This window comes from Phoenix dactylifera, chromosome 9, assembly GCF_051530095.1.
Source record: "Phoenix dactylifera cultivar Ajwa chromosome 9, Ajwa_hap1_PhDact_Kaust_v1.1, whole genome shotgun sequence".
In the NCBI taxonomy this organism is placed as follows: domain Eukaryota; kingdom Viridiplantae; phylum Streptophyta; class Magnoliopsida; order Arecales; family Arecaceae; genus Phoenix; species Phoenix dactylifera.
In genome coordinates, this window is record NC_143198.1 from 27,547,675 (window position 1) to 27,804,701 (window position 257,027).

The following is a 257,027-nucleotide window of genomic DNA, read 5'->3' on the forward strand; positions in this document are numbered from 1 at the left end:
TATATATATATATGTGGATATTTTTTTTAAATATCAAACTTTATATTAATATTTTTTTAAAATTGTTATTTTTTTGGTAAAAAAGGGCATGTTTTTTTTGATAAAATTGATATTTGAATGTTTATATATCCTTGTAAAATACTTAATTTACTATTATATTTTTTTTTATTTTTGTATATGTACCTACGTCATCTAACGCCGTTAAAAAATTAACGGTTTTAAATTAAAATGACTAAAATACTCTTAATGAATAGATGTATAAAAAGAAATATTTATAAGGCGATCACGATGGATGGAAGACAAAAAAAATAATTTTAAAATTTTATTTTATTTTTAATTAAAATAAATATGGTTTTTATTAATGGTGTTAAATAATCGTTATATTAAGGATATTTATGCAAAAATAGTGTTTTATTATGGTATAGAAATAAATATAAATTTTAAGAGGATGTTCATGTAAATTTAAATTTCTATAAAGATATTCATGCAAAAAATCTAAAAAAAAAAGGCAAGCTTATTTTTTTAATACTCAAATTTTTATGATGCTCCGCTTCTCTCTCATATTTGTCAGGACTTTTTTATCTAGAAAATTTATTGAGATCATGAATTGGAACGAAGAAGGGTCTCGGGCGGAAGTCACTGGTATGCAGTCCCTATTAACTATATAACTTTGTTCACAGAAATGCTTTGACAATATAAATAATTACACGTACAAAAGTTATAAAAAATGGTATAAAGATCTTCTATTGCTACATTCATAGGAATTCACATGCAGCTTCTCTTTGCTGATGCAATTACATGTAGTTCTGGTGCTACTTCTTTGGATTCATTGCCTACACCAAATATTTGGAGAAGAAATAATTCCAAAATCTGAAACCTCTAGTTGGAGCAGGGGTGCAATTGCTGGGATATAATTCAGATGCCCAATCATGTTACGACTTACGAAGGAGAAAGTAAAATGGACTGCAGCAATGGCCAGCATATACCCCTTAAAAGCATGTAGGTTTCCCTTTACCACTGCTAATAAATACATCAACCATTAAAGCAACGAGAGAAATCCTCCTAAGAAATTAAATACAAGGGCCAACGACGTCATGCATACTAGTCTTTTAGGATAATAGCTACACCTGGTAAATAAGTTTCTAATAACCAATAATAAACTCCATAAACTAACTTCTCCTGTGAACAAGGATTACGACTATGGTGACAATCCCGTTGCCATGCATTAGTTGCGTGCGAGAAGTAATCAATTAAAGGCTGTCTGGTGGGTGACTCATTCACACGTCTAATTTAGAACGTTATTAAGATTGTGGCGTCACTGATTGTGTAATTAGGGGTTGCCTTGCGTGAGCGAGCAACGAAGATCCCAATAGCCCCACCTACCCTGAACAAGTTCGATGACTTCAATATATTCAAGAGAGGAGAAAACTCAGAAAAGAGAGATGGGAGGGACCCAACTCAATTAAGATGCTTCCCAACGAAAGCTTGGGCACAAGGTTTTCTTTGGGCTTCATCTAAGCTCCACCAGGAATAAAGGCCAGAAAACCGTGGGACATCAAAGGGTGGAAAAGATCATGGACGGTGGAATCGACGTTCAAGTCCTCGCTTATTAGAAAGCTGACTTTGTCTTGGGATGTGGTGGGCCGAAAACTTTATATAATATATATAGGGTTCGATCTTTTAGCTGGACGGCAGAAGTTGGGTCACCTCTCAGTATGGATTTGCCGTGATTTGATTTCAAAGTTTTGGTGGGGACGAAGGAGTTTGGTGGTATATATGGTGTCTTAATTCGTCACCCAAGAGTCATCAGCTGAAAAGCTTGCATGTCGGAGATGAACGTATATTGCACTCACGTACGTTATTAATTAATTATTGGCACCGGCGTGTGGAGATGAACGCAAGATGGAAGTCTCTTATCAAGTATTTAATATTATTCCTTCTTAAACAATTGCATATCAGCTGCGTTATAATGCAACCATCTACTGTATAAAAAATGTCATGTTGTGGGCATTAAACGAGACGATGGAAAATATTTTTTTTTACTTCAGAAGAATCTGACGCAAAAGATTATCGACTTAGGTTACTGGAGATGGTTTTTGACGTGACACTGGCGACTTGGTATCTTGTAAAGTTGATTTGATTAAACTAGGACTATAATGTCTCAGATTTCCATCAAAAAAAGACTATAAGGTCTTAGACATCAGGCTCAGAATGCTCTTTAATAAAGGAAAAAAGAAAGAAGATTAAATACCAGTAGATAAGTAAACACCAAAAGCAAAAACTTGCCCTCATTGTAGCCTTATATTGCGGGTCTCTCTCTCTCTCTCTCTCTCTCTCTCTCTCTCTCTCTCTCTCTCTTCTCTTCCTTTTAATTTTCAACAAGGACTTATCATCATTTCTTGGTTCCTACTATACGTTATATAATTTCTGCAAAGAGGACTCTCTCCTATCCTTCAAAACGTTAGCCTCCATGGCATGTTTTTCTAACAAGCTTTAGGTGCACCATCAAAATCTACTTGATTTTGGGCGTGCCAACTTATGAATTCAAAGGGAACTCTTACGTACAAAAACAATATGTTACTCTTTGTTAGAGTGGAGAAATGCTTATGCCACTAGACCTAGTCCATGGAATATTTGTGCTTATTTTTTAGTATGACTGATTTAGAAGTAATAGAAATTAGAATAAGAAGAGTCATGCCTGCTAAAACAATTATGCTATGAATTATTTTACTTTTGTTCCGAATAAATTAGCCAAGCTATTCCGTGGCACAAGCCCAACACTACGAAATTAAGACATACCGATGGGATCTGGTACAAAAGCAAACCCATTTGTGCAACGGTTCGACAATTGGTCCTGATGTGCGCTTTGCCACTCCGGTTTGAGCCAATATACGAACCATACTTAAAGTTTAGCAGGTCATAGTTACGTCCTGCACCAACCTTCACCGTAGTGATAACAAAAGAAATGTGTGGGTGAGCAAGAGTACGTAGTCTCAGATAGACCATTATATTGTTTAGGAGTGGCAAACAAGGGGCAGAAGGAATCAAGGGAGGGGCTCCGTGTCCTCCATGAAAGAGGTTCTGGCTCATATATTTTCTGTCCCAAAGCAATGTACCAAAAAAAAGAAGAAGAATAATTAAGAATGCCAAAGTATAGTGGTACTTTTGTGTCGAGGAATCATTATTCCCACCAAATTGAACCACTTCCTAGCCACCTGTGATCTTTTTCAGTACTTTTAGTAATATAATTGTCTCATTAACTTTGAGGTGTGGCCTAAAAGATAGATTTGCCTTCCTTTGTTTAACCTATATCTTTCCCTTTCATTGCTTGGGAAGAATTTTTATCGGTGAAGTTTAAGTTTTGTGGAAAGCAGTGAGACGAAGTAATGTTGGCCAGTGGTGCAAAGAGCTTCGAGTGCGTCCCCCATATCATATGAAAGCTTAAGAGTTTTCTAGATGAGAATCTCCACTGAAGCAAGGTGCCTTTCTCTCCTAATCAAGCAAGGAAAATAAAGTAATAGGATTAAGACCTTTTTGTGAAAAAAAATTAAATACGAATAATTTATCAGAGAGGAAAAAACGATGCAACAAAGTACTCGTGAGTTCACTTATTGTAGACATCTTCGAAATGAAGTATTTTCTAATTGAAGATGTTATACAACAAAATACATGGTATTAATTTTGGTGCATAATATTTTTAATCCTGGGTTGCAAGACAACTAGAATATAAAAATTATGCATATATAATGAAGTACCCTTGTTTTTTATACAATTTGTTGCTAACAATTAATTAACCTTCCCAAGCCCCATGGTGGTGGGAGACTAGTGTGCCGGAATGCCTTGTTGTCTTCAATAACACTTAAAAACAAATATAATAAAATAAAATAAAATATATATACATTCTTGAGGTCTATTTAGTTTTCTATTAATTCTTAATCAAAATTCAGAAAGGAAAAACAAGAAATTTAATATAAAATGTTCAATTAGGTACTATAGTTTCTAGAAATTTAATCATAATCCTCCTCTTTGATCAAAAGTCCAAGATGGGCTCTGGGCCGTGCCCATTTCGTGATGCATTGTCGATGGCCCTCCACATGACCAACATCCACAAAATAAACCTATATCCATCAAACCGGACAGGGTTTGGATGGTTACAAGACTTCTTGGCTAAATGAGTATGAGAATGCAAAATGGTCTGAGAACAAATTCCAGAGATTTCGAATTGAGAAGGACCCAACCATCCAGGGTGAATGATGTGAAAAAATTGGCCAATGAACGTCGGCCATTTGTGCATCTGATCTCAGAAAATATGAACCTTCCAATCCTCAATTTCATCATGGAGAGATCCATTTGGATTGGAATGTTGGAGGACGAAGAGTTGAGGATCATACGTGAAATTTAGTCTCACATGAGATAATTGATGGGAATCACCACATCGTCGCCATCATGACTTTATTTTGCTAGCCAGCATGTTACTTTTCTTCATGAGAAGCACTAATATCAATCTAATTTCAGCGTATCTACAGCTAGAAAAAGAGTCCTTGGAATAGAGCTCTCATGCACATTTGGAATTGGATCCTTTGATTTGATGGGGATGGGTACTCCTCTTCTCATCTAGAGGAGTTCCTGTTGGATTTGGTTATATCCGTAACAAATCCAATTTATATCCTATATCCATTTCCAATATAGTGGAACGAAAATTACTAGGTATCAGTTGAGTTATCGGATATTTATTGTATAACTTGTGGTCTATCTAATTTAGGAGATGAGGCGAAAGGGCAAGAAGAAAAAGTTATCACTAATTTTGCTATTTTCTTATGTCTCACACTAATGTGTATCGACACAATTAATTTTTATATCGAGAAACAAGGAAGAATAATTCGGAATCCTTTTAAGAAGAAAGAAAAAATAGAAAATGATTTTCAATCAATACAAGAAAATGACAATAAAAAGGCTAAACTTGTTTTATATATGATCTAGTTGGGTTTGAGTATGGTTTAGTATGTCCAAACCAAATCTAGTAAGAAGGCTTTGGACTCATGATCCATACCCAGTCCATTAACTTATTAAACCAATTTCTCACACTGGAATTCTATACTTTAAATTAATTTCAAATCAAATTAACAAGTCATCACCAACAGATATGCTAGAAAGAAAAAAAATTAAATTCATGATATTTCATACAAAAAATTGAAGCTCTCCATCAAAGACGATTGTCTAACTAGAATGTTTTTGTTTTTATTTATTTATTCTTTAAGCAACACCTTCGACCATGAGGCTTAGGTGCTAACGTTGTTAGTATAGCTGTTGGCGTCTAAACTCAAAGATTGGCCTCAGAAATATGATACTTATTATGTGAAGATAACCAGATGGCCTATTGAATTCACTCTTATGATTCATTTGGTTTGCGAGAAGAGGAGGAGAAAAAATACATGCAACAGAAAAATAACAAACAAATAAGAAAAATAGGCTCATATAGAACATAGAAAAATAACTTTTCCATAAGCTAGAAATTAAGATAAAATTCTATTTTTCAGAAATACCCTTAATCTTAGTGGTTTATATTTTTTTTCTCCTTATACTCAATTTATTAAGAGTATAAGAAGTATTTTACATAATCTTTCAGGAGCATAAGTACTTAACCAAATATAAGTCACTTTAGAAAACATGCTTCGTATGCTACTTTTTTATAATCAACTAAATATATCAAAATTATTCTTTTAAATATAATATATCTAGATATCAACTTTTCATATAATATATTTCGATGAGATAAAATTTTTCCACCAATCAAAGGAGTCCGAGAAAAATAATTAAGTTGGGCCTTTTCTTTGTCCGGGGCTGCACGTCCGAATGGTGTCTTAATCGAGCAGGTGGCTTGCCCATGTTGCCTTCTAATTGTTGCACTGTCTCTGAAAAGAAATCAGTGGCTCATACCATTGAGGGCATCCAGATTAGATATAACCACATTTCTCCACCACCCTCTTAAGATTTTGATTGCACGTCGGACTTTGTGTGTAAATACTTCAAGCAATGCCTGACCGTAGCAATGGACCCAAAGGCAACGGATATAAAAGCTTGTGTTGTGGTTGAATTCTGGCCCAAGGGTGACCATGCCGGAAGAAGCCAAGGAGACACCGGCCGGGATGGGAAGAGAGGGCCACCTTCTGCGCTCCGGAGTACATGCACAAAGCCTTGGCTCGGAATTCCGGTGAAGGCCCTCCGATGGCTAAGTTAGCCGGGCTTTTGGAGAGGTATATATCTAAGTGCCTTGGATGGCTTCTTATAACTTAAAATAGCTTATAATGGCTTATATTGGCTTTTCAAAGGCCTTTCCCTACTCCCTTTTTATAGGGCAAGGGTCTCGGCTGTTACCTAAAATTTTGAGTCGTTTCGTGATCAGCTGGCCATTAATTGGAGGCGACGTACATCATGGAGATCCATCATTCGTAGGCCTGTTAACGAGCCGAGCTGCTCGGGCCTGGCTCGGGCTTGGCCCGGTAAAAGCTCTGCTCGAGCTCGGCTCGTTAGTCAAACGAGCCCGAGCCCAAAATGATGCCTGTTTAAATTCGAGCTCGAGCCCGAGCAGCTCACGAGCCCAAACGGGCTCCTGCAACCCCCCCCCCCCCCCCCCCCCCCCCTTCTTCCGGCGCTCAGAGCTTAACCCCTTCCCCCCTGGCGCTCATGCTCGTGGCTTAAACCATTTTTGAAACCCACCCCCCACCCCAACGCTCGTGACTCAACCATTTTTGACCCTCCCCCCGGATCCCCCACCCGACCACCCCTCTCCTCTGAAAATTGCTCTCAAGAGTCCAGCTCCCCGACTTGGATCTCAGCTCACCTCCCTCGACGACCTCCTCCATGCCTCCCTCGACATCGTCGACGACCTCCTCCACGCCTCCCTCGGCTCGCTCCCCGACCTGGATCTCAGCCCGCCTCCCTCGACGTCGTCGACGATCTCCTCCATGCCTCCCTCGGCTCCCCGACTTGTATCTTAGCCTGGATTGACCTCCTCCATGCCTCCCTCGATGACCTTCTCTAGATCCCCTAGGCCCAGGACCCTCTCCGCCGCCCCGCCTCCGCCCCCTGGACCGACCGCCTCCCTCGCCCGCCTTGACCTCCTCCGCCCTCCAGGCCCACCCTGCCGCCTCCCTCACCCGCCTCGACCTCCTCCGCCGGGGGCTTCCGCGCCTCCGAGCTCGCCGCCATCGCCGTTGCTTGCCCCAACCTCCGCCACCTCCTCGCCCCCTGCATCTTCAACCCCCGTAGCCCCGCTATTTCGAGTTCATCGACGACGCCTCCCTCCTCGCCCTCGCCGTCGCTTGCCCCCGTCTCTCCCTCCTCCACGTCGTCGGCCCCTCCACCCTCTCTCTTGCTCGCCCCATCCCCGAGCTCGGGCTCGAACTCGAGCTTGTAATTGAAACGGGCTTTACGAGCTCCAGCCCGAGCCTTTGCTGTGTCAAACGAGCCCGAGCCCAATACAGAGCTCGGTACCGAGCTCGAGCCCGAGATTCTGTAAAACGAGCCGAGCCCGAACCTTCTAGGCTCGGGCTCGGCTCGTTAACAGGCCTAATCATTTGGGTGGAGATTTCGGAAGATATCTTTTTGGATGTATTCTGAGGGTCTGCCATGTCATTCTAAACAAAAGTGGTCGAGGGAATTCTTAAAAGCGTTGTGTGCGCACTCACTCCGAGACGTTACGCGGTGATATGCGAGGGGCAGTCATTAATGCCCTGCCCTTCGAGGCGGCTGTCATAATGACCAACCTTTAACACCTTGATCCAGGAGGATCTGCTGAGGGAGTCTCTGGGTTTGCCACGTGGTACGATCTGGCCGCTTAGCGGCCTGAGCATGAGATCCGCAGAATTAAGGTTGATAGGCCCGAAGTCGGTTCAGCCTTTGGCGGGTTGAGGTCCGTCTGGCCTCTCTTAAGGTCGACTCGACCTCTGGTGGGCTGAGGTCGGCCTGGCCTCTTCCTTGAGGTCGGCTCGGCCTTTGGCGGGGCCAAAGTCTCGGCTTTTGGCGGGGCCGAGGTCTCGGCTGGGCCTGGCTTTGAGGCCTGTTTAGTCTGAGTTAGGTGACTTCATGTCAGATTAGGACATTTCATTTTGCCTCCCATCAGCTTGTATTTATTGTAGGGTGACAGGTGGAATTCTCACGAACTTAATAATATAAGCCAATAGCCAGCTTCTATATCTCATATCTTTCCCGTTGGGGCGATTCAGCAATCGTCTTCCACCAAGTAACTAAGTAAGTCAAGAAGCTTGCAAGTCAGCTTTCCATCAGGTGACAAACTATGGAACCAACTTTAAATATAGCATTTGACTTTGGCCATGAAAATTAGGAAGGATTCATTTGGGTCAGTTAGCGATATGGGAGTAGGGAAATATTTCACGCAGTATTTTATATCTAAGACGATGAAGGTTTGCATGGAACGCTGTTTGTCATGCGATGCAGCAAAGATAAAACCTCTGCGCTTCCTCAAGGTAATTGGTAACTTGGGGTCCTCTGCCATACCAAAAATAAAAATGAGTTTTAAAAAAATTATACACGTAGAATTTCAAATTTATAAATAACTTACAAATTAACTTCGTGTTCAATTGAACATAAAATAATAATTTGTGATTTAAAAAGCATGAAAGATCATGAAACATCATGATTTTCTTGTGCATCTAAAAGCACCAACAGCCATTTTGTTACAGAGATCGGTATATGTCTCTTCATGTCATTTTACTTTCATCCAAGTCTTAGCATCTTATTTTACAAGATCGAAAGAAGGAAAGAAGAACGCATTAATAATAAATCATGCGAAACCCGCAAAGAACCAGAGGAAACTTATTGAGAGGGAGGGGGAAAAAATCCAAAGAACAGGCAGGTCCATATATAGCAACAAAAACATTAAAACACAAACGAATGAAGCAGAACTCATCCACCACTCCTCACAAAGGACTTCCAACGATGGCCATCAACCCCAGCCCAACAACAAAACTCCGCCCTGCTCCCCTCCGCTTCAAGCTGACTGCCGCCGAGGGGTTGCTCTCCGCTTCCGCCGACGGCCCGTCGGCCTTCCCAGGCTTGTCCTTGGCCGGCGCCAGGGCCGGCGCCGGTGGCTTGGCCCCAAAGAGATCATAAGGCAGCAGGACTTTCTCGACCGAGTAGACCGCGAGCGGGAAGTCGGATTTAAGCGTGTTGGTGACGGGCGCGTCGACGACGCCGGTCGAGATGTTCGCCTGGCTCGTCGTGCTCGTGACGTTGAGCGTGTAGACGCCGTTGCTTCCCGAAGCCTGGGTGCGAACCGGGTTGCTGGTGGTCTGGAACATGGACAAGCTATAATACCGAGGGAGGACGTGGTAGAGGACGAGTGCAACCTGCTCTTGCTGGCTGAGGCTGTTGAGGGTTCCGGACTGGAGGCTGTTGAAGGCGTTGTCGGTCGGGGCGAAGACGGTGAGGCCATTGAAGGAGTTGTTGAGCTGGCTGTTGATCTGCTGCTCCACCTGGGTCGCCCTGAGGAGGCGGATGAAGATGTTGTACTGCCCGCCCTTCTCCAGGACGGCGGTGAGGTTGACGGGGGCCGGGCTCGGGCCCGGGGCCGCCGGCTGGGCTCGGGCTCCGGACGTGGTGAGGGCGACCAATGTGGCTATTACGAGTGCAATGGTGGTGGTGGTGGTAGCGGAGGCCATGGTGGTGGTGGCGGCGGTGGTGGCCGTGGGAGGAGAGAAGCCTATGTGGGATGTATATATGGAGAGAGAGGGAGAGTAGGTTTGTGAGTTCGCCGGAATGAGCTGGATATGATTGGGGTGGGTAGAGAGAGAGGGTTCTGGACTTTTTGTTTTTTTAAAAAAATATATAAAATACTTTTTTTGGCACATTTTTTAATAAAATATTCAAGAAGAGGTGGTTGCTATGTGTATCGATCCAAATGGTTCATGGGGATTATTCTATAGGTTTGGTCCGACGCTCCTACTCCAATAAAATTTGCGCATCTCTTATTGTAAATATTGATTTCTTAGAAGTTGAAACTGCAAAGTATTCATGCTTGCTTCTTATTAGAAGCTTGAAACATAGTTTGTCCCTCAAACCATTTGGCAAATTCTCGCAAGCATAGCCTTTTTTAAGTCTACTTTGGAATCTTAAATTCCAACAAATAGCAGTATTGTGCTCATCAGTGGGTCCAAGTACAGACTAGTAGAACTCTGGAACCATCTACTAAATTGCATTGTATTTACTTTAATTTGATGATTAAGCTATACATGCATACATACACATCACATACATACATACATATATATATATATATATAGGTGTGATGTCTGCATCGTGGTTGGCAGCCTGTCAACAGATCATCCAGGCGTCGGTATAGGGTCAGAGAGTATTTCTTCCCCCTTTTTTTTATCCTGACAAATTAGATTTATTAAATCAATTCAGAATAAATACATCTACGACTATTTGAAAAAAAAATATCTAACAACTCAAAAAAAAAATATTTGTCACAGCCGTCCATATAATAGAACTTGCATGATACATGATGCCTCTCCCTTTTTTAAAAAAAAAAAAAAAATTCAAATCATTCTGAATAATATTCCTAACTGCTACTCCCCTTCACCTATAAAATATAAGGCTCAAAGTGATAGCCCCCTCCTTCATCTATACAATATGAAGAGATCCAATTCTAGAATACAAGTTGTTCATATGGGGCAACTTATAATTGAGAGAGACCCATGTGGCTTGCGATCTGGAATTGGATATCTTTAGTTCAACCAATGTGTGAGAGAGGATTCGAACTTCTGTTTAAATCCAACCCAGCATATTCATTCTTTTCTCCCACTCTAATCGATATATATTATTGCTACAATCTCTTTGTCACCACTGGATTTGCATCCATGATTGATGAATGGCGGCCTATGAACAGTTTCAGGTGGGATTAGAAACTTCTGTCAAAATTCTACTAGTAGTTGTAGTTTAGTGGAAATGCAGGTGGCTGTTACAAAAGGCTTTAGATATAGGATTGACTTGAAGAAAAGGCCGCGAACTAATATGACTTGTTCATGAAATTGTTTTAGATTTATTTGGTATAAAATGTTTGAAATTTGGATAAGTTCTGCTATGATAAAAAAAATCACCATGAATTTGGGATCTAGAGGAGATGGGACACTTATCATGCACAAAATCATGTAGATTCTAGCTTAAGAAAAGTTTCCTCCTGGACAACTCTTTGCTAGAATATAATAACTCTAAATTTATTTTTTGTAGATATTTATAATCAACAAAGAAATCTAATTAAGATTACTTTTGAAATTGGAAAGCCGAGAAATATAGGCACTTTTATACAGTATTAGGACAAAATTAGAACTTAACTGCAAGAAACTTGATATCTGGTATTATATTTCCGGCACTAAAGGATTTCTCCATTATCTCAAAGTTTTATACTTAAATGGAAGGTCTGGATTGACAAACAATAATACCGGATCCAGGCAGAATGGGAATATACACCTCTGGATGACCGAAGAACCGAAAGAGATGCTGGTATAATATGGGGTCTCCCCCTCCAGCAGTTCTGTTCACATGCACCAAGTTTAAAAGAGAACGGGGAACCAAGCACGGTTTTTGTATTTTAAGAGTCCTTCAGAACTTCTTCATCTTCAAGCAGTGCCCTACAAAATTCTCCATACCTTCAAGCTTTTTTTTTTGTGCTAAAGTAGATATTTCATACAGTACGTATACAAATACATCAAATAAAGTCAGAAAATAAAAAATTGCGGAGTGCCCAGTTGAACTCCCCTTCTCTGGTAGACAGCTATACAATCCGCAAATTCATTAGCCTCTCTAAATATATGGTTGGCCAGAAAGACATACCTTCAAGCTTTGGAAAAACATTTGCCCGATCAAATGTTTGAACAGCCATAAGAAAGTCATGTCCTCACTCTCACTTCTGAAAACCTCCTGTGGTGCTACTTTGCTGCTCTCCATTTATTATTATTATTATTATTTAATTTTTTATGTATTTTTTTTTTTTACGTAGACTGTTCCCTGCCTCCATTACACCTCGCTCCACAACTACTACCGAAAAAAGAACTTCTTACTATAGCTATATTTTGGAGTGCTTTTATCTTAATGGGGTATGACATCAGAGGCTTGGGGAGTAACATTTCGGTGCGGGTAATTTATCATATGTAGTGTTTTTATTCATGCCAAGTCCTTTTCTCGTAGTGCTGGTAATTTGGGGGAAGAAGTTCGCCACCCAAATTGCAAGCTTTCTGTTTAGCTGAGATGGTGTCGACTTAGAGACACACCTTATGATTCTCCTGATTAGTAAATTGGTCAGGCCAAACCTCGTCTTCTTAAAGACCTAAACTCAACCTCATCCTCTCGTTCGTAACATCTCAAGTGTGTAATTGAACCATGTTGCTCTTCATCACTCAAAGAAAAAAACGCTTTCCTACTGAGAAAGAAAAAAAAAAAAATGCTGCGTTCCGCTAGCCCTGCTACTCTTCGCATAAGCAGATATCATCCATCATGGCCGTGCTTGTCAAAGAGAGAGGCTACAGTGGCTAAACCTTTGGTCTGGCCCCACCCTTCTCGCCAACCTGATTTGCCAAAACCTAAAATAGTGCATCAATATGTGCATTTGTAAAAGTGCCAGTAGCCATTCTTATTGCCACAACGCTCTTAAACCATCTCGCCCTGATACGAGGAATTCAGACATGCATATATATTACATTTAACATTTAACACGGTGACTCAATTGGAATTCGGACCACCCTGATCAGAAACAAGCATCCTGCACAAGAAATGTGGGTAAGGCAGCAAAATGCACGGGCAAAACTTGCAGGCCTGGGAAGCTGTTACCATTAGAGTTCAGAATACTGTCAAGACAGAACACCAATACTGCAACAAACCCTTACAACAGATACTGGATAGTAGAATTTCTTCTTAAGCTATTTAGACAAATTTAGCAACAAGAGCAGAGAAGAGAAAAGATGGATGCCAAGACAAGCCTAACAGATACAATAATTTGGTTCGACTTCTAACTCTAACGATAGTTTCAGGCCCACAGTTTCTTTTACGTTGACACTGAGGATTTACTGGATCCCAAGGAAAACCTGGTAACGTCGAAGGGAAAAGATGGCCCATCTGAGTAACCATGGGCTTCTTCACCACATGCCATCATTTCCTCGTAGTTTGTGCATATCAATATTTTTGAAGCAATTTTGCAAAATTCCCTGCATAGAAATGAAAATGCTTGCTTCAGTGTCTGGCCGCAGCAGCAGTACAGCAAATGTATAATAGTACAGATGATAGAGAGGCAGGAGCTAACACTCAACTGCCAGGGATCATCACCAACTAGCATCATATCATCTTCATCATCAGTATAGACAACATTCCACTTTCTATGTGGGTCATTTAACAGCCCTTTCATATCAAACAATTGTTCGAGCTCGCAAATCAGTTCATCATATCCATCAAGCTTTGAGAGATCAACAACCCTGACTACAACACTCCCTTGCTTGTGAACCTGCAGCATCTATCCTGACATAAAGAAAAAGGCAAGGATTTTCCTAGAAGGGCGCTGCAGACAGGGCATAAAGAGTACTTACAGTAGTGCAGCTGCGCCTAAGGCGTTTGGCAGGTCTTTGAGGCTTTGAAGTCGGGAAATTGGTTTCGGAATTTCTCTCAGTTCTATCCACTTCATTTGTCAAAGGAATCCTCTCAGTCAAGGGAAAACCAAAAAGCTTGCAAACACTGCTGCTAATTTTTTTGTCATTTTTCAACTCTGGCTTAGAAGCATGGACTCTTCCTGCTTTGTGGTGTTCATTGATTACTTCACCCCCTACATAACGGGGCCAACAATGTAAGGATGTCTCTTTTCTGCTCAATACTCCATCATCCTTTCTCCTCTGATTCATGTCGAACACTGACTGAGAGCATGGAGGCTTAAAACTTGCTTGTTGAAACATTAACACAGAAGATGGAGATGATGCTTGAACCGACAGCCCCAATGATTGTAGAAGAGTACATCCCTGGCTAGGTGCAGGACATCTGTTTCCAGCACCAGATAGATGCGCAGCATCAATTGAGCCGAACTGACCATTTCTTGAATGAATATTAACTATTCCTCCATGGTATGGCGGATTTTCTGGAACTAATTCTTGACCTTGCAAGACCCTTTGGAATCTACTAGATTCACTAAAGCCTATGCACTTGTAGGGGAAATCAGAATTCCCAACTGGAACTCTGACCCCACTTCTTGGACCACCTGACATGCGGCTATTCGCATTGGTGGTGGATCTCCTCGTATCAAAGTATTGATGATTTCTTGCCTCAGTTTCCTGAGAAATTGTTACATCAATACCATCATAAGGAGTTTTGAAACCCATAAATTCTTGACCTTGCAAGACCCTGTGGAACCTTGCAAATTCCCCCAAGTCTGGACACCCATTTCCATCTGCATAAAAAAAAAATGCAAATAGAATGATATAGGATAAATAATGAAAGAAAGAAGAGGCCACCAATTGTAAATGAGCATTTGCCACAACAAAGACCTACTCGGAACTGCAAAATCCGGATCGACCGTGGGAAGGGAGACTTTGGTTCTCTTGGAACCCGGTGCCAACAGACTATTATGGCCCGAAATTGAATTGGTTGGCTCAATCTCCCATGGAGACACCCGATTCTGACGACCAGTATCGACATCATCATCCCACCTCACCTGTAAGAAAGTGTAAATCATATTTAAACCTGCATGTTAAAAGTGGAAAAGCTGGGCAGATGGTAGTGAAGTTTTAAGACATTAAACATTTCGTAAACACGCAAATACTAGAGAAGTCATGAGTACAAGAGAAAAAATCCAATGAGAGATGATTGATGATGCAAACTTTCAAGAAACCACCATAATATGGATATGTAGTAACAGATCAAAGGTTATCTGGAAAAATTTACTGCTAATATATGATAAATTAAGGTTTGCTTGAAAGATCTATTGTTTAATATATGATGATCCTGCATCATTGAACAGTAAACAATGCATGATGCATAGGTAAGCATAACAGGCAATAGACAGGAGATATCAATTGGTTTCAGTTCTCAAATTAAAAATTATAAAAAAAAAGGAGAGTATCTTATAAATCACTTACTGCTACAGTTTATTTTATAACCAGCAACGATGCCAGGAGAAATGAAGAGTGAAGAAACAATGTCAAGGGAGACCATCAAACATCACAAGTCTAAGGCAAGGACTCAACAGATTCAGGTGGTCAGGGCTTACAGATAAAATCATGTTGAACAGGGATAACTGATAGTTAAATGGTGCCAAACAAAAACTTTTAGTATATTCCAACTAATATAGCAATATTGTCATTAACTAATGATGACATATTTGCTTGCAAAAAAACTTAAAAGGATTATATGTTTATTGTAGGTATTTGACATTTCTTATCACATTCCGAAAGTCTAAAGAATGTGGGGTTTTAATTAAAATAAGCATATAAAACAGGATTCTAACATCCTCTGTCAAGAGTCGTTGAGATTTTAAGAGATCACATAATTCTAGAAATCTTATAGCTTTTTTTATGTTGAGAAGAAAACTTATAGCTAAGTAACGTTTTTCAAATTTATTTTTCTCTTAATTTTTGGATTGAACATAAAGGCAATTTTTTTGAGTAGGTTTTGATGATCTAATTTGAGCAAGATTAGTGCCTAAGATCCTTATTTCATATAAACTTGCATGAAGAAATATTTAATGTAACCAGTATTTAGCGTAGGTTCATTGTATTACAATATAGAGCCTAGTACCCGGAATGATGTTAGGGTAACACCCTCACTTTAAGAGCTTGCCATAATTTTGAACCCATAGGTCCCATACCCGCTTCTTAAAAACTTCTTTACTAAAAATGTTTCTAAAGTATCCGCTTCCCCGCATCTGCTCCCACACTTGCTCCCAATTCTGACAACCAAAATATGGAGCTCCATGAGAATCCAAAAAGTTATTGTCTTGGGTAACGTATTAAGAAGAGGTTAAAATTTTCGGAAAAAGGGAATGGTTCAATAAACTACTAGGTTTCTTCGTTGTTGGAGAAAACATCAAGTTAATGAGGTGTCAAGCCAAGTTAGTGAGATGCAGAAAAAGAAGAAAAAAAAAACTCGCAGTTGAGGGTGAGATGCCATCATTTCCTTGACTGAAGCACTGAAGCTGATGATATACGATATACTGAACTTAATTGAAGTATTGTTGTCTGGCTCTTTTATCTTTACTTTTTAAATTCACATTACAGTAAAAGGAATACTCATTTTACTTCAAGAAACCAATAACCAGAAAACACAAAATTTGATCAGTCTGTCAATTTAGGAATGAAATTTCAGATTTTTTTATACAATTCCTTATAAAAATATTGTTACAGATTAAAATTATCGATAACCATGTCTAACAACAGAAATCTAAAAATAGGTAAGAGAAAATAATCTAATATCGCATCTCTGTTTTCCAATACTGGTAGATGGTATATCTATGGACTGAATATGTATTACGCACCAGTCTTCAGTTTACATTGCAATATCTACTTGGAAGTCTGTGCGCATATTATTGTTCACAATAAAGAACTACTCGTATCATCAGGAAAAATGAAAGCAAAATGGAGGGAAAAGGTACAACTCAAATATGATAAACAATTCAATAAAAGGGTGGCAAGAACATTCTAAAATGAGTGCAAATGGTGGAAAAATACAACCTGGACAATTGTCATTAACACATTATCATAAATTGTTTAGTTGTGTACAGCAAGAAATGAAGGAAAATTTTAGCAAGGTATAAGAGGAAGTAGATCAACAGTTTAAGGTGTCAGTTGATGGGAAAAGAAAGATAGAAGGTCCATGCTAGCTCAGCATGCAATCTCCCCAAATTCAAAGAAAGCCTTCGCTTTGTAAATTATCAACAAGCATAAAAGCTTACCAACAGACATCTCCATTTTGAACCAGGCCATCTTACAGGGTCCAAGTCACCAATCCCAGTTATCAACCCTGTGTGCCTAAAAAGGAGAGAAAATCTAAAAAATGCTAATTTTGACTCCAGAATTTACAAGCTTTATAATTAGGATGCACCATACCTTCTCTCAGCTGCATCTTCACTTTCATATCGCATCTTGAACCTCATTCCAATTGCAAACGGATGGCTGAAGCTCTTTGCAAACTTCCAATATGGTACTATAAATTCTGATGGGCTTGCCCTGCAAGTCAAATATGAAATTCAGAGGTCCATGTTTAACTAGACATGACATGATATACTCATTGTTCTCTCACATTAGGCATCTAACAAATATTCTCTATATAAAATGTAGACAGTGGTTAGCTAAAGATAATAGACAAAGTAATAATATACTAATGTCAGTATAAGGTCAGACGAAATGTAACTAAGAATTACTACGATTATGTAAAATAGGAAAAAAGTGCATTACCGGTGTATATATAGATAAGAGTAGCTGCCAAACTACCGGAACAAAGATGCAATACAAATCGTATGATTAAACATGACAGCTATTATGTGAGATTAAATTTGTCTTTACTCTCATCAAATGATAACAATTTCTGTATTTTCATGAATCATCAAACACAATAATGTGCATCAGATTCTAACTCATATTAGTAACACCAGTTTTCCCGACACAAATCAACTGAGTACCATCCGTAAAGAAAGCACCAAAGAAACACTGTGAATGAAGCTAGATATCTATTTCAGACAAGCATATTAACGTTGAAAGGATCAAGATAAATATTCAAAGGTAAATATTAAAAGATTGTCGGAAATTAGTTTGAGCCAATAACTGGTATCCGTTTTGAAGTCTCAAAGGGTTCTTTTGGATTTGATCACACCAGAAGAGAGCACATGCAGCCTAAAATAGACACAAAGAATAAGCTTAGTCTCGCAAATCTTAGGCTCAATTTATGCAACTGTCTTATCCTTTACTTGTACAAGCTTAGATCATCTGAATTAAAGAAAAAATCAGATTGACTTTTTTATGAAAAATGTTCTACATGCAACTATAAAATTTCTAGTTCGTCCAATTGGGTAATATGGTTATATAGAACAAGAGGTTGGTTTATAACATGACCAAATCAAAATTCTACAAATATTCTAGATTTGAAGCATAGGAAAAATTCAAACAATTTAAGAAAGAATTATACAAACATTTTATTTGACCGAGATACAGTTTCATAGTGTTACTTGAACACTTATAACCACCTTGGAAAATCTGATACAGTTAAACACTTTACATATGTATCAGATTCTTGGACTGTGGACATCCAAGAATAATAAAGTCAGATTCTTCCAATACCAAGTCTGATGCAGCTCTCACACAAATATCATGATAATTAAAAGTGGGCCTTAGTTGTTCTTGGAGTTTGTGTTATAGAAGCAACAAAAATTTTGTGACATGTCATATAATATCTGTATTTGAGTTAGGTTTGGAATTCCAGATAGGCACGTATTTCGATGATAACAGTAGCAAATAATCAATCTCTAAATACATGATTTATACTGTTGATCATTTTTATATGACATAAATAAGTCTTGCCTTTAATATTTTCTATTCTACAAAATTAAATAACTAAATATCCAATTTAATCAAAATTATTCTCCTACAAATCCCCATATCTTTAATTTTTTCTCCTGATGGTACATAATTATGTATCTGAATCCAACCCTCATGCTTGTGGCTATACGATGCTGATTGCATGTTTCCAAAGGTATAACGACGGCTCCATGTTAATTTTATTGAGCTTGACAATTTCTGTTGATCTAAAGAATACATAAATTAATAACTCAATCATGAATTGTTGGATGTGGATCTGCTACACACCGCAAATACATAGTTCAGCTATGGCCTTGTTTTAACCATTGGACAAATCACATAGCTGTATGAATGTTACTAATAAGTTATATGATGAGTATACCCCACAATGTATCTGAGAAGGCATGTTTCCTTCCTTTCGATCAGCTTAATAGAAAACAACGAAAAAACTTGTAGAATAAAATAGCATCTTTAAAGATCGAAGCAAATATATCACATAGTATGACTTAGCTGTATTTCACTATTAATCTTCAATAGTCATGATACTTTTTCCTTTAAAAATTTTAAATCAGTGCATTGCAAGGATAAGTCTGGCACTTAATATGACTCTTGGGGAAACAACTGTAGTAAAAGTCCATGAACAATGCCAGTCATAAAAAGTCACTGACCTCATGCAAAGAAGCAGAGTGATACCTTTCCTCAGAAATTGATCATACTCCTTATGACCCTTCCGTATCCAAAACATATCACTGAGTTCCATTGTAGGTAATTCCATATATACAGGGGCACATATAGCTTGCTTTAGGATGGAAAAGAAACAAGCGAACAACTTTGTCATAAATGAGAAAAGAATGATGAGATTTTGTTTACTTCCCAAGGTTAAATCATATATTTTAGAATCCCTTATAACTAACCATCTGTCAAGTAAAATGGTGAAAATTAGGTTAAATCATGGACGGAGCCAGGGGGTGGAGCCATTCTTAAAAATCTCATATAACTAAGAATAGATGCTGTGACAATTTGGCAATCACCATCCCTGAACCAGAAACTATGGATTTCTCCTGGGGATTTGATTTATATATGAAGACATTGCTTACTCTTTTTAGATAAAAATAAATGCTATGTCTATCCTCAATCTTAGCCATCCATACTTGGATAGATAAGCAAGATTATAAGGAGCATTTAAGGGGGTTTTCCTTCCCTGGTACTCCACTTACCAGAGATCATAAAGACTCCAAATCCTCAACTCTCAAACAATGCATATGAACCATTTCTTATATAGAACCAAAAAATTAAGCACGATTAGGTTTACTATGTAAGAAAGTCCTATGAGGAGGAGGAGCAGAGTCCTCAACACCCCAAAAGCCTTCATATTTGCCTAATGTAACTTTTTCTTGTTTGTTACTAATTCCTTCTTGATTTTCTATCACATGAAAGAGAAGAAGGAAGAGTACTTAGAGCAGGAAGCTTCTGGTTTTCCATGCCATCTTTTCTCTTTTTCTGGGTTTTACTGATGTAATATCTTACTAGTCAATCTGGAATTTGTAGTGTACAAAATGAACTTGGGGAGGAGTAATATGAGGAAAGAAAGAGGCTATTCCACTTATCCAATCACTTACTTATGCCTTTTTTTAGTTGTGCTAATCTATTGCTTCCTATAGCGCATATATTTTATTTTCAGTTTTAGAACTTAGGATATTTAAAATCAAAATTGTTTGCAATATCAGAAACTATAGAAAGCACCGATTAATCCATATATAGCACTATCATGAAATATTAGTTTATATGTTTGAAACCATAAATGGCTATCTGATAATCAACAAGAACTTGACACTATTTGTGCCTTCAGATCCAATGTCATTCGTCAAAACCTTTCAAGGTCATCCCTCGGATCATCAAAACATCTCCAGGATTTCATAGTCTGCTGAATATTGCAAAAAATGACCAACTTCCTGAATGCTCAGCCATGCACACTTCCGGGGTGCAGTCATTTTAAATATGTCCTCCATTTGACTGGATTTGATGCTCGCCTTGTTTGATCTGATTGTGTAAGATCCAACTCCCTCCAATTGGACATTTTCTTTATATCCCGTAGCATAGCTTAGGAATTTTTCGTTATGTTATATGAGGCATATCATCTATGAACATAGGCTAGCTGATCATGTATAGTAACTAATATTATTAGTGGGGATTTTGGCACATTGTAAGCATGGAAATGCATAAATATGCTTGTGACATTGACCCCTTACTTGGAACCCATACATTATGGAGAATTTCTATAAATGCTTCTTGAGCTGAGAGTATCAACAAGCATAAAATAACATAAATCTCGATGCAAAGCAAATATCTAGAGGCTGATCTTGTTCGAGTGCAGTCCAACAAACTGGTACTATAAGAATAATCATATGTAAAGAGCCTAAACCAACCTCAAATTTAAAAATAATTTTAGCAAAAGAAATCAGCAGAATAGATTTTATTACCATTTTCCTGCAACAGTTTCTTAATGTCAATCCACAAATTACATTCCATAACCATAGGCAAACATTTTTACATCTAACAACTCAGGCAAGATATTGTGATTTCAATATCGAACAATAAAACATTGAAGATATTTTGTCCCATCTATGTAAAGAAAAAAAATAATAGAGGAAGACTAGAATTGTTGGTTTTGTATTAGATTGATATTACTAATGACAGTTACACAGTCTGAGAACATTTGCATCTCACACAACTAAAATCTACGGTCATGTGCCTCAGAAAAACAGCAGCAATGAATGAACATAAAAATACATTTAATTAGTTGCTTAAATTCATAATACTATGGTTATTATTATATGTATATATATGCATATCACAATTCTCTGCTAACACACCTTGGGTTATAATAGATATGGAATACACTTTTTGTGGAGACAACATTGGCCACGGCAGCCTGTTTGCCAAGATCCAAGCTCTGGCTCCAAGGTGCTGAAAAAGGAGTACCATTCTTAAGTTGAGCTGCTCTCCTGATTCCGAGTCTGAGCTCCCCATCATTGCCACTACATAAAGAAAGAGAAGCTCATTCATAGAAAGGTTCTTCACATGTCCGTATGTCACTTCACCATGATTTATATGCATACCGAAGAAAAAGCACTGCATCCCCTGAGACAAGCTTCTTTTTATTGACAAATGCACTCCATCCTGTGGTAAGAAGATGCCTGCGTGGTTGACCTATTAAGCAGCCAAGTCAAATATTTGTCAGTGCAAGATACAATCATAAATCTTATGATCAATAATATAATGAGGATTTAAGAAATTTAAACCATGTTAGTCATTAGCCTATATTTTAAGATCATCTGACAAAATAATGAGGAATAACCATAAAGGTTTCAAAAAGAGATCCATTGGAATTTAATAAATCAATAGAATCTTGTAGCCATTTAAACAAATAACCCATATTTGAAAGAATTAATGCCTAAAACATAGCAGCATAGACTATTTTCACTATATCAGTCATCATTACTAAAACTTAATTTTGCCACACAGGCATTTCAAGAAGCCTATATTGGCATTTAAGCATTCCACAACTTAAAAAACTTGAATAAAGCTATATAAGTTCAATAGAACTTTTTTGAAAGATTATTTCTATTTGCTTAACAGACAATTATGTTGCCAAAGTTGAGCATCCTCACTTCTGCAAAACAGTCCGTATATAAAAGATGTCAGTCTTGAATCCATAATTGCAGCCAAAGTAGCCAAAAGATTAAAAGTGCGAAAATAATATGAAAACAGGCAACTTTTCACAGAATGTAGTGTATTGATTGCAAAATACAGAAGGACTAAGAGGTTTTCATTATCCTGAACAAACTACATACCTCTGTAAATATGTCGAAACCTCCATTCAACACCATGCAAATCTTTTGCAATAAGTTCTTGTGAAGGCCTCTGCTGCTTATAATCCTAATTCGAAAGAAAATAGAAACATCAATAAGATCATAAGCAAGCCCTTTTTTTAAAGTCGAGCAGAACTAAGAATTTCAGAAATCCACAATCAGACAAAGCCAGGCACCCAGAGTTCCGACTCCTTGAAAAGAATAGCAAAAGATTTGGAATGCTCCATTTACCAGAGGAGGGAAACAGTCCTCAGCAGCTCGGCGAGGCACAGAGAATCCTCCATGAGTGCTTGTGTCGGAGGCTGTGAGCGTCTTGCAGAACATATGAGGCATCGAAGACCTATGAAGACCATCAACATCTTCCACTTCCCCATCTCCTTCAACTTCGCCCTCCCGCAGTTGCCGCTCGACCTCCTAAGAAACAAAGGCACAACCAGAGTCCAAAAAAGAAACAAAGGAGCCTCTTTTTCTAAAAGAAAAAAATTGCATATTGCCGACAAAATCCATGGAACTTTTAATTTCCAAGAACATGAGCAAAAATAAATCCGTTTGCAGACTCGTTTCTGCGTCATGTACACTTGAACTGCAAATGGCTCAAAGTACGAGGCTTTAAAGTGTCTTTTGTTCTTGTTTTTAAAAATATTAGGAATTTGTAAGAAATTGGGGAAAACTATATTCTACTTGATCCTAAGCTTCCCGTGTAAATGAACTAACATTCCCATAAATTTAGTAAAGCTGGGAGAAACAAAACCCTAACCTCACTTTCGGCAACCAGAGAGAGCTGCGCATAAACTTCGTCTGTAGCTGCATCAGCCTACAGGAAAATAAAAATAAAAAACGAGGTAGCCCAAAAAAAAATCCCACATTCCACAAACAACTCTTAAAAATCACCAAACCTTAAAAAAAAAAAAAATTGAGGAAAAGAAAGAATAATAGAGAATTGAGAAAAAGAACGAACATGGAGCTTGACGTCGATGACGCGGCAGAAGATGTGAGGCGGCAAGTCGTATCGGAAGAGTCCGCCGCCGGCGTCCCCCAGGTGCTCAAGATGCCCTTGCGGCAGGTACACCACCACGCTCCCCTTCCTCGGCAGATATATCAGCGGCCCCGCGCAGGCGTGCCACAGCTCCAGGCACAGTGCCTCCGCTCCGGCCGCCGCCGGCGAAGGGCGGCGCTGCGCCTGGCTCGGGACCTGTGGAGCGGCCGGTAGCTCCGCCTCCTCCTCCTCCTCCTCCTCAACCGTGTTGAGATCGATCCCCATCGTCCCTGAACCCAAGAACCAAAGCAGAGGGAGCGAAGAAAACTAACGAGCAACAGAAACTAGGGCCAGGGGTAGGGCTAGGGGGTGGAGCAGGAGCATGGCAAGGGTGGAATGATGCATGGCGGTGGTGGCCATGAGAAGAGAAGAGGAAGATACGTTTTAAAAGCTTTTTTAAGGAAAAGGAAAAGGAAAGGCCAGCGTGAGAGGCGGGAGACCAGGCGAGCAGCAGCACAGTGGATATTGGATACGGCGGAGAGATCGAGGGCGAATGGTTAAAGATTCAAAGATTCAAGCTTTTCCCTTCCCTTCTCTTCCCCTTGGGGTCTCCTCTGCATCAGCTTCAGCTTCAGCTTCAGCTTCAGCTTCAGCTTTGCTAAAAAGCAGCGGGTCAAAAGCGACCCGCTAACCATGCACTTCCGTACTCTCTCATTAACTTCTCGTCTTTTTCTCACTCTTTAGTTAAATATTTTAAGCTGAATCTAATCTCTCACTCTCTCTCTCTCCTTTCATCGCTGCTGATGTTGCCGAGTTTTGTCTGATCTGGTTGTCGCTGTTGGCGCTGCACCGCTGCTGCGGCACAGCAGATCAATAGGAAAGAAATGGCAGCGAAGATGAGAGAGATGGGAGAAGGGAGGGGAATAGAGTTCGCTTTCTCCTCGCTTTTATCGGCGGGGCCTGAAACCGGGCTGCGACCTGCAGCGGTTGCTGTTGCGGGGCAGTGGAGCAGCGGCGGCAGCAGCTGCTTCCGGGGGAAGCGCTTTTATTTTTCGGGTTCCTGCCTTTGGGTTGTTTTAAGCCCTGGCCTGCTTATTTAATGCAGCATCAGAGGGACAGGACGTAGAGCCCTTCTGCTTTCCCGGGTGCCGTGCATTATTGGAAGCTGCTTCCTTTCCCAGCTTTAGGAATGGGGTTGGAGGGGGTTAAAAAGCCCGCGCTGCAGACGTGGGCGCGGTTTCGATCACAGGTTTTGTTTTGGGGGGCTATGACAACGCAATCTGTGGACTCCCATGGCCTGGAATCGGCACGTACAATGCACACGAGGGAAAAGAGCTTAGTGAGGGGGAAAAAGAAAAAAAAAAAAGAAGGAAAGGGGTTTAGTTCATAAAAGTGAGGTTAAAAGCTGGGTGTTTTGATCGTATGCCTCATGTGCTGATGGGCACATGTTTGGAGTTAGGGGAACGAGTTGCAGGGTTGTAATAGGACATAGAAGGGTATGGTTGAGAAATAGTCACAAGTTTTAGAAAATGTCCATGTCATTTCCCGGAGGAGTAATGTCTTTTTTTTGTTTTTAATAGAGAGAGCAATAAGCCCCTTTCGTGAGTTCACTTCTGGTTAGAATTTGATAGCATGTTTAGATGATGCTGCTGCTAAGAATCGGCAGGAGAAATGCTGGAGGGCTCGGTAGAGAGCTGCTTAAATCGAGGCTATGATTTGGAGTGAAAGGTTGTGTCCAGAATTTTGATCCGCGATCTTTCTACGACCTAAAACAGTAAAGATGAAGAAGTCCATTTACGAAAGTGCGTCCGACAAAACTCTCTGATACCCAAGTCACGATGACACTTAGGAAACAACAGAGGCGGTTCTTGGTAGTTCGAGTGTCGCCTTGATTTAAACATCGGATGGAGCATCAAAAAACCTCTTTTGTTCTATGCATGTTATTCTGATTTAAGCATCGGAGAGTTTCTAGTCGGACATACTCCGACAAGTGGATCGGAGCCTTCCACTCGAAATCATAGCCTCACACGACCCAAACAGCTCTTCGCCGAGCCCTCTAACATCCCTTCCACTCGGCATCTAGGTCAGGCTGGCTCTCGGCTGCAGCACATGACAACAAACACTTCAAGCATTACGTGTGGTTATATTTATTTTTGTTGAATATTTAGGCTATAACGATTTGGTTTGGTCTCATCGAGTAAGAAATCTTGCAGATTGGAATTCTTCTTCTTCAGAGAAAAAAACGTGATAACTTCTTTCTTTTCCCTTCCTTGAAAATATCTTTCTTTTCTGTTTATGTAGATTTATTAGTGTCCTCATATTATCAGCGAGACTTCGATTTGGCATTCGGAAGCGCTTTCTTTGCTGCTTTTACTGGAATTGGCTGTGTAATCATTTCTCCTATTAAAGGTTATATTTTAGCATGATTGTTATATGTAACAATTTTGATATTATTTATAATAACTTAAATAAACGTCACCGAGTTACGTGCACCTCACCAAGCTTGCAAGAACCTAGAAAAGTTTCAACCATTCAATGCAACACAAGAATTAAAAAGAAAAAGGATTAAAGCTTGTGAAAGGATAAAGTTTTTTTTTTTTTTTTGCTAAAATGAAAGAATAAAGTTTAAAATGGATGAAAAGCATGGAAAGACAAATTTTGATGGAATCTTTTCACCCAGACACGAACAAACTGGTGTTTGGCATATTCAAACTATGTGATGCAAAGATTGATACCTTCCGATCTGATGGTCTTCCCCATCAAAAAACAAACAAATTGATGGCATCAATTTGCTTCCACTTTACAGGAAGACAAATCAAATGCAGATGGGGTACATGTGAGATGTTTGCAAGGAATTAGATACAGAGCATCATTTAAATATGTTTCATATTCTTAGTTAAGCTATTGCAAATTTCATAGCTTTTATTATTAAAAAGAATTAATATGCAATCTAGAAAGGGTTAGATTCTTGAAAAGAACATATCATGCACTCCCAGTAGCTCTCCCTTCTTTTCATAGCATACATATAATTTCTTGTGCTAATGACTTATATGATGATTATTTAGTGATTGTGTCATATCAAAATGCTTGATTATAGTATGATGAGATTAAAGATCACGGGCGAAGTACCACTCCAGAGCAGCTAATTAATCAATTAAAACTCACTTAAGGATTAGTTGGTTAGGCAATTGCTTTTTCTCCCTTCTGAAACATGTTGTAAGTGATGATATATTTAGTAGAAAAGCGGAAAATGTAGCTAAGTAGAGTGATTAAAATTCATTCAAGAGGCAGATAATTACACTCCCAGATTAAGTAAATAAAATTCTAACTTCCTGACTAATTTAAATGCTATGGCACCGTGATATTTTTCCACCCTTGAAATGATTTTTTTAATATCATTATTAGATATTATTAAACAAGGACGCATTCTTTTAAGAGTTTCCCATGCAGGTTAGGACAATGTGATATAGATTAGATGTGAATTAGGGCAAGCCCCAATAGTCACGAGGCCACTTCTTAGCAACTAAAGTTTCATAGATTCGAATCTTGAGTGGTGAATCATCAAAAATCTGAACATAAATAATTATATTGCAGGTGGATTTCCCTTCCTTTCTCCTAAAAAAAAGATAATTTTATTATAGATGAAGAGAAGACACTATAAATTTAAACATGCGTAGCATAGTCCCATTTATAGCCACCAAGAAGTCTATCCATTTATTATTGCTTGGTTTGCTTATAAAATCTAGTGAAAATTATAATTATTTTTCACTTCGAGCATTCAATTTTTTCATTAGGTATTTATAAAATCTAGTTATTAGCACCACCCCATTTTAATTTGTGTGGTTCAAAATCTTTTTTAACCAAAGTTGCATTTAAACTACTGTGTTATAAATATGCCAGATATTCATCGCATTCTATTCTTTACAATTACTCGTTGGCTATATCAAGTTTCGAGTCCTCGATTTGACCTTTTGTTAACATTACGTACGTGAGACCATTTATCCACTCGATCCATGACATCCAAATACCATTATGTATAATTTGTACATGCCAAAAGAAAATCATATTGATAAAGTTATAACTTGCATGCTGTTTTGGATTTGAGTGATTCATGATCACACTTGTTGAACCAAAATTGAACGTATAGGAGTAAATCAACACAAACGAATTAATGATTTTATGAGAAGTGGCAATGCTGACCACCAACAATAACTCAATAAGCACATGTATGTGATAACTTATTTAAGATTTACACTATAGTCTGTTAGGGTTCTTTTACATGTGGGAAAGCATATGATGAAGAATGTATATAGGTGGTGGCCTTTTGAACTATTTCTAGAAATTGGTATGAAAGTAAATTTCGGATGATAATAACATACATGAAATTAATTTCATCATACATATTTTATAGTCATATCTTGTATCTAGAAAGGGACTATTGATTGGAGATATGCATGAATAATCGCAAAAAAAAGTTACTTACACTTTTACTGCTTCTATATATCGGGCAGAGTTACCATTTGTCCTTCAATTAATATATGCCAAATCTTGATCAAGTTTCTCTGCATGAATATAATGAGTACATTTCGACATGGATTCATCAAAACATAAAATGTCATGGAAGAGGGAAAGAAGGGTTGGAGCATAGGAGAGATTATAAGATACGTACATATTAGACCAATATACCACACAACAAAAAAAATCTTCAAAAAAAAAAAACAAGAAGAGAGTTTCTCCATCATGTATTGTTCTCTTATGATACATACTGAAATATTTTTTTTAATCAATCATTTATTCATATGGAAATCTAAACTAAGATCAACAATGTATATCAAGCTTTGCACCTTTTTTGTATGCAACCCATCTCTCTCTCTCGCGCGCGCGCGCGCGCATATATATATATATATATATATATATATATATATATATATATATATATATATATATATATATATATATATATAAGTTTAGAAACTCCTTCACCTATAATATTATATTTTTTAATTTCTTTTTGTTGAGAGAGATATAATTACTACAATTACCTTGGTACTATTATTACCTATATCCCAATATCTGAGATGCATCATCTATGATTTGACCTTAGCACCTCTGATTGCTAAGTTGTAGTGTATGACTACTAGGACAAGTCCCAATTCATATGGTACTACGTGAACTAATCACTTAATTCAAGAAACTGAAGCTAATTAGAGAAGAGATTCATAATATATCTCAAGCTTAGCACATTCAGCAATGCAAAGCACATTAAGAAAAATGCTCTGCTGGCCGATGCTTAAGATAGTAATTAGTATGCTAGTTTGCTTTAACTCGAGGAACAAGTGCATGCAATTGTAAGCAAAATTTTGTTGGATGATGCTCAAAATCGTATTTTCTAGCTATGATAGTTTATATCAGCCTAGTTTACGTGCATGCAATGGCAAACAAAACTCAAGGTGTTGACGCACGGCCTCTCATACTCGGGGTTCTCTCCTTACGAGGATCTAAACCAAGGTTTCTTTGAACTCCTCCATAGACCCCAAGAATAAAAGAAGCACGTAGCTGTCATCTCAAATGCCAATCAATGCCCTACTAAACTCTATTGAAGGAGGCTACGAGAAAAGAACTCCACCCCTAAACTCCAATTCTATATAAAAAATTCACACCAGCCTCGTTCTTCGGGCACTTCGTAGGCTTACCCAGCCAACTTACAATAAACCCCCGGATAAACCGGAGCACCACACATTCCCACCTTCACTCCTTTTCTACCTACTTTAATAAGCCTAAGGAAGCAAGCTATGGGTCCTTAAAGCAGACCCTAAAGGTCATATGCGACATCTCTCCTGATTCCATTTCTATCCCTATCTCTCCTTTCCATTTCAAGCTCCCTTCCTTCACCTTATCAAGATCGAAAATAATGTCTGGAACAATAACCAGCAAGCCATTATCCTGTTATAATCCCAACTGTTCGTTTAGCTAAAATATTATTTCAATGTTTACAGTTATGATAAATATCTGGCACCTCATTTCAAAGGCTTGCCTTTCAGAAAATTCAGGATTCAAATCCCAATTATCAGATTAAAAAACTGTTAAACTAGTCATTGTTTAGATCATCTGAAAACAATATATATCTGAACAAGCAGCAACTTTTTTATAACTAATATTATGAGGATGCTAATTAGCAATTTTGGGAGGAATATATTGTCTTTTTGAAATCATTGTAGCATTATTTTTAGAGAGGCCAACCAAGCTGCTACTGAATGACATCATATGTTTTATGATTTGCTGTTTTTTAATTTTTTTTTAGATATATCTACACTAGAACTGTATAATTCATCTGGTTTAGTATAAAAAAAAAAAAAAAAAATCATCTTGGCATCTAATATCCCCTCCCCAATTCCCCTCCTATCCCTATCTCTTTTTCCCACTGCAGACTGCCGTCCTCCTCCTGGACCCCTATGCCTCCTTCCAACCAATCAAAGCACCACCTACAGCGCCATTAATTTAACCAGAGAGAGAGAGAGAGAGAGAGAGGTCCATATATGTTGGGAAAATCCAACATCTACTTTCTCCTTTCCCACCATCTGCTTCCTCTTGCCATGCTCATAGCTGAGAGAGTTCTTTAGGCTTTCTCCAAGTACAAAGAAACTGAGCACGAGAAGTGGGAATTCTCTATTCTCTCTTGTAATTGCCACATTGATGGGAAGAAAAAAAAAATTGATCACAAGGGAAGATAGGGACCCACCACTAGCCAACTAGGCGGGCCATCCCTTGTGGTTGGCTGGGTCAGTTGTACACCAATGATTTAGTGTACTAGCAGGGCCATTTTGTTGGACAGAAATGGCAGGCAGGGTTCGTGTCGTGATCACAAAAAGTGGGTGCCACACCTAAGAACCCAACCGGACGGTGCACCCGTTTTCCCGTCCGCTTTGTTGGCTTTGTGCTTTATGTCCCCCTCTCCAGTGGAGACCGCACCTTTGGGGTGGACCCCTTGGGTGCAACTTTAGGGTTTAAAGTAGATATCTGGTCCTAGGTTTTACCCTAGAGTCTAACATTGGGGAGTTGGGTTGGGTTAAAGGCAATTCTAGGGCAAATGAAGCTCACAAATATCTTAGCTCAGCAATGGACACGATCTTAAGATTCTGACTTTCTTTACCCAAGCAGAGTATAGGCAAAGCTAGGTTAAATTTGAGTCGAGCATGATTGAAGTTGAGTTGGATGGGTTGGCTATTGTGAAGATTTGATTAAGGTTCATTATCGATTTGACCAGAAAACCTTTCATGCATGATTGAAGTTGAGTTGGATGGGTTTGGCTATTGTGAAGATTTGATTTAGGTTTAGAGTCGATTCGATTGGTAAACCTAAAGGAAGGATTAGTTTCGAATTTTGATGAAGCTCTACTATAAGAATTCAATTTGGGCTTTGATTGTGACATATCAACCAAACTATAATCTCAAACCCAACGATGAATTAACATTTTTTTTTTAATCAAGGCCCAATGCAAATAGGGTGCTTGTTGGCTTATCTTTTTCTTTTCTTTTGATGATGTAGCCTGTTGGCTTTTTTTGACGTAGAGTTTAGGTTAGTGCTGAGTTAACCTAAACCTCATCACAGTCCCGAGGCCTACCTTTCTTTAAAATTTAGATATGTTTGTTAGGTATTTTTTTCATTTGTGAATCAAATATAATTTATCATTCGTTAGTTCTCCCAAGAATAATCATTGTAGCAATCATCATTATCAAAAAGAAACTAGTCCAGGATTTTATTGAATAAACAAGGAGTATTATTTCCACTAGTATATAACTAAGATTTTGGATGCATGACAAATCAATTAAAATTTAAATTTAAAATTAAAAAAATATTTAATTACCAATCATTCAAAATAATTGTTATTTTAAGTCAAGCGTCATAAATTGCAGAATCAAAAAAAAAAAAAAATCAAGGATTAGATTAATTTTGCATATGATGGATTGGGATCATTAGGAAAGAAATTTGGCAATCCAGGATTGGACAGAATATGTTGGGCACAAAGTAGGACACTATTTAGCGGAGGAATTTAATTTAAGATATATTAAAAAATAAAAATTAAATATATTTTTAAGCTAAATATAAGTAATGCTAGGTACAATATTACTGAGCTTGAGTGGCTTTTTGCTCGAATGAAACAAGCACAACCAATAAGTGTGATTCTTTTTTTTTTTTTGCTACAACGGATAATTCATACAACATGTGTACGAATACATCCAATAAAGTCAAAAAAACAAAATATCACGGAGCTTCCGAGGCAGCTCCTCATCCCTTGTCCACATAGTACTACCGGCGTGGTTAGCCACATAGATGGCCACCAATCCGTAGCTCCATTGGCTTCTCTAAATACATGTTTAGCTAAGACAATACCTCCATGCTTCATCATCATCCAGATGTCACGAAGTAATGGACGGTCTCCGGCAGCGACCCTCAAATCTCCCTGGACCCAACTGATAACCGTGGTCGAGTCACCCTCCAACATGATTGACCTAGCTGATAGCACACTTTAAAGTTGCATGGTGCCTTGCAACCCTAATGTCAAATGCCAATTAAGTGAAGAAGTTGGAGGCGAGCCATCAAAAGGTGAAAGTTTCTCGAGTCCCATAACGGCGCCTTCGCTCCTAACGGAAAGGAGGATTCTCCACGAACCCCACGCCTTCGACTTTGCTCGGTACTAAGTTCCTCTAACTTAAAAGCGAAAGCTAAGGCGCCGCACCCCATCTTTTCATAAGCCATGTTAGGCTTTTGATGTCTCCTTTGTTAAATCCTTTACCAGTCATTTGTTAAGTGACAACTTCACTTTTAATTTTTTTCTCGTTTGGGAATAGGAGTCTTGTCAATGAGAAAAACAAGGGGAGATTTTGGTGTTAATGCGTTTTCCTTTTCAAGCATGCAAAGTGCGGCCGTTTCTGATTCTATTCTTTTAGTTGAGAATTGGTGATTTGGGTTGGTTAAGTAACAAAATAATGATGCGTTAATGGTCTAATCGATCATTAAGAAAATGTTTTAAAAGAAGATAGCTTTAATCTACTTTAGTGGTCTTCTTTGCACTCAAGGATAAATTGGATATTGTAAGAGTTGAGTCATGCTGCACTTTATTGTTGATAATCTTTGCTTTCTTTCTTTGTTTTTATGAACTCTAGTTGACACCCCCGAGGATACATAGCATAGGCACACGTAATCAGGCACTTAAGGTGGACACTTGTCGATTTGCAAGGAGATTAAGTCATTTGTATCATGTCAACTTGTTAATTATCATTATATGCTCGTTGCACTGTTTGGCTACTGTGCTTCAAACAAAAAAAACTATCACAAAGAGCAGCACAATACTTTCTACATATGCACATGTTTTCTAATCACAACTTTTTTTCTTTTTTTGGGTACAATGGTAGCTTACATGCGACGGGTGTGAGCTAATCACAATTGTTTCATAGAGAGAGCAAGATTTCATCACACTTGACTGGTTCTCCACTCAGATCCAATCAAATCTAAATTAAGTAATGAGGGTCTCATATTAATGATCCGAACAATTGAGTGTAATCTAATACTTCTAAATTATTTATACACTAAAAGTAGTGTAGATTAGAAGCTCTCAATCTATGCATCAAGTGGTCAAAAAATTATATTGTTCTGTATTATTTAAACTATCTATTTTTTTATTATTTGAATTTATACATTAGGAATCTTAGGATTACATGATTTTTGATATGTAAATAGTTTAGAAATAGTACATCATTTCCAACATCTCATTTCATCAATGTAGAATCCATCATCTGAGTTAGACTTGATTAAATTTCGAAGAAGATCCACTCGAATATATATATATATATGATATTTTCTGGCATGTATTAAAAGCATTCAAGTAGACTACATGAGTGGTATATTAGGAATCACCTTATTTATGTCGCCTAAGCAAAATCCAAAAGAATCACCTTTATAGATTAGGTATCTTAAGACTATATAAGTGGATCATATCCAACGACTCGGATCACCAATATAAAATCTATGATCTGATTTAGATTTGATCAAATTTTAAAAAAGATCCACTCAAATATATTCAAATGTATTATATATATATATAATATTTTCTAGCATGCATTAAAAGCACCCAAGTAGACCACAGTGATATATTAGGAATCACCTTATTTATGTTGCCTAGGCAAAGTCTAAAAGAATCACCTTTATAGATTAGAGATCTTAAGACTATATAATTTTTAGTATGTAAATAGTTTACAAAGAGTAGATCATATCCAACAGCTTGAATCCTCAATGTAGAATCCATTATCTGAGTTAGATTTGATCAAATTTCGAAGAAAATCCACTTGAATATATTCAAGTGTATTATTTATATATATATATATATATATATAATAATTTCTGGCATGCATTGAAAGCATCCAAGTAAACCGCACGAGGGGTATATTAAGAATCAACTTATTTATGTGGCCTAGGCAAAGTCCAAAAGAAAATATTTAACAAGCGGAACTGAGAAGCCATTAGAAACACCCGTAAAAGTAAATGCATTTTAAATAGAGCATAAGATGCAAAGGGCAGATATAATAGAGACCCATCCGATTGAGTGCTGTTACAGCTTTCGAATCCTATGTACCACTGAAGCCCATCTGTGCTCCGTTCCTTTCCATTTGCATGATATATTCTGTCACGCCCCCGAAACCCATCACCCGGGTCCGGCACGCGACCGGCCGCATGATCCCTAGAGCAATGCCCTAAAGATCATGCAAGGCCTATGATAAACAACAATTCAAATAATTCCAATAATTCCAATAAATGCCAAAATCAAAGATTAATGGAATTCAATCAAATCCAGCTACAATGTACTGATTTATTACATAATTTCAAATGTCCATAAATCAAAGATAAATTGACTTCTAACTATCTAGCAGTCTGACTCCAGATCGAGCTCACTTCTTGTCCCATCCGACAGATTCTACGAATCCAGTGCCTCTGAAAAAAATGTAAGTGTAGTATGAGCTTTTCCAGCCCAGTAAGAATCCCAACAGCCACACACAACAAAATCATAAAATAATCAAGTATCAAAATATATATCATTTCATCATTTCAAAAGCTCAACAAACAACAAATATATGTAATCAGTACATATACACAAATCCTTTTTCACATTATGTGATCCATTCCCGTATTACTCAAATTCCAAAGTTTTCAAACTTTTCATTTCTGGCGTTGGACTAACCAAGATCATGTCCCAGTCCAAGACTGTACAAATCCCACGCATAAGCTCGTGGCAGCTATCCCACGCGTAAGCCCGTGGAGGCTATCCCACGCATCAGCTCGTGGCCGCTATCCGTAAGCCCGTGGAGGCTATCCCACGCGTAAGCCCGTGGAGGCTATCCCACGCATCAGCTCGTGGCCGCTATCCGTAAGCCCGTGGAGGCTATCCCACGCGTAAGCCCGTGGAGGCTATCCCACGCATCAGCTCGTGGCCGCTATCCGTAAGCCCGTGGAGGCTATCCCACGCGTAAGCCCGTGGAGGCTATCCCACGCATCAGCTCGTGGCCGCTATCTCATGACAAGGTTAGTCCAACCCATATTACATGTCTAGTTTTACATGTTCAATCACATTCCCATCACATCACATATTTTCATAAATTTTCAAAAATATGTTATTTCTTCCCAAATGAATATATCTCAATATATTCATTAAAAACAACATGCACGCCTCATAGGTGCCGCATCAACACATAAACAATAACAACATAATAATGAAAATATGTTGATAAACATTCATCTCATATGTGTCATATCAGCTCACAAGCAATAACAACACAACCGTAAAATAAATCCAACCAAAATGTCAATATATGCATAGAAGTGCTCAGATGTAGGGATTCTTACAGAAATTGTAGACTGACTCAAACACAGTCCGAATCACAACCTACGCGCTGGGGTGCTGAGTCCCCTGATCAAAACCTCCTGGCACCGCTGTCTCCTCCCCTACAGCATCAATCACAAATCACAAACTAAATCATTTAATATTAAAATATTCTGAACTATAATTCTCATCTGCTATGGGGTCCATCACCAGGTCCCCAAACATCTCAATCCCTCCAGATCTAGGGCAATCGGGGTGGCCCGACTCCCACTCCGTACCACCGGCCCGTGTCGTCGCCAGCCGTGGCCGCTGCCACGCCGGCGACGATGGCCAGTCCCGATGAAAAGACCAAAAGAAGGGTGGATGATAGAGAAGGGTTCTTCCTCCACCTCTTTGGTCCAAGGGCAACAGTCGGGGTGGCTGTGCCCTCACCTCCCCACCCTCGACCACCATTGGCCGAACCATCGCCGGCCGCCCCTGCTGCAGTCGCCGGCGATGGTAACCGGCTAAGAGAAAGAGAGAGAAAGAAGTCTCTTCCTCTTCTTCTTTTTCTTCTTCTCTTATTACTATTATTATATTATTATTTTCCCTCCTTTTTCTTCTTCTTCTTCTTCTCCTTCTTCTTCTTTCCAACCGACACAGACCCCTCCCCCTTCCTCCATTTCTTCCACGAAAGGCCACCGTGATGGTGGCTCGGCCCCCAACCGACGACAACGACCGTGGCTCTCACCGTCGTCACCGGCCGGCGGCCAACCGACGAGAGGAAGAGGGAAAGGGGATGGGATCACGAGGGAGAGAGCCTCAGATCCACACTTCCCATCTTCCGTTAACCCTAGAAATCCCCCCTCAACCAACCCACACCAACACGGCCAACCCCATCGCCATAGACTCCGGCCAATCCCGGCGGCCGGTGGTGGCGAAATCCAAAAGAAAGGGGCCGAAACAGGGGTACCCTGTTTCGGATCCCTCTTCGACGGCTTCACCGGCCAAATCTCCAATCCAACACCTCCCATAATTCAGAAATGGAACGCAAAGGAAGGGAACCAAGCTTACCTCGGTCCGGCGGCGTGCTCCGGCGACCTTTCCGGCGAGAGATGGGTGGAAGAATCCGTGAGCAACCCGGATTAAAAAAAAATCACCGAAGAAAAGAGGAGGGTTTCCCCGCGGCCGGCCGGATCTCGGGTCTCCGGCGCTCGTCTCCTCTCCGGTGTCGCCTCTCCAAGCCGCCGCCGCCGTCGTCCCCCCCCTTCTTCCCCCTCTCTTCCACGATCGTGCCCTAGGCACGATCGTGATAAGGGGGTTGGGCCCGGTCTTTTCGGGCCGGCCCAACCGCCCCTTTTTTTTTTGTTTTCTTTTTTTTTTTTTTTTTTATTTTGGGGGTTTTACATTCTCCCCTCCTAAAAAAAAAAATTCGTCCGCGAAATTAATGTACCTGGAATACCAAAGAGTTGAGGATGTTTGGCTTTTATTTCTTCTTCGAGCTCCCAAGTGGCCTCTCTTTCGGAGTGGTTGCTCCATTGCACCTTTACATAAGGAATGGTCCGACGTCGCAACACTTGATCTTTTCTGTCCACAATCCGTACCGGGTACTCATCATAAGTCAGATCCTCATGCAGACTTATAGGCTCAAAATCTACCACATGGTTCGGGTCCGAAATATATTTCCTCAGCATTGAAACATGAAATACATTATGCACACTTGATAAAGCTGGTGGTAAAGCCAAACGATATGCCACTTCTCCAACTCTGTCCAAAATCTCGAACGGACCAACAAACCTAGGGCTCAATTTGCCACGAATTCCGAACCTCATCACACCTTTAGTAGGAGATACTCTCAAGAAAACATGATCGCCAACCTGAAACTCCAGTTCTCTTCTCCTATTGTCAGCATAACTCTTTTGTCTACTCTGAGCTATAAGGAGCCGTTCTTTAATCACCTGTATCTTATCCACAGTTTGTTGTACTATCTCTGGACCCAATACTTTTCTTTCTCCCACATCATCCCAACAAATTGGAGATCGGCATTTTCTGCCATACAGTGCCTCAAAAGGAGCCATCTGAATGCTGGCCTGATAACTATTGTTGTAGGCAAACTCAACCAGCGACAAATGACTATCCCATGCACCACCCAAATCCATGACACAAGCCCTCAACATGTCCTCCAAGATCTGAATAGTGCGCTCCGACTGTCCATCAGTTTGTGGATGAAAAGCTGTACTGAAGTCCAGTCTTGTACCAAGAGCTTTATGAAGGCTCTTCCAAAATTGTGACACAAATCTAGTATCTCTGTCAGATACAATTGAAACTGGAATCCCGTGCAGCCTCACAATTTGCTCTATGTACATACTTGCCAATTTCTCCAAAGAAAAACCAACTCTAAAAGGCAAGAAATGTGCTGACTTGGTTAGTCGGTCAACAATCACCCACACTGCATCATTACCCCGAGGAGTCTTAGGCAAAGCAGTCACAAAATCCATGGTGATATGTTCCCACTTCCACTGAGGAATGAGAAGAGACTGTAGTGGTCCAGCAGGCCTCTGATGCTCAGCTTTCACTTGCTGACACACTAAGCACTGTGCAACATATTGAGCTATATCTCGCTTCATGCCACTCCACCAAAATTTTTCCTTCAAGTCCCGGTACATTTTAGTACCTCCTGGGTGCACTGTATAAGCTGAGTTATGGGCCTCATCAAGAATCTCTTTCTTCATTTCTGGCACGTTTGGCACACATACCCTGCTCCCGAATCTTAAAGAGCCATCTTCATGCACCCGGAATTCTGACTGCACACCTGACTCTACTGTTTCTCTGATCTTCTGTAACTCTGGATCCTCTCTCTGAGACATCCTGATCCTTTCAATCAGAGTAGGTTGCACTGTGAGGGTAGCCAAATGTATCTTAGGATCATGTAACCGTATCTCAATCCCTGATCTCTCCAAGTCTAATACAATATGCTTCTGTGTAGTGATCAATGCTGCCAGTCCACTTGAGGATTTTCTGCTCAAAGCATCAGCCACTACATTTGCTTTCCCTGGATGGTAACTAATAGTCAGGTCATAATCTTTCAGTAGTTCTAGCCATCTCCTTTGCCTCAAATTCAGCTCCTTCTGTGTGAAGATATACTTCAAACTCTTATGATCTGTGAAAACCTCACAGTGTTCTCCATACAAATAATGCCTCCATATCTTCAGAGCAAAAACTACCGCTGCCAACTCCAAATCATGTGTAGGGTAATTCTGTTCATATGACTTTAACTGTCTAGAGGCATAAGCTATCACCTTCCCATTCTGCATCAGAACGCATCCTAGTCCTTTACGAGATGCATCACTGTATATGGTGAAGCCTTCTGTTCCAGATGGAATAGCTAGCACTGGGGCTGTCACCAGACGCTTTTTCAGCTCTTGAAAACTCTGTTCACAGTCATCTGTCCATTCAAACTTTACTCGCTTCTGAGTCAAGCGACTTAGAGGCATGGCAATACGGGAGAATCCCCCAACAAATCTTCTGTAATATCCAGCCAATCCCAAGAAGCTGCGCACTTCAGTTACATTGGTAGGTCTACACCACCCAACCACTGCCTCCACTTTCATTGGATCAACAGAGACACCTTCTTTGGAGATCACATGCCCAAGAAAAGAAATACTATCCAACCAGAACTCACACTTTGATAGCTTTGCATACAACTTCTTTTCTCTAAGAATTTGCAATACTACCCTTAGATGTTCTTCATGTTCCTGTGAGCTCTTTGAATACACCAAAATATCATCAATGAACACCACTACAAACTGATCTAAATAAGGTTTAAATATCCGATTCATAAGATCCATGAAGGCAGCCGGTGCATTCGTCAAACCAAAAGGCATGACCAAAAATTCATAATGCCCGTATCTGGTCCTGAAAGCTGTCTTAGGTACATCCTCTGCCTTTATTTTCAATTGGTGATAGCCAGAACGAAGATCAATCTTCGAGAAAATCTGAGCCCCTTGCAGCTGGTCAAACAAATCATCAATCCTTGGTAGTGGGTATTTATTCCGTACTGTCACCCTGTTTAGTTCCCGGTAGTCTATACAGAGTCGGAGGCTACCGTCTTTCTTTTTCACAAATAATACAGGAGCGCCCCAAGGGGATACACTAGGCCTGATAAAACCCTTATCCAGTAACTCCTGTAGTTGTTCCTTCAGCTCTTTCAATTCAGCTGGAGCCATTCGATATGGAGCCTTTGAAATTGGTCCAGTGCCAGGAATCAAGTCGATGGAGAATTCAATCTCCCTATCAGGGGGTAATTCTGGCAATTCATCTGGAAACACATCTGGAAATTCTGCCACCACAGGGATATTCTCTAACTTGGGCTCCTCTTTCTGGGTATCTAACACAGCAGCTAAGAATCCTTCACAACCTTTTGTGAGAAGCTTCTTAGCCTGTAAAGCTGAGATTAATTTCATTTGATGAGGTGACTTGCTACCCACCAACCCAAACACTGGCTGACCAGGGATCTGAAACTTGATCGTTTTCTCAAAACAATCAACAGTGGCATGGTATGCTGCCAACCAGTCCATTCCAAGAATCAAATCAAAGTCATTCATCTCTAAGACCAACAAGTCTGCATTCATTTCCCTGTCCTCAACGCCCAAAATACAGTTCTTGCAAACTGAATTAACTAATATAACATCTCCACTTGGCGTTGAGACACAAAGATCAAATTCTAATGGCACTGGTGATATTTCAGTATTCTTTCTAACAAAATTGGCCGATATGAATGAGTGGGTAGCACCAGAGTCAAATAATACATTTGCATCATATGACATTAACCTAATCATGCCTGTACATAGTCACAAGGCACCTAATCACAATCTTTATCCATACATGCACAAACATATATAACCCAACCAAATTTATGACATGCCAAACAAGAGAGAGTATTAGGAATGGATTTAGTACCTGTCACCACTGAATTAGAAGCCTTGGCATCTTGCTCTGTGAGTGCATAAACCCGACCCTGGGTCCTAGGCCTCTGCTGCCCTCCCTCTTGTTGTTGTCCCTCCTGAGGTGCTCGATTTCCAGGGGCTCTCTGAGAAGACTGAGGTGCCTGTCGCCTCTGCTGTTCCTTCCCACTAGGACAAACAACAGCCTTATGCCCTTCTTGACCACAAGAAAAACATGGCCCCCCAATCCAGGTGCAGTCTCGCTTAAGATGAGGTCCTCCACAGCGGTAGCATCTAATAGCACCTCGAGCTTGTCCTTTATCTCTGGTGACAACTTGATTCGGTTTCTGATCCTTTGACTTGAAGGGTCTACTATTTTGGCTCGGAGAATCAGTGGATCGAAACCTTTTCTTCATATTCTTTTCTCTGGCAGCCTGGGCATTGTCAAGCCCTTTTTCTATCACCAAGGCTTTGTTAACCACATCTTTATAACTGGACAGTTCAAATGCAGCGACTTGTTGTTGAATCCTTCCCCTGAGCCCATTTTCAAATTTCCTTGCTCGATCACTTTCCTCTGATATCAAAGTCGGAGCATATCGGGACATCTCTTCAAACTTTGCTGCATACTGAGCAACTGTCATATCACCCTGCTCCAGTCGGTCAAACTCCCTATATTTTTGGAATCGGATACCCTGGGGAAAATACTTCTCATGAAAAACCTTTTTAAATTCCTCCCAAATGAAGGGGGCATCATCCGGACCAAGCTTCCCTTTCTCCATCTCCCACCAGTCAGCTGCCTCACCCTGTAACATAAATGTGGCAAAAAGAACTTTCTCCTCATCAGGGCACCTCAGAGCTTGAAAGACTTTCTCCATCTGTTTCAGCCAGCTCACAGCCTCCATCGGGTCAGCTGTACCTTTAAATGCTGGGGGTGCATACCTCTGAAAATCCAACAGACTGACTCGGTGCTCCGGCTGAGCTGTAGTGCCTTGGAACTGTTGTTGCTGCTGTTGTTGATACATAGCTTGCTGCTGCTGCAACTGTTGCTGCAAGAACTGTTGCTGCACCTCTACCATCCTCATTATGTCTTCCCTGGCAGCAACTTGCTGTTGCACCATCATTTGCATCAACTGTGAAGCACTTATCGTCTCCTCATGCTGAATACTTGGTCCTTCGGATGTCCCAATCTCCGGAGCTCCCATCTCTGAAGTACTACCAGTAGGGTCCATAGTGTGCTCCTGCTGTGGCACACTCCGAGTCGGCGTGGATGAGGTATCTTCCTGCTGTCCAGAGGGTGCCCAAGCCGTGGAGCCATCTGCAAATCGGGTCGGCTTTCGGGCACGCCCTCGACCACGCCCTCGCGCCATATCAACCTACACAATTTTTCCAGCATCAAGATCATCAGATTAAGAAAATTTCGCATCCTTCATATGCTAATCACACCATTTAATATCTTATGCATTTAGTGATTTTCCCCACTCAGGCTTACTCGAGCCTAAACCCTAGGATTCATAAACCTTAGGATACCTTAACCTGGCTCTGATACCACTCTGTCACGCCCCCGAAACCCATCACCCGGGTCCGGCACGCGACCGGCCGCATGATCCCTAGAGCAATGCCCTAAAGATCATGCAAGGCCTATGATAAACAACAATTCAAATAATTCCAATAATTCCAATAAATGCCAAAATCAAAGATTAATGGAATTCAATCAAATCCAGCTACAATGTACTGATTTATTACATAATTTCAAATGTCCATAAATCAAAGATAAATTGACTTCTAACTATCTAGCAGTCTGACTCCAGATCGAGCTCACTTCTTGTCCCATCCGACAGATTCTACGAATCCAGTGCCTCTGAAAAAAATGTAAGTGTAGTATGAGCTTTTCCAGCCCAGTAAGAATCCCAACAGCCACACACAACAAAATCATAAAATAATCAAGTATCAAAATATATATCATTTCATCATTTCAAAAGCTCAACAAACAACAAATATATGTAATCAGTACATATACACAAATCCTTTTTCACATTATGTGATCCATTCCCGTATTACTCAAATTCCAAAGTTTTCAAACTTTTCATTTCTGGCGTTGGACTAACCAAGATCATGTCCCAGTCCAAGACTGTACAAATCCCACGCATAAGCTCGTGGCAGCTATCCCACGCGTAAGCCCGTGGAGGCTATCCCACGCATCAGCTCGTGGCCGCTATCCGTAAGCCCGTGGAGGCTATCCCACGCGTAAGCCCGTGGAGGCTATCCCACGCATCAGCTCGTGGCCGCTATCCGTAAGCCCGTGGAGGCTATCCCACGCGTAAGCCCGTGGAGGCTATCCCACGCATCAGCTCGTGGCCGCTATCTCATGACAAGGTTAGTCCAACCCATATTACATGTCTAGTTTTACATGTTCAATCACATTCCCATCACATCACATATTTTCATAAATTTTCAAAAATATGTTATTTCTTCCCAAATGAATATATCTCAATATATTCATTAAAAACAACATGCACGCCTCATAGGTGCCGCATCAACACATAAACAATAACAACATAATAATGAAAATATGTTGATAAACATTCATCTCATATGTGTCATATCAGCTCACAAGCAATAACAACACAACCGTAAAATAAATCCAACCAAAATGTCAATATATGCATAGAAGTGCTCAGATGTAGGGATTCTTACAGAAATTGTAGACTGACTCAAACACAGTCCGAATCACAACCTACGCGCTGGGGTGCTGAGTCCCCTGATCAAAACCTCCTGGCACCGCTGTCTCCTCCCCTACAGCATCAATCACAAATCACAAACTAAATTATTTAATATTAAAATATTCTGAACTATAATTCTCATCTGCTATGGGGTCCATCACCAGGTCCCCAAACATCTCAATCCCTCCAGATCTAGGGCAATCGGGGTGGCCCGACTCCCACTCCGTACCACCGGCCCGTGTCGTCGCCAGCCGTGGCCGCTGCCACGCCGGCGACGATGGCCAGTCCCGATGAAAAGACCAAAAGAAGGGTGGATGATAGAGAAGGGTTCTTCCTCCACCTCTTTGGTCCAAGGGCAACAGTCGGGGTGGCTGTGCCCTCACCTCCCCACCCTCGACCACCATTGGCCGAACCATCGCCGGCCGCCCCTGCTGCAGTCGCCGGCGATGGTAACCGGCTAAGAGAAAGAGAGAGGAAGAAGTCTCTTCCTCTTCTTCTTTTTCTTCTTCTCTTATTACTATTATTATATTATTATTTTCCCTCCTTTTTCTTCTTCTTCTTCTTCTCCTTCTTCTTCTTTCCAACCGACACAGACCCCTCCCCCTTCCTCCATTTCTTCCACGAAAGGCCACCGTGATGGTGGCTCGGCCCCCAACCGACGACAACGACCGTGGCTCTCACCGTCGTCACCGGCCGGCGGCCAACCGACGAGAGGAAGAGGGAAAGGGGATGGGATCACGAGGGAGAGAGCCTCAGATCCACACTTCCCATCTTCCGTTAACCCTAGAAATCCCCCCTCAACCAACCCACACCAACACGGCCAACCCCATCGCCATAGATTCCGGCCAATCCCGGCGGCCGGTGGTGGCGAAATCCAAAAGAAAGGGGCCGAAACAGGGGTACCCTGTTTCGGATCCCTCTTCGACGGCTTCACCGGCCAAATCTCCAATCCAACACCTCCCATAATTCAGAAATGGAACGCAAAGGAAGGGAACCAAGCTTACCTCGGTCCGGCGGCGTGCTCCGGCGACCTTTCCGGCGAGAGATGGGTGGAAGAATCCGTGAGCAACCCGGATTAAAAAAAAATCACCGAAGAAAAGAGGAGGGTTTCCCCGCGGCCGGCCGGATCTCGGGTCTCCGGCGCTCGTCTCCTCTCCGGTGTCGCCTCTCCAAGCCGCCGCCGCCGTCGTCCCCCCCCTTCTTCCCCCTCTCTTCCACGATCGTGCCCTAGGCACGATCGTGATAAGGGGGTTGGGCCCGGTCTTTTCGGGCCGGCCCAACCGCCCCTTTTTTTTTTGTTTTCTTTTTTTTTTTTTTTATTTTGGGGGTTTTACATATTCTCAAAACTCTTCTTTACCTATTTTATTTTATTTTTTCAAAGGTTCACAAATATATAATGTTAAAAGCAATAGATGAGATTTCTTCTCCTCTTTCTCTAGAGGGGAAAAGAACAAAAGAAAGAAAGAAGTACTTTTATTGAGGCTAGCGGGTTAAGCTTGGACTTTTACAAAAGCCAGGCTTGTAAATGTTAGATCTGAGTTAGATTATAGCTCAATTAATCCAACATGACTCCAAGTTTTGAATGCCCACTCTTGTCCAATTTGAAAAGGCAACGAACCAGCCACGAGTCATATGTATAACCAGAAAATCCAACCTGTAACGCATATTGTGCTCTCATGTTGAGTAATGGAATCGGGGAGTAGATAAAAGCTTGATCTTTACCAAAATTAATATGTTTAGTAGGCAATTTAATTAGTGATCTCTGGTTGAGGATTTCGTATCTAATTACTGTCCTTTTCTGTCGTTAAGATCACTCTTCAGTTATGTCAACCATATCGAATGTTGTTTGCCATGAATCCATAGCAGCTTCAGCTTGGGATGATGACAATATCATCTTGTGTTCTTATGGAATCTGGGCTTTGATGTATTTATCAAACTCGAGGTGCTTGCAGGGTGATTTATTATTTAATATCTTGATGCACTATGTTGATTGCAGTTACTATTGACCAATGCCATGCCAATCATCTGATCTTTGTTTCCTTTAACCCTATATCAGCATCAAATGTTATCATTATTCGTTGATCAAGAACTATAATTTCTAGGAGATTATATATACAATAAAAAGATGACCTGTAACAGTTATATTCTGTTTTTAAAAGCAATTACTTCATTCTTCGCCGAGAAATTTTACATCTTAGCGCTTTATTTCATTAAAATTGCTATTGACATATGTCAAATATTTCAAGTGTTGGTTGTTAATTTGCTTTGAACCCTATAGCAGCATATGATATGTGATTTTTCTTTTGAAGGGTAAATTAGAAGGTAGTGGAAGCCTTACAAAGATATCTTATTAGAGGTGCTATTTCGATATGGAGGGTGGGGCACGAAATGTTTTTGTTGAATTATTTATGCTGGTTTGGTTTAATTTAGCATTGTTTTCGCTTATCCGATTGTTTCTTGGTCCTTAAATGGGTCTTCATATTGAATCAACCCTAAGGAAGCAGAAGGAACTTAGTTGTGCCTTCACTCAACTGTTACAATCTACAACTCTATTAGGCTGTTACAATCTGAATTCAATAATATTAATTTCTTCTCTGGAGATTACTCCTACAATTCTCTCTCTTGTTCACCTCTATCAAAGAGTGGGTGGTCTTGCAACTTCCAGAACTGAAACAAATTTAAAAAAAATTATGCCACTTAAGTTTCTGATCATAAAACTCAGGAGGGGGTGTTGTCTTATTTGCACTTTATGAACTAAAAAGCTCTGTAGATTGTGAGAGCAAGAATACATTTCCAATCCTGCTTGGTATTATCTTAGTAATAAACTATTCTTTAATCATTATATTCAAATAAAGTGAGCTGCTTTATGGTAGATTTAAGAGGAAGTTGTTAGTTTGGATTTCTTACCATAAGTTAAGCCATTAAAAACCATAAGCAATTATGTGTAGTATATATGCTCCTATGAGTTGTATCCAAAATGCATGGACAACTGTAATTTTGAATATATGAGGATGCATATATGCTCCTATGATTTGTAATTATGACACAAGTACACCGATGAAAAATTAAATATTCAGAATTTTTGCTACATCAGAATCTTCTTTTTCTCCATATCATCTGATTGCCCATCCTTCCCACAATCAACTTTAGCTTATATGCTGAAAGCCTGAAACTATCTTGAATGATCTCCATCAGAGTCACTACTTGTCTTGTTAGTATATATTTCCCTAGTGTTTCTAACATTTTCTTATCCAATTATGCCTCAAAGTTTGTCGTTGGTGTAGTACAAAAATGTTGTGCTACGGAAGTATGTTTTTGACCAAAATGTAATTAAGCAGAAATTTCATATGACACGCAACTCATTTTTGATGCTCATCTAACATGCCATATTACATGAAATTGCTGCGATCTTGCATGTTGTTCACCATTTTCTTGGCAAGCACAAATGCATTGTATTAATACAAACCTATCGTTGACCTATTATAGTATATTTTATAATTTACATGATATAATTAATATTATAAAATAATATAAATGTTAAAGAATAATATTATATATTACATATCAATATTTTAATAATATGGTGTCATGATGTATTCTATATGATTAATATTAATATTTTAATAAAATATCAACACTAAAGAGTACATTATATTTTACATTACAATACATTGCATCATATCTTAGAAATATAATAATAAAATATATGACATAGTAATATTTTGTATAATATTAATCACAAACAATTATTATAATTAACAAGATATAACAATTTTATTATAGTAATATTATATTAATAAAATGAAATAATATTATTGTACAATATTAACATTATTATAATACTAATAATAATATAATATTTATTATATTATTGTATAATATTAACATTATTATAATATTTATTATAACAAATAAAATATTATTAAGGTGATGTTACTAATAATCATGCTAGCATACCAACATATATTAAGATATTAGATAATTTAATATGATAAAATAATATCTTAATTGATTGGTTTTCCTAAGCCTTGGTTTTTATAATAAAAGTATGGCACTATATATCATTGCATTATGTGGGGTTCCTTTGACCTAGTTAAATAATTATATGAAAGGAGGGGAAAGGATCGAGCAACAATCAGACATCTTTAGGGCTATTATACATGGTACAAAAAGAAAAAAAATTACATATTACACTTAGAATCCATCAATTTAATATGGAATATCAAGATGAAGCTTAAAGGAAGAGATATTTTGAGTTTCGCCAAAACATTGGTTTGATCATTGATTTATATTTGCTTCAAATATATCGTTGCTTTGCTTGCAATATTGTTGGAGGATTTCTGTTGCATTCTGTCATTACAGTATACTAGGCCTTTTCAACTTAGAAGAATGCTCCATAGCCAGCTTCACTTGAATGGATCGATACAGTAGACTTTGCCGGTGATGATTATAGCATCTTCTTTTCTTCTCTCCGTTGCTTTTGCCCGTCTTCTATCTTTAACCCCATAAGAGCGTGAAAGACTCAGACAAACCGCATCAGATTTAAGAAACCAAAGCCCTCCAGGCTTTGCAAGCTTGCATCATCCAATTATATATCATTGCAAAGGAAAAACTGTTAGCTAAGTTTTAGGCAGGAAAATAATTCCAACTAAAGGCTTCTATCTGCTGTCACTTTACATATCTTACAAACTTTATGGCAGCACAAAGCACAATTGCCATGATAGTATGATACCCCTATGAACGTGTAAAAGAGTCTCCCACTCTCTTCCTCTTAGCATGCAAATATTGTAAGTTGCACTCTATTTACAGCATCTGAGGCAAAAGCTGATGGTCTTATTCTTTATGGATCTCCTGGCTATTCCAAGGAATTACCTTCTCTCAAGTATTAACTTGAGAGCTATTACTTATGTAAGAGGTTTAAACTCGGGTTAAATTTTATCCACCACACATCCCATTTCTTTCGTCCATCTTGCCGACTTCTTTTTCACTGCTTTCTTTTGCATGCAGGCAAAAAGAAGGATGCTTTGATCCACTTAAGGAAGAAAGGAAGTTCCACCAGCATGTACATTGAAATTGGGTATCAAATGAGGGGAGCTCGCTCTATTGTGTCCACCTTGATTGTAGGCGATTAGTGATGAATTATAGTAATCGACGATGCTCGCATCCTTGAGGATAGGATTATCGTCGCTGTCTATATCTTTAGACTTTGCTTGAACGGTACCCTTTGTGGCAGAGCCACATTGTCTTGGTTGCGTCTGATAGAATACCTTGGACACAACTAGCTCACCATCCTTCTCTTCTTCATCAGAGCCCAAGTGGTATTGGTGCATCACCCAATTGGTTTTCTCAGGTTTTTGCTGTTTGCCGTAGTTGGTGTAGAGAACCAGTATCTTCTTGTACCCCTTCAGCTTCCCACCTGCGAACACTGGTCTTGTCTTGCCAGTTTTGTGCCACCGTGTCTCACCTCCATGTTCGTCGGCAGACACTTTTCTTCGCTTCCTAGTCCCTGTTGTGTATGCCTTGGAAGGGCGATGGAAGAAGTGTCGAAGTAGACCATCCCTGCTCACTCCTATAAAAATATATGGTGCACATCATAGCTTCAGAATCTATTTATAAATGGAAGGTGATTTAAATTTACAAAATAGAATCAAGCCAAGCATATGTTATGAAATGTAATGACAGTTTGTACATTCGATCATCATGACAAAGTTAAATTTAGAATAGATTATTTATTGGATATTTTGTCTTGGATATTCTCCTCTTGGAGAATCAACCCACATCGATCTGAAGTATAAAATAAAAATTATTTCCATATTTTAATTTAAAAGATACTCACAGAAGTTTCATCCAGATTGATTATATAATACCTGAAAAGAAATAGTGTGGCTTCTTATTTGCAAAGTTATGCTATTTCTCTAGTTGTTCTCACGGGAGCATATAAGAGATCACTATAGTCGCCTCCCGTAGTGTAAATCAAACTCGACACATAAATTGCCGGCTTCAGGTCAAGTTCGCAAGGAACTCAGAAAAATTCAGCGAACGGTTTGTTGATTTTACTAAGAAGAAAATACTCCATGTTTCGTACATTTTATTTCAGTCAAGCAGCCGATTGATCTTGTTATAAAAAAATATAAAAATATAAATAAATTTACCTCATTCTATCTTTTGGGATAAGTGGTGATTTCAACATGGTATCAAAGCAGAGGTCCTCAGATCACTCTAAGAAGCACACCGCCATGGCTCCCCATGTATACACCCGACCCCCACCCCACTCCACCCATATCTCATGCCCTTCTCTCCCTTTCCACCCTACGAGGTCCCTATCTCTCGCCTTCTTGGTGATCACTTATTGTCATCGAGGCTCCTAACCACCGTCTCTGCCGAAGTTCCCAACCGATAAAGCTTCCTCCTTTTTCTTCTTCATTTTTTTTATTGTTCTTCTTCCTTGTGTACGACCCCAAGGAGGATGGCACAAGGCAGCCCTGTTTCACCAACACCACCACCTCCCACATCACCTCGCGGCTTCTTTTTCCCCTCTTAACGGCCAGTGGCCGTGCAGTAGGTGGCGGCCAAAGGCTCGACCACCGGGCACCGGCGTCCCTATTTTTCACTAGATGGTGGAACCATCCTCCCTCTCCATGCTCTCTTTCTCTCATCATCTCGCGCTCTCTCCCCCCCATCCCTCTCTCCTCATGCATTTGTGAAACTCTGAAGTGGAGCCCACTGACTTTAGCTGCACCACAAAAGACATGAATGAGGGGGCTTGACTGCATTTGGACCTGAGGATTGTAGGGACACATAAGGCTAGATTTCGGCTCGGGATGTGTAACCCGATCCTGGTCACCAATTGATCCCAATAACCTTTGTTGGAGAGCGGATGGGGATCCGGAACTTTAGTCCCATATCGGTTGAGTAGCAAAAAGGATTGTGCCTTATTAAGGAGGGGTATACTCCTTCCTTTCGGAGGTGCCTTTTTAAAGGACAAAACCGTGAGGGGAGTGTGAACCCATAAAAGCGGACACCGCCTAAGGGAGTCCATCTCCAAAACAGACAATACCTCTTGAAGGGACGCGATCCATTTTCCTGCTCTAACGGATGGCGCTAGAGGAAGGGATCCGCCGTAACTTACCCGCACGAATTCTTCCCACTAGGAGGGCTAGTGTTGGGGAGCGGATGGAGACACGGAACTTTAGTCCCACATCAGTTGAGTAGCAGAAAGGATTGTGCCTTATTAAGGAGGGGTACAGTACTCCTTTCATTCGGAGGCGCCTTTTTAAAGGATAAAGCCATGAGGGGAGCGTGAACCCATAAGAGCAGACACCGCCCAAGAAAGTCCATCCCCAAAGTGGACAATACCTCTTAAGGGGACGCGATCCATTTTTCTGCTCTAACAACCTTGATCTAGAAGGATTTTGGATTAAGAAGCCCTAGATGGGCCCTACAGACTTAGAAAATGACCAAGATTTTTACTTTTTTAAAAAAGAGAGTAATTATAAAATGTGCTTCGTCTAGATTGCTCAATTGTCTTCTAAAAAGGTCCACATAACCTGATCAACAAGACTTTTAGTGGCCGTGAGTTGATCTATAGGTTACCTCTATCCCTAGAATTTTTATCATGCATCTAATTTGATTTATATAACTTTATATTACTCAGTTATCTGTATTATTTAAAATTTAAATTATGGATATTATCTATGCATATATTTATATTTAATTAAATATTGTATATATATTTGCATAAAAATGAACTTAAAATATGAGATTAAGCATGACATGATTTACTTGAGCATGAACTGAATTTTATTACATTGATAAATTTGTTGATTTAATTAGTTGTGATGTTGCTCTCTAGTTTGACTATGATTATATAGTCCAAAGCTAGTTTTCTTTTGGATAGTGCTAATGGGATAATCCTCGGCACATACTGTTGCAAGCATGTTGTTTGTATAATTTCAGAGTTAGTTTTCTTTTGCACCTCCAGTAGGGTAAAATTGGCGCATGCTGATTGACTGCCTGTTGAAGTTGAGAGCTAGTCTCTTTAAAGCTCACTATAGATGGATCGTGGCTATAGTTATAAAGATTAGGAGAGAGAAAGAATGATTTATCTATATTGATTTGAAAAAATTATTTTTTAATCTAGTGCATTAAACTTTTTGAAATTTATATTGATGGAAATACTTTTTATTATGCATTTATCGGCATGCTTTATTTATAATTGAAAATTTGTATTATGAAAATTAATATCTTATGTATAGTCTGCTTGATCTAACTAGAGGTAAAAGTTACTAAACTTTAGCTCACTCATGATCTCTTCTTACATTATTTAGATACCACATAGTAGATTACACAAGAACTATAAAGATGAACGAAAAAAAAAAGGATTCAGTTGATCTTATATGTACTTTTAGACAGTTGTATGTTTTTACTTTATAAGATTGTCCAAACAATCATTCTAATTTTTGTTATATTAAAAGTATTTGTGCTGTGATAATACTAGTACTGCTTGGATTTTGGGTTGATATTTGAATGAAAAGGACTAGCTTGCACATCCTATAGAAATTAAATCTAATTAGGAATGTGCAGTCGTTTGCTACATGCTCGGCTTATAACTTCGGATCAGAGAATGTGCAGTCACTGTAATTTATTCAAATTCTCTCATACAGTAGAGCAATGCTTACAAGATTTCTCTGTATGTTTAACTGTCTTGTATTATAATGAGATGCTAATGGTGGAACTGGTAAAGTCACTAAGGGTGTGGCTACTGAGCCTAGATTGGAGTCATGTCGTCTCTCTTTCATTTTTCATTTTTTTATTTTTTTTAAGACGAAGATTCAAGTTCTGTCTTCACCTTAATAACGGTAGGTGGAGCCTGCATCCAACCCTTTCTAAGCATAAAAAAGGCATCAAATTACAATAAAGTTCTTATAAATTAAAAATTGCATAGCAGAAAGGTATATAGTCTCTGAAAAATCTATTATAGATAATATCTGAAAAATCAACATTAAATTCTTATCTTGCAAGATGCCTAATTTCGAAATATTCTAATAAATTTAATGACAAGTTGCCGAGTTTATTTATTTGTTTGTTTATTTGTTAATTTATTGTGATAAAGGGATGAAGACCAGCCTAGCTGATAATTTTCATGTACATGGCTTAACACATCAACAACCGAGCCTTTTGAAGTGTTTATTTTTATCTTTTAGAGAAAGAGAGAGAAATCTACTCGCCCTAAAATTATCGAGGTCCAAATTTTTGAAGATACACATACTAAAACTCAAATATGAAACCTTTGGCTTCTAAGAGGGGAGAGAGAGAAAGAGAGAGAGCTGTGACCATTAGAAAAAGCCCAATATACAAAATCCATTTTGGTTAGCTTATGCATCATGCAACTTATTGCTCAAAATACTTCATATAATTTGAAAAATATGATTTTTAAAACCAAGAAGAATATAGTTCCGTTATATTCTTTTATGAAACTCAAAGCAACCCTAATGTCTAATATTTCTATGATAAGAAAATATGGTTCCTGATGGCTTGGAATTCTAGCTATCCAATTTATGCATGCAAGTCCTATGAATTCATAGCATGCTGAAAATTAATTTATTGCTTCCACGCAACAACTACCATAGTTATGCTCTGGTGCTAAAGTATATCATAGGCCTTTAAATTGAAGGCTCACATCTTTTATGCTATTTCACAGAATTTTGAGAACGATAAATGCAAAAATTTCTTCTTCTGCTATTCATCATCATCATGAAAAACATGATTATCTTTGAAGACTTCTCAAACGCAGAACATAATTAATCTTATTTTGTGAATCAGGACCAAATTTTTGGCTTCTAGATTTCGAGTGCTCCACAATGCATTTTTGGCACCAATTCATTGGTATGATGTTATCACACATGGCAAAGCTAGTGTGCAATAAATTATTCCCTTTGTATATAGCATGCAGCAGTGCTCAAGCACGTACGCGCGAGCTTGTTGAAGCATGCATGAAGATGAATAGCAGTATTCATATCGTAAAAATATGACTAATATAATAATTACTATATGAAATCGTAGGCCAAGAGATTTTAAAGAATTATTTCGAGATCATTACCGGGGAGTTTCTCTGGGTGGGTATAGCAAATCCCATTCTCGCCTTCAATTGTAGGAATAAACTCGTCGATGAGAGGGTGAAGCTTTTGTGAATCTGGCCTCGCCTTCCCCTCCAAGTGCTCGAGAAGCTCCTGGTCGGTCGGATCGAACTTGACACCAGCAGGCAGCCCAGGCAAATCTTGGATGGCAGCAGCCGCAGCCTGACCACATCCATTGCCAATATCACTCATCATATATATGTTGTTTTCTTGTTCCTCCATGTTTTTAAATAACATAATTCTTCTTTTTTTTCATCAAAAAAAGAGAATCCTTTTTTAATTTATTTAATTTGAGAAACAAGAAGATATCATAAGATTCCATGAATACCCTAATATAATTTATGAACAGAAGAGACATGAATCATGATACGTGTCACCACCATGCAACAAATTTATGGAGAAAATATTCGGAAAAAAATATGGAATTCTTGAGAAGAAAGGAGAAAGGCAGCCTCACCTGCTCCTCGTATTGGATGTGGTGGCCACAAGAAGGGCAGGTCTCGATCGCGTTTGCGTGACATTTCTTGCCGATCGGTGCAGACGAAGAACCCGAGCTCCTCTCGATCATGCGATCATCGTCGCAGCTGTTGCACCATCTCATCTTTCTTCCTCAACTCTCATACCCACCCAGGTTAAAACCTCTCCTTGGAGGGCAGGCAAGAGGACGGAGAAGAGGGATACGTAAAGACTGGGGAGGGAAAGAAGAGGATAAAAGAAAAGAAAAGAATGGAAAAGGAAAAGAAGAAAGAAGCCTGTCTCTCTCTTATATATTAAAGCTACGGGTGTCCTCTCTTCCCCAACCCCTCCCTCAATTCTCCTTGAGCTTTGGGAAGGAATAGAATTCTTCTCCACTTTTGCTCATCATTCCCCAGGGTGTTCAGGTGGAGAGAAAACAGAAGACAAGAAAACCCCCTCCTAATACCCCTCCAACCATCTAACAAAACCAAGAATATAAAGAAAAAAAAGAAAAAGACAGAACAAGCCCGGCTAATATAAATAGGTTGCTTCATCCTCAAGTATGGTCATGCTATAATTGCTATTATACGTGCAGGAGGAGACATGTAACCTCTCTAGCACACTTTTTTTCTTTTTTCCTTTCAAAATCTTTAATAAGTTAAGAAACAAACAGAAAGAATGGCTTGAGTAGAGATGGGGCAACCTGCTTCGTAAGAGACATTTCACCACCCTGAGAGAGATGGTTAGATGGATAAGACCGAGAGAGAGAGAGAGAGAAGGTGAGCCTTGTAGCTCCAAGGTCACCGTAGAGTGCCTTGGAAGACATATAGCCACTAACCTGATCTCTCTATAACCTTAATATATTTCACTCTTTGTTATCTATCTTTATACATGATATAAATCTCTGATCCCTCTCTTTTTTCTTTTTTTTTTTGAGGTAAGGGGAGGCCGAGCCATCTAATTTATTAAATATGTGAGAAAAGTATATATATGAGAGTCAATGGAGATAGGGATGAAATGGTAGGTAGATGAAACAATAGGCAATATGATGAGGAGAGGATCGCACCCGGCTGATAGTTAGGAGTTAAGTTCAGCTTCATATCAGACTGGTCTTTGATTCAATTTAGCTTTCGATAGACTAGATAGTTGCTGCAGTACGTGCAACCAAAAACCATTACTATGGAGAATATTTGAGATTTTTGCTATCAAAGAAGGCGGGGCTGAATCGGACTTCCTAGTTATTAATGATAAGAATTATTTCTGTTCTTCTTTCTCTTTATTAGTTTCGTGAGGTTCAATGTGTGTTGTGGCTTGTCATGCAAGCCATGCCGACAAGTTTGAATCCCACAAGGCATGGCTCGTGGTTGGAGACTTGTGTGGGAGAATCAGGTGTGAGCTTGATTGGAAGAAGAAGGTTTGACCGGGGTTAGATACTTAGATGGGGGCAAGGCTGTGTATTGGTTGGACGAGAAGAAGGGGATAAGGACAGGTGTAGGAACCGGACTGGATTGTTAAAGTTTAACGGTGCAATTGGTTTTGCATCCATTCGTGACTTCGGGCATCTGGTGAGATGGGAGTGCGATGGCTTTTTCTGGGGGAAGAAGCATGCTAAAGTGGGGCCACATTCCCTTGTTTGCGACCGTGATACAAGATGTCTTCTACGTTTACTTGTATAAAATAGAAGGAATTCAGCAAAAAAATATATTTAATAATCCAATATACAGAAAAGGAAAGCATCTTTTCTCTCTTTTTTTTTTTAAAAAAAGAAGAAACTATCCTTTTTTGAATTTTAGCAGGCCATTATATCCTTGCCTTTATACTGCTTTTCACATTTGCCATTGTGGATCAACCTATATCATGTTTACATGTATTCACAATATGTGGGCATCAACCAAGCTAGGAAAATTTTCTACCAAAAAAGACAAATTTGTATAGTGGTCCAAGAAAGTCAGAATCTAAAAAAAAAAAGAAAGAAAGAGAAGAAAGTTGACCTATATCTATAAGTTTGACAATTGCAAAAAAAGGAAAAAAAAGTACAAAATCACCTAAAATAAATGATGGTGTTGCTTAGTTTTCTCTAAGACAGGGAGAGCTTCATGAGTTGTCATGTTAAAGCCAACTTTGCCTGTTAAGATTTTTTTTAAAAAAATTTAAATAAGTCGTACCATGTCCCATTATCCATATATAGATTCTGATGTGCAATTAAGTCTTTAGGTCAAGTTAGAAAATGGTGGATTCTTGAAAATTTGAGTTTAGTGACTGCTTTTATCAAAAATAGTAATCGAATTTTATGATCTTATTTAGTTGCTTGGATGGTTATCTAATTCGCTACAAAAATAAAGAGAAAAATTTTGGTGGATTGTCATAGGGCAAGGTTATACTAATTGTTTCGTCTAAGCAACATATGTTTAGACAAAAATCAAAGCAAACACATTAAAGGAGCTAGCCCTGTTGGAGAGATGTTCTGTGCTAGAACATGATAGGTGGCATTTCCATCATATTTTTAAAATTAAAAATAAAAAATCTATCAAAGCAAGTGAAAAACAGTCAGAATTTTTTAGCAAAGTCAATTTGAGGAGTGCGAGAAACCTATTTGCAAAGTGCACTGTATTTGGGTGATTTTCACCTACACATATTTGTAAAGCAGCTTTCGAGACAAAACAATATCAAAAATTTTTGTTGGAGTTAGAACTATGGGACGAGATGGGCAAAATTTTTAGAAAAGATCATGAATTTTTTCATCAAGCATTAGCTAGGGCAGATTGAAAGATAAATTGAAACAGTGTTGCTTCAATTGGGAAGATGTAAATTGGGATACAATGATTTTGATTCGAGCCTTCAAGGGCTATGATTAGTTATACCAAAACAAAACCCCAAAATTGTAAATTCCTTGTTTTATTTGCAACAACCTTGACTTAATGGAAATAAATCGGAATAATCAAATCATTTCTTGGGTTCATATATTTTGGTTCGAAGGACACATCCAATTCATTTGCGGCCACTGAACTGATTGCTTCACAATAGGAATGAACAAGCCCTATGGAAATTGAGGAAGAGAATTCTGACCAAAAGCATTAGTTATGGTTACATCTCCATCCCCCTCATCGCATTGGCTCCTTTGCTTAGTCTTCAATCTCCTGCTTTCTTTTTGCATGTACCTCCAGAAACTGAGATCATAGTTTGAATCTTGAAGGATACATATTATATGTTCTAGTCGTCACAATAGCTTAATTATGTTCTTTTGTCATATTTCTTTGCACACATTCAAATCCTGTCCGCTAACATAAGCGACTAGTGTGCCAATGTCTTTTTTAGAAGGATGATCAGTAGCGTGTCAATGCGACAATACCTAAAGGAGATTTGGCAATTGCACGTAAAGATGCAGTGAAAACTTAAAAGAAGCGCTTTAGGGCAGTCAATCATGAAGGACTCTTTGATGCCAGGTTTTGTGCATCTATTCCCGTGATGATCACGAGCAAAAGAAATTTAATAGAGATAACATGCTATCAAATAAAAAGAAAAAGGACAAAAGATAGAAGCGCTTTAGGATATGTGACCTTTTCTTTTTAGCAACAAATTGGCTGCTAACCAAAATTCTTGCGACAATGGGTTTGGGTTGTATCTTTCACATGAAAGAATAATTTCTTCTTTCATGATATTGTCTATCGGATTATGCTTTGCATGGATCTAAAAGCACTCCAAACTTCTTCGTTCACCCACTTGCATAGATCTCAAAGCGGCCATTGTACATCTCCATTTTGTTGTCGCTATGTGACACAAAGATTGGGCCAATTTTCAGGGCTAAATGGAACCCATGCTAGATGGTTGGAACCCCTCGGCCCACAGTCCAAACCTAGTCATGCAAAGATCATGATCATAAGTAGTAGGTCTTAATTGCAGATGGTTGGGTTCCGTGACTGTCTTCGCAACCTGCTCATGGTCAATCTAAATGGTTAATCTGTGCCTAAGGATCTTGACTTGATTTGCTTCATGCCCTAGTAGGAGTTACAAGCTAGCTGGACCAATATAGACGGCCCATGAATAATCTAGCCCAAACTTGGGCATGGGCCATAGGGCTTAACCAATGGCCCAGGCTCATATATACATTAGTTTAGTAAAGACCTATTTTAATCCTCCTGGCCTGGGACAATTACTTTATAACACGATTCGTGGTTGTTTGGAAAATCCCAGTCATCCTACAAATGATCAATTTTAATAATCTGAGACATCACCTAAAAATGGAGAAAAAATAACAACTAAAACCAGTACTGACCGCCAGACTTTAGAAGGCATTCTAGAGCCGGACTTAAGCATGAGATATTAGGCAAAGGTCGGGATGGGACAGGCTCAAATAAACATTACGAGAGTTATTGATGCAAAATTTCAGTCCGTTTCATCTAAAATAGTTTAGTCTAGCTACCTGTTTTTAGCATGAAAAAAATGGCTGCATGTTTATAATTCACATTCCCTAACCATGGTTACAGTACACTGGATTTCCACAAATTTCAGTCATTCAGGAAATGATGGGAGGACTTACCTTCGATGGCCGTCTCACTCTGGTTCAGCCCCCCAAAAAAGAAGAGAGGATATCAGGCCATGGTCATTTTTCTCTATTCCCTCAAAAATCTCCCAAACCCTTTAGACATAAGGATGCATTTCCAAGCTGCTCAAAATGGCCGCCACATGAGACATCGAAGGCCGACTCTTCCTCCCATTACCAACGCACGCCGAGGCCACCTTCGCCATCCTTGCCAATGGCTTCATGTCCATCGGCACCCCTACTCTCTTCTCCAACACCTCCCCCACCTTTCCTTCCCTTATCAAAGGCAAAGCCCACTCAACCATCACCCCCCCTTCGCTCCTCCTGCCACTCAACAGTTCCAGTAACACCACCCCAAATCCATACACATCATTCTCCTTGCACACACCCCACCCCTCCCCATCATCCACATACCCCAACATCCCCCTTCTCTCGCTAGGCCCCATCAAGAAAGTGAGCCCATAGTCACAAACCCTAGCACCAAAGTTGGCGTCGATCATGACGTTGCTAGGCTTAATGCACCCATGCACGACGCTAGGTGCACTCCCCTCGTGAAGGTGCTCGAGGCCCCGCGCTGCCCCTGCCGCAATCCTTAGCCGAAGCCCCCAGTTTAACGCCTCTGGTGGCGGCCCGCCGTCGCCGGTCATCCCATGCAGGTAGTATTCGAGGCTCTTCATGCCCACAAACTCGGAGATGATGACCCGCTCGCCCGGTGCCTCGGAGAAGCCTACGATGGGGACGACGTTAGGATGGTTGGCAAAGGAGAGCGACCTGATCCTCGAGGAGAAGCTGACGCCGGGGTTGCCGAGGACAAGGTGGGGGTGGATGCGTTTCACGGCGAAGACGTCGCCTGTCGCTGAGATAGCCTTGTAGACAGTCCCAAGGTGGCCTTTGCCAACGATTTGGGACAGATGAAATCCGTCGGTGGCGGCCTCGATATCGCTCAGTGGATGGGAGTGGGCGTGCAATGCAGCAGGAAGGCTGGTGTCGTCGGGGTCGACAGCATGGCGCTTCTTGCAGAGGATGAATAGGATGGCAGAGAGGATGAGGAGAGCGATGCAGATGATAACAACAAGGAAGTCTTGGCCGATGGCGGAGATATGGTGATCACTCATGGTAGCATTCTTCTCTTTTTCTTGTTTTTTGATAAAAAAACAATGGGGGGCGGGGATATGTCTCCATAAAAGAAGTAGGAAGACGAAGCTTTTCTGTTGGGTAAAAGATGATGAATTTGTGTACGATTTGGTGAGGGGGGTTGAGCTTCCGATTAGAGCTTTTTATTCTGGTTTGTTATAACCAACGTGGTCATAAGCTTTTTGTTTAGGATGGAAGGTAGCGAGAGGACTTTGTCTATGAGTAATGGTGGATTAATTGGTGCACCAACCCACTGAACGGCGACTTTGTTGGAGAGCTTCTGGAGGCCAAGCATAAAACGACAGGACGTGGAAGTTGGGCAACTCAAAACTTGTTTGATTCGGGGAAAAAAATATTTTTTTAAAAAAATTTGATTTTTAAAAATATGATGTATGAAAAAATAATTTTAATATATCTGATTGATCTTAAAAAAGTGGTAGATTCATATTTAGTTCATTATTTACTTTACGGAGAAAATTGTGTAAAATATCTAATATATCCTTAATACAGAAAAAGACCTAATTTATAAATTTTTATGGCTGAAGAGTATTTTTTTATAAAAAAAATCTCAATTTTTAACTAGCAGAAAAATAGTTTTTTTATGTCCCTCATGAGTTTTTTCTTTTTTATAAAATATGAAAATCTTATTCTCATTAGAATGCTACATTTTCATTTTTCTTCTTTAAAAATTCTAACCAAACAAGAGGTCTTTATTCATTTTTTTCAGTTGCACACTTTCTTTCTCTTCCTTTTTCGCGAACCAAATGAGTCGTTAATGAGGAGCCATATAATTAATTATTATGGCAGTGCAAACCATGGTCACCAGAGAACTGATGACCAGCTAGGAAATAATCTTCATAACTGCTGAATCATTTTTCATATCATCTATCTATCAATAAATTTTGTTCATGATTTATTCATGAATTAGTGCTGCAATTGGCCTGCTGCTGTTTTAAATATCAAATTTTGAAGGTTAACCCAGTACATTCGGATTATTTATTTCCGATTTATCTCACACATGACAAAGAGGAGGCCACCAAGGTTCACTACAACAAAAACTATAATTGTCGACTCTATATTACCGATGCTAGATAGAAGCGTCGGTAAACTTTTTTTAACAACAAAGAATGCCGACGCTTCTAAAAGCGTCGATACTTTTTAAAAGCGTCGGCAATTATTTTTTTCTACTCTTACATAAGCGACGCTTTAGAAAACTTTGGAAAGCTCTTTATCGACCTTTATAAGTGTCGGTAAAGGTCTTAAAAAGTTTTTTTTTCTTGTGGTGGCTGTGGCCCTTTTATTTGGTCATACACCCCAAGATCTTCAGCTTCATATCTTCTTTTTCCTTCTTCTTGGGTTTGGGGGGTGGGGTGAAAGAGGCAGTTTTATTGATGGTGCAAGGAAAGCCCCAGCCAATTACAGAGTCGTATGGATAGACCGATAGAGACAGGGCGCATAGCCTACTCAGAACTATGATAGAACTACGTTGAGATACAGAAGACCCAGTGGCTGGCGACAGGGGCGGCCCAATACATTTGGGAGCCTTAGGCGAACTCATTAGAAGAGACCTTTTTTATTATTATTTAAATAAAATTTTTTTAAAATAAATATAAAAATATTTTAAAATTTTTATTTAAAAATAATTCGTCTAGCTTTTTGAGAAGCAAAATTACTAATTAAACTTTTATACTCAAGATCCATTAAAATACTATCTATTGCTAATTCTTGAGTTGAATTTGATGTAGTGTTATGTTTGTTTGTAACAACAAATCTATCTAGAGCTCCTTTTTGAGATTGAATGAGTTTATCAATTTTTCTTTTTTTTTTTGAGTTTTTCATACCCACAGTCATATTTTCTATTAGACATTTTAATCTATAAATAATATTATCAAACTAAACAATTAAAAAAACACCACAAACAAATCAAAATATAAAAAAGTTAAAAATGATAAAACTTAATTGTGTCAAGAAAAACAAACTCGGGCTCCGACAAGTAGTGCCGAACTTAATTGTGTCGAGAAGAGGTGGAATTAATAGTGCCGAACTGGACGACGAGAAGAGACCGAATAGCGCCGAACTGCTGAAGTCACAACCAATCTACAATTGGACCAAAAAATAACCAATTCTAAATTAATTACTTAACTAAATAAAAATTAATTGGACCAAAAATTAATTAATAAACTAAGTAACTAACTCACCTGTCAGTCCTGCCTCACTGTCGGTGCCTGGGAATGGGATCAGTGGGAACTGGCCAACTGGGAACTTGGGAAGTGGGAGTGGGACTGTGGCCTCTGGGAACCGAGTCAACCGACCCGTGATCGTGGGTCGGTGGGTGGGGGCCTTCCCTGGGCCGGGAGGAAGTCGAAGACTCGGAGCCGGATGAGCCGACTGCCGAGGACGACGAGAAGAGCCGGGAGGCCTCGGTCGCCGCGGAGCCCGGGGGCCGGAAGTCGGAGGTCGGAAGTCGGGAGTCGAGAGTCGGGAGCCGGGAGGCCTCGGTCGCCGCGGAGCCCGGAGGCCGGAGGAGCCGACTAGCCGAGGATGGCGACTCGGCGAGGAGAGCTGGAGAGGAGAGGACGGGAGGCCGGAGGCTGAAGCTGAGGAGGCCGGAGCTCGGACCTCGGAGCCGAGGAGGAGGCAGGCAGGCTGCAGGCAGCACGAACGAAAGCAGAGGAGGAGGAGATGGTGGACCGTGGAGCGGACCGTCCGAGCGGTCGAGCGGAGCCGAGGCCCGAGGAGGCCGGAGGACGGGAGGAGGCCGAGGAGCCGAGGACGGCGACGTCGGCGAGCCGGCGAGGAGAGCTGGAGAGGACTGAGAGCCGAGCTTAAAATCGGGAAGACGCCGAAGGGACGCACTGTAGCCGTGTAGCGGCGTACGGGCGGAGCTCGGTAGCCATCGCCCAGTCCCCTCCCCGTCTCAGCCGTCTGCCAGATGCCATCGCCACTGCCCACTGCCCAGCCCCAAGCCCCCTATCCTTTCACATCCGTCGTCTACTCGTCCATCACCCACCCTAATTAAACAATAAAAAAAAAGTGGCCGTCGGTGGGGGCCTTCCCTCGGCCGGGGGCCTTAGGCGACCGCCTCGGTCGCCTAAGGCTCGAGCCGGCACTGGCTGGCGATGGGCAAGCAGGTAGCTAGGGTTTAGAAGAAGGCCCCTAAAGCCAAATCACTTATTAGAAGTTGTCCATAACAGCCATGAGACAGCCCCTAAAGTCCGCAATTACTTGAATCACCTATTAAATTGATCAAATAGTGTAACGTATATAGCTTTCATGAGTTACAAGCCAATTAATGCATATTAGCCGGAACACAACCAATCGAATAGATGATGATCAAAGAATGGCACAAATTAATATTTACGTGCACCATAAAATAATGTACCATCACCTGAAGGGCTTCAGGTGAAGATAGGCATAAGTAATCGCCAATGCCTTCGGCCTGCAATCTTATAAAGCCATTAATATAAAACCCGCTAGCTCTCTTGCCTGAAATACGTGTGTCCCTTATCTAGTTATCTTGCGGATATTCTGGCAACAGCGTCCGAAACAAACTGGAACGAGTAGAGGCCTCTTTCTCCGGCATTTTTCTCTGGATTTCTGTTACCCATGTCACAAAGGCCATTACTCAAAATAAGCAATTGTTATGGGAAAATTTATGGCCACCTCAAACAAGTAACCAAAACCCCTCCACGATTCTTGTAAAACGTTTGCTTCTCATCCATTTCAGTTTCGCTTCCTCTTCCTCGCGAGCCATATTACGTACAAACACATCCTCCCTTCCACCACCCTTCATCCTCCTCTCATTTCCCTTTCCTTCCCTGCATGTTGCAGATGCGTGGTGAAGAGTGCAGAAAAGATATGCGATGATGGAAGAAAACATGTGTGATAAAGAAGCTCAGCAGCAGCAGGAGGAACCTCTCTTGATCCCAAAATCATCCAACAGCGACCGCAAGACTCCTAAACGGAAAGCAATCAGAAAAACCTTCAAGAGCACCGCCCATCTTGCAAACCTCCTACCTACTGGCACTGTTCTTGCCTTCCAGCTCCTGTCTCCCATCTTCACCAACCAAGGCCGCTGCAATGCCAAAAGCTGGAATATGACCGCAGGCCTCGTGGCTCTCTGTGGACTGTCATGCTTCATCCTGAGCTTCACGGATAGCTTCCGGGACGAGTCTGGCAAGGTTCGGCATGGGCTGGCAACATTCAGGGGCTTGTGGGTCATTGACGGAACTGCACCCCTTCCTCCACAGGTTGCAGTTAACTACAGGATTAAGCTCATAGATTTTGTCCATGCATTCATGTCGATACTGGTTTTTGTAGCGGTTTCTTTGCTTGACCGGAATGTGGTGTCATGCCTTTATCCAACCCCATCTGAGGAGATGAAGCAGGTTCTCGCTTCACTGCCGATCGGTATCGGAATTTTTGGCAGTATGCTTTTTGTTGCTTTCCCCACCAGGCGCCATGGAATCGGCTTTCCACTCTCTTCCCAGTGATGTCAGTTGTTCCAACTCTCTGTTCTTCCGTGTTCTTTTGCTGCAAGTGCAGTCATCCATTATGAAAGCCCTTATGGAGAGTAGGATGTATAATTTAACATAGCAAACAGCACTGTGTTCATACATTTACTGTTTAAAGACAGCTGGTAGTGGTAGAGAAGTTATGAAGAAGCATTCTGAAAATCTACTTGTTGGACATTATGTCTTCTTGGTAATGGAACTTCCATGATTTACTCTGAGAAGAGTATTCAGTTTATTCTTTCTTTTGATAATCCAAAACGATATTAATAGATATTATGAAATTAAGTTGCAGCAAATCAGGTATCCCATGCAATAAATTAAGAAAAGTTCAGAAGAATGTCTTTAACAAAATTGCCCAGTCAGTATATTTTTCTTTTACTTTTGCATGGTAAGTATATCGCAAATTCATAGAATGTGGCAAAAATGTGGCAAATTGCTCGTGCATTTTTTAAATGGATTGGCATTTTTTAAAGTATATATTCTCAGGAAGCATGCTATTTTTTAAAGCATTGCAAAAAACATTCCAGAAAGTTACAAAAATGTACACCTATATATGTTGACTTTTCCATTTGATGAAAATCGGCCTGAGAAAGAAAAGACTTGTCAATCATAGTTGGCAGTCCAAGATTTCAGGTTGTGGTCTTCACCTTCTCTTTTGCAGCCAGATTATGTAACCATCCATTAGGTTCTTTTCTGCATTACATCTTAGAAAAATGCAACTAAGGTGAGTATCAACAAAGGTAACAGAATTCCAATACCAAGTTCAGATGCCAGAACATTATGGCAAAGAAATACACAAAATTACAGATAACAGCAAAGAGAGGAATCTCTCTACAAGTTATTTGCAGGCAGGCGCTGCTTCGAAAATCCATAAGGCTGATGTTGATGGGTTCTACAGTTAGGAAGTATCTTGATCTAAGGCAATAGCACTATTAAGTTATCTATGGTCATAGGACTACATTCGATATGGGGAACCATGAATCTATAGATAAAGAGCTAAATGTGTTAAAGAACCTAAAATTAGCTGTATGTGAAGGAATGCATGCATAGCCAATTAGAAGCGGAAAAAATGACTAGGAACAATGACATGTCTTCGGTGATATCATCAAAGAGCTCATTGGCCAGGATGAGTATTTTCTTCCTCTTCTTACTTTTCTTGCCTGCTTCCTCTCTTCATATCCTGCTATCTCTTTCTCCTTTCTCTTTTTTCTCTTCTCGAAAATACTACTCCTCTTGGTCTTCCCCTCTTTTCTACATTTTTGCAATTAAACTTGTATGGCTATTCCCTTGTTCCCTTACTTTCAAATTTATCCTTTTCTTATTTGTCTTCCTTTTTTTCTCTTTTTTCTTTTTCCTTTCCTGTTTCTTGCCCCAATTATTTTTTCACTGAAAGAACTAAATGGTTGCTCATTTTCTCTTTTGACTTTAAACTTTGTTTAATCCGGCACAAACAGCCTAACTGCCTAAGGCACCAAGAAAGTGCAGACGGGTCCCTAATGCCTACAATCCACTGACTACCATGACAACCTTGGCCACTAGAGAGATATCTATCCACATATTATGACCTTTTTTTAGTGAAAGTTGAAATTTTTACAGTAGGCATTGCTCCTAATAGTCAAGCCTTGCCTAGACTCACTTAAACTTGCTGCCTATCCTAATCCTCATTCTTCATACATAGATTTCGATACATCCTGCTTGCTCTTAAATGAGAAGATCTGCGAATTCTTTAAGTTATTGTAACTCCACATATTCCACCAGAAAACCTTAATGTCCCTAATAGCACACGACTGAAGGTGAATGTAATATAAAGAATTAGCATCAGAAAAGTAACAGATGTGATTTGTTTTTAAATACAAGTCGAAAATGCATACTTTCAAAAACATAAGGAAAGAGATTTAGGAATGAAGAAAAAAAACACCCTAGTATCTATCCAGAAAAGTCATTGAGATCTCAAAAATCAAAAACTACATCAAGTTCCCATAAAATTTGTCATTTGGCGTAACTCATATATGAATCCTTCAAAGGATCTTGATGTGCTTAAAACATATCCAATCCAACTTGCCATATATCCACGCGTTCTAAGTAGTCTAGGGATCTTAGGGATCTTCATTCCTCGAGCATCTAGATGGAACATATAATGAATTTCCTAAATTAAAATAATAAAATCCAAGAAGTCGGTAAAGACAGGTAGCTGTGTTTAAGTGATCTAGCATGTAACATTGCATCTCAATGAATCTTAAACAATCTTGGGTGCTCAGAATCCTAATTTCCTAGTATTAATATGACTTCTGGATAGATATTTCGTTTTGCTATCATCAAACGTAGATTGTTGCATGTAAATCATGTTAGCATGCCGCTTCTATAAGTTATGACATTTTTTTAAAGATTTGTTTAGTTACAGTAATAACGTATAAACCGTCCCATCACCACCCCACAAAAAAAAAAATCTTTTATATTCACAAAAGGAGCTTTATATACTCATTCTGCAAAGTAGAAATCACTAAAAGGTATGAAATAATAACATTTCCTTAACAATCTGATTGCACTATCCCCTTGTTAGTGGATAATGTAAAGCTAAAATAATTATTAATGATCATATCTACTAATATTTAAAGAAATTTTAAGGTAAAGGGCCATGTGTCTAGAATCTAGATGCAAAGGAATTATGATATCACAAGAGATGTGAAGCCATAGAATGATATACCTTGAAGTAGGCATGGGGATCCTGAAGATGGTCACAGTTTAGTGGATTCCTGACAGCAAATTGTCATCTAACATATGATCTAACAAATTTTCTTGCATAAGGATCAAACTTCAATCATGAAATAGAAATCCAAGATGTCACACCTTTTGCCGTCCGCGTCATGCGATATGAATTCAGATATAATGACCAGATGGCTTAAAAATCCAAAACTTTTCCTGGTGGGAAGCATCACAGCCTCCATGGTGGGCACAATACAGGCTCAGATTGCTCCTGTGGACCTGAGAGACTAATCCACAACCAGCTGACCCCGTAGAACTTCAGCTGCTTCCTGGACCTTCTCCATTCCCAGTATCCAATAACCAGGTTGCTCCTCTGTGTCCTGATTAGGTACGGAGCAGCATCTCACTAGCAATTCGTGCAGCTTTGTGCACATCACCCTTCTTGCCGAAACACTCCACTAGAAAATGGAATTTCTCTGGCTCGGTAGAAATTCTCCAAGTTCTCATGCTCTGATATACCTGAAAAAACCGGGTTGATTGGCTCTTTGCGCACAGCCCCGCAACCACCATTTTATGAAATCTGGCATGGAGACTTCATCTCACATGGTTTGGCGAAATCCCACTAAGCACCATTTCGTCCAAGTAGTCTGTAGCCTCCTGAAACTGGCCAGAATCACACAATCCCTTGATGAGCTTCCATAAAATCCGGCACCTGCCTTCCTTCCCTGGAGCCTCATCCTATCCAAGACCATCAGCCCATTGATGGGAAAGCTATACGAGATGGTATTTGGTGGGCAACACTCCACAACCATCCGATCAAGCATAGCCGTGGCCTTCGGCTACCGCCGTCCCTTAGATAGGTCATCCGCCAGTGAGATATAGGTGATCTTATTCGGCTCGATGCCTCTTTGACCCATTTCGTCGAACATCTCCAATCCTAAATCCAAACGATCAGACCGGCATAGGCCATGGATTGGAGCAGTCTAACTTCTTCTTCTTCTTCTTCTTTTTTTTTTTTTTTTTTTTTTTTTTTTTTTTTTTTTTGATGTTGATGGGGAGGCAAAAGGAGCCACCTGGCTTTTTATTGAAGATTAATCATATTTACTATAAGAATTCGTGCAAGTGTGTGTATAGTCCCACTTCCACATCGATTATTTGTTTGATAAATCTTGGATATTTATACAAGATCAAGAACCGAAATAATACATTCCAACTAGCCATTTTGGATGAGGTCCTCGCTTATTACAAATGATATCAGAATGGACCCGACCTATGACTTATGTCGACTAACAAACACTGCAGCATGGATCCATTGGGGCTGACCATGGGTCGATCGTGGTGTTGTGATTAGATTTAAATTGATTTGAACCCTTAGCCCGACAAGAATGTCAAGGCTTGAATGAGAAGAGTATGTGAGGATCCGTGAAAACATGTGTTTAGTACCACAAGCAATTTCACAAAGAGAAGTAGTGCAGCTGACAATGATGGAAGAGCTACCATTGCTGCTCATATGCCGGAAGTGACCAAGTTAGAGGGCACCAAATCTATGCAAATTATAGGGAAAGTCTTTTTACTAAAAATCCATTTCATGTTTTTCCACAAAATAATTGTACAGTCCCTACATGGGAATATGAAATCTGATTCTTAATGTAACCAATGAACAGTGAAGAGACTCAATATCAAATTTTATTTTTAATATTCTATAGTTATATCATAAAACCTAAAATTTGTGACTTTATACAAATAATAAATTATGGAGGGAATAGTTTTCAAAATTTGTTTTGCTGTATTTCATGGAATAATTCTATGATCACTATTCACATGAATCTGAAATCTAGTATAGTCAATGTACCATAAAGGGATTTATTATCAATTTTTTTTTTCATGTTTAATATAGTGATGACCAAATGGTTAGTCAATGACCAATACCAAACACAAAGTTCAGAATTTAATGCGATTATGGATGGACCCTTTATCAAATTTCATTTTTCATGACCTATACAGTAACCAAGAAATGGTTCTAGAGTCACCAAATGGAAATACAAAATATGAGCCTTATTATAAATAATAAACTGCATAGGGGTCTGTTGTGAAGTTTTATATTGCACACTTCATATGGCGACCACAAAATTGGCAAGTTCGTAACTATATGGAATAATGGAATTCGAGCTTGTTTTATAACTAATACACTGCATAGGAACTTGCAGTGAGAATTCACTTTCCATATTTTATATAATATTTATGGAGTAGTTCCTTGGTTGGGTTGGGCCAGAATATGTCTTTAACTTCATCCAATACCATTAAGGCAATGTGCAACCACTGAATTCAAGCAATAAAACTGCATAAACGTACTCTACTAATACTAATCAATCTGATATCGAGAAAATAAAAATAACTCGCATGTTTCAATCTTAAAATTCTTATATAAACCAACTTAGCCCAATCTACTAGATCCCTAACCCCCCTTAAAAGAAATGGAACCCAATTCAACCCGTCACTAATTGATCGAATCTAAATTCAGCTTAAATTGAAGTTAGGTTCGGTTAGAGAAATTTCAATAGAAAATTCAGTTGTATCAAATTAAGTTTGAAATATTAAGGTTGTATTTAGAAGCGGAATAATTTACTCCGGAATAAATTAATCCACTCTATATGACCAAGTATTTTATTCTCGACTTAATTAGGATAAATAAATTTGGAAGATAAAAGGTTGTACACCAATTATTTAGAAATATCTATTTTGTCCTTCCGAAAAGTAATTTAAATTCAAGTATTCAAATGAGCATTTTGCTAAAAGAATGAAATAAATGGGTTAAATGCCACTCTTTCTTATTTTGCTTGAGATTAGGTCCAAAACATCGACACTACTTGCTGAGGTGAAAGCCGCCCGGGCCACGTGAAAGCCGGGTCCACGATTCCATCGTTTTCATATGGGCCCATGGCAGACCCGGGCCCATCCCTTCGAATCCAAGCCTCCACTCCCGGGAACCAGGGGCCTGGATTAGTCCTCCGTACAGACGACGCATCCCAACAAAAGAATTCACGTTGAAAGAGAGGAGAATCACGGAAAAGAATAGTAGAGGCAGAAAGAGAACAAACCCGAGACCCAACAATCAAAAGAAAAACCTCAAACGAAGGAAATTCGCCCATCTCTCTTCAATCATCCCGAATTACCAAGATTCTCTCTACAGCCCCTCTCTCTTAAATCATTACTTTTCCCCAAAATCCCACAAAAAAAGGAAAAAATAATCACCCCACCCATTACATCACGCAACGTCCTCTCTCTTTCTTTTTTTTTCTTGCGAAGATAATAGATGGGAACAATCCGCTGCTCTCCTTCTCTGTTCCTCCTTAATCCACCTCAAACCCAACGCCGAATTCAATCCAATCACTATTTTTATTCCTCATTTTTTTATTCTAGTTATCTCCTCCTCCGCCTCGTTCTCTTCTCTCCATCTCTTTATCTCCCCCTTCTCTCTAATCCGCTCTGTTTGTTCTTATTGTTCTTCACTTTTTTCGGTGGGGTTATTATTCTTCTCGGTATTGTTATTACTATTATTCTCCGCCGAATCTCACCACACATCTCGTCGCCCTTTTTTGGTCTTTTGGGGTTTTTTCCACGCCTAATCGTTCTCTTTTTGGCCTCCGCGTGGTATAAATTAATGCGGGGAAGGAATTCGTCCTCTTATTTCTTGTTCTTCCTCGCCCAAAAACAGAAGACCTAGCTTCGGTCTATTCGCCTCCAATCTCCACCTTTTCTCTTTCTAGGGCTTGGTCTGCTGCGGATGGAGATCGGAGAGGGCAGCGATGGGAAGCCTCCGCCGGAGGGGGGCAAGAAGCAGGCGTCGACGCCGGGGGGCGGTGACGCGAAACCGTCGAAGAGGAAGATGAAGAGCCCGTACCAATTGGAGGTTCTTGAGAAAACCTATGCCGGTCAGTTGATCGATCCCTTTTTGATTCTTTTTTGCACGATTATTCCAGGGTTTTAGTGATCGATCGGGTGGGGATTTTTTTTTGTTATAATTTGGTTTGATTTTGTTTGGGGGCAGCGGAGACGTACCCGTCGGAGGCGCTGAGGGCGGAGCTGTCGGCGAAGACCGGGCTCTCGGATCGGCAGCTGCAGATGTGGTTCTGCCACCGGAGGCTGAAGGACCGAAAGTTCCCGCCGGCGAAGAGGCAGCGGAAGGAGGAGGAGCCGCAGCCGCCGGTGCTGTCGCCTGCCGCGGCTGGGGGTGATGTGATGATGGGGTCAGGGGCTGCAGGGGCGGGGTTGAGCTCGAAACCCTTTGCAGGGGGGCTTGGGAGTGGTGGAGAGACAAGGAAGGCCGTCTCCCGAGCTGCTGCAGCTGTCTCGAGGATCGCGTTGGACACCTCGTCTGCTGGGAAGAGATACCATGAGCCTCCACCTGGGCTGCTACCGCCCCATCCGTCGCTGGTGCAACCGCTGCCCCTCTCAGTGGCGGAGCTCCGTGTGATTGCTTCTGTTGAAGCGCAGCTTGGGGAGCCGCTGAGGGAGGATGGGCCCATTCTTGGTGTGGAGTTCGATCCTTTGCCGCCTGGTGCTTTTGGGGCACCTATAGGTACAGATATACTAGCTATGATGGTAGCATATGCTATTTGTGAAGCGCTTTACTGGGCAATTCTTTTTAAGATTTCTATGAGGGCTAGAGATGGGTAACGTAGTTGCTGCTTTGAGTTCTTTGATCTGCAACTGCTAGTTCCTTTGTGAACATTTTTTGGCTTATGGACTTCAACTTGTTCTAGATGTTTAACTAAGCATAACCGTAGTTTATACTTTTTAAGAGTTTGTTTCTTTAGATTGTCTAGTATATTAATACATCATTTTAATGTCTATCTCAATTCACTGATATTGACATGTAATTGCCCTAGATTCATGATGGAGTTTCTTATCTGTTAATACTCTTAGATTTGATGGTAGTAGCAAAGGAAGCTTTTCTAGTAGTTGTATCCTTATTTCTTGTGGTCTTCTTGTAACAAAAAAAATTTTCCAATGCAGGGCGAGGATATTATGCATGAGAAATAGATTGCGGTAAAGGGGCTCCTGCTCCTGCTAGTTATTTCACCAAATTACAGTATCTAGTTGTGTAGTTCTGTTATTTCTACTTTTATTATCCTACTTAGAATCCTATCAATGGGTCTTTTGGAGAACACTCTATAAGGTGCACTGTTCAGATGATTGAGGGGATAGGTGGTTCTGGTTGTTGCATTACTGTTACATGAGATTGGCTGGAACAAGAATTTAGTCCTCAATATTCTATCTAGCCTATTATAGTTTTGGGCTATAAAATGAATCAAAGCAAGTTGGAGATTTTAATGTCGAGATAGATTCTGATAAAATGAGATCTAGTAGGATCAAAATCTGCATTCGGAGAGTGCACAAGTTGCAATGACCAAAAATCAAGCACTAGAGAACTGATGGAGCACCGGTAGAGATGGTATAGGACATGAACTGTTTCCATAAGCAGTGTGATTCATATTTTTGTTGAAGTGCCAAAGAAGGTGATATAAAGATCATGGCCAACATGGATGGAAGTTTGGAGAAATGATTTGTAGGCGATTGTGGCATATGTTAATAACAAGAATGATTGGTGAAGAAATTTTTATAAAGTTGGCCCAAATATTTGTAATAAGGCTTGTTAGTGATATGGTCTTGCTCTTGGCAAGTATTTTTTTCTTTTATTTTTTGGATAAAATAAATAGGCATCTTGCAAAAGATTTATCTTAGGATCCTTCAGTCATGCGGTCCTGCCTTCTCTATTAGTTTACATTATTTTACTCGACAAATATTCATGTTTCACGTGAGTTTTCTATTCGGGCCTAATTCTGATGTCTGGATAATTGCGAATATGGATGATAGGTACTCCACTTTCTTTCTTTCTTTCTTTCCTTTTTTTTGTTTTCCTTCATTAATCTCTTTCATTTAAACATCTACATACATGTCTTTAGGAGTATGCTTTATAAGATATTCTGGTTGCATGATGAAGTGAGAAGGTGCTTTTTGTTTGTTGCATTGTTGCTGTATGCTCTGATGTTGGCCTTTTTTGGTTAAATTTAAGACAAGAATATGCTCCACAATGTGTTATTCATGATGTTGGCTGGTAAAAAGAACAAAAGATGAGCAAGTTGCAGACCAGGGATTTTACCTAAGGGTGGATCCATGATAAAACAAGAATGAGGGGACTGCAATTGTGTACTTTAGAGGAAGATTGTGGGTTACAGCAATTGAGAACGAAGTGGTGGAGAACCAGTGGAGATAGAAATGTTTAAGAGGAGTCCGAGGAGCCCTAATTAGGCAATGCATTTCATATTTTAGTCGAAAGTGTCAAGAAAAGGATGGGAAGACATTGGTCAATATCAATGGGAGTCTAGAATGTTTTGAAATGTGTGGTCATGGTGTATGTGGTTGGTAAGAAGAATTATTGGTGCAAAATAATTTAGAAAGCCAGCCATAGATATCTGGATTAAGGGTTGTTGGCTAGGTTATTATTTTGCTTGTTCCATATTTTTATTGGATCAGCAAATATTTGTCTAGCAAATAGATGTGGCTTAGGGTTTTTCATGTGGTCCGCTTTAGTGGGAAGCTGGCACTAGATATTTCTGTTCTCTTAAGTGCAGCTCTGTCATTGTTTCCTTTTAAGTTTAATTATTCTATTCTTTTGACTTGAACTTAACATACTTTGTGTTGACTTCTGCTAAATCATTTGCTGCATTGGATTATCACGTTTTGTCCACTAGACATGGTAATTCTCTGATGTGTTGGGCTTTTCAGACATTTGATTTCAACCTGTAAAGTATCTGAGGAGTTTGCTTGTAGCCATTGAAAATTTTTCACGTTGTACTAATGCATGCATTTTCTGAGTAAGTTGTTGTAGTCTTATCCTCTTGAGCGCCTTTCTTTAGTATAAAATATATTATGTAGAGAGTTGGAGTCCTCAGGTCACTTGAGTTGCTTATGATTTTTGTTAGAAAATATTTATTTTTCCTACTATGGTTCAGCAAGATAAAACTAAAACTTCTTAATAATTAACTTTTGATTTTTTATGGTCAATTTCAAGAACACAAGCATTGGTACTGGTTCATGCTTGCCAACAAAACAGTTTGACATGACCAGGAACCAAAATATTAGGTACTTGTCCATACAAAAAATATTACCTTCCATGTAATGGATTTTCAAGAGTCTGTTACACCGGTACATATGACTCATGACTACATGAAAAGGCATTAAGGTTTTGGACGGATTTGAGATTTCAGGTTAGTCTAGTTACGGTTGCTAAGTGGATGCAGTTTTCTCTAAGTTTTTGATCTACTCCTTGAAGAATGATGTAAAAGGCATGGCCCCTTAATAGTGGAAACGAAAATCTAAGCTCTGTGTCACATGTAGCTGTCAAAAAATGTATTTAGGTTTTAGCCAAAAGTAAAATTATTGTATTATTGTCTGTGAAAGTTTGTCTTCTCTCTTATATGGCACAAGCATATTTCAGATAATGTTCTGATATGCCCCTCTAGCAAAAAAGGTGGGAAATCTTGTTTGTAGGCTTCCAAACTAATTTTGCAAGAAATAAAGGAAAGAAATAAATTAGAAAAGAGGAAATTTTCTGGAAACATTCATTAAAAAATAGAAAAAAATAAATATATGAGAAAGTCTGACAGTATTCGGTAACTGTTGATTACTCATTTAAAAGATTTTTATTTGGTAGACAATTTGCAAAGACCGATAAACGCAACATTGACATTATTGTGCAAGATGAAGAAAATGTTATGCAGGGATTAGTTTTTTTTTGTTTGCATAATTAATACTAGTCGCTTGTCAATATGACTTTTATGTGTGAGGTGGCACATGATGGTTGGCAGCTTCATTTGTCTATTAGGCCGCTAACTTATTATATGCTCTGTAATGCATGATATGAGGCCATTTATCAGATTCATATGGTGATCAAGTTGATATCAGTTTGATGCTGTTTACTATGGTGTGCTGGATGTATTGCAGTTTGTTTTTTAAATTAAAAATATTGAAGTCGGCCGAACCTAAGCATGTGAGTGATAGAGGATGATGCCTGGTGGGGTTGCTAAAGGCTCTTATATTGATACAAGAGACTTAAGTTTGACCCTGCCGTCACCCCAATACTGGGTAGGCTTCCACTCGTCCCAGTTTTCAGGGAAAAAATGTGAGTGATGTTGTTTGTGCAGTCCATGAGCTGCCTTTGTATTTGTTGGTTGCTTTTTATCAAGTTGGGTGTCACTAGAGGCCTCATGAGGGAGTGAAATTCTTTTACAAGTTATTTATTGCCAGTATTAGCAATCAGTAGGAAATACACTTTTTAGGATTTTTTGCAGACAACATAAATATATGATGATGAGTATGGAGAAGATGCAGTATCTTGATGAATAACATTTATAACCCTTTAGATCATCTGGTATATGGCTTCATAATTCAACTTGTTGTAATTGGATCTAGGTACCTTGTGCATAATGTTCCTGGTGTATTACCTTGACCTCAAATGGGAGAAAACATGCTCATTTTTTCCTGTTTCTAGGCCAATGTAGTGCATTTAGCTCTGGCCGCATTCATTCCATGCCATGGATGAGGGTCTGATATTTACATCTATATAATTTATTTTTTCATGTCATTCTCCAAATGCCAAATCTTGGTGATATACATACATGCAGGAACAGGAACTCCTACATATATATGTAGGTATGCATGTTTTTGGATGCTTTTGCAGTCAGGTATATAGCATATATATAATGCTGCATGTGAACATATACATAGTTGTACATGTACATATGTGTGGCTTTCGACATGTTGGTCAAATCAGTGCAGATATATTGGACTGGAAAGTCCCATATAACTTGCACTCTTCAGTAATCCTGCACCTGAATAAAGTGATTAATAAAAGGTTCATTTTAGATTGAGTATCATTACTGCTATCATGATGAAGAATTGCTAGTATATGCTTAAGCTATTTCATTAAGGGATTTTTTGCAATCCAGATATACTAGGAAACTAAAGGCCCTCTTATCATTGTTGTAATTGCTTATTATGTTCTTTGTTTGTGAACTACAACTTCGACAGACATCTTTGTTAAGGTGGCTTGAAATATTCGTCTGTGGTAGGATCTGGCTCATTCTTGTTTCTGGATTTGCAAGATAGATATTGGCAGCATTTATCTTCTTGGTTTCTAAAGAGGGCAGAAGGGACATCAAGCTTGTGTGCAAATTACATGGCGTTGTCCACCTTTTAGTTTGATATTTTTTTAAGTACAATCAGCTTTTGATTTGATGAAAAATACTAGACATGTCCAGGCATGCATTGACAATAGTGGTTTTCACACTGGCATCCTAGTGAATTTATACACTATCAATGTCTTCATAACCAATGGAGAAGAAGGGGTGTGTAATAGTGGATTTCTTCATTTTTTGGCTTGAATAAGCATCAAATACTAGCTTTGAGGTTTTAACTCAGACTTCTTTTGTTAAAGAAAATATATAAATTTTCAGTTTATATATTGTGGTCTTCCAAAGAAGAAAGTCATAAATAGAGGCCGAATTGTATTAGTATATAATTGTGGATGATGCCACTCACCCGGAATTCATGTCCTCTGTTTCTTACGAGTTGCGAGTGTGCAGTTTGTGAATCAGTCTTGTCAATTAGATATTATATTGTACTTATATTTTGATTGATTGCTGATGGTGATTATATGTAGATTCTCCAACTTATTCTGTTTTTTTCTTTTGCAGCAATGCCGTCGCAGCAGAAGCAACCTCTGCGGCCTTATGATGGTAAAATGTTTGAGAGGCATGATGCAAAGGTGATTAAGGTTTTTTATTTTGCCACTATCATCTATCATATTCTGCTGCTATTGACAAATTGGCATTTGGTTTACATCCCTGATTTTATGATTTGATGGGCTTTTGATTTAACTTTTCCAAACCTAACACCTTTTAGTATCGATATGTCTACAATCTCTGGGCTAGCATTATGAGTCTTGATTTATCTTTTGCAGAAGAGAAATCATATATTCCATTCAACATTTGGAATACTCTGGCTTTTGTTTGCAGGCATCAACTTTCTTGCCTAGTATAGAACATTGTTTAATGCCAAATTCATCTAATGGGAAGAGGAAGCTGGCAATTGGAGGTTCTAATGTAGGTCATCCTCAGATGGGTCCAAGAGCTCTTCATGAATATCAGTTTCTACCTGAGCAGCCAAGTGTCCGATCAGAGACATATGACAGGGTCCCTCAATCTCATTTCTATGATTCTTCAGTGGATGCTCCTGGTACCAGGATGCAATCTTTAACTTCAGGAGCGCAATATTTGCATGGAAATGAACAACTGGCTCCTAGTTACACTTTTCAAGGTCAAATGTCGGGTGCCAGCCTATTGTCTCATCAAGGCAGGCAGCAAATTTATTCTGCAGTTGCATCAGAGTATGAGACTACTCAGCACAGCAGCTCTTTTGCCAGTGCTCCAGGTGACAGTCAATTTGGTGTTCATCAAGTCATGGGATTAGAAAATTCATATTTATCATCTGATAGGAGGATTTTTTGTGATGAAGATTCTTCTCGAATGGAGAGGAAACGTAAGGTATGCATGATCTAGTGAGCAAGCTTCTTCTGATCTCCTTTTTTTTTAAAGTTGGTTCTGTTTTTATGTAAACTCTCAACATATGCAGAGTGAAGAAGCAAGAATTGCTAAGGAGGTTGAAGCCCATGAGAAGCGGATACGGAAAGAGCTTGAAAAACAGGATATTTTGAGAAGAAAGGTGTCACTATTTTTTCTGAATGTTTGTCTTTGATGACATTCATTAACTGCTTACTGAATTAAAGCTTTTCATCTACAGAGAGAAGAACAAATGCGGAGGGAAATGGAAAGGCATGACCGTGAAAGAAGAAAGGAAGAAGAGAGGATGATGCGTGAAAAACAGAGAGAGGAAGTGAGATTTCAAAGGGAACAAAGGCGTGCACTTGAGCGCAAGGAGAAATACTTGCAGAAAGAAACCCGAAGAGTAAGTATCTCAACAGTATAGACTTTTGAGTTTCCTTTTTTGAAAGTAAATTAATATGTTTCTCTTGGGGATGAGTTCAGGTTGAGAAGATGAGGCAGAAAGAAGAACTGCGAAGAGAGAAGGAGGCTGCAAGGCTTAAAGCTGCTAATGAGAGGGCTACAGCTCGCAGGCTTGCTAGAGAATATATGGAGCTTATTGAAGACGAGCGCTTAGAACTAATGGAGTTGGCTGCATCAAGAAAAGGATTGTCCTCAATTTTCTCACTTGACAGTGATACTCTGCAGCTGCTAGATTCATTTAGAGGTATGTTCTTTTATATGACATGCAGCTCAGCTGCGAATTGCCTTGTGCATTTATTGCCTACGGAACATGAAGCTCGAGAAATGACATAAATTGGTTTCAGTTAGAAAACTTGATTTTTGTTGGTGAAGTTACAATGTTTACTTATAAGCATGATTAACATTTTTTTACTTTCTGCTATATAATTTAAGGTCAACTTGAAGGATGTTCAAAATCCATCATGAAAAATCTTATGAATTTTGATCAGTAATTCAGCACTTTTATGTGCTTCAGATATGTTGAGTTCATTTCCGCCAAAATCGGTGCAACTGAAAAGGCCTTTTGCAATTCAACCTTGGATGGATTCTGAAGAGAACATTGGGAACCTTCTTATGGTACCGTTTTCTGATCTGGCTATTATACCTCTGTTTGCTTAATATTTCATGTTCGGGTCGATTGCTCTTATGATGGCTTTGTTTTGAAGAAAACATCTTTTGTTGCTGGAATGTACCTTTGTCTTAGGATATCTGACATAATAAGCTAGATTACATGTGTGATTTGTTTATCATATAAGAAAGGTGGTGATTTTCTTTAGCTTTCATTAGTATGGATTTACTAAAATTCCATATACACTTAATATGATGCTTTCATGCTATATGATTCATGAGTTATTTTTTCCTAACACGTATTAAATGCCACTGTCTATCAATTTCAGGTTTGGAAATTTTTAATTACTTTTGCTGATGTCCTTGGGCTTTGGCCATTCACTCTTGACGAGTTTGTTCAATCTCTCCATGATTATGTGAGTCCTCTATACATATGTTTTTAGTCATCTGAACTTTGTTATCTCATGTTTTCTGCATCCTGGAATTATTTTGCTGTTGTGCCAATGCTATAAACAATGTGGAAGTCGGAAGTCAGGGGCATGGAGGTTGCAAGGTACCAGCTTGGTCTGCGATTAGTCTTGAGTCTAGACTCAGGCTGACATTAACAAAGATCAATTCTTGTCTGGATATATTGTTTTTGGACTAGATAGACCCGTCTTCCATTGCGTATACCTGATTTATTCAGTGATTGATATTCTAATGCTTTCTATATTTGCTTGTAGACTGGTAGAAGCATCTTTTCCAGTTATTGGATCTGGAATAAGCTTCCTGGAATGTCACATCATGCCCCAATGCTCAAACTCAGCTTTGTATATATGTAGAGATAGATATATGACTACTAGTGTCTTGTACCTGCTCTGTGCACCACTTGTTATACCATGCAGTATGTTTTCAAAATTTAAAATTTGGGGGGTTTGTATGCTCTCCCAGATGAAGTGAAAATGTTGATAAAATTGTAAATTTGGAAATATGTTTTTTGAGGCATTGTGGTGGATTTTGTGAACTGTTAAGAGCAATACTTTTTATGAAGGCACTTCCTTAGAGCTCTCTCTCTTTAAAAATAATATTTAAAAGGGCATATATATTGATAAGGACTTAGGGCTATAAATGGGCTCGGGTCGGCTTGACTTTGGACCATGCTTCGGGCTAGGCTCAAAAGAGTTCAGACTGGGTTTGGGCTTAAATATAGATTCCATTTGTTTTTCGGGCCCGGCTCGGGTATGTCATTGGCCTAGCCTGGGCCCGACCCGAGCCCGAACAAGGCCCGAAATGGAGCCCGAATTTAGGCCAATTTTTTTTTTTTTTGTAGTTATTTAGAGAGAATAATGAGAAAGTAAATGACATATTAAAATGGATTTAGTTGAAAGTAATGTATTATACTTGTGTTATAGGAGAAAGACTAATTTTTAATTAGTTTATTTTCTTGTGAAGCAATATTAAGAAATATTAAACTTTAATCGAATTCAGGCTGGACCTATTTTTGGCCCAAATGGATAATTCCGGCCGGCCCGATTGGGTTCAGGCCGGCCTCAGGGCTGGGCTTAGGCCTGGATTATCTAAAATTTTTCGGGCCTAAGCCCGACTCGAAGCTTGAAAAAAAAATTCGGGCTGGGTTCGGGTAGGGGTATTGCCCAGCCCACTTCCAGCCCTATAAGGAGTGCATTTATCTTCATCCACCATCTAGTCAGGCCAAACTTCTTCAAGGAGCTTGTGTAATATATAATTCGGATAAATATGTGGTCGATCCTAGATGATACTAGTTCGTTTCCCAGTTGCCAATCAAGTAAGCAGTCTTGGTTTTGTTGATCTAACATTAAGCTTTCCCAGGACTCGAGACTGCTGGGGGAGATACATGTTGCTCTATTGAAATCTGTCATTAAAGATATTGAGGATGTTGCAAGGACTCCAGCTATTGCATTGGGAGCTAACCAAAATAGTGCTGCTAATACAGGGGGAGGTCATCCACAGATTGTTGAAGGGGTGTGTTGGCATTTTGCACTCACTCTGTACTTTCTTTTCTCAGTATTGATTTGTGTTTAATGTATCTCCTTATTTTTCAACTTCCACTGTCATTGTAGGCATATGCTTGGGGCTTCAACATACGCATCTGGCAGCGCCACCTAAGTTACTTGACATGGCCTGAAATATTGCGACAATTTGCTTTGTCAGCTGGATTCGGTCCTCAGTTGAAGAAAAGAAATGTAGAACATGTTTATTTCCGTGAGGACCATGAGGTATCCTACCCCTGATACAAGCTTCTAAAATTATGCTCACATCTTAATCTAGTTCCTGCAAAACTTTGGTAAGGATCTTTAGTCCTGCCTTGGTTGATGTGGCTATGTCCATTGGTAGTTCTGATATTGTCTGGATACACGTATAATTCTCATAAAGAATTAAGGAAGTGCAGTAAAAAGGTCAGTCTTATTCATTTCAGAAGACAAGATAGACAGTTGCCAATTTGGGATTTTATTTGTTAACAAGATTAGGCATTAAAAAAAATGCAGTTTGATTGCTTTAAGGTGGAATTTACAATTTGTCCCTTGAGTTTTTCCTCTACTATATTCCGTTTAAAAGGTTTTCATATGCTTTGTAACTAGTAGTTTATATTTTTCATGAGAAACATGGGTTTGCAGTTTTTCTTTGTTGGTGATTTGTGGTTTAAGATTTTGGTGGAAGCTTTCTTCTTCGTTGGCTGTTCTATTTTGTTAGAGAAACATAATTGAAGTCCCAAAAGCTACATATATGTCTTGGGGCTGTTTGGTAGTTTTTGCCTGAGCAAGAATCTCCTTCAAACAAATTCATGCTTAGGCTCAATATCCAGGTTCCATCCGACATAACCCTAATCACAGTTGGTTTTGTTATTTTACTTTTGCATAGATTATATTGTTGGAAGATAGGAGAGATATGGGGAGAGGCTTGTTTTAATTTTTATGTGACAGTAAAGCTAAAAGCGTTCTGCCATTTGAAGTTTGTGTTCTTTCATATCTAAATAAACATCTATGGAACATGCAACTTTAACCTTTGCCCCCAAAATTAATGGTATGTACCCAAAAAAAACTCTGGTTAAACCTCATTTATTCTTTTACTCTTTTTAGTAGATTGATTTTGATTGTCAAATGATTTTCTGGAAGTATCATTATTGTGGTTATTGTGAAATTGGGAAAAAGTAGAGGGAAAAAAGACATTACTCGATGTAGAATATCAAGACATTGCTTGAGATATCAAATATTTTCTTTTGTTTCAACTATTCTAAACTTTACAAGAGATTGTTATTTAGTTTAAGAATGGTTCTTTTGTTTATGAAGAATTTAATTTCTTGTAGACTGCTATTCATTTTTCATAGCTTATAATGGCTTCTTGCATATGTGAATTGTGATCTATTTTTTTATATTTGTCTATTTTAAGAAACGATTTATTCTCATCGTCGTATTTTGCAAGTTATATCAAGCATGCTTCACTGAATGGAGCCTCATCCTTGGTCTTTTCCATGCTCATGTCTCTTAACTTTTTTTGAAGCTTGAAGGCACCTGGAATTTTTCCAGGAGTTGTGGTATATTGTTCTCTATAGTTTTGAATTTCTTCAACTTAAGCTAGCACATAATTTTTTGATTAGATTAGTTGATTGTATTTGCAAGACATGTATCTTTTATAGGTTAGCTGACAGGATGATGCCTAATTAGGTTGCACAGAATTTTCAGTTTAGACTAATGATTATCTTTTATTAATTAACCATGACATGCTACTGCTTAGGGCTGAAAATAGATTGGATATTATTCGACCGTATCCATCTCCAAATTGGTTTGGATTGGAATCTTGTAGAAATCCTTGTAATTGATTGGATCCTGGTACATGCTTATGAGTTTTGCTGGATATCGGATGTGGATTCGGATATCCGGTTAAAAAAAACCCTGAAAGACTAACTATATCAAGGAAAAATCATTTTCATAGCACTTGCACAAGGTATTGAGCTGGTGACCTCTTAGTTGTTAACAACTACTCATCTACGATGACGACATTCAGTTTTGTTATATAAGTCATTATTATACCTTCAAACTTACGTTATCGAATATACTCATTTGAAATATGTTGTGATATTTCATATTTTAATAATTATTTCTTTTTATAAAAACTTATTTCTTTTTTCTTTGATAAAAATATGAAAAATGAATAACTTCGTTTAATTCTTTATGATATTTTCAAGACTTTTTTGTTTAAAATATTACAAAAATCAATAACTTCAACATATTTGTATATTTGTATATATTTTTTTCTTAAGGTTCTTTCAAAATATAAACCCATGATTCTTTTTATTTATGCTGCAATTAGAGAGTAACAATAGTACTTATTGTAGAAAATTTTTAATACTTTTATATCATATATTTTATTTAGATAATTTTTGTTTCATTATATTTTTAATACAAATCTGGTAAGATCAGTGACCCAGATCCTTGGCCAAATTGGTTTCCATGCAAGTTTAATAGCTAGGCCTTGGACCACTACCTGGTTATTGTGCATTGCCTACGATCTTGTTAGTGGATTCCGTTCCTATCCTTTATGATTATATCATTTATGTTAGTTTTCATTATTGATTTCTTCTCAAAATTTGATTTATATCCAACGAATATCTTACATATCCATATTTAGATCGAGAAAATATGGATATAACTATTACCTGACGTGTGTCCATATCTGTTTAAAACAAATATGGATATGCCTAATATTCGATTTGTATCCTGATACTTTTGAAGAAATATGGATGCTAATGTTGGTGTTTGTTAGGGCTGAAAACTAGTCGGATATTATCATTTTGTATTCGGTCCGAATCGAATTCAGATAGAAATTCTTGAATCTGATTGGATCTAGATTCTGATAGGTAATCACAAAATTTTTAGGATATGAATCTGGATCTGGATTTTTGAAGATTTTTCTGAATCCGAGTCTAGATATCCAATCAAAAAAGAAATCTGAATACTACCTTTATCAAGGATCGAACCCAAGTCTTTAACTAACTGGCCAGCCACTCAACCATTGAGACAACACTTATTTCTATTCTATATTGATATCTTATTATACTTATTTAAAACTTTTTCATGTCATAAAAACAACATATTTCATATGTTATTTATTAATTCTTTTCATAAAAAAACCTATCATTTTCATAATGATAAAAAATGAAATATTTCAGTTTATTCTTTATAATATTGTCAAAATTTTATTGTTTAAAATATTTTAAAATATCCATACTTGTAACGCGTTCTTACATCTATAAATAACTTTTTCTTACAAGTTCTCCATAAAATATAATTCTTGATTGTTTTGTATATTATTTATTTTTATTTAACAGTTAATTTCAAATATATTTTTAATACAAATACAATTGAACCAATGACTCGTAACCTTGGTTGAGTCAGTCTCCTTGCGATTTGAATAACCACGATTTAGACCCTTACCTAGTTACCTATGCTTTGCATGTGATTTTTATATTGGATTCCATTCCCATCTTTAATAACAATCATTTATGTTGGTTTTCATTATTGAAATTCCCTTAAAATCCAATTTATATATAAATAATATTTGACTTTGATCCATATTTAAATAGATAAAATATGAATATAATTGATTTCAAGGTTGGAGGAATCGATATCGAGCACCGTACCGATTTTTTGGCGGTACGAGTCGGTCGGGCTGTGCTAAGCCCGTACCAATAGAGAAAATCATCGGAGCCGAAGAAGGAGAAGAGAAAAAGAGAGAGTGGGGGAGGGAGGGAGAATGAACGGCGATGGATGCTGACGGAGGGCCACGGGGGGCCGACGGAGGCTAAAAATTTGGAATTTTTTAATTTAAAATTTTTTAAGTGAAGTCGGCAATCGATTTGCTGACTTCACTTAAAATATCCCAAATTTTTTAGCCGCGACCTCGATTGCTCCTCTCCCACGGCCGTCCGCCGTGCCTCGTTCACCCTCCCTCCTCTGCTCTCTCTCTCTCTTCTCATTCGGCTTCTGCAGCGAGCCGTTTTCAATGGCTAAACTGTACCGGTGAGCCACAGGCATAGCTTGAAATTGGCGGAACCGGCCGGTTTGGCTCGGTTCCACATTCCTTGATTGATATCCAATTTGTATCCCTATCCGTGTAGAACAAATATGGATATGGTCAGTATCCAATTCATCTCTATATATGGATACTAATTCTGGTATTTGTTTAATATCTATATCTATATTCATATCTGTCGAAAAAATATGGTTATGGATATGGATGTACCAATACGCGATCCATATCTAGACCATTTTCAGCCCTATTATCTATATTCATATTTGCTGAAAAAAATATGGATGCAAATATAAATATACCAATATCTGATTCGCATTTGCTGAAAAAATATGGATACAAATGCTGCAATACTAGAATCCGATCCGTATTCGTATCCAATATGGCTTGCTGCTTCTACAAATACTGTTTTGTTAGAAAAAACCTCTCCTTTTTTAGCTTGATCAATAAGCTACTATTGTCCTTTTTTTGTTTGATCAATTATCTACTAGTTTTCATTATTTAATTCAACTCAAAATCTGATTTATATCAAAATAATATTCTAATATTTCACATTGATATTCAGATAGAGAAAACATGGAGGAAAAATCATCCCTTTTTGATAGATTATTTCATGTCATGTTAATTGTGTAATTGATACTGACTTGAATATATGGGGATGTGCGGTTAGAAGAAATATGGCTATAACCAATATCCGACTTGTACCATATCTGTTTAAAACAAATATGGATATTGACTTGAATATATGCATGTGCATGGGTACTACTATTTCTTTGGTGAAAAAATTATCCCTTTTTTGGGCCTGATCCATGATAGTTTGCCTTTTTAATAAATTGTCTCATGTCATTTTAATTGTGTAACTGATATGGACTTGAATACATGTGCTAGGTCATGCATTTAATTTTATAAAATCATGTTCTTGAATTCTATCATTTTGGAGCTTAGAAAATCTCACTTTCTGCTGATTCCTCACACTGCACGTTATCACTCTTTTAGCAATATCAGCATCAATCACTTAATAGATGATGGTTTTTGATATGAAAAATATATTTTGCTTTTGTTGTGTTACTGCTCAAGTGCATGCATTTGAAGGTCCTATCAGTTGTTGGCTATTTATCTTTTTAGTGGAGATTTAATGGAATTTTCTTCTGATTGTCAGGGTAATGATGGTGAGGATGTAATTTCCGCTTTACGGAATGGTTCAGCTGCTGAAAATGCAGTTGCATTGATGCAAGAAAAAGGTTATACTCATAGACGTAGATCTCGGCACCGTTTAACTCCTGGTACTGTCAAATTTGCTGCTTTTTATGTCCTTTCTCTTGAGGGAAGCAAAGGCCTCACAATACTAGAAGTTGCAGACAAGATTCAGGTATCTCTTCCGTCAATTGTCAAATTCTTCCTCTCTGTGACCTGTTCATCTGAATTTTCTTTTCCTATCCCTTCATTGTCAGAAATCTGGTTTAAGGGATCTCACCACAAGCAAGACACCGGAGGCATCTATTGCTGCGGCATTGTCGAGAGATACAAAACTTTTTGAAAGAACGGCTCCTTCAACATATTGTGTACGACCTCCCTTTAGAAAAGATCCTGCTGATGCAGAAGCTCTACTATCAGCTGCACGAGAAAAGATACGAGTATTCCAAAATGGACTTTCAGATTCTGAAGCTGAAAAGGATACAGAAGATGCTGATGATGCTGAAAGAGATGATGCTGATTCTGAGGCTGATGATGCTGACGTTGCTGATGACCCTGAAGTTGATGATGCCAGTATTGAAGCAAAACCAAATAAGAATGTTCCTTTTGCAAATGAATTAAAAGATGCTAGAGCATCAACTTCGCTAGGTATTAACAAGGAGGCAGTTTGTGATGAGGCCGAATTAACTCCACAGAATGTTTCTAGGAATGTGGAAAAAGGCCATTCAGTTTCTCCTCCTGAAAACTCCAAAGTGATAAGCGCTTCGGGTGCTACCCAGTCCCTTGATGTCGATTCAAACTGCCATGAGGTAGTTAATGCTGACATGGAGGACATTGAGGTTGATGAAAGCAACTTTGGTGAACCATGGGTTCAGGGACTGACAGAAGGTGATTATTCTGATCTTAGTGTTGAAGAGCGCCTTAATGCCCTTGTCGCGTTGATTGGTGTGGCTATTGAAGGAAACTCCATACGTGTTATTCTTGAGGTAGCAATTGAATATTTTGGTACTATATTTTCTCTTACTTTTGTTTCTATTTGTGACCTGTCATCTAAAGCGCAGTCTTCCAGGAACGTTTGGAAGCTGCAAATGCTCTAAAGAAGCAGATGTGGGCAGAGGCACAGCTTGATAAAAGACGTTTTAAAGAAGAGTATGCAAGCAAATTACAGTATACTTCTTTCACAGGGAGCAAAGCTGAGGCAACCCAAACAAATGCTGCAACAGAGGGAGGTCAAACTCCACTACACACTGTTGAGAATCAGATTTGTGATGAGAATCCAACTACCATCAACAATGACCAGTATCTAGAGCAAAACAGTCAGATCAATGTTGGTAATGTGTCTGCTGAAAAGAATTCTTTAGGGCAAGATTTTTCTACTAATGCAGACACTCTTCCACCTCAACAATATGGATATGCATCTGAAAAGTCACGTTCACAGTTAAAATCATACATTGGTCACAAGGCAGAACAACTATATGTATACAGGTCACTACCCTTGGGTCAAGATCGTAGGCGTAATCGGTACTGGCAGTTTTCAACATCTGCTTCACCAAATGATCCTGGTTCAGGAAGAATCTTCTTTGAGTCCAAAGATGGCTTTTGGAGGCTTCTTGATTCAGAGGAGGTGCTCATCTCTTTTGTTTTAATAGTTAAAATTATAATTGTATTTACGTTCTTTTAGTGGAGGATGCATACTTACTTTCTGAGCACAATATCTGTCAGTGACAAACTTATTTTCGAAATTGATAAAAGGTGCAGTCAATTATTTCTCTAGTTATCAAAACAAATTCGAATTTAAATTTCAGGTGCTAAATTTAAGTTGTCTGCTCATTTTTTCGTGCCATTTTTTGATATTTTCCATTTTTAAATACTTCTCTCTGTTAGACATTATATATAGCTGTGTTCTTTAATTGGCTTGGACTGGGTACTGCAATAGTTCTTGCTATGTTCACAATAATTTTATGTACAGTGCGTTTCTGAATTTGCTGGATCAACTAATGGTTTTTTTTCCGGTTCAATAAGCACAGTTTATCTAAATCCTACCACAGAATTAAAGTGTGTAAAAGTTTAATTGGCATGTTCAGAATTGCAGACTGTGCTAGTATAATGGCAAGATACAGATCCAGGAACTGAAGGGGCTACTAATGAATGACTAGAGGAAATAGCTTAGTGGATGTCTCATGTTGCCAAAAATTTAACCTTCATATAGACTAGGTTGGAAACTTAATACTTTTTTTTTCTTGATTATTTAATCTTGCATTTGTTAGCTCATAATTATTGCATGTGCATTTGTGTCCAGTCTACCTACTTAATTTCATTTCCAAAATTATTGTCAACGAAGAATTTGCGTTCATTCTTTTTCATTCATTTCTTATCTAATGGAAAGGAGGAGCATTCTTATAGCTGTGAATAAGAATGAAGGGGTATGTCAGTCACCATCTGGATCACTGCCATAATTTCCTTCCATCCTTTGCTTGTGCATATCCTACAACATTTACTGGAGGAATGATGTGCTTGTTCCTTCCAGTGCTTACAATCTTAGGTTCTACTAATTCTATCAGTCAGGCTAGAGTGGCATAGGCATCAAAAGAAGGCAAAGCTCATTCTTTTGAAGTAAATCACTATTGAAGTTTTACATATATGAGACCAATTGAACTCTGCTGTTTTGTAATCTTGGGCTTGTTCATGACATATACTCAAGTATTGGATGTGGCACATGATCCTTGTGAATTATGCTTTTTTTGTAACACAATGTTCTCCTTGATAAAAATACAGGCATTTGATGCTCTTCTAGCTGCCCTAGATACACGTGGTATTAGGGAGTCTCATTTGCATTCTATGTTGCAAAGAATTGAGACAACCTTCAAAGAAGCAATTAGGAGGAAAAAGTGTACCACCTCTCTGAACTCAGCTGGAGGTCCTGCAAAAGGAGGGGCTAATGAAATGCAATCAAGTCCTGATTGCAGCACTGAATTTGACAGTCCCAGCAGTACTCTCTGTGGTCTTACTTCCGATGCTTTGGAAGTCTCAAAATCTTTCAAGATTGAACTTGGGCGGAATGTGATCGAGAAGCATACTGCTTTGAAGAGGTACCAGGGCTATTTAAAATGGATGTGGAAAGAATGCTACAATCCTCATATATTATGTGCCATGAAATATGGGAAGAAAAGATGTTCTGAGCTGCTACAAACTTGCCATTTCTGCTACCAGTCTTACTTAGCTGAAGAAAGGCATTGCCCTACATGCCACAAGACATTCAAAACCTTTTATAATGCTGATTCAAATTTCTCAGAACATGCTACTCAGTGTGAAGAAAAGCGAAAAATGGACCCTGAGTGGAAAATGCAAGCGTCAGATTCTTGTCTTCCCATTGGGATCAGGCTGCTTAAGGCACAGTTGGCTGTGATTGAGGTGTGGTGACATTGCTTGAGTTTGTTTTTTTTAGTTTTATTTTTTGAATTAAATTTTATTTAATTTACTGTTGTTTTTTTCTGATTTTATTCATGGTAGCATTTGCTGTATTTGTAGGTTTCCATTCCAGCAGAAGCTCTTCAGCCTTTTTGGACTGAAGGATATAGAAAGTCTTGGGGTGTAAAGTTGCACTCCTCGTCATCTGCTGAGGAACTCTTTCAGGTTGCATTTACTTTTACATATTTACCTCACAACATTTAATATGTCATATGATCATTTTAATTTGGTTTTTTCTACTAATTATACTAGACTAATAGAAAACAATCATGTAAAACAACATTTTTTCTTATTTCACCACTCATTGGAATTTACTCAATGGGAGGAGCATCATAAACCTTGTGGCCATCTAATATAGGTTTCAGTGGCCTGTTTCACTTTTACATTACAGTAAATTAATGCTTCCTGCTGGCATTAGCTGTCCTCATCAAATTAAACTTGCATTAAGGTAATAAGAATCAATGCTGGTTCTAGGAAATTGTTAAAACATGGTTTCATTAGTTTTTGATACTTTAAAGTTTAAATCGTTTGTCATTTGGGTGCTTTGGTCCTCGTAGGCTTTGGGAGCTTAGCTGTCCTTGTTTTTCTTCTGTTGTCATTGATCAGAAGTATCAATGGCCCTGATCTGAAATGAACACAATTTAGGCCTGGAAAGATCTTCAAATTAATCAGGGTGAAATAGCTTCCAAGCTAGTAAAATTTGATTTAGCATTCCAATTGGTTGTCTTTTTGGATTGTGGGATTCCTGGATTGTTCACTTCATTGTTTCTAATCCTTTTTGCTTTTGTAAAATGTGAATGTAAAGTTGAATGTTCGTTATCTCAATTAAATGAAATGAGAAGTAATGCGTTATGATCATTGCCCAGAATTGGCACCCAGCATGAGTTGACACATAATCTATTTATTCTTTTTAAATATTTTAAATTAAAAAAGGGTATTATGTTTTTCTTTTGACTTTCTTATTCTGACATGGCATGACATGTGTGTCATGGCCCATGCATTGGCACCAAAACATGAAACCTTAATCATGATTCGGTTAATTACTCATCGAGAGCTAACAAAATGATATTATAAAAGTGACCATTATTGAAGATTAGATCTGTTCATGAGCCAGGCTGGGCTTTTCCCAAATTTTACTTAGGCCCGGGCTTCGGGCATCCTGACACTTTTTTAATTTTTTTTTAAAAAATGCTTAAAAATATTTTTAAAAAACTAAATATGAATATTTAAATGTTGCCAATTACCTACAATATGTCTATTGCCCTATTAAGCTCACGCATCATCAACAATTGCCAATTAAGTCTACAAATATATCAAACATAAACAATCAACACACAAAAAAATTTGGGCCATACAGGGGTCGGGCTGGGGGCCGGGATTTAATCCCCAAGCCTGGCCCATATTAAGCGAGACTATTTTCCAGGTGTAGACTGACCTGCCAGGCCTAAAACCTTGACCCAAGCCCACCCAAAAGGCTGTGGGCTTGAGCTGGCTGGGCCTGTGAACAGGTCTATTGAAGATGTATGTCCTATTTTCCTATGATCTTGCTTGTATTTTCCTATGTAACAACAAAAGCCATTCAGCTCAGAAAATATGTGAAAAATGAATTTCTGTAGTTTAGTAACTTAATATTCTGTTCCATCCAAATCTTGTAATTGGTGCCAATTTGTAACCCAGTTAACATCAGTGACACATTTTTGTGGCTTAAAACATAAATTATCTCCATTGCCCTCAGCAGTTATTGCCCATCACAAGGAGTGCTGCAAATGCCATAATTTTTCTGTTTAGCACCATGTGAATTTTCTTATCAAGGTTTTTGCTTCAGCATTTGGCAAGAAATATTGGTTTGTTTCTGATGAAATTCATAGTCATTGCTTACTTCAAGTCACTGCATCAATAATGAGGATGATGATTAATATTTTTTTCCTTATAATTAAACTGTTTTGTGTACACATGCATAAGTTTGAATTGGTATCCTGAATTAACTTTATTTTTTTGTTATTTAAATGTGTTGTATTGTGAATGTAATGCACTATAAAACATTGTAAATACACACCACATGCATGTAGATGTGAAGGACAGTGATAGATTTGCATTTGCTTGTAGTGGAACATTTGTCCACATGCAGCTTGCAATGCAGCATTTCCCACTTAATGTGCTGGCTTTCACGTGAATCACATGAGCATGTAAGTAGTTCATAGGAATCAGATGAGTGTGTATAATATACATGTTGGCATGGGTATGTTGCTCAACTCTCTTTTGTACTACTGCCGATAATACTTTTTTGTTGATTATTGTGCAAGTTCCTACTCATGCCTGATGGAGGTATTGCCTGCTTACTCTTCATTTTCAGTCTTTGCAAACTTCTTTAAGTTTCCACCTGCAGTTTCTCACTCTCCACACATCATACTGTATTGGATAACCCCTAAATATTCCAATATTAGTCTTACTAATTCTTGTTTGCATAGCCAATTTCAACCCGTAAAGGACTTTCCAATTCCAGTAGGAGGGAGGAGAGTCATCCAATAAAAAATGGCATAGCAATGATCCTAAGAATTGCAACAGTGTAGGTATTCTGCATGACATTATAAATAAATGTTGCATTGTTATATTAGACAAGAAAATAAGCAGTAATACAGTTTGGAAAATTCCTGGTTCATCTTTCAATGTATATTTTGTACCAGTTGTTCTTTATTAGTATGCCTGTCAAAAGTAAATTGTCCTTATTTCATTGCATTACCTGAAAGAGAGACAACACACTACTACAATGGTCGCTGGTGGATTGCAAAATCAACCATCGTGCTTTGTTGAACATGGTATCAAGCTTCTTAACTGCATAATAGATATGAAGCACAAGCAGCTTATCTATGGGTTTGTTGTACTCTTAAGTAGATCCTGACCACTACTCAAGAATGAGAAAGAATTTGAATTGAATTAATGCTAAGTGGTCTGGAACTCTGGATGTATTTTCCGACTGGAACTTGGGTTGGCCTAGAAAAGAATATTTTCTAGTTTTCATAAAGGGAAAATTTTATACTCCATGAAATTTTGGAAAATTCACCAACATTTCTGGATAGACTTGTAAAACTTGAAAGAAAAAAAGTAAAACCAGAAGTTAAAGAAATATGATGACTGTAGATACTTTATAGTTTATAGTTTGTGAAGTCCTATCAGTAATGTGAATTAGTTTGTTATTGGTACTATGCTATGGATATAATCACTTAGAATTTTGGATTATATCTCTTAAAATACACACAAACCCAAATAGTTGGGAAAAAGGTTAGATGGTTATAGGTTATCTCAAATACACGACTTGTCATTTGTGCTGCATCTTGTGGATGTTACTTAAGCCTTTTGGTATTGCCTGATTTTGAATAGGTATCTTCTTGGTGGCAATATAATTTCATACTACACTCCTTCGATTACAATACTACTATCTTTTTATATAGAAATCTAGAAGTAATGCCGTATTTTGTTTTGTTTGCTTGCAGATTCTGACTTTGTTAGAAGGTGCCATAAAACGGGACTGTCTATCATCGAATTTTGAAACAACAACTGAACTGCTGAGTTCTACTACACTAGGACTCGTCATGGACAGCACTGTTGGCCTTTCTGGATCGGTTCCTGTACTTCCATGGGTGCCTGATACTGCCGCAGCTGTGGCTTTAAGGCTGTTGGATTTTGATTCGTCAATTTCTTACATGCTGCACCAGAAGCTGGAATCTCATAAAGAGAAGGAAGTAGGAGAGTTCATTGTAAGTTCATCTGCTCTTTTCGTATGAATTTTGGTGTTCCTTCTTAATAGATAAACCAGATAGCTTGTAAACCTGAATAGGATGGGAATATAGGAATCAGTAACGTCATAATGGTTGATTATGATTTTGTAGTTGATTAAATCATAAAGCATTTGTTTGATGTATGAAGATTTGAACATCAATTTTGTGACCCATTGGACCAATATGATTCTTCGGATTTATTTGAAATAGGAAATGCTTCAGGGCACCTGTTAAGCACACAAGAAAAGTTCATTGAGCCCACAATTGCTGTTCTAGCAACTCCATACCAATAAACCCCGTGGAGGTCTACAACCTCAGTGCTGGATAACACACTAGTACGTCACCTGTTTGGTATGGTACAATACCATCCCGTACTGAGACAACTCCCTGGCCTTTCTCACTTTGATCATGGTACCGTCCAAAAGCATGCGATACGGATCTTTATGGTACAGTATGCACCCTAGTTTTGGATAGTACCAGTGGTATGAGACGGTTCCGCTCGGTTTAGACCGGTCTGGATTGGTTCGACTCACCGAACGAACCTCGGTATCGTACGGGTAAGGTACCGTATAGTCTGTATAGTTCAGTACAGGCCGGTATGATAGATCTTGACTTACGGAAATTCCCTCTTGACATGGCAAGAGAATTTTCATTTGCATATAACTGGTTTCCTATAGCATTATTCTCTAGAAATATGCCTTAATTTTCTCATGTGGAAATTTTTGTAGGGGGCAAAATTATGTAATGTTGGTTAAGCTTTGTCTCAAAAATTGGGATAGAATATTTCCTTACTTTTTGAAAGCAATTTATGTACAGTTTAATCAATTTTTGCTCGTATTCAATCCAGTAATCGTGATTAAAGAGTCCTGTCTCTTTTTCAGGAAGAACGACCATGAACTACAATTTGGAGCCTTAGTAGTTGTATTTAGGTTATCTATATTACATCAAAAATAAATGATTTTTAAATGCATGCTTAACATTCAAAACTATAATTCCAAAAGGAAATAAGAGGGATGCTAGGATGCAAGAGTTAGTGTGAGCACCTAGGCTGTGCCCAACCTTTTGAAATAGCAACTGGAATCCAGTCTATGTTGATTTGAACTTGTCAATTCTCTAATTTTATTTCAGAAGAATGCCCCTGTTTCTCCCAAGATCTAATTGAATGTTATCTGCCTCCAGGAAATTACATTGAAAGTGTCTCCATATATATTGTAATCCTTTAAAGCAGGGCTTCCTTTTATCATCTTGTTGTTTTACAAAATACATTGATAGACAAGACAAATCTTGAAGTTTACATTTTTAATCACTAGTCCAATATCAGAAACTACTTCTTTTTCAAGTTAAATTCTATTGAAGTATCACTCACCAACATATGAATGGTGTTTTGGGGTTTGGGCACCATTCTAAGTCATCATTTTCACCAAATGTCTGTCTCTTTCTCTTTTTTCCTAAAACTATTCCGTGCTTCTTTCCTAATGTGTTTCACTGCCTGTCTCATGGACTCATCTAAACTTTGAACTAAACCAATCCTAAATCTAGAGGAACTTTATCAGTAAGCTAAAATCTGAATACTTTGCATCTCATTGCTCTTGTAAATTCTGATATTAATGCTATCCTGAAATGAGCTTGTTCTATTGGATCGTGTTGTGTTCTTAAATTTTATACATATTTAATTCCCTTCTACTCGGCATTGATTAGCTGGGAAATATATGAGGAAAAAAAATAAAATTTTGTAGATTAGTGTCGGTTCTTTGTGTTGGGACTTCTAGGAGCTGTCTGGATGCCCCGGTAAGCTGTCCAGAGGATGTACCGTAAATGTTTAATGGTGGGAAGAGGTTAGCTTGAGAGTAAAATAATGTTTCTAATCAAGGAAAGTTTGGCTCGTGTTTTCAAAAAAATTGGGATTCTGGAAATCTTCTCTGAGAGGGAGGGATTCGAGTATCTTAATTTTCAGGGACTATAATCTCAAAGTTCCTGATCTCTTGCCATGGATGCGAAATTTTTCTCCACAGCCACTGACTCTCTTAAAATTCAGTTGCATGAGGAACTTATCCCTGGAATTCTTTGTGTGGGCATCCAAACAGGCCCTAAGCATAGTGATTATCTAATGGCCCTGTTGGATTATAGTACTATTCTTTTATGCAGAAACTTCCATCAAGATATGCTGTTGTAAAGAACTTCCAAGAGCTGGATCCAACAGATACTGCAGACCAAGTAGATTACCTGAAAGAGGCTAAGTGGCTTGATCCTGGAAGTGGACGTAGAGGTCGTGGACGAGGGAGCCGTGGTCGGGGTGGAAGGGGTCGTGGTCGTGGAGGAAGAGGCTCCAGAGGGAATGTAAACTCCACCAGAGTAGAGTTCAGAGATGAAAACATTAATAGTTTTGAGAAGACCACAAGGAAGTATGCAAGAAGAGGCAGGGCACGTGGCCGAGGGGGGCGTAGGCGGGGTCGTCGCACTGTTAGGTCATGGCAAAGATCTGAGAGCAGGGTGCCAGCAGTTCGAAAGGAGTCTCTGTTTGGCAATTTTAGGAGTGTGAGTAGTAGTGTCAGACAGGACAGTGTTGAGGAGTCTCCAAGAAGCTCAGGTGGAGAAGAGTGGGGTTTAGAGGAAACCCGAAGGCCGTACATCGAAGATGATGACAACAGTGAAGGTTCCCAATCTGATGAAAATGGTCAAGCATCAGGAGAGGAGTACGATGATCAGGCAGCAGACTATGCTATAGACTACAATGAGAGCAAACCCATAGGACTAATGGATGATGAGAGTCAAGAGGAGGATGATCCTGAAGATGACGAGGAAGATGAGGTGGACCGCAGTGGGCATGAGGACTTGGATGCTGATGTGGATGATGAAGATGATGAAGAAATTGGGGACGTGGGGGAGGTCAGGGATGAAGGAAATGGAGATGAAGATGAAGGGGCTTCATCGTTCTCTTCAGAATACAGTGATTAAGGAATTCAAATTCTTCCTGTGTAGAGTAGAAGAAAAAAATTTAAGAAAATGATAACTATCCATTTTTCTTTTTGCCTGGTGATAGCTGTAGCTGTCATTATTCTTTTTTTCAGGTAATTTAAGTGCCGAGGCAGTCTGAGGAAGCTTTCTAATTGCTTCTGCAATCTGAGGTGAATTCTGGACAGTTCAGATAAGGGAAGGAGGTCAGTGGGAAGGGCAGGTTTGAGTCAGCTTTGCGCTCTTAGCTCGCCTAGTAATACCGAGTGATGCGGCAGAAGTTTGTAGATTTTGTGTTGCTCAGGTGTTTCTAGGCTGTTCCATGTACCTATTAAACGATTTATCTTTTATTTATAAAAGTTTCATTTTGTTTAGGATATCTTTGTTTTATTTTGGAAAAGTTACAAGAGAACGGACATAGTTAAAGCATGTGCCATATTTATCTGTAAACTGGGATAAATAGTCTTCTGCTAAAGTGCTGCAGTCAATAGAAGAAAGGAGCTTGGAAGTCCTAAATATGTGAGAAGAGTTGGGGTAAATTAAAGATGGATTGATGAGACAAAGGTCCTGAATATTTGGAAACAGGTGGGGCAAATAAAAGAGGCATTACATTTATATTCCAAGAACCGATCAGTGCTATTATCCAAGAACCTCCAGGAACCGAAGGAGAGAGAGCCCGTTACCAGCCACCTGACAAGTTATCGATGGCGCGCGGGATATAGAACAAAACCACGATGCATCATCAGGATCTTCAAGATGAGAAAATTCATTGGTTGCATGAAGACGATAGACCTCAAAAGTATCTCCAACATCTTTCGTGGCACACAATTATCAATGAGAATCTTTTGAACCCCCGGACTGGAGCTGAACAAAAAATCGACCATCACCATCTCCTGCCGAAGTAGGGGGTTAACCATACAAGGTCCAATTAAGAAGAGTTCAACCCGAACGCATGATCTACAGTCACGATGCAAGATACATAGGGTGGAACGCTACCTTTGCACAGCAGTTCTCAAGCAACAATCTGGGTTAAGGGAGGAGAAATAAGGGAAAAAACGTGTCTTCATTTTCTTCTAGAACCGAAAAATGATCACGTTACAATTATGTTTGTGCTCAGCTATCAGATTAAGCTTATTGCAAAAGCCTAGTCAGGCTACAAGTACATCAAACCCATCGAGCAAACCCTCAACTAGAAATATTCACAAACTTTTCTCTCCAGTTGCTTCAGGCTTAAGGACCAAGCAGCCTTTTAATCCCAGCTTTCTGCTCTGAAGTAAGCCTTGTCGGGAACTTGATGTCGAACTTGATTCTGAGGTTCCCTCTTTTGGATGGATCCTTAGGTATTGGCATGCCCTCCCTAGGAACAATCTCCTCGAAGCTGGGATGGATCACAGAATTTATGGGTATGGTAAGGCTGCGACCATCCAATGTTGTCAAATGGACGGTACACCCAGTCAGAGCTTCAACAAGAGAAATTTTCTTTGTCACAACCAGATCATTTCCTTCCCTTGTGAAGACAGGATGTGGCTTCTCATCGATGATGAAAACAATGTCTGCAGGAATGACATTGCGCTGTTGGTTTCCTTTCTCAGGGAACGTAATCTTTGTTCCCTTCTTCCAACCAGGCTTTATCTCAATGGTCAGGATTTCCTCCACTGGCATTGTTTTGCTGGACAAAAGGATCAAATAATTAAATCAGTAACTGCACTGAAATCATAAACCAATCTAGTGGATATACAAGCTGCCAAGACGGAATTTTTATCAAGTCTATCTGCAGAAGTCTCAAAAAGCATATAATTTACTAATGGATAAGCAAAGAACTGGAAGCCAACAATACGGAAGAAACAACCAAACTTGTCAAAGGATACATGTCTAACAGAAACGAGTTCATCATCTATAAGAATGCGGAACAAAAATAAAATCCTCTTCTGAAATTACAATAGAAATAATAATACATTTTCTTCCTATAGTAACTCAATCAATCCAGAACAGTAAACCTGAGATGAAATGGTGTTAAAAGTTGTCACACATTCACTAACAATACTAGGGATGCATTTGCATGCCAATGGCGTTGGTATGCACGTGAATTTTGAAAGCAAAGGAATGCTTCTATTTTACAAGCCACGAATGAATCACACACATGAACCCGAAGTTGGTGGGAACGTAGGCAAAGCTCAAGTTCGAGATGCGAATGGCTCAAACCCATAAGAAAACAAAACTATATGAGAAGCTCAAGGTAACTGCACCAAAATATTAGAAAATAATAATTAAAACAACCAGTCGAACAAATATATAAGAGAGCATGCCTTCATCAAACAACAAAATTAACTAACATATTTCACACTCACACTACTCATGTGAAGCCAGTGGACTGGGCCCGGTCCACTTGACCGGCCTAGCCATATTTAGGCCAACTTCAAGTGCGACGCACGTGAGGGAGAATCGAGAGACGCACATGAGGGAGAATTGAGAGCAAGCCTCCGGCTGGGAGTCTTTTTCCTCCCCAATCGCAATAATGATCTGAGTCCCATCGCCACCCAAAGAACGGCCGGATAAAGCCGGGACTGTCTATTTAAAGACCTTCGTCCTCCTCCTTCGAGTTCACCTAAGATCAAGCCTCCGATCCCAAGCTTCTCCTCCAATCTTCCTCGATTTGTCACCGAAAGGAGCCGGAAGGACCACCTTGCTGGACTAAGGTAGGCATTCCTCTTCTCTCTCTTGGTCTTATTAGTCGTAAACCACCCTGATTTGGGCTGACGAATTGCTTGCCAAAAAACTGTCCCAAACAGGGTGCCCTGTTTTGATCTCTTTTTCTTCGCAGTTCGTCGCCGCCGGCCACCGAGGTTGGCCGAGCCTTGTTGTCTCCTGCCATCGTCGAGGCTGACTACCATGACTGCCCCCTAAATCTGACCAAAGAGGGGAGACGTACTCTCCTCTATTTTGAGGAAGAAGAGAGTCTCTCTCTTCTTTCTCTCTCCTATCTCTTCTTTCTTTTCTCAGTCTCTCTTATTTTTCTCTCTCTACTGGACTTTCTTTCTTTACTCTCTTTAGAGATGATAGACCTAGTAAGATACTTCTTTTCATGATTTTGGGTCAACCCTAATGAAGGGCCCTAATCTATGTTTGATGGGCGGCACACCATCCCTCCCCTTCCCATATACTATTAGATTTGATTACCTCCGATCTATATTGAACCATCAGTACCCTAGTTCGAACATGATCAGATGAGAGGGATGTCGAGCACTCTCATTTCATCAATCCTATAAAATATTAGAATTAAGATTTCTATTTTTGAAACTGATTGGACTAATACTTTGGATTCGCTTGCAAGTAATGTAACTCTTTTTTCTAGATCCATCAACAAATTATAGATATTTTCTTAATCAAATTATTCTGGATTTATAAAATTGATGCATAGTATTTTATTATTATATGTGCCTCTTTCTAGAATATTATATAATTCTTAATTAAATGTATTGATTTTGATATGGATTATATTCGATTGATTTTGATGTCATATGAATTTATGTATTTTAGGATTTGGAACACTGAATATGAAAAAACAAGTTTTTGCTTCGAAACAAATTTAGACTCGCAGCTAGACTATGTATCGATACCTTGTTAGTGTAGGTTATTTGTTTGTATATCGACACTCTGCCAATGGAGATTATTCACGTATATCGACACCCTGCTAGTGGAGATTATATGTTAGCATATCAGCATCCTGTTAGTGGGGGTTACACATTGGCATATCGATACTCTACTAGCGGGGGTTATACATTGGCACTTTGATGAGCTTATATTCTAGCCCAGTTATAGGACATAAATGTGGTCATAATTCATGGCTGTCGATGAACTTAATGATTTGAAAGATAATTGATTTATGAAACAAGATTTGAAATTTGAAATGACTGGATATCGTATCGATTTGGTTTTGAATCAATATATTTTGCATACTTAATTTCAGTATACTATTAATATTTTATTGCTTGATTTATTCATTGCTTATTGAATTTTCTAGCTCATTATACAATTTTTTTACTTTTTTTAATTGATCCGAAGAACCAGCGTCACTCGAAAATTTATCTTAGAAGAGTGATTAGAGATAAGATTTTAACATCTTTATTTAGACTAAATTTTATTTTAGAGTTGATATACAAGATTTTGAAATATTATAAGTTTTATAACACTTTTAATTTTGTTATTTAATTTAAATTTGAACATTATTATTTAAATTATTTTTACTGTCTGATTATGATGAGATGCCTTACACTGCCGTGGAAAGAGTTTCCAATGAGTATGCGGAACAGTAATAAAATAGAAATCCAAGTAATCCCAACAAACTCAAGCTTGGATAATCATATAAACGAGGCATCTCATCAATTAAAGCTCACTTAATCGATATAAGTTTACACACCCATCTTCCATCACTTTTAATCCAACCAAACAAAAGTGATTCAGAGCACGAAGAAAAAATAGGCATCAAAGAAAGAGCAAAACGAAAATATAAAAAACATTTCCAAGATTAAGAAAAGATTTAGAGAAGAGACTTACCCACTCATATCGGCAATCTCCCTGGAGATCTTCATCTTCTTCGTTGTGCCTTTATACAAGTCCTCGAGGCTACATGGCAAGGAATTCTCTATCGGCGCTGCCTTCTGTGGCTGACGCGAATGCATCGGCCCCTCTCCGCCACCAAACGCCGGCCCAAACATGTCATCCCCAAACATCGAGCTGGAGAACCTGGTGCCGCCCTTCTTGCTGCCGCCTCCCATGCTCCCGAACGGGCTCGAGAACCCGAAGAACTCAGCGAAAATGTCGTCGGCGTTCCTCGGGTTGAAGCGGAACACGGTGGGGCCGTCCCCGTCGCCGCCGGGGAAGAAGGACGCCCCGCCGGCACCCGGAGGCGGGACTTGTCCCTTGAGCCCATCCTCCCCGTACTGGTCGTAAATGGCGCGCTTCTGGGGATCACTTAAAACCTAGAGAACAGGAGCAAAAAATGGGGTGAAAAAGTGATCCGGGGATAGGAATTTAAGACAGAAGGGGAACTAGGCGTTAAATAAGTTTATATTTGTAGGAAATTTGAGGGAGAAACTCGAAAACGGATTGAAATAGATGCAAAACAAGTATTCTTTGGGCGGGAATTGGAGAGAAGACCTAAGAAAAAGAGGAAAACAGGAAGAAAAAAGGGATCTTTGGAGGGAATTTGAGGCAACACCTATAAAACGGATTCTGATATTCCGAAAAAAGAGATCTTTGGAGGGAATTCGAAGTGAGAACCAACAAAAGGATCGAAATAAGCGATAGAAGGGGATTTGAGGTGGGAATCGAGTGGGAGAAGAGGTTGGGCGATGGATTGAGTACCTCGTAAGCCTCGGAGATCTGTTTGAATTTGGTCTCAGCTTCCTTCTTGTTGTTGGGATTCTTGTCGGGGTGCCATCGCATGGCGAGCTTGCGATAGGCTTTCTTGAGGTCTCCATCATTGGCGTTCTTGTCGACTTGGAGGATCTTATAGTAATCCACTCCCATCTCTTAGCTTCCTCCTCTGCTCTGCGATCCCTGCTCCTCTTCTTCTACTACCTGGTAGTGGTGGTGAACGGCGAATGGTTCGTCTGCGATCGTTTGGATTTCAGTATTGCGAAGAAGAGAGGAGGGGGAAGACATAGAGGGAGAGGTGGAAAGGCCTGGAAGAGAGACAAGTCGAGAAGCCTGTGGAAGGTTCGAGAAGAAGCTGGCGACGGACAGATTTAGCACTCTTTATGATAGCTTCTAATAAGGTCGGCGACCCGTCCGATCCGCGGCGTACCAGCTGACAGGTACAATTTTATTTATTTATTTATTTATTTTTTTCTCAGGCAAAAGAGAAATGAGGAGGAAGGGGCAAGTCCCCCGTGTAGTAGCCTCCACTGGGCCCCACTCCGCCAGAAGAATGTTCGATGCGGGCAGAACTGATCGTGTGTTGGGCACGCCGGCTGTTTTTACTCATACTCTTCCCACCTGTGAGCCCGGCTCGGTTATCTCTCTGGGCTCTGGTACGACCCCTCAGTATGAGGACGTCACATCTGGCATCACCGAGGTTATCGGCGGACCAATAAGCCCTCCCATCCCACGTGTCTGAGTGGGGAGCATGCGGTCTTCACATTTAATCGACGCCCGTACGTTTCGAACTCGGATTGCCCGGGTGGAAGTAAAAGTCCAGTTCCACTGAGCTACCACCTCAGTGGTATACGATTTCGATAATAGAAACAAAACTCGTTACTGGAGTGGCAAAAAAAAAAAAACACAAGCGGAGGAGGAAGAGCCGGAGATGGGTGGCGGACGCCGGCAAAGGGCCGACGGAAGCCATAAAGGTTGGCAGGGGCTGCGGTTTTGCCGACGGAAGCCATAAAGGCTGGCAGGGGCTGCGGTTTTGCCGACGGAAGCCATAAAAGCCGGCGGAGGCCGCGGTCAGTTCCCCTATTTTGAACGAGGTCCAAATGCGGCTAAAAAATTTTACGTTTTTAAAATAAAATCGGCAAATTTCTTACCGATTTTTAAATTTCGCGATTTTTAAGTGAATACGGTAAGCGATTTATAGACCTCGCTTAAAAATTGCAAAATATTTTAGCCACGGCAGAACCCATGTTTTGTTTAAAACAGGAAAACCGGCTATAGCCTTTGCCGGCCCTCCACCGACATCCACCACCCTCCTCCGACCCTCCCTCCCTGCTCGCTCGCTCTTTCTCTTTTTCTCTCTCCCATGATGTCGTGCCCTCTCTTGGTATAGGCCCGGCACGGTCCGTATCAAGTCGTTTCGTCGAAGAATCGTTACGGTGCCCGGCACCTCCTTCAACCTTAGTTTCTAAGCTTGCATTCATTCAGAACCTTCTTTTCTTCTTCTTGTGCCACTTTTTTTTTTCATATGTTTTCTTCGAGTGATCCAGGTGCATTCCTCTAGCTTTCTTTTCTTAGACCATTTATGGTGCATTTTTGCTAGAAAGGGGTAATATGGAAGAACACCCGCATGATAGCGATGGCAGGGGGATTCGAGGCCATGGACGAGGATTCGAGATAATTTGCATTGTACATGCAACTGATGCTTGCATTCATCCTGCAGCTTTATAGGAGCATTTGGTATCGAGTGACGAGGGTGATGTAAGATGGGTGCTTGACTGCATTTCGATAATCCCACATGGTAGTATTTCTAAATTTCCTTCATTCCTAAAATCAGTGTCCAGCTTGGTAATCTTAAATCGGTCCTCGAGGATGGATTTTTAGGTTAGACTGAAATTTGAGAATAAAAATATCTTTTGAGTCCGAAAAAAAAAAAGATACATCTATATATTATTAATATATTATATATATTATAATGAGTAGGTATGTTGCAAGACTACCTGAATGTTTTTAAACCAATTTTTTATTGACTCTAGCTTTTTTTTTCTTTTTGAGGGGGTACAACAGTCGATCATATTAATCTGGCGTGAGTGCAACCTATTGAGTTAAGATACAATATATGACATAAAGATAAGGGCATAATCTCAGTCCATATCCATGAGACCTCTCTGGAGTAATGAACAACAAAGGAAGCAACTCAATCAGTTGCTCGATTCGCTTTCCGATACACATGAACAACTTGAAAAGAGTCACAGACTCTCCTCATCCGCTGCATATTGCTAAGGAGAGGATGGCCGTCGACATGTTGCTCAGCGTCCCGAATCCAATCGATCAGCATCGCGGAGTGTCCTTCTAGGGTGATCTCGTCAGCCCTTAGGACACTCTTCATATAGATGATACCCTCCAATGCCGCCTTGAACTCCGCTCCTATGACTGTCGTGCCACAGATGCGTTGCCCTTCTGCAGCAATTAGTTTCGAATTGTGATCACGGATCACAAATTCCGTCCTTCCTCTATCTCCTCCGGCTAGCACATTACCGTCAAAGTTTACCTTAAGATGACCAAAGGTTGGAGGTTCCCAAGTGACAAAAATGAACCTGGGCGCTGTAACAGCAATGTAGAAACCTTAGGTGTCCCAAGTCCCTCCAAGTAAAGTCGCCCTGATAGAGTAGATGATCTCGGCCGCATGCCGGAAAGCTCTGTCCACTACAACTTGCGGGGGTGCCCTCCTCTCGAAAATGCAGGCATTCTTATCTAACCAGATGCGGTAAGTCAGATAGGCACAGATGTGGTAAGCTAGATGACTCTAGCTTTCAAAGAACATACTTCATTGCACTATATCATCTCTTGAATGATCGAAGTGCAGCTCAAGACACCCATAGGATTAGAAGACAAACGGCCAAGTGACTTCATCTACTTGCCAATTGATTTTAAGTGAATCACCTTGCAAACATTGAATTTCGATGAATCTACTTTCATTCTCTATTGCAAAACAAACGGACCTAAATAAACTACAATCACTTGGATCATGTCAAGCTCCTATCTATTTCGCAGGTACATGGTGTGCGCTGCTAACTTGATGGGCCTTCGTTATGACTGCTAAAGAGATGGCCTGATGGACCCTTCAGAATTGGGCCAATAAAAATAGAAATAATTCACACCGCAAAAGCACATCGTTCCTCGGAGGTTGAAACGTAACTGGCAATATGAGATACAAGACCACCAGTCTCTATTAGACTATTAGCCTCAAGTCAAACCTCAACAAGCCTCAGGATGAATGTTCCAAACTAATCACAAATGGCTCCAACCATGCCATTGATAAAGAATCATGTAATTTAAACGATCAAAAAAATGTACTAAAGATATAAACATGCAAACAATTCACAATATTAGCGTTAACAAGGGATATGATTGATGAACCACCGAATCGCTTGAGGTTCTAGTTGGCTATCCCTACAGGATTGGACTGAAAATATTGTAGGATTTGTTGATTAGGCTATTCATTTAAGCATAACCCTGTATCAACCAAGCTTCTCTTAGTCCAAATCTTACAAGAAAAAGGAAAATTTTTATATATTTTCTTTTTCTTCTTGCAGCCCAAAGTCTAATATCTAAGTTGGATATGGACAAGCTATGAGAAAATGTAAGTTAAATGAGCTAACAATCTAATTCCTATATAATTATATATTTTGCAGGCCCTACATCCCATCCTACAACAGCATCCAACAAACAAGGCCCACTGAGAGGTAGAAAACCTTAAATAGAAGTATTTCTTTACAAAAGAGCAATTGGTAAGAAGAATCCATTCCATTTTTATGTCGGCACTAATGTATAATTTTTTTGGTCGAAGCACCTTTTTTTTGGTTTTTAATGGACTGCTATAGACCTGCCGTTATGACTAGCTATGAGAATATCTTTACATGCAGATCAATCAAATATGTCTGCTGTCATTTAAATATAGAAATATAATGATTCATAAAACTTTAAAAATAAATTATTTTTCCAGTAAAATTAAATTGCAATGAAAGTAAAGTGATTATTTTCTTTTTGCAAATTTTCCAAACACAACAGTAAATAAAATTCTTTAAAAAAAAAGAGCCATAAAGGAAATTAAAGAGGAGAGATGCAAGAGAGATGGATGCTTACCCACTGAACCACACCGCGGTAAAATTTTTGCCATGCTTCTCTTTCCTCTCTCTTAACTCTTGTTTTCTTTCGGCCCAGCCTTTCTCTGGGCTGATGGGTTGATCTCTATTTCTCTTTCCTTCTAAACCAAGGATGTCTCTCCTTTTAGGAGTCAGTTTTTGAGTCTCTGATGGTGGGAAGGAAAGGGTGCGACCATCGTCTATGAATTCACCAGTGTTCAGCTGCCTGTGTACTAGAGAGAGTGATGCTCTCATGAGGTCCACTGGGAAAAAATTTATACTAAAATTACGCAGGCTGGTTGATGTTGGGTTCATGCATGGATTAATTGGGATTCTTGTTACGATTCTTCTTCGTTCTTGTCTTCCCTTTCCTTTGCACACTATTGCCCTGGTATGGCTAGGAGGGAGTTTACCAGGAGCATATATACGTATAAGTATATACATACATATATATAATATAATCTGCATTTTAGATGGAATTTTAAAGCCTACAACCACGCAAGACTTGAAACTAAAATAGAATGCTATCACTGATATAAAGCTCTTGTTATAAGTTTTAGTTTTGTTTTAGGTTATGAAAATAACATTACTTGCTTGTAGATATTGGTGAGTAAATATTTGTATTGGACCTTCATTAATGCAAAATATGCAAGAGATTGTGTCAAAAATGTATAGTCTAATCACATGAGAGAAAGCAATTAATGTTTGCACTGAATATTACGTTTAATAAATGCACTCTCACTTTTAACCACCGGTTGTCTTTTCTCTAATGCAAGAGCTAGAGTAAGTAGGATATATTTCTTATTAAAAAGAATTATATAGAGAATCTCTCTCATCAGAGATTGAGAAGTGATAATGCTGTTTCATAACCAGTGAAGGAATGGGGAGCATGAACAAGAGGATGCTTAATGATGCTTGAATTATGATAATAGAGGTGTTGACTCAACTGAAATACCTATATATACCTTGAGACATCAACCAATATAGCAACAATACATATATAAAAAAAAAGTATCTTTTTTATATATATAATAATAGATTCTATATAAGAAATTTAATCTTAATAGCTCCACCTAGTAAACTTTCTTTTTCTACCGTACCCAATTAGATTTGTCGTACTAAATGTTTATTATCTTCAAATGATCCATAAACAATTGGATTTACAGCCAAAGTCAAGGCCAATGTGTTGAATTTTCAAGATCAAAAATTTGTAAAGGGCCAATAATTATGCTTGTCGGATCCAGGGAAAGGATAGGGGCTAAAATCAGGAACAAGAATAATGCTAAACTAACATCAACCTTCATGACAACCTTTATAAAAACTTTTGCTTACAGGGAGGTTCATTTTATTTCAACATTTTATCCAGAAATTTCTTCCATGAGACTAGGCTAGGCTTGTCGCTGGCCCTAGAGAACCTAATTTAAGCCTATGGGAATCCATCTTTTTCCAAAACCTAGGTCTTTCCAAATCCAAAAATTAGGTCACTATTACCAAGAGCTATCAACCTCCTATTAGTAGCCTATAATTTCAACCCCACACGCTAATTTAGAATTTAGATCTACCTAATCTGGATCCACGAAGATTCACACAGCAGATTAACATGAGCTGGGAATCCAAAGCAAACAGGCCTCACCTCCCTTTGTACCAATCCACCATTAGATCTCGCAATAGTTGCTTCAAAATCTATGCAAGCAGATGAAGAAGTTTAGCGTGCGTTGAGAACTATATGAAGTGCCATCCAACGGCTGATGTCATGAAAGAAGATCAATCAATCTTTCGAGACCCCAGGTTCTGCTCCTAAAATTTTTGTGGTGCCATGCAAACCATCAAATTTAGGCATAGAAAATATCAAATTTTAAAAAAATTCGGCTTAAGGCTTAAATAAAATTAAATATAATTTAGACACAAAGCTCGGCTCTAAATTCATGACCCCTCCCACCATCGGGTTGCATTTGTTGTCTCTAGAACCCATCAAATTTTGATGCGATCGCGGCCAAACCAACTAATCCGCAGGTCGGCCTCGCCGTGGAGAGGACGAGACGATCCCCAAGGCTGGAACCTGGAGCGAGTGGTGAGCTCGTGACATGCAAGTTTCCAACAAGGGTCATACTATAATATTTAAGTGGAAGTTTTCAAAGGAAGTTTCATATTTAAACTTCTCCCTGCACTGCTGCAAAATAAATAGGTTGATCAGTGATGGCTTAGCCCTATATATTAAAATTCTAAACACGGTAGAATTAAAATTCTGTAATTTAGCAGTATATTAGTTTCACTGTTCTGCTTTTTTCCACAGTTTTTTAATAGATCATTTATCGTTCTTATTTGCATGCAGTACAGCAGCTCATGAAGCCTCTGGGACTGGCAGAATGAAATTTTTGATGAATGGACGTTTACCATCAAAACATGGATCTGGATATACAGCAAGATGTCCATCAGAAGTGTTATTACAAGGTTTGTTCGATTGTCCTGCAAAATGGTGTGGCTTTGTTTCTTTAATGCAGCTAGCACTTTGAAGACTAATACTCCACTATATATATATGCCATCTTCGTTTATCATGACGAAGGCATACGAGCACTCCCTGACAAGAGAATTCCTTGCCACCTCTCCAGGGCCTCTAAGGTACGTGATTGCCGCTGCATGTGTCTTCCACTCCGATAATAATAGCTATAATAATAATGTCTTCCTCGCCACTTTAAAGGAAAGAAGATGCCATGGCCTCCCTTGCTGCGACCCAGTTTCAATGCCCAACCACCCTCCGCTAGTCACGGTGCTAATATAAACAGAGGAATAGAAACATAGGTCAAAAATCAGAGGCACCTACTTAGCATTTTGTCAACCACAAATACACCGCTTTGGTTATAATCTTGTTTCCAGCTGAATTAAACTTTAGGTCAGATTTAGTTCGAAAGCTCCCAACTCTTCTAAAATATTCTGCAGTGCATGGTTTGCACGATAGAGTGCTATATAATGCTTGATTATCGTCATTAAAAGACAGATGGCTATGGCTATATGCATGGTTTGTTCATCTTTTATTTTATTTTATTTTTATTTTTTTAATAAAAATAGTAATTTATATAGCTCTAATGTGAGTACATCCAGCAAAATAAAAAGAATAAAAAAAAAAAAACTTCTAAGAAAGCCCCAAGCATGCTTAATTATAAAGTTCTGGTAAAATTCGATGCATTAGTGCTGATACGAACGCACCCCTCTGTCCATCGTCTTTTGTACCCCAATGCAAAGACTTTTTGTTGAGGATGTCCCATGAGAGCACATGCAGCGTGCTGAAAATGTCATCATTTTTGCCCCACAGTCCCACAATCCCCGCATCATCACCCGGCCATCTCATTTCACGGCGACAAGACGTAAAGCTGAACACGTACGACACCCTTCGTACATGTTTCTCCTTTATGTTTCAGGTAAATCCCCCCTTATATATATATATATAGGAGTGGTGCCAGACCCACTCATATCCATCACTAGCTACCACCTCTCCCTCTCCATAGCACTCATGGCTTCCCTTCTCCACCAACTCTCCCTCGTCTTCCTCCTCTTCCTTGCCTCCTCTTCGTTCCAAATCCATGCTAGAGAAAGCCGATTCTTCATGAAGACCACACGCCCCGAGGACCCCAAGGAAGCCACTCCCATCCCCGAAGAGACCCCTGCCGTCAAAATGGAAGATCCTTCGACTCTTCCTCCACTCCAGAGCCTGAGCGGTAGTGGCTATGGTCTCTATCGCCATGGCCAGGAGCAATTCACGCCGGCTACGACAACAGACAACAACAACAACAACTACTACTACAATAACGCCCGTCCCAATACCGAGCTCACTAGGAGATTCGAAGGCCATGGCCAGGAGCAATTCGCGCCGGCTACGACGACAGACGACAACAACAACAACTACTACTACAATAATGCCCGTCCCAATACCGAGCTCAATAGAAGAATCGGCGGCTCCCCCCAGGAGCAATTAACGCCGGCTACGACAACAGACAACAACAACAACTACTACTACAATAATGCCCGTCCCAATACCGAGCTCAGTGGAGAAAACTACGAGAACAAATACAATGGCGGATACAACTATGCCAACCAATTCAAATATGCGTACAACGGTCCATCAAAGTTCTCCAACGAAGAGTTCAATGGTGGAAACCATGAGACCAAAGGGTACAGCAACTACGTAGATCCAAACAATCAATACGGCATGAGCGACACAAGGTTCTTAGACAACGGGAGGTACTTCTACGATGTTAATGCCGGGAGAAACCGCAACCAGTACGAGACGTACCCAACCAGGGGAAATTCTGAAGCTGGCGCAATAGGAGGGTACCAGAACAACCAGGTGAACCAGGTGAGTCGAGAGGACTATGTTCCATGAGCGATTGTTTAGGAATTAATCGGATAGAGTTGATGGAACAACATTGAAGCAAGCTGAAGGTTTGATGGTCATCATAGCGTGTATGTTTAAGTACTGTTTTTTCTTTGTTTTGCGATGTTAAGTTGAGTGAGGATAGCCATTAATGTGTAGGGTCTCCAATTTGCATCCATGTACTGATGCAAAAGATGAATAAGTGTATGCCATAGAATGTCTTTCCCATGTACTCTTACACTATTTAGCTATCTAAGCGACAAAATGTGGCCTTCTTCCAATTTGCAATCTCATCTAGCATTGTCTACTTAAAATTTTCTGATACGAGTCCTCAAAAGTTATTTAGGTTTAGGCTTTGTTCAATGTCTTGGTCTATCGGCCATAATGCTTCCAGCCAAAATTTACCGTTTCGATACCAAATTTTATACGGATGCCATTTTAGCACTATCAGTATGGCATGATAAGTATACCATCTATATTGGATACCAATACTAAATTAATATAATATGGTATACTTTGTACTCTCTAATTCAGGCTAATGCGGTGAATCATGATCTTTTATAGTGATCCTGCGGCACAAACGTGCTCTGAGTAGGGTTTTAGCTATCGTTCCGGACCGTCCTCTAAACATCGCTGCTCTGCCTCGTTAACATGGCCGCCGCCGCCGCCGCCCGGTCAGTCCTCCGCTCCTCCTCACTCCGCACCGCCGCTTCGAGGGTCGCCTCTGGGGCCAGAGCCTCCTCCCGCCCTCCCATCCTCCGCGTCCGCCCCGCTGCCCCTCGCTTCCTCAGGTAGCGCGAAGCGAGAACGAGAGAGAGAGTTTCCCGTTCCCTTAGGGTTCTTCTTGATTGATTCTTTTCCTTTTTCTTGGAAATTTTTGAAGATCTCCGGTAGAGATGAGCTTCGCCGTGGAATCACTCCTACCGAAACACAGCGCGACCGCATCGGCGCTGATGACTTCGATGCTCACCGTTTCCCTTAAAGGCTACGGTTGGTTATCTGAAGGTATGGACGCTCTTCTGGAAAAAATGCACTCTTTTGGTTACTTAGGGCGGCAGCTCTGTAGATGCCATTGCCCGATGCTTGCATTGCTCCGGTCATTTGTTTTTTATTTGGTTTGATTTGCCTTTTGCGCACGATGGGTAATTCCGATGGGTTCATTCTGCTTCATTCATTTGGCTCAAAAATGGATCTTTTTGGTTGTGGAGAAAAGAGAGACTGGTAGATTAGCTTTATTGTAGAAATATTATTCCCTTAGGTTCTAGCTGAACATTTGAGAATTTATCGGTTATGAGTAGATTATCATTGAAGCAAGTGAGTTGATGTTAGGGTTTCGGTATGGAAGAAGGATTCTGGTATTATATTTTTGAGAGGCTTGGTTTCATCCAGAAGAGGCCTTGGGCATGATCGTGAGAACTAGATGGTAACTGGGATTTATGATGGCATGACCATTCAGGTACCCAGAGTTAGACAAGAATATAAGGGGTGACCAGAGCCACAAGGTCATGAGACGTGGCTGATCAGTTTGGGGGAAATTGGATATTTGAATGATTCACGTAAAACAACCACTGTAGAATCAAATCGTTGGATTTCATTTAGTATTGATATAAAATAGCAAAATTGGATAATACTTTATTGGTTGATCGAAAGTTTTATTTGTCTGTTTTCATGTGCTATTACATTCCTTTCTTCAGGTAATTAAACATTGTGTTACAGATGAGGCTTTGCCTTTTAAAAGTTAAACAAATTCATCTTATCTTTTCAATAAGCAAAAGCATAACAGTAGTTGAAGGGATAGTGCTGTTTTTTAACCTAAGGCATGGATCCTGTAATCTGAAGCACATCCTGCTAAGAAAGGTTGAAAAATCTTGGAGGGAGTCACTAAGCTCTCCACTAGCCCTTGTATCGTTCAAGACCAAAAGGGTATATGTACAGTTCAGTTTTGAACTTTCCAATATCACTGCTGGCCTTCCTTTAGAAAACATATTGCAAAAATTTACCACACATATCTGTCTATTTAAAAAAGAAGACTGAAACTAAAAGCTACTCTATGTTGGATTTATTCCTCTTTCTTGCCATCATGAATGTATCCCATTTACAGGATGAAAAATTCAATGGAATTCCTGATCCAATAAAGAATCCCATTTCGGATTTAGTATGGTAAAATCTTAATGAAAAAAAAAAGATAAAAAAATGATCCTTCATTTTGTTCTTCTCCAAATTGTAACCTTATATAAGGCTATGCTTTGACTGCTCAGAAGTGATCAGCTCTTCCCCCACCCACCCACAAGAAAGAAGGCCAAACATACACTCAGACTGAAAAAAGCTTAAAATGCACTTAAAATGCAGTCCACCTAATCCTTGAACGTCCCCTTCTGACATCCCTCTCAAAAATTAGTCAATGGAACAATATCTCGATTGCTCCTTTCTTAAGTGATTGTAGCTGACTTCCCCATCAATAATGAAAAAAATGTTGACTCTATGGCAAATATAATACAACAAAGTCTCATTGTGATCCACAATAAAAGGTGAAAAGTTACTTCTTTTCCCATTATCATCTCACCAAATCTTGGTGTAAGAGGTCTAATCTCTTTTTGCGTGAGGGCACTATCAAGATGATTGGGTTGGTATGGGCTTGTAAGTAACATCAGCTATTTATGCTGAGCCCATGTATCTGATGATGAAGTCCTTTTGGTTGCTTTATCAATGATGCGGACATTTGAATGATATCACAAGATGTCAGAGATACTTGCCAAGCAAATATTTGGAAAGCATGAAGATTCTAGACAGCATTTGAGTTGGAAGGTTAGCTGCAAGTAGAAATTTTTTCTGCTCAACCAATTGGAGACATACAACTTAGATCAAAGGCAAATTTAAAAAATGGTCATAATGACACCAAGGTGTTTACTTTGGAAAGAGTTCTTCTGTATAGTGTTCTTCTAACTGCTATGGGAAAAATATTAAGAACAAAAGTATGTGAAAACTAAGGTGGTACTTGGTTGTAGAATAAGTAGGGGGAGGGATATCCCTTGCACCGTTGAAGGAATAGGCCTATTCTGCAAAATAGGCATGTTTTGGTATTTAGTTGAGGAGTAAGTGTAGGGGATAGGTGAAGGGAATCAACTGCAGCATTTAATACACATTGAACTTTGTGATACTTTAGACTTTATCGCAAAAACCACATTGCCCTCTCAGTTTTTTGAGTGATTATAGAATGGATAAAGGTAAAGGGGTAATTGAAGGGAATAAGGATTCCACAGTATAAGACTATTCCACCATTTTGTTGGGAGGATGTCCCGGCCATGGTATGAGCCTCAATTATTTGGTGCTTGTCAAGAATTTGGAAGGATATCCTCCATTTTGGGGGATCCCCCCCCCCTCCCCCCCCCCCCCAACACACACACACACACACACACACACACTTATTCCATAATCAAACACCACATAAGGCTCAAGATGGCTGTAACATGCGTGGCATGGACCTCAAGATATTAAATATTTACTCTCATTGTTCAGAGCAGAAATAAGTTTGTAATGTCAGGACAAATCTCATGCTTTATCAAATCACACTTCTCTTTACAACAATTGGCAAGGGGAGTTCTCCTGTATATATTTATGTCAAGAGCATGTGTTTGCATGAGGGGGTGGGTGGTAGGTGTTCAAAATCTCTCTGGAAGACCATGCTCTCTACATTTGTTTTGAAGATACTAGTTCAAATTCTTTTGTGGAGGCTTTGAAAACCTCCAACATATTTGGAGATTTCATTTGCTAAACCGATGGCATATTAAGAAGTAGGCCTTCTAAACAGTTAATTGTAGATTGTAACATGTCATTTGTCAGCCTGTTAAACATTTTTTCTTTATTCCCTATGTTCTTTTACTTATTCAGTGATTCATTTTGTATGCATGCCACGTTTAATTTACTCGCAATATTATCCACTAGCAGCAAATAAACAATCCAAGCACAGATAGCCATTTTGCTTGGAATTAAGTGGGTTATAGAAACTTTTTGGTTTTTACAAGACCTGTTTTAAGTTCTAGTAAATGCTCTAATTCTTCGGGTCCTATCTTAGTGGTTCCTACTTCAGAGGTCATCGATTATCAGGTTTTCCTTTATGGTGGCAATTCTTGCTTAGATTCTGAGCATGCCACACCCTTAATTGGTTATCTTATTTAAGTTACTCTGTTGTTACTGATCTGAGTCTTCATGGGTGAATGAGGGAGTTCCATGTCTATGTATTACAGAGAAAGAGTCTCTATTGATCGTGCAATATTAATATGTCAAGGTGTAGGACTTCTCATTATTAAACAACATGATCTAGGGTGCCAGTGTATATTTCATGTTGCAACCATGGTTCTTGATTTTTTTTTTTGTGGGTCCTCTCATTTCTCATAATCAATATTCTATCTTCTTTTCCTCTTTCATGTTGTTTTGATAGAAGAATACATTTTCTTTTTCCTCTTGTAGGACAAGATGAAACTAGATGAAGATCAAGCAAGAAAGGTGATTAACTTGGTTTTTCGCCTACCATTTGGAATTATTAATTGCTGGGCTCATCAATAGCTTAAGTGAGAGGATATCATTTAAAGGAAGTGTGCGGAGATGGATTTCATGTTATGTTTAACAAAATTTAGGTAGAACTTTCATAAATTGAAATAGTCATGCCAACCCATTTTGTCATGGATTGCATTTGAAAATCTTTTGATAAGCTTATCTATCTTGTTTCTTGTTTATACTTTTGTTTTAAAGAGTAATTATACAGGTCGGTAAGAATGAGAAAACCACGAAAATTGAAGTGATGTCGTCTAAAGATAAAACAAAACTAATGGAGGATGTTTGTTATGGCTGCAGCAGGTGTTCTGATGTTAAACAATAGTTTACTAGAAATTTGTTAGTACTAGACATCTCAAGGCTTTTCTAGATAAATTGTGCTTGCTATAGAGGTCAAACTCTCAAAGGGTTCCACCTAATCATCATCATCTAACCACTCTTAAAAAGGCATGTCTCCTTTGTGATTCTAACTTGAAAAATATTATCATTGAAGTTGTTATCTTTGGTGTAAATAAAGTTATATTCCATGCCAATTGCAAATACTCCCTTCTTTTTGTTCCTCCTTTCATCAATCTCATTCCCATTCCTGTTCCTGCTCTGGCTTCTAAGACTATGGGAAATTTTTTAAGGTTATTGCCAGTTTGATGGAATATCTGATATGTTAGCACAATATAAGCTTCTTTGTTGTGGGAGAATCAATATCAATTGCCAAAGCTATATGAAAGCTCTATGACATTTACTATGAAAATGCATGTATCTGATCATAGTTCAAAAGGTGATAGGAGCATAGCTGCATAAGTCTCAACCTTCATATCAATCTTAACTTTTTTCCCCCCACTGTCTTTTATTAAAAATTTTAAAGGTAGCCTTGACAGTTTCTAGCCTTGTAAGCCTTATTATGTTGAAGGAATGGACAGAAACGTAGATTTAGATCATGTATTGGCGTGGTTCAGCGAACTGTATCATACTTTGGACTGTCATGATTAGAATGTATTTTTTGTTCAGTTGAATTAAATCAAATGACATACTGATGTTTTTGCATTGGCTCAGCTGGCACTGATGACGTGTGACACTAGGTGGAGTCTAGCAAACATGTTTATCTGATCTTCCCCACAATCACAGCTTGGCTGAGTTAGAATTTGAGGAAAAAGTGCAGGCAGTTATGTTCACAGATAGATTGAAATAGACATTGCTTGAGCATTACTTTTAAGCAAATCGGAGAGCTGGATCTGTGTTTAAGACACTGTTATGTACTACTGTGATTATACAGTTGAAACTGAAAGGCTCACTCATTATCTGGACATAACAAGCATGTAATTTCTCTAACTGGAAACAAAAATTAAAGAGTTTCATTGTGTTTTACTAGTGCCAAGTTGGATGACTTGCTAAAGTATTCTGCAATAAAGATGTTTGCAAGAGCAAAATATTTCAGCAAAAAATGTTGTCCAGTGCACTTGGGTCCTACAGGCATATGAGCTACCAAGGTAGTTCTGTTATAAATTTTTGGATTTTGTTACATCTCTTCTTACTCTAAATATCTGCATGCAGATATGACCTAGAGCTGTCCTAGGATGTCATAGCTTAAAAATTTGGTCTTGCTAGTTGAATGTAAATGACTACCTTTTGGGTTTCAGGCTTTCTTGCCTATAACTGTTGGCTTGTGGAACAGTTTGTGTTGTTATTGCTTTGGATAATGTGAATAATTACCTTATTTGCTTCCTCCTGGCCTGGCCTATACCAATTGCTATATATGCTCTTAGTAAAATCATCTAACTTGATCTTGGTTCTAGTACATTCATTAATTTCTAGAAATAACATTTCAGTAAAGGAGTGACTTTTTTCTAAGTAGTCTATGATGAAACATTCTTGCCAAATGTCAGCTTGTAAAAATGGCACCTATATGTTAAATGCTAATTCAAATTGTCACTTTAAAGGACATACTGATGTGTTGTATTCAACCAGCTGGCAATGATGATGTATAACAAATATCCAGTGGATTTGGGCGAAATTCTGTACAGAACTCCCATCAGTCTTAGACAAGGTAGCTCAATAAGCTATTCAAGGAACTGATTCAAATGCCTTTTAGTGAACTTTCTCCCTTTGTCTATTTTTATGTTTCCTTTAGTATGATCTTTTATGTTCTAGACTTGTCATGAAATTTCATGGGTCAGATGTTAAAAGGATAGGAGAAATGTTTTCTGGCATTGTGACTTGGTACTTGCTTATCTAAGACTCTCTTGTAACAATCCTTTCCTGATCATAATTAAGTTGGTATTTTTTTTAACCAATAGTTTTAGAAGATAGGGAATGATGCTGGAACATCACAAATGTTTTTTTTTCTCTCTCTCTCTCTCTTTTTAATATTCAGCTGTGAGCATATGATACCCAGATTGTGTGTATGTTATAAGATTTTGTCTGTTCTTATCATATGCATCATGCATGTGAAGGCATAGAATATGCTTGAGGTGACTTGCAGCTCATTGGCTGGTTGGTTAAAACTCATAAATAAACCAGGTACTAAGTTTATACTTGAAATCCAAAAAAAAGTCTTAAGTGAGAGGTGCTTGAAGTGCAAAGACATGGTTTTGTGGAGTGATGAAAGATTTAGAAGATTCTTGAATGGAAAAGTAGACAAAATTGCAGGAAAGTATCATTTCTCATATAAGCTCTAGTTTTTCACTTCAGCAATGCCCAAGTCAATTAGGGTGAATTCTGTTAAATGATTTAACTGGGATCTTATCTTTGACGCATTTGGCTGCTTGGGTCCTTAAACTTTTGCACCAATAGCTCACTGGAGTTCATGTTGGTTGATTAACTTATCAATTCTTTGGTGGATTTGCATGGTTTAGAAAGTTGTGGAGAACTGTGAAGATGTGGGAGATAGTTTCATGAAATGTTGCAATAATAGGTGGGACTTAGGTGCTTAGTGAGAATGACTGGAGAACCTAATGAAACTGCATTCAACCTGGATTGATAGAGGCAAATTGTGTTCTGTACATTTCAATTATTCTGTTACAAAAGCCTTTCTAGATCATATCAGTGGAAACTATAGTATGCGCTGTACATTTCAATCATTCTACTTGTCTTGCTTAGAAAAGTATCTTAGTTTGATACATTTAATGGAACAGTTTTTTCTTTTTAAGTCAGAAAACCATTTGTCGCCCTAGATGAGCAGGCATGCTTCATATTAGATTACCACTGTATAATAACAATAGTAATGATAATAATGATAAAATCTTTCTTATTGACTGATATCTTATGATTTCTTAACTTCAGTTTAGTCATGATGGGAGATGCCAAGATTTTTTATACTTTGGATGTTCAATTCAAATCCATTATATGTAGAAGTGCCGCATATAATACTTCTCATTCATGAGCTTTTGGGGAATTTATATGGAAACTAATTCTAATCAAAGTTTACTACAGTAATTAATGGTTTTGGATAGCATATTTGGTCTCCGTTTGGTGGGAAGATGATTTTGGGGCTTGCCAAAAAGAGGAGTTGAACAAATCTACCACCAAATAAAAAATGACTATATTAAGATATTTTTGGACTTAATCTTATAATGGCAATAAATATAATGATCTCAGCATTTGCATGGTGATCATCCATCTATTTAATGCAGTTTAAGTTGGGTTTATGCATTTTTCCTTGACCTTTTCTTTTTTCATTTGTTTAGGTCTGTGATTTTTTTCATCATGGAGAGCACTTGGATTGGAGATTTACCATACCTCTTTCCTTTCTATTTTCATTGCTAAATGTTGTTGTGATCGCTTGCGAAAAAATGAAAAAAGAGATAACCTTTTGCAACAAATGGACTGATAATGTATTGCTAACTGTAAATTTTATTGGATTTCCATCCCTAATAGTTGGAGCTTAGATATTTGGTTCTTCTATGTAGATGGATGAGTTGTAGTGTTCGGGACGATGCATCACTGATAGTAGCTGCGGAATTCTTCATTATGAATTTTAAGGTACACTTGGCCAATGCCTTTTGGTTAAAGGTTAGTACTGTTTGAGAGTATTGGAGATATTTCTGTGATCATGGCAATGTCCCTATGGAAATTCTTTTTTTCTAGTTCCTCGTAGTAAGTAGCGGTGCAGTTGATTAGTTATGAGTTCATTTCAGTCAAGACCAATCATTGAGCTGGAACCCATGGCTTTCAAAAGCTTTCAGGTGAATACAAATGCATTCTTCTGAATAACTCAGTTCTTGGGAATTAGGAAGCAGGCTCAGAAGTTATATTCACCTAAATGTTTAGGTCAATGTAAGGTTCAATGTAAGATGGTTGTGGCTTGAGCAATTTAAAGTCAGCTGAGCAGGGTCATAGTGATGACCATCTCAATGTAGCGCCAACGACTCCATCAGAAACTAGCTCACCCCTTATGGTTAGGAATCTATAGTCAGGTTTTGGTAGGATTTCAGACCATGGGTACCTCCTGGATGACTATGCTCGAGGCTAATTCAAGGTATTGGTCAACCTTGCCTCTCATTAAGATCTTGGCGGATAGCTTTGGCAGTACTCATTTGTGCACACATGACATTAACGAGGAAGGTATTCAGCTTGCTGATGGCATATCTAGTTCTGGTCACAGAAGGCCAGAGTGCTCTGTTGGAATTGAAAAGAGCTTGAAGTTTTGGTTACCTGATACTCGTACAATTCATGGTTTTCTAACACTCGCCAAATGCACACAATTAGCAATTACGTGTCATTGGACACCATTGGTAGGTACCAAATAATCAGCCTGTCTTGAACTAATCTCCCGCAGGCAGTAGACCGACCTGTGGCTGCTTTTTAAGCAAGTGGTTGACTTGTGTTGGGGCTGCTTAAATGCTTCTTTAGAAGAGTGGAAGTGTGGAACTCAATGATGCTATTGACTGGAAGGATGCCTTGCAGTATCCTGTTTTATCTTTCAGGTTCTTTTTGATGCCTTATTTTTATTTATTTTTTTGTTTATGTGAGGGTTATTCTGCATCTCTACCTTGTGCCTGCACTGGAGTTCGATCCTCTGGGCAGACCAAGCTAAGCTACTGCTCATGGAGAAATTATATCCTACATGGTCGTGCAACTACTCGTTCTTGTGGCTCTATCTATCAAGCGCTCATCTCAGTGCACTGTTGTAGGAATGAGCTGCTGTGATTAGAAGCATGCACGGTCACATGGTGCACGCCATTTATCTTGGGCGGCAAGGTCATAGGTCTCAACGTTTGTGTAGAGTGAAGGGAGAAGTAAGAGGGCTATCACCTTCCCAATCCCCAGTTTTCTTAGACACCGAAATCCATCTGAAAAAAAGGCAATTTCTGTCGATTCAAAAATAACAGGATTGTAGTCTGTAGATCTCGAAACATTCCTTCTAGTTGCGTTATATTTTCTACCTTGTTTCTTCATACATTATTAATTGTGTTGAAGATGACACGGAAGCTGTTTGGGCATCCAAACTTGCCCTTTTCCCCTCTTGTGCATGATGGAGATTCTAATAAAACCCGTGCGATAATATAGGCATAATGCTCCCAGATTCTAAGAGCACTATATTTGTTCCTTTCTTTCCTATCTTTTGTTTTGTTGCACTATTGGAGGCCTAAGTTACTATAATATGCTGAACTGAACTAGTCCCCCTTGCAAGCACACGCATGTATATGTGTGTGTGTATAATAATATTCAAGATCAACTTTAACTCGAATATCAATGGAACTATACTCGAGCTCAAATTCAAGCTTCAGCCATAATTAAAAACATAGTTAAAAAATATAACATAATATTATATTTTAAAATATTAAATTAATAAAGTATAGTATAAATAAAATATTATATATATAGAGAGAGAGAGAGAGAGAGGTTATTTTGCCAACCAGCGCATTAGAAGAGCGAAAGAGGAATAGTTGAATCCATATGACCCTTTGGGGAGACCAGATCCGAACATTGCGTCAGCTTATTATGGTGCCATCTGCTGGATATCGCACAGAATGGTTATTCACATATGTGATATCCACACTCCACAGTCAAGTAATCACCTGCACAACTTTAAAGCAAAAGCAAGCACAATGAAAGGATGCGGCTTTCAATTTTCACTGTTCAACTTACAACAACTCGTTCTCCTTGCGCAATAAAAACCTGTAAATTTTTGCGATGCAACTGCATTCCAGGCATCACATTGGCCAAGCTCACATTTGTATATAATGCTATATATCAAGATGTCATTAACATAGGTTCCTGCAATTACAAACCTTTGGATATCTACCCTAGGCTCCAGACCACGAGAAATAGGAGGCTAACATGCAGGCCAGACAAAGAAAGATGCTATTCTCTGAACATAGAACTCGTATATTCTACACATAAAAGCAGGCATGTACAGATACATATCATGTAGCTTAATTGTATGGATCAACATTAAATATGAGGAAATGAAACTAATCCTTTTCCCATATCCCTTGCAAATCGACAAAATGCCTTGAGAGAGAACAAAGCAAATTTGTGCTTTAGAACGGAGTCTCTACTCAGTTTCCTGGGGCAGGGATAAAATGGGAGGACGAGCATCCTTCACCAGGATCGTTTGTCTGCCAAGAAATTTAGGTTCAACTGTGCATATGCGGAAGAGGCCAGAATACAGATGGTTTTAGATGGTTTTAGATTTACAGATACACAACAATCAAGTTTCCAATGGCATGGGGAATGAAGCATAAAGCGTGCTATATGAGCAGGTAGCTATTTGACAAATCATGCTTCTAGCAGTAAAACAGATATTGGCAAGAATTAAAGCAGAAATTGGATAAATCAACAGATTGTCTTTCCACAATTAGATTCTTCAATTTTTCAGTTGAGCATCTCTACGTGCACCAGAGAAAATAACTTGTGCGAACAATTTACAGCCAATGGATAAGTCACATGGATGCAGCGAATAACCCTAGCCAATGGGCAGAATTGTTGACAAGAACAAAATCACACTAGCTTCAGTGGGATTTTGTATAACAACCTCAAAATGCTCTTCTCATAAAACCTCATACATACAAATCTTCGATCAGGGAGTTGAGGATGAAACTACCCAAAAGGCTGTCGAAGTCAAAGCCTTCTTCAGTCCATCGAATGAAATTATATGATAGGAGATCATGTTCACTCTGCCACGACATTTACGAGCTCATACTCCACAAGAGATAAGTTGTTGTCCTCTTTTACTGTAAAATTAGCAGACTCAGTAACCTCAATGCGACCCCATTTGTCAACAGCCAGCCTCATTGAGCCCTTGAACATATCAATCTTTGCATTGCGGAGGATGACAGTGGTGCCCGGTTTCATCAAGTCAACTGTGAAAAGATAAAACCCTTCAGCAAACTGCATCAGATAACCCACTATATCATGAAACCTAGATTTATCAGAAGACCCACAAACTTCTGGGATTAGTTAAGCTGATATAGTTATAACCAACAGCATATGCAGATAGCAAGGTTTATCAGATAAAACCTAGCTTAATCAGATGACGCACAAACATATAACCAAATTCTTCTGCATATCCTATCGGTATCAGTATCAGAATCTCGAGTTCTGGCATTAATTAAAATTTTCAAAGCCCTTAGGAATACAATAACTATACAATTTGGGTTAACGAACATGTCATTTCTGGAAGTCAACTAAGAGGCATTCAATAAAATGTTGAAAACTAAAAGTGCATGATTTGTCTTACTGATGATTAAGCACTTAACAAATAACTCAGTTAAGCAATAGATCTCATTATCCTGCCACACATCAAGGTCACACCTACAGATAAAGCACCTGCCAGAAAAACTACAAGAATGAATTTCAATGTCCCTAAAAATCATCTAAGGATGAATAACAGAATCTCCAAACTCTAATCTCCAAGACTCAATTGTCTCTCTCCTTCCAGATGGCTGACCAAACCAAGGAAAATGTCCAACTTCGTCCCATTCATACAGCCCTATTTAACCAGAGACCATGACAACTGATCTGACCCACAACATGCCATAGGACTCCCAAGACTTTCCCAACACTTAAGTGGGTAACTAATTTTGCACAAAAAGGCTGTATACTATCTTTGACTTCTAGCATTGCATGAAGTACATATTGAAACTCCGGGAGGTTGTCCTGTAAGGACTCCCTTGATCACAAGCTAAAAGATAAATGATTTTCCAAGGAAAGCTTTGGACCCAAATAGAGTCCTGAACACCGCACATTAGTCCAATTGCATCATCTGTTTTGAAGTTCCCACTGCCTCACATCTCCTAGCAACAACACCCATTTGAATAAACAATGGTATGATTGCAAAGCACAACAAACTCATATTTTGGCCAACATATTACTAAATAATTGTTTAGTAACTTGAGACCTAAAGAGTCTAAGCTTAAATGGTTTGCTGAAAATGTTTCAGATATTCGATGAACTGAAAAGAGACGGGCGACGGTTATGTAACTGAGGTGAAATAAACTTTTAGATATTTTCCAGTTAGGGACTTTGTTATGTTTTTCTAGGACATACACATCCCGACATATCCATCTACCAAATACAAGTACGTTAGGTTGGTCGAATATGTGCAACTATTCCAATTCATCATACTATGATATCTTGTATTCTTGCAATTCACAATCATATTCTTTTTTTCACTATTCTAAAGGTAGTTTATGCAACCAATATGTGGAGGCAGCACCTGGACCACACCATATAGGGGTCTCTTTATGTCTTGGGTTACATAAGCTGGCTGCTTATGCCTTGACAGCTGCACATGAGGCTGCATATGCACGCGAATGCCACATGTGCACTCATTTGCCTCAAGTATAATATGTCCTATCAAAAAGTTTGCCATACCGGCCGGTATTGTACCGTACCAGGCATACCGTACCATACCGGTATTGAACCAGTACAAACTCTTGTATCATACCAACATGCGGTACACCTTGCTATCTTGTATTCTACCGTGTACCAATACTATAATAGGATGGTACTGGTACGAAATCTGGTACCGAAATGATGAACTTTGGTCTTATCACTTTTATTTATATAGTATATACTTCAAAGTTTAAACTTTGTTCTAGACCTATGTTTTGTCACTTTTGTTTATAAAGTATGTACTTTAAAGTCTAAACTTTCTTATGGGCTCCTAACAATGCTTTATTGCAATTTATATTTTATTTTTTATATCTTGACTTCATTAATGAATGAAGATAATTTGTGGATCTGTTACTTGAAATTCCATTAATCTAATGGAACTTTAAGCAAGATTTATAGATTAAAGGACAATTCATAATATTGTCATTTTATTAAGTTACCATGTAATACCACGTTAGAATTTGCATTCGAATAAATGCCACTGGGTATATTTAATTTTTGTTATTTTTCTGAATTTTACTGATTAAATTCTAATTTTAATTATTTAGTATTTACATTTAAAAATACAAACTGCATTTGCACCCTACATACCATATACGCACTATCCAGTGACCAAGCTACCCTTATACTATAGCCACTTTTTGAACACTAGTTTTTCTATAAGTACTTGTCATTTATTTTTTTAAAAAAAAAACATTTTCTAGTTTCAGACAGATTCAACTTAAAACGTCTGATTAAAAAAAGCCAAAAGTATTTCGTCCTAGCAGGGGCCAAAACACAAAACATGTTCAGAAATCATTATCTTCAAGAATTCATATGATCATATCCCTATTTTCGAGTTCAATGACATGGCAATCTCTCTTTTTTCAGCACCTACATATTATTCTAAGTGGATGGACTGAACACTATCATTAGCCCTTTTTTCAAGATAATGGCAATTATTTTGAAAGGCTACATTGCTATGCACCCCACTCCATAGGCTACCTATCTCTTCAAAGCTCCATCCCAGACTCTCTCATATTCATCCGTCTTTGACATTGAACTATAACAAACGTTTTACATCTTGATACCGGGTCTCATACTATTTTCATACTATTTCCTTACCAATATGCTGTGACATGGCATGGTACGCCACCATACTGACACATGACAAAGGTGCTAAATCGACAGAACATCCATACCATGTGGTCCAGTAGGTAAAATCTTAACCAAAACCGTGTCCAGAAAGCTCCAATACACTGAGGCAAGGGATGAGAAGGATCTCGTTGGCTGGAAATATGGCAGCACTAGCCTCATTCAGTTGGTGTAGAATTCCAGTCAGGTAGAAAAGGCAGATGTCAAATAGAGGAGTCATTACGCTATGGAGGAGAAAGGATAAAAAGAAAAGTTGAAGAATTATTATTATTATTATTTTTCTGAGTAAAGGTTAGTGATGCTAACAGGTTAGTAAACCGCAAGAACCATTTTGATCCAATTCAAAAACCATGTAGTGGTGGGCTGCTCTTGCTGAAAAGCTTGGTATTGGAACCCAAGATAGGGACCTGACTGTCCACATGAATCTGTCAAGATTCATGTGGAGGCTGTGGGACGCCCGAACTTTTTGTTGGCACTGCACTCAAACAAAGTGATAGATGCAAGACATACATATATGTTCGGTAATATTGCCAAGTATTCAGCAATTTTAAGCAAACTGACAAAATAACAGAGACAATGATACAGGACAACTGCAGGAATGAGAGGGAAGGGGGAAGAAGAGGAGGGGAAGAAGAAGAAGAGAAAAAGAGAAGGGGAAGAAGAAGACAAGGAGGCTAATTTTCTTTCATCATTCATCAAATCCTAAACATCAGGATGGACCCATATATATAGGGTCACAAAATAACAAATAACCCCTACAAATAAAATAATTCCAAAAAGCTCCTAAAATGACAATATGCAAATAAACCCAAATGACAATATGCAAATAAACCCAATCAACATAAAATAAATCAATCTAAAATAAAATCAGGCTGGCTGAATCGGCTGGGACCCGCTGAGCTGGCTGGATCCTGTGGCGACCGGCTGACCTGGCACTAGTGTCCGCACCAACTCTCCTCGGGTGGGAAGAAGTCGACCTCGACGAAAGCGGTTCGGTAAAGCCCCGGTAGTACTCCAACAAGTTCGGATCAATCGGCGGTATCTCCTCGCGCTGGATCCAAGTGTAGCCAGACCTTGGTCGTCCTCGCCAACGAACCAGGAAATGCTGGATGCCTCCATCACTGGTAAAAACTATTTGCTCGGCTAAAATAGAATCAATATACTCTTTTTGTGCTCGATGGAGGGTAAAAGGAAACGAAGATGGCATGAAATCAATAATGGGATGAACAACGGGCGCAGGAAAGTGTGCAGCAAAAGAGTCATCAGGGATTGCAACCAAATCTTTAACAGTAATAGTAAGGCTATGACCAAAATCAAATGGAAAGTCAATGGCATAGGCGTCAGTGCCATCCTTGTGCAACACCCTAAATGGTCCAATACTAAGAGACTGCAATTCCTTAAGATGGATCATTATGTAACCCCAAGTTTGAAATTCTTTAGCATGGAAATCAGCTTGCATCTTATACTGAGCAGTACATGCATGAATGCCCTTATGGATTTCCTGATACGACTTATGAATGTGTTGTGTAAATGCATATGCAGGCTCAGAAATCCTAACATCAATTTCGATGGGTTGTGCGAGGGCATATCCAACTACACTCATGGTAGACTGGTCAGACTCGTTATCTGACTGTGCAAGCAAGCTAGGTGGAGTGTGGGTGCATCCTAGGGTTTCAGGTTTGTCATCACACTCTTCCTCAATGTCCTGAATGTCATCGAGGTTTGGTTCATAGATTTGCTCCTCTAAGTCATCTATGTCACCTCCCTGCTCTTGCTGAGCAATAACGAAAAATTTGTTCGCACATTGGGAGGTAACGTGACCAAAACCTTGGCATTTGTAACACCGAATTTTGGAATGTGGTTTGGGAGGCTCACCAAGCATTCCCTTGCCATTAGTGTCTCGGCCTGTGACATGGGCAGTAGGAGGGGGCCTATGAGTAGTGGACCCTACAGAAGGTTTGGACCCTAAGGAATTAAGGCCGGTGGGAGTGCTCCATATGTCAGGGCGCCTTACAAATGTGGACTTAGTGTTCCATCGATATAGGAGATCGTCTTGGTAGTTAAGGGGCAGGTATTTTTCTTTAAGTCTCTCTTTCATCTCTACCCAATCAGTTACTTCATGTTGATGTCTCCTAGCTAACAGATGTTCGGTACTTTGCCAGAAAAGTTTAGCTCGACCAATGAGCTTCATTCTGGCGAACCGAACCTTCTTCTTTTCAGACAAATTATACCACTCAAAGAAGTGGTCCATCTCGCGTAACCAATCGGAAAAAACCTTCGGATCAAGACGACCATCAAAAGTGGGGGCTTCAACCCTAATGCCTCGCATTACATTTTCATCAGGATCACGAGGTTCTTTGGGTTCTACGGTATGTCGGTGACCTCTATCAACATGAGGAATGGGACCAGGTCCTCTAGGGCGAGGGAAGGCATAATGGTGACCTGGAACAAACCTATTATCAAAGTTGTCCTGCCGAACCGAGGCTTGTTGTTCTAGGATGTCGTCCTCATCAACACCCGGTAAATGGGGAGTACTAGCTCTTTGGGATCCAATAACCCTTTGAAGTGAAACCTCAATTGAATCGAGTCGGGCATTAACCTGGGTGGACATTGTGGTTAGGTCATGAATTTGGGAGTTGTTTGCTTGGACTTCGGCATTGGTATTTTGGACTTGAATATTAGTGTCGTGGATAGCTTTTAATAGGGCTTCGATTTTGGAATCCATGCCTAATTGGGACTTAGGATGAGATGCGACACAACCACTACGTAGATGCATAAAATGAATGACAAAATGTATGATCCGACCAACTATAAATGTTCCTAAGTAGACCTAATGCATGAAATGAATTCAAAATTGCAAAGTAGATACTCAATATAATCGGAAGCTAACTCAAGCAATTGAAATTGGCTTTGAATTACGTAATAAATTCAGATAAGAAGTTGCAGTCAAATAGTACTAGTTTTCAGTGTGTTGCAGGGCTGCACAGAGCCTAAAAGAACTCCCAAAGATTAGATAGCCCTAAAATTAATAACAAAGATAGGCCACTAGTAGGGTTTTGGTGTTGTTTGGAGTGGATGTGTTGAATTTTCAGGAAGCAATATCAATAGAGCACTTAAGAGTTAATTAATTCTAAATTTAGACAAACAAATAAAATTTGTAGTAAGGGAAGAAACCTGATCTGGGTTGGGGTGACGACCAGAAGCGCTGCACAGCAAGTAGGCTTGTCAAACGACTCCAATTGGGGTTGATCTCAGCAACTCGGCGGGCCTGTGCAAAGCAATTTGGTAGGTTCGGCGACGGCGGCCTGTTTGAATAGAGGGTGGGGTTGTGATGCACAGAGGCGGGCCTGAAAGTAGGGCCCGCGAAAGAGGGGCCGGGCGGCTGGGGTGTAGCTGGGCCCGAAAGGCCCACAGGCTAGAAAGAGAGGGTGGTGCAGAAGTGGGCTAGATGATGGCCGTGTTGTGAAGAGGGGAAAATGTCGGGAGGGAGGTTGACGGCGGTGAAGAAGGGATTTTGGGGAAGACAAGAGGGTGGCGAGCGAGGACGGGAAGGCGGAGGCGTTGGTTCCGGTGTCGTTCACGGGAGACGTCGACGGGTCGCAGTGAAGGCGGAGGCGGTCGGGGCGAGCGGCGGTAGTGGAGGATGGCGCGCGGGCGTTCTGCTCGAGCGGCGACGGCTCGGTGGGGCGCTCGGCGGCTGACAATCACCGTGGCGGAAGCGGCAGAGACCTCGGGATGCTTGGAAGAGAGAGCGGCGCTGCGGAAGAGGGCGGAGGATGGACTGCGCTCGGAGGAGGAATGCTCGGCGGAGGCGGCGACGGCTGCTGGTGACGATTCAGGCGCCGACGGCTCGGGCGTCAGTGTTCGGCGGCGGCGGTACTGCTGCGGCGTCGGCTCGGTGCAGGCGATGCGGACCGGTGGAGACTCGGCGAGGGGCGGCCGATCGAGGAAGATGACAGGTAGTTTTTTTTTTTTTCTCTTTTCTCTTTTCTTTTCTTTTTTTTTTCTTTTTTTTTTTTTTGGTCACGTGCAAGTCACGTGCGAGGATTTTTTTTTTTTTTTTTTTTAAGGACCCGGGTTACCGGGTTGTGGGTTAACTGATTAGGACCCACCCGTTAACCTGCTCCCAACCTCCCGACGGTTTCGGGAGGGTTTGCCGACCCTCGTGGCAGCGCTGCGGAAGGGAGGGGAGGTCGCGGCGGCGGCTTCAGGTTTGCGGCGACAGTCGGCGGCCGGTCACGGGCTCCAGCCGACGGCGGCGTCCAACTGGAGGCGACAAGCGACGGCGAGCGGGAGGGAGCCGGTTGAAGATGGTGGGCCCGTGGCGGAGGAAGTCGGGCGGAGCGCGGCTGATGGAAAAGCGGCGGGCGGTGGTGCTTCAAGGGTGGCAGCGCAACGTTGCAGACGGCCGCAGAGAAGATGGCCATGGGTTTGACAGCGGCCGGAGGTACTGCCGAAAGGGGCTTTCCCCTTTCTCTGGTGAAACCGGGAGGGAGAGAGATGGCCCCTTTGATGATCAGAACTGACGGAGAGAAGGTGGAGCCTGTTCTGGTTGTTGGTGGGAACCGAGGGGGAGAATAGGCTGGATCGTGGCTTTGGCAACAGGGGCAAAACCGGGCTGCTCTGATACCAAAGCTGATACAGGACAACTGCAGGAATGAGAGGGAAGGGGGAAGAAGAGGAGGGGAAGAAGAAGAAGAGAAAAAGAGAAGGGGAAGAAGAAGACAAGAGGCTAATTTTCTTTCATCATTCATCAAATCCTAAATATCAGGATGGACCCATATATATAGGGTCACAAAATAACAAATAACCCCTACAAATAAAATAATTCCAAAAAGCTCCTAAAATGACAATATGCAAATAAACCCAAATGACAATATGCAAATAAACCCAATCAACATAAAATAAATCAATCTAAAATAAAATCAGGCTGGCTGAATCGGCTGGGACCCGCTGAGCTGGCTGGATCCTGTGGCGACCGGCTGACCTGGCACTGGTGTCCGCACCAGACAAACTATACTAAAGTGCTATAAGCTAAGAACTGGATAATATGAGATCCAAGGAGGAATATATGATATGAGATCCAAGGAGCAAACATCCAAAACCAGAAAAAAAAGAAGAAGAGAAGGTTAAGATTTTGTAGTCTACAGTATAATGCCAGGTTAGAAGCACTTCCAGAAAGGTATTTTACCAATGAAATTTAGTTAAAATCACATTTTGGATTAAAACTTGGAGACGAAAAAGAATTTCTTGAATCTATGGAAAGAAAAAGGTCAAACAGGTAAAAAAATCGATTTTGTAACTGGACAAATAAGAAAGCCCGTTGATCTCGGAACCCTATGCGATCATTTCTATGAAACAAATGCAGGAGAGAGAGAGAGAGAGAGAGTTCCCGATACAGAAATCTCCAACATGTATTCGGACGAACAGCCATTTAGATTAGGGTTTCTCGATCAACGACAGAAGAGAGAGAGAGAGAGAGAGAGAGAGAGAGAGAGAGAGAGAGAGAGAGAGAGAGAGAGAGAGCGGAGGCGAACCCTGGTCGCTGCGGGCAGTGAAGACGATGGTGCCGGTCTCGTCACCGACGAGGCATTCGGCGATCCTAGTGGGGCGGAGTTGGGCGGAGTCGGTGCGGCCCTTGTCGAGCACCATCTTGGAACTCAACACCTTGGCCGTGAGGGTATGGCCGCTCGTCCCCGGCTTCAGCTGGTCCACCTTCGTAAACACCGGCTTCCTCTTGGCTCCTCCTCCTCCCTGCTGCTGAGCCGTCGCCATGCCCGAACCGTAGAATAGAGGGACAGATAAAAACCCTAACCCGGTGAACCAGTCTGAACGCAACGAATCCCGGACTTCATAAATAAATGCAAGTTAGCCCCTCTCTTTCCAAGATATCCGTTTTTTATCGTCTCCGGACACACTTCATGCACCTTACTGCCCGGAATGGGTTCATGAATCATGATGGACACAGAGCGGAATGGTTCTCGCTGGGTTGGGTTGAAAAAATTCCTGACCCATACCTACCCCACTTATAGTCCTGTTTAAAAAATAAATTAATACTCATTTATTTATTTTATTCGGCCCCGCGCCTCGACAATAAAATTATTTCATGCTTAGCTTTTGTAGAAATAATTAAAATAGAAAGGAAAACATTATAGATTTTAATCAAGTCGCTTCACTCACTATTTTTAAAATTCACTTAATCATTAATTATGTAAGAGTTCCTCATTATATTAATCAATCTTGATGACGCCATGGCCTTTTATAGTAATACTATTATTATGAGGGTTTAGTAAAGGATTTTAAAGGTTGTTTGGTCCATTGTGACCCATCAAGGTGGAAAGGTAACAACATAGCCCAACACATTTATAATTAATTTAGCTTGCAAATGAAGCCTAAGAAAATTAATAAATACAGATATTATATATATATATATATATATATATTATAAATTAAAGATGGACTGGACTTAAAGGGGGGCACTGATTGCTATTGATTCCAAAATGGATGATAGAGCATCTAAATGGAAGGCATTTTATAAATATTTAAAAATTAAAAATCATATAGATGCTCTATCATATAATTTTTAATTTTTAAATATTTATAAAATGCCTTTAATTTAGATGCTCTATCACCCATTTTGGAATCAATAGCAATAGGTGCCCTCTTTACAGTCCATCTTTAATTTATCTATATCTATATATATATATATATACATATATTTATATGTAATATCTGTATTTATTAATTTTCTTAGGCTTCATTTGCAAGCTAATTAGGATGCCGTGGGTCAGCGAAATTAAATGCATCAATCTAGTTGGACCCACTCGGACCCTTGCAATCTGGCTAATATGCTTTGGACCTCTGGTTGGGGATAAGAAAAAGAAAAAAAGAAACTGTCAGGTACAATGCCCCTGATCCTCTCAAACAGGACGTGACTCGGAGAGCTTATCATGTTTCCGCCCACCGGGAAAGGGAAACCCATGAATAATAAAATGAGAATAGAGAACGTGTCAGTTCTTGATTGGCCCTCCACAGCAGCGTGGCGCTTGATCTCTTTTTTTCTTTGACATCGACAAAAGGATGCCCTAGCGCACACCGCCTCTTGGTTGCCACGTCAGCTATCGGACATGGTCACGAATGGAAACCAATAAAAAAAATCCACTTTTCATCTTCTTTTCCTCTGCCTCGCCCTCTGTCGCCCCCCTCTCACTTCTCCCTCTCCGTTGCAAGAAAAATTTGTCTCGGGTCGATCGGAAATCCATCGAATTCGAGGAATTTAGGTTAAAAATCTGGATTAGAAGACGGAGAGAGGAGAAAATCGGGGGGAAGAAACCCTTCCTTTGGGGTGGATTTGGGAGCCGGTAGCCCTGCAATCCTATCTTCTTCGGCCTCCGATCGATGGATTCCGATCTATGGATCTCCCGTCTCGCAGCCGCCAAGAGGCATTACTTGCTTCAGCAGCCCCAAAACCCCCAATCAGGTCTTTGCCTCGTAGTTTGTTCCTTTGTTTCCTGTTTTGTTTTTCTTTTTTCGTAACAGTGGTTTCTTGGATCCGGCGTTGTTCTTGTTCATTGGAATTGCTGTTAGATTATTTTTCAATTTTAAAATTGGAAAGTTGGGTGGACAGATCGGCTGGGCATCGATGACGTCGAGATGGAAGAGGAGGTCCGCTTGGATTTTCCCTGCCCGTACTGCTACGAGGATCACGACATCACGTCGCTATGTTCCCACCTCGAAGACGAGCATGCTTTTGAGTCTAAAGCCGCTGTGAGAATCAAAACCCTTATCTTTGGTCGATTTATTTGTTCTTCGTTTTGGATAAATTAGCTTCGTGTTGGTGGTTGTTAGCGACCATAATTAGTCGCACGTTTTTCAGACAAGGGAAAAGAAAAGAAAAGAAAACTTGGTTGTTTGGGTCACTGACCACAGAACAATCTTTTTTGCTTTTATTCTTTTGCCTACTTCCTTTCTTGTTTGATTGTTAAAGGCTTAAAGCCAAACCCATGCAAAAACGATTATTTTAGTGCTGTAAATGTGTCACGGTATTTTCTTGTTAGAATGTGGAGGTAATAAACCAACATGTATCAGTTTCATGTTGGACAACAATCCTGAATGGGAAATCCATCTAACAGTTTTGTTGTCTGCCGGCTGAGATATGCCCTTTACCACTCCCTATTCATGGCATGGTATGGTGGTTGTTGTTGTAAATATAGACACGTATTGTCAGCTGGAAAAGATCTCCCAACAATTGTCATTCATTTTATTGTTGTCTAGTGTCAGGAGCAAGTCCTGGTAATAATGCTAGGTGGAAAGGTTATTTTTATGCAATGCAAGAAGCACTTGACCATGGGATGACGCTTACATTGAAAGAAATTGTTTCCTTTTCATAAGATGAAGTTTGTGCTTAGATGGATCGTTGGCACCGTTGGTAAACACAGATAGGTATATTCTAGTATCTCACAAGCCCCTTGTCGCATAATGCATCTGAAGTTGCAATCTTGACTAGACAAATCTTATCATTTTGATCTACTTATGCCATCCATGAGGTTATCTGCCAGCATTAAACTCTCAGACATCAGTATAGGGGCTTAGAAATGTATAATGAAGCTTGAAAAGATGCTCATTAGATATTATGAAATCCAACGTATCATTGTTGATACATATCATAATTTTGAAAGGATGTAGTTTGTTATGAAACTATTCTTCAATCACCTCAAAATTATTTCTTTTTTCCAGTATTCAAGTCCTTTTAGGGATTTATGGATGTGCACTGGATTTCCGTTAAATGATTGCTGTGATTGCAAATAACATGTTTATATTGGCATCTTCAAGTCATGGTTAATTACATATTGATTGGGTTAAATTGTTTAAACTTCTGTTAATTATCAATGTTTTGCGCTCATCAGCTATACAAATATAGTTTAACAAATAATGGACCAAAAGATGAGCATAACAGATAATTGCAGTATATACTACTTCTATAAATAAATGAATCCAATATAATAAAAAATCTTAATTAACTCCTGTGGCTCTTGCTTGACATGAAGGGTACTGAACATGAGATGGTCCAGACGTACACAAAGCTTCCCCTTTATAGAAAGTCATTAACAAGCATATTGCTTTGAACTTCCCTTGCAATTCTGAGCACTAAAATTTGTCACAAACCAAAGAGCATTCAACTTTTTGTTATATAAATGGGGCCAATAACTCACGCGGATTTGGATGTTAAATAAATTCGGTATTTATTCGACTGTACCAAACGTCAACTGCTTAAGTGTTTGTAACCTGCCTTTCATCATTGTACATATAGAAGTGGAAGATGCATAAAGAGCAGAAGACTTCAGACCTATTAGTTTGTTTAACAAGACTTACACAAGATTGCAACTAAAGTTCTTGTTAACAAATTGAGAAGTGTCGTTGGGGATCTGATTGACGGTTCCCAATATACTTTCTTAGAAACAGAATGATTCTGTATTGCATGGCTTGTGCTCATTAAATGGGTACTAGTTCAAGAAGAACAAAGAGGTAGGATTATTATTCAAGTTTGAGAAGTTTTATGACAGTGTTGATTGGGATTATTTGTTGAAGGTAATAAGACTGAGAGTTTGGCAATAAGTGGATAGGATGAATAAAGAATTTACTTTCACTGGAAATTAGCTGAACTGGTTAATTTAGATTGGAGAACTCGTGTAAAATTAAATGTGGCAAGGGATTAAGAGACAGGCATTCCTTATCTCCTCTTTTATTTGTTTTAATGGTTGATGCTTTGATGGTTTTGAGCGGAATGACCTGCAATGGGATTTAGGGCTTTTTTCAGGTTTGAGGGCTAATTCAGTTGAGACACGACTGATAAATCTACAGTTTGCCAAAGATTCACATTTTTTCTGCAAGGCAGATTAGAATCATGTCAGAGTTTAAATTGGGTATTTCACTATTTTAAAGGACTTTCAGTTTTAAATATATATTCTTTAAAAATTTTCAAGCAATACCTAGGATTTGAATCCTGGACCTCCTCCAAGGGCAAGCCCTTAGGGGAGAGGTGCCAACCAACTGAGCCAACATTCGTTGGCTTTAAAAATCAATTTTCACAAAAGCTCTCTTATAGTTCTGGGTGATTCATAGTATTGTGTGAGTCTATTGAATTGTAAGGTTGAGAAAATTCTCCATTTAATATTTGGGTCTGCCTTTGAAGGATTGTGATTTCAGAAAAGAAGATCAGTATTCCTTCATAACGAAGGTCGAGAGAGTCTGTCAGCATGGAGAGGCAGATTTTTTATCTTTGGATGGAAGGCCTACTTTGGTAAATACAGTTTTGAGGTCATGTCAATATACTGGTTACCATATTGGGTACTAAACAGAGTCAGAAGGAATTTCCTGCAGAAAGGAGTGAATAAAGAGAAAGGGTGGATACAATTTGGTTGACTGGATGGTGGCATGTAGGAGTTTGGACGTATGCAATTTTAGGGAGCTTAATATGAATTTATTAGGAACATTGTGCTGGAGAGTAATGAATTCTCAGGCGAATGTTGCGTTGAACTGATCAGAGGCATCAGACAGATAACCTGAGATTGAAAATGGATTCTTTTAGATTGAAGGATTCAAGTCGGATGTTTTGGAGGAATGATACTGAATTTGGTAATGTTTTCAAGCACGAACTGATATCAGTGTTGGGAACCGGCAACTCATATCGTTCTGGTAGGTTACTTGGATTGGAGAGAGTGCGCTGACTCTTAAATTTCCGAGATTATTTAGTTTGGCTCGGATGGAGATGCTTCAGTTGCCTCTCCATGGGGTAGAGGTAATGGGAATATTAGTTTTGGATTTCTATCTCAAGAATTATAGATTGACCTATAGAATCTTTCACATTTTTTAAGGTTGTATTTGGTGAGATTTGAAGAAGTGGTAGTTAAGAAATAGGGTTAGAATCGGGCCAAGCCACACCCTTGCTCAAGCCTGGCCCGATTTTTTTTTGGGATTTGTGCCAAGCTTAGGCTTGAAGAATTTTTTTTTCCAAACTTGAGCCCAAGCACGGTCCCAACCAAAATCCAATAAGGCTGCCTGAATTAGCCCCTTTGGGCCAACAGACTAGGCCGACCCGAGTTGGCCCGATTAATGATTGTTAGCCTTATTAGCCTAAACCATGTTCTAGTTTCTGTTCTACTAATCTCCACCTGGGCATCCCCTCCGCACTGTTGGTGACTGCAGTCTCTCGTTCCACATGGCCATTCTCCGGTCAGATCAACTCCAACTCCATTTTCATTGCTCTTCTCGTCTGGACCCTTGAGGATGTCGTAGGCTGCCACAATGTCACCATCTTTGTTCCATGTAATAAGGCCCTCAAGTGCAGCCAATGGTTGTGAAGACCCGTGCGGGTGTGTGTTTAGTCTCACATCGGTTATTCGCTGGGTAGATTTTGGGTACTTATACAAGATCAAGAAATTCAAATAATACTTTTCGGCTAGTCATTTTGGGTGAGGTCCTGGATTGTTACAAATGGTATCAGAGCGGACTCGGCCCATAATCTATGTGGACTAGGAACACTGCATTACGGATCTATTGGGGCTGACCATGGGCCAATCGTGGTATTTGTAATTAGATTTGAATGAATTTGAACCCTTAGCCTAATGAGGACGTGAAGGCTTGAACGGGGGGAGTATGTAAGGATCCGTGCGGACGTGTGCTTAGTCCTACATCGGTTATTCGTTGGGTAGATCTTGGGTACTTATATAGGATCAAGAAACTCAAATAATATCTTCCGGTTAGCCATTTTGGGTGAGATTCTGAGTTGTTATAAGTATCCTTAGCTTGACAAGGACGTCAAGACTTGAACAGGGGGAGTATGTAAGGATCCGTGCGGGCGTGTATTTAGTCTTATATCAATTATTTGCTGGGTAGATCTTGGATACTTATACAGGATCAAGGAATCCAAATAATACCTTCCGGCTAGCCATTTTGGGTGAGGTTCTGGGTTGTTATAAATGGTATCAGAGCGGACCCGACCCATAACCTATGTAGACTAGGAAACACTGCAGCACGGATCCATTGGGACTGACCACGGGCCGATCGTGGTGTTTGTGATATTTTTGAACCTTTAGCTTGACGAGAACGTCAGGGCTTGAATAGGGGGAGTATGTGAGGACCCGTGCTGGCATGTGTTTAGTCCCACATCGGTTATTCACTGGGTAGATCTTGGGTACTTATACAGAAACAAGGAACCCAAATAATATCTTCCGGCTAGCTATTTTGGATGAGGTCCTGGGTTGTTACAATGGTTGTGTAGCCACCTTTTGGGCCAAGTTTGGACTTAGATCTTGGTCGACTTCGAGCTTAATTTCGGGCTTGGTCTTCAGGCCTGATCCAGGATCTAGCCGTCGGTCAGGCCTTGTAAAGTTTTCTTAATAATGAGGATATTCTTGGAGGCTATATTGATCAAATTTGGAAACCAAAGTCAAGGCATTTTGTTCGTTGGCACTCAAAAATAAGATTTATACAAAAAGAGAATATGATCAAGAGGAAGTGAGCAGAAGGTGATAAATGTGCTTTATGTTTCATATGCCTGGTGAATGTTGTTCATCTTTTCTTGGCATACTAGTTTGTGAAGAAAATTTGTATGCGACTACAAGAAACTTTTTATTTTAGGAGGTCAGGTTCTATTAGATTTGTGTCGACCATTTGAAGAAAGAAACATATGAAAATTAAGGGCAATGATGCCTGGGATGCAGATATATCAGCACTTATTTGGGAGGTATGGTGGGAATGGAATGCTAGAATTTTCTTCAAGAAATATTCTTCACCTGATGATATCCTGTTTAAGTCTTCTATCTTGTTCGATCTTGGATTCCAAGAACACCATAAACGAAGAAAATGAAGATTGTTGCCCCCCCCCGGCCTGCCCGCCTTTTCTTTCTTTTTTTTTTTTTTTTGGCTGAGGCTGCTGACTATACTCATTGCGGAAGAGGTTTGAGCTTTTCTTGTTAACCTGGTGCTTTGGGATTTGGTGTTGAATTTATGACTGTTTCTTCTTGTTTTTCCAGGTAACTTGGGATAGAAGTGAATGTAGTTGTTGATGATAATTGTTTTACTTTAATAGTTGTTGATAATATAAATTTAATAGTAAATATTTCTTTATTTTTGGAAAAGTTTGTGACCTATGGCCAGAATAAATATTACCAGAGTATTAGATGATGCTGGGAGTTATACTGTATTTAGATTTTTTATCTCTTTGTCAGGTTTTTAGATGTGTCCATCCATGCTGATCTCCATAAAGAATAATATTCTCACCAATGCTCATTGACCATATGCACAAACTGATGGAACTGACTGACTGGGTTTTATTGGTAACAGTGAACAATAATATTGCAGCTCATGTTCATGATGTAGGTCTTTTCCTTTTCTTCTTGTTTCAGGTCTGCCCCATCTGCTCTGTTAAGGTTGCAAGAGACATGCTAAATCATATAACAATTCAACATGGGCACTTTTTCAAGATATCCTTTTCCTCTACAAATTGTGTTGGGTTTATTCCTATGATATACTCTTGCAGCAAGTGAATTGTAAATTGTTAAAACATAAAATAAGATATTATCACTTTTCTCCTTAACTAGGATCACTTGCAGAGACGACGACGATTACGCAGATTTGCTATTCCCAGCAGCCAGACACTTTCTATGCTGGGAAGAGACCTTAGAGAGGCTCATATGCAATTACTTTTGGGAAATGGGGCCTATCGGTCTAGCAACAACAGTGCATCAAATACTTCGGCTGATTCATTTCTTTCATCATTTGTCCTAAATTTTCCACCATCTGAAACTGAAGAAACTTCAAAATCTTCCATCTCCTCTGCAAAGGATGCTTGTATAAAACAAGCAACACCTTTGCAGACTTGGAAATCAAGGTAATGTTCAAACTTTTCCTCTCTTTGATGTTGAATATTATTGGTGTATTCATTTCACTTCTTTCTAATGCTTCTCATCGAGAATATTACTTTTGTTCTGCAAGGAAGATATTGTTGCGGTTATTCTAGTAGAAAGAAAATGTTCGCTTTAAAGATTGGTAGTCCTAAAACTAGTGATAGAAAAAAATTAGTGGTTGTTTGCTTTCTGTCCAGATTTTGTTCTCAAAAAAGAAGGCCAGAATGAGCATAGATATAGAAAATGTTGGTTGATACTCCATTTTTTTCATTGAATGTGTAGGTATAGATGCTATAGATTTGAAGTTGGACCCCTATACAAATAGTTTTCTTCTGCATCTATACAACATGTTAATTGGTTTTGAAACTTTAGGATCAAGCTAGCTTTGTTATCAAAAAGAGACAGAAAATCATTAACGAGCCTAGTACCGAATCATAGACATTTTAGGCAGGTACTAGGTCATGAAAATTCTATTTTATGTGATAAAAAAATAGTTTAACTTGATAAATTTACTTAATGAAACAACATTGATAGGAAACTTCTCTCTTTTACAGGTGTTCCTTTGAGTTGGTTGTTACGGCACAGAAAAAAAAGTTTTGCAACTAGAGGATAAAGTAATGATAAGTAACTAAGGCGGTATGACCATGTAAGTATGCATGTATATGCATCTAGGGAAACAACCTACACAAATATCCTATTAGTCAGCATGATGCCCTAGTAACAAGGTTTTGGAAAGCAGTCATGGTGAGTGAGTGGCTGGGTATTGCATAGTGCGCCTATGTGGTATGCTGCTGCATAACAGGCACATATATGGTTATTATTTTATGAAAACATTAAAAAATATAAATGTGTATTGAAGTAGATAAAGTAGAAAGAAATCGGTCAACATTCAGAAAAGAATTAAGTGTACACTTTCACACATGGAATGCCGTACCGGTACGTACCGCTCCGACCGTGGACCGGTACCGGAACGGATATTCGGAGCCCGTACCGGCCGGTACCGGCCTCGTACCGGTGCGAACCGGCCGGTTCGCACCGGTACGATTTTTTTTTTTTTTTAGAACCACAGCGCCGCGCGCTGTGGTTTTTGAAACCACCGCGTACCGGCCGGTACGGGACCGGTACCAGCCGGTACGTACCGGACCGGTACCGTACCGGTCCGGCCAGCCACCGGTACGCCGACCGGTACCGGTACGGCGGACTTATTTGAGAGCATATTTTAGTAATCTACAGCATGTCAATATAAAAAATAATGAAACCTTTTAAGTCAAATACAACGAAGAAATCTACAAATTATTAGATGAAGAGTGAGAGAGAGAGAGAGGAGGAGGAGGAGGAGGAGGAGGAGAAAGAAAGATGCAGCTATTAGCATAAGGCCTTAGCTGCTTGGGTCCATGTCGGCATTTGAATATCCACTATGCGAACAGCTGCATACGTCGACCTTGTTGGCCCAATAGGCAGGTACTAGGTCATGAAAATTCTATTTTATATGATAGAAAGATAGTTTTAACTTGATAAATTTACTTAATGAAACAACATTGATAGGAAACTTCTCTCTTTTACATGTGTTCCTTTGAGTTGGTTGTTATGGCTTAGAAAAAAAAGTTTTGCAACTAGAGGATAAAGTAATGATACGTAACTAAGGTGGTATGAAACAACCTACACATATATCCTATTAGTCAGCATAATGCCCTAGTAACAAGGTTTTGGAAAGCAGTCATGGTGAGTGAGTGGCTGGTATTGCATTGTGCGCATATGTGGTATGCTGCTGCATAACAGGCACATATATGGTTATTATTTTATGAAAACATTAAAAAATATAAATATTTATTAAACTAGATAAAAATAGAAAGAAATCAGTGAACATTCAGAAAAAATTAAGTATACACTTTCACACTTATTTGAGAGCATATTTTAGTAATCTACAGCATGTCAATATAAAAAATAATGAAACCTTTCAAGTCAAATACAACAAAGAAATCTACAAATTATTAGATGAAGAAAGTGAGTGAGAGAGAGAGAGAGAGAGAGAGAGGAGGAGGAGGAGGAGGAGGAGGAGGAGGAGAAAGAAAGATGCAGCTAATAGCATAGGGCCTTAGCTGCTTAGGTCCATGTCGGCGCCTGAATATCCACTATGCAAACATCTGCATACATGGTCGCCCAGCAGAGTGCAGTCAGCAGACCACTCTGCATATGCGGCTGTATGGGTTGGATTTTAAAATAAGAACCGGCACTACATGGCTGCATCCTATGGTCTTAGTACTTGCTAAAACTCTCACAAGATGCACATGAAAATTCCAGTCTAATAGATACTACTATATAATGAGAACTTTAGAGGTGAGTCTCAAAGCTAGAGGTGTGTCTCCGCTCTCCACCCTAGGCTCCCTCCACTGTGAAGTTCACCATGCTTGGATTCGGCTCCAGGTATCTGTTTTTCCCCCTTCCTTTAAATGTGAAGTTTTGGCCCTGTTTTCTAGGAAGAGTTCGTACCATTTATGTCATCGATTCACCTAATTGACTTTTACTCAGGAGCCATATCTTATGTTGGAGATCTTCATGCTTTGTTTGTATAAATTAGGATGGATCACTGTGTGCCTAGTTGTTCAATCTTATGGTTTAGAAAGCCCAAATCAGGCAAAAACCTAGCATCCCCTCCCTCCACCATTTGACTTCTAGGTGACACCTACAGGTGTTGCATGCTGATCTGAATGCATCCATTTCCCAGACAAGAGCCACAACTTGGCCCAGCTACTCGTGCATACAGTGAACAAGTAATATTTTTTCCAATCTATATATGATTACAAAGTGAGGTGTGTTGCACCAGAGGCACCTCCAACCTATTAAAGCTGTATATACATTTTAGGAAATATATTCCTATCTTTGATTTACTATTACTGAAGATAAAAGATCCACGACTACTGGAACCATGTCAGTTACTCAGATGGCAAATAGACCATCCATCCCACCAGGCTACTGTTTTCCCATTGTTTTTGGTTATAAATTTCAGCATACAGGACACAGATTTTTACTCAAAGAGAAAGTACTGGAACAAATGTACTATTATTAGTCTATACAGCCAGCTATATGCATCTACAAGGACAATAAATGACAAATACGGCGCAGTTGGGGTTCATGTATATGCAGGTTCAATGTATGCAACTTACTTGCAAATTCATTGGTGGAGTTATAGGATATATATAGATATATATGTATATATGCAAGAGGACTATAAAACCTGCAAGCTTGTTCCTGATTTTTGGGGTGGCTTTTCCTCATATATTACTGATACTATGTTATGCTTTCTTATTGATGATAGCTAGACAGACCAAGATAGATTGTCAAACTCTTGGTTTCATTACTTTAGTGAGTCATCTTGTTGGTCATGGATGCGTAGGGGATGCAGCCAGTTCCTTTTTATAAAATCTGAAAATTATGCATGAACATCAAGCATATTCTTAGATTTTGGACTTGAAAAGAACATTGACTGCAAAAAGAGTCTTAGGACTCTCTTTCTGGTACACTGTGCATGATGCATTTGTGTGCATTACCATGAGTTTTAATGCATCCTAGGTCTAATGCAAGTCTTTTTCTACATGGCAGTCTTGACTTGTCCTTGAGTCATGAAGAGAGGGAACAAAAGCTGAAACAGGCAACTGTTAGAGCAACATTTGTGCAAGATCTGCTTCTGTCTGCTTTATTTGGTGATTGACCGAGGCTGCACCTAAACCTAATTGCAAATGGGTTGTTGGTGATTCCAAATGCCCTAGAACACACTTCTGGTAACTGAATTATAGGTGAATGATTTTGTTAAGGTGTTCTGGGGCCTTGACAGCATGAGGTGCGAGATCATGTAACGGCCCTGTACACATTCTATAGATGCTATCAAGGTCAAGTGACATCTCCCATCTTTGCCGCCTCTTAGGAAAATGCAAGTTGAATTGTACGATACATAAAGTATCATCGTGTTCGAATAAATCCACTCATCTATTCTACGAGTACTTAATATGCAATATGTAAAACTCGGTATGTATGAGTATGAATCAGTTATATTATTGGTATTTAATTAGAAACCCGCCCTTTCTCGTACAGTGTCATATCCAGCATCAGCATTCGGCAGCAGCTTGAGCATGTAAAAATTGTAAGCTAAAACGATATTCACATATCAGTGACAAGTTTATTGTTAGACTTTTAGTCCCATCAGGATTGCTATTTACATTGTGGAAGGTGTCTCCTCTTTATGCTTTCAAGTATTAGCAGAATGACATTAACTAGCAGGTCAGGAAAATCATAAGCTATTAAGCTGAACATAAGATATCTCGCCATGCTCTTAGGGCCTTAGGCACAAGAAAATTTCTGCACTGCATGCATCAGCATGGCCTTGCACGCAGCCAATCACCAGGTCACTGAATTGAGCACATGATGGAATCTATAGTGGCGCACCTCGATGATTGGCTGCATGCATGGCCAGCTGGTGCATGGAATAGTTTCTCCTAGGTACAGAGTGTTCTTCCATACAAAATATCATTACAAGGAACTAACAAAGAGTGCACAATCGCAATGGGCAAGGATTAAAGAATTTATTAAACGCAGACAGAGGGAAGAAATGTCGCAAATTTAAAGTACAAAAATTGGATCCTTTTGGTGCCCTGGCTCATGACTACTAGATGACCACGATGCCGGTTAGACTCTAGATGCTGCTGCTGCTGTCATTATGTAAAGCATAAATGCCATAATTCCTGTTTTGTTTTAAGCAGGATCGTTACATGTTTTGTTTTAAATAGGATGCCACAGTTTCGTTATATGTATACAAAGTTCATTGGAAAGTATACTTTCTACCAGATATAGACATCATGATGATGCCTTTTCTTATCAGTAGTTTAATACAGACCTCAATGAATGCACAAACTGATTTACATTTAATTGAAGCGGTTCACACCGGTTCAGGTACTTTTGGATGGGATGAATTTAAAATTTTTAAATAAATTTTTAATTAAATTTAGAATATATTTGGATTGTAGAATTTTAAGTAGATTCGGATATGAATAGAATAAAGTTTGTGGGTGCTTTATCCGGAGTTCTAGACCGGCCAGGTCCAGACCGGCTCGAAGCAGCTCGCAGACCGGTCGTTAGAAGACAGGTCCGTGGGTTCGGTGTCCGGCTAAAACCTACGCCATCGAACCCATCCAACCTGATTAAATTAAGAAAATCTCCGCCATCGAAACAATAACCCATAAATCCCAGCAGCACTTTTCTCCTCTTCCTCTCTCTCTCTTCCCCTGCGTTACCGGGTGCCTGAAAGAGAAAGAAGCGATGGAAGAGAGCGCGGGCTTCCTCTACGAAACCCTCGACCCCTTCTTCTCCGCCGATCCCGACCCCGCCTCCGATCCCACCGAGTCCTACGCCGTCTTCCGCAACCAGATCACCTCGCCGGCGGACTCCTTCGCTGACATCCCCGCCGCCGACTACTTCTCCCTCGACGTCGCCGCCGACAGCCCGCGCCGGGACAAGACCCCGCCGTCGCAGCGGACGCCCGGTTCCCGCTCCCTGGAGGGCAACCGGGCTTTGGAGCTGGCCTGGTTCCGCTCCGGTAGTCGTTTTAAGAGCCCCATGCTTCAGCTCCACAAAGGTAACCGTCGGATGCCAGAAAGAAAGTTTCTTGGTGCAGTTTTTTTATGAACTATTTCAAGCGGATGGACTTCTTTTTAATGTATGTTTCGCTAGTTAGATTTTCGTCTACAATGGTGGTGTGAAATTTTGAGAATTAAGATCTAAGATATTTTTTATAATACACGGTCACATCATAGAACCTTAAGATCCTTGGGAAAAATGGAACACAGAACAAGAAAGGGCGCATTTAGTCTTTGGAATTTTTGGTTTACAAAAAATTCATTATACTTTGCTCGACATAATTGGTAATCTCCTCTTTTTATTGACTCGAACCGTCAATTTGGCAAAATAACTCACAAACAATCAAGAAAGATGATGAGGACAACTTATTGTTTTGTCGCTGTTGTTCTCATTATTATTAAAAATCAAGAAGCTATTGCAAGAACAGGTACTATGAAAAGTCTTGGCTTATGCGTGCAAAGGGGTCTGCCTTCAGAATTTCTGCGACTCTCAAGTCCTACTCCTGTTTCTGAAACAATTTTTATTTGATAAAACCCGCAGCATGGTGATATTATCTCTCTTATCTAATAAAAGCCTATGCAAATTCTCACCTATCTGAATCCCTAGATTGCAGGAACATGAGAGCACATGAAATTCCCTCAATAACCAGAATCTTCTACCTAGGATGAGCAACCTGCATCCGCTTTCTAAGCGATTCTTTACTAAAAATATTTCTACAATATCCACTATTTTGCACCTGTGCCTGCTCTCATACCCACTCCTAATCCAACCAGGTTCACGTCTTTTCCTTCGCTTTTAACATAGCTACTATCTTCGCTAGACAAAAATTCTGGCCTTATTTACCAGCCATTTTAATGTGCCACTATATTTTTTTTGAAGTGGATGGTGCATTGGTTAGACACTAATATACTAGAATGAGCCATGCACGAGGAAACAAAATAATAAGAAAAATACAGCATTCACAAATATGTAAGTAAAATTAGAACTATGTTTAACCAAGATATATGGCACAAATATACGTAATAGATATAACATAATAATAAAAACCTAAAAAAAATCATGGAATAACAAAATAGAAGAAAAAGCAAATCATTAACCTCGATTAGTAATGTTCTTATTAAATTGACTGAAATTGATCTCCAGCTCCTTGGTGGCGATGTCAAGTTAGAGAATAAGAAATATAAGCCAATTAAAAACAAAAGGCAAAATGGTTCTCTAAAAGATTTTTAAGAAAAAGGTCACTAAAAGCGAGAAAAGAAAAGCATAAAACATGTGTGTAAATGGATTGCTTCTGCAATAATCAAATTATGTCATAAAATAAGATGCAAAAGATGAGAGTTTGATTAAAAGCATTTTAAAAGGCTGCTGTGCTATTCTAGCAGTTAAGGGATTACACAATGTATATGCAGGTATGTAGGCCACATATATGGGAGTACATGCAGTTACTATTTTCTAACTGCAAAAAATAAACAAGAACATTAAATATGATGAAAGCAGCAACAGTGATTGTAGCATATGTTTTGGATAAATAATACAACATCGATATTAATAAAAACTAGCAACTAGTTTTTACTATTTAGTACTTTATGCCTAATAGCAATAGCTATAACATAACTAACATATTGATAATATCAATACTCATATCATGCCTACGTCAAAACCACATAAAACCTAATCATCAGCTTGAACATGTTTCAGCTTCATAGGTTCTATAAGAGTGGGCTCACATGTGTCTTGGAATGCTAAGCGTGCCGCATGAGTGGTCACAGGGCATGCGGCTGCAGAACACTAGGCGGACTGCCTTTTTGGCCCTTATATGGTATAATTGCATATAGTCACCTCATATAGGTGATGCAGTGCAGTCAAGTGACTGCATCCACATGTACAGCCACATGCACCTCATTTTAAAAGATTGGGTTGAAACAAAGAGAGAAATATTCCTATCTTTTCCTTTCTCTTCTTTTAAGCTGAAGCATTTGAGTTAAGATAATGAAAAAGAGGAGAGACAGTCAGGATTGTGATTTGGGTGGGCAGTGTCAGCCATAATGTGCGAGATTGGAATGTTAGATGCAAGATAAGACCGTAAAAGTGAGTAATTGATTTGATTAAATTCTGTAGTTATCCATGAGGATATGATGAAGAAATTCAGAGAAAGAGCCCTTTCTAAATTGAGAACTTCAATTGGTTCGAATTATAAATGTTTCACCGGCAAGTTATTTCACAATAGTAAGTTATCACAAGATATGGTTAGTTCAGAGGTACAATAAGATATTTGAATAGATTGTAGCCATTAGAATATCACAAGAAATTGGAAGAAAGGATCCCTTCTGAATGGAAATTTTTGGTTTTATTGGAATTTTAAATTTTGATCATGCACTTTTCTTGGTAAGGATTTGTTTTAGAATAATGATCCGTGGATCTTGAATCTTGATTCAATGGTATTTGGCTGGATAGTCTTTTAATGGATGGCCACCATGGATTTCATATTTACATGATTCACAGTTGGCAATCTTAAATATTAGTATGAAGTATCAAGATGATCCATCCTCTATGATGGGATCCACCTTATCATATGCCAAGTGCTATCACCTTGGTTTCTAAAACTGATCACTCTATTAAAGCTATGGATCTCAAAAGTCAAAATGCTCTAGCTTGAAATCTTCATTCTCCGTTTTCTTGGGCTTGTTGCTCATGTCACTCATAAGACAACGCAGATGTGGCTTTTGATCAGATCATGGCTTGGTATATTTGAAGAATGTTGCATAATGGGATTGCATGTGTTTTAGTTGCAAGCATCAAGGTATTTTCCTCAATCTATCTCAACATCTTCCTTTTTTTCTTCTTTTCTTTCATATAATGGATTGGATATGTGTGATGCACATGGAAGAGGATGTTGCATGCCATTCCGAGGACATGTAACATTAATCGCTGGCCCAACCTGAAAATGAATGGAGACAACTGCAACACCCCCCCCCCCCCCCCCCCCAACCAAAAAAAAAAAGTTGAGGAGATAGATCACAAGTGCAGCAACCTTTCTTTTGTGGTATATTTGTGAAATATGATGCCCTTGACAGTCCCCGTCACCTATTAGGCAGCTTGAGGGATCTACATGTGCACCCAAACTGTGTGGATCTTCCCCACCCTTGATAACCTTTGTAGGCCTTTTGTAGCATATCATGTTCATTGATAGCTTTAATTACTGGTTGGGGAGTATGTCAATAGAAGTTTTGTGATCTCATTATGTCAGGGTTGTATGACACTTGGGAGTGATAAAATAGTCCTGCTGAAGTTGATTAAGAGCTGGGTCTCTTTATATGGATAAAGATATTATGAATTAGAGTGTCTATTAGGTGTCTACCTGTCCTTGTTATGCTTTGAGTAATATAGTATTTCTTGTTGGTTTCATGCCTTGTGATTGTTTGGATTCGTTCTTTGTGCTTCCCTTTACAACCTAGAGTTGGGAAAAAATCTATCAACGTAACTATCGATATTGTTGGAAGTTATTTTGGCTCATGCAGAGATACTCGATTTTTGTGATTTTGTCACTCCAACTCCTGAAGAACAAGCCTCACGTGCTGCTGCTGTACAATGTGTTTTTCAGGTTATCAAACACATCTGGCCGCACAGCAAAGTATGTCAGTTTTTTTACTTTGTTAGTGTAAATTGTTGGCCTTTTCTGTGTCTGTTCGTAAACAATCTCTTAACTCTTTTGCATGATACTGTTTATTGCTGTGCAGGTGGAAGTTTTTGGATCATTTAGGACAGGCCTCTATCTACCAACAAGTGATATCGATGCAAGTACTATGCAACTTTAAAGAATATTGCAATGAATGCTTAATCTCTTTATACTTATTTCTGTTGCTTTTTGTATAACTTGGAGCTAATTTATACGAAAATCTCTCATTTTAATTCTGCTGCATGATCAATGTCCAATATCATGTATCATGTTGTTAACTTGTATGCCACTATATTTTATTTATTTTAAAATCTCATTGTTTGCAAGCAACTTTGACCCTCCAAATGTCGTGGACTACATGATTGTTCTTTCTTTGTTTCAATCAGATGAAGATTGTGGAAGCATTTCTTTCTTTGATAGGTTAGCTGTAAAAAAAAATAGTTTCATTGATCTGATAACTTCTATACTTCTAGTTTTAAAGTTGAAATGGTTGCCCATTTGAAGCCCTGCTGCCTAATGGGCTACCATCCTAAAGAACTTTTAAATTTCTACCGTAATCTAGTTATTTCTTGGGAACCCCAGTTTTTCTCTATTGTTGCTTTCTCTTTCTAAGAGCTTTAGTTCTCTTCTACGCTATAGAATGTCCTCTGTCCTTTTGTTTTGTCCATTTTTCGTTTTCTTGTAAATGCTTCAAATATTTACCATGAATAGAGTTGCCTTCTTCACCCTTTTATGTCTAACATGGGAACAAGTTTACTGCATCAACTTTGAGGGCTGGAAGTTTCAAGGATGTGCTAGTTGTGCTTTTAGACAGTGTGATGCTAGCCTTTTGATATTTCCTTGGCATTTAAAGTTGCTTTCTGCAGGAAGTAACAAACTGGGTGGCTATAAGAATGGAGTAACAGCGGCAGTAATCCTTGTTAGTTTGATTTACTATAGGCATATGTATGATTGACTAGAAGAACTTCTTCTTCTTAACCAGCATCAGTTATTTTCCTTAGGAAATAAGTTTTAGTTTCCACATCCTGTTGCATGATTTTCAGCACGGAGTGAATTCCACTACTGCTATGAGAGAAAAATGTTTCATCCTCTTCTGGATCGTTACTAGGCCTTATACTTCCCCTTCATCGGATGTTTAAGGACGCTTAAAACAAGATGGCTAGCACCACCTCATCTGTTCCTAATTGAGGAATTTGATAAAGGTCTCATACTTTTCTGTTTAAATTTTTGTGCAATCACTTTTAAAATATTGCTCTTTGGGTTGCTGACAAGTCTACACTTCTCTGTTCAATTAGAACTCAGCAACAATCTTTGAGTTTATCAAGTTATACAAAACATGAGAGGTTCTAACCATTCTAGCAAGTTTATAAAAAATTCCTTACGGAAAAAAGGCGCACAAAATGAATGAGCTCATTAGTATTACCCCTTTCTTGATCCTGTGCTTATCACATATGGAGGATTAAGTGCATTTACTATGGAGGATTTAATAATGTCTACCATCTAACAGAACAGCTTTACTCTTTCAATACTAATGTTGTGGTGGATTATCTAGTAGTTTACACCAAAGTGATGGGAGTAAATTTTGTTAAAGACAGCAATTTGCGATATCTATATCTGCTTCATATTTTGTATGCACAAAATTTTATAAGCATACATATTTTATTGTTTAGGATAATAACTTCAAACTGTTATGTGATAATGCTTTTGACTAGCATATCTTAACTATCATATGCTATAGGTTGTGATTTTGGAGTCAAAGGTGAAGACTCCACAAATGGGTCTTTATCCTCTTGCTAGAGCTCTATCCCAGACAAGTATTGCAAAAAAAATGCAGGTAACAATTTTTGACCAGCATTCATATTATCAGTTGTGTGATCCAAAGTTGATTGACAACTTCAATGATTCATCTTTGTGTTCCTCTGAAACATTATTGCATAGAAGTATTTTTAGAACAATATGAATCAACTGCTTTTATCTGGCATAAGAATATTATTCTATTTCTTTCACCTAGGTTATAGCTAAGGCTCGTGTGCCAATTGTGAAGTTTGTGGAAAAGCAAAGTGGGATATCTTTTGACATCAGGTTCAAATTATCACTTGAGATATTGTCATATAAAGAACTTGCATCTTGATTCCTGCCACAACTATACTTTTTCTCTCTCTGATTTTACTTGTCATATTATTATTCCTGTTATTGGTTCTATCTGGATATAGTTCATATGTTAGTCAACAACATAAATGGGCATGAGAGAATTGTTTTACTCAATACTCAGGCCACTATGCAGCATTGTTGTAATGTGGATTGCATAATGCAGGAGTGAAGAAGCAACCAATTTTGATTCACTATTAGAAAGATGGAAAGTCTAAAATGTGCAACATCAACTTTCTTAATAATAAAAATACAGATAATTCTATCAGTTTGGCTCGTGATATTAAAATCTGGGCAAGGAAAATAAGTCCTTTGTCTAAAACAACCTGATTTTAAGCAATGAAGAAAACTCAAGGTGTTCTGCTTTTACTATCTCTTTAGGTATTAAGTGCTCAGGTGGACAAGGGGTCTGGCTTGAGAACAACCGATTTCAGAAACCAGTATACTTTGTAATTTGTATGATAAAAAATATGCTTTTCACAAACATTTAACACATTAGACTCCATCATATGATGGAATTAAACAGATTCCTATCTAATCACAACACAATTTTTTGAATATGCTAAAACTATTAAATGTAAATATGACATGGAAGAGGGTGAGCCTTGGTGCAACCGTAAGGTTTCTCCATTATGACCTAGAGGGTCACGGGTTTGGAACACAGAAACAACCGCTCCGCATATGGGTATCATGCTGTGCATATCTGACCCTCTCTAAACCCTACAATGGTAGGAACCTCGTGCACTGAGCCACCCATTTTTTACATATGATATGGAAGATACAATTTTGTTGCATCAAATCATGGATTTCTAAATAGTGTTTTTCCTTTTTATTTTAGTGACTATAAACTCAATCACTTTTATTGTTTTAACTTTATTTTTTAAGAATAATGTAAATGATATTTCCATTAGAGTTTATTGTAGGAAGATAGTGATCGATACATGTGGAATAAAATGCTGGTGAATACCTGAATAATACCGGTCGTACTTGTACAAGTCCTAGCCAGAATGATTTTTTGTTTCTTGAATTAGTATAGGTCCTGTTCACAGGGAAAACAGATCCTTCCATCCTCCAACCAGTCAATTCAGGTTGGTAAGTCCTGATCTAGGCCTCTATCTGTTGGTTTGAGATGATTTTGGCCAATTTATGCATGTATATATTTAAAGGAGCTTTCATAATTACACTTGCATTTTGACAAAATTTGAAGAAGCAAGAGAGCATGTGGGAGTAAAGAAGGGGAAAAGCAACTGCAAAGGGGGTCTTCATTTGTTTTGGTCATATACCAATTATCTTATGGAAAAGGAATCATTTTATGCTGGAACAGTTCAATTACTTCCAAAAGGATTGTGATGTTATCAAAACTATTATATTTGATCGTACCTTCATCACATGGTTGATCGATCTATGCTTTTATCATTTCATATTATTCAAAATATTCTTGTAGGTGTCAAAAACACATTTTTTAGTTAAAAATTTTGGTTCTCAAAAGAAACAAAAATCTCTAAAGGAATTTACTGAACTTATATATCTGTGCATGCATGCAGATGTTTGATGGAATATTGATTAATGAATTTTGTCAAGCATAGTTTCTGAACTCATGATGTAGTTATAATTACATAAACTGAAATTTAAGTAACCATGATCAGTCATGCATCTCAAAAAGGTCATATAATTTTGTCTTATTCTTACATCCGAAATTAGATTATGATTTTCTTTAACTTTACTGATTGTATAATATCAATTAATTGTTTTAGTGTGCTCAAGTCCAGTTCTTTGTATTTCTGTTAGCATATTACTCAATACTACTGATTTATCCCCGGTATGTTCATTATGATACAGTACTTATCAGTGAGAGCTTTTTTTAGGTGAACTGCCTGCTACCTTAGTTGTCCCACCCCTCCACCTAACAACCGACAATTTTGATTTCAAGTCTGGGGTAGTGTATCCCCAAGTTTTTGGACCTGGATATTTGTAAACTGGATGGATTTCCCTCCCTTAACACCCCCCCCCCCCCCCCCCCCCCCCCTCTTTCCCACACACACACACACCCCCACCCCACAACCCTTAATACAAAAAAGGAAGAAGAAGAAGAAAAGAGATTTTTTTTGAGAATGGGAGTTGTAACATACGATGATTTTATTAAAGGAGTGGATGAAAGTGATTTCTGACCATGTAGCCTGTTGAGTACTGACGGACATGTAAATGAGTTGTGAAATACACATGTATATAAGGTTGGATCATAGCGCTCCCCCCACCCCTGCTTGCTCCATACACGTATGACTGTATGTGCATTCTGATTACTTAATGTTCCTTGTGCACATAACTGAATCAGTGATACTCTAGTTCCAAAATATATATGTCAGAAATGCACTGTAATCATGATCTGCATTTGTTCAAAATGTTCAAAACTAAAATTAAATATCCTGGACACTTCTTACTTATGCACGAAGTTCACAAAATGAAAGGATTTTTCATAACAATCGATATGTCTTACTGTTAATCTGTTGCTGTAATATATTCTAACTGATTAAATTTTGGTGCATATATTATAATGGCACATGATGGTATTGGATTGTTAATTTGGATAGCCTATCATGTATTTTTTTAATGCCATTGTAATGACTATCAAATATACTGTGAACTATCCAATTTGTTGATCCACACCATTAACTGAAATTTTCACATCATAAATCCCACGTGGATCAGTTGTCTGTGTTAACTTGAAATGGTTCATCTTTATAATGCTTACGACATTTTTAATGTTTCTTCCCTTAGCATAATAATGATCTTGGTCCTTATTTTTCTTCCAGTTTTGATGTGGATGGTGGACCTAAAGCAGCTGAGTTTATCAAGGTATGCATCAAAAACTAGTCTTTTATGAATCTTTTTTTTAAAATATTTTAATTGGTTCGTGCTTAAATAATGCATGTGTTTTTCATTGAAGAAACTTAGGCCGAAAAGAAGTTTCTTGTATATCATGATAAATAAATTCACTTAATTGAATCTATATGTCTGTGCAGTGTCTGCAAATCTTGTTTCACTGACATTCTGTTACCTTGTGAGGAAAGCAAATGGAATAGGGAAAGAGCAAGAGATTTGGCTGCATTCTTGTTTAATGTTTAAGAGGCATGCACGTCTTCGTACTTATCTGCTGTTGATATAATTAACTTATGGGGTCATATCCAATGATGATTTTCAGGGAGCTAATCAGAGGCATGCGACTTTGGAAAATGTGGACAAAAATATGTTTGCCATTTCTTGATGAAAGTCAGCCAAATCATGCTCTAACTATTATGTTGAGAAGTTATTGCTTTAGTGTCAGTTAGGACTAACAGGAATAGAACTTCTGTCCAAAGGTTTCCCATAAAAATTATTTAAAAAAGCCTCATGAGTTTTTCCCTTATGTAATTCACAGAATCACAGGCAGACTGCAAATCAGTTTGAATCAGATTGATTTTTGCAATATGTTTTACTCTAATAAAAAGATAAGCAATTCAAAAATTATACATAAAATGATAAACTTAATTTATTAAATTTGCATGTCCTTGCCTCATAACTACCTTCTAAATGTTAATCATGTTACATATCCTGTGTATACCCAATAAATCAAAACATTTCATAAAAAATACTTCACATAAATAAAATAAAATAAAATTTGATATTGAATGATCTAAATAAGTAATAACAATTTTTTTATCCTACCTCAGGGGAATTCAGTTCATTAAGGAAGAGCAAATTGTGAATTATGAGCCTCAATCTGAACCAAGTGAATCAAGGAATTAGGTAATTGTGGTCTTTTAAGCATCTACATCTCCTTGAAATCATGTAGTTGTAATATTTTCAGATTCTAGCCCTCTAACCAAAGAAGGGGAATTATGACAATATAGAGGAGTTAAAATTATGCTCTTTATCCTATTGTTAGCGGGACATAATATGATTTACTCTATGTCATGGTAGTTATATGTTTTAGCATGCTACATGTTGTAGCTAAAGTTTATGCAGTATTTATTTGGTTAATTGTAGTATTGCTGTAAAATGTATGGATGCTTAAGGTTCAAGTGATAGTTCTCATGATCATTTTGAACTTGCTTACTGAGCCTGTGGCAATTTTCTTCCAGGATGCTGTGAAGAAGATGCCTCCTTTACGGCCCTTGTGTTTGATTCTTAAGGTTTTTCTACAGCAAAGAGAACTGAATGAGGTGTTTTCTGCATCAAAATTGATGATTAATTTTATTTACGTGGCTTTTGGATCTATCAAATCTATCATGAGCAATGCTACAGTGTTTTCTTTTTTACTTATATGCAGGTGTATTCAGGAGGTATTGGTTCTTATGCACTTCTTGCAATGCTGATAGCACATTTACAGGTACCTCATTAAGTCTAATGGGCTAGTATGTTAGTTTCTGGTCACTTGCATTCAGTTCTAGTATGTTAGTTTCTTGTCATTTTCATTCAATTCTGACATGCAATATCATCTGAAAATGATTTCTGTCATAGTTTGTGTGTGGATTCTGGAACTCTTAAAGAAATGGAACAACGTTAATATAGTTGAGTCTGAATATTAGGATCAGGAATCAAGTTCTTAACATTTTCGTTCAAGCTGTTCACTAGCATGTTAACATATGCTTGCAATTTGACAACTTTATATGTACTTCCATTGTCCATTTTCAATGGCAGAATGTGTACTCTACATGTAAAGTTGCAATGTCTTGACTTAGATCTGTACTGTGCTGCTTGATTTTGCATATTACAGTTGATAGAAGCTATTTGTTAGTTATCATGATCTAATTTGTCCAACACTCTCAAACACACAATTTGGTATTTATACTTCTCCAAATTGCCTATCGAAGTTAATGGTCATCTTAAGGCAATGATATTCTGTTGTCAGACGCAATGGAGAGGACAAGGCATACAGCAACCTATGGAACATAACTTGGGAGTTCTTTTGGTAAGCAATGTGCTATTATATATTTGGTTATCTATTCTTATAATTTTTCGGTGTTTGCATAGGAACTCCATTTAATAAACCATAGTCATAAATAGAGATGGTAGAGTGACATTATTATATATGAGGCTCAGCTACTATACTAGATTAGCCGCCTCTGCATCTGACATTATTGACCAATATACCTTGGATATTGTCCAATATGTCATCCATCCATGTATCCATCCTCTGTCTATCATATTAGATGCAATGGCCTATGTTCTGAATGCATATTGGGTACAACTTGAGTACTTTGGGGTCATTCAGTTAGAGGGCAAGCTCGGTCAAGCAAGCAACAACCACATCCACAATATTCGATAAAAATGCTATCTATCTATCCACCCTCTATCTATCATATTAGATAAAATGGTCTACATTCTGAATATATATTAGGCACAAGTGATTTCTTTTTGCAGTCATTGAGTTAGAGGGCGAGTTTGGTCAAGCAAACAACATCTCCACATCCACAATATTTGATAAAATGCCTTCAGCCATCATCATCATATGTGCATCGATCAAGAGAGGGAGTATAGTATCTATCTTTCTATCTGCCTAACTATCAGGTTGGATACAATGGTCTACTTTTTGAGTACATATTGGGCACAACTCGAGTACTTTTGGGGTCATTGGGTTAGAGGGTGAATTTGGTCTATGGTCTACATTCTGAATACAAAGTGGGCACAGCTTGAGTACTTCTGGGGTCATTGAGTTAGAGGGTGAGTTTTGACAAGCAAACAACATTCACATCCACAATATTTGGTAAAATAGCCTTCATCATCATCTGTGCATCAATCAAGAGAGGGAGTATGGTATCTATCTATCTATTTATTTTGAGAAAAAAATAATTTTATCATATAAGATATAGTTACAGGTGTTAAAAATATCTGTTCATTGTGATATTCCTGCTGTGTCCATTTCATCATGCTTGCAGTGGCATAAAACTTATACCTACGGTAACTTACTGGCTTTGGAATATTCCTGGAAACTTGCATCTTGGATATGCTTTAATTTTTTATTTTAAATATCTATTTCTGCTTTTGTGCACTCATACTCACTCCTACACCTGCTCGCAATTCATGTAAATAAATTAATGCTTTGTTGTTTTAGCATGATCTGTATTGTGTCATACATTTTCTCAAAATATAAGTTGCTTTATAGGATAAGAGCATATGCGACCAAGATATCATGTCCATTTCTAACCACTTGATGCATAGACAAGGAGTCTTCAAAATGCACGACTCTTGGTTTATAGCTAGTTTAGATGTAGCCGTTCATATTCAACTGTGCGGATCTTCGTTTTCAGATCCTCGTCTTCCAATTTGACCCGACCAGATCTGGCTTCAATCCAGTTGACCAAAGCCTACCTACCTTGTATGTATTAATTAATTAATAGATATCCTTATTTTGTACATGATCTCCACCTATATTTTTTTTCATAGCCAGCCCCAATCTTGGATAAAGGAGGAGAGTTGCAGTAGGTTTTAGTATAAAACTATAGTCATCCTATGAATATGTATGTTAGTTGTTAACCATTGAATAGAGATTCTTATTTTGTATAAAGCCTATACCTATGTTTTGTATATAGCAAGCTCCCAAGCCCGGATAAAGGAGGAGAGTTGCTCTAGGTTGATCCATTGATGGCTAACATAAAACTATAGTCACATCTCATGAACGTGAATTGATATGTATATATATGTATGTATTAATTATTGAATTGAGATCCTTATTTTTTGTATATAGTTCTCCACCTATGTTTTATATATAGTCGGTCCCAAGCCCGGATAAAAGGAGGGTTGCGGTTAAGTTGATGGCCAGCATAAACCTATAGTCACATCATATGAATATGAATCCATATTAGTTGAGTTGATATCCTTATTTATGTTTTCTTGAGTAGATTTTCCTTTTATATGTTTATGTATGCTTTCTTTTGTTTTATGTTAAATTTTTAAAGCTAATAGTTTACATTCGTTTAGGCATCATAGTAACATGTCTTGGATTCTTTTCCCCAAATTGTGGTATGTATATTCAAATTTGCTAAAACTACAAGATTTTTTTAGAATAATTAGCAATCTTTTTTGGATACTTCAAGTATGATTGTTGAACAAATCAAAGTAACATAGAGTAGAGGATAAATATTTTGTCTATTCTGATTGCATGCCTGTACTTGCAGAAAATGACATCATATGTAGTAACATGATAAATCATAATGAAAACCTGACTCTATTTGGCATATCTTGTATAGAGATGGCTGAGATAAATCAGAAAAGGTCAAAATTCAAAGCATTTACTGCAACTCGATGTGATATTATTTTTTTATTCGTATCTTGATTGATTCAGTATGGTATGTTTGATTTTTTCTACTTATTAGTTTATTAGTATGTATAACAGGGTCGGCGAAACCGTTTCGAACTAGACGGTTCCGGCTGTTCTAAGCTGTACCGGTGGCTCACCGGTACGGTTTTGGCAATGGAAATGAAACTCATTGCCGGAGCTGGAGAAGGAGAAGGAAAGAGAGATCGAGCGGGGAAGGAGGGAGAGGGAGAGGGCGGGAGGCCGGCGGATGCCGCGAGAGCGAGATTGCGGCCGGCTCCCCTGTTTCAAAAGAAATAGGGGTCCGACCGCGGCTTAAAAATTTTGCAATTTTTAAGTGAAGTCGGCAAATCGCTTGCCGAATTCACTTAAAAATTGCAAATTAAAACTTGCCGACTTCACTTAAAAATTGCGAAATTTTTAAGCCGTGGCCAAACCCCTATTTCGTTCGAAACAGGAGAACTGGCTGCGGCCTCCGCCGCCCTCCGTCAGCCTCCCTCTCTCTCCCTCCCTCTCTCCCCTTCTCTCTCTCTCTCTCTTTTCCTCTCTCCCATGGTCTGCGTGCCGTCTTCTCCGTTGGTACAGGCCCGACACGGCCCATACCTACTTGTGCTGCCGGAGAACCGATATGGTGCTTGGTACTGGTTCCGCCAATCTTTATATATAATGTTTTACATAGTGGTTTCTATTTTGACCTCACCCTCTTTTTTCATGGTTAACTTCTTTAGTGCTCCTTGCTAAATCTTCCTGCCCCTCCAACATATTTGCAAATTTTAAATATGTGCATGGATTCTACATATGTATACACATTCTAAATACATGCAATTCCCTGAATTTTATAATGAATATTGATTCCCTTGCTGTGTCACAGTTACCTATTCTAATATATATCAGTAATGCAACCGAAGCAATAGTTGGGTTTATGGTTCAGCATCTTGTTATTAGGATCCTCTGTTCTTTTTGGCCTTCCTACAAGTATAAAGAAAAGATCCGAGTTACAAAAAATACATGCTTTAGAAAACTCTTTCTATCCACTCCATTCCCCAATCCAGGCCCCACCCCCGCCAAATAAAAGGAAAGGAAAAGAAAAAAACGTAGCTTGATTTGTAAGAATGACTCCATGTTGCTAAAATATGCAGAAGTCAACAGTGTGATGCCTGCTGTTGTTATTTGAATGTTCCAATCTATTGTTGTGAGTATATATTTGGCAAAACCTGCCAGAGTTGTATGCAGATCATTGAGGTTGGGCTACAAATATAACATGATGTTTGCTTATAATTGTTTGGGTAGAATCTCCTCATTGTAACTCCTGATAACCTCCACATGTATTTATAGGTTGACTGTAGATAAGAATGTAGTATTAAACATGATGGTTTTGGTACAAATTGTTACTATTAATTATACTATGTTTCTCATTATCATGTTGGTTTTGCCATAACAGGTGAACTTCTTTGATTTTTATGGCCGCAAATTAAACACTTGGGATGTCGGTGTTTCTTGCAATTCAGCAGGCACTTTTTTCTTGAAGAGTGATAAAGGGTATGATAACCTATTCAAATTGTGTTGAAGGGCAATGATTCAAATCCTGTGGGACGAGACCATCTAGTTTGTTAGTGGAATGGGATATGCTCCCGTCCTACCCTATCTTGACAGTTGGGATGGGGGATGTGCCGAGATGCACCGAAGGGGATGCTAGGACGATAATGGGATGGTCCCATCCTGACACTGGGGACAATCTTGTCCTGGCATCTTGGAAGATGCCCTTCTGGGACTTGAATCCTTGTACAGATTTCTTCACATCAATCAATTTGAAGTCTTTGAATTTAATTTTCTTTCTTGTTGTCATTGATCGTGTTATTATAAGAAAAAATGCCTTATTATATTTTTGTCATTCCTGGTGTTTGTAGATTTATGAAGTCAGAACGACCGTATCTTCTATCCATCGAGGATCCCCAGGTGTGCTATTTGCTGCTTAAATGTTTGTTTTATTTGATCTCCAAAAGCCACTATTAAGTGTCAAACTTGTTTGGATGACATTGTTGATGAACTAGGCTCCAGATAATGACATTGGGAGGAACTCTTATAACTATTTTAAGGTAATCTGTTTTTCGATTCAATCATTTCCTCTTATGGTTGTCGTTTCTTTTCTGCACATGTAGCACATAATGTTTCGATGTATCGCAATTATTGTCTTGTGTTCTATGCTAAGAGCCTGCCTACCTTAAAGTTCATGCTTTTAAACCACTGTTGCTTTTCAACTGAGCAGGTTGAAGTTCATTGGTTTGTAGTGTTGAAATTCAGTTTCCTGCCCTGGTTTATGTATTACTTTGTTATCTATTAGCATGTGTCTCTAATACCATCACATGTCTATGATTTATAATGGAGATCGCATAATCTGGAACTCATTCTACTTTCTGCCCAATGCTTGAGATTATATCAGCCACGTGACACTATTGACAGCCGATTGTGTTATTTCTTCCTGATCCTGTTGTCGAGGGATTATGACAAAGAGACCCTTAGTGTTGCATTATCTTTTTGACTGTGCAAGTACATTGGTCTGTCATTGTTTGACACCCATGTTTGATGCTCAATTGTGTTTATCACAGCCTAAACAATACACTGATGTTTTCTGTAAACTAAAAAGGATGCTCATAGTATTTTAGGGTCACGTCATTTGGGCTAACCAGACTTTCTGTTTTTAACCGGAATATACTCTTTTTTTGGGAACCAGAATTAACTAACTTTGGATCAAGTTTTGGCCAAGGACACGTTTATGTCTGGATGGGCATACATCTCTTTGCATGTGCAGCTGCATGTGTATCCCATGTGCCATCTGTGTGTTTTCCTGTGTGCTTCCATGCACATGCATGCATGTGCATGCCTGCTGATACATGTATAGGTCATTCTGCTGCCCAAGTTGTGTTTCAAAGGAACCTTCAGACCATGGCTTGATAACCTCATCTATCTCATGCTGGTTTATGCATGCCTATCAGTAAATGTCTACGAAGAGAACTTTCTGTCTTATTCACCTGATTTAAGAACTAAATTTGGGATGGTGCACCAGAAACAATATATTGATCCTAATTCCTTTTATTGTTGTACTATGGAAATTATCTCATGGTTCAGATGTCTCTAAATTTAATCCACTTTTGGGTTTTAACTAGCTGCTTTTGGAGTTGACCTGTCAGTTATTTCTCTCTCTGTGTGCGCGCACCCGCACGTAGTGCGCACCTGCATGCATGCGTGTATGTTCTGTGTTTGCATGTGCTTGAGTGTGCATGTGTAGTCTAGTTTGGTTTTGAACGTAATGCCAATGGCAACAAGCTTTGAATGTGAATTTCTGCCTTCACAGCAACATTCTGATTCATTTTCTTACCTTCACTTTTTCAGGTGAGGTCAGCCTTTGCAATGGCCTACTCTTTACTGACAGATGCAAGTGCCATCATAGGCTTGGGCCCGCATAGGAGCATTCTAGGGACCATAATTAGGCCAGACCCGATGCTTCTAGACCGGAAAGGTGGAAATAATGGAGAACTTACCTTTAATGACTTGCTTCCAGGGGCAGGTGAATCATTGACCCAGCAATTTGAGAATGGGGGTGATATAATATATAACTGGCAGTTGGTGGATGATGAACCACTGCCAAGGGAGAAAGTACTTGCTGAAGATGATAGTATATCATCTAGGAAGAGGAGGGCCACAGAAACAAAACAAAGATCCAGCAAAACTGATAAGCTGGAAATTTTTGAGGGTATGCATGAAGAAAATGGTGTTAGGAGGGAAAGGGGTGTGAGGAAGTCGTGGAAAGGACCTCGAGATAAGGATAAATCTACGAAAAGCCACCATGGTAAAGTCATATACTGAGGTACCGATAAGACTTTGTTGTGAAAGTGATAATAGAGACAAGGTTAAGCAATACCAGGTGATGCTTGCTTGTGCTATAGTGCTCGAAGAGCCATCTGTTGGTGTCGCTTCGGGGAAGCAGCAGAGGCATTTTGTAGCGTGGTGTTTTGGCCATCACCATGTAACTTTATGGCTTAAATTTTGTTGTTTTATCAAATTGCTTTATTTTCTTTTATTTGTAAAAACGGACAGGAGCATATAAAATGCTACTTTGTGGCAATGAGACTGCTATTGGAAGATAATTGGCTCCAACAACATTAGCTTGCTACTTTTTCAGCCAGCAGAGGAAATTGATAATGAACTTATTAGAAAGTATGGTGCAAACCGTGTTGTTTTATCAGATCATTTTATTTTTTCTTTATTTGTAAAAACGTACAAGCACATAAAATGATAATACTTTGTTTTTGGTGATGAAGGAATAAGTCTATTTTCTATCACAATGTGATTATACTAGGACCTCTGTTGATGGGGTTGGGATGAATTATGGACAAGGGAATAGGCTGCAATAACATCAGCTCACCCCTTATTTGGCGAGCAGAAAAAATAAATAATGATAGTAATATATTCTCTGTTGGTATCTTGGTTCCAAATTTGTTTTTGGTACGACTGGAAATGTTTTACAAACTTCGCTCGGTTCCTTTAGCAAGTTGTCGAGGGCGGTACCTTGGCGCCAGTTGATTGCCCCAGCTAACCTTTTAGAGACGCTTCACAATTTGCATGCGGGTTTATTGCCAGAAAAATGAATGATGAGCCCTTCATTCTGAGCATATCTGTACGTCTAGATGCAAAATGTCACAAAACAGCATCACCATGTGATCCAGTCTAGTTGACACGAAATGTCTGACCACCGAGCAGTACAAAGCTTGCATGACAACGCTATCGCAACAACAAAAGTTGATGGAATGGAATACTGACCTCTCGGTAGTTATTCATGGGGAAGGAAATGGAAGGCATCGCATACAATCCAATTTAAATGGTTCAAGGAAACTACAAAACACAGATATCCATGCTGATAGCCCTTCATATCAACTGCTACCATGCTCTAAGTTATAATTTTGCATTCACCATGAATCTACATCGTGATTCTGACAACACCGACAAAATTCATGCAGACCACTAGTATTAAGAGAGCACTTATATGAAGAGCCACTAGTATTTTTACAACCATCATGCTCTTAAAAAGATTATTTTCAAACATCCGATAACTAGGAGGAATCATTAAAAAAAAGCACCTCCTTGAGGATTATGCCTCCATTTCTGCACGAAAATCACGCTGCTAGCCCGACCATATTCGTGGGGATGCTCCCCCAGCTTGACCATTGAGCCTATCAAGCAGGGAATTGAAGTCGATAGGCTGACCACTCTCCCCCATCCTCTGGATCGCACTAGCAGCATGATCCCTTGCATATCCCATACTAACAGCTTTCTCAATCATTTCTCCATATGGCTGGGCGGGCATCAGCTGTAAGCCAGGATGATGGACCCCCCCAACATTGCTAGAAGGCAGTTGCGGATTCTGGGCAGCTGAAACAATGCTTGGAGGGTAGCTGTACATCGTGTTGTAACTCTGAGCATTCAATGGTGGTGTGTAAGGTGCAGGGCCCACATAACCACCCTTATGCAGAGGTAGTCCAAAAGAGCTCTGACTAGTTGGGGGCTGTGGCTGCCGTTGTGAACTATGTTGAGGGAGTGGTTGTGACACCGTGCTGCCTGGTCCTCCATAACCAAATGGCACAGCTTCAGGACGATTCCCAACAGGCTGAGAAATTGTGGTGTAAGGAACTTGCATAGCCATGCTGCCTTGGTATGATTCAGGAACAGGATTGGCAGATTGTGGCGGGCAGGGAGGATAAGAGTGTGGTGGAGCTTGAGGTCCAGCCTGCGCCTGCGAAACAGGTTTTGGTGGTTGCACCACCTGTTGTGAAAACTGATGAGCCTGCTGAGGCCATTGCTGCTGATACTGAGGGTATGGCTGCTGAGTCTGATTTACTATTTGAGGCTGCTGCTGTGGGGCCTGGACAGGAAAATCCTGAATTTGGGGTCTCTGTTGCACATATTGTAGCTCAGGTTGTAATGGTTGGCTGTGTTGATCTTGATGCAAAGGTTGGCGCTGCGGGTAGTATGTGCCTGATTGGTTCAATATATAGCGACCTTGTTGCACAGGTGCTGGCTGATGCATGGGAAGCAATGCAGATGCTTGAGTGACTGTCTGGTGAGGCAGAGCAAGAGCCAACTGTCGGTTCGCCACATCTGGCTTGTCATCATGCTGTTTGGTCTCAGAGGATGACGGAATAACAACCTCTTCATTCTTTTGTGTAGACTCTTTATGTCCAAGTTGCAGTTTGGCCAGTTCTTTCTGAGCCTCGGCAAGTTCTTGTTTGTCCCTCATAATTTGCACAGATCTTTGGACCTATGTCATGCACAAAAAGTTTAGACAACTAATTAACATCCATCTAAAAATATCATGCAGAAAACAAACAAAAAAATTAGCAAGAAAAAATAGTAGTCTCCTTCAAAAAAAAAAATGGTTGCCATTGATCTTGAAGTGAGCTTGCAGATCCAGCTTAGAATGAACCAGTCGGGCAAATAGGATACTTTATTTTCTTGGGATTTTTTTTCACAGAAAGTAAAAAGAAGGGGAGGGGAGTTGCACCTTCCTGAAGTAAAACAGACAGCATATCCAAACTTACCGAATTTTATAAGAATCTAAACCGACTAATTGCATAACAATGAAGGGAAAGAAAAATCTATCCATAACTGTAAAGAGTGACTAATGTATCATAGCAATCTAAGTTAGGAGCATAATTGGATCTAAATTATTAGTTGGCAACATAGAAACACTATTTCGGATCTAAATGGACCCCAATCATGTTTTTCATGCCAAGTGTTCGAGACTGTCTGCTTAATCTTTTCTAAAAACCCATTCCAAATACAGCTAGGGGTGTGCATGGGTCGGATCGATTTAGAGATATACCCAAAAATGAACCGATTAAACTGATTTTCTAAAACCGAAACTGAAACCAAACCGACCATCTATAAAAACCGTTTAAAACTGACCCAAGAAATCCGATTCAGTTTGGTTTATCGGGTTAACGTTAAATGAGTTGGGCTAAATGGGCTACGCTAAATCTAAACATATATTTTTTTATATAGGGTTGATGTTCAATGGATTAGACTAATTGGACTGGGCTAAATCTAAACTTAAAAATTCTATTTTATATATGAGAGAGAATATGAAAAGTAAAAAAAATGAAACAAATATATAGCCACATATATATGGGTTGGGTCGGGACAGTTTGAATATATATTTTTTTATATATATACATATGGGTTGGGTATGGCCGGGTCAATTTGAATTGGTTTTTACAAAACTTAAACCAAAATTGAATCGATTTTTTTTGGTCCAAGACCTTTTCAAACAAACTGAATTAAAAAAAACTGATATAAATCAAACTGAAGAGAGTGGTTTGAGTCAGGTTCGTGGTTTGGCCGGTTTCTTGCACACCCTTAATTATGCTCCCTAATGTCTAAGATCACCATGGTGGAAGGCATATTTTGAACGTCTAGGTCAATATTAAGAACAATTAAAAATTAGGTCAATGTTGGATAGAATGGTAACCCATTCTCACCCATTGTTCCAACAAGGAACTTTGTTCCATGGACACGTTGTATTAAATTATTTGAAAAGACCTGGCTTACCTAAGTTAAATTTTGAAAAGAATAAAGTGTGCAATACATGTCAACTAGGAAAACAAACCAAAACACTACTTTTAAATCTATAAATGCGGTATCCATAATTGTGATCTAATTAGTCATAGAACTTCCTCTTTTCTTTCCTCTCAGGACAAATTCTAGTCACTACAATCACATGACTATACATCTGATACATGTTCATACCATCACAACTGGTTTTGCACCACATTATCAAGGGTGCAACTCTTGCAATTCCTGAAGTGAATATGATTCTAAGTATCCCATTTGATTTAACCATACATCTACTTCAACATTCTCATCTATGAAGGGATATTGGATGTGCTTGACCCTCTTTCTCCCAAACACTAATTACAACACATTTTGCCTCAGTCTCCTTGAAATTTTCCCATGCATCTCGACAAGCATGCAATGACCAAACAATGACCATAGAAACCCTCCACCAGTCCACCCTGCTTCAAGTCTATTGCATAGGTCATACTTTCTCTATTTCTTATATATGAAATCAACATAATTTGATTGTATTTTTCTTCTCATGGTCATCAAATTTGACCACTCTGCTAAACCACGGTAAGAAATAGTTTTAGATTCATACCTCTTCAATTATTTCATGTAGAAGCTTAAGTTGGTAAACATTACCTCTCCTTAATTGCAAACTTAAATTGGAGATGGATGAGTGAACTTTCTTTCACACTGTGCCCTCAAACTATATGACTGCTCATATGTTAATTGTAAAATATAGACATGAGACCTTGGGGGTAGTGAAAAGCACACATGTATGCAGCATCATGAGTCATGAAGCCATAAAATAGTCTCAAAAAGAGGAAACTTTTATATGAAGAAAAATATTGGCATCTAATGTAGATACATATTATAAATTAGAAATTAAAATCAAGGTTTGAGGTGCCAGCACTGCCAATCCATGCCAGTCCTTAGTAACAGGAAACTCCACTTAGGGTGTGGGTATCCAAAAACTTGTCCCTGCACCTGTTTCCTAAGTGTTTCCGAATTTATTTTTCTCTTTTTCAAAAAAGATCTGCGTCTCCCACACCTGTAATCAAAATGATTCCTGATCTTGACCCACTTTATGTAACTAAGTGCCCGTGGACAAATTCTGCGGCAATCCAGCTAGTGTTGGTTGTCTTCATGCAATGCTAGGGGCATGTTGGCACGTATGTGGGTGAGTGCTTCGACAAAAATCATACAGGTTGGTGATCAGCATGGACACCAACATTGGCACCTCAATCCTTGATTAAAATGACAGAACCATTTGCAACAAATACAGTGGAGTAATAATAATTGCTAAAGTAGAACTACTTCATCACAGGAAAGAGTGTAAGGAGACAAGCCATTTCTACTGGACCGCAGTCCAAGACGCTACAGGACAAATTTCTCAATCCTTGAGAACAAACAATTCAAGATAATGAAGCCTCGAGCCCTAACTGGACTTCTCAAAAAAGCTTGCAGTTCTCAATTTCCAAATCCCACCATCTTTTCTAAGTGAAGAACAGTCCCATACAATAACCCACTATTCAATCATCTTTTTTAGGTGGAAAGGAAGTCTCTCTATGAAACTCAACATCAAGTACTCATGAAGTACCACATTCAATGAAACCTAACAAATTCTTTCCATGAAGACTGTTTGGTCATATAAAAAGGTTGACAAATTACAACATTTACAAAACTTCACAGCGGCTCTTTTCTTCCAGCCGCACCTCCCTTGGGTGGAGGAATGTTCAAGCAGATCTGACATTGTTGAAAGACTCAGACATCTAAAAAATAAAAATAAAAATATGAATGCAAAACTTGTAGATACAATCTAATCCCAACTCCTTCAGTTATGATAACCAATAAAATGGGTTATCTGGCAATAAAGAAACCAACTACTTATTAGTTTTGAGCCCACAAAGATCCAAATCTAATCAGTACAGTTTTTTGGCTTTTTATAATATCATTCAACTACCAGTTGTAAAACTGCAAGTTGACCATTTCAGGATAAAAAAACATTGGAAAACCAAGTTTGGATGCACATACTGGATCAAGCATACTCAGCAGCTCACACAAAAGGTAGTCTTAATATGTTGGTTCTTCGCATGAAGAAAGTAGAAATAAGTACAATTCTCCTAAATAAAAGTCTTCTGATCTTTCATCATTAAGAGTTTCCAGAATATCTGAAGTACCTCTAGGTCAAAGAGAGTTATTGGACCTTTTTCTTTTGAAATAGGTAAACTAAGGACTTTAACAAAGAAAGGCCACCATATGAAAGAAAAAGGAAGTCTCCTCTCCCTCAGGGTTGCAGATGGAATGTTAATAATATGGATTGACACACGAAGTTTGAATTCAGAACTGCACCCTTAGCTTGTGTCCCACTGCCTCTGTTTTGTCTTTTAGTTAGGAAGTCCTATCTCTTCACAACAACTCACAACAACCTGGAATGTTGTATCTCAATTACAAAATGCAATATCCTCCAACCTCAACTTTATGTATTAGGCCCCATATACAATATAGAAAAAATTTCAACACACTTACACCAAATAAAATCTCATTCAACGCTGGTATGTTTAGCATCTCCCATCGTTACTCCAAAAAGTCCGAAGTTCCTTTAAAGAACCTCCAAAAAAATTAAACAATTACCAACTCACAAGGTTCTAAACTATTCATAAGAATTACTAAAGGAAGTTTCAATTCAGATCTAGGATCCATGCTTGTCTAGTTCAATTTGTATAATAATTGCGAATAATTCTGTCAAATAAGATTTTCATATTCAGCATAATATCACTTCAACTATTCTCAATAACCTCTTCTACAAGACTGACACCTTGAAAATTTTGACTTATGTTCCATAATGAAGTACAAAACAACTTAAGAGACATTCTAGATCCTTTATATCATGCATCACTTTCATCTCGCTTATTTATTTGCCTCTAAGATGACTTACAAAAAGAAATATACATGTATCGAACAAAAAATTTAAATTCATACTCAAACATACTATTGGACAAATAGAGAGCTCATCAATTTATCATTTTTTCTGCACCTCACTCAAAGAATGTCTTGGAATACATTAAAATGGTCATTCTATATTTAAGGCTCTAAAATGCACTGTTCCCTTTTTTTCATAAGAACATGATCTATGAAGAAATAAAATGTTACATTTAATCCATAAGGTTTACTAATTCACTCCACTATCCATAGCAAGACCTAAACCTCCAAACAATCACTTGCCAACAATACCAGGCCAACACTGGATATAGACCCTCTTGTGAAGTGAAGTTCAATTCATTGGCAATACTATAATTAGAGCACAGTCAATTGGTTAAGCTCTGTGGCCCATTGTTGACAATGTGGCAAGAAGTAGGGTCTATTACATTGCTTTTCAGCCTAAGCGAAAACTAGAAAACTGTAACCTATTCATGATAAAGGACCTATCCATATTTCCTAGAAATACTTTTGTGAAAATGAGAACACAAAGTCAAAAGGTCAAAATTAAATAAAAACAAACACAAACAACCTACTAATGAAAAACATATCTAACATGGTAAAGAATAACTTAATAGCTCATATCCGCCGGCAATGAGTCTGAAAAAGAACAAAAGAATGTAGGATATGATAATTATCAAGGAAAAAAACACATGGAAAGAAGTTGACATGCAGCATAATAGAGCAAAATGGCAGGAAAAGGACAGAGAGCACATATATGTCTCTGTAATCTTTCCTAGAAAAAATTGCACTACAAGCAATAACATGAAAAGTGTGAGTTAGCGGCATAACCATTTGCGCAGGGCATATACTAGGCCATCCATTACTAAATGAACAAGGTTGTCCATCTATCATGATTCTTGAATTAACTTTATCCATCCTATTTCACTGTCCTTTCTGTTGTATCAACAATAACCGTATCTTTAAATGATTTCTTGCAACTTAAGAGTTACATCATGCAAGTTCCTGAGGTTAGTTTCAAGATATTATTCAAAGATACAGGCAATAGTTAGTAATAGCAACTCAGCTGATAATCAGTGTTATGGCATATGTTAAAAAAGGAAACTCATGTAATTTAAAAGCAACACTTTTAGTTGCACCCTTACTGAAGATAAAATACTATCATCAAGTGAACAATTTAATTTTCTAACAAAGACGACAAAGTATTCAAGCTTTTAATTGACACAAGTCATACAAAATTGTGGTTGAATTTGGTTCTGATAACATAGCAAATATATGTCTTTACTTTAATAATTTATGAAGTTAGGCAGGAAGAAGCATAGACTGAATCTCAGCTGGACTTCTTATGACTGCTATAGTGGTAGATATACTTGGTAATATATACATTGGAAGACTATAGAGATTCTAGTTAAGCAATAAAGGCTCAATCAGAATGAATCTAACCAATTCTGAGACCAGTTTTATTGGTCCAGCCAATATATGGACAAGCTGTCCAATTTACTAGACAAATGATGATAAAGGTCAGCCCAACCATTACCGGATATCATTTAGCAAGTCTACTAAATGTTCTCTAGTCTTTAAGTAAGCAAAAACAAATATAGAAAAGGACAATGGTCATATAAGGGAATACTGTATTTTCCATTTAAGGCTTGCAAACTGATCCTTTTGCAGGGTAAATGACGCTTTCTAGCTGATACATGACCAAACCTTGTTTGTCCAGTAGCCATATATATAGGTCAGGAATGATACACTGCAGGAAAAAAACAATCTGACACTCAGGAGAACAATAATTTTCAGATCAAATGTAAACTTACTTCTTGGAGATGCTTCTCAAGAGACTTGAACTTCATTTCTGCCTCATTCTGATCCCGAATAACATCTGATCGAAATTCACCTATTGAACGCTCAATCTTGTAGCAATGTAAGTCCAGCTGTGACAGGCGCCCACTAATTCCCTCAAGAAACCGGAGTACATTATCAGCATATTTCTTCATGCACTTCTCAACAGCAGCTATCATCTCCTCCTTGGAATAATCCTCCTGCTCATAAATATTAACCAACGGTCTTCCCATTTCATGGAAATCCTGATTAATGATACAGGAGATAAGTTAATCGAAAAATTATGCGATTTAACGTAATCTGTTGTCTATTAAGCAGATCTTTATCTCAATATAACATTTTATATTGAAAAGAAGCCCATTTATTTTAAACAAAGATGACCATTTGATTTTCGAATAAAAAATTGCAAACCCTACAGACCTGGCACGTGATAGAATATTTACTAAAATTAGAAAGCGAACATATTTGTTATTTCGAAACTGAATCCAAATTAAACAATTTTAATAATCAAAAACATGATAGAAAGATACTTCTCATCAAGAAAATAAACCAAAATAAACAATTTCACAAGCTATTGGGTCGTCAGCCAGCACAAACGGGAGGAGCACTGATTCGACGAGATCCACAACATAGCTCCTCATCAAAATCCAAGACGATTATTTTCCCATGCATCCAGTAAAATATTTAGAGGGCAGCAAAACGATCATCAAATTAACACAGAATCCATCGCTGATTTCCAATAAAGATCCAGACTATCCATTTCAAATCCAAATCCGACGCCAGAGGACTCGACAATCAGAAGACAAGCAATTTCTTGCAAACAAAGAGCAATCGAATCAAAGAAACAAAAATCAACCTATCCCTAACTATCGTAAACGTGAAGAGAGGGGAAGGTAGACACCTTCCTCGGGGGATCCGATCGCTTCCCATTGGAGTTATCCTGGGCGGCGTAGTCGTCATAAGAACAGAGAACATCATCGGATCCGAAATCAAACGATTGGGAGCCCAAGCCAGCTCTCCCAGAAGATCCACCAGAAGCCATGGCCGCAGAGGTCAAGACTTAGGGTTAGGGTTTTAGATTTTTTTTTCCACAGCTCTCGCCTCTCTCTCTCTTCTTTCTTGGCGCAAGAAGTAGACGAGAAACGCGTAGCTACCAATCGTTCTTTCGCCGATGAGTTCTGTATTATTATTATAAATAGACGTGACCGCGATGGAGGCGGAGACTTGGCTTCCACGCTTTAAATAAAGTCCAGTGGAGTTTAAGATGTTCCTTCAGAGAACTTTTGTCTGGGCGAGACCCGTGAATAAGACAAAATAGAAGACAAAATAGAAGGGGATGGTAAGGACTTGGGTGCGGCATATTTTAATTTTATCGGAGGTTGTGGCTGAGAGAAAAGGTTGTGCGGAATAACCTATGCGAGACACGTGTTGGTCGGCGGAGATAAGCGCCTTTTTATACCTACACCGCAAGGATCATTCGCGGCCAAGGTTTTTAAATAACGCCTTAGCCACTGCCCATCTAGAACCACTATTAGCAATCAAAGACTTAGCTTACCGAGAATTGATGATGATATCAGTAATACCAATATCAATAAACTTCCCCGTCACTAAATTCGTTGCTCCATGTTGGATAATAATTGGGTTATTAAATTATTTATTTATTTTAAAAAATAATTTTAGGTTATACTTCATGAAGGATTCGATATGGTTTTATACAGATACTATCAGAAGATATTGTAAAATTTACTGGTGAATATTAATATTAATAATGAGAGTTTACAGTATTGATATTTTTTTAATTTCTCAATTTTCATATATTAATTCTTGAAAAACGAAAAGATATCATCTCATAAAATCTAATATTTTAAAAAAAATTGCAATATACTTTCTTGTTGGTTTTTTGCTTGCTTTTCCCCTTCGATTTTGTAAAAAAAAGTTTTGATTTGATATAAAAAAATTCAATTTAGTAATTTAGGATGGAAAGAGTTTTAAAATTATATGAAAAATAAACACTTGATCAATATAGGGACTATTATCTTATACATGTGGGTAACAAAGTGGCTCGGTATCAAATGGACATGAGCTAAGGTAGATTAGGTGTTACTTTCTAAACCATATATGGGCTAAGTTAAATTCGAACATTACCACAGATGATTAAACTGTAATTACCTCTAAAATAACTTTAACATGCTTAAATTTTTTTTTCTTACCCTAGTAAATTTATTTACCATTTTTAAGTAGTGCTTGGTTGGTTAGGATGATTACCTAATGTTATCCATTCTTCAAGGATTTGAACATAATATTGGAAGTTTGCCTGCCCCAACAATTTTTTACCAACGGAGGATAAAAATCAAATATATCATCAGCATCCCGTGAGTCTGAAAGGATACACTTTAAGCATCCAGACTCAGAAAACTTGCCGCCCCATGATCCTCTTTGGTGCTTCCTGTTTTGGCCAATTAAACGGGGGGAGCACACAGCTTGGGTGGCAGGTATGGTGGCTTTGTGCTGGTTCTCCTACTTGTCGAAATCTTTCTATTTGCATTACTAAATTCAAACACGTCACGCCTCTCTTCTTTCTTTTTTTCTTTTTTTTTTAAAGGCATTTCATATATCTCCAAGGTGAGTACATTTGCCAAGCCAAACAAAAGTAAAATATATAAAAAAAAGGATAAAATTGTCAATGTCGTCCAGATGAATTCTTTGAATCGTCGAACTATAAACACATGTGCTATCTGAAAAGATGTAAACTCTCGGACCAGTCTGCGTATCTCACAGATGAATGGGTGGTCATCTCCAAAGCTGTCTACTCTCTAAATCCAGTCAATCAATGTGGAGGAGTCAATCACTGTATCCAGTCTATCTTTATTTTTGATGATCATACATTTGTGACTTTAGATTGTTGAGTCGGACATCTTAGCATCCAAAGTCCAAGCGATATCCACGACATGACATCAACACAAAATTTAGTAGTAGATTCGCATAATCTCAGATCCACTAGTTTGGGTTTCAACTAGTGAGATCTAGTTCCATGCATAAGTTATTACTTATGTACTGTAAAAAAGTCTTAATTAAATAGATCTGAAGCATCCTGATGGAAGTAGAGGCGGTAACAGCTTAATCGTTTAATCCATTTAAATTAATTTAATTCATTATAAAATTAAATTAAATTATTTATTTTATAAATTAATTATATTTAGATTTTGATTTATTTAATGGATGGGTTGGATTCAAATTAACAAATTTTTGACCTATTCTGTGTACAATTTCATCCGAATCTAATCTAACGTGATCAATTGACGCCCCAAGATGAAAGAAATTTAATTCAATCACCAAGCATTCCATAATATGGAGATGGTAGTGATGCAAAAGTATGCCTTCACCAATTTATTCTAGCTCAATTATTCATACTTACAACTTTTTATGGTGGAAAAAAAACATCATTTTCTTATGTCCTAAAGAGTATTGTCGCAGGAGACGTCAATAATGGGGTAGCTCCGAAACCGACGTCAAGCGTGCAAGTGATCTTGGAACCGAGGAGATTTTTTCCACCAATCTCTTCTACTATTTCTTCCCGGCAACTCCGACTCCCCCGTCTCTCAAAGTTCGAGTATTTTCCCCTCAGTAGAGTGAAGGGATCGATGGCGATTTGCTCTCCCTCGTCGGCGACGAGCGGCAGGACCCGGGTTGTCCACGCGCTGGTCGCCAGAGCGGCAGTGGCGGTGGCGGCTGGCGCCCCCGGCCCACGCCGCGGTGTACTTCAAGTGGTTCAGGAAGGATGGGAGCCGGGTGGTGGGGATCATCCCTGCCCGGTCTGCCTCCTCGCGGTTCGAGGGGAAACTCCTGGTCTGGATCCTCGGGAAACCCATGATCCAGGTTTGAGGTCCAATCTAGGCTTTGATACAGTGTTTTGGTTAAAGTTCTCGTCCTTTTTAATATTACAGAGTGTTGTTGAATGCTTGCTGTTTTGATTTTACTGTGAAAAAGGGAAAAAGGCGTGAGCTTGCTTACCCTAAGTAGGGAAATGGAGCTACAAACATTTTAGCTGGAACGACTTTGTTCTGCTTTGGTGCGAGCTTCGTATGCCTTCATCTTTGCTGACGTTTCACTAAACTGATGTGAATAATTTTGATTGGTTTACCGCACACAGAGAAAATGCTTTTCTGGACATGAACTAATTGTGTAGAGAAAAAGGCTAAAATGGAAAAATATATCCGTTTTTGTCTTGTAATCTGATATAAAAATAAATGAATAAATGTTGTAAATGACTTATGTTTATTATTCAGAATTATTATTCTACTGATTAGGTACTGTAACATGAACATAATGATAGGATGAGGTAGATTTATTTATATATTTTATATTTTCTTATACTCTCTCTGACATATGGGCCGGAGTTTTTTTTTAATAGGCGAGCCCAACATGTAAATTTTTTTTAATAAGGGGGTTAAAGAGTGCAAAGACATGGTTCGAACTCAGAACCTCTGCTTTGATACCTGGTAGGGGTGCGCCAGGCTTGTACGGTAGTGCAACGCATGGGCGACGCTTGAGGGCCCCGATGGCAAGCCACCATGATGGGCCCTCCCCCACAAAAAATTAATTTAATATCATGGTGGGCCGATGGCCCACATATCATATATTAAACCGATAAGAACAGATACTACACTTGATCTTAGCCAAAAATTTCATATTATTAAAAAAGTTTCACATGTTGGGTTCACCCATTAAAAGAAAAGTCCGGCCCACATGTGAGGGAGAGTGTAAGAAAATATAAAATATATAAATAAATCTACCTCATCCTATCAGCTTAGCTTTTGGGACAAATAGTGATTTCAACACATAAGGGTTTTGGAATTATTAGATTCAACTTAATCTCTAATGATTGGCAGATCTGCGTGTCATTGCATGGTTCCATCACGGTTCATGGAATTGTTGGAGATTCCACAATTACAATAATACTCTAATGCATTGTTGGTGATATATAATTTGAGCCTTCACCTTCATTTGTATTTCTGATAGTTTCTGCTGAATCCTGTGTGACTGTTCTGTTCCACTAACTCTTCATAATGACTTTATAGAGAACATGGGAGAGAGCAAAGTTTGCTTCTACTTTGGACCATGTTGGTATGTGTGATTACTTACTTGCACTTTCTGTTTTCAGTTTGTACGATGCCTATAATAGTACTATACTCTGTGTGGTGCAATTTTTATCTCTTAAGGACCTTTCTATACAACTAGATTTAGCATCTGGATGGACCACTTATAGATGATAACCAAGTTCATATTTTTAATCAAAAAACTGAGATCATAGGCTCAACAGATTAATATTATTATTTAGTAGTACATGGCATTATATTTTGATTAAAATGAAACAAAACTTTCTCGATAACAAAATGGAAGAGCTGAAAAAAAAATTTGATCATAGAAGTTGCTGTTCCTTTGAGGAAAATGATTGTAATATGAAGTCTTAATTATTAACTGCAGACTGTTTATGTTATCCTACATCTATCTTGAGGCATATAAAGAAACTCATGTGAAACTTGGGATTATGAACATAGCAGCATTTAAACTTGCCTTCATAGATAAAATAAGTGGAGATTGGAGAGATGAGGATTTAAAGAGTTGAAATTTTGTGTACAGAGTCAGTGATTAATCAATTAAAGGAGAAGAAATTTATACTTTGTGCTATCACGTGTGCTCATCATGGCATGAGAAACTAGGAAAAAGCCTAGGCTATAACTGATGAGCTTGGCTGGCTCCCTTGGGCTATGCAAAACAACAATTTCTGCAAGGACATGGTGTTCTATTTCAGAAGCTTGTGGTGGCAGTTATGGTAATGCAGTATCTGAACGTCTCTTTCGCTTTGATGCTTTGCCTTGTTTACTTTTACCCTAAGTAGTTTTCCCCTCTATGCCACTAGTTGTGGCAATGGACAATGAAAAGATTGCAGAATGTTGTAGAGAATTTGGAGCTGATGTGATAATGACATAAGAATCGTACAAAAATGGTATCTTCTTGTTTTCTCTATTTTTCCAAATACCTAAGGTTACTTATATATTATCAGGAGCTTTGTTTTATCTGCAGGAACTGAACATTGTAATGAAGCACTTCAGAAGCATGGAAAAAATTATGATATTGTTGTCAATATCCAAGGAGATGAGCCTCTTATACCAGACATAATAGATGGTGTTGTTAGGGCTTTGCAGGTTGTTACTTGCACATTGCTTGCTGAAACTCTTGTCTTTATTTATATATAGGTTGTATTAGATATTCTGAATTTTTATCAGCCATTACATTCCAGATACTGGAGGAGTATCAACTTCTCTTGTGCTGCCTATGCTGACCATTTTTCAACAACATTTATTGGATTTCCCTATTTCACAAAAACAAACAAGGACAGGACACCTTGCCTATATATAACGCTAACAGCTTTCATGATGGAGAAAACATGTTTAACCCAAAGTTTTTATTCTCATATAGTTTTTTCCAAACCTTGGAATTTATAATGAATCCTAGGAATTAAGTAATGCATCCTGATTTTTCTTGTAGAAACAAAATGAATGCATGATATCAGGATTTTATGACTCTGAATGTGGAAGCTAATCCTAAAACCAACCTTGAAAATAGATTGGAAATAAAAGTATGCAAAATTTTTATTTTATCTTTAAACCGACTACATAAAATACCTGCAACTACAGTTAAATGGTATTAATGTTTTTCTTTTCCTCCCTTTCATTTAAGTGAACCTGGATTTCTCCATTCCTTTTTTTTAAAATGAAGTTTGGGTTCAATAAACTTGAGGTACCTCCATAATGTCCTCATTATCATGGTTGCCAAATTTTCAGTGGATCAACTTTACTCTTTGTTTGCTTATAGGATTTAGTGTGCTGTTTCATTTTGTTTATATGATCTAGTTGCTACCTTTTGCACTTGGGGCTCCCTTTTTTGTTGTTCCTGTTTTAGTTCTCTTTCTCTCTCTCTCTCATGCATGTGCTTATATAAATTACAGCTTGAGTCTCCTATAATTTCTTATTTGAAACAAAAGACACGATTTGAGATCATAAATTTGACTTGAATTCTTGATCAGTGTTTCCAGCAGCCATGGCTACGTGCATATACTCGATGATCTTTTATTATTCTTATTTGAAACAAAAGACATGATATGAGATCATAAATTTGATGGAATTTGACTTGAATTCTCGATCAGTGTTTCCAGCAGCCATGGCTACGTGCAGATACTTGATGATCTTTTATTAGGTTTTGTTTCTTCCTTGTATATATTTCGTTGTTTCCAGTTAAGTAATTAGTTTAAGGCTACATTCGGTTTCTCTTGAACTGAGAAATGTTTACTTTAAGAATCATGTGGAGGATTTTCTTTTGCCTTCTACACTTTTGATCTTTCTCAATCTCATTATGCACTAACACCTCTAAGAAGTAGGGTTTTGCCATCTTATATTTCCATCTGGGCTTGGACTCGCATCTGTAGTCCTATTATTTCTACTGAACAAAGAAAATAAAAGTAAAAGAAGAAAGATCAAAAAAATGGAAAAGGACTGTAATTGGCAATTGGAAAATAAATGATATAATTTATATATCTTGGACCAACTAATGACAATTGTGATAGTATGAGTTATTTTCATTCTGGGTGTAGAACAAAGTTGGTATGTATGATAATTTCTACAAGTTCTGGGCAGCAAAATTTTTTTGTGTGTATGTTGTTTCCTAAAGGGTAATTCTGTTACAGGAAAGCTTCTTATTTGTGAGTAATCTTCCTGGTTGTAAGAAATCTGAGAGTTTGTTGTCTGGCCTCTTGACTACGTGTTTAACCATCCTTGAAATCACAGTGATTACTTCTTGTTGAACCGCGGCGTATATTTTGACTATTTGAGAAGCATCTACAGCCCACTATTAATGTTACTAGATTTTAAACTCTATGTGATCCAGTTCAAAAAATCATCTTAATATAGATGAATCAACCTACACTTGCAGTTAGGTGTGTTTAGATCAAAGGCTGTTGAGCTAGTTTAAGTGCATGCTCTAGAAGGATAACAAAAGCAGATGTCTTAACTTGCAGTTATATGATGAGACTTCCTTTCTATCAGATAAAAGCAACTGATGTTTAACATGGTCAAAATCTGTACCAACTCTTTTCCAAGTCTCAATTAAATGATAAATAGTAAGGATTCATTGTCTGCTGCACCATCATGCAGACAGAAGTTCTATCTATTTTAGGTTAGGAATAATATACATTACTCCGCATTGTTTTTTTGTAAAAAAATTATATGTTTCTATTCTTTATTTAACTGAAGTACATTGTGGTAAGCGGTGTGCTCCTGATGCAGTTTTCAGTACTGCTGTCACATTCTTGAAACCTGAAGATGGACTTGACCCAAACTGGGTTAAGTGCGTGGTGGATAATCCTGGTTATGCAATTTACTTCTCAAGGGGTTTGATCCCATATAACAAGTGAGTTGTTCATGTATTTTGGTTTAAATGTTCTGTCATGGGATATTGTGGGTATATCCTGATTCATGCATTTCTATTTTTCATTTGTTTGCACTTTTTTCAGGTCAGGAAAAGTCAACCCACAGTTTCCCTATCTACTTCATCATTTGGGCATTCAGGTTTGTGTTCTACTCAGGATATTTTTATGCTATCAAATTTGCATCAGGATGTTTGTCCGATTGTATTTATAGTTAGCATTTATTTATTGCATGACAATATCAATTACGTATTGATGTCATGCAGTGTTTCCTAATAATATTAGCATTCCTGTGTCTGGCCAGAGCTTTGATTCAAAGTTTGTAAGGATCTCTCCGCAGCTTCCACCCACTCCCCTGCAACTAGAGGAAGACCTTGAAGTCTTGAACAACTTAAAGTTCTTGAAAATGGGTACAAGATGAAGGTAACTCCAAGATATCCAGATTGATATTTCATTTAGGAATAATGTAGGCAAAGGGCATTTATTCTCTTTGATATCACTGAGATGAGTTTGTTTCCTGAAATCCCTTTTTGTGCATACCATATGGACTTATTGCCAGCTTCAATTTGACATATAAGTTCCATACTCAGACTTCTTCGGGCCCTTGTTTTAGTTTATTGTTATTTAAGCAAAACAGTCCTGGAGCAAGTTTTAACTACACTTGAAAAATCGTAGGCCTGCTAAGGTTTCAAATCTTGTTCCACTTGTCTGAAAATGATATTACGTTCTAGATTGATTTTTTTTTATTATTTTGACATTCTTTTGTTTTGTTATTATTTCATCATATACATTCTAACAAGTTCTAGTGAAGCTTACTCATGCATGGTCATATCAAGGTGTTAAATCTCTGTAATCATTGTCTTGTCAACTGGGTGCAAGATGTGATGTATCTCAGAATCAGCTCAGCACTTCAGAGCTGCTTAAAGCTACATAGCTAAAATGACTCAGGAATATGCCTACAATGAACCAGAAATATGACACTATATTTCATCGCAAACAGACTTCCAAACTATCTTAGAACAAACTTTAGTTGCATGAATGTTAAAGATAACCTAGGAACCATTTCGGGACCGCCCATACCATCTCTCTCATACACACACGCATGATGATGCACATCTCTAGCTTTCTCATTGACATGTATATATATGTGCATGAAGACACAGGTAGCATAACGGTGGTGGCTGGCAATGGTGCTCGGGGTCTGGTACTCCTGATCGCTTTGTCGCTCCCCCCCCCCCCCGCCCCCCCCCAAAAAAAAAAAAAATGCCTACCCTTGTGTTCATGCACCCAAAGCTCCACAATTTGGCCATGGCTGCTTTCACCATTACTCCCATTCTGATGAAGCATCCAGGCTTCAGGCATGGCTACAAGCTCCATGCTAATTAATAACCAGTACTAGCATCGGCACGACGTGGTTTGCCATGCTAGCTCGGTTCTTGTTGATAGGCCAGTGGATCTAAGAAAGCTCTGGTGGTTTGTGCAGTTAAGTATCTTTTCCAACTGCATCCTCTTGTGAACTGGTCCAGCAATTAGCAACCATTACCTAGCCAATAATCTCTTCTGTGCGCCTCCATAATTGATAATACCTTTGATATCTGTATCTATCTGTGGGACCATGTTTATGTTAGAGATCAACTAACCTATTATTAGTCAACTACATTTCAATGATTTGAAGCTGTCTAATGTGATTATATTCTATAGCTCCTTAGATGTTCTTATTGCAGCTTCATTTTGGGTCCAATGGACGCGAAACAACAGGACTCCATGCATGGCCGAGTTCATCACCACTGCAACTAGGATCACCCTAATTGCTACTTGCAAAGGAAGGTGATTTGCATGCAGTCCTCGAGCAAGTATGCAGGCCCAGTGAAGCTTATATCCATTTCCACCACAGTGACCTGTAATTTTGGTGGGCGTATCCTGTTGCCAATTTGAGTCAAGAACAACATATCATTCAATAACATTCCAATAATTTAAAGCTTTATTTAGTTCTAATTACTGATCAATCTGTAGCTTCTTTTCCTTTAAGTGTTCTTAATTACTACAGCTGAATATTATTCCTCAATTTTTTCGTCTACACTGGTTATAAAGCTAGAAATAGGTGAAGTTACTGGTGACATCCACCACAAGTTGGAACTTTTAGATAATAAATGCTCTTGCTTGTTGGTCTAGATGAAGTTTTTCCCTCCATTGCTTTTTTTTACGAACATTAAAATTCTGTCATTATTATCAAATACTTGGTTTGGAACCATTTAGCTATTTTTTCTTGTATTTGTTCATCTCCTCCCTTGATAATGTAACTCATCTCTTTCCCTCATCTCTGTTGTAAATACAATTAATCTTCAATGGAAAGCCGGTGGCTCCTTCTGCCTCCTTTTGCCTCCCTTCACATCACGCATACAAAAAAAGAAAATCTACCACAAGCTTACAAGCATATGATCTCTAATTTACGGGTGCCGTCGGTCCCTCCATGCCTTTTCGGATGTAAAGAAACTTTATAGGCTCAATTATAAGGACAAATTAATTTTACAAGCATGTGAAAGATTGAAGAGATTTTGTTCCACACTATCTTGGGCTATTTTCCCCCGTCGCATCATTTCTTCTTGAATATTTAATAACTAGGAACAACCCTAACTTCTACGTAGGAAGAGTGAATTGTTTCATATGTGGATGGAATCTTTTTCTTCTGTATTGGTTGATAGCATGCGCTCTTATAGAGCTATGTTGAGAATGTTAAGAGTCACTGTGTTTTGTTTGGGCATATACCTCCGGACCCATCTCTAATCATACTGCACATAGCTAAGATCTACATTTTGTGTTTTTCTGGTTGGAGCCAATTTCGACTCTTGATGGATTAAAACATAGAAACCGTTACCAAGTTAAAAGGAGTTTTTGTTAAAAAAATAAAATTAGGCAAAAGAAAAGCTTGCACCTTTCCATGACATTCCATTTTTATATTTGATAATTCATTTAAATATGCCAACAATTATTAGCATATTTAGTTGGCAGCTTATCTTCAAGGAGTTGTCTTTCAAGAATTTATTGGACCTAAAAATGTTGATTTGATAATTTTATAATCAACCAACTCATAATGGATCTCAATAAATCCATGAGTTACACTAATCCCCTTATACCCTGTGGCAAAAATATAATAAAAAATATAGCTTAAAAATCTTTAAATTTTATATTTTGCTCTTAAAAGACAAACAAGGATCTAGAAATCAGATTAAAGTAGGCAAACAGAAAGACTAATACATCTAAATTCTAAAGAATATATATTTTAGCAATCGATATATAAGTTTTAGAAATTAAAGAATTAATACAAAAATAAGAAAGATTTGAAGAATTAATATATAATAGTTCTAAAATAAGAACAAAGAAAGGGCCGCCACGATGGGATGGCCTTTTAAGATTTCAACCACCTGGACATTCAGAGTCCACAATGGGCTTGAACTTAGATAAATGCCACTTGAGCCGGTTATCAAATCCAATTTGAAGCTTACCCGGGCACGAAGCTCAACCCTAAATGGCTTGCATGGAAATTTATGTGCAAGCACCAACCTGTTATTAACATTGGTCCTACTCTTTAACCGGAAAAAAAAAAAAAAAAAAAAAAAACATTGGTCCTACTCAACCATCCATCAGCTTGTACATCACTGGCATATAAAACTGTAAAGTTTCAAGATCTCCAATGACTTTTTTCCTTTCCATCCAATCATATGCCTCTTTTTCAGTTTAATGGCAAGAGTATCATCATTCCTCTAAACTTTATATTTTTAAATTTTAATTTTATAAGTGAGCTATAAAGCTTCTATTATATAATCCGAAAAAAGGGTCTATAACGACCAACTCCATCATCTCTATTGAATAATGCTGCTTCCACTTATTAATAATATTCTATAACATACCTTTATTTGCTAGCCAATCCATTACGACATCCCTTAATTTCTCTGTCAATAGGGTGTAACCGTGTGGAGTTTAATATATTGAGCTTGGATCTGATCAAGCTTGGTTTAAAATTAACTTCATGCTTAAATTCTAAGATCAAGCTTGGTTTGTTTGCCATTATTTGAGGTTCGATTTAAGCTTAATTCTAAACTGAGCTAAAGATGAGCTTGATTGGTCAGTGTGATAATCTTAAATTGAGCTGAAATTACTTTTAGTTTGTATCAAGTTCGATTCAAGCTTGAATTATAGTTTGATTTAAGTTTGCTAAGTTTGGTTCAAGCATGAATTAATATTTAGTTGACTCAAAGAATAAACCAAATATACTAATTAAATCTCAATCCAACTTACACCATCTATGTACTGCAAATACATTAAAGTTCTTATTGAGCCAAGTCTGGTCGAGTTAGGTCAATTTTTGACTCAAATTGAAACAAATTTCAAGTTTCGTTGGCTTCGAGCTTAAATTGCAATGTTTCCTAATTCATATAGGCCATGGGTCGGATTCATTCTGATATCATTTGCCACAATCTAGACCTTTAAAAGACTGGCTAAAAAGTATTTTTTGGATTTCTTAGTCCTATAAAAATATCCAAAATTTTCTTGACGAATAATCAATGTGGGACCCGCACGGATTCTCACAATTTTTTTATGGAATCATGGAATGGTGTGGTTGATGGGATGAGTCATTTTATATTTTAGAAGCTTAATTTACTCATTTGACTTCTTTTATGTAGTCCTTGGTCGCATGTTGTGTTCGTTCTGTGGCCACTTTGTGAGCCTAATCAGGACTAAGGTCATTTTTTATGTCTCTTCTCAATAAAATTATTTGGATGTTCCTTGAATTATATCATTTGAGACACATATTTTTTTATAAATGCTTTCGTTAGTTGGAATTTCGGTGTCATTGTTGGAGGTGTGTTGCTACCCTCCACCACTCCATTTAGCAGTCGAGGATTGGTGCAATAAAGAGTATAGCCAATCACTTAATTCCGCATGGCAACAAGAAATAGAGCTATGTGGCGAAGCTTTTCCTCTTTGGAGAATGCAATGCCGCACTTAGACAAATCTTTGGTTCCTGAAAAGAAATAGATGACATTGTAGCCATCGACATGGCAATTGTTGGTTGCTTGATGATCGTGTGCATTGTTGCCAAATCTAATTTTATGCAGTTAAAGATAAATTTTAGTGTTTTCCTAATGCTTCCTCTAAAGAAAAAAAATAGACTCCACCTCATGATGGAAATAAGCCAAGTTCTCACCTAAAGAAGCAGTAAAACTCTCGGATGGAAGAGAAACTATATCCTACATCGCGTGCACCACATCAATCACAATCATTTATTCGGGATGAAACAAGCAGTTGTGATTGGTGTGGTGCACCGCCATATGGTGCACATGATAAAAGATATAATTTTTCAGATAAACAGAGAGAGCCATGCATCAACTCCTTTCTTAGCCCCACCATAACAAAAATATTTCAACCAAGAATCATTCCTATCTACTGTATCATTTTCTTTTTGTTTTTTGTTCTCTGATTCCAAGCTGCATTATGTGATCGTAGCCGACTTACCTGTACGATCTCCTGCCGACCATAATAACAAAGCTTATCCACCCAAAACACTGGAGACCAGTGCCGAGATAATGCTGTCTTCAACTCCTCATCACCAAGTCGCCCCACTATATTTGTCCTCCAACCTAACCACCCATCTAAGACACGGCACCGGCGGACCGCTCAGGCCATCATCTTTGGCCTAAAGTTGTAAGATTTTTTACGTCAACTTTAGCCAACCTCTAATTGTTACACAAAACGGGGTCCAAATGAATCCTTACTCCCTAGTATTTTTTGCCGACAAAAGTTCTTGAGACACAAACCATGTCACGAGGCTAATGCAAAAGAGGCTGACCTTGTATGATGATCTCTCGTCCTCCTCCATCATCTTTTATTTTATAGGATGATCTTATCCTTGCATTAGTTAGTTTGGAAGTCTTAACTCCATCCCTTGTTTCTTTTCACAAGGAAAACAAAAATTTGTGATTCGTGTTGGTTCAAACATAGTCTTCTCTCCATCATCGCTCAGTTATTTCTCTATATTATCTTCAATCTGCTGAGAGGATTTAATATTTAATTGAGTCCAAGTTGACGTGAAAGTGTGCTTGGATCACCAACTTCTACCTCATTCTCATGTCTTTTTTTCTTCTTCAAAACCAAGTCGTCGCCAAGAAAACCGCATAAAGTAATGCATGGGTCAAACATAGACACCTGTAATGTGGAAACTTTAGTTTGATTCTGCGCTAATACATGTCGGGTTTAAGAATCAATTAGGGCACATTGTGAGCGAAAGGTTGTTGGCAAAAGTATTAGACGGTGATCATAAACAAAACTCGAACAATCTGCTATATATTGAATTTATCCATGTAGTGTCTGTATATATATAACTCTAGTATTTATTTTCCTGTTATTCTTCATTATTTTCTGTTATAACACCATCATAACAACTATTGTAATAATTATAATTTAATGATTAAAAGTTTGAAATGTTATTTTTTGAAGCAAATGAAGGCCATTATAATTATTTGTGGCCAATAACGGTTTTGGTAGAGGTCCACCATAACAATTTGATGCATTGTCTAAAATCTTGTATGTGGTGAAAGATTTTAATTAACGTTATTGGATGAGTTTTTGGGATGAAACAACCTATTTAAAGACCTACCATGCACCTTAGAATCCATGTTCCGAATGAACAATGAGGAGTAGTTTTTTTTTCCCTCCTTTTTTATAAAAATAATTATTATATTTTATGAAATTTAAAAGGATTTTCACATAAAGCAACCCATTCAATGCACAACCACAACGTATATGAATGTCAACTTTTTAGTGAGCACTTAAATCTCGGTAGATCCTTATTATCATCTGCCAAGGAGAGAGAAAATAATCAAATTTGACCTTCCACTAGTAAACATAACCCCATGAACTCCAAATAGCAGTCAACCGACCTTTTGAAGTTTGCATTGTATCTTTCGTATGAAACAACGGTTGATCTTTTTTTATAACATCAATCATTAGATTGCACCCTGCACAAATCTCAAACCACTCCGAACTTTTTTGTTCATCCACTTGCTTGTATCTCGAAGAAATTATTGCACAATTCCATGGTGGATTTGTACGAAAAAAGATAAATCCTTCTATCACCCGGAAGATACAACCCCTATCTATATTTGTGCGGAGTGCTGTCGGTTTATTATAAAGGATACAATGATCTCTCTCACTAGATTAAATGATGGTCTATGGACTTAAAGATAAAAAAAAATTATTGTTGCTATTGTTGCTGCCTCCACATCTAACTATTTAATTATTGTTATTATTTTTTGATTGGAGAAGGAATTGCCTTGAGCCCTTACAAAGTTGCACATCTATTAGACTATATTACATGTATGCTTCCGAGGCCGGGATCGGTCACGCTGTGACCCTCGAGGACGAAGAATGAGTAATAATTTGATAAAAAACTTCCCTTTCAATATGAGCGCTATCTTTCACACCATCAAGCATATTAAGAGAGATTAGTACTGGATTACAAAATTTTAAAAGAAAAAAGAGATGACACTTTATTCAGAACATAAAGTGGGTCCATGAATCTAAAGGAACATTTCGTGTGATAATTGTGAGTGGGCTTCTTTTCCTTCGGCAGATTAATATAAGTCAACTTGGGTTGAGTCAAATAATTTGAACCACAACTGCTTTTTTTTGGTGGAAGAGAAAAGGACCGCCGTCCCAGTTTAAACCAAGACTGTGGGACATATTCCCATGATTTAAAACTAAAACCGTGGAGGATTGGATTTTAAAACATTTTTGAGAGAATACCCCCCCTATCCTTATGTCACTTCAGGGAATAAGACATGACAACTGATCTGCTTCGAAATTTATAGGCGGATTAGTTAAATTGGCACAATTAAATACACGTTATATAAAAATATTTTACGAAGAGCACAGTCAGACCTGCTGTGAAGGAGTTTGTGCTGCAACTGGTGGATGCTTTTTAATTATTGCCAACCATTAGATTTTGTTCGCAGCGAATGATGCAAGTAACTTGCGAATAGGTTCCAGCAGAAGAAATAATCCATGATGCATGAATGCTGGAGGGCTTGCATACCGAAAACTTTTGTAACGTAAATATGAGAATTTATATAGATGTATATTTAGTTACATATCCATTATGCATTAGATAGATCTTAGATAATTATATAGGATCAAAGAATCTAAATAATACCTTTTAGCTAGTTTTTTTTGGCAGAGTACCTAAATAATTATAGTAAACATATATAAACGGGATGTTTAAGGAAGCCATGCTCATATGTTTGAAGTTCCATTAATACGTTCTGCAAGATCATAACTGAGTCTGTTAGTATCTTTAGACATGGTGCTGCGGTAATGCCAATGATTACTTGAGGGCTTGTGGAGAGAACTTCAAATTGTGTGGAAGGTTGAGCACAATTAAAACGGGAGTATCTGAAGAGAAGATCCAAAGAACTTTCTATAGATGAACTTGATCCAGATGGATGGTATAATGGTCGCAACCCTTACTATTTCAAGAACAAAATATGCCAAGTTACTTTTAGGTATTCGATATTAGTAAGTCCGAAGCACAGATTAGGGCGGCCTTGCTAATATATTATATATTCTGAAATGCCAGCGGCTTTTGGGGTCCAAAACCCATTGAAAACGCAAGCTAGCGCATCGAGCCTGCCATTAACTATGGTTTAATAAGAGAACATAATAGTTTTTTTCGTTAACTTTGCTCGTTTGGCATGGTACAGCACTAATGCAAAGCGACGAGAGTACTGAAACGAAAACAAAAGGTGAGTTTATTATTGATACGAGAGCACTTCCACTGACAAACCGGTGCAGTGGGGTTTTGCCATCAAAGAGCTCAAACATGCGCTCCTCTTACACTAAAAGCCTCAACTGCAATCCCATCTAAGAAGGATCCCTGGAGTGATGCTGAGGGTCTGGTCCTCCGGGACTGAGCCGCTCCGACTCGGACACGCCTTGTGCTGTCTCCCCTTCCATCCGGCCTGCCGCGAATACCATCGCCTTCCCTGCCTTTGCCTCCACGCGCCCATCGGATGGCTCCTTCTGGTTCAGGACTCGAGCCTCGGAACTCCAGTTGGGGGTGATCACCAAAATGAGACACAGAGAAAGCCTCAAACTCACCATTTCTTAAGCTTCTTACCTAGTAGAAATATTACTACCAAGAGTGCGAGGGACAATGGCATCCGGGCTCTAGCTTATATACACCAACGTACCCCGACCTCAGACCATAATTTAAGGCCTAAGTGGAAGTGGAGGCCATACCTATTCTATGTAGGTTGGCTTGTCCTCTTGTAGGTGTTGATATGGCACCTAGAAATTGTTATGCTGCAATCTTATAGTTTTAAAAATATTATAAAAAAAAATAGAAGATTGCAAGTCTTGCTTGGATTAAGGTATATGAAGAACAGTGCCTTAAGAATGTAATTTGGCCCCTCGTGGGCCTGTGGCGATAACTTCCTCGCAACCAACCCACTCATCTTAAAGCCAACTTGGGCTTCAAAGAATAGGACTACTCCTATAAAAGCAAGAGAAGTTGCTTTTATACATCTAATGTGGGATTAAAAGAAAAGGGAGTTTTAAAACTTTGGAAACATCTAAAAGGAATGGGTAAGGTTCCATTTTAAAATTTAAATATTTTGTAAAAAAAAATTTAAAAAATTTACAATAATCCCCACAAAATATTTAAAATTTTAAATTAAAGCGAAGAATATCTTAGTTACTTATACCGTGCAATGGGTGAGGTATCAATAGACTTGAACCTCACTTAGTATTGATTGTATCCTTTTGAAAAAATTATAATAGATGAGATCTTGAATTAGGTCCTTTGTCTTAGATTTATGCATACCAGACATACAGTACAAACCAATTTGATCTTTATACGGTTAGCACGTATTAAAGGCCTTATGCTTAGTACTTTAATTTTTTATGACAATTTATCAGGATTAGCCCAAACTTTTAGCTGCAGCCTATACGATTATTCTCACATTGGTGAGCCCTCCAAGAATATTTGTGACCTAAAATTATGTAGATTTTCTGTCTTGAACCTATTAAGAGTATAACCTAGTCTTTCTAGTTTATTTTATCACTTATATAAGCACTCTTATAGGATGGGAAGAGATACACTCTGAAAATGTGCTCAAATATGAGTGAATCACTCAATCAGTTTTGTTTTTGCCATATTAAACCTCTTTCATAGGATTTTCAGTCACATAGGTTGGGTATCTGCAATTGGTGACCAAGTAGTGGGCTTAAACCCCATCTCCCTCGATGATTTTAGAACTCCACTCTTAGATAAACCCTTGGTTAATTGATTTATCAAGTTTTTTTCGAAATTTGACAAATTCTAAGAAAAAGTGCTTTATTCTTTTTGAGTTGTCTTATATATTTCTTGCAAAGCTGTATATGCCGATTCATCTTTTCATTAGTACTCATTTGATCAGTCAATTTTATAATGGCCTTATTATCATAATGGATTAATGTGGCTGGAACTAGCTTAGGTATTAATGATAGCTCTGAGATAAAATTCTTGATCCACTCTACCTTAGTATACATAGTATCAAGAGCAATAGATTCGGCCTCTATAGTACTCCGGGATATAGTAGTTTGCCTTGAAGATTCTCAAGTTATGGTGATACGATCAGAAGAAAAAGATAGCCAGTGATTGATTTTAGATCTAAAGAATCGGTAATTTAATTTCCATCACTGCAACCCCCAGCTACCTTGGGGTATCCAGTGTACAAGAGAGAGAGAGATTGAGGATTCCCTTAAGATATCAGGATATCCTTCCAAGAGCAGTCCAATGAGGTTTATTTGAATTTTGGGTATATCTACTTCATATAGCATAAGAATATTGGGTCTCATCTTGCTTGTCACTATAGGTGATATCCTATGATTCGAGAGTTTCTGATTTGATCAATTGATTTGCCTAAGCTTTTTTTTAGATGAAAATTAGGATCATAGAGAGTAGATATAGGTTCTTGATCAAAATATCCAAACTTTTCAATCATTTTCTTAATAGAATGCCTGAGTCTTTCATATCAAAATTGTTTGATAGGAATGATATAATTTTTGAAATAATTTTGAGAGATAATCCAAAGATTAGAATATCATCGCATCGATGACTTTGGGATAGACATATTTATCATGATTATTGATTCTAAAACATCTGGCCACTAGCATACTCATATGCCCAACTTGGGCTTCAAAGGATAGAATTCCTATAAAAGCAAGAGAACTTTCTTTTACATATCCAATGTGGGATTACAAGAAGAGGAAGCTCTAAAACGTTTGAAACATCTAAAAGATCTAGAGAGGTTCCATTTGAAAATTTAAATTTCTAATAAAACAAAAATTTATAATGGCTCCTAAAGCTGTATCAATAAGGAGAAGGGAGGAAAAGGTCTCACAAACGGTTTGGCCTAGCCACTTTCCACGCTAGCCACTCCATTTGTAATAACCTAACCTCCATCAATCTAAAAGTCCTAGCACAAAAAGGATACCTCGGACCCTTCATTATCTACGTCACTTCACTCCTTTCAACGCTTTATTCTTTTCTCCTGTTAGTCTATGGGAAATAACCAAAGTGTGGATCTAGTCACTGGTTTTTGGCTGTATATATATATATCTTACTCTATGGTGGATGGTCTAAATAGGTATAGCTGCCAAATCATTGCCTACTCTTGTGAGCATGCCATTGCGGAACGCTAGATATCTTAAGACCCCCTCATGCATTTCCACTCAATGCTAGCCTTTGACTGGTGCTTTCTTAGCTCTTTCCATGCTTTCAAGTTCATCATGGGCAAAGCTTAGGCAATGCGGCCGAAGGAGGAACCCACTTACCTAGCTACTGATTGACTGGGACTTCCTTCAAGCCAAAAGAAAAAAAAAAAAGAAGTATTGCAGCTTCTGAGGTTAACGGACAGCCAAATGCGGCGGACATGATGTCCTCTTGAGGTGCTCTAAGCATGGCTGTAGTTTATGATTGCCATGCTTCGAAATAATATTCTCTTAGTAGCTGAAATCCAACGAAATAATCGAGAAGTTAATATGCCTCCAAGGCTTTAGTGTGATCATAGTTCGGTGCTACCATGTTTTGAATTCAACTCCTAATATTTGTGTTCCAACTCTAAGGTATCTTTCAGAGCATGGTCTGATAGTTTCTTTGACTATGTTTATTGAAATTATATAGAAATAAGTACCGTGGACGCCATTTTGGAATAACTTTGGAGTCCTCGCCATCTCAAAAGCAACGTAACGTTCTGATCTAATGCCTTGGAAGAACAACTAATCAGAGAGAGGACAGCCTCTATCAAGCTTGAGCAAACAGGTAGGTTATATTTTTCATCAGAGAAAAAAAATAATTGCAAGGTTTTATGAGGAAGTCTAATGCTCACCCCAAATATTGTACCATCCACTTACTGAATCTTGTACCACCCCTCTTAACTTCCATCTCTAAATGATTTCATTTATCAATAAATCTGGGAGAAGTCTCCTCCTTCCCCATGACTTCAGTGAGTTTGTGGTTAATATTGGTAGTACTAGAATATGAGCGCAGAAAGTGCGAGGGTCATGCCTCTTAGATTCAATAATGCCGTAGGCTAGCGAAAGATCCCACGTCCCCTTAAAAAGTTATGATATCCGGGGCATGGCCACATCAACGAGGACAAAGAAGATGCACGTATGGTCGTGTAAATAGAAGGGTCGGCAAATCGTTTGCCGACATTTTTTTGGCGTTTTCTCCGGAAACAAATGGATCCTAGCGCCAAGTTCAGAAAGGTTCGTAAGTGGAAGGTTGGTCCTTCGATTACTAAATGAGAAGCCATCTAACGAAGTCTGAAGTCAAGCCTACGTTCGAAGTCGTCAGCTTCCATGCCGGCTAACTGGAATTGTTCTCGAGTCGAAGCTACACGAGCAGGGGAGAGAGAAGCAGGGGAAAAAAAACCACGAATGAAAAAGCATGCCTTTGACTAAAAGATTAAAAAAGAAAGTCTCTAATGCAAGCTCTAATCACATGTATCTCAAAATGTCAGAGCTTTGGATTCACTATAACCATTACAGGAACTGGATTTATAGATGCTTGACACTTGTCTCTGTATAAGCTACCAAAACAGAGTCAAGCATCTAAACTTTGTCCCATTGACATTCTGCACCATGCTTCAACTCTGGCGGCACCTGATCCTTTCCAATGTGGCCTGGGTTTTGATATCGCCGTCGTTTCTTTTTAAATTTTAAAAATCATATTAATTAATTTTAGAATGTAATATATTTGATATAATTAATTATTTAAAAATTATGTATGAGAGTACGATATTAGCTATGCACCAGTTGAATTTGGATATTTTTACAAGATCGAAAAAACTAAATAATATTTTTCTGCTAATCTTTTCGAGTATATTTATTCATCCTTTTGGGATGAACTCTTGGGGTAGAACAAAGACTAGCCCAAACTACAACTCCATGCAAGAGTTGGGCCTGCAGTGTACAAGCATGCAGAGTTGCTCACAATTGATGCTTCGACCAAAACACTTTGCATCTCAAAGGAAAACCTAACTTAGTTGGCTTCGCCGTTATTATAGGAAACCAACTATTAATTAGATGAGAGCCAATGAAGGGGATTCTATCTGGAGAAATTATATTCTACCCCCGGCCGGTGTATCAGCTTAGCAATACACCAGGCCAATTAATTTCTACCATGTGGATATTCTGGCCACCTCAGTATAAGGAAAAAAGAGGAAGCGCTTCGGCCCTCTCCCCCGACGTGATAGAACCCTCCGTCGAGATAGCGTCGCCCACCAAAACTCTTGGTAGAGTCAGAATGACGAGGGGGAGCTCGGGGACGAGCTCGATGCGACGTTGACACGGTAGGGCCAAGGGCAGCAAGTCTTGGAGGGGAAGGAGATGCTTCCATCGCAAACCATGCTGTCGAACGCTCCTTGGCCAGCGCGGTGGGTGTCACCGCCGGGGAGATCGAGGATACGGGAGACGGCATGGCCGGTGCCTTTGGACTTGGGGAAGATCTGATGGCTGGTGCACTTAGAGATATACGAGAAAGGGCTCGCGGCGGTTCTTGGAGTGGTTTGTGTGAACGAAGCGGACGACGTCGAGGTGGGTCGAGGCCTTGAGGACGTCGGGGAGGAGGACGGAGTTGGATTCATTGGTGGCCATGTCCCCCTCAAAGGGCTGGACGGTGATGAGAGGGTGCATTGCAGCCATGGCGAAGGCCACGGCATCGAGGGGAGGGAGAAGGGAGGGAGATTTACGCCGTGTTCGACAGAGTTTTTGGTCGGCAGAAAGCACGACCTTTGAATGAAATAAAGGTATTTAGTAAAAAAAATTGGAAAGCTAAAATAACTTTCTAAATAAAATTCTAAAAAACACTTTTAGCAAAAAACTATTTTAATTTATAATTTTTTTAGACTAAAATATCTCTAATTAAATATTATAATCACAAAAATAATAATATTAATATATAATTATAATAATTATAATATTTTATATTTTTATTATTGTATTGTACTATAAATATAATATTAGATTATATTATATCACAATACATTGTGATGTTATGTTATATAATATCAAATTATGTATATTATTATACTATAGTAAATAATATTATATTATATTATAGTAATATTATACTATATTATATATTTATGTAGTAATATATATTATATTTTATTTTGCTTTGTTGTATAATGTTTTTATGGTACTTTTTCAGTTTGTTTACCAAATACATATTAAAGTTTTACGGTACTTTAGAAATGTAGTTATTAAACAATAAATAGCTTTTTTATAAAAGCTCTACTTCAAAAAGTTATACTTTAAATATCTTTACCAAATAGAGCATATGATTGGAGGGTGAGAGGCTAGAGTTTTGGAATGAATGAATCCATGTGGCGGAAATTAATTGGTCTAGTATGACACTAAGCTAGTACACTGATGATCGATGAGTGACGCCTTCAATTGGTCGGTGATTAGTTTGGCCATGCATACCGTTGACATAATTTGGGAATTATCCACTAATAAGACTTATTGCGAAGAGAAGCGGGTCTACTCAGAATCTTCACGGCCATTGAATTTTGAGATGCTATTATTATTATTTTATACAACATGGATAAGATCATAGCTTGCCATGTCCACTTACCCATTCTAATAAATTAATAAAAAACACCCTCACTTTCTTCTGTCCATGGATGTCTTCAGTTTGTTAAATATGCCGCTAATGCTCATTGTTGTAATGGAAAAATTAGGTCATCTCTCGGCTTTGTTGGGTCGAGACATAAAGCATTTGCGACAATATTATCAATAATTTCCAAAATCTTTATCCATCCCTATCTATAATCTAAATTAGCTTGTTGAAAATAAAGGATGATGTGGTTTCCCAAACTAGTTTTCCTTCCAAATTATAAAACAGATGCACAACCTTATTATTTGAGGTCACTTCTATACTTCCCATTATTTTTTCATGTGCTAGTTTGTACAGACATGTTTTAATTAATTTATATATTATAAAGCATCGGTATTTTTTTTGAATTTATAATAAAATTTCTCCATTTTTTCATAATTCCAAATCTCCTTCACATTCTAAAATGTTGGGCTTGTGGTGAGTGGTCGAGTTTGTATGAGACATTAAGACATCAATTTCATCTCTATGTTAGCATTTACGTGCGAATAATCTCTGGTTCTACCAAGAAGCTTTTAGCTTCTTTCTTTTATTAATATTTTTTTTAAACCCCTGTGTTTGTCAGATTTATCATATTTTCTCTAATGGATGCAGTATCATCTCACAATCCATCATTCATGTTTTTGACTCCATAGCTTTACTTGAGATATCTCATTTTAGCAAAATTTTCAGTTTTGACAAAGAATGCAACATGATAATCACATCGTAGCATTCTTAAATCTATTTATCGATACTTTGTCTACTCTTTTGTGTGTGTTTTTTTCCCCTTCTAATTCATTATTTTTTAAAAATATCATGGAATTCCGAACAAAGGACACGTCCCCAAAAATATGGGCTCAGGTCAGGGTTAACAATAGCTTGCAAAGACTTCTTGAGTATAATTGGGTCAGGCCCATATTAGCGTTGCTGTTGTTAATTTGCAAAACTGACTTCCACCTGATTTGGGCCGGATCTTTAGAGGTGCTCACAAAACAACTGTTGAGGCCCTGAGGGTGCTCTTTCTGGGCGTCAATGCTTCAGAGAACTCCTTCCGGGTGTTCTCAGCTTAAAAAATGGGCTAAAGGAAAACTTGAGAGATTTGTTTTGCTTTAGCTTTGTCTGGGTGTTTTCTATTATTATTTATTATGGTAGTGCAGCAAGATTAAATTGCCCTCAGGTTCTCTATTGCACTCTCCGATTGGGGTTCTTTTCACCTTTTCCTCACGGTACTTGTATGCCATCGGTCATTGAGGAATACTTAGGTTTTGAGCGATGATCTGAGTTTAGAATTGGCTGTCAGTTCTGGAGATGTCATTATGGAACCAAACCACCAATCTGAGTAACCTTCCACTGCCTTAATCCCGGATCCTGCTGGTTCCACCTCCACTGCTCTTGCAATTCTGGACAAGATTCTTGCTGTCCCAGTTTTATAGATACAAAACAAAGCATCCAAATATAATAAGTTCTATAGCGACAACAAATGAAGCAACCCAATTTACAGCACTATTAGTCTCTGTATAAATGTATACAGCTCTGGATTTTTATTTGGAACCATCTGAAAGAAATGTATAGAGTAGTAAAAAAAAAGTATCAAAAAGTTAAGAGAGGGGAATTTTTGTTTTTAGGAAAAGGAAAATCCCTCAAAATGCATTTCATAGATGAAGTAAAACAGCAGCTGGCTACAAACTTTCACCATGATAGACATATTGTTGTCATTATCTCATTATACATGATAAGAATATTTTTCTTATAATCGTAAAGTGATATCTTTCTAATTTAGAAAGAAGGAAGGATTAGTTATTGAGATCCGATCTAGCATGCATGAAAATTTGACTCAGAAATGTTTACCATCAGCAATAAATCCGTTGCCTCTTCCATTCCTAGGGTAGATTTTGATGCTGCAAAGAAATCTATCAGTGCATCGAATGGCAGATTTCTAGAATCGAATGTTATAGCATTTAAGCTTCGCGATGTGGAGATAAGCAGTCGTCGGTGATAATTTTTTGCCAAAGGCGTCGGAGGGAGAGGGAGAGAGAGAGACCCCCTCAAAAAGTGCATCAGCGAAAAATAGGAATTTTAGTTGTCTTCCAACTCTTGAAAGTTCTGCAAGTTCTTTTCCTTTTTTCTGTTGTTGTTCCCAAGAATCGAATGTTATATAACAATATCACCATGAACTTTCAGGGCATCTCCAAACGAAACATTACATCAAAACTAGTCTAATGGATCCATCTGACTAATATGAGGTGGTGCAGGAAGGATTCAATGTACCATTCCACAAAATATGTTTACATTAACAACTGTAATTTTTTTTTAGCAGTATAGCAGAATACATTGTATGGTTTGTCAAGTTATTTGCACTGGAATAGTCCACAAAGCTGGTCCTTCAAGCAATGCATCTGAAACATTTCAAACAGATTGAAGTAGAAGTTGCTATAATTAAGGGAATAGTTGGCATTAGGTTCATCCATCTGTGATTGGTAGTAAACCTGTCAGGGCACAGGATTCACTGAAGCCACCTGCAAGATCTTCCAGAATGCCACAACAAACAACCACAAACAGCTTGTGGACATTAAGTTGATATGAGTCTCAGAATTCATGGCATTATACAAGTCCCCTTTATATACCTAGGGACTCTGTAGCTGGGCTTCTGCTCAGGGAAAGAAGGTGGCCGCTGGTAAATGACTGATGCGGCATGAATCAAGATAGTTGCAGTTAAACCCCAAATAACAAAATTCTTGTTTTCTGTACTGAAGTTGAAGTAATGGACCAGAAACTTCTCCCCCATCCATTCCCGTTCCTCAGACCTCCGGTTTTCATCCTGTGACCACTACAAAATGAATCTTATAGAGAAAAAGGAATCGATTAAGGACGGCTAATTTAGAACAAAGCTCTGATATCAGACTAGACCTTGAGAAACATCTCTAAGGGTGCATCAAATATTGCTTCCACCTCATCAGCATTAGCAACAGGCTTGAACGCTTGGTTATCAGAAAGCAAGCCAATTACAGGAACTACTCTGAGAAGATGCTACAAAGTGAGTAAAAAACAAATTAGCATGCTTGCTACAGGAGATGACAACAGGTAAATTTAAGAAAAATTAAAGGAGGAATGTTTTAGCTCTTTTAAGGGCTCTTATAACATCAAGACAGAATCACCGACAACTCCCGGGTGGCAAAACCCATACAAGTCAGCTGAATATTAAGCTATGCACCAAAAGAATCATAAGGTATGCATTAGACTCCAATCTCAGTGTGAGGAGGAAAAATCCATGCACGTAAATGCTGTATTATGACATAATAAAATTACATATTTCGTACTCAGAATAATTCTACTTCTGTGTTCTTTTTATTGGTCAAAATTGTCAGAGTTTGTTCCATAGTTATAGAGGAGATCCTTGGCAAACAGTATGCACCTCATTCATCGGCTCTGGCAAGGGACCATCTTTCTGCTGGTTATTACATGCCTCACTACAATAGCACCCATACTACAAGCCCAAACTTCAGCATTGGCAAGCACAACCACTAAACCAATGATGGCATAGAGGAAGGGTGAAACAATTTTAGGCTAAAAACATAACACTAAAACAACCAGCATGAATGCAGCTCCAGTCCATGGGGCTTCTCAACAATGGCAAGCACATCAAGACTAACTAATGCAAATCAAAAAGGAGGAGGAAATAGTGGCCTATAATTAAATAACCACAAATTCAAAATCAAATAAGAATTAAATCAGAATTATCTAGTTCAAAGAAATGGATTTATCCAGGATTGCAAGCCATCATAACAAGAGATTCCAACTTTGTTTGAATGCAGATGCAAAATAAGAACCACTGAGAATCCCATACTTCAATGCACATAAAAAAACCAAAGACGAATAAAAAGGGCTTGAGATTGAGATATTGAAGCATAATTACCCGGGACAAGAAGGGTTCCAGAACGGTCACGACTGTGACCAGAGAAGGATCCAGCCCTATCTCTTCTTTGGCTTCTCTCAACGCCGTCTCTCGATCATCCGCGTCGCCCTCCTCCGCCTTCCCCCCCGGCAACGACACCTCACCTGCGCCCCAAAAGCGAAAAAGGCAACACCTTTACCAAAAAAAATCCAATCTTTCGCACAATTCCTTCGCTCTTTTCCCCTAAATATCTCGAATTGAAAGAAAGAAACGAGAGAGAACACGATCGAGCAGAACCGGAGTGGGTAGAGAGGTTGGAGGAACGCTTGGTGAGGATGACACGAAGGTCGCCGAGCTTGCCCTCGAAGAGGCAAACAAGGACAGCCGCCCTTTTGGGGCGGAACCTCTCCGGCGGGGGAACGGCGGCGGCGGCGGAGTCGACCAAACCCATCTGGGGGAGCACCTTCCCTCTCTCATCCACGCCATCGCCCAACTCGTACTCTTCCACGTCGTCCGGGAAGGAGAGCGGCACGTAGAGACGAAGCCGGTGGGCGAGGTCATCAAGCCTGGGGCACGAAGCCACGGGATCTCGAACTGGGTTGGCCTCTGCCTCCATCGCGCCCGCCAGGGATGACCCACCCCAGCGCTTGCACCGTGGCTCTGCTGCTCGCGCGCTTCCCCTGTCTGGTCCCCGAGTGGGATTAATAGCGGGCGGTATCCGATACGGCCCTGGTCGGGGCCGAACGGTTCGGCGAAAGAAGCTGAGAACAAATCGATATGCTACTAGATTTCCATGGATCCATGAATGCCTTTCATTCTCATTGCATCTAATACCTGCCCAAGTGTGTGAGAGCAGCTGTATTTACAAATGGTTACATATGCCCATTCCAAAGATAGCATTATCATTATCTATTGGCTTTTTCTTCTTTTTTTTTTCCTTTCTAGTCATTCACTTGCAAAACAGATAGTCTATTTGGCACATTTACTGCTTTTGTGTTTTTATTCTAATCAAGAATTACGTACCATACCATTTAACACTATATATATATATATATATATAATGATCTGGTGTTGAAATAAATTGATGGGATTTGGTCCCATTGGATCGAAACATTATTATTTTTTTAGACATAAAATAAAGAAATCATTGCAATTGCCAGAAATATTAAGCCAGGCCACTACACAATTTACCTACCCCACCCACCACCTGGAAGAGATAAGCCAGGAGCGATCAAGTATGCTCTTCGATAAAATATTTTTTTCCTCTTTTAGTTAAGCAGCAAATGAAAATAAACTATTGTATTGGGGTTAATATTGAAAACAGGATTGACAAAGGATTTTGACCACAAATTACCCCCGTTTTCACCCTTTTTTTTTGGAAGCAATAAATCTTTATGTTTAAATTTTATATAAATAATTTTAAAAATAGAAAAGTTTAGTTGTGCAATTTTTTTTGATTTTAAAAACAAAAATAGAAAATCAAAATACCAAATGGCTCCTAGTTATATAGATTTGGAATTTGGCATTTATTGCAAGGGATTCATTGAGACAAGCGTTGGTTTGAATTTATGGATCGGCATAAGCCATGCCTCGAGCATTTTTCTTGTACACTAATCTGGATTAGTCTGCAGCTTGGAATGCTTTCAGAGAGAGTGATGCTTTCGCATGGTATGGTGCACACAAGCAATTTGAGGAGCCACAAGAAGGTGGGAAATTCTGTTTGGATCGCACATCTATGCATCTAGAGTAGAATTTTATGATTGAAACAGGCTCCACCAACCATGCTCAATCTCAACTCCCCAATTGGAAGGAATACATATCAGAATTTTGATCAATCAAATATTGCAAAGTTATGATATTTACTACTGTTCAGAATTGGACAATAACGGAATTTCTATCTATACCAGCACTATAATATCTACCTTGAGAAGATTTGGGGGTGGTGCTGAAAAGAATACATACAGGCAGCCGACGCAAATGGACATTATGGATTTCATCATGAAGCTAATCATAGAATTTCTGCGAAAGGTGAGCACCTGGTCGGCAGTATTTGAAGGAGATGCATTGTTTAAGTTCGGTTTCAGATTCAATGCACTAAAGATGAAGATCACGGAGGCAAGCTGATTCGAAAGAATCCAAAAACAAACGGTGCTGGAATTTCTGTTTGGATTTTCTCTAGAGACATCTTCTGATACACTCAAGTCAAAATTGAGGTTCTTCGTGATGTGATCCATATCTAGTTTATGATTGAAATGGGGCATATTTCAATCCAACGTTGATCCAAAAGGCTTTGGTTTAGATTGAATAAGTCGATTTTTAGGTTTCTTTCATATACAATTTAATGTAATGTATTGCAAATCCAAAGTATAATTCGCCTTCTGTGTAAGGGTATAATGTATTGCAGTTCAACTTGTGTAGAGCTCAAAAAAAATAAATAAATGATTAATATATATTATATTTCTTTTAAATAATATACACCATTTAAAATATTATTTTATTTAAAAATATCTGAATTTTTTAAAATTTAGAATTTTAAAATGATATAATTCATAAATTGAAGCATATATTTCAACTATAATATTAAGAGATGATGGTGAAAAATTGGCTCAAACTATGCAAAATTGCAAACAAACTCACTCATCCAAAATGGTGTGGTGCAATCTGAGCATCTAAAATGGCGTTCATATTTGCGATCACCACTCGGATGGTCGGCCATCTGGTAGCAAGTTGAGGGACCTAAGGAAATATTTCAAAGAATGCAACGAAAGCGGATCGTAGAAACATATTTGGAGACATGCCATATGCGACATAATTGCATTGAATCGAGCTCACCAAATTGAAAGGGACCAAGTCAGTGGGTCGCCTTTTCAATTTCCGTTCTAGTTAGGTGGCCGCAGGGCTTACGTAGTTTTAGGACCCACTGAACTAGGTTTTTGGGTCATGGCCCTTGCAAACGTTTGAACATGAGGTATTGGATTTTAACCCAAACTTTATGAAGCATTTCGATTCACTAATCCAGATTTCACATATTATCATGCCATATTTTTTTAGTGCAGGTATATAACCATGGAAAATACTTTGAAACATCTGTCAGTGCGCACAAAATAGTTTAGGATTTCTTCTGCAAGTTATGCCCATCATTTTAACAAGGTCATTTATAAAACTTCATCTTATCCTTATATATAAATCAATCCAAATATATATAGATATAGTGCAAAAAGCATCTATCGTTAGGTGTACTAATAGAATGATGGATGACCATTTTCTTAGCCATTCCGTGTGATGCTTATTATTTAGGAGACAAAATTATCCTTGTTCTATTCTAAATGGTTCCTATGTCATCCTTTTATTCCCTAGCACTCGTTCCAGCGCTAGAATTCTTTTCCCATCTCTTCCTCTTAGAGGGATCACCTTCCATCGGATCATCCTCTATTGCTTACTCTTCCTCCTGGTCTGGGTCCTCTCTTGGTTTGAAGCGCTATGTTTTTTTTTTTTTAAAAAAAATTAGATTTGGAAGCGGAGATCAATAAACTTTATAGATGGCTCTTATGTGACCTATCAAGAGATATATGGTCGAGAATGTCAAATAGCATGCATGCTCTGCTTCACACTATTCCATTTCAGTTATTCCTCCACTTTAGGCAGGCTTGTAGTCATGGATATCAGTATAAGTTTAGTACAACATTTTCACAGTATCATCTTCATTCAACAAATCATAATACTACCAATATTAGGTGGTTAGTCAACACCACTTTATAATTAAAAATAAATATATTCTATAATGAATGATTCTCAACCAATCCAAACCTCACCAATAATATTGAAAGGAATTTCTTTAAAGCACACAATATTCCGGCTACCTTATCCTCAAATTGCTTGGACAAGGACAGCAGCACCTCGTGAACCACGCACCCAGAACTTTCTTGTTGTCTCCCACCTTTTTCCTCTTTCCTTTCATTCAACCGAGATTAATTTGGGGACCCATGCCTCTGTTCTTTGTATTGTTCTCTCCTTCCGGTTTGTTTACTACTTGTTGTTGAGCCTTAAGCTTACAAGTTTTAGAAGATTGAACCACATCAGTTCTAGATGATCGACTTAGGATATCAGTTCAAGTCTACATCGATTTAGGACACCATTTATCTATTGGCCTAATTTGATTATCATAGAAATATTGATTCACATCTAAATTGATTTACCTGATTATATATATATATATCCTTTGTAACTTGAAGAGAAGATAATAATTGAGTGTCCCAGAGATCGAATGTATTAGGGGCTAAAATTTGTGAGGTAATCTTATATTTTGTAATATATCTCTTTATTTTATAGTGAAGCTTTTGCATTGTCTCTATCTGTACACGTAAGTCAAAGGATCCTGACACAACGCTTGCCCTGTCTCAAGTCTAATACACGTTTGCTATATAGGGCAATGGAGGCGGGCTCCATCTCTCTAAATTCTACTAGGTTTCGCTGTATTTACCCAAAGATAACTGTTATCCCAATATATTGGATGCCTTTTAATTTGCCTGAAGGTATAGGGATAGAGCAAACATCTGGCTTTAAAATTCATGGCCCTCCTAACTTACAGACATGCTGAGCCTTGGCACACACGTCGGACTTCGCTAGTAGCAGCAGGGACCAGGATGCAGGAGAAACTACATTACTTGCTTGTCTTTTGAAAGAGGAGCCTTAATTAGTTGCCATTTTACAATCCCAGGTGGCAGAAGAACTCAGATGTGGAATTATCTTAACTAGTTCACATTATTTAAATCTTAATCAGATAGATCTTAATGATCAAATCTAGTGGATTCCTACAAAATCCACTACCTCTTTCTACATTCTAGGGGATTCCTACAAAATCCTTCTCCACGACCTGTATATCCAATCCAAAAATTAATCAAAAGAGCAGTTCACTGCTTGCGTCCAAATCATGGTGCTGATGCCCGCATGGGATGTAGAGCTAGATCTAGTGGCTCCCATGAATACTGTCCTCATCTTATGTGTGACAATTGGAAGCAGCACAAGTCATAGGTGGTGAGTGATTTTGCTCTATGCTTGGTTGTAACAACCCAGGATTTCACCCAAAATAACTAGTCAAAAGGTATTATTTGGGTTCTTTGATCCTGTATAAGTATCCAAGATCTACCCAGCGAATAACCGATGTGGGACTAAACACACACCCGCACGGATCCTCACATACTCCCTCTATTCAAGTCCTAACATCCTCGTCAGGCTAAGAGTTCTAATCTATTCAAATCTAATCATAAACATCACGATTGGCCCGTGGTCAGCTCCAATGGATCCGTGCTGCAGTGTCCCATAGTCCACATAGGTTATGGGCCGGGTCCGCTCTGATACCATTTGTAACAACCCAGGATCTCACCCAAAATGGCTAGCCGGAAGGTATTATTTGGGTTTCTTGATCCTGTATAAGTACCCAAAATCTACCCAGCGAATAACCGATGTGGGACTAAACACACGCCCGCACGGATCCTCACATTGGTACGACTAGACCTCATCCAAACACACGTCTGCACACGTCCTCAAATACTTTCCTCGTTTAAACCCTGACGTCCTTGTCAGACTAAGGCCCAAATCCATTTAAATTTAATCACAAACACCACGATCGATTCCTCAATGAGCCTGTTCTGTCGGATCTGCTCTGATACCATTTGTAACAATGGAAGACCTCACCCAAAATAGCTAGTCGGAAAGTATTATTTGGTTCTTTGATTCCATATAAGTACCCAAAATCTATCCAGCGAAAAATCGACGTAGGACTAAATATACGTCCGGACGGGTCCTCACAATTTTATCATTGTATTACTGCCATTTAGAGCCCAAATGCTCCAAAAACGGGTTTTCTTCATGGGGATCCTGATAAGTTGCCTATGATCTATGAGATGCATACCCATCCTTCAACATTATAACAATAATTATATATCTTCGAGGCACCAGAGTGCATCTCGAGGCGGAACGATCGATCTAGCGGGCAACATCTATAACCAACAAATCCCAATAGAAGTCGTCACCTTGTGATTGCAATATTCCGCATAGAGTATGGATAAGTATGAATAAATCCAGCATCACACTTATCCATACTTTTGCAAGCAAAGAACCGAGCATTTCATGAGGGAGCTAGGTCAGATTCTAATATAAAGGATTGCGGCGCTCATCCGTTGATTGCGCGCAATTTCTGAACACAGAATTTGACAAACCGGACCTAATTACAGCCAAGACTCTTTTAAGTGAAATCAATGCCCAAGTCGACACAACACTCTTTTGTAACCATTAGGTGAAAACGGCTATTTATTTGAAAAAAAAAAATAAAGCTAGAGCATGCTACATGGGAGATCATAATAAATGGCCCATGCTTCCACATTTATTCACACTTCGGACCGTTCATGTCGCACTGGTCTCTACTTCGATCCATATTGATTTATCCACCCAACCAACTTGAGTAAAAACTTGAGGATGGCAGCGTGGCACGCGTCATTTATACGCCCAACCAGTCCACTTAGGTGGCAAAAGTTATCCTCTCTCTCTCTCTTTCGGCCTTGGGAGTGCGTTGGGTTCAGATCCGGGCGTCGCGGTCGCGGTGGCAGCAGACGTCGCTCTCGGAGGTCGATTGCACCCAGTCGTTCTCATGCACGTCTGCCTTAGTGAAGATATTGCTCTTTTTTTGGATCCCCTTTTGTTGTCCCTTTGCTTTTCTTTTCCTAGCAATAATTGGAGGTGCGTGACACGCCACAAATTTCCAAGGGCATGTGTTTGTTGCCCATGCCATGCCAGCTTCCTCGTTTGCTGGTTGAGCTCTAAAGAAATAATTACAAGGATGTGAGATTAATTAAAAAGGAGCTAGGTGTGCTAATCGCAGCCATGTTATACTTTTCTCTTATGTTGCTCGTATGCATCACATATGCTGCTTTGAAAATGCCGAGCTGATCATGACATTTTTAACATTAAAAAAAAAAAAAAACTTGACTTAGAAGCAAAATCGAAATATGAGGGGTACTTTGCCAAGTTGTTAAAGTCTCTTGGTGACCTAGATTTGAATCTTGTCTTCACTAAATTTGGTGATCTCCTTGGTATTTGGATGGGCTTTATCTGTTGCTCAGAAGTTTGATTTCATGTTTGCTTTTCATGCTCTCTTTCAGCAGGCGGCATCCACACAAAAGCATATGGTAGGTAGCCATGTCTTGCACATGAGTAAATCTGAATATAGGACACCTGCATCATCCCAGCAAAGGCATGATACAGAGCCCATACTCTTCCAGAAAAAGTTCCATGCCTGCAGAGGCCGGCCTGCTGCCTGAGGTTTTTTTTAATGGATTCCAATCCAGCACAAAACTTAGGATTTGGTCGAGCAAACATTACTTAAACTAGGTGTATTTGGAACTGCACACACGCTTTGAACCTCGGACGGAGGGCTAAAACAACCCAGGCAAGCATTCAACTCCTCCACAGGAGGGACCACGTCACTTTGCTGGTATGACAATGTTCCATCGATTCCAAGTAAAAATCTTCAGCATCCAACTAGCTTAGCTGTGCAACTACCAATATGTCAGGCCAATGTCCCAGGTTTTAGCAGAGCTACAATAGAAAATATATCTAGGATAAGCTTGTACGTAGATATATAGAATACATATACATATATACGTACGTACATATACACACATATATTAAACATTTATTTGCATGACGATGGGGTCATCATTTAATACACTGAAATTGAAAAGCTATCATATGTATGTCTCGGAAGTAAAATTTTCACTGACATCGGGGTTGAGGCTGGGTTGCCAGTGCAACAGTGACACTCTTAACATGGGCGGCGTCTTCTGCCAACCCCCCATGTGGATCCTGTATTTCTCTACTGGCTTGGTGCCGACCACCCAGCGAGTTCCTATATTATTGCTCATGATATAATTCCAGCCATCCTTTCTTTACATGTCACATGCCATGGTCTGCTTTTGTGGGCACCCATAAGAAAGTATACACCAGATATATAGCTGTCATACTCGTAGTTTTGATCCTTTTTTTTCTGAAGAAAACAAAGGCATGTATATATATGGGATAGTCGAGCTGAATTTATTCCTCTTATTTCCAGGATATCCTATCTGTTAACATGCTAATGATTAATGAACTCCCCAAAAAAAGAGATGGTAGCTTAGAATTATAGAGGATGAAATTATATGGACACCACTGCAGCAGTATATATCTAGAGGGAGGAGGGTAATACGAGGGTGGTGGTAGTTTGGCATCAGCAGGGGTAGGAAAGGTGATGTTTCTTTTGCCAAAGCCGCAATAAAGGTAAGAAAACCAAAAGCTGGAAAGGGCCGTTGTCCAGACTCCACACAATACACACACACACACGGAGGGAGAGAGAGAGAGAGAGAGAGAGAGAGAGAGAGAGAGAGAGAGAGAGAGAGGCTTGTGTTTCATTTCTTTTGTCTGCCAACAAACTAGGGCAGAGCTGAGAGCTCTATTATTTTGGTGGTGGGATTTACTTTGGGAGAGAGGAGGTTTTGGAAGGCTGAGCTCACCATAATCTTTACTCTCTGACGCTTGTCTGTCTGCGCGCCACCCTCTCCTCCAGTGGAATCATCCAACCTCCTCCTATAGGTCCAGTCCGTACTCTCTCTCTCTCTCTCTCTTCTTCACAGTTAACACTGAAACACTCGGCTGATACTTTATACTACTCGCTTCCCACCTCTTCTTTCACGCTTGTCCTTCTCCATTTGGTGCTAAAATGCGAAGGTTTTGCTGCTGCTGCTGCTCAATAAAAGGATGACCTGGATCTTCTCAGTATGCTAGCGTCCTCTTTACGAAGGGCAAGGACTTTGAAATTAAAGTGACAAGATTTGAGAAAAAGAAGGAGAAGAAGAGGGAATAGAGTTGTATCACTTCCTCCTGTTGTTGTTTATTTGCTTGCTTTCTATTCGTTAGCGTCTTTGAAGTGCCCCTTTGCAACTGTTGTTGTTGGGACATGAGCGAGAAAGTGCTGTTGGTGATGGAATCCGGGGTGTTGTTTGTCCAAACCCTTTGGTAGAGAAGCCAAGAGGTGCACTGTAACCAGATTTTAGCATAGCAACAAGTCCAAGAGGAGTTGGAAGGAGCAGTTTAAAGGAGAGAGCTGGAAGAGAAAGAAATAAAGTAGAGTCTAGATACCAGAAGGACTCACGCCACTGAAGTGAAAATTTAAGAGGAGGCGGCCTGCCTTTCCGCTGAAACTTAAAAGAGGAAGAGAAAGAGGAGAAGAGGAAGAAAGAGGACCGATTGGTTCCATCAGCAGCAGCCACCAATAAAACTCTTCGGCCACCACGGCTTCTTCTTCAGAGCATGCTCGTCTCTCGGAGAGGATGGAAGAGAGCAGCCACCAGCAGCAGCAGCAGCAGCTCCTCCTCCTCCACCACCACCAACAGCGGCAGCAGCAGCGGCCGCTGCCCCATAATTCTAGGCTGGGGGGTTTGAGGGGGGCCGCCGGTGAGGTCGTGGAGGTCTCGGGGGGCCACATTGTGCGGTCGACCGGGCGCAAGGACCGGCACAGCAAGGTGTGCACCGCCAAGGGCCTGCGGGACCGCCGTGTCCGCCTCTCGGCCCACACCGCTATCCAGTTCTACGATGTCCAGGACCGCCTTGGCTACGACCGTCCCAGCAAGGCCGTCGACTGGCTCCTCGAGCACGCCAAGCCTTCCATTGATGAGCTCGCTGAGCTCCCCCGCTGGCATCCGCCCACCACTACCTCATCCTCCAATCCTTCTCCACCTTCCAATCAACATGACCTCCATGAACAGCCTGTGCCCACCGAGCCAGCTGCTGACCAAGGCGCCTACAGCGGTGCTACTTTCCTCCCTCCGTTGAATTCCGACTCCATTGCGGATACCATCAAGACCTTCTTTCCTATGGCTACAACAACTGCTTCATCCTCTTACCAGAATTACCCGCCGGACCTCGTATCTCGCAGCAGTAACCAAGCTCAAGATCTCCGCCTCTCCCTTCAATCCTTGCAAGATCCCATGTTTCACCAGAATCAAACACCTGCTGCTTCCTCCCAGCAGAACTTCCTCTCTGGCAATTTAGCCTTCGGCTCCGCCTCCGCCAGCTGGCCCGAGCAAAACCAGAGGGTTGTTGCGTGGAATGTGGCGCAGACTGGCGACGGAGGCGGCGGCGGAGGTGATGGAGCTTATGGGTCCAACATGCCACCACCGCAGGCGGTGCCACTGCACCCGGCGCTCAGCCTAAGCCAGCTTTTTTCTCAGAGGGGAACCCTTCAGTCCAGTAACTCGCCACCGGTTCGTTCTTGGATGGATCCGATTGCTGCCGCGGCTGGTCATCAGATCCACCCGGCAGGAATCCATTCGTCGTGGCCATCAGTTACAGCCACGGGATTCATATTCAGCGATGGTGGTGGCTTCTCGGGGTTCCACATCCCAGCGTGGATACAGGGTGAGGAGGAGCACGGCGGCATCTCCAGTAAGCCGCCATCTGATTCCTCTGCTTCCAATCATTGATAGAAAGGAAGAAGAGAGAGATAGAGAGAGACCGAATGGACAGCCCACCATCCTTCCTCACCAGTCACCAGAAAGTTCACATTAGTCTGCCATGGGCTTCTCCCATTAATCTTTCTCAAGTTTAATCAGATGCCGTTTTCTTAATTAACTTGCCACTTTTTACTCGTAGCTTAGGATTGCTTGGTTCATGTAGTCGATAAGAGAGAGAGAGAGAGAGAGAGATTCTCTGCTGATATCTAGGAACCAGGTTTTCATGCGCTGGGTTGGTCTCAGTTCATTCTATTTTCCTTGCTCTTATGTTAATGGGCTCTGAGAGCCTTCCTTGGTTGGCCATGGTTAGACCAAGTGGTTGTTATTGCATTGTATTAGTTGTTGAGCATTTGCTCAATCTGTTTGTTTGTTAATGATGAAGGTTTACTCTTATGGCGGCTAAGGTGAAGATCCTGGTCTCTGGTCACCTGGGAATGCTCTGGAAAATGGTTTCTTTGAAATTTGTCAAAGAAAAGAGAATTCAAGAGAATCAAAGAAACTAGTGTAGATTTTGACAAGAAGCCATGGGTTGTTTTCACTCCTCATGCCGATAAGGAGAGGTAGGAGCTGAGAGGTTTTGGCTTCTCTATAATTGGCCATAAATGGTCTCTTTCCCAATACCTTTGCCACATATTAAATTTGTTTGTGTAAAAAAAGCAGCAGCCATGGCACTTTTTTTTTTGTTGACACTTCAGCTTCCTCAGACAACCAAAAATGATGAATAAAATATGAACTTCATGATTGCCCATGTCTTATCTCATTTGAAGATGCTGAGGATAGGCCCTTGTCCTTCAACACTGAAAGGTATCAGTGCCAGGCTTGCCGGCAACTTGCTATTTTTTTAAGTCACAGGCCAGCATCCTGTTTGCACAGCGGAAGGGAGAAGAAAAACTAAAGGCGTGCTCTCGCCTTTCTTTTACCAAAGAGCTTCCTTTGAGGATGGGACAGTTAACAGATGATAGATGATTTGGATTTGATGCCTCGATGATTTTTCTTTCTTTTTTACGCTTCTACTGCCACTTGTTGCCCGTACCATCCTGCTCTTTCTTGGTATCCTGCTCTTTGGCGTGCCGCTTGGAATATTGATGGGGCTCTCATGTACTGGGAATAAGCATCACATCATTGATTAATATACTATTTTTCTCTCTTTTTCATATTCCACATGTGACTATCAAACTCAAGTGCATATTCCTCAGGATTAAGAAGAAAAAAAAAGCTCACATGCTCTGCGATTGTGTAAACATCTTATCCATAATGTTAAATAGAAGGATCCACCTTTTGAGGCCAACACTTGCAGATTTTGTATTGCATCTGTGAAACAGCAGAAAGTCTTTAGTGAAAGATATTGCTTATGCTTAAAAGCTAGAGGATTTGCCAGCAAAAGCTGTATTTGTGATTTGAGAAAAGTTCTCGGATAGCACTGGATAGAATTCATTCTACTTGTCTACTGTAACTAAAGAATGTTCGAGGAAATTGGAGCTGACTGAGGCCTCTGAAGGCCTTTTCAAAATCTTCATGTGCACTCATCAATATTTAATGGATGTTGCAATGTTAAGATCCAGTGTAGGCTATCTTGTCTAGGGATGTTTCATCCACATCTGGCATTTGTGCTTGCCAGTAGATGAAGATGCTCGGTTATTGTAGTTGCATGAAGCTAAAATTGCAGAAATTTCAATTTCGTTCAACAATGCACTCCGATGAATGCTGTCACTTCCTTTGCTATCGCAAGCTACTGTCTTCTTAGCCGTAGGCGAGGTTGCAGCATTCGGACTGTTTCTTTTGGAGATGAAAACCAAAACAGCAGCAGCAGCAAGAAAAAAAAGAAGGAAAAAGAGGCACTTGCAGAGACCAGACTTGTATCAGTGCAGTTACATGCAGCCGAGGACAACATCTCTGAGCTAGAGGAGATTTTGTAGCACTGACTAATTCTAAATCGAGAAGACAGCATCATGCCCGATCAGATAGGAAGAAACTTAAATGTGGATCCCAACCAAACAGAAACATCGAGCAACTAAGGAAGATAGACCTTGAGAAAGAGGGGGGAGGAGCTGCTGTGGTAATTCATGAACATAAACAAGATGGAGTAAATCAGTAAAAATGGCTGCAGAGAGAGTAAATCAATGCCTATATCAAATGAATTCAAATCTTCCGATCCTGAATAGTATTATGCATTCATCCAAACCTGTTGTTGAGCAGAGTGAAAGAACTGAAAGTCTTTTAAAATTCCAATTCCAATCTTCCGATCCTGAATAACATTATGCATCCATCCAAACCTGTTGTTGAGCAGAGTCAAAGAACTGAAAGTCTTTTGAAATTCCATAAGCTGACATGACTCCAGATCATTGCAGAAAGCTTCAGTCCGTAGAGACCCTACAAGATCAAGTTGTGGATTATCGGTGATCACAAATGGACACAAACTACTATTTGATCCACACTAGCCAAGCCCAACAATCTGCATGAGCCATCCCCATCAACCAGACCTGCAGCTGATATTATTCTGAAAACATGGCAACAGCAACAAAAGTCCAGCCAGTCCAGCCAACTTCAGAAACTACTCCGCAAGAAAGCATGTGCATATTGCATCAAAAATGAAAGCATGTACACATATACTTTTGTTAGATTATATTCTTGAAATAATAAATAGCCGATCACCTCTTTGTTCTATATACCAAATGGCAAAGCAACCACCTTAAAGATACGACCTGAAAACATGGAACGCTACACTTTCTGCACAGTAACTTCAGTAAAATTTTCCCAGAAACAATCCGAATATTGGCCATAACATCCACCATGGCATTTAATTGTCAGCGGGGCAGCTACTGTTCTGCCATCATCTTGGAATACTGTTTCTGTTAGCAGAGTGGTTTAGTGGCTTAGAATTTGGCTCCTGGCTTACCATTTTCTCATCTGTTAGCTTAAGTGATTTTTTTCTGGAGTTCTTCTCGTAGAGCATGCATATTTAGCTGAATGGGGAGAGCTATGATGAGCATATGAGTTTTTTTAGTCCCTAAATTCCCCCACCCCCACGCCCTTTTCTTTTCTCCCTGCAGCATACCTTGCTTGCTGCCTCAGTCTAGGCTTTCATATAGCTCATGGAGTAAGAAGGAAGATACCCTTTCCGCGGACAAGCGAGAATCCATTCCATCCAGCTCCATTCTGTCCGCTTTCCCTAAAATCATTGAAAAACTGTCCCTGCTTCAAACTAAAATTAAATCGTCACTGCATATAATTGTAACAACCCAGGACCTCACTCAAGATGGCTAGGCGAAATAGATTATTTGAGTTTCTTGATTCCGTATAAGTACTTAATATCTATCCAGCGAATAATTGATGCAGGACTAAACACAAACCCGCACGGTTTCTCACAAGAATAGAACTTAGACCCATGATACTTTTGAGCTTGCTTAATTAAGGTATCATCTATTTCATTGAGAGAACTATGATACAATGCATATGCAATGGAACGATCATTCCATGTTGCTGCTTCTTCCTCTACCATATCCTCATGAAAGTTGCATCCATTATTTATGAAAAAGTTCCTCCATATTTTCTTAAACTCCCCTATGGTACTCGTGAACAAATCAGGAGGAAACATCCAAGTACTAAATCAAGCGGCGATGAAATTCCTTTGGTCATTACCGGCCCAAATATAAACCCTAACGGTATTGCATCATCCAGATCTAGAAAGAATTGGGGGCGATTTAGGTCCGAAATGTTTTGGCACTTCCATTCCTTCTGAGCTTTTGAGCTTTGGTTTTATAAACTAAACTAAAAGGAAGCGATGTTGTTATTTTGATGCGAGTAAAGAAAAGTTGGTTGACATGCGGAATGAAACACAGATTGCAAGTAAACAAATGTCAGCACACACAACTATAATGCGATTTATGTAGGACAAATGCTTTTTATAATCTCTCTCACTATGGATAGATAGATGGATGGATGGATGGATTTACATAGATATAAGTCAGTAAACTATGGTACTTATTGCCTTCATTTACAAATTATAGGGAAAAAAAGAAAAAAGAGAAATATGATGACATAAAAAGTGAAGTAGTAGAGTTTCAATTGAAATGGCCAATAATAAACAGGAAAGAGCATAAATAATGAAACAACAAAATGATATGTGAAAGGACCCTTGCACATGATTGCAACTCATCCGATATGAGACAAGAATGAACAGCCACCATTGCTGACAGTCAAGAAGCTTGATGTCCACATTATGATGTCTAGCAGAATCAATAGATTATGACATTTGAGTGTGAGGAGATTACTATTATGTGTATGTGTTGTCTGCCTCTAAAGAGTTGAAGATTGTAATAGTGGGAATGTGATACATAAATTACATAATTGTGACATATCTTGGGTCATCTCATATCTTGGGAATGTGATGCATGAATCATTCCCATAATTGCGCTAAAAATGCTCCGATGGTGCTCTTTGTACGAGATCCTCCTTCCTCAAATTGGTCCAAGAAGTAGAGACAAAGGGAATGGCAAGTTTCATTGCAGCATCAGTAGGCATCGCAAGTCAACTAAGCCTCCTTAGGCATTACATTGGTGCATATATAATAATTTCACCCATAAGATTTTCCTCATCTTTGGTTACAAGAAAATCCGTGGAAAGGAAAAGCAAAAGTAGAAGTTTATATATACATACATACATACATACATATAAAGATATTTTGAAGAAAAACAAGCTTTCCATCCAGGCAGACCCTAGTCAAGCACCTCCACCGAACTAAAAAGGCAGAATAACCATAATATAGTCATTTGACTGCAATATGTTTTCACACTTTGCTCGGTATTCAGGCACTAAATGAACTAAATTCTCCAGGCTAATTCAAATTATTGCTATGGCTATGTATTGGGAATCATGATACCAGGGGGCAAATCACAGAGGAATGAAGAGGAAACTTTGAGAGCAAATTCCAGTGGCTTCTCTTTGAAAAGATTGTGTGTTTAAGAGGCGCCATACAACATCACCCGATCGCTCGTTATTCAAACCCAACTGAATCGAAGACATCTTTTGTACGAGGACAAAGCCATCAAAGATTCAAACTTTATGAATTCATGAAAGAAGGATCATGCCACAAGAGTCCAGACATTTCCAAAGCTCTATTTGGACGTAAAAACTCTAGATTCCCTATTAGGAAGGCCCTGGCTTGGTTCTCCATTGAAGGAAGAGTTCGGATCCTCTGTGGAGAGCGGAGTAAAAAAAAAAAAAAAAAGTGGGCTCCATCAAAAAAAACTCCATGCTCTCCGTCTCCTCCGTCCCCCCAATGCCACGTGGTTTTGAGGTGCGGGCCCACCGTCATTGAGCCACATGTCAGCCTCTAACAAGCCGATAAAAATAAATAATGTGTTGGCGCAAGTAGAGAGGCATTTTTATCGTTTTTGGGAGGAGAGGAGCACCTTCGCGTCCTTCTCCGGCACAAGAATTTCTTTAATTTCTATCTCATCAAAAACTTAAATAATTTATTTTTTTAAATATATATTTTTTTTTAAATATATATAGTTATATAAATATTTTTACAAAATTGCTCTTTACACGTGTATTTTTAAAAAAAATTTTGTTTGTATAGTTATTTTAAAGTTACTATAAAAATATTTCAGTCATTTTAAATTTAAATTTATTTATATGGATATATATTTAAAAAATATAAATATAAAATAAGTAATTTATGAGGGTATATATGTAAATAATAATTTTACTAGAATATTTATATAATTTTGTATACTTTAAAAGATATATCTTAAAAAAACTCAATAATTTAAATGATAAGTATTGTTCAGAAATGATCCAGACCTTCCAATATTCTTGTAAAATGAATCCAGCCCATTTGTTTTATTTTATTTTTGAAAGAGTCACCAACCACACAAATCCTTTTCAAATTTATTTTATTTTATTACCCTTCATATATTCCAACTCCAGAATTTATTTGAAGTCTACATAAAATATGCCAGCTCCTCTTCCAACTCAACCGTCAATTGATTGTTATCGAAGCTAATCCAACTGTCAATTGATAGTTAGATACAACCCATCGCCACAGCAGCGTCTGTAACCAACCAATGGCTCCAGGCGGACTCTATCTTCCTCACTTGTAACTGCATCCTTGCCATCTATTGGTCTATCATTGGCTCATGGATACGAAACTAGATCTTAGTCAAACTGTCAAACAGAAGTACCGCTCTGCTCTGTAATGTAATATCTACTTAATAAATTGTGCTATGATGTAAACAAAAACTCATATGACATGCATTTTTATTTCTTATTTCCAAACTTATGGTTTTACCATGGAATGATATATATATGTATACTGTGTGTGTATATATATATATATATATGTATGTGCGTATGTATGTATGTATCAACTCATGTCTACCGCTAGTGCTCTTTCGCTTTTTCTATATATATTGTTCACATCAAGGTGTAAAATTATAACTATTTTAACAATTTTGGATCCCTACATTACATTATATTTATAATAATGAGAAAATAATAAAAGTATAACAAATTATTTTGTATTAAAGTGACCGATTATAATGCAAAAAAATGGCCATTATGTTATAAATTTTATTTTTAAATTTGGAATACTGCACCATGATTGGCAACCTAAAGATAATAAATTTCAACTGGGTGAGCATCGGTTTGGAAAATAACACTTTGTTTGTAATTAGTTATTTTTGATTATAATGGCTAACAAATAGTATAATGGTCATTATTTTAATATTGAAAAAGTTGAAATCATATATTTTAAGGTAAATATGGACATTGCATTATCTCTTCATTCCTTAAACATCTTCAAACCTATCCAAAATTAGATATCTCACCAACTGCCACCGTTCGATCATCATCTCGTGGCTGACATAAACATCTGAACACTATCGACCTCTTATTCTTAAACTTGTTTTAATGCACTTTAGCCAATTATCTCTCGAAATAAACTTTAGCCAACGATAACAACAGGATAAGCAACAGAAATTTCGTTACCAAGTTTTTTTTAAAACAAACTCCTCCCCACTTCTTTGTTAAGATAAGAAATAAGGGAGGAGAAAGGAAGAAGGGTTTTACAATTTACACACACATACACCCACCATGTCCAACGTCCCACCGGCTGGATTCTTCGACGCCGAAGAAACCCAATCGAGATACGACTTCAAGACCCAGTTTCTGACCACGGTCCTCCTCTGCCTCGTCTTCATCGCCGCCCTCGTCGTCTTCCTCCACTTCTGCGGTTGGTGCGTCCTCCGCCACCGCGGCCGCCTCCCCGCCCCGCGCACCTCTATTGTCAGCCTTTTCCGTGTCGGGCCCGCCACTGCTCCGAAGCCCGGCCTCGATCCCTCGGCCATCGCTGCGCTACCGACGGTTCCTTACCGAAGAACTATCAATGGCGAAAACGACGGGAGCGATGCTGAGTGCATAATTTGCTTGATTGTGATAAAAGAAGGCGAGAGAGTCCGGCTGCTGCCAAGCTGCAGGCATGTCTTCCATGTCACCTGCATCGACATGTGGTTGAGTTCTACTTCTACATGTCCCGTTTGCCGGGCCGTGGTGGAGCCAGCACCGACGGCGGTCACGGTGGAGCCAGCACCGCCGGCGGTCACGGTGGAGATTGGCGAGTCATCAGCCTCACAACCGGGGACGTTAGAGTTATCGGGTGGTGGTGGTTCCGAGAGCACATCAGGGTCGAAGGAAGCTAGGAGACCTCAAGGAGAGCGGCTCGATGTCGTCGCGGTTTAGCGCATCGTTTCGGAGGATGTACATGCTGAGGTCCGCAGAAAGGAGAACTACAGGGGATGGAATTGAAGATTTGGAGAGGCAGTAGTACAATTTTTCGTATAATGTTTCTTAAATTCCTTTTTTCCCTTTCACGTTAATTGCTTCTCGTTTTTTCTTTCTTTCTTTCTTTTTTCCCTTTTGGAAAAGATTTATGTGGATAAATATACATGAAAGCATAAACACTAAATTGTTTATGGAGAAAGGTATAGAACACATATTTTGTTAGCATTGGATCAACTTCTCTTGAGATATTAAAAGGGCTTTTTTTGTTTTTCTTTCTCCTTTTACTCCTCGCATTCTGTCTTAAAGAGATGGAACTTGTCACATGGTTCTACTGGATGGTAGGTGAACGTGGGACCATGAGAAGGACAGTGGAAGTTTCAAAGGGTTTGGTAGAGGGGGGGACACGCCACCTTGGAGACTTTTCTTTGATGATTTCGCATGGTTTAATCTGTTGCAGGTTCTGGCGTTTTTACTTTGTTGAGGTGAGGCCTTGACTATTCCGGCTCTTCAGCAAATATGATTGAAGAAATAATGAGCAAGTGGTTACCCACGCTGATGTCCTCCTGTTAGATATCGCCATAATATGACTGGTTCTTCCTTTATATAAATGTGCATTTTTAAATTATTCAAAGTATTAATCTAGAAGTTCCACATGCATGTTCTAGTCATTGTTTGCTACGTACCGAGGCCACCATGATATGTCGATCAGCAGAGCATTGGGTACTTCAACCTCTGCAGGATATGTTTCAGGTTACTTTTGTTGATGAGTTGAAATCTTATGTTTGGCAGAGAGATTTTTCCAGAGTGATGTTTGAATATGGAGTTGAGTGCTGAAAGGATTCAGTTTTATATCTAAGTTCGGTTTGATTACGAGTGATAGCTTGTTTCTGTTTAGTAATAAGTAATGTGACATATCGGAAAAAATTGCTCGACTTTATAATGAAGGGGATTGCTCTGCATATGTTTATAGCTTATTACAATTTTTCATTCTAAATTTAACATGTACCTAGGAGCTCTTTTCTCGATCGGTTGCCGATGCATTTATCTGGATTAAAGAAATATTGTTACTATACTTAAATGCTCACTTGGGATTCAAGAATTCAATTCTGGAAGGACAAAAAAGTTAAACTGCTTTGTTTTCTAAAGGTATACCGACTGCATGATACGCTGTAGCATACGGACCCATAGGCTTTACTTGCCAATATTTTTTCAATATGTTTTGTGTTTTTATCGATTGGCGCATAAATATTTTGTGCATTAAAGCAATCTTACCTTCAAGGAAGAGGTAGAATATATTGATGAATAGCACAAGGCAGTTTTTATAAGAAGTCAAAGGTTGGCATGAAAGGGGTTTGGAGACTCTTACTTATCAGGCTTTCACAATTGTTTTGAGTGATGGCCGGTTGCTTGGTCTGTCTACCTAGGTTCCTTAGAGCCTACCTAGGTCTCTTAGAGCACGTAGTTTCTTCAAGATTCACATCTTCATGTCGATGATAAGCTCTTTACATGGGAGAACTTGCGTGGAAGAAATCGGACCATGCAATGGGGAATGTCAATCTTCCATGAAAAAATATAGTTTGGAGAGTCTTGTGGTCGCGTTGAAAGCATATTCTTCACAGTAGACTACGTGGGGGGAGAGCCGAGTTTACAACTACATGCATATAGGGTAAAATTTTAAACGTTTTCTCTTCAAACTAGAGAAGAAAGAGGAGAAAACGTTCCTTCAATAAGGAGGTATCCTCCTCTCTTCAGCGCCTAATTAGGGAATGAAACTTTTACGGTCCAGACGGTCAGGGCCAAAGAAAGAGAGAGAGAGAGAGAGATAGAGGCTAATCTAGGGATGATACTTCTTCATTGACTCCAGTATAGGTGTCCAGCCATCCACTTGCATTGATTTAGTTAGACTCTGCCAGTTGTATTGCCATCCACTTGCATTGACTTAGACTCTGGTAGTTGTCTAGCATTTCCTTGTATCTGGATGGCCTCTTTCTTGGTTGTCTATTGGGGTGATTAATTTTTTTTAATGTTGTAGGCGAGACCAAGCCCTAGACAGGAGAAATTATACCACACGCACACTGATGCATCTCAGGAACAAATCGAGACAAGATGCACCAGAGATGAATGCATGATGCATGAGACCTATAGGAACTAAGATGTGTGATTGGCATGGTGCACCGCCATATGGTGTAGAATATAATTTTTTTAGATAGAGACATAAATAGATAGGGTAAGGACCAAGTCAAGATTACTCAACTCGCTGGAACTTTGTAGGCCCTTAGCTTTCCTATTTCAAATCAGAGTCTGCTAGTCGAACCTGATTATAAAAAACTAGACTTGAGCCCAACTGGCCTCACCTAAGTCGGTTTTGTATTTTGATCTATGGATCATAATATTATTTTGCATGATTTAATCAGATTAGGATATGGTTTTGGGGTGGGTGATTTGGAAATATATCCAGCATGCCCTCTAAAATATCCATATAATTCAGTATTTAGTTTGTAACCTTCATCTAATCACAATTCAAATCCCAAAGTTTATCCTATTTATGACTTCGCAATCCTTGTAAATTGGTAATTAATCAATAATTTTAATCTAATCATGATGAAAATGTAAAATGCCCTATAATATATGTCTTAGCATATACAATTGTTACCTTTTATAGACATATACTATATATGCAACATAACATATACCATGGATAATATTGGGCCAGGTCAATATTAGATTAGGTCAGGGTCGACCAAAATAGCTTTAGAGGCCTGGCCTATTGGGCCCCAACCGCCAGTCCTAGCAACTTTATCAACCGAATAATACATAATTATTCAAGAAAACAATCTGAGGCCAATCATCTTTATCAATCCTATATGATAGTCAATAATTGGACTCGCTGTACAAATAAGCTGAGCCGGACCTGTAGTTGGTCTACTAATTGAAATAGCAATTTGAACGCCAACTTCTCATGCATATGAAGCAATAGGTCATGCATGGACCGAATGCCAATATAGCTAGAGCTTTTTTGTGCAATATACTCTCGTTTTGTAGTTAAATTACGAGTATTCTACTTTTCTATAATACAAGCAGTAGAAAATTCCTACAACTTTGGTAAACTTTAACGGACTCGATTTGTTAATATTTTTGTTTAAGATTAATATTTAACAAGCCCAATTACTTAATATTTGTATTTATAATTAATAATGCCGATGTATTGGATGGATGGAGGTCGGCCGTGGAAGAAGCGCACTAGGGTCCGTCTGGTTCCTCTTTCGAGCGGTATCGAAACACCAGTTTCGCGACACCCAATTTCATACCCGCCCACAAAACAAGTGGCGAGGGCCCAGATGTCAAGTGGAGACGCGAAGTCGAGAGTTCTCATAAGAGCCCCTTTTTTTATATTTTTTCCCCATCCCGTTCCGAAGGCGAGGCAATTCAAAATGCGACGGCAGAGCGGGCTTCTTCCATTCTCCCCACCCACCAGAAGAAACCCTTCATCTCCCATGGTCTGAAGAAATACAACCCCAACCCCATGGCCTCCGCTTCCGCTCCTTACATTCCCCTCCTCGATTCTCCAGAAAAAACCCTCGCCAAGCGCAAGAAAGATCCCGCCTCCGTCCAAGAAAAGCTCGCCCTCCTCGCCCGCGACCTCCGCCCGGTCCCCTTCTCCCCTGCCAAACCCCTCGCCTCCCTCTCCCCCCACGAGCCACTCCTCCGCGCCCTCGGCCTCTGGGACTTCGCCCGCCTCCCCCTCGACCGCGCCATCCGCTCCGACCTCCTCTCCCTCCTCATCGCCCACTACGATCCCCGCACCCACCGCAGCCTCGTCCGTAATGCCCGCGTCGCGCTCGGCCGCGCCGCCTTCGCCCGTGCCCTCGCCCTCCCCCTCTCCCTCCCTGTAGAGAAAGAAGAGGAGTTTAACGCCGAGCTCTTCTCGGGTAAGGCGGCCGTTGCGACCGTCATGGATTTCATGATGAATTGGATTGTCTTTCTCGATGATGCTTGCGTTCTGCCAGCGGAGGTGGTCGCCGCGACTCGGCTGGTGAAGGACGGGCGGCCGCAGAAGGTGGACTGGGCTGGGTTGGTGTGGGCCATGGTGGAGAGGGAGATATTGGATGCCCCGAGGGCCGGGCGGTGCTACTACGCCTCGCACCTGCAGTGTTTGATGAAGCGCCAGCGGCCCCAGCTGTTCGAAGAAGAGGGCGAGCCAGAGATGGACATGGAGTTGGAGCAAGAGATTAAGGTCGGTCTGGTTGAGGATGAAGATTGTGCTGGCAATGCCGGACCGGAGTTGGGTCTGGAGAATTGTGGTCTCAGGTCGACTTTGAGGCTCTGCAGGGATGTGGATGCTGGGGATGGTGTCAAAGAGGAGCCTTTGGATTTGGAAAGGAAGGATGTGGGTGTTGACGATGTGGGTGTGAAATGTGAGAATTTGAACAAAGGAGAAGAATTTTTAGCCATGAGGACTGATCCTGTACACAAGAAAGTGATGTTAGACAATGGACCGAGTGCGGTTTTCTTGTTTTGGAATTACTGTATGGGGGTAGCTGGCGAGGTTAATTATGATGATGATGCTCGTGTTTTTGATTGTATCGTTCAGCAGAAAAGGATGCAGAGTAGGAGGTCCTGTGAACACACACAACCGCCCGTTGATGCTTGCATGGATCAAGTGCAGGACTGGATGGTTAAGGCTAAGATGATGTATTTAAAGAAGAAGCAGGAATGCATGAAGGCCCATTTGGAGCTGCAGCACTTGAATCAGATGCTGCAGCAGAAGGACCAGATCATCTGGTCATTGGAGAAGAAGCGAGAAGAGGAGATGAAGAAGAGGAAGTTGGAGGCTTGCCAGTTTGACCATGAGCTCAGAGCCATTGGGCATTTAGTTCATGATTATAGGAAGGCTTTGAAGAAGACACGCAGTGCATTTGCTGAATATAGAAAACGGTTTCCAGAGGGTGACAAACCTCTTTACAAGGATGCATGCAGAACTGGTGGTGCTGTTGTTAGCACAAGGGAGCTGGAAATGCAGAGTATGAAGAAAGAGGCAGAAATGCGCCATGTGGCTGCAAAGATGATCAATGATTTTCAAAAAGTCTGGTTTGCGAAGCTTGGTGGATATGCTAAGTGGGCTACCGAGTTGGCCACAAGGTTGGTAAATCTGAAAGGAGAAACTAAGATTCTTCAGGAAAGGTTTGCCATCCATGATCTGGAAACTATGATTCAGTAAGTCTTTAAGATGCTTGCAAAATGTGACTTGCGCATAGGATCCTTGTTTTCTTTATCCTGATAATTAGATGGAGATTTAAGTGATGTTGCAATGGGTTTCACATTAAGAAGAATCTTTTAATGCTTTCTGTACATGAAAATGTTTTATGATTTGGACCTCAGCTGATGTATAAATTTTTTGTAGATAGTTGTAACAAGATTGTTGTTTATGAAGCTTGCAAAAATTTGACTTTCTTGTATATCATGGTGTACATATGTTCTTAGGAGATCCTCTATTTAACATGCAATGCTAACAATGTGTTACATGCCTTGTTTTCTGAGAATATTGTGGGAAGATATGTGGAGACATGATTTGTTGTTGTTAATAAAAGCACTACTATGTTCCCTTTTAATTGCACAAGACTGTTGGTCTTCAACCTATATTTGGAAAATATTCCAGTTGCTCGATTTGTGGTTTGGATAGTAAATCATTGGTCTGGGAACTGCCATCATAATAATTATTTTAAAGAGCACATCTTTTTCAAATAAATATTCAATATATACTTGTTGCTGATCAAGGGCAAAAATTCTATTTCTGATAGTTAAGCCCATTATACATCGATAGTCTCATTTGCCAGAGTAGTCATTTTCCAACTCACAAGTCACTAATGCAGAAAGCATTGACAACATAGCCTCCTTTCCATTTGATCAAGTTAGAAGTAGTTCTCTGTGTGTGCCCATTTTCCTGGGTGCAATCCCAATATTGACATTCGGTTAAACTTTTATCTTAATTCTTGCATTTAATATTGGAAGTGACATAAAAAACTCTTTGCAACTTGGCCGTGCTCCTGTAAGTTGAAACAGGTGGGCATTAACATAAATGACAAGCCCCCATCTATCTTGGGATGCCTTATGTTTTATGCTAATAGGTGGCTATCTAATAGAAAGTAATTTGGGTTCTCATAATCTCTCTTTCAAATTTCTGTCTGACTGATTAATATCATCGTTATACCAAACCGTTATATCATACTGGGGGTGTACCGTTATCGGTATGCCAAACTGATCCCCATATCGGGTGTACTAACACTGTACCAAGATGGTACTGGTACAGAGTCCGGTATCGAGATTGCGAACCTTGCTTCCTTTAGTATGTGTGCATATCTATACTTAGTAACTTTACCTCTTTTAGTTATACCATGCATCCACCTTGACGATCTCATACATTTTATGCTTGTCTGATGCTCATGCATCTTATTATACACCTAAAACATGAGACCATATAGCAAACATCATGCGTTGTACTTTTATCAATCTATATTAAATCAATAGAGAAATGCATGGAAGCTTATCTCGAATTGCTTTGCCTTACAAGCTCGTGTCATAAAAGTTGTCTCCATCAGTTGGCGGAGAAGCTACATGAGACTTCTCCTATGTCTGCACACCTCAAAACCTAGGGTGCCATATAAAGACCAAAGAGAACAAGATAGAGAAGTGGAGAGGAGCTTTTGGTGATTCACTATATGTGTTGAGGCTGTTCTTAGAGCATCTATTTATAGCATGGAATAACAGCCACTAGTACACCCCAAACTCCTCTCACTATTCTATACAATTTAGGAGCCGGTTTGGACATTTATTAGGGTGCATATTGGCTGGGTTGGTCTAGGCCATAGGTGATCTCGGGCTTCGCTCGGGTTACTAGACGCTCGACCCAAGCTTAGCCCAATAAGTTATAAGGAGGCTTAGGTTGACATTAGGCCAGCCAAAACTAGTAACAGATCAAAATTCAAAGAAAGAACACTCTTATTCCCCTCCTCTATAATCATGTTATAATTCCAAATCTGTAACAGTAATTTATGTACAATCATTAATTAGAAGAACTTTTTCTTAAACAAGTAGTATTTCTACCTATATAATAGACAATTTTTAGTATTACGTTTTTACTATGTTTATGACATATATGTGAAATATTTATGTACATGCGATATAAGTACCAGACTAGGCTGGGTTGGGCTATCAGGCTTATGAATCTCTGGCCCAAGCTCTACCTGTCTTTATATTGGGCCAAAATTTTGTGATCTGATCTCAGCTCTATCTATGGAAACATGCATAACCTTCTTATAATGAGAGATGGGTCAAGCGAGCCATGGGATGACCTGAACCAGTGTTCTTCCCTAACATTAATCCACTTGGTTTGAATCTGGTTCTGACTTGAAGTTTAACACTATACAATAGGATGAATAAGGCAAATTAAAGTTTGGTCTTTGTTTCTAAATTAAACTTGCATTAATGTGTTTATACATATTCCTAGAAAGAGTGCATCTTCATACCTGCATTTTGTCTACAGTTATCTGAAATGTTAATTTCTCGAATTTCCATTTTCTAGTATAGTGCTTAGTTCTTTCTTAATATCATGAATAACATCAGCAGGCAAAACAAAGCCTCCTGCCAGAATTAACAATTTCTGCATCTGTAACATTTATGAGAGCTCAGCTAAATTAATCTGGAAAACAGTATTATGTTTTTTTCACACTAGAAAGACTTTACAATAAAACATAAATACTGCAATAGTATAAATTTTATATGTCAAGATTGAGATTCCTATTAGCTTGCATAATCACTTGAAAGTGCATTTTAATGAAGATATTTACAAAATTGATTTAATAAAGAAGGTATTCTTATGGGGAAAGATACATGGATAGAACTGTATGTTGATAAAACCCAAACTTGTATATCTTATATGTTTTAGTCACTAGTGATAAAGATTAAAAGTAAATTTGAATGTACTATAATTGCAAAGGAGTATGATCTTTGCTAAATATCCGTCATAAAAATAACAAGATAAACACAGCAATCTTTTCCCTTTTTTGGGAGCTGGGTACATGTGGGCTCTAGGAAACATAAAGGAATTAAAGTATGGAGGTGTCATGCTTGCAGGCTGGCTGCAGGAGGCCGGATTCCAAGCCTTAGCATTGTACAAAGTACCTGAGATATGTCTGTGTTGAAAAAAGTCATGCAACTGATAAGTCTTTGGCTCCATATTGTGTCCAAGGAGAAAGTTATTGGACAGATTAGATAGTGAGAGGGAGTAAAACAATTCATGTGAAGTGAAGACACTTATAGGCAAATATAGAGGAACACATCTAATTATATTCTGGGATCTAGCAAGTTGAAAGATTGGAACCAACAAAATGGTAAAGCAACATATGAATATTTTCAATCTAAAATTATCGATGCATGTAAGTAGAGATGTAAACACTTGAGCCATCTTAAAGATTTTCATATCAAGGCCAGTTTTAGCTTTGGGAAGAAGGCTTTGCAATGTGAAGATGATGGCATCCATGCTCTTTAACAAGGCAAATTTCTCGTCATATTGAGCCATGCATTTTGTTTCAAAGTCTTTGATTTATTCCTTTTACTCTGTAGTAGTAACCTTTGCTTGATCTAGGAAAATATGTTTTGTTTCTTAGTTGTATGGACATGTGGAAGATGATTGCTGATGGCAGATGAGTACCATTTGAGTTTCTTTTATGTTGCAACCATTGAGATGCATGTAAAAGGTAATTGACCACACTTCAGAGTTTCTTGCAATATGAGCAAAACTTTAAAGGTGATGGTTCTAGAATATGTTGACCTATCACAAAAAGGCACACCGCTTGCATTTTGTGGTGTATGATGGCAAAGGTGAAGTGAGACTTGCCCTCATGGCCACACTCGTCTGCTTAGAAACCAGAGATTCTAAGTTTGATTCTTTGGTGGTGCATCCCAAAAAATCTGGACTTGGGTAATCAAAGTGCAAATGAGACTCCTTCCCTTTCTTTCTACGAGAGAAAATAGTACTCTAGGAGACTTGCAGGAACAAATATGAAAGTAAGAACAAGCCTATCTATTTATGTTTCCTTTGGTGAGACTTGTGAATTTTGCCAAATTTATCCTGGTAATCAGCACTGTTTTCAATATGATATATCAGCAGATGAACTTTTGATGGTAGAAAAGAAAACAACTATAGAAGTCAATTTCATGCCATACAACTTAATATTTGTAGTTTTCATACAAGCTATAAAGTACTTTAACAACTATTAACCATACGCAAATTTTTCTTCCTGGCAGGCATATTTAAGAATATAATCAACAAGAATCAATGCCGAATCTGAATTAAAATAAGTTACTTTGTTTTTCCAAATTATTTGCACTTGATAAACACTCATGAATTTGGCGTATCAAGATCTTTCTCTCTCAAAATGCTTTAGGTAAGATCTTGCTTCATTTTCACTTCCAGCAGAGGATTATCAGATTAAGGTAGATGAATTTTTTGTACACTTTTAACTAGTAAACTAGTTTTGACTGGATAATAATTGGGATGCTGTTGAACAAGGGATCTGGGAACATGTCAAGGCTGTTTTTGTCTTCACCTTTTTCCTTCTATTCAAAAATGTTAGAGCCCTAATCACGGCAGTGGCTGGAATGCACTGCCCAAGTTTCACCTGTACCTCTAGCATGTGCAAAGCAAACCTGTTAACCTTTCAACTTTTGTTATTCATGCACGAAATATATGAGAATGGTGGATTACTTTTGAGCTAAGTCTAAATCTCCTATTTACTTAGATAGCCATGGTGACCGCATGCGTCCAAAATGGAATTTAGTTTGCCAAAGTTTGCTGGGTTGAGCTTAACTTGTACAAACTCCGCACGTCTTTGATGGTCCAGCTGCCAGATTGCCATGTGAATATGTTCTGCTTTGTTTTTTATATTTATCCCCCCACTTACTGTTTTTTTTTTTTTTTGGTGTGGCTATAAATTAGATTGGCCACAGAAGCAACATTTTGCTATTTACATTATGTGTTTCACTATAGCTTTTCATTGTAGGGTACAGTGTAGGCATCCGTTTTTCCAGACACTCTATGTTTATGGCAATCTTTTGATATGGAACTGGTACCCATTTGCATGCAAAAAGCCACTGAAACTAGCATACAACCTACATATGAGCTGGAATTTTTTCCGCACCTTCTTTTATTGTTTTTCTGTTGATGTTTAGTAATTCTTGAATGTAATTGAGCACTTGATATATGATTGATTGTCAACTGATTCACAAATATTTTGACAAGTTGAGTTCAAGTCAATCTAACAATTATGAAGCTTGTATTCCCAAAATAATTATGAAGCTTGGGACAGAAGAATGAAGTTAATGCACAAAATGTGGAGCTGTATTTAAGCATGCATGCGTTTGAGTGTGTGAATCTTTTCAAGCCAGGCACAAGCTAGGTGCATTATTTAGATAAGAAAATAATTCTTGTGTATATAGTGTACATTGGAAAAGTACTAAATATAATCTGTTCAAAGACTAGAAACATAGGGCTTGTGCTTCAGGTCAGCTTTTTGGCCTTTACTGTTGCCTTCAGATGAATGCAGTTCTTTTTGCCTTTTACCCTCTGTCTCAACTTTTATGGGCCTATTGAACTTTGGAGTGTGGCCCCCTTGTTTCACGTGAACTGGATGACCTATATGGTAGGTCATCATACCCACCAATTGCCTTCTAAGCTTCTTGTCAAGCCCTTCCATGTTCAATATAATTTCATTCATGAGTTCAGCACCAAATATAAATATTAACCCCACTTTGAGAGTGATCAGGCCGACCTATATTTGTTATATATTGACCTGATGAACTGACTTTTTCCATGGCATCATCGTTTATGAATACTGTAAAGCATACCATCCTCTGAGTTTGTATTCTACTTTGCGTGGATTTACAAGGAATTGAATTATGTAAATTAGTTTCAGTTCGTCTACTTTGTTATACGATTTGAGGGACATCCTTTTCCTAGCCAACTCTGTTGGGCCAGTTTCAGGTAATTTGTTTGCTCAGAAAGCACGGCCCTAAACTGAGCGGAATGAAGAAAAAGATTCATGTAGCCAGCCCCAACTAGTTTGGGATTAAAGCTTAATTGAGTTTGAGTTGAATCAATTAGATAGTTATATGTTTGCTGTCCTATTGAATGCCCTCTTCCTGACCATGGAAATGGAACTACAATACATTTCCAAATTTGCTGCACGTTCTCTCATTGAAAGCATCCAATAAACTGCTGTACCTCCTGGACATGAAAATGGCCATCAATTGAATTAGTTTGTGTATTTAAATAAACTGCCAATCCATTATCCCAAGTTCTTTTTCCGTCTGTTGTTGTTTTTGATGGACCACTTATATTAGTCGATATCAAGTTCCTTTTTCACGGTTTCTTCTGTCATTAAAGTATGCTATTTTCACATCTCTCTTAAAACGTGTAACCATATTCAGATATCAATTCATACAAACTTCAATAGAAAATAAGTTCATGGTGAGAAGATTTTCACCAATTAGATTCCACCATTTGGTTGTTGAGAAACCTTGGTGCAAGGAATGCCTCGTCCTACTCTATGATGCTACATTGTTTTGTTTTAACGGGATAATTAAACTGTCATGCTTTTGAATATTCAATTTGTCACAGACTCAAATGGTCTCCTTAAAGCAAAAACTCCAAAACCTACTTAAATGTTCTTTGATTGGATAATTTAATTCCTGTTTTCATTTGAAGTTTTCTTGGGTTAGAGCTTAAGCTCCAATGGTTGATTCTCTTTCTTGCCACTCCAGTGATGTGGCCACATTGTCAACTTATACCCATTAGTTGCTAGCAGTCAGTAGCTCATCAGTGTGATTGTTGATCAGAGAATCAGTCTTTTGAATCTTCATGAGTCTATACTTTGTAGAATCTATATATCTGCTGTTCTACTTGTTCCCTGCTTCTCACCCCCCTAGTGGATGCAATAGGGATATGTCAAGCTTGATTTTCCAGGTAGCACCTGGGCATCTGGATAAAAATTGAAGCCTTGCAGGAAGACATGTATGATAGTGTGACACCTCTAATCACAGGAAGATCAGCTTACAAGCATCTTGTTTTTGACTTAAAATATTTGCATTTTGACGGATCATTTGAACAATGTTTGATATGTTTTTTTTTCTTTATGCTGTTGGATTCACCATTCATTTTCCTTTTAAAATCTTTTGCTTTTTACTCCCTTGACTTTATGGCTATTATAGATTGTGTATGTAAACTTTTGCCCTCTGTTGTCTATTACTTCTCTCTTTGCGTAGCTTTTAATAACCATGTGCATCCATTTTTTTTATTGGTTAAGAAGCTTCCTAACTTGACTTTGTTCACTATAATATGCAAAGTGAATGGAATGATCAATGATGCCTAATCACATGCTATGAGCTTAGCAACAACCACAGATCTGAAGGCTATCTTTTGGACCAACCTGCTTCAGCGCACCGTACCACCGTGGAGGTTCAGATTTTTGTGAACAGCTGGAGTGCATGGTGACAATCCGTAGCATATGCTGAAGGAACCCAGAACCCACAGTCTAATCTAGTTGCAAGCTGTCATCGGTGTTGTGGTACCACCCCTTTCACCCTTTTTTAATTAAGTAGAGCATTTTTTGCATTAGTGTAATACTGCATTGTGTGGAGGAGCAGTAGGCCTGTGTTCATTTTGCCCCGATCCGGAGGAAGCTTTTGTCCTTGTGGAATATATCACAGATGAAATGTCTGTGGAATATATGAACTGAAGTTGTATGGTTGACAGGAAAGGCATGTCATATTATGAAATTATGCATTATAGATTTGCGATGGATGGATGGCCGGAATAAACCATTTAGCAGGGGATTAGATGCTCTAGTGATCTCTACAGATGCTGCACATAAACCCTGACCTGCATGGCTGCACATGGAATGGTATGTCAGGTTGCCGTCTTTAACTTTTCATTTCCTCCTGCTGGTCTCCTCTATCTTGTCAGATTATCGACCTTTTCAACTTTCTCTTCCATAAACTTGATGTCAGAAAGCAAGGAAGCTTTCAGTCTCATCGGCATACTGTGGTCAATTTGTCAAGTTTTTCACGTTATTTTTACGACATAAATGATCTTTAACTCTCTCAGTTATCACCGTTTTCTCCCGTTCTCCTCTTTTCAGAGATACCAAGACAATCTGCTAGATTTCCAGGTCAATGAGCTGGTGGTGTTGACAGCGATTACACCCATGCATGTGAGACACTGTACACAACCTGGTTGGCTCCATCCTAGTGGGGATTAATCAAAGAAAGTGATGTGATGCAACGGTGCTCTATAGAATTGGTTCCACAGATAAATGTCACGGGGACCGCAATAGGGAGTCTGACACCACCATGTGTTCATGGTGCTCGGAAGTTGGAATGGAACCAAGGTTTCAATAATACCAGCATCCTACTATTACAGTCCCCAGGGTTATTAGCAGTATAATGAATTTTACTGCCGTTATTCTTCTAGTACAGCTTGTGATTGATTTATCCTTAGGTATTGTTGTGGAAATAAAGGGTCCGAACTTAGTCCCACATCGACTAGATAGTGGAGAGGTCTGTTTCATAAATGGAGGAGGGGCTATCCTTTTCTCTTCAGAGGCGCCTTTTGCGGGGCAAAACTGTGCGTTGGGAAGAGACTATGAAACCTCCTTCAAAACGGACAATACCTCTGAGGAGAAGCAGTCGCATCTGCTGTCTGAGACCGGTGAGGACTGAGCTCGGGGACTCGGGGGATACCTTCCGACCTCGTCAATGGTGCTTTTGTTCAGAGTCCTTGATCCCAGTACAGATCCTTCCGTTGGAGGGGTTATGTTGTGAGAATAAAGGGTCCGAACTTAGTTCCACATCGACTAGATAGCGGAGAGGTCTGTTTCTTAAATGGAGGGGACTATCTCTTTCTCTTCAGAGGCGCTTTTTGCGGGGCAAAACCATGTGTTGGGAAGAGACTATGAAATTTCCTTCAAAGCGGACAATACCTCTGAGAAGAAGCAGTCGCCTCCGCTGTTTGAGGCCGATAGGAACGGAGCTCTGGAGCTGGGAATACCCTCTGACCTCATCAGGTATGAATATAACGGCTTTTGCAAAAGAAAAATGGATACAGGAGATACTGCAAAACAGTCAGTTTGTTTGAAAGGAGAACGGTGTTCATAGATTATAACATTATTTTTTGGTCAGTACTTTGGAGCTACAATTATATTAGTATTAGTAGGGAACTTTGTCATGCGAACGGGGGTCAAATCAAGTATAACTGTCACTTAATGTCCTCTATCTATGACCTAACGGGAGTAACTAAAACAGCTTTACTAATTCATGGCCATTATTATGTGATAACGGCTGTAATTTTGGACAAAACTTAAAAACTTTTGGCAGGCTGAGTTTGATTTTATTAGTGGAGACCTGGCAGTAGAATGAATGCGTTGCCGTACGAGCGAACTTTCAAGCACAGTGAGTTCGGGGGGAGGGTTTCCCTTCTGGCTGCCACGTGACTACATGTCTCCCCTTCTGGCTGCCACGTGATGCCTTTTAGCGTGGCCAACCCCACACGTCCTATTTGCTTTCCACTGTGCCGTTCCTCTTATAAAATTTCACTTCTTTTTGCATGCATGGTGGGGTTCCAACTTGGAACCGTGTGTGGGAAATTTCCACATCCTGCATTAGCTCTTTTGGCACAGGGTGGGATGGGGTCCAGGCATCTTGAGACGTTGTGAGCCTCATGTTCTTACCTTACTTTAAGGTCGAGATCTTAAATCGTGGCCATCTTTATCCTGCGTACGTAGTACCATTGATGGCCATTCTTTCTTATGTATGCATCTAAGTGTATATGTATGTGTGCATGTATGTTACTGGAGAAGGTTTGGTTGGTTGAAATAAATATAAAATTGTCGTCATGTCTAACGCACGTAGGGTTATATATACACGGAGGAATTTAGTGGAGCAGGGAGGAGAAGGGGGGACTTCTATGGTTTTGAAAAGAGATGACCGTGATGGGGTGAACAAGTTTCATTTTTCAAAATTTAGCATCGTGAAATATTTTTCTAAATAAAGGAACCTTTGAGAGCCATTGAAATGTGAAAATATAGAGGTGGATGGATGAAGAATCACTTGGTTTTTCCATTCACATGTTATATTGATTTTGACTTAGGGAGATGGTAGTGAGAGTATCTTTAAATAATAATAAAAAAAATTAGTTCATGAAAGGAGGATAAACCAAAGGTCATTTTCCTTTTTAACTATAAAGTACAAATACTTCATTTGTGATGCTTTCAGGGGGAGATTATGGGATCTCCATCAAACATGATCTTTACAAGGTCGGCCCATGCCAAGTTCTTCTGCATGCTTGTGGATAGTGTTCATGTCTTCATGCTCAAGCTTGATTTCGCGCATAGATGGAATTTCTATGAGAGAATAAAGAAACTATAGGGAATGTCTATGCATAAAGTTTTATACTACTTGAGAAATATGGCAGGGATGCCGTCATGAAGGTTCGAATCCTTTATCTCTTCCATATGAGGAGGGATACCAACCAGCTGGTAATACTGATCGGCATAAACTCGAGTTCATATGAGAGCCTTGTTTCTTTACACTAGTTTCCCATCCTTGTTTCATAGACCATGCTACGGCATTCATGTAAGCAAGCAAAGGTACATTTACAAAGGACATATACAGTCGAAATTTTCTCAACGATCTAGTTCTACTTTTATTTCCAGGTAGTGCTTCCAATTCTGCTCACACAACCTAATATTCCCCAAAAATTCTCTTGACTTGTGTTAAAGTGAGTTGCAAGCCATGAATCATCCACTTGTAGAGAAAACATTGTCAAAAATTTCACGACCAGCGAGACGGTCCGAAGCTACCAAGAAGCCTCAGAGACGAGCTAGAAAGATTATTGGGAGAAAAGAAGAGGAATATAATGCAAAAGGAAAGAGAGAAAAGGAAGGCAAGAGGAGGCATAAAGCCTGCATGCGAGAGAGCATTGTTTGGCGACAAAGCAAGGAGGGGGGAGCGCAAATAGTGCACATGAGATGGCATGATTCAAATCCACAGCAAGCCCACCGCTCTCACCTTTTAAACAGCTCACTCCCCATTCTTAAAATTCCCACCACTCATCCATCCATCCATTATTTCCATCAACCCTTAGAAGAATTACTGCAGAAGGAATCTCTGTTTCCATGTGCATCCTTGCATCTATATTATATATTGCCATCACATGTAGCTTTTATTGCCCAAGGATGTGTGGACACATGCGGCTACAGTAACTAGGCCAAGCTATGTCTTAGGGTTAGCTCTTGTTACACCATAAATTGATAGTAATCTACATTATACTTGGTAATATCTACTAATTGTTAGGCTTAGCTCTTGATTCGGACTTGGGTTTTGGATCTGATTTGTTGCTGTCTCAATCTACATTATACTTCTCCTTAGCTTCACAGTAAATTAACCGACATTGTGCTAGCTAATGAGACAATGTCTAATTAAAACGATAACGCAAACATGATAATGATGTATAAAAATGATACGTTTTTTCTATAAGCATTTGTGTCACATGTGCATGTCTGCCTATTATAACCATCTTAGCAATTATGTCTGACAATGATCCTACTGGCTTGTTGTGCCTTAGTCACTAGCGCTGCTCACTCATTTAGAAAATATTTTTTTAAATAAAATAAAAGTTTCTAATAAAGCCAAAGCATGAGTCGTTAACAAGAATCTTGCAAAATGTTAAGAAAAATAACTACGATAGGCATAAATATTAGAACGAAACTTGAGTTAAACAGACCTACCAAGCTTCACTTGAGCTCGCTTACATGCAACTCCGGTCGTATAACCATTTATTTAACAAGCCATCCTTTCGAGCGGTGATGAACAACAACAACAACAACCATGTATTAAAATGTTATTTGAAATCTTCCGAACTTACGATAATGAGAAGAGCTAGCACAAAATTAGTTGTCACATATTTTGTTTCATGAACTGGCTTTTCTGGAGCTTGGATCTAAAACCGAGTTCATGTCATCAAGCCAACCTCGCCAATCTGGTTCCAAACATAAACAACCCTACAACATGGATCGCCATCGATGATGCACATATGCTCCTTCAGAGCAATGAATGACAGTAGCAACCAGACCCATCTACATAAAGCCCACAGCCTCTCTCTCTCTCTCTCTCTCTCTCTCTCTCTCTCTCTCTCTCTCTCTCTCCAGCTGTTGCTAGCTGTCCCCTCTTGCCTTGTCATGTGATCCCCCCTTCTCTTCCTCCATATCTTCACCCCTACCTACAACATAAGAAAATTCAACTCCCACCCCCACCACATCACCAACAGCAACAACAAACAAAGAAAACACAGAGGGAGGGAGAGAGAGAGAGAGAGCCAACTCCAGGAACACAAACAAATTGAGTGTTAATTATTTGAATTTGAATTGAAAGAGAAGATCTCTGCAGTCTCATTACTTATCCATTGGGCTTCAAGCAAACAAGGCTCTTACATCTAGGCGGCATTGCTTGGCCGGTCTCGAACCAAGCGCTTTTTGTGCGCGCGCGCGCGTGAGAGAGAGAGAGAGAGAGCTATGGCTCAGCTCCCTCCCAAGATCCCCACCACCATGCCCCCAATCTGGGCCAACTTCGGCCTCCAACGTCCCCCCTTCTCCATCCCTGCGTCCGGCTCCCCCCTCCTCCCCACCCCCTCGCCGCCAGCTCCCGGCTCCCAGCATTCGTGGGTCGACGAATTCCTCGACTTCTCCTCGGCCAAGCGCAGCTCCCACCGCCGCTCTGCCAGCGACTCAATCACCTTCGTCGAGGCTGCCGCCACCGCCGAATTCGATGGCCTTGACGACCACCAGCTCATGTCCATGTTCCCTGACGACGTCCCCCCGTCTTCATCCCCCTCCGCCGGTGCCACGCTCCCCGTCTCGTCTTCCAACCCGTCCACGCCGTCCGACCACAACAGCATCAACGATGACAAGCCTGCCACCTTGTCCGACCAGCTGACCGCAGTGATGGAGTCAGCTGAGGAGGCGCAGAGTGCCCGCAAGGCCGGGCCGCCGGCGCCGGCACAAGCTCAAGCGGCCGCAGGGCCGGACCCCAAGAGAGTCAAGAGGTGATGAGGCCCATTGCCGCCATTAATTTTACGACAATCTGCCTCATTTTTACTCGTGAATTGGCCTCAGCTGTTTTGAGTCTTCTGATCGAGTCTTGGATTGGAGCAGGATATTAGCCAACCGGCAGTCCGCGCAGAGGTCGCGAGTGAGGAAGCTGCAGTACATCTCGGAGCTCGAGCGCAGCGTAACAACGTTGCAGGTAGCCATGCTGTTGAATTCTCCATATCATCATGATAATGTCGAGTTGAATTCTGACAGGAAATTAGGTTCCATGGGACAACGCAACAGCGTAAACTGGTATAGTTTTCATAATTTTGGTCAACGTTCTCTAATAATTTTGTTGTCCTTCGGATGTTAAAACGAAGACCGAGGTGTCAGCCCTGTCGCCTCGGGTCGCATTCCTCGATCACCAGCGCTCCATTCTTACAGTGGGGAACAGCCATCTCAAGCAGCGGATTGCAGCCCTGGCGCAGGACAAAATCTTTAAAGATGGTGAGTTTCCTACACCCATATGCCGATATTACTAGAATTTGGTCGAAATTTTCCGGTACCTAAACTATTTTTGAATTCTTACACAGTTATTTAGAGTCCATAATAATTTCTTTCCTAAAGACCAAACTTTAACATAATGCAAGTGGGCAAGGGAAGTATAAATGACATTTGAATGCAAATATTTTTTTCCCCCAATTTCGTTACAGGTGTCCAATAAATTCAGTAAATTCATTGCACAGTAGTTGCCCAAAATTCTCTGGATGTTCATCATTCTTTCATTTGCCGAATGATTTTTAAGATTATGTATGACTAAGAAATTATTTTAAATTATTGATGGTCATAGCACATTTACAACTATTCATGATTAATGTTTGAGATAATCATGTGAAGATTTTCCAAATAATCGATGTAATTTGTCAGTAGTCTGCAATTTTTGGTTGGTGCCCTCCCACGCTCGACGTTCTTGCATGTAATCATGCATGGACGTTAACAATAATTATTAGTCTCATAAATTTCCTTAGTTATCTAACAAATTCTTTCTTCCCCCCAAAGTCTCAAATCTTCTTCTTTACTGAACCAGTTTCGAATACCAACTCTTAACAACTGTACGGTTAATCCCACCCCTATACAATTTGGAATATAATTATCTGAATACATTATGCCTCTCCTTAACGAAACCTCCTTTGAGTTGCGCAAGAATTTCTTCTAAAAAATATATATATATTTTCATATAAACCTCAGCTTGACACCATTCACAATAGTCTATAAGATCTAAACTAGCTATGAATTAAAACAAAAAAAAAAAAGTTAAATCACATTACATATTTTGGGCCGATATAATTCATGGTTAAAATTATATAAAAGTTTAAACTACGCCCAACATATTTTGCTTCCATGGAATATACAATGCGACAACAGGAACTACGTTAACACAACTAAATCTATCAAACAATCTCAATTAGCAGTTAACAATATGCATTTCAGAACCTGACAGCTTTATAATTACTTGGAGAGCTCTTGTAATGGATTTGGGTTGTGGTTTTGTGTAAAATCGCAGCCCACCAAGAAGCATTAAGGAACGAGATCGAGAGGCTAAAGCAAGTATATCGCCAGCAGAATCTTAAAAGAATGCCTGCTCCCACCTCTGATCACCCCATGCGCACAGGGAAAGAGCTGGCTAGCTGACACAAGAATGGCTCAGGAGAAAATGCTCGCAGAGGTGACAAAAGTTTGCTTCTAAGGGGTTGAGGTGATGCTGTTAATTAAGCAGGAGAAATTATGGTTACGGAGGTGGTGAATGTGTTCTTTTGTGTATTTCATTTTTTATTTGTTACTTTTCTTACCAAAAAAAAAAAAAAACTAATGTCCAGATGGTGGTCATGGGAGTGCAGTAATCCAAGGTTTAGGAAACTGAGGTGCATGAAAGGGTCATGTTTACTATTTTGTTGAGTGTTTTTCCTTCTTTCAAATGAAAAATATTTCCATGTACCTAATTTTTTTCTTGACATGGGGGCTTGCGGTTTTCCAAAAGAAAAAAAAAAAATGAGAGCTCATGATATGTGCGAACCGCGTGGCTCATCTATTGCTTGCACCGTCTGCATTCGTAATTAAATTCTTCCTTAGATTGCCAACGAGTTGCAGAATTTCCTAATTTTTTGATGTATCTTTGTGTCTCTACCTATTCCGCAAAGTTCTTATTCCAGATGTATGATGGGAAGAGAGAAAAATATGAGACCGTTCCTACTAACCCGTGACAGCAGTTTGGAAGCTTAGCTATCCTATCCCACTATATACATTAAGGACCTATTTGATTGATTGGGCTAAAATTTTTATAGGATTGATAGGTTGGGCTATGTAGTTCTTCTTTTTTTGCGTCCCTATGGGATGCAGGCCGACCCATTCCAAAGCTTCTCCTCAATAATTTTGAATCTAGACCTAGCCCAATTTTATAATTCTATGATTATACTAGTTGTATTAGCCCAATTCACAAATTCCATAAAATTTTCAACCTAAGCATCCGAACAAATCCAAAGTGGATGTTCAGATAGTAGAAGACGAGAATGAGGTTCGGGTTGTATCTTTCGCGTGAATGAACGATTTATCTTCTTTGCAACGTCGTTTGTTGGATTGCACCCCACATATCAATCAAAACACTCCAAACTCTCTCATTTTGCACAAATTGCAAAGCAAGTAATGGTCACATTGCTTTAGATAGCAAAAATATCGAGGATACATGAAGTAGAGCTTGCACTAATGGACACATTGCTTTTCTTAACAACCAAAGGTTTTGGATTCGATTCATGGATAGTACATCTCCATTCATGTTGTATACTAGATCACTAGCAAATCTTTATAGCATTATCGATAATAAAACTACACAGCATATCCAAACACAAGATACATGGTAACAAAGCATTCTTCTGAAAACAAACAATGGAAAATAATAATAATGAAAAACAAAGATCATTGTCAATCTTTATTACTTTCTACCAGTTAATTAATCAAGATTAGAACTTCCTGCTCAACAAATACATTAAAAATATAGAAGAAAAGACAAGGTTATATCTCCTCCTCGGTGGAATAATAGCTATCATTAATTAAATAAAGCATCACAATATTTTCTTAGTTCTATATTTCACTTGGCACCAACTGGAAAGCTTGAGCTAGTTCTATAAATTCCCCAAATCAATCGAGCATGGCATATTTGCCATCTGGGTCTAGGTTTACACTGAATGATGGTGTGTCTTGAAATGATACTAAAAGGGTTATGAATACCATCTTTTTATTATATGCAACTACTCTGCAGTTTTTTCTTGGTAGAGAGAAATGGATCAAAATGCATTTGACAGTTCTAAAGAAGAGTTGGATAGAACAGTGGCAGGTGCCTGCTTATTTTTGCCATTATGTTTATAGCAGAGATGAAACTGCCCTATCAAACAAAAAAAAAAATGAAAACAAGAATAACATTCTGTTGTAAACTTTTATGATTGTCCCTTTAAAGCAGAAAACCAAGGTGCTGGCCATAATTAAGCAAAGAGCAAGGTGATATAGATGCAAAGATCTTTACCCCACACCCTTCCTATTGAGCCTTTTAAAGATTCCATTCACTCCCAACATTTCCCTTCCCATTAGGATTCAGGTGTCGCCCAGCAAAAATTCCAGCACTGTTGTATAGCATTGCCTCCACCACGTGCACAGCACGTGCCTTTGTATAAAGAACATGAATCCTCTTAGCTGGCTGCATCTGTGAGGCACTAGACAGAGAATTTCTTCTATTATTGATCCATTCTTATTGGTGCTAAAAGAATAGATGGAACCAAAAACAAGCGAGCTTAATAGTACCTTAAGTGTGAAATGTGAATGAAACTTTGGAGCTTGGACGCACCTTAGCATCCACCCTTGCTTTTTCCTTTGTGGGGAGGAATACCTCGCATTTCGTCCCTTGGGGAAATTTTAGATATGACAAGGAAGTAGAAATCGTCGCCTTAATAGCAGAGAACTTTAATGGAACATCCCAAAAGTATAAGATGGACCCTTTAGGTGGGGAGTCGTGCTCTCCCTGCATGAGAGAGGGAATCATGATGCGAGTGGACCAGCTATCGGAATCATGCAGCTCGAGTGGTGACAAGAAGAGTTTTTACTAGTAATACTTCATGAATTGTATCTTACTCTATGATTTTCAGATTTATAGTTTGTTATCATTATATTTACTTTGCTCGTCTTGTTACAGCAAGTAAGGAGAATAACGAAATAAGAGAAAAAAACAAATAATATGAATGTACTATTTATGATTTTATATGGTTTGGTTTATTGACTTATATCTACAGGTAGAGATAATGAAAAAATTATACTGTAGAAAAGTAAGGATTGCAGAGTTTGAGATTTTCACTCAAATTATATCCCCCAATATACCCTGGTTTCTAGAACGCTCAATTATTCTTTTCTCTTATGGTTATAAGAGAGTAAATCGATTTAAACTTGAACTAATGTTCTAAAATAATTAGGTTAGTCTGGCTCAAGGAAACTCCGCCCTCACACCTCTGGCTAACCAAGCATGACATCCAAGTAAAACAAGTATGGGGGTGGAGAGGACCTTTTCTTCTTTTCCTCTTTGCTCTACTCATTTTACCTATTGTACTATGCTCCAAAAAAAACTTATTTGCCTCTTTAAAGCTTGTGAACTCAAGACATACTCAATACATCTTATGTTCAAGAACATTTCATTACATTGTGATCATATGCACTCTGTTTACATGTGCCCTTGCTTATTGGGCTTCCAGTTGGAGTATACTTCATCCATTACTCAATCTTTGATGCATATTACATCTGCCATGGAAATGGAGCCAACTAGTAAATTGGATGGTAGATTGTATGTATTTTATTTTCTTTTTTTTTCTTCGGTACAAGCAGATCATGTGTATTGGAACTTGACTTTTCTAGATGTTTCATAAATTGTTAGGTATAGGGATGATGCAGTGATTTTCTAGCCCTTGCTCAAAAATCAGGAGGTGGGAAAAGGAAATAAAGAGGCCTACCAGGCCAGTGTGACAGGCGTAAGAGGCTGATATGCCAAGTAAAACAATAAATTTTCCCCTCATGATTCTGGGGCCATACATAATACACTTGCCATTTGGGCCTTGCACATGAAACAAAGTAGAAACGCCATTTTATCAGCTTGTTCCTAAGTTTAATGTTGCTCAACGTCCATTTTGGTATTTAATTCCGCCCATACTAGATAGCAAACTTTTTTTTATCTATATGTGTGAGGACCTATGCGAGCGTCCATTTAGTTTCACATTAATTATTCGCTGGATAGATCTTGGGTAATTATACAAAATAAAGGAACCCAAATAATACCTTTCAGCTAGCTTTTTTGGATGAGGTCTTGGGTTAATACAAATAGTATCAGAGCGGACCCGGCTCATAACCTATGTAGATTATGAAATACTGCAACACAAATCCATTAAGACTGACTAGAGCTGATCGTAGTGCTTGTAATTAAATTTGAATAGATTTAAACTCTTAGTCTGACAAGAACATCCGGACTTAAACGGAAGAAGTATGCGAGAACCCGTGTGGGCGTGTGTTTGGTCTCACATCGGTTATTAGCTGCGTAGATTTTGAGTACTTATATAGGATCAAGAAATCTAAATAATACCTTTCGACTAGCTATTCTGGGTGAGGTCCTGGGTTATTATAGTATGCCCAATATTAGACGAAAACAAATTAATATAGTAGATGAATAACTTGGCCGGTTTGTTCACCATGCAGCCTAAAAATCTTGTGTTTGCAAAAATAACTAGAAGCTTGTGCTTGGTTTGGTAGCACTCATTCAGTTAATAAATAAGCATAGCTGCTGACATTGGCAACACCAGCTCATATAACCTTTCTTATGAGATAAACCAGAGTAGCTTAGTGCTTGGCTTCTTTGCACTCCTAAGAGTGAGGATGGACAAATGCAAGTGCTAGGGTTCAACAAGAAATAAGGTATTATTGCAAAAATTGGCAAATATAACCAACTATCATTAAGAATTTCATCTTTGGACCAAAAACAAGTAAGAGGTGGAATACCACAAAGAGAAAGTGTACCTAATAAAAAAGTAGTTCTTGTAATTGGAACATATCTTGTTAAACCACCCATAAGAACTATATTCTGATTTTTTTCTGGTGAATATCCAACAATAGGTTCCATTGAATGAATAATAGATCCAGATCCCAAAAACAATAAAGAAAGATTGGTAGAAGCTTATTTCAAGAGCAAAACAAGTACTTTCTGAAACAATAACTTTAGAATTATCAGAACAAGCTATAGCCTTTCAACAAGTCGCATTCCCCTGCCTGTTTTCCGGGCCCAAAATAATCAAATACATGGATCGTCGATTTCTCAAATAAATAAACATAGTACCTTGGTGCAGCACACAGAAGGGAGAAATGGCAAAAATGGGTACTTCAATCATAATACAAATTTGTGCTGTCTCAATTAACATTCATTTCCAATGAAAGTATTATTAACAATGTATTTTTGCAGAACAGTGGTAGGAAAAGGGCTTTTTAGAAAAAAATAATATATGAATTGGGATAATGAGACTACTAAGTTGATTGTGGATTGGAGTTCTATATAGGCGGAAATAATCATGGTTGAAACTTATACTGACTCATCCCTGTTCCAACTTGATCAACCCTAAAATATTCCAAACTAGCCCACCCAACCCCAGTCAAATAAACAATTTACTTCATATATTTTTATGAGATATTTATATTTATTTTAAATCATCGTTGGTCTTATTCGCATAACTTGCATCTAGGTAAAATCAAAATTGGGACAATATTAGCTTAACAAAAATATTTAGTATCTTCCAATGATCCTAAGTGAGACAGACAAGATCCAACTCTAACTCAATCCCCAGTCGAATTGCTTGTTGGAATTGGGTAGGGTTGGAGAAATCTCAATCGAGGTCATGTTTGGGTTGCATCAACTTTGGAGGAATATGAAAATTGGGAAAGCATAGGACTAGCCCTCAATCCACCTCAGTTCATTTTAGATGTCAAACCTGGTGCACCGCAGATATGAATAGGTCTGAATTTGGAGACAGCAGTGACAAGAGCTTCCCCACGCTATATATAGCTTGGCATGGGGATTAGAGCAGAGGAGTAGTCTCTTCCCGGCAATGTGGATGAGGCTTCTTCTGTAATATCCGATAACAAAACCTGCTCTAGCTTCCAAGCTGCATGCGGTGAAGATTTGACCAGTAGAAATCTTTTACAGTGTTTTTTTTTTTTCTCTCTGTTTCTTTTTTTTTGGATATACTACAATCGTTATTTAGTTATATATTGCCCCTAGCACCATCTCTAATGCATTCTGATTTTGAGTTACATGATCGAACGTTTCAAAATTCCATTTTCTCTGGAAAAAAGTAGCACTACTAAGATTCCAATTCATAACCTCCTCTTGTGTGATAGAGAAGCGCGATTGCTGGACATAAACTATATACTTTTCGTTAATATTCATGTTTCTATTCTATCATTGCATTGACATGATCAGCCATTGATGATTTGTTAGCTTTTCTCGTTATTCATGGGAAATAAGTTGAAGGATGTAGAAGAAAGAAATTTCTACAAGTGCTCAGCCTCTGGAAGTACATATCTATCTACCTATATATATATATATATATATATATATATATATATATATATATATATATATATATATATATATAAATTTTTTATGGATGGGCTACAATTGTGGGTCACTTACCTTGTTGGTGCTTTAAAGCACCAACATCATTACTTGTAGCCAAAAGAAGATGGTGCCTAGCTAAGATCCGTCAATGGAGATATTTTATTTTATTAGATGGTAAGTTATCTTAATGTTAATAGAACATCTGGCTAACAAGTAGATATGCCCACTGCTCTCTTAATTTGTACTCTACGCCAAGGTTTCAACAGTGCTTTTTGACTCGTGGTAACAGTTGTTCGTGAAAACTTCTGTCCGCTGTTATAAGGGTTATCCTTAGTAGAAATAATCTATCTTTGAGATAACGGTGGATGCCATGATCATTATAACAAAAATGATGATTAATGAATGAAAAAACAATACTGATATTTGTTCATATTACTACAAAATTAACGGGAACGATTTTTTTTTTTTTTTTGCAATGGATGGAATAATTCTTTTCATTGTCTTAAAATTTAAATTTGGAATGTCATTTTATTTACCAAATCGGAAAAATGGAAAATACTGCCCGTTATTCTCGTCACATAATAGTTGTTATAATAAACTATAGTTTAATTAAGGGACATATTTTAAAATTTTGCTATTTTTTGGTACGATTAAATGTTTTTAGATACAATTTAGAATACCATTTCAAATATTTGTCATAACTAACATCTATTGAAATTGTTATAACTCTTATTATGGTCCCCACGACAACTGTTATCTTAGACCACGCTTCAAATGCATCTCTCTTTTATTTGGATAAAATGAATTAAATTTATTAGAAATTAAATATGATATTATATCTTTTAATAATAAAAATATAGAAAATCTAACAGCTCATGAATCCAAACAAAACTCGAGAAGCATGACAACATATGAGATTAACTGCCATCCTTTTTATGTTCTTTATGACCGAAAGGAATTAGTAGGAACAAGCATCTATCTACGTTTGCGGTAAAAGTCACAACCCCCAGCAGAAGAATTCCAAGAGCAGACACCTTAAAAAAAAAAAGAAAAAGAAAGAAAGAAAGGAAAATCTGAGTGAAGAAAAGTGAAAAAGAAAAAGGGAAGGGTCACAGTTGAGCCATCCTTGTCGGTACGTGTTTTTTTTTTTAACGAAAAGAGGGTACAGTACGTAAAACGCGGAATAATATTGGCTCCGCAAAGCTTTTCTCTTTACTTATTTTTTTCCTTTCACGCTTTCCCATGCCAAAAACGAAGTAAACAAAGAAGCGTACACATAAAGCCAAAAGAAAGGGAATCACCGACGCAAAGAGGGCGAGGAGCGGAAAGCCAGCCAAAAGCGCGAGTCAGTGGGAGTCGAAGAGAGTGAGTGAGAGAAAAGGAGGGTAAGGGTGGAAGGAAATCGGCCGAGCCCCCGCCCTTTGCCGGGAGAGATGGAAAGGTCCTGGGTTTCTCTTTGGGTGCTGCTGCTGCTCCTCTCTCAGTGGGCTTCAGCCGTAGTAGAAGATGGTGAGTCTCTCTCTCTCTCTCTCTCTCTCTCTCTCTTTTCCCCTCCCTTTCCTTTCTCTTCTCCTCTCTTGAACTCTTAATTCACTTTTGTATCTCTTTTTTATCTACACTTCATTCATTGATATAATGCTGGGTTTAGCACTGATTTGGTTGACACATATTCCACATTTTTTAAAACTTTTTAACTTATATGGAAGTGTTTTTAGGCTTAATTAGGGATTTCATTTGATTTGTTCTTCTCAAAAAAAAAAAAAAAAAACTTATGGTTGATTGAAATAATTCCTTCTGGAAGAGGGAGACATGCATATGGGCCATCCTTGGCACATTTTCCTTTAGGAGGGACTGTTTTGAGTTGTTGTCATATATTAAAAAAGTGGACGAAAGAAATTAAATCCTTGGAAATGAAAGCTTGAAAGGGATTGGATCCATCAACAAACCCTCTGTTTCTTTCTCTTGGAATTTTTCTTAGCAGTGGCAAGGGAGACTATGCTTTCCACCACCTTAAAAACTGTAGACTTTGGCTACTGTTAGGCATTCAATGAGCTAGTGTAAAGGACTACATTTCCGGTCTTTTGCCTTCCTGAGAGATTAGTGTAACTTCTTATGTTTATCACAGATAAGTATACTCTGCTATTTGGTAGATATGCTATTCATGTTTCTTTCTCTACGAATTGTGCTTGTAGGGGAACTGAGCTGTGTATCTAATGAAATGAGCGTCTCTATAGAGGTTTTCTAGCGAAATGAGCTTCTGCAACCTGGACCATCTTAGTCCATCCTTTTCAGTAGATAAGGCCCGTATCCAACTTTAGGCTACACCACAGGAACACATCCTAAAGATTTATGCTTTCTAATGGCAGTTTTCTTTCTCCCCCTCTTTTTGTGTCCATGCTTAATGCCAAGTGAATGTGAGAGATGAATTGAGCTTCTTGTTGGTTCAAATTTCTCTAATGCTGAACAAAAGTTCATGAAAGTGGAAGCTTTCTGGAACCGTATCACTACCTTCTTACTAAGCAGAGCATGCCATTGGTCTTAGTAGAGCGTTTTAGGTCCGTTGCATTGTGAAGTTTGTTCATACCGGTGGTTTGTGAGATGGCATCAGAGTGCAGCAGACCTAGACCACACTCTTTTGCTTGAGCTTGGATTGGCTTCCGGAATACGATTTCATGAAATAAAACGCTTTAATAACTCAAAATTGTAATTCAAGTCACTCAGCTGGTGTGGTGTATTCTGATTGCTATTTGCTCCCTTTGAATTGGCATTGTGAAATGTGCCATTTAATGAAGTGATTGGTGCAAGATAACTGAGTAATTTTTTCTGAGCTGCCGTATCATTGCTCTTTCATCAAGTAAAATCCCTTCCCATTCTATGCCGTAACAGAGGGCAGCTGTAAGCCGTCTGCCAATCTCTTTTGGCTTTAATGCTTTGCGCATGAGCGATGACACTCATTACGTTCCATGTGCCTGACTTTATTGGCATGGTGTCGAACGTTATTAAAGCAGACTAACATCCTTCGCTGCCGGGTATGTATTCTAACCAATGTATTTGGCTCCAGGGAACTTTTTTTTTTTATCAAAGAAAAACTTGGACCTCGTACTTATCTGATTCGAGAAGATCAACAAATTCAATACGAGTAGAACTGGATAGAATCCAGAAGTAAAATTTATCGTACAAGAAAATCTAGTTGGAAGCCAAACTTCTTCCGGTCGACCAAAATTAAATATTGATAAGAGTCATAGATCATAGAACAGGTCAAGAAGGGGTCATGGATGGGTGAAGGAAGGGGACGCCAGACTGCAACAAATCTTACAGCAGTATCCTTTCCAAGACAACTATATCTACTCCTCTGCTTTGACGTGTGGACCCACTACCAGGTAACAAATTATTGTGGTACCTGTTGCGTGTGCCCTCCACCTTAAGGGAATGCAACATGTTAGTGGACCTGAGTTTGAGTCTAATCATGTCAAGCACTCAACCTTCTGGTGGAGGCTTGAGCAATTAAACCTAGCCATGAAAATATCAAAATTTGATGAAACTGCTCTTTTCAGAATCTTGTCTCCAACCGAACTCAAGCGTAGGACGAATATTATAATGTTGTATTAACTTATGTTCGACATGCAACCCAAAGTGCAACCTACCTAATCTGAGCCAACTCAATTGCGTTTTGGGTCAAAGAATTTGTGACGATGTCTTGTTGATCTGGTAGATTGAAGTTCATTGATTTATAAGGACCAAATATTGTTGAATTGGGAGTTCAATGCTTCCCTTTTTTTTTCTTTTTTTTTTAATCAAACTAATGATCATACATTGATTCTTGTAGATACATGATAATTCATCAAAAGTGGTTACACACGATTTTATCCTCAAATTTCCATCTATTGCACTCCAACAAATCAAATTTTAAACAGAATTGGCCTGCTGCAGGCTTGCTAAACAATGGAGATTTTGAGACGCCGCCCACCCGGGGATTCCCGAATCCCAGGCTTGCCGCCGGTGAGGGCACCACCTCCCTCCCTGGCTGGACCATCAACGGCACCGTCGAGCTCATCGAGTCCGACCAGCGGCAAGGTGGTATGATCCTGATCGTCCCTCAAGGTAATTGATTAAAAATCATCATCCTACAACGTCCGATTTATCCAACAGCGGACTATACTCGGTGTTATATTGAAGTTAAAAGCCAGGAAAGCGGATGCACTGCAGGTAAACATGCAGTGAGGCTGGGGAACGAGGCGGAGGTGTCTCAGGACTTGGAGCTCGAAAAGGGGTCGACGTACTCGGTGACGTTCAGCGCGGCGAGGACCTGCGCGCAGCTGGAAGCGCTGAACGTGTCGGCGGCGGGGGCGGTGGCGGCGGTGGACCTGCAGACGCTGTACAGTGTCGAGGGGTGGGACGCCTACGCGTGGGCGTTCCAGGCGCAGCAGGAGGAAGGGGCGGAGGCAAGGCTGGCGTTCAAGAATCCGGGGATGGAGGAGGACCCCACCTGTGGGCCCGTCATCGACAACATCGCCATCAAGAAGCTCTTCACACCCGATAGACCTGAAGGTGAAGTCACCGGCATTCTCGCTCTCTCTCTCAGATCTTTTCTTTCTAGATCTCGGTATCTCTCTGTCTTGGGTGCGAGGATCAGGGCACTGCTGGATAGCTGGTCCACGTCAAATTATATCCTACACTGCATGTACAAACATAGCCGTGCAGGGTCCGCAGAAAATAAATTAGTTGATTGGCATGGTGCGTGTAGGATATAATTTCTCACTGGTCTGAAATAATTCAAAGGAATTGAAGAAGTATAGCTTGCCCCTCTATAAAATGAAATGTTAAAACTAAATGGGTCTGGGTCGGTAAAAGACAGTATGACTCAGCTAGGTTGAGCTCAGGTTGGGTTCAAGTCAAGCATTCCTAACCAGCTAGCAACTCATTGGATGTGGGGATGGCAGTTCTCGCCCTACTACAGACACAGTAAATTTGGATCCAAATAGGTTTGGGTCTTCATATCGGACCGAGCACAGTATCGTCTGCCGCATGAATCTGAATCTGGTTAGCTTTAGCCAGACCACTATGTATTGCACGAGTGATGTTTGGGTACATGCACAGGTGCTGCTATCATACCATGTGTCGTTGTACAGGTTACAATATTTGACAGAGTCCCTAAAATTCATGAAGACGATTACTAATTCTCTTCTTAATTCTGGTGGTCTATGTTAGTTATCTAGATTTTCTTAATTATAGCTGACTGCAAATTCATGGAAGGGGATATTGGCTAGGTGTCATATGTAACTGCTCACAGCAGGAAATGGAGCAGTGTTCAGTGGATGGATGCTGAAGTATGTGCATGCATTCATATATATGCTCCTGGCCCCTGGGGGTGTGCTGCTAGAGTCTTACACTTCTCTTTTTCTTGTTTTATGTTGCAAAGATCTTAGGAAATTTCATTTAACTAAATATCCTTCGTAGACATTAATGCAGTCCTATGAGAACAAAACCGAGCTACTAAAGCATTTTTGTGCGAGGAATGGTGAGGTATGACCTTCTTCCGTCTTAATTGCTGGATTACTGAAGCTCTGAATCTAATATTGTCTATGACCTGCTGTGATCAGACAATGCTGTGATCAATGGCGACTTCGAGGAAGGCCCGTGGGTGTTCCCCAACGCCACCCTTGGTGTCCTCCTCCCCACCAACCTCGATGAGGAGACCACCTCGCTCCCTGGCTGGATCGTCGAGTCCAACCGGGCGGTCCGCTACATCGACTCCTACCACTTCAACGTCCCCCAGGGCAAGCGTGCCATCGAGCTCCTCTCAGGCAAGGAAGGCATCATCTCCCAGATGGTAGAGACCACCCCACAGAAAAAATACGGCCTCACCTTCACACTGGGGGATGCTGGAGACTCCTGCCAGCTCCCCCTAGCTGTAATGGCCTTTGCCGGAGACCAGGCTCAGAACTTCCACTACTCCCCCATGGGCAATGCCACCCGCCAACCTGCCAACCTCACCTTCACAGCCCGTGCCGAAAGGACTCGCGTTGCATTCTACAGTGTGTATTACAACACCAGGAGTGACGACCGGAGCTCGCTGTGTGGGCCGGTGGTGGATGAGGTGAGGGTATGGGGGGTGTCTGCTTCAGCTTGGTTAAATGCTCGTGGTTTGATTGTGTTTCTTCTCGGAATGGCTGTGCTTTTCGTCTTGGTTCTGAATTAGAACTACTGCTGGCGAGATGGGTCTGCTTTAGCTCTTTTGGTGGTGATGAAAGATCTCCAATGGTAACTTCTGAGATAGCATGTCATGAGCTGGATCACTTCAAAAACAAGTTGATCTTTTGATGTAGGTAGCAGAGCCATGTAATATTTTGGCTCTGTCTCTTTTTTTAAGTAATATATATATATATATATATATATATATATATATATATATATATATATATTATATGATAGCTTAAGCCCTGCGTTAATTTTTGGGTTTTCTTAAACCTAACTTTGGCTTTTGGTTTATGCTTATGTGGATGCTAAACTAATAAGATTTATCCATTTTAGCATGAAAGAGGATGGAAGTAGTTTATGGCAAACAGGGGCCAATTTGAAACCATCATTGGAATATATGATCCTTGGTGATCGGTATATTGACCCAAGTTGGACAGTCAAGAATAATTACTTTCAGGGATCTTCAGAAGTCGTTGATGGTTTAACACGCCTCATACGGAGACATGTTAGGCTGATGAATGATGAAAGAGAAAAACTCGGACCAGGAGTCAAAGGTTTTATCAGGCTTATATATAGAAGGAAAGTTCTTATATGTCAATCATAGGCTACGGGCTTGCATTTTGCGTGGATAGTGGTGAGGAATAATAGTTCCATACAGGATAGGTTAAGAATTTGTAAGGTACTTATATACTTTTTGGTCTATCTATTTAATTCTCAGATTTTTAGATAGAATCTTAATATGGTATCAGATTTCACTCATCATTCTTGTCTACCAAAACTTCCACGCTCTTATTTACAAATTTACATGTCATCCCCCATTTCGGGCCCAGGTCTTAAGGAATAATAGTTCCATATTGAGTAGATTAAAAATTTAAATTAGTGGAGATTAAGGTTACATGCATACATAAGTTTCTATAATATATGATGATGCCCCCAAATCTCAAACGCAATTGTGTACTTCAAGAAGGCACAAAAAAAAACTCACGTGCCGGGCCGTTGGGCCTAAACTATATTTATTTTTAGCCGGGCTCCTGATCGGGCCTATTTTAAATTAAACATTTTATGTGTTCAAACTGAGCCCGTAATTAGCTCTAATGGAAATTTAGCAACAAATTTAGGCCGCATCCATAGTCTTTGGACACAACCTAAGCATCTTTTGATTTTATGAGTAACAAGCACACAAGTTAAGCTACCTCAGTGAAATGACCGGATGCATGTTCTGCACCGCGAAGAGTGGTGCATGCTTCGATTGCTATTGCCATGTCTCCTGCTTAAAATAAAAAAAAATGAAGGGCTCTCGCACAATCTATCTTATGTGTTTGGCAACTATCCTTAGCATCTCACTAGGATGCTCTTCTTTTCTGGAATAAGCAAGAGCCCTCCATTTTCAAGACACCCTAGCATGAACTGCACGTTGGATCCGAAATCTACGGGCCAAGCATGTCGTACCCTACACTCGGCCTACATCCTTTTTTTCTTTTGTTTTTTCGTAAAAGCGGCATTTCATATGATCCTCACATGAGTACAGCCAGATAAGTCAAAAGACAGAAAATGAAGCAATGGAAGAGGAGTGTCAGTAGTCCTCGTCCAAATAAAGTCACCGAAGTGCCGAGCCACGAAGGAGGTAACTCAATCTGCAGCTCTGTTTGCTTTTCTGAAGACGTATTCTGTCTGAAAAGACTCGATCTCCCTGACCAGTCTGCGAATGTCACCGATCAGCGGGTGGCCATCCCCGTAATGGTCTACTCTCTAAATCCATTCAATCACTGTGGAGAAGTCTTCCTCAAGATATACCTGCTCTGCTCTGAGCACTCTTCGTGCATAGAAGATGCCCTTTTAGGCTGCCCGAAGCTCTACCTTAATGGCCGCCAGGCCAATGGTGCGACGATCTCCGGCCACAATCAGCCCATCCAGATGGTGACTAATCACAAATTCCATTTTCCGTACACACCATCGAGTTACACTTACCTCCGGCCTACAGCTTTTACGTCCACGCCCGTGCCTTCCCCTGTCCGCCAAGCAATCATACCCTTCTTCAACGGTTAGTTGGACCGTCTTCGAACACCCCAATTATTGCACGCCACGCGTATGCTTATTTGAACGGCTACTTCACTCGGTTGCCCCACCACCCGCAGCACTCACGCGTAATTGCCGGAATTTGAACGTTTTAGAACTCGGAAAAGTTTCCCCATCCAACGGCTTTTCTTCCTTGCTGGCTCTTTGCCTTCTCTTCACACTTCCCAAATCTTCACCTATAAATACATCCAAGCCCCATAAACACCGGCCAACCCAGATCTCAACTCGGGAGCGAAAAAGAAACCCTTGGTTTCCTTCTTGAGTTCCAAATTCTCTTCTTCTTGTTGGGAAATTTGCAGATATGGAGGCTTTGATGAAGCTCTCCCTTAAGGTTTCTCTGCTCCTTTTCTTCCTTTTCCTGGCTGTGGTTGGTGCACAGGATGTTGACATGGCTCCGTCTCCGGCCCCGGCAATGGAGAATGGATCGATTGTGGCTATTCCGGGTCTATTTGCTCTTGTGCTAGCTTCTCTGGCTTCTTTGGTTGCTCTCTTTGCTCATTGAGGGCGATTGATGATGTAGTTTGCGACAAAAAATATATATACTGGGAGTGGGGTATGTAAGGAGTGTTACTTATTGGAGGGGCTTTATCCTTTTGGGGCTATATATAAAAATTATGTGTGTATTGTGCTGCATCTTCCTTCTGTTTATAAATTGATTAATTGGTAGATGATCAGATGCTGTTTATTTGATATTTTGGTTTACATATGTGGTATTTGGTATCTTGCTTAATATCAATGGCAAAATGAATATATATATATATATATATATATATATATATATATATATATATATATATATATATATATCATGTCTTTCATAGCATTTGTTAAGTTTGTGGAATACTGTTTTTTGGTCCTCACTTCTCCTTTCCCTCGGCAAAGTCATATTGAGAGAGATGGATAGAGAGAGAGAGAGAGGTGTAAATGGGACATCCGTGAGTGCGCAACGAAAGGGCATCATGAGCAGTGGAGAGATCTTTTAGCTGTTTAGATGCGGAGGAAAAGGTGGCAAGGGAGGGGAGCCTGTTTGGCAAGCATTTGAACTAGTCCCGGCAAGTGCGATGCCGATACTAATTCAAATGTGACATGTTTCAAGACTATGCGTTATCAAATATAGGGGCCTACAGATGGTTCTTCTTCAGCAATAATACTCTCTTTTATGCTTGTAGAATAAGCTTATGCATTATAATGTTGGTCAAATCCCAGTTGTCTTTCACTGATTTGGGTAAATGTTGTTTGTAAATGTACTAGGTGTCAGGGTATATAGTGTTTAGTCTAGATCAGGATGTAATGATTCAGTTGTGAGCCTAAAGTGGTTGTGTCAGTCTAGCTGCAAATCATATGATCATATAACTACTTATGCCAAATATCTTTTTTTTTTAAAAAAAAAACATGCTCCAAATCCAACAACTATAATTAAAATAATGATAGTTTTATATCTAATCATAATTTATGAAATAATTCATATAAAAGTGTAACTACTTCCATTTCTATTTCACAATATAAAAAAAATCATGCAATGTTAGTCGAGCTTGATTTCTGTTCTGCCTAGGCTGGCCATGAGCTTAGGTTCGCTTTACTGATCAAATAAATAAAATGTCCTTCCTCAGCTCATGGGGTGAAATTTGGATATTATGAAAGCAAGGTTGTCTTAGCTTGTTCATGAATATGATCTCAGCAATGGAAATTTTAGAGAAAGTAGATTGATCTTTTTGTATTTATATCTAGAAAATCTTGATACAAAATTATAATAACTGTAAGAAGGTGAATAAAAAGAAAAATTTATGAAAATCAAAAAATAAGAAAAAAAAAGATTGGATAATGGGAGAAGGGACCTAATGTAGTATTAGACAAAGAAATACTGGATGTTAAGAAGACAGGACCTTGAAATTGGTATTTATTAAACACAGGAGCCTGCAGATAGTTTTCTAAAGGCAATCCTTTTTACCAGCTTCAGCACTCAAGTGCGAGGACTAGTTTAAATATAACTTGAAGAAAACTAAGTTACATTAGACCCTTATTAAATATTATGATCCAGTTAATATCTCTCAGGTAACATTTGAACTATAGCTCCGGCAATATGTTTGCCGGAACTAGTTCAAATGTATCCTGAGGAAACTTCTGTTGACCATAGGGAGCTATAGTTAATTTCTCCGGTGCAAAAGTTGAAACACTTCGAGCATGCCACGTGCCGGGACAATTGCAACGGGAAGTTCATACAAATTAATTTAAAGTCCTTAATATTATCAAATTTACAATTAGATTCCAATGTTTTTTTTTTTTTTTGTATCGAACAGACATGCCTACCCAACCTACGAGGTGCCTTCTGAGTGGCTCGCTACATATGCCATCACCCATTCCATCGCCCCCTTAGCCTCACGATATACATGCATAGCCCCCTTAGCCTCACGATATACATGCATAGCTTGAAATGTAATACCCTCTCTCACTATCAACCAAATATCGTGGAGCAAAATATAAACTCCTCTATCACTATTCGGCCCCTTCGGACTCAGCTGATCACCGTGGCCGAATCACCCTCCAAGAGGATGGAGTTCGCCTGAAGCACATGCGGCGCATAACGCAATAAAAAAAAGAAATGATATTAAAAAAAACAAAAAAATATATCACTTTTTATAGTTTTTGGATGGGCAAAAGGCCCAAGAACGTGAGGTGGGCTTACTGCATGGTTAAATTATTGGACGTCCAATACAAGCTATAGTGCCCGGACCAATTTTATTCCATAGGATGGACTTATCTTAGACATCACATCATTTATTTTTCCTATAAAAGACATCATAGCATGTCGTGGTGTTACCTTTAGCATCTGAGAGCATCCGGAATGAACTGCTGTTACACCATCCATTTCACGAAATCGAACCACATATTTTCTTGCCGTCAGCAAACGTTATCCAAATTTTCAGAACTCAAAACGCAGGCCAAATGCAGCAGGAGGCAAACTTGCTCGATTCCGGATACGCACCGAAGAATGCTCTCCACAGTCATCATCAGTCATGGCATATTTTCTTCCGGTCAGCAAATATTTCCATCCTCAAAACGCACGCCATCTGCAGCAAGCACGCGTGAGCATCACATAATCATTGCAAGCACCAATGTTAATCTCTTCGTATCATGATGACCAGTTGAATTCTTCTCTCTTGGGGTCTCTGAACATCATATCATTACCTATGTTTTCTGTGGTGAGAAGATAGGCCTTTTAGAATAGAAGTCACTAACTATCATAGCTATCTCGTCCAGAGTACTTCCAGGCATTCATCTTCCATCCTTTTGTCGACAGTTATGTAGCCAAGGGACCATAAGAGAAGGATGTAAAAGAAGCTCGAGGTTTTCAAGCATGCACCATTTTAGGAGTCATGGCAAGACATTGTTGCATCGTAAGCAAGTGGCGGAATGGCATGCATAGCTTTCCACCCAAGGCGAAATCACCCAAAACTCGGATTTCATTCGAGATTCTTTTTATCTTTAGCAGATCAATAAAGATAAAGATGCTAATTCTCACCATAATGGGTTCGATTCTGTAGCCTTAAGAATATGTTGTAAATAAAATATCCGACGATATGTGGATATGAACAAAACGATAGTGCAAATATATCAAATGGTAGAGTTGGAATTAATTCGGTAAGCTTGATACTGTCAAGATTGTTCACCAGCGCATTGGAAACTGGTCATAATCCTTATATGAATTGCATGACTTTTTATTTTTTTCATGCGGTAGAGTTTAGATAGGAATCCTCCATATAGAAGCTAGACTATAACCTCAGTTGCATCAATTGAGATCAAGTTTTTCAAATTTAGTTCAATACTGCTTCATTGCTCACAAGGTGGGCAATACACATGGAAATGCTCATTCGGTGAGCACAACACAACCACTTCTTTTATGGTCAGCATGACCATAATTGGGCACTAGTTATTTCCATGCCATGATTATTATTAAGCACCAATTATTTCCATGCTCGGTAGATTTGCCATATTTAGATAGACTTGGATTATTTTTATACTAGATCTCTAGGAATTCTAGAAGTGCGCCTTTAATCCATTATACTACTAGTCAATTTAGAGTCATCCTTTTCTTAAAAAAAAAAAAAACGAAAGATCATATATACCATTCTAGTATGAATACAGCCTACAAAATCAGAAAATAAAATATCATGAAATAAAGAGTAAACAAATGCAGGATTAGTTCATAGAGTGTCATTAGAGTTATGGGCCATGTAGGAAGCCATTCAATCTGCAATGCAAGTTGCTTCTCGATAGATATGAAAGGTTCGGAATGCAATGCAACACATAACCTTTTTCAAGACATCCACCAGTAAAGGAGGCCCATCCACCGGCTAGGCCTGGTTCAAAATTCATCCAACAATGGTCGCCGAGTCGCCCTCGATATGAATATAGTTAGCTCTCAAGATGAACCTCAGATAACTGATAATCTTCCATGCTACTCTCAATTCCATTCCTAAAATATCATAAAGGCCACTGGTAGCAATAAACCTAAAAATTAGGATCTGGAACTAGAAGTCGCCTTTTAAAAGGAAATGTTAACCTAGTATTGATGTTTGACACGTTTAGCCTCGACTTCGAGTGTGCTTGCCATGATCAAGGCCTCGACAAATGGGCCTGCTATCATGTAAGCTCACAAAGGCCCATCAACTGGTGGGGGTGAATGGGAAAGGCATATCATGGGGCCCAGTGGTGGTCAGCCGTATCCCAATTATGAGAGTATTAGTGACTTTTTTTTTTTTTTTGGTGCATGGGCTGCTCGTACTGTTCTAACATGAGCACAACCAGCTACATCAAAAACAAAAAGACTACACAAAGCAAAAAAAAAAAATGAGGACTGCTGAGTCCAAAGAAACTGATGAGCAGCAAACGAGATAACCTAGTCAGCAACTGGTCCTCCCCGTGTTGCCCTATTCGACTGTAGATTGGCAACTTTGGCCTTCTCTCTCCTGCCAAAGACATCCTCATGAGGGTAACGGTTGGATAATGTGAGTGGCAAGAATATCTTCTGGGAGGCAAATGAGCCTGGCTTGGATAGAAAGTAGGCGGCCACCTACGTGTCTTCACTGAGAAATGGATACTTGGAGATGCTGGACTGGAGAATAAGATCTTGTGGGCCAGCCAACCTCCAAGGCTGACATGGAAGCTGGATAACAAAGGTACTAAAAGATCAGAAGGATGACGAGGCTGGGACCCGCATTCCCGGAATCCTCGGCCACGTCTATCATGAACTTTTAGGCATTGCACCCACTTAATTACAGTCCTACTAGGAACACCATAGTGGAATCTCAGGTTACTTTGTTGGTGGGGCTTCCATCTTGTAGGGTCGCAAGCCTAGCTTGGCCCTTTAGTTGCTTCATTGCATATCATCCATCATAAAAGGTTAATATGCTACTTTGATGACTATAACATTTCTTGTTTATTTCTTTTTCAAAAAAAAAAAAAACCAAAAGAAATTAACGTATGAGAAGTCTATTTCTTTTTGAGGATTTTTTTTTTTTTTGCAAAGAAATTAACGTATGAGAAGTCTATTTGATTGTATCGAAATTCTTCCTTCAGGCAAGGTTAGACTAAACAGTTGGTCAAGCAGAAAGATCAGACCGACTTCAAAAAGCATTTCACTCCCAACCTTCCAACCGCTTTGTATTAAATATGCTAATAATTTTGACGATTGCCTTATGACAAACCCGTATTTATTCTAATTAGTACTCCACATAACAATTTACAATCCCATAATTATAGGAGATCATCCTTATCTAATCTTCCAATTCTCATTAATACTTTTCTTAAGCCAAAGTACTAGGGACGTGGGGAGGGGGGTAAAATTTTAGTGAAGAGGGAGAGCAAAGTGTTGTGCTCTAAATTTCAGAGGGGCAACTCTCCCTTACCCTCCCCCTCAGCTTCATCATTGCTCTCAAACAAGATTGCTTGACTTGCATACAAAATGTTACCTTTCCAGGTCCGTTAACTATGGCTAGTTTTGCGGTACAGAAATGATAATGCCACTAGCAGGTTGTTTCAGGTTGGAGACAAACTCTTGTTTGCTAAGATAGGTACTTAAACACTTCCTTCTTATCCATAATATTAGAATGTCCCAATGAACTACCATGTTAGGAGTGAAAGAGCCAAAACACAACAATCCATGCATGTAATTTCATACCATGATTTGACATGTGATGAATGTACATGTAATCACTTAAAAATCTTCTCAATAGAGAGCAAGGTCTAAGTGTGAAAGTTGGATATTTTTGTAATAGTATGCTTTAAAGCGAATAAAATTCAAATGCTTGAAATAGTCTTTGCAAAGTAAAAATAATTATTTCCTCATCTTAAAGTTGGTGACAAATGAGTCTAGTAGGTGCTGCTTGAGGTTTCTAGCATGGCACATATTACAATTTCTAAATGATCTTGCATCGTAAAACATGTTAGAAATGACTAGGGTATTTCACGCAAATAATGGTTTGGATAATTGTTCCTGAACCCTAGTATGGTTACGAATTATGGGAAGACATAATGGGGCATATATATATATATATATATATATATATATATATATATATATATATATATATATATATATATATATATATATATATATATATATATATATATATATATATCTTTTTTCCTCATAGAGAAAATTCATCTATTAAGGAAGGAAATAAAAAAACAAATGATTTTTTTTTTCATTCTCAAGTCTCATGTGTATCTTTTTCTAGTGTCATTCTTTTCACTTGTCAAAATGTGTTCCTATTCTTAATTTTTTTTGTCACTACCATTGCTTTAAACATTCTAGATCTCAAACTCTTTTTGGAAACAAAATCACCTTTATAAATGCACCCTTTATGCATACATCCTTCTTCTTCCAAGTCTAACACTCTTTTTAACATAGAAGGGCAAAAGATCTAAGGGAGAAAAGTAGAAGTTCATATATATAATTAATCAAAACAGATTTAAAATAAAAAAATAAAAAAAACACAATGGCCATCACATCCTATTCAGCACCAGCCTGCCTAGAGTACTAGGATAATGACCATCACCATAAAAAACTTTAGGTAGTCCTCGTCAATTTACAACATAATTGGTGGTATTACATTCATCCATCTTTTCCACACGTTGCTCAAAAAGTATGTCATCATGGTCTTCCAACTTTTGCTCGCATGAGCCTAGCAACGATTTGCGGATAATGTTAACACATTAACCCACACCAATACAAAACTTAAAGTAGCTCTCAAATTATCTTAGACATGCTCTCTTTTTTACCAATTATTTAACATCTTTGAAAATGTCTAAGTTACATTTATAATATTGTTTGTTTGTTTGTTTGTTTTTTTTTTTTTTTAAGTAGAAGGGGAAGGCTAAGAGACCCAAATTGTTGTGCCGTATGGTTCGCCGTATGATAATTTCTTCTTTCTTTTTTCACATAGAAAAAAAAAATCTTTCAAAATAGAGAAAAAACAAAAGAAAAGGAGACGATATCATAACATGGCGTACTTTCTTAATCAACGAAAGGAGACAAGATGGCCACCAAGGTGGTAGCCCAGTTGGAACGGAACGTTTGCTTCCAATCAAGTAGTTTCAGGTTCGAAACGCACGGGCGTCGATTAAATTTGGGGAACGAATGCCCCACACCTGGACACGGGGTCTGGAAGCGCTACTGGTCGGCTGGTAGCCTGGGTGGTGCCAGGTGTGACGTACTTACACGGAGAATCGAGTCGGGTAACCGAACCGGCCCACGGGTGGGGAGGGTATGAGTAAAACTGGCCGGGGTGCCCAACACACGGTCATTTCTACCCGCATCGAACATTCTCCTAGCGAGGTGGGGGCTCAGTAGAGGCTGCTACGCGGGGGTGAGCTTGTCTCTTCCTCTCCTCTTCCCCTTTCTACTAGCAAAACAAACACACAAAAAAAAAAAAAAAAAAAAAGAAGAAAAGAAAGAAGAGACAAGATGGAGGAAACGAAATGAAAGGCCATTTTCCACGCATACATATAAAGTGGCTTGTTGCTCCATCCCCATCACACCAACATTAT

At 39.0% G+C, this 257,027-nt stretch overlaps 19 protein-coding genes, 1 non-coding gene and 2 pseudogenes across 51 annotated transcripts; 12 read left to right on the plus strand and 10 right to left on the minus strand.

Moving 5' to 3' along the window:
• Positions 1–8,774: 8,774 nt before the first annotated feature.
• On the minus strand, positions 8,775–9,763 carry LOC103713251 (fasciclin-like arabinogalactan protein 9). The gene has a single exon (XM_088704734.2). It carries the CDS (start codon positions 9,678–9,680, stop codon positions 8,940–8,942), a length of 741 nt encoding a protein of 246 aa, XP_088560860.1. The 5' UTR covers positions 9,681–9,763; the 3' UTR covers positions 8,775–8,939.
• A 3,046-nt stretch (positions 9,764–12,809) lies between these two features.
• LOC103713207 (auxin response factor 15-like) lies at positions 12,810–24,649 on the minus strand. Of its 3 annotated transcripts, none has more exons than XM_008800045.5 (12): positions 23,391–24,649; positions 23,190–23,246; positions 22,664–22,846; positions 22,415–22,499; positions 21,680–21,770; positions 21,434–21,598; positions 17,097–17,216; positions 16,943–17,018; positions 14,545–14,707; positions 13,596–14,443; positions 13,323–13,513; positions 12,810–13,220 (listed from the first exon to the last, which is right to left on the minus strand). In XM_008800045.5, exons 1-12 carry the CDS (start codon positions 23,691–23,693, stop codon positions 13,061–13,063), a joined length of 2,442 nt encoding a protein of 813 aa, XP_008798267.3. In that variant the 5' UTR covers positions 23,694–24,649; the 3' UTR covers positions 12,810–13,060. The 3 variants fall into 3 exon arrangements, with proteins under 3 accessions (XP_008798267.3, XP_008798270.3, XP_008798266.3); XM_008800048.5 differs by having other exon boundaries at positions 13,316–13,513; positions 23,391–24,587; XM_008800044.5 differs by having other exon boundaries at positions 13,323–13,522; positions 23,391–24,476.
• A 22,888-nt stretch (positions 24,650–47,537) lies between these two features.
• Positions 47,538–54,009, minus strand: LOC103713206 (NAC domain-containing protein 73-like). Its single transcript, XM_008800043.5, has 3 exons — positions 53,516–54,009; positions 53,022–53,220; positions 47,538–48,491 (listed from the first exon to the last, which is right to left on the minus strand). The coding sequence occupies exons 1-3, from the start codon at positions 53,657–53,659 to the stop codon at positions 47,956–47,958; spliced, it is 879 nt and encodes a 292-aa protein (XP_008798265.3). The 5' UTR covers positions 53,660–54,009; the 3' UTR covers positions 47,538–47,955.
• Positions 54,010–56,452: 2,443 nt separating this feature from the next.
• Positions 56,453–59,303, minus strand: LOC103713250 (Protein kinase superfamily protein). Its single transcript, XM_008800115.4, has one exon. The coding sequence runs from the start codon at positions 59,167–59,169 to the stop codon at positions 58,153–58,155; it is 1,017 nt and encodes a 338-aa protein (XP_008798337.3). The 5' UTR covers positions 59,170–59,303; the 3' UTR covers positions 56,453–58,152.
• Positions 59,304–63,054: 3,751 nt separating this feature from the next.
• Positions 63,055–63,681, plus strand: LOC103713249 (protein DMP4 pseudogene; annotated as a pseudogene).
• Positions 63,682–66,578: 2,897 nt separating this feature from the next.
• LOC148702555 (uncharacterized) lies at positions 66,579–67,905 on the minus strand (annotated as a pseudogene).
• Positions 67,906–69,467: 1,562 nt separating this feature from the next.
• LOC103713204 (homeobox-DDT domain protein RLT2-like) lies at positions 69,468–95,910 on the plus strand. Of its 2 annotated transcripts, XM_039131605.2 has the most exons (19): positions 69,480–70,337; positions 70,454–70,984; positions 76,164–76,234; positions 76,485–76,899; positions 76,984–77,012; positions 77,101–77,190; positions 77,269–77,433; positions 77,514–77,736; positions 78,007–78,107; positions 78,428–78,514; positions 79,926–80,078; positions 80,177–80,332; positions 85,303–85,512; positions 85,595–86,323; positions 86,407–86,961; positions 88,113–88,748; positions 88,866–88,970; positions 92,297–92,560; positions 94,727–95,910. In XM_039131605.2, the coding sequence occupies exons 1-19, from the start codon at positions 70,190–70,192 to the stop codon at positions 95,534–95,536; spliced, it is 5,478 nt and encodes a 1,825-aa protein (XP_038987533.2). In that variant the 5' UTR covers positions 69,480–70,189; the 3' UTR covers positions 95,537–95,910. The 2 variants fall into 2 exon arrangements, with proteins under 2 accessions (XP_088560864.1, XP_038987533.2); XM_088704738.1 differs by having other exon boundaries at positions 69,468–70,337; positions 76,485–77,012.
• A 667-nt stretch (positions 95,911–96,577) lies between these two features.
• On the minus strand, positions 96,578–101,276 carry LOC103713203 (uncharacterized). Its single transcript, XM_008800039.5, has 3 exons — positions 100,898–101,276; positions 100,088–100,512; positions 96,578–97,202 (listed from the first exon to the last, which is right to left on the minus strand). The coding sequence occupies exons 1-3, from the start codon at positions 101,060–101,062 to the stop codon at positions 96,764–96,766; spliced, it is 1,029 nt and encodes a 342-aa protein (XP_008798261.1). The 5' UTR covers positions 101,063–101,276; the 3' UTR covers positions 96,578–96,763.
• Positions 101,277–108,494: 7,218 nt separating this feature from the next.
• Positions 108,495–109,702, plus strand: LOC103713248 (uncharacterized). Its single transcript, XM_008800113.5, has one exon. It carries the CDS (start codon positions 108,561–108,563, stop codon positions 109,428–109,430), a length of 870 nt encoding a protein of 289 aa, XP_008798335.3. The 5' UTR covers positions 108,495–108,560; the 3' UTR covers positions 109,431–109,702.
• Positions 109,703–109,978: 276 nt separating this feature from the next.
• On the plus strand, positions 109,979–118,885 carry LOC103713202 (protein NUCLEAR FUSION DEFECTIVE 6, mitochondrial-like). Of its 9 annotated transcripts, XM_088704740.1 has the most exons (5): positions 109,980–110,212; positions 110,305–110,426; positions 113,889–113,924; positions 115,935–116,013; positions 117,653–117,852. In XM_088704740.1, the coding sequence occupies exons 1-3, from the start codon at positions 110,073–110,075 to the stop codon at positions 113,906–113,908; spliced, it is 282 nt and encodes a 93-aa protein (XP_088560866.1). In that variant the 5' UTR covers positions 109,980–110,072; the 3' UTR covers positions 113,909–113,924; positions 115,935–116,013; positions 117,653–117,852. The 9 variants fall into 9 exon arrangements, with proteins under 9 accessions (XP_088560868.1, XP_088560866.1, XP_008798258.3 ...); XM_088704742.2 differs by lacking the exons at positions 113,889–113,924; positions 117,653–117,852 and adding an exon at positions 117,875–118,885 and having other exon boundaries at positions 109,979–110,212; XM_008800036.5 differs by lacking the exons at positions 115,935–116,013; positions 117,653–117,852 and adding an exon at positions 117,875–118,885.
• A 1,830-nt stretch (positions 118,886–120,715) lies between these two features.
• Positions 120,716–129,874, minus strand: LOC103713201 (uncharacterized protein At4g28440-like). 2 transcript variants are annotated; one of them, XM_008800031.4, is made up of 2 exons: positions 129,479–129,874; positions 120,716–121,273 (listed from the first exon to the last, which is right to left on the minus strand). In XM_008800031.4, exons 1-2 carry the CDS (start codon positions 129,714–129,716, stop codon positions 121,083–121,085), a joined length of 429 nt encoding a protein of 142 aa, XP_008798253.3. In that variant the 5' UTR covers positions 129,717–129,874; the 3' UTR covers positions 120,716–121,082. The 2 variants fall into 2 exon arrangements, with proteins under 2 accessions (XP_008798253.3, XP_088560865.1); XM_088704739.1 differs by lacking the exon at positions 120,716–121,273 and adding an exon at positions 123,303–128,576 and having other exon boundaries at positions 129,479–129,725.
• A 1,159-nt stretch (positions 129,875–131,033) lies between these two features.
• Positions 131,034–141,918, plus strand: LOC103713198 (protein DEHYDRATION-INDUCED 19-like). The gene is made up of 5 exons (XM_008800027.5): positions 131,034–131,421; positions 131,569–131,708; positions 137,348–137,425; positions 137,549–137,832; positions 141,449–141,918. Exons 1-5 carry the CDS (start codon positions 131,340–131,342, stop codon positions 141,555–141,557), a joined length of 693 nt encoding a protein of 230 aa, XP_008798249.3. The 5' UTR covers positions 131,034–131,339; the 3' UTR covers positions 141,558–141,918.
• A 145-nt stretch (positions 141,919–142,063) lies between these two features.
• LOC103713199 (uncharacterized) lies at positions 142,064–160,912 on the plus strand. Of its 5 annotated transcripts, none has more exons than XM_088704743.1 (13): positions 142,064–146,276; positions 146,995–147,107; positions 147,214–147,274; positions 148,891–148,986; positions 149,164–149,234; positions 152,111–152,153; positions 153,419–153,499; positions 153,607–153,666; positions 154,189–154,248; positions 158,036–158,133; positions 158,502–158,550; positions 158,646–158,690; positions 159,985–160,912. In XM_088704743.1, exons 1-13 carry the CDS (start codon positions 146,232–146,234, stop codon positions 160,456–160,458), a joined length of 1,296 nt encoding a protein of 431 aa, XP_088560869.1. In that variant the 5' UTR covers positions 142,064–146,231; the 3' UTR covers positions 160,459–160,912. The 5 variants fall into 5 exon arrangements, with proteins under 5 accessions (XP_088560869.1, XP_088560870.1, XP_008798250.3 ...); XM_088704744.1 differs by having other exon boundaries at positions 147,214–147,270; XM_008800028.5 differs by having other exon boundaries at positions 142,064–143,474; positions 146,977–147,107; positions 147,214–147,270.
• Positions 160,913–161,500: 588 nt separating this feature from the next.
• LOC103713197 (uncharacterized) lies at positions 161,501–170,202 on the minus strand. The gene is made up of 3 exons (XM_008800026.4): positions 169,889–170,202; positions 168,963–169,232; positions 161,501–162,907 (listed from the first exon to the last, which is right to left on the minus strand). Exons 1-3 carry the CDS (start codon positions 170,027–170,029, stop codon positions 161,774–161,776), a joined length of 1,545 nt encoding a protein of 514 aa, XP_008798248.1. The 5' UTR covers positions 170,030–170,202; the 3' UTR covers positions 161,501–161,773.
• A 2,210-nt stretch (positions 170,203–172,412) lies between these two features.
• Positions 172,413–179,640, plus strand: LOC103713195 (uncharacterized). Of its 16 annotated transcripts, none has more exons than XM_088704749.2 (7): positions 172,413–172,863; positions 174,066–174,111; positions 175,072–175,193; positions 177,330–177,453; positions 177,557–177,611; positions 177,774–177,892; positions 179,194–179,640. In XM_088704749.2, the coding sequence occupies exons 1-3, from the start codon at positions 172,629–172,631 to the stop codon at positions 175,076–175,078; spliced, it is 288 nt and encodes a 95-aa protein (XP_088560875.1). In that variant the 5' UTR covers positions 172,413–172,628; the 3' UTR covers positions 175,079–175,193; positions 177,330–177,453; positions 177,557–177,611; positions 177,774–177,892; positions 179,194–179,640. The 16 variants fall into 16 exon arrangements, 4 of the variants coding, with proteins under 4 accessions (XP_088560875.1, XP_088560874.1, XP_088560873.1 ...); XR_015968959.2 differs by having other exon boundaries at positions 172,429–173,056; positions 174,628–175,193; positions 179,194–179,464; XR_015968960.2 differs by having other exon boundaries at positions 172,429–172,863; positions 174,628–175,193; positions 179,194–179,464.
• Positions 173,488–173,675, minus strand: LOC113463112 (U2 spliceosomal RNA). Its single transcript, XR_003386828.3, has one exon. It is a non-coding gene; the product is annotated as a U2 spliceosomal RNA (small nuclear RNA).
• A 15,269-nt stretch (positions 179,641–194,909) lies between the features above and the next one.
• On the minus strand, positions 194,910–197,442 carry LOC103713194 (nudix hydrolase 15, mitochondrial-like). Its single transcript, XM_008800024.4, has 4 exons — positions 196,855–197,442; positions 196,579–196,721; positions 195,573–195,692; positions 194,910–195,483 (listed from the first exon to the last, which is right to left on the minus strand). Exons 1-4 carry the CDS (start codon positions 197,171–197,173, stop codon positions 195,259–195,261), a joined length of 807 nt encoding a protein of 268 aa, XP_008798246.1. The 5' UTR covers positions 197,174–197,442; the 3' UTR covers positions 194,910–195,258.
• Positions 197,443–204,895: 7,453 nt separating this feature from the next.
• On the plus strand, positions 204,896–207,507 carry LOC103709526 (transcription factor TCP4-like). The gene is made up of 2 exons (XM_039131610.2): positions 204,896–205,179; positions 205,315–207,507. The coding sequence occupies exon 2, from the start codon at positions 205,917–205,919 to the stop codon at positions 207,066–207,068; it is 1,152 nt and encodes a 383-aa protein (XP_038987538.1). The 5' UTR covers positions 204,896–205,179; positions 205,315–205,916; the 3' UTR covers positions 207,069–207,507.
• A 6,686-nt stretch (positions 207,508–214,193) lies between these two features.
• LOC103709527 (RING-H2 finger protein ATL39-like) lies at positions 214,194–214,838 on the plus strand. Its single transcript, XM_008794938.3, has one exon. The coding sequence runs from the start codon at positions 214,194–214,196 to the stop codon at positions 214,836–214,838; it is 645 nt and encodes a 214-aa protein (XP_008793160.3).
• Positions 214,839–218,333: 3,495 nt separating this feature from the next.
• LOC103709528 (uncharacterized) lies at positions 218,334–228,039 on the plus strand. The gene is made up of 2 exons (XM_008794939.4): positions 218,334–220,094; positions 227,280–228,039. Exons 1-2 carry the CDS (start codon positions 218,404–218,406, stop codon positions 227,296–227,298), a joined length of 1,710 nt encoding a protein of 569 aa, XP_008793161.3. The 5' UTR covers positions 218,334–218,403; the 3' UTR covers positions 227,299–228,039.
• Positions 228,040–232,049: 4,010 nt separating this feature from the next.
• Positions 232,050–235,012, plus strand: LOC103709447 (basic leucine zipper 6-like). Its single transcript, XM_008794770.5, has 4 exons — positions 232,050–233,031; positions 233,141–233,231; positions 233,398–233,524; positions 234,582–235,012. The coding sequence occupies exons 1-4, from the start codon at positions 232,502–232,504 to the stop codon at positions 234,707–234,709; spliced, it is 876 nt and encodes a 291-aa protein (XP_008792992.1). The 5' UTR covers positions 232,050–232,501; the 3' UTR covers positions 234,710–235,012.
• Positions 235,013–242,017: 7,005 nt separating this feature from the next.
• Positions 242,018–247,102, plus strand: LOC103709448 (protein BIIDXI-like). Its single transcript, XM_008794771.4, has 4 exons — positions 242,018–242,213; positions 244,635–244,805; positions 244,911–245,252; positions 246,305–247,102. The coding sequence occupies exons 1-4, from the start codon at positions 242,138–242,140 to the stop codon at positions 246,901–246,903; spliced, it is 1,188 nt and encodes a 395-aa protein (XP_008792993.3). The 5' UTR covers positions 242,018–242,137; the 3' UTR covers positions 246,904–247,102.
• Positions 247,103–257,027: the final 9,925 nt, after the last annotated feature.

Coding starts and splice junctions, on each gene's coding strand:
- LOC103713204 (XM_088704738.1), top strand. CDS start 70,190: ATGGAGATCGGAGAGGGCAGCGATGGGAAGCCTCCGCCGGAGGGGGGC. Junction 70,985..76,163: donor TGCTTTTGGGGCACCTATAG/GTACAGATATAC, acceptor TTTCTTTTGCAG/CAATGCCGTCGCAGCAGAAG. Junction 76,235..76,484: donor TTGAGAGGCATGATGCAAAG/GTGATTAAGGTT, acceptor TTTTGTTTGCAG/GCATCAACTTTCTTGCCTAG.
- LOC103709448 (XM_008794771.4), top strand. CDS start 242,138: ATGGAAAGGTCCTGGGTTTCTCTTTGGGTGCTGCTGCTGCTCCTCTCT. Junction 242,214..244,634: donor TTCAGCCGTAGTAGAAGATG/GTGAGTCTCTCT, acceptor GGCCTGCTGCAG/GCTTGCTAAACAATGGAGAT. Junction 245,253..246,304: donor CACACCCGATAGACCTGAAG/GTGAAGTCACCG, acceptor TGCTGTGATCAG/ACAATGCTGTGATCAATGGC.
- LOC103713203 (XM_008800039.5), bottom strand. CDS start 101,062: ATGGGAGTGGATTACTATAAGATCCTCCAAGTCGACAAGAACGCCAAT. Junction 100,513..100,897: donor AGATCTCCGAGGCTTACGAG/GTACTCAATCCA, acceptor CCTGTTCTCTAG/GTTTTAAGTGATCCCCAGAA. Junction 97,203..100,087: donor GAGATTGCCGATATGAGTGG/GTAAGTCTCTTC, acceptor CCTTTTGTCCAG/CAAAACAATGCCAGTGGAGG.
- LOC103713198 (XM_008800027.5), top strand. CDS start 131,340: ATGGATTCCGATCTATGGATCTCCCGTCTCGCAGCCGCCAAGAGGCAT. Junction 131,422..131,568: donor GCCCCAAAACCCCCAATCAG/GTCTTTGCCTCG, acceptor TTGGGTGGACAG/ATCGGCTGGGCATCGATGAC. Junction 137,426..137,548: donor AACATGGGCACTTTTTCAAG/ATATCCTTTTCC, acceptor AACTAGGATCAC/TTGCAGAGACGACGACGATT.
- LOC103713199 (XM_008800028.5), top strand. CDS start 143,159: ATGGAAGAGAGCGCGGGCTTCCTCTACGAAACCCTCGACCCCTTCTTC. Junction 147,108..147,213: donor ACATCTGGCCGCACAGCAAA/GTATGTCAGTTT, acceptor ATTGCTGTGCAG/GTGGAAGTTTTTGGATCATT. Junction 158,691..159,984: donor ACTCTTATAACTATTTTAAG/GTAATCTGTTTT, acceptor TCACTTTTTCAG/GTGAGGTCAGCCTTTGCAAT.
- LOC103709527 (XM_008794938.3), top strand. CDS start 214,194: ATGTCCAACGTCCCACCGGCTGGATTCTTCGACGCCGAAGAAACCCAA.
- LOC103713194 (XM_008800024.4), bottom strand. CDS start 197,173: ATGGAGGCAGAGGCCAACCCAGTTCGAGATCCCGTGGCTTCGTGCCCC. Junction 195,693..196,578: donor TGGAACCCTTCTTGTCCCGG/GTAATTATGCTT, acceptor CTCACTTTGTAG/CATCTTCTCAGAGTAGTTCC. Junction 195,484..195,572: donor CCTTAGAGATGTTTCTCAAG/GTCTAGTCTGAT, acceptor TAGTGGTCACAG/GATGAAAACCGGAGGTCTGA.
- LOC103713201 (XM_088704739.1), bottom strand. CDS start 126,717: ATGCATCTACGTAGTGGTTGTGTCGCATCTCATCCTAAGTCCCAATTA.
- LOC103713248 (XM_008800113.5), top strand. CDS start 108,561: ATGGCTTCCCTTCTCCACCAACTCTCCCTCGTCTTCCTCCTCTTCCTT.
- LOC103709528 (XM_008794939.4), top strand. CDS start 218,404: ATGGCCTCCGCTTCCGCTCCTTACATTCCCCTCCTCGATTCTCCAGAA.
- LOC103713202 (XM_088704742.2), top strand. CDS start 110,073: ATGGCCGCCGCCGCCGCCGCCCGGTCAGTCCTCCGCTCCTCCTCACTC. Junction 110,213..110,304: donor GCTGCCCCTCGCTTCCTCAG/GTAGCGCGAAGC, acceptor AAATTTTTGAAG/ATCTCCGGTAGAGATGAGCT. Junction 110,427..115,934: donor CTACGGTTGGTTATCTGAAG/GTATGGACGCTC, acceptor GTATTCAACCAG/CTGGCAATGATGATGTATAA.
- LOC103709447 (XM_008794770.5), top strand. CDS start 232,502: ATGGCTCAGCTCCCTCCCAAGATCCCCACCACCATGCCCCCAATCTGG. Junction 233,232..233,397: donor GCAGCGTAACAACGTTGCAG/GTAGCCATGCTG, acceptor GTTAAAACGAAG/ACCGAGGTGTCAGCCCTGTC. Junction 233,525..234,581: donor GGACAAAATCTTTAAAGATG/GTGAGTTTCCTA, acceptor GTAAAATCGCAG/CCCACCAAGAAGCATTAAGG.
- LOC103713250 (XM_008800115.4), bottom strand. CDS start 59,169: ATGAGTGATCACCATATCTCCGCCATCGGCCAAGACTTCCTTGTTGTT.
- LOC103713195 (XM_088704748.2), top strand. CDS start 172,629: ATGGCGATTTGCTCTCCCTCGTCGGCGACGAGCGGCAGGACCCGGGTT. Junction 172,864..175,071: donor TCGGGAAACCCATGATCCAG/GTTTGAGGTCCA, acceptor TTTTATCTGCAG/GAACTGAACATTGTAATGAA. Junction 175,194..177,329: donor GTGTTGTTAGGGCTTTGCAG/GTTGTTACTTGC, acceptor CTCCTGATGCAG/TTTTCAGTACTGCTGTCACA.
- LOC103709526 (XM_039131610.2), top strand. CDS start 205,917: ATGGAAGAGAGCAGCCACCAGCAGCAGCAGCAGCAGCTCCTCCTCCTC.
- LOC103713206 (XM_008800043.5), bottom strand. CDS start 53,659: ATGAGATGGTGCAACAGCTGCGACGATGATCGCATGATCGAGAGGAGC. Junction 53,221..53,515: donor ACATCCAATACGAGGAGCAG/GTGAGGCTGCCT, acceptor GGATGTGGTCAG/GCTGCGGCTGCTGCCATCCA. Junction 48,492..53,021: donor CCACCCAGAGAAACTCCCCG/GTAATGATCTCG, acceptor ATATTTTTATAG/GAGTGAGCAGGGATGGTCTA.
- LOC103713197 (XM_008800026.4), bottom strand. CDS start 170,029: ATGGCTTCTGGTGGATCTTCTGGGAGAGCTGGCTTGGGCTCCCAATCG. Junction 169,233..169,888: donor GATCGGATCCCCCGAGGAAG/GTGTCTACCTTC, acceptor ATCATTAATCAG/GATTTCCATGAAATGGGAAG. Junction 162,908..168,962: donor TTGAGAAGCATCTCCAAGAA/GTAAGTTTACAT, acceptor TGCATGACATAG/GTCCAAAGATCTGTGCAAAT.
- LOC103713251 (XM_088704734.2), bottom strand. CDS start 9,680: ATGGCCTCCGCTACCACCACCACCACCATTGCACTCGTAATAGCCACA.
- LOC103713207 (XM_008800044.5), bottom strand. CDS start 23,693: ATGGGGATCGATCTCAACACGGTTGAGGAGGAGGAGGAGGAGGAGGCG. Junction 17,217..21,433: donor CATATCTATTATAACCCAAG/GTGTGTTAGCAG, acceptor TTTGACTTGCAG/GGCAAGCCCATCAGAATTTA. Junction 13,523..13,595: donor TTAGGCGCAGCTGCACTACT/GTAAGTACTCTT, acceptor ATGTCAGGATAG/ATGCTGCAGGTTCACAAGCA.